This window comes from Ranitomeya imitator, chromosome 3 (assembly GCF_032444005.1).
Source record: "Ranitomeya imitator isolate aRanImi1 chromosome 3, aRanImi1.pri, whole genome shotgun sequence".
In the NCBI taxonomy this organism is placed as follows: Eukaryota; Metazoa; Chordata; class Amphibia; order Anura; family Dendrobatidae; genus Ranitomeya; species Ranitomeya imitator.
The window spans coordinates 480,635,852-480,924,209 of NC_091284.1; the positions used below are offsets into that span (position 1 = coordinate 480,635,852).

The 288,358-nt window shown below is 42.4% G+C and overlaps 1 protein-coding gene across 6 annotated transcripts; it reads left to right on the forward strand.

Annotated features, from left to right (window-relative positions):
- Nucleotides 1–3,700: 3,700 nt before the first annotated feature.
- On the forward strand, nucleotides 3,701–229,979 carry EDAR (ectodysplasin A receptor). 6 transcript variants are annotated; one of them, XM_069757551.1, is made up of 13 exons: nucleotides 3,701–3,905; nucleotides 156,454–156,527; nucleotides 158,033–158,155; nucleotides 159,309–159,490; nucleotides 160,584–160,669; nucleotides 192,530–192,610; nucleotides 196,443–196,571; nucleotides 197,451–197,522; nucleotides 199,278–199,353; nucleotides 200,572–200,731; nucleotides 213,838–213,918; nucleotides 224,141–224,201; nucleotides 225,197–229,979. In XM_069757551.1, the coding sequence occupies exons 2-13, from the start codon at nucleotides 156,477–156,479 to the stop codon at nucleotides 225,529–225,531; spliced, it is 1,437 nt and encodes a 478-aa protein (XP_069613652.1). In that variant the 5' UTR covers nucleotides 3,701–3,905; nucleotides 156,454–156,476; the 3' UTR covers nucleotides 225,532–229,979. The 6 variants fall into 6 exon arrangements, with proteins under 6 accessions (XP_069613652.1, XP_069613656.1, XP_069613654.1 ...); XM_069757553.1 differs by lacking the exon at nucleotides 3,701–3,905 and adding an exon at nucleotides 135,391–135,466; XM_069757550.1 differs by lacking the exon at nucleotides 3,701–3,905 and adding an exon at nucleotides 151,982–152,130.
- The last annotated feature ends 58,379 nt before the right edge of the window (nucleotides 229,980–288,358 follow it).

Here is a 288,358-nt window from a genome sequence, read left to right on the forward strand (position 1 = left end):
CGCACTGTCTGGGTGTTGTGTTTGACTCCGATCTCTTCTTCACCTCCCATATACAATCTCTTGCCCGCACGTGCCGCTTACACCTAAAGAACATCTCTAGAATCCGCCTTTTTCTCACATGGAAACAACAAAACCCCTCACTGTCGCCCTGATCCACTCCCGCCTGGACTAATCTAATGCTCTATTAATTGGCCTCCCCCTCACTGGACTTTCCCGTCTCCAGTCTATCCTTAATGCAGCAGCCAGGGTCGTCCATCTGGCTAATCATTACTCGGACGCGTCCGCTCTTCGCCAGTCGTTACACTGGCTGCCCATTCATTACAGGATACAATTTAAAGTACTTGGCCTCACCCACAAAGCTCTCCACAGTCCGGCACCCCCTTACATCTCCTCCCTCATTTCTGTCTATTGGCCTAACCGACCGCTGCGCTCTGCAAATGACTTTCGACTAACCTCTGCACTAATCCGTACCTCCCACTCCCGACTCCAAGACTTCTCCCGTGCTGCGCCAATCCTCTGGAATGTTCTACCCCAAGATATTAGAACCATCCACAATTTGCATAGTTTTAGGCGCTCGCTCAAAACACATTTGTTCAGAGCGGCCTACCACGTTCACTAATCAAAGTCATTTTATGTTTGTGTGTGTGTGTAGCCCATTCACTATCCCCATCTATCCCCCACCCCCTGAAGATGGCTGGACCATCATTGTAAATACATCATTGTAAATACACACCTGTACTTTGTATCGCCCCCACCTCATTGCAGATTGTAAGCTCTCACGAGCAGGGTCGTCTTGTGTTGCTTTAATTATTGTATTGTTAACGTTGTTACTTATGACTGTTGTGTTTGATACTGTTAAACTGTAAAGCGCTGCGGAATATGGCGCTATATAAAAAAAGATTATTATTATTATAAAATAAGCAATATTCACAATTTACACATATAAAGAATCAGTTAAGGATTTGCAGTTAACTTGAAAGTTAGGGATGACACTTCCCCTTTAAACAGCAACAAACACTCCTAGCTAAAACTTCTTAACTGTGAATGGCTGCAGCAATGTCTTCTGGCAGTTGTAGTCCAGGGTAGTGCAGCAAGAGATTCATTAAGGTTTGCCACTGTGAATGTATGTTTGGGATTATTGTCCTATTGCAGAATAATTTGGAACTTATCCGATGCCTCTCTGATGATATTACATGATGAATAAATATCTTCCTGTATCGCTCATCATTGAGGATGCCATTAATCCTGACCAAATCCCCAACTACTTTAGCTAAAATGCAGCTCTACACTTGCAAGGAACCTCCATCGTCTTTCACTGTTATCTACAGGCACTTCTGCTACAGCCAAATATTTCAAATTTTGACTCATCAGCCCAGAACACCTATTGCCATCTCTCTGCTACAAAGTTTCTGTGTTTTTATAGTCTTGCTTCTATGTTGAAGAAATGGCTTTTTAGCTGTAATTATTCCATGAAGGCCACTTCTAGCCAGACTTCTCCAAACAGTATATGGGTGTAGCTGGGGTCACTAGTTGCTGCCGCTTTTGAGCTGATGGCACTGCTGGAAATGTTCCATTTTCTAAGGGAAGTAAGTATATTGTATCTTTTGCTGCATTAACTTTATTTTGCCAACCTTTGTGTGTATGGTCAATAATGCCCACTACTAGTCGTTCTCCAAATGAGCTGGAACAATAAATGTTGAAACCATACTCTACTTTGTAATCTTTGCTTAGGAAAGACCCTGCTGATGCAGTATAAGGCTACTTTTACACTAGCGTCGGGCTCGGCCCGTCGCAGTGCGTCGGGCCGAGGTTACCGACGCTAGCAGTGAATGCGCTGCACAACGGGGGCAGCGGATGCATTTTTCCAGCGCATCCGCTGCCCCATTGTGAGGTGTGGGGAGGTGGGGGCGGAGTTCCGGCCGCGCATGTGCGGTTGGAAAAAGCGGACCGTCGGCAGCAAAAAACGTTGCATGTAACGTTTTTTGCTCCCGGCGGACCGCCACAACACGGCACAACTGTCGCACGATAGTTGCAACGTGTGTCAATGCGTCGCAATGCGTCGCTAATGTTAGTCTATGGGGCAAAAATGCATCCTGCAGGCAACTTTGCAGGATGCGTTTTTTCCCTTAAACGACGCATTGCGACGTATTGATAAAAACGCCAGTGTGAAAGTAGCCTTAACTATCTTATATCACATTGCAGTGCTCAGTCTTGTCAAAGTTTATGACCTGTGTCCTGAAACTGTGCTCCATAACCTCATCTTTGTAGCAGAGTTTGGCTGTTACTCACCCAGTTGTAAGCCTTCTACACTGCTGTTTCCATTTCAGTTAAAACCTTTGTTTCAACCTGCATATGAAAAAGGCCATCATTATTACCTGTTCGGTATAATTGCCTACTCATAAACCTGACTACATTACTACAAAATCACTGACTTTGTGCAAGGGTACCTTGGAGAAGTGATGCTGTTTAGAAGGCAAAGTGTATCCATCTCAAATATTGATTTGATTTAGATCTTTTGTTCACTGAGTTTGTAATCTGTTGAAAATATTAAAAATAGCCTATTACTACTTCTATTTGTGAAAGTATTCCTACTTTGTAGTAGATTTTTCATACCTGCCTAAAACTTTCGCTTGGTAGTGTGTGTATGTGTGTGTATGTGTATATGTGCATGTATGTGTGTTTGTGTATGTGTGCATGTATGTGTGTTTGTGTATGTGTGCATATGTGTGTGTGTGTATGTGTGTGTGTGCACACGTATGTGTATGTGTGTATATGTGTGTGTGTGTGAGCGCATGTGTGTGTATGTGTGTGTGTGTGCATGTCGTGTGTGTGTGTGAGCGCATGTGTGAGCGCATGTGTGTGTATGTGTGTGTGTGTGCATGTCGTGTGTGTGTGTGAGCGCATGTGTGCGCGTATGTGTGTGTATGTGTACATGTGTGCGCATGTGTATGTGTGTGTGTGCATGTGTGTGTATGTGTGTGTGTGAGTGTATGTGTGAGTGTGTGTGTACATACAGTATATATTTGTTCTAATATATTTTGGTGCTATAAAAGTAAAATCTTGCATCTATCAGACAACTTTTGATAGTCAGAGGATTATATTATTTAGCCTGTAGGCACGTTTAGCATTGTGTGTCTCATCATACAGTACACGGCTATGTAAAGGTTTCGCAGCCCTCTGCCATAAGAATGACTATTTGTTATAAGCCAGCAAATGTAGAATCTGAAATCTGATACAGACCAAAGTGTATTTCCTGCTGTCTGGGAGAGACACCCACCTGTGTCCAGTAATTTCCACACAAAACTGTTTTTATTCATGAAAAAAACTAGCATTCATAGCTGGTGGCGCAGATGCATAGGTCCTCAAGGTGCTCTTCTTGTGAATGTCATATGCTAATGACTTCAAAAAGTGGGCAGACTTAAAAGGAAAGCCGCCTGATCACTTAGGTTCAATATGTAGTGGAAAACCCCTTTTGATTGTGCCAAAGCTTCCTAACTCTCTAGGCTACAATTATACAGACAGCTATTAATGATACAGTACATCCCTTGAAGCAAACCGGTATTTCTTTTTTTTTTTTTTGCAAAAAGTAATTTGGAAGAAGAAGCATGAGGTATGCCTCTAGGTGGTGACAGTGAGTTTACATATATACATTAAAGGGGAGGGGGAGTACTCTGCTCCTAACAACCTAACTCTAATCTCTCCTGGACTTTTCCAAAAGCATGTGCTCTACAGAAAGACAGAGAGAACGGAGTTGCTGTAAAGACTTGAGCTGGACTGTCACTGCCCTTCAGATGTCAAGGGTGTCCCAAGGACTTGGCGTAAGCCGGACGGCTGGCAAAAGGCAGCACCTATGAGAACGTCGGATGCCCAAGACTTTTTGTGAGCAACATAGAAGAATAAACCAGGTATGTGAACAGTGTACCTGCACTGTGAGAATGACTGACTTAAGGGGGGTCTTGTATGAAAAAAGGGTCATTTCAACATTACATTTGGAATAATTCTTGAATATTTTATCACTGGTATGGCGCTTGCAGACCTTTCATTTTTAGCATTTGGAGTTTGGAAGCAAACATGATTATATATGAAACTTTCTATAACTAGAGATGCTAAAAATATTTTGGAGATTGCTTTTTTTAGGAACCGTTTCAATATATTAATCAATTGTTAAATCTGTCAAGATTGAATTCCGACTCTTCACATCGCATTGAGAAATTCTATATTTCATTTTTATTTTATTCACCTGTATATAAGGTAGAGACGAGATAACTAATATGTTAAAAATCTCACTGTAAATATAATAATGATACTCGTATGTGGGCATGCATATACATATGTATATACATACACACACACATATATATATATATATATATATATATATACACATACATATATATACATACATATATATGGTAAACCAGAAACTGTAAGAATATATAGAAGCCGTGTGGTGGTCTATTAGTATTATCATTTCGTCAGTTAGCAAAACTTTAGACGTTCAGAAAATGGTGTTTTCTCCCCATCTAGAGATAATATGGCTGTTTTCTTTAACGCGTTCTCAATAAAGGAGCCAGAGATTACTTCACAGTTTAGTTTCCTATCCTGGCAAGGAGGTGCTCATCGGCGCTTTGGCTGAGGTTGAATGAATGTGGGGAATTACAGCCTGCAAATACAAGCCCTGCAGCAATTGCTTCAATGTCTCTGGAGCTTCTGTGTATATAGACAGTTTATGTATATTCTGCACATAAAGATAAAGCTCTCCTCTAATCCTCTTTTATATACAAATACGGCTTAACTAAATAGATAGCACACGTCTGATCTTATATCTGTATCCTCTGTATGTTCTCTAGAAACAAAAAGTCAGTTGAAGCATAATCTTAATGCTGACATGTATACAGATATATATATATATATATAATATAAAGTAAGCAAACCTAACAGTACAGCACAGATGGCAGGTAACAGTGTATACATACACGTGAACATTACTTACTGGCTAAAAAGGGTTCTTTGGTATTTTAGAAATAATATTGATTGATATTACCGCTATATGTGCACGGACCGTATTCACGGACTGTTCTGGTAGATGTGGCCCTAATCTTAGGAATAGGGACCAAATTAGTGCAGATCCTATGTTAAAAAGTATTGGTACATATAAAACTCACATTAATATTCTTAACATATATACAGTTTATGTATATCTAGTAAAGATTATATAGAGGTGGTGTGAATCGATTCCCAGGACAAGGTCAATAATCTTTGACCGTTGGATGGGAGCCTTGAAATCCACCTCCTACCTCCTGGAATCCGCGGGTCCGTTTTTTGATCAGCCGGCCTGGTGAGAATTCGCATGAGCATCATGACGCAACAAAGACTTCACATGAGGCTGGTCAATCGGAAGAAGAACCGGGATGCTATGAGGTAGGCTGTGGATTTCAGGGCTTCGTCTATCACCCATAGATTTCTGATGCGGCCTCAGTACCGAGTTCTGCAAATCTATTTGCACCAACTCTATTGTGGTTGCATACATGGGGTAGAGTAATGTCTTGTGTTGTTATGTTAGGGGTCATGTTTTGTTGCCTCTGCTCTATGATTCAGACAAACTTTCTTATCAGGAGTGCCAGAGCCTTGTGCTGAAGGCAAGATAAATTGCAAGACAGCTAGGGGAGAAAGTCCATAATGACATCATGCTTTTTGGCAGGTTGCATCAGTTGCCTTCTTGATAAGCAATGTGGCTATGATAAGTTTGGCAAAAAGCTGCAGTTGCAATGCAAGGCCTTGTTTCACATAAAATCTGATGTAGTTCATAAACTCATAGTACAATATCTGAAACAGGTTTGGCAAAGTGACTTGAAAGGAAAGCACTGACACATGATATATGTCCATGGAGTTTGGGGAAATTTGGAGAATTGTGTTCTCTGAGCAGCGAGAGCTAACTTTATTGTGTTTTTCTTTTCATGAGTTATTTCTGTGTCACATATTTAACACTGGCTAGATACTTAATATAAAAAATGTCAGATCCATCAATGTCGCTGGTGAATCCATTATTTGTACTCTCATCACTATGGGACACATTTACAAAAAATCTTGCCTTGGCACCAGTTTTGGGTCAGTACATGTGTCTGGTAAATATAATATTCACAGGGATGGTGTTTGTAAATTTGATGCTTTATTTTGAATATCATTTTACGAGTTACAGGAGTTAGCACATTGCAACAAAGTCTCCTGTGCAAAACCAAATTGCAGATTCTATTTACCGTATATAGAGATATGAGATCCATAGAAATCTATTACACCTCTCCAATTTCTAGAGGAGACATAAATAGTTTTTCTCGTATTTACATGGTATCCATGAGACAAAATTTTGTGACCTATTCCGATACCGTATTATGGATTTATTCTTCCTTGATGCATTGCTTTGTGCACCCAACCTGTGATCAGTGTCCTTCGTGTCAAAGTGCCAGTGCTACTATCTTGTGCTTAGTATGGCACCCCATCACACAGGTATCCTGCCCTAAAATCTATACTATAAGACAGAATATCTCCATAATAGATTGACTGTGAAGATCCTCTGCATTAAAAGTGAAAACCCTGCTTGGCTTGAGATATAGGCAAAGCAAAGGAGATATCCATCACTTTGGATATACAGTTTAACCAATGTATTAGTACAGCATAAAAGGTTCCAGATACATTAAAAATATTGCATAAAGGCAAAAACCGCCATGTTTTGAAGATAGACCTGTCCTTAATCATGGTAAGCATCTGGTACCCAATAAAAACATTTGGCTATCTCCGATGCGAGGTTGAGCAAAATGGGGCTGCAATCTGTATTTTAAGTGAAGAGCTGTCACAGGGACAAAAGTTGCTATTTTATACTCTTATTTTCTTACCACTGGTCCCAAGTATTCTTTATTTTTTTTTTTTGCTTTTAAATCCGCCTTATGATTCTAGAAATATGGGCCATTTTATATAGTGTTAATTTTTAGTGTCTTCACCAAGGTTTGCGTTGCTCACGGGATTTCTTATCTTTAGTGTGCTCTGCATTTGTATTCTGTGAGCAACTCTTCCTTGGTAAGGACTAGAGTTGGGTGGATTCATTTGTGGGACTCCTTTCATATGGGTTTTGATTGTCACACCACAAATGATGATGTTATGCCAATCAAAAGCTGTGGTAAGGATCCCGGAGAGTAAGAGAATTGCCAGCCTTTCATACAGCAACCAGAGACTGCTAACCTGATCAATGGACTAAAGTTCTGCACATCGATCTACCCAATTCTAGTGAAGACCAACAGATTTGAAAAAAAAGACAGAATACTCGGGACTCGGGAGCAGTGGGAATGAAATAAGAGAAAAAACTGCCCGCTTGTGACCTGGTAGCAGGACCTCCTTAAGAAATACAGGGGAGAAGAACAGGACTTCCTGAAACTACATTAAAATGTGCTAAGATTTTTGAAGGGTCTAGATAAAGAGCACTTTCCCTATTAAGTGTATCCACAAACTGAAAGCTCCTTGGCACAACTCTGCCCAATGCACAGCTAATTGCCGTGTCCATAGTAGTGCCACTATTAGAGCCAAGGTGAAACTTCAAATACTTATTTTTATTAAATTAATGACCCAATCAGTCAGCAGTGTAATGTATATGTGGGCCTCCCAACTCTCCCCAACAGATGATGTTTCGTTGAGAGAAAGATCAGGCCTATTCGATTTCCAAAAGAGGACTTTGGGAGCAACTCTCTCAAAGCATACACGGGAGTGCACAGTTGAGCCGAACATTCCTATGTGTGGGGGAGTTGGGAAATAACTGTCTGCTAGCAGCTATCTAATGCATATGGGGCATTGAGTCAAGTACCTCAAGGGTTAAGCTCAGGTTCACACAATGCAGTTTTTTATTGTTTGAATTAAAACTTTGTAACAAAAATAAAGCCATTGCTCATTAAGGTTCACTTATTTTATCCATACTATCCCCGTGTTTAGGATCCAAGATGCATACAAGACTGCATAAAATCCACAATGTGGTAATAAGATATTAGTAAACTTTTCAACCAGATACAGTATATAATACCAAGTTCTGTGATATATAACCATTGGCTAGCAGGTTTTTAGTAATGTTGTTAGACCTAATCTTCACTATAAAAGGACATCAAATGGATTCATAAAATACAGAATGCAAAAAATTGCAGCAGATTTCATCAGTGTGCTGATAAAATAACAGATGATAGTGTCAGATACCGAAGGAGCAAAACATAATGTAAATAGGCAGTGACAGCTGGTGCAAAGATACTTGTTGTTCGGCAGAGTGGGCACAAGGTGCCATAAAAGCTGCAGTCATTATTTTTTAAAATGTGAGAAATGAGCATAATGCATTCATTTTCTAAAACACTAGAATTTCATTTTACTATATGATTGAACATTCAGGGACTTTCATGTGAAAATTAAGTTAATTTCATCGATGATTTGTCATACAAGTATTCTATTCCTTATCAATCTGTATTTTTACGGTTTGAAACCTGGCAGTCTACACTACAACCAATGCACCTAATGGAGAATATATCTGTACATTTTTTTGGGGGGGAAATACATATTTTTTTGACAATGAAGAGTTTTTACAAGTGGAATGAGACTTAGGGTACCGTCACACTATACGTTTTACCAACGATCACGACCAGCGATACAACCTGGCCGTGATCGTTGGTAAGTCGTAGTGTGGTCGCTGGAGAGCTGTCACACAGACAGCTCTCCAGCGACCAACGATGCCGAGGTCCCCGGGTAACCAGGGTAAACATCGGGTTACTAAGCGCAGGGCCGCGCTTAGTAACCTGATGTTTACCCTGGTTACCAGCGTAAAAAAAAAACAAACAGTACATACTTACATTCCGGTGTCTGTCCCTTGCCGTCTGCTTCCCGCACTCACTGACTGCCGGCCGTAAAGTGAAAGCACAGCACAGCGGTGACGTCACCGCTGTGCTCTGCTTTCACTTTTCGGCCGGCAGTCAGTCAGTTTGGGAAGCAGACGGCAAGGGACCTGACGGACACCGGAATGTAAGTATGTACTATTTGTTTCTTTTTACGTTTACGCTGGTAACCAGGGTAAACATTGGGTTACTAAGCGCGGCCCTGCGCTTAGTAACCCGATGTTTACCCTGGTTACAAGTGAACGCATCACTAGATCGGTGTCACACACACCGATCCAGCGATGACAGCGGGAGATCCAGTGACGAAAGAATGTTCCAAACGATCTGCTACGATGTACGATTCTCAGCAGGATCCCTGATCGCTGCTGCGTGTCAGACACAGCGATATCGTATGGATATCGCTGGAACGTCACGAATCGTACCGTCGTAGCGACAAAAGTGCCACTGTGTGACGGTACCCTTAAGGTACCTTCACACACAGCGACGCTGCAGCGATACCGACAACGATGTCGATCGCTGCAGCGTCGCTGTTTGGTCGCTGGACAGCTGTCACACAGACCGCTCTCCAGCGACCAACAATGCCGGTAACCAGGGTAAACATCGGGTTACTAAGCGCAGGGCCGCGCTTAGTAACCCGATGTTTACCCTGGTTACCATCGTAAAAGTTAAAAAAACAAACACTACATACTTACCTACCGCTGTCTGTCCCCGGCGCTCTGCTTCTCTGCTCTGGCTGTGAGCACAGCGGCCGGAAAGCACAGCGGTGATGTCACCGCTCTGCTTTCCGGCTGCCCGGCGCTCACAGCCAGAGCAGAGAGGCAGAGCGCCGGGGACAGACAGCGGAAGGTAAGCATGTAGTGTTTGTTTTTTTAACTTTTACGATGGTAACCAGGGTAAACATCGGGTTACTAAGCGCGGCCCTGCGCTTAGTAACCCGATGTTTACCCTGGTTACCAGCGAAGACATCGCTGAATCGGCGTCACAAACGCCGATTCAGCGATGTCAGCGGGAGAGCCAGCGACCAAATAAAGTTCTGGCCTTCTAGCACCGACCAACGACATCACAGCAGGATTCTGATCGCTGCTGCGTGTCACACTGAAGGATATCGCTAGCCAGGACGCTGCAACGTCACGGATCGCTAGCGATGTCATTTAGTGTGAAGGTACCTTTAGATTGACATTCCCTAGGCAATACCCTTGGAGCTAATTTCTAACCTGTATGTCTACTGATATAAAATTGCCAATTATGATGTGAAATACCAGAAGCTTTGCAAAGATTTTAAAAGTTTAGAGGCGCAAACTCAGTTTTGCCACTTAAAAAATATGTATATTGGAGACATCATATCTATAAGACTATATCTATAAGACAACAAGCATAGATACAATGCTATGCATTATACCAAAGCAATACATTAGGTAATCTCCAAATAATGATCAGATAACAGTTTGACATATAAATATAGTACAATTAGAGGTTTCCACTACATTAACATTGATGACCTATCCCTAGGATATCTAAGTCTTAGATGAGTAGTGTTGAACATTCCGATACTGCAAGTATTGAGTATCAGCCGATATTTGTTGTATCGGAATTCCGATACCGAGTTCCGATATTTTTGCGATATGGGAAATCGGAATCGGCGTGTGCGGTGCGTATGGTTCCAATGGTCTGGAGGAGAGGAGATTCTCCTTCAGGCCCTGGGATCCATATTCATGTAAAAAATAAAGAATAAAAATAAAAAATATGGATATACTCACCCCTCCGACGCACCCTGGCTGTCACCGCTGCTAGCGTCTGCCTCCGTTCCTAAGAATGCAGTGAGTGAAGGACCTTCGATGACGTCACGGTCACATGAGCGGTCAGGTGACCGGTCACCTGACCGCGACATCATCAAAGGTCCTTCACTCACTGCATTCTTAGGGACGGAGGCAGACGCTCGCAGCGGTGACAGCCAGGGTCCTTCGAAGGGGTGAGTATATCCATATTTTTTATTTTCATTCTTTATTTTTTACATTAATATGGATCCCAGGGCCTGAAGGAGAGTTTCCTTTCCTTCAGACCCTGGGAACCATCCAGGATACCTTCCGATATTTGTGTCCCATTGACTTGCATTGGTATCGGGTATCGGTATCGGCGAAATCCGATATTTTTTGGATATCGGCCGATACCATCTGATACCGATACCTTTGAATATCGGAAGGTATCGCTCAACACTATAGATGAGCTGTTATTGGTGGCGGCCGCTGGCCGTAAGCACTCACTCGCAGAGATGGCTGTCTTATGGCTGCCGCCGGGCACTACACATCCACCTCCTATTGATTTGAATAGGAGGTGGATGTGTAGTACCAAGCCTTGGCCACTACCAGAAGATGGAGCAGCAGAGGGAGCAGCTCCACAATGGAGGACCCACGGCCGGTGGCCGCTGCTGCTGAAAACGGCTGATGGGTGGGGATGCCAGGTGTTGGACCCTGACCAATAAGACATTGATGACCTATCCTAAGGATAAGTCATCAGTACTACAGTAGTGGACAACCTCTTTAAATTGATTGGCTCGCAGGTTACACTTTGTCTGACTGAAGTGGTTCACATTTCCTTTTTACTTTCTATATGGCCCAGACCACTATGAAGACTTAATTAATCCACAAATCATCTCTGCATGCCCTTCCTATACTTCTATACTCACTATACTACCCAACTTACCCCTGTCAGTGCCCCCTACACAGTAATAAAGCCCGCCTTGTGCCTCACACAATATTAGTGCCTGCTTTTCTGCTGCACAAATTAATTGTGTTCCTAGACAGTAATAGATATACACTGAGGACTATTAGGCAGAGAAAAAGCATTGATGTGAAAGTGCCCTACTATTTCAATCAACTTTTCATGTTAAATGCATCTTGTGAAAAATAGAGGCTTTTCTTAATTTTCCATATTTCCATACCACTGTCTATATTTATTTATACTATATTTCCATATCACTATTTATAAAAAAAATCAGATGTCTTCACGCTGGACACAAGGCCTTATACTAGTTTCCTGTTAAGTGCAGAAATTTTTCAGCAGTCTCATTAAGGTACCTTCACACTGAACGATATCGCTAGCGATCCGTGAGGTTGCAGCGTCCTGGCTAGCGATATCGTTCAGTTTGACACGCAGCAGCGATCAGGATCCTGCTGTGATATCGTTGGTCGGAGCTAGAAGGCCAGCACTTTATTTTGTCGCTGGACCTCCTGCAGACATCGCTGAATCGGCGTGTGTGACGCTGATTCAGCGATGTCTTCACTGGTAACCAGGGTAAACATCGGGTTACTAAGCGCAGGGCCGCGCTTAGTAACCCAATGTTTACCCTGGTTACCAGCGTAAAAGTAAAAAAAACAAACAGTACATACTTACATTCCGCTGTCTGTCCCCCGCTGTGCTTCTCTGCACTGTCAGCGCCGGCCAGCCGGAAAGCAGGGCAGAGCGGTGACGTCACTGCTCTGCTTTCCGGCCGCTGTGCTTACACTGTGCAGAGAAGCAGAACGCCGGGGGACAGACAGCGGAAGGTAAGTATGTACTGTTTTTTTTTTAACTTTTACGCTGGTAACCAGGGTAAACATCGGGTTACTAAGCGCCGCCCTGCGCTTAGTGACCCGATGTTTACCCTGCTACCGGCATCGTTGGTCGCTGGAGAGCTGTCAGTGTGACAGCTCTCCAAAGACCAAACAGCAACGCTGCAGCGATCGGGATCGTTGTCTGGATCGCTGCAGCGTCGCTCAGTGTGAAGGTACCTTTATTATCACAGACTGTATTATAGTGCACGTTAACACCTTTTTATACAGTATTTAACACACTAAATGATGGTCACAGCTCATCCCCTCTTCCTTTCACAATCACCTTTGCTCTGATTAGATCATGTTCAGATAAGACTTTTATACAAACAGTTGCCATTCAATTCTTGCTAATGTACATATGCCCAACAGGAAGCAGGAATCTGGCCTATGGGCCATTGTGAAAATTGTGACTTTTTTTTTTTTTGATAGATAATATGCATAATAAGAAACAACATTTTTAAATGCATTTAAAATAAAATCCCAATTTAAACAATAGATAATTTTCTCATTGCACATTCTCTCTAAAGAAATAAAGTACCTTAGGGCAAGAGGATAACGACAATACACTTGTAGTATTGGTCACTGGTCCTGGATACAACTCCAAGTGAACCACAAAACAATGACATTTGTTGGGTCCCTCGCTCTGATGTCTTCAGCTGCTTCTTTAGTGAAATGCTTTTGCTTATCATGGACCTTTGAGTGTTTTATCCTGCACTTTGTACCCACTAGGGATTCTTTATAATACTATATTGCCTTGGATTCCTATAGATCTGTTATTAGGACCACCATAGTATGCTTTTGTTCTCATGGAGTTGTATCCATGCAGCTTAAGGTACCTTCACACTCAGCAACTTTGCAAAGAGAACGACAACAATCTGTGATGTTGTAGCATCCAGGATAGCGATCTCGTTGTGTTTGACACGCAGCAGCGATCTGGATCCCACTGTGCCATCGCTGGTCGGAGCTAGAAGTCCAGAACTTTATTTCGTCACCAGGTTGGCGTGTATCGTCATGTTTGACATCAAAAGCAACTACGCCAGTAACGAGCATAGGGCCCCTAGATGTGTGTCGGATCGGTACACTCCGGCTGTTTGACATGGAGCTAACAACCAGCGAGAATGAGAAGTGAGTCTCCGTTACGTCACTGGATCGCTCCTGCATCGTTCTGGAGTTGCTGTGTTTGACGTTTCTACAGCGACCTAAACAGCGACGCTCCAGTGATCTAGTTTAGGTCAGCTCGTTGTCTATATCACTGCAGCGTCGCTGAGTGTGACGGTACCTTAAACCATATCAAGTGTAAACGAGAGGATTGTGAATCCCCTGTGTGTTTTTAATTGTATTTAATTGTATCTTATCCCTTTTTTATATGGTGTAATAACATTTGTGAATAGATTCTAGAGTGTGCTTGGATATCTGACCCCTCTACTTCTTTTTTATGTGTTAGTTTTTGAAAAGCAAGTGAATCTTCAATATGTTTTTTTTCATCACTGAGAAACATCCTCACAAAATTGCCTTTGTTTGTCACATTTATGTAAAATTTGAGCAGGAATAAAAGATTAGCCAAGTTCTGTATCTGTCTTGGAAAAAAACATGATGGAATAGATAATGAACAATTATTTTCATGATAGAGACCAGAAAAGCACTACTTCAGAGCTGGCTTGTACTCTTTAGGTTGTATAATATTCAGAGTCTCTGAACTTTTAGTATCAACACTTGTTTTAGATCATTGTAGACATGAAACAGAGATGGGTACCTGCATAAAGTTTATAAAACAAATTATGTGACCCAAACCCGTTTTTCTCTTTTTTTCATGTGATGAGTTTATCCTGGAATAAGAATTTGGAACCTTTATTATGATGAAGAAACATGATTTATGGAATAACACAACTATCTTTACCAAAGGGTTACTTTTGTTAACATGTTTTGTACATTTAAAGTAAAAATTGAAACCGTGAGATGTTTGAAAATCAGGAAGTTTGCCATACCGCTATCTGTATAATAACTACAGTATAATGGTTAATAAAAACTGCTACATGTGCACAGACAGCTTGCCTCGATATCTAAAAGTATAATTACTAGGCACAATACCCCCAAATTACTGCCAGGTACAAATATCCCCTTTCCAGTATTGGAAAACTCATCTCTTTAAAGCCAAAAACTGCTGATAACAAGAATATATTTTTAATAAAATTGTGTTTTTGAAGGAGCGTTAGTTCTATCTCACAGTCTAGTGAAACCGGGCTGTGCTTGGCTATTCAACCTGAAGCTTGACATAGTGACATAGTCTTATAAGAGATTGGTTTTTATGGATTTAGTTTTATTTTTTAATGGCACCATTTCATTTTTGATACGATGTATTAAGAAAAATAATTGTTTGGTGCATTAGTAAATAACAGCAATTTGACTTTTGGTTTTTTTGGATTTTATTTTTATGTTTATTGTGTGCTAACTATGACATTACGTTTATAAAAGTACCAAATGTATTTCATTTTAAGTTTTATTACTTTTAAAAAATTGAAAACTTTTAAAAAACATATTCTGAAACCTTTAGCTTTTTTAATTTTCATGGCAGTTGGGTGTCAGTGGTATAACACAGCCAGCATCCGTCCTGCATGGAGTGAGCTCAACTTCTGTACCAACTACATGAGCCTGTCAAAATGAGCAAAGGGATTAATACTGGCATCTTTCCATGTGGCAAATAGGCACAAGGGCCCGCTGAAAAACCAGAGCGTGGGTATCTCCGCATTCTTTATTACGCAAAATAGAAAGAAAAAAACAGTTCACCGTCAACTATGTCCCAAGTGTTGGGGAGCACCGAAAAATGTCTTTGCCTGGACGCAGTACAAGCAACATAAAGGAAAATTCGGCTTCTCAGAACAAAATCTTTATTAGCGAATTATTTCAGACAGGTCATGAAACTAAAACCAAGTCAAGATAATGACATACGCACAGTTAGTGACTGGGCGGTCAGAGACCAACCCGGCGGTATCTGACCGTCCAGTCATGGACTGTGCATATGTCATTATCTTGATATGATGATAATTTCATTTCCTGTCTGAAATAATTTGCTAATAAAGAAAATTTTAATAAATAAAGAAAATAAAGAAAATTTTATTACTCTCTAAGCTAGGTGGTCTAGAAAGAAAAGCATTTACTAGTCAGTATACTAAAACTTTTACTCTCAAATTGTATTATAGCAAGATTAACTGAAAGCAAAGTTACAAATGGGTTTTTAGAGGATGCCTCATTGAATGGAACTATGCTGAGAATGAGCTGCAGTACCAAATACCACCACAAGGATGACAATTATGCCATGTAAAGTTCTGCAGTGAAACTCAAACACATTAAAGGGGTATTTCCATCTCCAAGATCCTATTCCAATCTATAGTAGGTGAAGTAATAATAATAATATTAGCAAATACCTCCAATTAGAATAGTTCTTCTGATTCTTCTGATGGATACTTAAGCTACTGCAATACCCTGCACATGGGTTTAAGCGACTTAGCTTATCAAGAGAACTATATTGCATTTCTAATTGGAGGTACTTGCTATTGTTATTATTATTACACATACTACACTTTGGGATATAATCTTGGAGATGGGAATACCCCATTAAGGATGGCCATCAAGATAATATTCTTAAACCCCTTTTATTCTCATGGTGGATGAAAGGATATCTCTGTCTGTACAAGCTCTTAAGGTACCTTCACACATAACGATATCGTTAACGATATCGTTGCTTTTTGTGACGTAGCAACGATATCATTAAGGAAATCGTTCTGTGTGACAGCGACCAACGATCAGGCCCCTGCTGGGAGATCGTTGGTCGCTGAGGAAAGTCCAGAACTTTATTTCGTCGCTGGACTCCCTGCAGACATCGCTGGATCGGCGTGTGTGACACCGATCCAGCGATGTCTTCACTGGTAACCAGGGTAAACATCGGGTTACTAAGCGCAGGGCCGCGCTTAGTAACCCGATGTTTACCCTGGTTACCAGCGTAAAAGTAAAAAAAACAAACACTACATACTTACCTACCGCTGTCTGTGCCCGGCGCTCAGCTTCTCTGCACTCCTCCTGCACTGGCTGTGAGCGTCGGTCAGCCGGAAAGCGCTTAGTAACCCGATGTTTACCCTGGTTACCCGGGGACCTCGGGATCGTTGGTCGCTGGAGAGCTGTCTGTGTGACAGCTCTCCAGTGACCAAACAGTGACGCTGCAGCGATCGACATCGTTGTTGGTATCGCTGCAGCGTCGCTGAGTGTGAAGGTACCTTTAGTAATTCAACAAGTCTTATCTGTGGGTTACTCCCAAACTGATTGGAGACCACTGGCTGTTTAGTAGGCATATCTAGTACCCCTTATTTGTAACCCTTTAAAACTAGACCTTAACTGCAATAACAATCCACACGTTTTTGCCTGGCAGAATTTGGTATTCCCAGATGGCTGAGTCTGACGGCAGCCTATTAATCTGTGAAAAGTTAACACACCCTCCTACTAGTTGCCTTTTTCACTATTGGTAAAAAGATCATGTATTATAATTTTTATACTCAGGAGTAAGATGAGCTTCAAAATGTAAAATGCAGCTTAAATATTTAGTTTATATTTATTATGTTATTGTGTTAAATTTGTATAAGATCAACAGACACATTCGTATTACATTTCTCCTACCCTTTTGAGTTTCCTCTCTATGCTTTGCCTCAATAGAATGTGCACAATTCAACTTCACAGCTACTGATTATAGGACTGTGAGGCGTCTGACAGGTTTATTCTTGAAGAACAACGCAGACAATGGCTTCAGGGACCTTCTTTGTCAAGCTTCCTTGCATTATTATACTTTTTATCCAGCACCGTAAAAAAATGATCCCTTGATTCAAGCTTAACCATGTCCTTTATGTACTTCATACAATTATTCGCTTAAATTCCAGCCTGAGTCTCTCCATGGGATGATTCCCTTGAATGCATTGCCTATAAGTAAGCTTGCATGTAGGCACATGCTTCCCTATTACACACAATATCCAGTCATAACATCCTAAATTGAGCAGGAGAAAATTAAGACCAACATTTGGAAGACAAAATGCATTAGGAAGAGACGGTAATGATTTAGGAAAATACAGCTAAAACGCTTCTTGCAATTGTTTTGAATGGACAAACAATGTAGTGTAAAGCTTACAAAACATAGGCTAGGATGAAGAAAGGTTATGGTGCAATATTCCATAAATTCAATACAAGTGTCCTTTCCACATGGCCCACTTTCTCCTATGTTAGACTCAAACCTTTATAATGTCAAGATAAATGGACCATAGAAAATGTTGTATAATCATGACATTCTAAATAGGAAAGTCTGAGATCAATCCTAGCCTCAATCATACCGTAAAATACGCTCTTCAAAATTGAAATTGCTGAATTGCTGCATCAAAAAGAAAATGTGATAGAATTACAGAAATCACAGGATCGATAGACATGTTATGACCTTGGGGTATAAGTCTGCTGTCACTTTATGTGACTTTAAACTTGTTGAATCTTCATAGAGCGCTGACTGCTCGTGTGACCGCAAGTATGTGAGTCGCCCGGCGGGCTAGGGGTACTCAGTACCGGGTCCTGCTGTTTCACAGGGGGATGTCATGGTGGCTGTGACCCGGTCTGTGGCCCTGGGCACCCATGTAAAAGGGGAAGGTCTTTAAAGGCATAAAGTTTATGTTCGTGACGCCACCTGTGGTATTCGGTCAGGTTGACCGATGCTGCTTTAAGGGGTCCGCTGGGGTGATGGTATGGCAACTAGATGGTATACCTTCCCACAGGTGAGGTATGTCCCCAGGGCCTCCCGGTGTGTAGATGGTGGCATGGTGAATGGCACAGTGACTAACGAGGACACAAGGTTGCAGTCTCTTTACCTTTACTGAAGACTTCAACATCCACAGTCCAGGGCACCAGATCACAGGGCAGGCAGAGTCCGGCCGGTTTGGAGGCAAGTCCAAAGTTCCCTTGTCCAGGTGGAAATCAGTAGCCTTCCCTTGCGCTGCGGTGGTGTAGTCCCTTACTGCCTATGGCTTCACATAAGGGTCTCACAGATGCGGTGTTTCGCTCTCTCTGACCCCCACATAGGATAGGGCAAAACCCGTATGACTGGTGACTTGAGCCTGTTTATAGGGCCTCATAGATAACCTGGCTCCAGGGCCGGACTGGCCATCTGACAATTCTGTCAAATACCAGAAGGGCCTGACTGGTCGTGGACTGCCTTGTCTGCTGTGTTGTTAACAGAATCCATGTTCTCAAGACACCCATACTGTTAAGAGTTGTGACGGAGCACAAAGTGGCTGACTACATAACTTTCCCCAGCAGGCAACGGGTATCATTAGAAATATTGGTCTTGTAGTTTATCTTGCTTTCCTCCATTCAGGGTAATATTAGTAATATATCCCCATCTGAGTATATCACCATCTGGTGCTTGGGGACGGGGACAGCATGGGCCTGTGTGATTTCGAATGCCAGGGCTGAATTTCATCCCCAGTCCGTACCTGCCCGGCTCTGTGGATGTCACCGTGCCTCCTGTAGGTGCGGACAGGTAACCTGCAATTAGCTGTCCTGCTGGTCTCTGAAATAAGGCGTAGAGGTCCTTACTCCCTCGATGTTCCAGCTACTGGGATTTTGCGCCTCAGAAGGAGGCAGCCTGAGCGGTGTGGGTCCCCTTCTGGTATCCTCTCCTTTGCTTCGACTTCCTTCACTCTCGCTGCAATACAATTCTGCCTTTCAATGTATCTTTCTGGGAGCTGCAGCTCTGAGGGCATGCACAGCTCCTTTGACCCTCTCTCCTCCTCAGACTACTGTCTGTAACTCCTAACAGAACTCCTAACTGGAGCTCTGTCAGGAACTGACTCCTGTCTCGAACTGACTGACTTTCCCTACAGACTACCAGTTATATATATATATATATACATATATATATATACTAGATGGCAGCCCGATTCTAAAGAATTGGGAGTCTAGAATCCATATATACTTGAAATTCGGCAGGAGCTTGAAGAGCAACGTCACTGGGCCCGCCTCCACGCAGTAGAAACTTGCTGTGAGGTAAAAATTCAAAAATCACACCAAAATGGCGGGCGGAGTGTGTCACAGTACGGCACGTTTCTGATTGGTCGCTCGCAGCAGGCGGCAACCAATCAGACACTGGACACTGTTGACGTCACTTATCTCCGGACATTAGCTCCGGATATTAGCTCCGGACATTAGCAGGAAGTAGTATTCTAGGCAATTATATATTAGATATATATGTATATATATATATATATATATATATATAGGGAGTGTCCTAATAAATTGGAGTAGAAGCTCCCCCTGGTGGCCTGGAGTGTGAATGTGTTGCATGTTTGTGATACCTGGATGCAGTTATCCTTCTTTGCCTCAAACGCAGTATCACTCTCCCCGAGAGGAAAGCAATACCACTGCGATGACCAGGACCTGGGGCGCCGCATATGTAATATGCATACTCCCAGCCACATTCCGACTAGACATGTCCAGCTGCTCAAATTTCACTTGTATTGAATGAGGCTGCGCATGTCTAGACGGTATGTGACCACATGTATACAAATTGCTTACTTGTAGTCATCCTCCCGCCCAGAAAATCCTGACAGTGAGCCCACTATGTGCTGTGAGGAGCCACACACAGTGTCAGCAGACTTGTAGCCTAAGGCCAGACAACCCCTTTAATGATATGCAATGAAAAAGGAAATTTTCAAAATATCTCAATTTATTCAGTCTCGAATATATGAACCCTGAGCAGAAATACATGCATATATATGCCTTGGCATATGCTGTTAATGAGGTTATTAATGTTTGGCTAAGGAATGTTCTACCATATTGAATGAACCAAATTATTACAATCCACTGCTGGCAGCTCCTGTTGCCAATGACATTTCTGCTGTTCTCAATGAGAAAAAAGTCTGGAAATGCTGAAGGCCATGGTAGCACATAAAGATCATGCAGGCTTCCCACAGTAAAATACGACCTGTCATTGTCCAAAAATCTTTGGAGAAATGGTCATACCACAGGTTTCATGATTGATCTATTTTGCACTGCACATAACAAGTCTAAGGTGTCAAACAGCGTCTACGCAAACCTCCAGAAGGCATTTGAATGACATTCAGCTGAGAAGGCATTTGCATGACATTGGGCTAAGAACCAGACATGCAGTATTCTACTGACTACAAGCCACTGCTTACAAAAACTATCATGGTGTAAAGTAAGGTGGCAATGGAGGCTGAAATGGAGGTCTATTCGCGTTCTATGTTGAGTGCCACTTTTGCTTTGGACTCATGGGAAACCTCATGAAGAGATCTTTATGAGGGAACATTACACCGGTCCTACTTCTGGGATTATGCTGTGGGGTTGCATAGTGTACTGTAGCTGGACCCTTCTAATCTTCATTCCAGGTACACTAACAGCTTGGCATTACATTGATTTTATTGTGGAACCAGTGGTATAACTGGTTTGGTATTCTCTAAAGTGTCTCAGGAGCCATTTTTCTACAGGTTGCATGTTATTCATGCTAATGTGAGCAGCATACGTGGCCTAAACCTGATTCCATGGCTTGCAACATGTCATGAATTGTCTCCCATTGAGCAGATCTGGGGTTTCATTGGTTGACAATTGCAAAGGGAGCTGCAAGCAGCGGATCTTGATGATTTCCATGCACAAGTGCTCATACAACCATTATTAACTTCGTTAATAGCATAACAAGGTGTGTCAGTATGTCTTTCTGCTCATACTTGACACTGAACAAATCAAGATATTTTGAAAATTTTGTTTCCATTTTTTCATTATATGCATATCATTAACGTATCTATTGGTCCTGTGCTATACATAATTCCATGACTTTTCCATCTTGTTATTGCAATTAGGTATATTATTGAGGTGTCTATGTAAAGATGTAAGATAGGCCTGTATATAGCAGAAGCTGAGAAGCTTTTCAACAAGTTAATCAGGAAAAGGAATATTGGGACACGTGCAGCTGTCGATGACAATTTCTGTTCTCTGGGAAATTCCACTGATTATGAAATATCTACTTCACACTCCCTTACCTACCAGTACTGATCATGAACTGGAAACCTTGCCTATGCTTCACTATTAGCTCCAAAAGAGATACATTAATTAGAATATTATAGATTTCCATTGTTTCTTATTAATAATAGCTTGCTCCTTACAAATGTAATATTTACTTAGAATTGCTTTGTTCCCCATTTATTCCAAACTGATATTACAGTGTATAGAAGAAGACCAAGGTTACAATCCAACAAATGACTGAAAATGCCTTAAAGTGTTGCAGCTATCATGGAATGTGCCTCGTCGTGATTAAAAAAAATCACTCATCACCCCCAAAAATGAATATGAAAAACCATGTTTGATTCAAAAATGATGAATAATGGCAACTAGAATCTAAATCATCAGACTCTGCAGCAGGAGTCAGATTCAGCTCTAGCAGCAGGAGGATCTAAGAAGTGTACCAAGCAGATCATCACAGCCAAGCCACATATATTAGTAGACGCTCCATGGTACTGCAGATCAGCTCCGCTTGACTACCCCACCACCAACTGATCTCATGTTGATGACTTATGCTAAAGATAAGTCATCAGTATCAAAGAAGTGAATGATCCAGTTAACTATTGAAGCCCTTGCAGCTCCATTGCCGCCTTTCTACTATTCCCATCTGGTCCTGGTTTACAGGAAGCCGTGGTCACATCCTATCTTCAGCATATCACCACTGCAGCCAGTCAAGTGTAGTCTAGATCAGAACAGAAAAGACAGAATATATCATATTATAAAAACAAAAAGATCGGACATGTGGTAGCTGTTATTGGTATGTGATTAGATGAGTCTGGAAACGAGTGAACTAGAATGGAATTGGGTGGAGGGGATTAGACATTTGTTTCGAAAGGGCTTTGGTATACCAGCCACTTTGCACAATTTCAATTGTAAAAAGTCATCTCTTTTATTTTAAATTACCTTTTTAAGAACACTGAATCAAAGTGCTTGTGGAAAGACTCCCGAACAACTGGTACTATTGACTGCCTTGGCAGTCATTTCATAGAACTCACCTAGATTACTAATTCATCCATATATAGCAATATTGTATAGTCTGGAGCACTGCCAAACATCTGTACACTACATAAAATTAACTTTTCTTTGTGTCTTCTATCATACAATGATGGTTGTGCCATTTGTTCGTATTTTATGACATAACAATTTTCTGGCAGAATCTTTATTTGTAAAGTAACTTTGTCCATTGCTCTAAAACGGCTCTATAAAGATGATGACATTATTAAGGCTCATCATATCATTTATTGGATTCAAATGGTTTAAATCGAATGTCAGTTCTATTCCAACTATCAATTCATCCCACCTATAAGTTGCCAAAGATATTTCACTGATGAATTCATTTTTGGCAGATTATATAAGAAGATTACTGTCTGATGAAATCTATTCTAATGTAATATACTGTGTGTACAGTTTATGCAAATGTGAGTATATAAAAAAGGCTGAATCAGCACCAAGACAAGTGTCCACAACCTAGGCAAGACTTATAATACAAATGGTTTGCATAAATGGTCCTACACCACATATTCTTGAGTGGTCTTTATTACATTGGGGGAATTTGTGCTACACTCAAATTGATTGAATACTTGTTCCTCCACCCCTAGATTCTACAACTATAAAAATGTAGGCTTTTGTGTTTCAAGTAGGACTGACAATTTATTGGGCACCAAGAAGAGTTGGTTCAAAGTGATTTGCACCTCCCATTCCATTGGGCCATGACAAAGGTCTGTGGTTCCTGGACAGGTGAGGTAATACCACCTCTTCAAAGAAAAAAGATAGCTGTATTTACCAACACCAGGTTACAATACTAATGCGCCACATGGTGCATCAGACCATCATGATAAAAGTGGAGGCAACAGAGGTGCAACATACTGATGATACAATAACTCACTCACTATTCATAGAGGCGGTATGTTCCGAGTATTATAAATGCATTTAGAAATACACACAGATAAAGCTTGTATAAGGTGCCAGTCACACAGATATGTGTACTGCACCGTGCCTGGCTTACTGCCTATTATTATTATTTATTTTCAGAGCACCATTGATTCCATGGTGCTGTACATGAGAAGGGGATACATACAATACACAAATATAAAATACATTGAAAAAACTAACAATGACTGACTGGTACAGAAAGTAGAGGGCACTGCCTCTGTGGGCACACAGTCTACAGAATAATGGGGAAGGATTCAGCATGGCAGGGTGTGGCTGCAGCTCCAGTGGTGGTGAGGTGGCAGCAGGATCATTACAGGCTGTAAGCTTTCTTGAAGATGTGGGTTTTCAAGTTCTGTCTGAAGGTTCGAAACGTTGCAGATAATCAGATATGTTGAGGGACAGAATTCCAGAGGATGGAGGAAATACAGGAGAAGTTTTGGAGGCGATTGTGTGAGGAACGTATAAGTGTGGAGGACTGAAAGAGGACTGGAGGTTGCATCTTGAAAGATATTAGGATATTAGTCCAGAGATATATGCAGGAGACAGATTATGGACTGTTTTATAGGTCATTGTTAGCAGTTTAATAGGGGTCCCAGAACAGAGCCTTGAGGAACAGCAACAGAGAGAAGGCAGGGTGAGGAGGCAGAATGGCATTGAGAGACACAAAGTGTGCAGTTAGAATGGTAAGATGAGAGCCAGGAGAGGACAAGGTCTTACTTTGACACTAAGCGAAAAGAGGATATGTTGTAGGAGGGAGTGGTCAACTATGTTTGAAGGCAGACGATGAATCTAGAAAAGAAGTATAGAGAATTGTCTGTTAGTTTTGGTGGTAAATCATTAGTAATTTTGGTAAGGGCATTTTTGGTGGAGTTGTGGGCCCAGAAGCTCGACTGTAGGTTGAGTTAAATGCGAAGTGGGAGGAAGCTTCAGCATGGACATGTCGTTCTTGGAGTTTAGAGGTGAATGGGAGCAGTGATATGTAGGGTTGAGCGAAACGGGTCGTTCATTTTCAAAAGTCGCCGACTTTTGGCAAAGTCGGGTTTCATGAAACCCGATCCGACCCCTGTGCGGGGTCGGCCATGCGGTACGCGACTTTCGCGCCAAAGTCGCGTTTCAATGACGCGAAAAGCGCCATTTCTCAGCCAATGAAGGTAAACGCAGAGTGTGGGCAGCGTGATGACATAGGTCCTGGTCCCCACCATCTTAGAGAAGGGCATTGCAGTGATTGGCTTGCTGTCTGCGGCGTCACAGGGGCTATAAAGGGGCGTTCCCGCCGACCGCCATGTTACTGCTGCTGATCTGAGCTTAGGGAGAGGTTGCTGCCGCTTCGTCAGAAGCAGGGATAGCGTTAGGCAGGGTCCATTAACCACCAAACCGCTTGTGCTGTAGCGATTTCCACTGCCCAACACCACCTTCGGTGTGCAGGGACAGTGGAAGCTACATTTTTTTTTTTTTTCCCCCTCAGCGCTGTAGCTCATTGGGCTGCCCTAGAAGGCTCCCTGATAGCTGCATTGCTGTGTGTACGCCGCTGTGCAAACCAACTGCTTTTTTCAAAGCACAAATCCTCTTGTTCCTTCCTTTCTGCACAGCTATCTTTTTGGTTTGTACACACTTTTTATTTAATTTGTGCATCAGTCCACTCCTTATTGCTGCCTGCCATACCTGGCTGAGATTACTGCAGGGAGATAGTAATTGAAGGACACTCCCTGTTTTGTTTTTTTTTTTGTGGGAGATTAAGATTGACATTTCTGCTAGAGTGCCATCCCTGTCTGTGTCATCTCGCACTCAGTGGCCATAGAAAGCCTATTTATTTTTTTGCTTGATTTGGGTTATAAAATCTACCTGAAAAAATCACTACATCAATCAGTGGGAGAAAAATATTGGCTTCAGGGCTTGTGTGCCACTCTTGACTCCTGTGTGCATCATCACTCACTCAGTGGGCCATAGAAAGCCTATTTATTTTTTTGCTTGATTTTGGTTCTAAAATCTACCTGAAAAAATCACTACATCAATCAGTGGGAGAAAAATATTGGCCTCAGGGCTTGTGTGCCACTCCTGACTCCTGTGTGCATCATCACTCACTCAGTGGGCCATAGAAAGCCCATTTTTTTTTTTTTTTTTGCTTTATTTGGGTTCTAAATTCTACCTGAAAAAATCAATAAATCAATCAGTGGGAGATTAATATTGGCCTTTGGGCTTGTGTGCCAGTCCTAAGCGTGCCATCTCTCTCTCTCAGATAGTGGGCCATAGAAAGCCTATTTATTTATTTTTTTTTTATTGGGTTTATAAGTTTTCCCTGGAAAAAAAAAAAAAAAGTGGGAGATTAATATTGGCCTCTGGGCTTGTGTGCCAGTCCTGAGCGTGCCATCTCTCTCACAAATAGTGGGCCATAGAAAGCCTATTTCTTTATTTTTTTTTGGTTTTATAAATTCTCCCTTAAAAAAAAAAAGGGAGATTAATATTGGCCTTTGGGCTTGTGTGCCAGTCCTAAGCGTGCCATCTCTCTCTGTCTCTCAGATAGTGGGCCATAGAAAGCCTATTTATTATTTTTTTATTGGGTTTATAAATTTTCCCTGGAACAAAAAAAAAAAAGTGGGAGATAAATATTGGCCTCTGGGCTTGTGTGCCACTCCTGACTCCTGTGTGCGTCATCTCTCACTCAGTGGGCCATAGAAAGCCTTTTTTTGATTTATTTGTTTTCTAAATTCTCCCTGAAAAAATCATTTTATTTTCTTTGGTTTCTAAATTCTTCCTGAAAAAATCATTTTATTCTATTTTTTTTTTCCCTAAAGTCTCCCTGAAAAAAAAAAAAAACAAAAAAAACAAATCAGTGGGAGATTAATATTGCGCTTTCTGCTTGTGTGCCAGTCTTGACTCCTGGGTGTGCCATCTCTCTCTCTCTCTCCAATTGTGGGCCATAGAAAGCCTATTATTTTTTTAGCTTGATTTGGGTTCCAAAATCTACCTGAAAAAATCACTACATCAATCAGTGGGAGATAAATATTGGCCTCTGGGCTTGTGTGCCACTCCTGACTCCTGTGTGCGTCATCTCTCACTCAGTGGGCCATAGAAAGCCTTTTTTTGTTTTATTTGTTTTCTAAATTCTTCCGTGAAAAAATAATTTTATTTTATTTGGTTTCTAAATTCTTCCTGAAAAAATCATTTTATTCTATTTTTTTTTTTCTAAAATCTCCCTGAAAAAAAACAAAAAAAAACAAATCAGTGGGAGATTAATATTGCCCTTTCTGCTTGTGTGCCAGTCTTGACTCCTGGGTGTGCCATCTCTCTCTCTCTCTCCAATTGTGGGCCATAGAAAGCCTATTATTTTTTTTAGCTTGATTTGGGTTCCAAAATCTACCTGAAAAAATCACTACATCAATCAGTGGGAGATAAATATTGGCCTCTGGGCTTGTGTGCCACTCCGGACTCCTGTGTGCGTCATCTCTCACTCAGTGGGCCATAGAAAGCCTTTTTTTGTTTTATTTGTTTTCTAAATTCTCCCTGAAAAAATCATTTTATTTTCTTTGGTTTCTAAATTCTTCCTGAAAAAATCATTTTATTCTATTTTTTTTTTTTCCTAAAATCTCCCTGAAAAAAAAAACAAAAAAAAAACAAATCAGTGGGAGATTAATATTGCCCTTTCTGCTTGTGTGCCAGTCTTGACTCCTGGGTGTGCCATCTCTCTCTCTCTCTCCAATTGTGGGCCATAGAAAGCCTATTATTTTTTTTAGCTTGATTTGGGTTCCAAAATCTACCTGAAAAAATCACTACATCAATCAGTGGGAGATAAATATTGGCCTCTGGGCTTGTGTGCCACTCCTGACTCCTGTGTGCGTCATCTCTCACTCAGTGGGCCATAGAAAGCCTTTTTTTGTTTTATTTGTTTTCTAAATTCTCCCTGAAAAAATCATTTTATTTTATTTGGTTTCTAAATTCTTCCTGAAAAAATCATTTTATTCTATTTTTTTTTTCCTAAAGTCTCCCTGAAAAAAAAAAAAAAACAAATCAGTGGGAGATTAATATTGCCCTTTCTGCTTGTGTGCCAGTCTTGACTCCTGGGTGTGCCATCTCTCTCTCTCTCTCCAATTGTGGGCCATAGAAAGCCTATTATTTTTTTTAGCTTGATTTGGGTTCCAAAATCTACCTGAAAAAATCACTACATCAATCAGTGGGAGATAAATATTGGCCTCTGGGCTTGTGTGCCACTCCTGACTCCTGTGTGCGTCATCTCTCACTCAGTGGGCCATAGAAAGCCTTTTTTTGTTTTATTTGTTTTCTAAATTCTTCCTGAAAAAATCATTTTATTTTATTTGGTTTCTAAATTCTTCCTGAAAAAATCATTTTATTCTATTTTTTTTTCCTAAAGTCTCCCTGAAAAAAAAACAAAAAAAACAAATCAGTGGGAGATTAATATTGCCCTTTCTGCTTGTGTGCCAGTCTTGACTCCTGGGTGTGCCATCTCTCTCTCTCTCTCCAATTGTGGGCCATAGAAAGCCTATTATTTTTTTTTAGCTTGATTTGGGTTCCAAAATCTACCTGAAAAAATCACTACATCAATCAGTGGGAGATAAATATTGGCCTCTGGGCTTGTGTGCCACTCCTGACTCCTGTGTGCGTCATCTCTCACTCAGTGGGCCATAGAAAGCCTTTTTTTGTTTTATTTGTTTTCTAAATTCTCCCTGAAAAAATCATTTTATTTTATTTGGTTTCTAAATTCTTCCTGAAAAAATCATTTTATTCTAATATTTTTTTCCTAAAGTCTCCCTTAAAAAAAAAAAAAAATCAAATCAGTGGGAGATTAATTTTTACATTTGTGCTTCAGTGACAGTCCTGCGTGTGTGGCATCTCTCTCATTTGTTGCCACCAACAACAGAGTGTGTAACATTGTGCCTGATTTTCGTTGTGGTCTCACTCACCTGTAAAGGGGTAGCTAAATCATACTGAAGTTATAGCTCACCGTGTAATTTGTGTGACAGCAACAAATACCGTTAGTTTGTTTACGTTTTTAAAACAATGAGGAAGTATGGTGGAAGAGGTCGTGGCCGGGGGCGTTCATTGTCAGCTGGTAATGAGGGTAGTGGTAGTGGTGGAGCATCAGCTGGTCGTGGGAAAAAAAATATTGCACCTAAGTCTGGAGCTGTGGAGCCAGGTTCGTCGTCTGGCTACACAAGGCCTCGAACGCTCCCTTTTCTGGGAGTAGGAAAACCGCTTTTAAAGCCGGAGCAGCAAGAGCAAGTTTTGGCTTATCTTGCTGACTCAGCCTCTAGCTCTTTTGCCTCCTCTCGTGAAACTGGTAAATGTCAAAGCAGCGCGTCGTTAGTGGATGTTCACGGTCAGGGACAAGTCGCTTCCTTGTCCTCTTCAGCAAAAACAACAACAGAGAAGAATGCAGCAGGCGACACAACGGGTTACTCCATGGAGCTCTTTACACATACCGTCCCTGGCTTAGAAAGTGAAGCAGTTAACAGTCCATGCCCATTACAAGTTGAATCTGACATGGAGTGCACTGATGCACAGCCACAGCCAGACTACTATGCTGGTCCTTTGACTCAGACCACAACATTGCCCTCGCAGGGTGCTGATCAACAATCAGACCCTGATGAGACTATGTTGCCCCATCACGAACGCTATACCACCGACCAACACGGTGACACAGACGAAGTTGCACACGAGCTACAAGAAGAGGTAATAGATGACCCAGTTCTTGACCCCGATTGGCAGCCATTGGGGGAACAGGGTGCAGGCGGCAGCAGTTCTGAAGCGGAGGAGGAGGGGCCGCAGCAGGCATCAACATCGCAACAGGTTCCATCTGCCGGGCCCGTATCTTGGCCAAAACGTGTGGCAAAGTCAAAACCTGTTGGAGGACAGCGTGGCCATCCGGTTAAAGCTCAGTCTGCAATGCCTGAAAAGGTATCCGATGCTAGAAAGAGTGCAGTCTGGCATTTTTTTAAACAACATCCAATTGATCAGCGCAAAGTCATCTGTCAAAAATGTTCAACTACCTTAAGCAGAGGACAGAATCTGAAAAGTCTCAATACAAGTTGCATGCATAGACATTTAACCACCATGCATTTGCAAGCCTGGACTAACTACCAAACGTCCCTTAAGGTTGTAGCACCCTCGGCCAATGAAGCTAGTCAGCAACGCAACATCCCTTCCGGCAGTGTAGGGCCACCATTTTCCGCACCACCTGCAGTATCTGTGCAGGTTTCTTTGCCAGGCCAAAGCAGTCAGGGTCAGGGAATCACCAGTTTCGTAGTAGGAAACACTGCATCTAGGGCACCGGTGGCAACAATACCATCTCCCACCGTCTCTCAGTCTGCCATGTCCACCGGCACCCCCGCTAGTTCCACGATCTCCAGCTCTCCAGTCCAGCTCACCCTACATGAGACTATGGTTAGAAAAAGGAAGTACTTAGCCTCGCATCCGCGTACACAGGGTTTGAACGCACACATAGCTAGACTAATCTCGTTAGAGATGATGCCCTACCGGTTAGTTGAAAGCGAAGCTTTCAAAGCCCTGATGGACTACGCTGTACCACGCTACGAGCTACCCAGTCGACACTTTTTTTCCAGAAAAGCCATCCCAGCCCTCCACCAGCATGTTAAAGAGCGCATCGTCCATGCACTCAGGCAATCTGTGAGCACAAAGGTGCACCTGACAACAGATGCATGGACCAGTAGGCATGGCCAGGGACGTTACGTGTCCATCACGGCACACTGGGTAAATGTGGTGGATGCAGGGTCCACAGGGGACAGCAAGTTTGGGACAGTTCTGCCTAGCCCACGGTCTAGGAAACAGTTGGCTGTAGCCGTTCGCACCCCCTCCTCCTCCTCTTCGTCCTCCTGCAGAAGCGAGAGCTCGTCCACAGACCGCAGTCGCACAACCACTCCATCCGCAGCTGCCACTGTTGCACACCAGGTCTCCCATTATGGGGCAGCTACTGGCAAACGTCAGCAGGCTGTATTGGCTATGAAGTGTTTGGGCGACAACAGACACACCGCGGAAGTTCTGTCCGAGTTCTTGCAGAAAGAAACGCAGTCGTGGCTGGGCACTGTAGATCTTGAGGCAGGCAAGGTAGTGAGTGATAACGGAAGGAATTTCATGGCTGCCATCTCCCTTTCCCAACTGAAACACATTCCTTGCCTGGCTCACACCTTAAACCTGGTGGTGCAGTGCTTCCTGAAAAGTTATCCGGGGTTATCCGACCTGCTCCTCAAAGTGCGTGGACTTTGCTCACATATCCGCCGTTCGCCCGTACACTCCAGCCGTATGCAGACCTATCAGCGTTCTTTGAACCTTCCCCAGCATCGCCTAATCATAGACGTTGCAACAAGGTGGAACTCAACACTGCACATGCTTCAGAGACTGTGTGAACAGAGGCGGGCTGTTATGTTTTTGTGGGAGGATACACATACACGGGCAGGCAGTAGGATGGCAGACATGGAGTTGTCAGGTGTGCAGTGGTCGAAGATTCAAGACATGTGTCAAGTCCTTCAGTGTTTTGAGGATTGCACACGGCTGGTTAGTGCAGACAACGCCATAATAAGCATGAGCATCCCCCTAATGCGTCTGCTGATGCAAAGTTTGACGCACATAAAGGATCAGGCGTCTGCAGCTGAGGAAGAGGAAAGCCTTGATGACAGTCAGCCATTGTCTGGCCAGGGCAGTGTACAGGACGAGGTAGCGGGCGAAGAGGAGGAGGAGGACGAGGAGGATGATGGGGATGATTATATTTTTAATGAGGAAGCTTTTCCGGGGCCACTGGAAATTGGTGGCGCGGCAAGGCCGGGTTCTGGTTTTTTGAGGGACACAAGTGACGTGGATTTGCCTGAAACTGCCCCTCAACCAAGCACAACCGCAGATTTGAGAACTGGAACTTTGGCCCACATGGCGGATTATGCCTTACGTATCCTCAAAAGGGACACACGCATAACTAAAATGATGAATGATGACGATTACTGGTTGGCCTGCCTCCTTGATCCTCGCTATAAAGGCAAATTGCAAAATATAATGCCACATGAGAACTTGGAACTAATATTAGCAACCAAACAATCAACTCTTGTTGATGGTTTGCTTCTGGCATTCCCTGCACACAGCGCCCGTGATCGTTCTCACACGAGCTGCAGGGGCCAGCAGACCAGAGGAGTTAGAGGGGCAGAAATCAGAAGTGGCGTTGGCCAGAGGGGTTTTCTGACCAGGTTGTGGAGTGATTTTGCTATGACCGCAGACAGGACAGGTACTGCAGCATCAATTCAAATTGACAGGAGACAACATTTGTCCAGTATGGTTACAAACTATTTTTCATCCCTTATCGATGTTCTCCCTCAACCGTCATTCCCATTTGATTACTGGGCATCAAAATTAGACACCTGGCCAGAATTGGCAGAATATGCATTGCAGGAGCTTGCTTGCCCGGCAGCTAGTGTCCTATCAGAAAGAGTATTCAGTGCTGCAGGTTCAATACTAACAGAAAAAAGGACTCGTCTGGCTACCCAAAATGTAGATGATCTAACCTTCATTAAAATGAACCACAACTGGATTTCGAAATCTTTTGCCCCACCTTGCCCGGCTGACACCTAGCTTTCCTATGAAAAGGTCTTGCCTGTGGACTATTCTGAATGCCTTTTCCAATCTCGTAATTTTCTGCACCTGATTGTCCAGCATACGACATGTTTACACCTCACTAAATGGCCAAACTCCCCACACGGGGCCGTGGTATCGACACTTGGCGACAGCACCCGTGAGAGTGCAGTTTGTCTGAAGAGGTGGGTGAGCCCGCTTTTGGTCGACGGCACTGCCACTGGGTCCCTCCTAGTACAATAAAGTGTCTCTGGCGGTGGTGGTGCGCACCCAATGTCAGACACACCGTTGTAATATGAGGGGCCCTGGGCCTGTACCGCCGGCCACAAGACAGTTTCCCCCCACCCCAGCTCAAACAGTGCTCTACCACTTGCAAAATTATCTCACAGCTCCACCAATGTTTAGTCTATGCGCTGACATCCTTCAATGCCTGCCACTGACAATACCATTGTATTGACATTTTTGTTATGTTAGGCCTTCGATGCCTGTCTGTGGTCACTCCTTCCACTAGGCCTCCACTGACCACACCACTGCTGCCCGTGTACCCCTGGAACCAATTTAAAATTGCCTACAGCCATGTGTTATTATTTTAGGCCTTCGATGCCTGTCTGCGGTCACTCCTTCCACTAGGCCTCCACTGACCACACCACTGCTGCCCGTGTACCCCTGGAACCAATTTAAAATTGCCTACAGCCATGTGTTATTATTTTAGGCCTTCGATGCCTGTCTGCGGTCACTCCTTCCACTGGGCCTCCACTGACCACACCACTGCTGCCCGTGTACCCCTGGAACCAATTTAAAATTGCCTACAGCCATGTGTTATTATTTTAGGCCTTCGATGCCTGTCTGCGGTGACTCCTTCCACTAGGCCTCCACTGACCACACCACTGCTGCCCGTGTACCCCTGGAACCAATTTAAAATTGCCTACAGCCATGTGTTATTATTTTAGGCCTTCGATGCCTGTCTGCGGTCACTCCTTCCACTAGGCCTCCACTGACCACACCACTGCTGCCCGTGTACCCCTGGAACCAATTTAAAATTGCCTACAGCCATGTGTTATTATTTTAGGCCTTCGATGCCTGTCTGCGGTCACTCCTTCCACTAGGCCTCCACTGACCACACCACTGCTGCCCGTGTACCCCTGGAACCAATTTAAAATTGCCTACAGCCATGTGTTATTATTTTAGGCCTTCGATGCCTGTCTGCGGTGACTCCTTCCACTAGGCCTCCACTGACCACACCACTGCTGCCCGTGTACCCCTGGAACCAATTTAAAATTGCCTACAGCCATGTGTTATTATTTTAGGCCTTCGATGCCTGTCTGCGGTGACTCCTTCCACTAGGCCTCCACTGACCACACCACTGCTGCCCGTGTACCCCTGGAACCAATTTAAAATTGCCTACAGCCATGTGTTATTATTTTAGGCCTTCGATGCCTGTCTGCGGTCACTCCTTCCACTAGGCCTCCACTGACCACACCACTGCTGCCCGTGTACCCCTGGAACCAATTTAAAATTGCCTACAGCCATGTGTTATTATTTTAGGCCTTCGATGCCTGTCTGCGGTCACTCCTTCCACTAGGCCTCCACTGACCACACCACTGCTGCCCGTGTACCCCTGGAACCAATTTAAAATTGCCTACAGCCATGTGTTATTATTTTAGGCCTTCGATGCCTGTCTGCGGTGACTCCTTCCAGTAGGCCTCCACTGACCACACCACTGCTGCCCGTGTACCCCTGTAACCAATTTAAAATTGCCTACAGCCATGTGTTATTATTTTAGGCCTTCGATGCCTGTCTGCGGTGACTCCTTCCACTAGGCCTCCACTGACCACACCACTGCTGCCCGTGTACCCCTGGAACCAATTTAAAATTGCCTACAGCCATGTGTTATTATTTTAGGCCTTCGATGCCTGTCTGCGGTCACTCCTTCCACTAGGCCTCCACTGACCACACCACTGCTGCCCGTGTACCCCTGGAACCAATTTAAAATTGCCTACAGCCATGTGTTATTATTTTAGGCCTTCGATGCCTGTCTGCGGTCACTCCTTCCACTAGGCCTCCACTGACCACACCACTGCTGCCCGTGTACCCCTGGAACCAATTTAAAATTGCCTACAGCCATGTGTTATTATTTTAGGCCTTCGATGCCTGTCTGCGGTCACTCCTTCCACTAGGCCTCCACTGACCACACCACTGCTGCCCGTGTACCCCTGGAACCAACATCAGAAAATATAAAAATAAGTATGTTGCTTATAAAAAAGAAAATACTGGAGAGATATCAAATGCAGACATTTTAACATTAAAAACAAACACATACAACAAAAATCTGGTACAGTACTAAAAATGGCCACCAGCTACAATAACTTTCTCCTGCAAGTAGTTAACTGAAAGGTTTTTTCAATTTTAAACACACATATGGCATCCACCGAGTGTTGTCCTGTCGCGTCTTCTTTATATTATTGCCAAGAAGATGCAAAACAATGAAAATAATAAAATCATTATTTACCAAAAAAATAGAGTAAGTCAAAACCACATTGCAAATAAACATTCATTACAAATAAAGAAGCAGGGCGCGTCCGAGGGTGAGTATATACCTAATAAGAATATAATCACCCTCGGACGCGCCCTGCTTCTTTCCGACAGCCTTCCTTCCTAAGAATCAGCCCTTCCGTGGTGTAGAGAGAGGGTTTGTTACACTCCAAGGTGTTCCCCAGGTTGCCTTTCCTGAGCTTCGATCTTCCGGCTCTCGTTTAGTAGTTGTTGGAAACTACGCTGCATTGGGCCTACAAATTGGGTATGGGGTGTAGAGAGATGGTGTGTTCCACTCCAAGGTGTTCCCCAGGTTGCCTTTCCTGAGCTTCGATCTTCCGGCTCTCGTTTAGTAGTTGTTGGAAACTACGCTGCATTAGGCCTACAAATTGGGTATGGGGTGTAGAGAGATGGTGTGTTCCACTGTAGAGAGATGGTGTGTTCCACTCCAAGGTGTTCCCCAGGTTTCTTCGCCAATGCTTCGATCATCATGCTCTCGTTTAGTAGTTGTTGGAAACTACGCTGCATTAGGCCTACAAATTGGGTATGGGGTGTAGAGAGATGGTGTGTTCCACTCCAAGGTGTTCCCCAGGTTTCCTCTCCATTGCTTCGATCTTCATGCTCTCGTTTAGTAGTTGTTGGAAACTACGCTGCATTAGGCCTACAAATTGGGTATGGGGTGTAGAGAGATGGTGTGTTCCACTGTAGAGAGATGGTGTGTTCCACTCCAAGGTGTTCCCCAGGTTTCCTCTCCATTGCTTCGATCTTCCGGCTCTCGTTTAGTAGTTGTTGGAAACTACGCTGCATTAGGCCTACAAATTGGGTATGGGGTGTAGAGAGATGGTGTGTTACACTCCAAGGTGTTCCCCAGGTTTCCTCGCCAATGCTTCGATCATCATGCTCTCGTTTAGTAGTTGTTGGAAACTACGCTGCATTAGGCCTACAAATTGGGTATGGGGTGTAGAGAGATGGTGTGTTCCACTCCAAGGTGTTCCCCAGGTTTCCTCTCCATTGCTTCGATCTTCATGCTCTCGTTTAGTAGTTGTTGGAAACTACGCTGCATTAGGCCTACAAATTGGGTATGGGGTGTAGAGAGATGGTGTGTTACACTCCAAGGTGTTCCCCAGGTTTCCTCTCCATTGCTTCGATCTTCATGCTCTCGTTTAGTAGTTGTTGGAAACTACGCTGCATTAGGCCTACAAATTGGGTATGGGGTGTAGAGAGATGGTGTGTTACACTCCAAGGTGTTCCCCAGGTTTCCTCTCCATTGCTTCGAAATTCCGGCTCTCGTTTAGTAGTTGTTGGAAACTACGCTGCATTAGGCCTACAAATTGGGTATGGGGTGTAGAGAGATGGTGTGTTACACTCCAAGGTGTTCCCCAGGTTTCCTCTCTATTGCTGCGATCTTCCGGCTCTCGTTTAGTAGTTGTTGGAAACTACGCTGCATTAGACCTACAAATTGGGTATGGGGTGTAGAGAGATGGTGTGTTCCACTCCAAGGTGTTCTCCAGGTTGCCTTTCCTGAACTTCTATCTTCAGGCTCTCATTAAATTGTGGTTAAACGGAACAACTGCATTTGGCGTACTAGTTGGTTTGGGGCCTACTATCGGTGTCTGCCGCTCCTTGCTGTTCTCCTGGTTTCCTGTCCTGAAATTCCGTTTTCTCGTTAAGTAGTTGTTAATGTTAGACTGCATTTGGCCTACTAGTTGGGTTGGGGCCTACTATCGGTGTCTGCCACTCCTTGCTGTTCTCCTCCACTGAACAAAGCTGTGCCGCCTGTTTACTACTGTTGCCAATTTTGAACTGCATTTCGACTACTTACTGATTTGGGCCTACTCTCTGTGTCAGCCTCTCATTCCAGTTGTCCTCCACTGCAATGCCCCCTGGTTAGTCCTGTGTTACCAATTTTGAACTGCATTTAGCCCACTTTATTCTTTGGGCCTATATCTGTGTTTCCTCCTCATCCTGCCCATTGCCCAGCCAGTGATAGATGAGTCTGCTGGTACATTGACCCATAACGCAACATTTCCCGTGCACGCTACACTGCAAGATTGTGACCCTGCTGCAAGTCAGGTCCCCCTTCCCGCATACCATACCACCTTACACGGGGACAAACAGGAAGGTGCAGATGAAAGTGCAGGTTCCTTCATCAGGTGGGGGGAGGAATACTAGTTGGCGACGTCACTGGCACAGGGCCTCTCATGGTACGCAAAAGTGTTGCTGCCGGTGGGAGGCGCCCCCGCCGTGCAAACACACCGCTGTACTTTGAGGGTACCTGTGCCAGTGCCAATGCCAACGAGTGGGCCCCCCCTGCTTGCTCAGGTTCACAGCACTTGCAAAGTTGAAATACTTACCTCTCCCTGCTCCACTGCCGTGACGTGGTCCAGATTTCCTGGGCCCACTAATTACTTGAACCAGCCCTACCCACCACAACTTTAGCCAAATGACCCCCAATTTCAAATGCCTTCCAATTATTATAAGGTAAATTACGCTTGACAAGCTTCATTAAGAAGAATGGATGGTTTTGACATTAAAATGGGCACTCTAGGTGTTTTCCTGGCCCCCACTCACTGCCGACTATGCTGCCCCATTGACTTGCATTGGGTTTCGTGTTTCGGTCGATCCCGACTTTACGTCATAATCGGCCGATTTCACTCGACCCGACTTTTGAGATAGTCGGGTTTCGCGAAACCCGGCTCGACTCTAAAAAGGTCAAGGTCGCTCAACTCTAGTGATATGGCATGATAGCTGGATGTAGAGGTCGGATCAAGAGATACTTTCTTCAGGATAGTTGTGATCATGGCATGTTTGAAAGCAGAAGGTAAGGTACCAGAAGTTAGCAATAGATTGAAAGAGATTGGTTAGGGCTCGAATAAGTGTCGTGGTGAGGTTGGGAAGTAGGCGGGATGGCATGGGGTAAAGGACACAAGTGCTGAAGTGGGATTTGGAGAGGAGATGAGAAAGCTCTCCTTCAGTGATGTTGGGGAGGAAGGTTTTGTGGGAGGAGCAGTAGACTGTTTATATGTAAGGGTTGTGGTGGTTGTGCAGTAAAGACTTGTCTTATTTGGTCAATCTTATTTTTTTAAATATGCAGCAAAGTCTTCTGCAGACATGAGGGAGGTCAGAGGGGGCACTGATGGGCAGAGGAGGTAGTTAAAAGTGGTTAATAACTGTTTAGAGTTGTGGAATAAAGAAAAGACAAGGGTTGTGAAGTAGAGCTGATTAGCAGAGGTGAGCTCTGATTTGAATGTGAAAGTTGCTTTTTTGAATGCAGTCAAGTTTTGAGAGTGTTTTCACCCAGCACTGCTCCGCAACCATGGAGTCTTGTCAAAGCTTTTTAGTGAGGTTATTGAGCCAGAGCTGTCTATTGATTCGTCACACTCTGCCAAGCACAAGAGGGGCGACGGAGTCAATAGTTGATGCCAGTGAGGTGTTGTACAAAACAGTGGAACTGTCTGTGTCATGGAGTGAAGATATGGAGGACAGTAGTTGAATAGATTCAGAGAGTGTGCGAATGTCTTGATGTATGAGTTTTCTGCGGGGTGTGTTGCTGGACATACTGTAGGTGCTAGGTGAAATCCCAAGAAACAATGAAAACCCTATATTAAGGGTCACCAATCTAACCCAAGAAGAGGTGCGAAACCGGCTAAATAAGATTAAAATAGATAAATCTCCGGGTCCGGATGGCATACACCCACGAGTACTAAGAGAACTAAGTAATGTAATAGATAAACCATTATTTCTTATTTTTAGGGACTCTATAGCGACAGGGTCTGTTCCGCAGGATTGGCGCATAGCAAATGTGGTGCCAATATTCAAAAAGGGCTCTAAAAGTGACCCTGGAAATTATAGGCCAGTAAGTCTAACCTCTATTGTTGGTAAAATATTTGAAGGGTTTCTGAGGGATGTTATTCTGGATTATCTCAATGAGAATAACTGTTTAACTCCATATCAGCATGGGTTTATGAGAAATCGCTCCTGTCAAACCAATCTAATCAGTTTTTATGAAGAGGTAAGCTATAGGCTGGACCACGGTGAGTCATTGGACGTGGTATATCTCGATTTTTCCAAAGCGTTTCATACCGTGCCGCACAAGAGGTTGGTACACAAAATGAGAATGCTTGGTCTGGGGGAAAATGTGTGTAAATGGGTTAGTAACTGGCTTAGTGATAGAAAGCAGAGGGTGGTTATAAATGGTATAGTCTCTAACTGGGTCGCTGTGACCAGTGGGGTACCGCAGGGGTCAGTATTGGGACCTGTTCTCTTCAACATATTCATTAATGATCTGGTAGAAGGTTTACACAGTAAAATATCGATATTTGCAGATGATACAAAACTATGTAAAGCAGTTAATACAAGAGAAGATAGTATTCTGCTACAGATGGATCTGGATAAGTTGGAAACTTGGGCTGAAAGGTGGCAGATGAGGTTTAACAATGATAAATGTAAGGTTATACACATGGGAAGAAGGAATCAATATCACCATTACACACTGAATGGGAAACCACTGGGTAAATCTGACAGGGAGAAGGACTTGGGGATCCTAGTTAATGATAAACTTACCTGGAGCAGCCAGTGCCAGGCAGCAGCTGCGAAGGCAAACAGGATCATGGGGTGCATTAAAAGAGGTCTGGATACACATGATGAGAGCATTATACTGCCTCTGTACAAATCCCTAGTTAGACCGCACATGGAGTACTGTGTCCAGTTTTGGGCACCGGTGCTCAGAAAGGATATAATGGAACTAGAGAAAGTACAAAGGAGGGCAACAAAATTAATAAAGGGGATGGGAGAACTACAATACCCAGATAGATTAGCGAAATTAGGATTATTTAGTCTAGAAAAAAGACGACTGAGGGGCGATCTAATAACCATGTATAAGTATATAAGCGGACAATACAAATATCTCGCTGAGGATCTGTTTATACCAAGGAAGGTGACGGGCACAAGGGGGCATTCTTTGCGTCTGGAGGAGAGAAGGTTTTTCCACCAACATAGAAGAGGATTCTTTACTGTTAGGGCAGTGAGAATCTGGAATTGCTTGCCTGAGGAGGTGGTGATGGCGAACTCAGTCGAGGTGTTCAAGAGAGGCCTGGATGTCTTCCTGGAGCAGAACAATATTGTATCATACAATTAGGTTCTGTAGAAGGACGTAGATCTGGGGATTTATTATGATGGAATATAGGCTGAACTGGATGGACAAATGTCTTTTTTCGGCCTTACTAACTATGTTACTATGTTACTATGTTACTGTAGGAGGTGAAGTGGACAAAGATGAGAAAGTGAGTAGATGGCGTTCACATGGGAGGGAGGTGAGGTTGTGGTTAGATAGGGAGCAGAGGGGAGTGAAGATGAGGTCTAATGTACAGTATGTCCATCTGTGTGGGTGGCTGCGGAGAGCCACTGGGTAAGGCCAAAGGATGAAACAAGTGACAGGAGTTTGGAGGCTGCTGACTGGTGGGTGTCATTGGGGTTTCAGCTTAAGGTACCTTCACACATAACGATTTCGTTAACGATATCGTTGCTTTTTGTGACGTAGCAACGATATCATTAACTAAATCTTTATGCGTGACAGCGACCAACGATCAGGCCCCTGCTGGGAGATCGTTGGTCGCTGGGAATGATCAGGACCTTTTTTTTGGTCGCCGATCACCCGCTGTCATCGCTGGATCGGCGTGTGTGACGCCGATCCAGCGATGTGTTCACTGGTAAAAAGGGTAAACATCGGGTTACTAAGCGCAGGGCTGTGCCACCGCTGTGCTCTGCTTTACGGCCGGCACTGACACAGTGCAGGGAAGCTGACGCCGGGGGACAGACACCGGAATGTAAGTATGTACTGTTTATTTTTTTTAACTTTTACAATGGTAACCAGGGTAAACATCGGGTTACTAAGTGCGGCCCTGCGCTTAGTAACCCGATGTTTACCCTGGTTACCCGGGGACTTCGGCATCGTTGGTCGCTGGAGAGCTGTCTGTGTGACAGCTCTCCAGCAACCACACAACGACCTAAACAGCGACGCTGCAGTGATCGGAATCATTGTCTATATCGCTGCAGTGTCGCTAAATGTCACGGTACCTTTAGACAATTAGGAATGGGATGAATAAACAGACAGGAGAAGATAAAAAAAACTTAGTGGTGCTCCTATTATTAGATCAGGAGAGCTGCCCAACATTATGTAAGTGCACCTGACAAGAAAAGACATTTCCCCATCCACCATTAAATGTCGTAAAAAGTGCATGAGGTATTGATCAATATTTTGGCCAGAATACGCATCTGGCAATCCATGTCTTGCAGGCCACTACGCTAAAATTAAAAAAGTCACTGAAAAGGACAATAAATTTAAAAAAATCACAGAAAAAGGCAGCCGTATTTACCAACAACACATCACAATACTGATGCACTACAGAGTTCAGCAGACCCCCATGATAAAGGCTTATGCAGTACAGGGGCAAAATACTGATTAAACAACCACTCACACACCTACCATTCATGGAGAGGGCTTTTGCCTAAAATTATAAATGCTCACAAATAAGGCCTCCACTTTTATCATGAGGACCTGTTGCATCCAGCAGTTAATAAATATTGTGTATTCTTGTTGCTAAATAAATCTGCTTTTTTTCTGTGTTTTTGAATGTTACGTCCGTTTCCGTGAGTTGCTTTTAATTTTAGTGTAGGGATTTACAAGGGACTTGACATAGGTTGCCTTCTTGCATATTTTGGCCAAAATATCGACCTTTATCTCAGATTTTTTTTACATCTTCTTCATCTTTAGTGTTGACCGTGGGAATTGTCTGTCCTTGTGGGTTTGCACTTACAGTATAGTGTTGAGCAGCCCACCTAATTATTATTATTTATTTATATATCACCATTGATTCAATGGTTCTGTACATGAGAAGGGGTTACATACAAATTACAGATATCACTTACAGTAAACAAACTCACAATCACAGACTGATACAGAGAAGAGAGGACCCTGCCCTTGTGGGCTTACATTTTACAGGATGGTGGGGAAGAAGACAGTAGGTTGGGGGGTTGCAGCAGCTCCGGTGTTGGTGAGGCGGTAGCTCCGGTAGTGGTGAGGAGGCAGTGGGGTCAGTGCAGGCTGTAAGCTTTCCTGAAGAGGTGGGTTTTCAGGTTCCGTCTGAAGGATCCGAATGTGATTGATAGTCAGACGTGTTGGGGCAAAGAATTCCAGAGGATGGGGGATATTCGGGAGAAGTCTCAGAGGTGGTTGGGTGAGGAGCGAATAATTGTGGAAGAAGGAGGTCTTAGAAAGACAGGATATAACATGAGGGAAGATATCAGGAGATTAGTTCGGAGAAGTATGGAGGAGACAGGTTATAGATGGCCTTGTAGGTCAGTATTAGTAATTTGAACTGCATACGCTAAGGGAATGGGAGCCAGTGAAGAGATTTGCAGAAGGGAGAAGAGGAAGAGTAGCGAGGAGAGAGATGAATTAGTCGGGCAGCAGAGTTAAGGATGGACTGGAGAGGTGCAAGGGTGTTAGCAGGGAGGCCACAGAAAAGGATGTTGCAGTAGTCGAGGCGGGAGATGATGAGGGCATGCACAAGGATTTTAGTAGATTGAGGATTGAGGAAAGGAGGGATTCTGGAGATATTTTTGAGCTAGAGGCAACACGAGGTGGTAAGAACTTGGATGTGTGGTTTGAAGGACAGGGCAGAGTCAAGGGTTACTCCAAGGCAGCGGAGTTCCGGTACTGGGGAAAGCAGGATGTCATTAATTGTGATAGATAGGTCAGGTAAGGAAGATCTGTGAGATGGAGGAAAGATGATGAGTTCAGATTTATCCACATTGAGTTTGAGGAAGCGAGGGGAGAAGAAGGAGGATATGGCTGATAGCCACTGAGGGATTATGGACAGCAGAGAGGTGGTGTCTGGGCCAGAGAAGTAGGTCTGAGTCTTATCAGCATAAAGGTGATACTGGAATCCATGGGACTTTGTGAGTTGTCCCAGACAAAGTGTATAGATTGAGAAGAGTAGGGCTCCTAGAAAAGAGCCTTGGAGGACTCCAAGTGTGGGAGTGGAAGACGCTGAATGTGCAGTTGGAAAGGAATGAGGAGATCCAGAATAGGACAATATCTTTGATGCCAAAGGAGGCGAGAATCTGTAGTAGGAGGCAGTGGTCAACTGTATTGAAAGCAGAGGACGGGTCTGGGTGGAGGAATGTAGAGTATTGTCCGTTAGCTTTGGCTGTAAGTAGGATGTTAGTAATTTTGGTCAGGTCTGTCTCAGTTGAGTGATGGGGCAGAAACCATATTGTAGATTGTCAAATAGCAAGTTAGATGAGAGGTGGGAGGAAAGTTCAGCGTGGACATGCTGTTCCAGGAGCTTTTCAAGCGAATGGGAGCAGTGATATTGGGCGATAGCTGGACATAGCAGTTGGGTCGAGGGTTGGCTTTTTAAGGATAGGCCTAATAAATTAGCATGAGCATCAGTAATAGGCTATAAGCCAGGAAATGTGCATCACGTTTATTTTTGTGACTGGCGCCCTATATAAGCCTTATATGTGTGCATTTATAATACAAGGAATCCACCCCCTCTATGAGTGGTAGTTGGGTGAGTGGTTGTTTCGTAGGTATTTTGCATCCTGTAATGCATTCGTTTTGTAACCTTGTGTTAGTAAATATGGCTGACTTTTCTGTGATGTTCTTTGAATCTTTAACAACCAGTGTCCATGGCACTTCTTTTTTATTACTTAGTCTGTCGCAACATCATCATTGCTGGCTAATCAAAAGAAGTGCTGGAGATAAGGTGGTTCTTCCTTTTCTGTCCAACGACCACAGATCACTGTCGTGGTTGATGGAATGGGATGTGGATTAATTTTGCACTAACTCGAAGTAGAACCCCTCTCAGCCTTCCAATTTTCCGTTGCTGGATGTCTTACTATTACTTTCAATCTTTTAAAATAGTGCCCCGGGGAGCATATATAGCCTGTGCACTGTGCAGCTGCACAAGGAGCCAAAGGGCAGAAGGGATTTTCCATGTTAATTACTGTTAAAAGTACATAGGTTGCAGCAGGAGCCTGACCAGTGTACAGCTTTATTTTCATGGGGTTGTCATGTAAATCAGCATAGGTGGCATCAACCCACAAGGGTGAGAATTGGGAGATAGCGAGTACTCATAGCAGTATGATTGAAGAGTAGTTACATCCAATAGATGACTCTATATAGACAGTTTTCTGTCCTTCTAAAATCTAGGGCAGAGGTCCCCAACATTTTTTACCTTGAGAAGCAACATTTCGCTCTGCGAGACGATCTCTAGCCATAATCTGTACAAAAAAATTATAGAAATTATAGCTAGTTATTAACTGGTAATCACTGGTCGTTAGAGGATTATTCTCATTATTGTGGGTCAGAGGACAAGTTTATCTACAATTCTTTTTACGCAATTTTTATATACAGTAGCCATTGTAAAATATGTGCCAGTCATGTCTGCAAATTTATAAATTGGCTCTGTGAACGGCTCCCTGTGCCTGTCCACATAGCGGATGGGTGCAGGTGTTCTCTGCTATTATAATGCAAACCAGACAAACCAGACTACAGCATACAGCGATTTGTTCCCAGCACAGTACACAGGCCGAAAATAGTTTGTTTGAACTTACCTTAAAGAGAACATGTCATGTGAAAAAATGCTATTAGCCTGCAGATAAGGGACATTCTGAGGCTCCCGAGATACAGGTCGGGGGCCCATGACCTAGACCTAGAGGATATTTGCAAGAAGTGTTTTTGTAACATGGTTATAGAGTGGTAACTGTTCATACAGGGTTTCAGTCTCTGATGTGTATGCAATTTGTTGTTTGTGTCCCAGGTGTATTTGGAGTGATTCTGATGGGTCCATATTCGGTATATAATGTATGTGTCTGATGTATGTGCAGCACTTGTCTAATGTGTGCTCTACCTGTGCCTCATGAGTATTTTGTATGTCACTTGTTAGTTAAACGAGGGGGCCCATATAAAAATTCCTGCACAGTTCTACCCCGATAGTGCCTATAGTATGTTTGGCCCGAATATGTTTGATAGATAAATATAAGACTTCATAAAATTATGTCATACTGAATAAATGCCCTTGAAAGGTGAACCTGGAAACTAAGGTTTCAGGTAAGGGGGCTGAGGTGGACATAGATATGGACATTCACTATAGTAGACAGATAGATAGATAGATAGATAGATAGATAGATAGATAGATAGATTAGTTAGATAAGATAGATTAATAGATTAGATAGATAGATAAGTTAGATAAAATAGATTAGATAGATAGATAAGATAGATAGATAGATAGATAGATAGATAGATAGATAGATAGATAGATAGATAGATAGATAGATAGATAAAATAGATTAGATAGATATATACGATATATTGGATAGATAGATAGATAGATAGATAGATAGATAGATAGATAGATAGATAGATAGATAGATAGATAGATAAGTAATACATTATAAAAGAATAGGTTATGTTATAGTATTGTTTCCATGTGAATGTTTTCTACAACAAGAATTTACCAGAGAAAACGTTGAGGATCTTTAAGCTTAATAATAATTATGTTTATAGCTTCCATCCCCACCCCTTTTAACTACACATCCTTCCCCACATTGTCTTACTTAAATAACCTGGAGTTTTAAAGCATTGTAAAATTAAATAGCAATTTACTGCATGTTCAGACATCAGACTTCTCTGTAGTATGTATGGTAGATGTGTGAAGCTTCATGTTTGAACATAGTCGACTCCCGTAATATTGCCATTTCCATATTATCATTTACTGGCCATGATAATAAGATAATTTTTTTTTTACAATAAACATGAATTAAGAACACAGAAACTAAGATAATGATGCCCCGGGCATCACTGGTTATTCTCTATGGAAAAGCTCATGTTTACATATCTGGAATGGATAAGATGGTTTATATAATAAGTATCAAAGATGGCTTCATTTTTAAAATTAAAAATAGGATTAATATGTTGCGTCAACCATTAAATTAGTGGTTCAAATAGAAAAAATTAGTTTATTAGTAATGTTATAGATTTTTTTAAATCGGCTATATGATGTTATTTTTAATGTGTAAATTGCGGAAAAATATTCTAGTCGACACATCCTATATCTCTAGGAATGTTTTGTTATTATCTATCTTCTTTTACAAGTTTCTAATTGAATTTTCAGATATTAATAGATGAACAATGTACCCTGGGGCATTCTCCATCACCTCTTTACTCATATTCAGAGGAACAAGTATGGATTGGGAAGTCGGGATTAGCAAACATGAGGCAGTTGAGTTCAGGAGACATGTAGCAAGTCTAATCATTGTGATCCATACTCATACATTTGAATTCGGCCCAATTATGTCGTCATCCCAAACACGTTATTGTCTATACATTCCTGTGAAGAATTTTAATGATCATTTCTGAGTTTTCACAGATTGCTTAAAATACTAAAACAATGTTACACTGAACCATCTTATAAAATTTCCTGCACGCTGACACCGAAACAACTGTATAAGGAATGCCATTGTAGAGATCGGTGTGCATTAATGAAGCATGTCCATAGTTGTTCTACAAATTTGCCAGGGGGATTTTCATTCCACAGCTTTGATTTTCTTTCACAAGGACATTCAGCAGGTGTTGTGTCCAAGGCTGCAATTATCCAGCACTCTCTTTACTAGATGACAGCCTGTGATAAAGGCATCTTATTTTGAGTTAACCCCTACTGAAAGAGGCAGCTAACATTTCTCCAGTAATGTTTTCCTAGGAATATGTAATATATTTGAAAAACTCAAATACCGTATATGCACAAAAGCAAAAAACCTTGTTTTTCTATATCAAAGGGGTTGTCCAGAAAGAAGATTATTATTATTACTAGATGGTGGCCTGATTCTACTGCATATTCTAGAATATATATGTATGTATGTACGCAGGGCCGGCGTCAGCACCCGGCGCACCCGGGCAAATGCTGGGGCCCTGGGGAGAGAGGGGGGCCCACTCACGCTGTCATGGGAGAGCAGAGCAGGAGAACATGCTCTCTCTGCCCACAAAGTCACTGCTGGCTGCGTTCTCTTAACCCCTATGTGCCAGCTCTGACACAAGCATCTTCTCACTCAGTCAGTGCAGCCAGGCAAGCACATAGGAGTTAAGAGAACGCAGCCAGTGTGACATTGTTTGTGGGCGGAGAGAGCACATTCTCCTGCCCTGCTCTGGCCCCTGGCTGGCTGCAGTGCTGAACTCATGAGGCAGATTCCAGAGGAGCTCCTACCAGTGCCTGAGTGAGTGCAAAGGTATCCAGAAGTGGTTGCAGTTTGACTTGTGGCTCAGTCTGCTGCTGTCTGTCTCCGCTGCCTAAAAATGTGGGTGATGTCTGGTTCAAATCCCATGTCAATTCGCGTCTGGACTGCGTCTGTCACTGATTGGTCGTGGCCAGGCGTGACCAATCAGCGAAGCGTGGTTCAAGTCTCGTGCCAATTCGCGGCCGGACTGCGCCTGCCGCTGATTGGTCGCAGGATGTCGGGGGTTGGGGGCGCTGGATGTTGCAAGACCGCTAAGTCATCTGGGTAATTTTGCAATGCATCACTGGGAATGGAAGCTGCCGTCCGCATCGCGAAGAGCGGGACAACTTCGGTGGACACTGGAAGGTGAGAATAGCATGATTTTTAATTTTTTTTATTATTTTTAACATTATATCTTTTTACTATTGATGCTGCATAGGCACCATCAATAGTAAAAAGTTGGTCCAGGATGGGGCGACACACTGGCGCTGACTGGAGGGGAGTAGGGAGGGGGCACTGACTGGAGGAGAGTAGGGAAGGGCGAATTCACGGCCGGACTGTGCCCGACGCTGATTGGTCGCAGCCGTCTGGCCGCAACCAATCAGCGACGCAGGATTTCTGTGACAGACAAACAGACGAAAGTACCCCTTAGACAATTATATAGATAGATTATTATTATTTATTATTATAGCGCCATTTATTCCATGGCACTTTACATGTGAGGAGGGGTATACATAATAAAAACAAGTACAATAATCTTGAACAATACAAGTCACATCTGGTACAGGAAGAGAGAGGACCCTGCCCGCGAGGGATCACAATCTATAAGGGATGGGTGAGGATACAGTAGGTGAGGATAGAGCTGGTCGAGCAGCGGTTTGGTCAATCGGTGGTTACTGCAGGTTGTAGGCTTAACATAAAATTAACATAACATTTTAATGAGAGTGAATACAATTAAATTATAGATACAGGTAAAAACAAAGGCAGCACTCCATAGATTTTTACCTGTGTCTGGATTAGGGCAAGTATTAGATGCAATCTAACCCAAGAAGAGGTGCGAAACCTGCTAAATAAGATTAAAATAGATAAATCTCCGGGTCCGGATGGCATACACCCACGAGTACTAAGAGAACTAAGTAATGTAATAGATAAACCATTATTTCTTATTTTTAGGGACTCTATAGCGACAGGGTCTGTTCCGCAGGATTGGCGCATAGCAAATGTGGTGCCAATATTCAAAAAGGGCTCTAAAAGTGAACCTGGAAATTATAGGCCAGTAAGTCTAACCTCTATTGTTGGTAAAATATTTGAAGGGTTTCTGAGGGATGTTATTCTGGATTATCTCAATGAGAATAACTGTTTAACTCCATATCAGCATGGGTTTATGAGAAATCGCTCCTGTCAAACCAATCTAATCAGTTTTTATGAAGAGGTAAGCTATAGGCTGGACCACGGTGAGTCATTGGACGTGGTATATCTCGATTTTTCCAAAGCGTTTCATACCGTGCCGCACAAGAGGTTGGTACACAAAATGAGAATGCTTGGTCTGGGGGAAAATGTGTGTAAATGGGTTAGTAACTGGCTTAGTGATAGAAAGCAGAGGGTGGTTATAAATGGTATAGTCTCTAACTGGGTCGCTGTGACCAGTGGGGTACCGCAGGGGTCAGTATTGGGACCTGTTCTCTTCAACATATTCATTAATGATCTGGTAGAAGGTTTACACAGTAAAATATCGATATTTGCAGATGATACAAAACTATGTAAAGCAGTTAATACAAGAGAAGATAGTATTCTGCTACAGATGGATCTGGATAAGTTGGAAACTTGGGCTGAAAGGTGGCAGATGAGGTTTAACAATGATAAATGTAAGGTTATACACATGGGAAGAAGGAATCAATATCACCATTACACACTGAATGGGAAACCACTGGGTAAATCTGACAGGGAGAAGGACTTGGGGATCCTAGTTAATGATAAACTTACCTGGAGCAGCCAGTGCCAGGCAGCAGCTGCCAAGGCAAACAGGATCATGGGGTGCATTAAAAGAGGTCTGGATACACATGATGAGAGCATTATACTGCCTCTGTACAAATCCCTAGTTAGACCGCACATGGAGTACTGTGTCCAGTTTTGGTCACCGGTGCTCAGGAAGGATATAATGGAACTAGAGAGAGTACAAAGGAGGGCAACAAAATTAATAAAGGGGATGGGAGAACTACAATACCTAGATAGATTAGCGAAATTAAGATTATTTAGTCTAGAAAAAAGACGACTGAGGGGCGATCTAATAACCATGTATAAGTATATAAGGGGACAATACAAATATCTCGCTGAGGATCTGTTTATACCAAGGAAGGTGACGGGCACAAGGGGGCATTCTTTGCGTCTGGAGGAGAGAAGGTTTTTCCACCAACATAGAAGAGGATTCTTTACTGTTAGGGCAGTGAGAATCTGGAATTGCTTGCCTGAGGAGGTGGTGATGGCGAACTCAGTCGAGGGGTTCAAGAGAGGCCTGGATGTCTTCCTGGAGCAGAACAATATTGTATCATACAATTAGGTTCTGTAGAAGGACGTAGATCTGGGGATTTATTATGATGGAATATAGGCTGAACTGGATGGACAAATGTCTTTTTTCGGCCTTACTATGTTACTATGTTACTATTGCTGAAGAGTCCTAGGCACCCGCCAACTGGTGTTGTGCTTTTCCATTTATTTTTTGCTGTATATACAGTGGGGCAAAAAAGTATTTGGTCAGTCAGCAATAGTGCAAGTTCCACCACTTAAAAAGATGAGAGGCGTCTGTAATTTACATCATAGGTAGACCTCAACTATGGGAGACAAACTGAGAAAAAAAAATCCAGAAAATCACATTGTCTGTTTTTTTATCATTTTATTTGCATATTATGGTGGAAAATAAGTATTTGGTCAGAAACAAACAATCAAGATTTCTGGCTCTCACAGACCTGTAACTTCTTCTTTAAGAGTCTCCTCTTTCCTCCACTCATTACCTGTAGTAATGGCACCTGTTTAAACTTGTTATCAGTATAAAAAGACACCTGTGCACACCCCCAAACAGTCTGACTCCAAACTCCACTATGGTGAAGACCAAAGAGCTGTCAAAGGACACCAGAAACAAAATTGTAGCCCTGCACCAGGCTGGGAAGACTGAATCTGCAATAGCCAACCAGCTTGGAGTGAAGAAATCAACAGTGGGAGCAATAATTAGAAAATGGAAGACATACAAGACCACTGATAATCTCCCTCGATCTGGGGCTCCACGCAAAATCCCACCCCGTGGGGTCAGAATGATCACAAGAACGGTGAGCAAAAATCCCAGAACTAAGCGGGGGGACCTAGTGAATGAACTGCAGAGAGCTGGGACCAATGTAACAAGGCCTACCATAAGTAACACACTACGCCACCATGGACTCAGATCCTGCAGTGCCAGACGTGTCCCACTGCTTAAGCCAGTACATGTCTGGGCCCGTCTGAAGTTTGCTAGAGAGCATTTGGATGATCCAGAGGAGTTTTGGGAGAATGTCCTATGGTCTGATGAAACCAAACTGGAACTGTTTGGTAGAAACACAACTTGTCGTGTTTGGAGGAAAAAGAATACTGAGTTGCATCCATCAAACACCATACCTACTGTAAAGCATGGTGGTGGAAACATCATGCTTTGGGGCTGTTTCTCTGCAAAGGGGCCAGGACGACTGATCCGGGTACATGAAAGAATGAATGGGGCCATGTATCATGAGATTTTGAGTGCAAACCTCCTTCCATCAGCAAGGGCATTGAAGATGAAACGTGGCTGGGTCTTTCAACATGACAATGATCCAAAGCACACCGCCAGGGCAACGAAGGAGTGGCTTCGTAAGAAGCATTTCAAGGTCCTGGAGTGGTGTAGCCAGTCTCCAGATCTCAACCCTATAGAAAACCTTTGGAGGGAGTTGAAAGTCCGTGTTGCCAAGCGAAAAGCCAAAAACATCACTGCTCTAGAGGAGATCTGCATGGAGGAATGGGCCAACATACCAACAACAGTGTGTGGCAACCTTGTGAAGACTTACAGAAAACGTTTGACCTCTGTCATTGCCAACAAAGGATATATTACAAAGTATTGAGATGAAATTTTGATTCTGACCAAATACTTATTTTCCACCATAATATGCAAATAAAATGATAAAAAAAACAGACAATGTGATTTTCTGGATTTTTTTTTCTCAGTTTGTCTCCCATAGTTGAGGTCTACCTATGATGTAAATTACAGACGCCTCTCATCTTTTTAAGTGGTGGAACTTGCACTATTGCTGACTGACTAAATACTTTTTTGCCCCACTGTATATAGTTAAAACACTTCTTAATTTTCTATTTACTCCAGCGTTATAACTTTGGAGAGCCCCGATAGTCTCTGCTTACTTTGTTTCACAAATCATATGGCCATACATCCACTTTATCACTGCAGCCATTCACTGGCTTCAGCACAGATACACCATAGAAACCAATATTTCTGGAGACATTTGATCATCAGCCCACCTAGTATTGCACCTAGTCCTCCCAGCAGCACCCCATTATTTATCACAACGCCCATTTTTTGGGGGGTATAATTAAACCCCACCTTGTAATGACACAGATGGTGTCACTGGCGCAGCCTAGGGGGCGCTATCAGAGGGCACGGGAATGAGCGCAGGGAGTGGAGGAACAAGGCATGCAGTGCGCAAGGACCTGAGACTAAGCAGTGAGCACAGGACCTGGAACTAAGCAGTCACATGATAACGGGGCAGAGTCACCATGTGCGCGGCCAGGGAAGGCAGTTGGGAGCGCGGAGTACAGGACACAGAATATAAACATAGTCAAAGGAGAGCCGAGGGTCAAAAAGCAGACGAGAGCGAGGTACCTAGTGGTAAGACAGAGTTTAAACTGAGATGAGCCAAGGGGTCAGATAACCAGGAAGGAAAGGGCAGTACAATGCAGGATACAGAGGCAAAAGTCAGAGTACAAACCAGGTCATACACAGCAAAAGCTCACACGCACAGAGGCACAATGATTAAGGATGAGTAACCTGTGTCAGCAACCACAAACCGAGTATATGGAACTATCACCGACACCAAACCCAGGAACTACCAACATTAAATAGCCACCCCAGAACCAAAGAGAGGCAGACAAGAATTAACCCTGACCTGACCAGAATGGAGGTGGAACCATCCTGTCAGAGTCATGACCCACCTCATTTTTGCCTAGGTGGCCTGGTCAATCAGGGCAAGATGGCAGCTATGAAGAAGGCAGTGATCACAGCAGCATAGTATAAAGAGACCAGTAGGAACCACCAGAGTGGAGGAGTACTGGGAAATTTAATAGTTGAGAAATATTATATAAATTTATTAAAATCTTTTTTTTTATAATCCTGGATAAACCTTTCTTTATTTGTTTCCTGTGGTTTGTTTGTTATAAACTATGAAATTTTATGTTCTGTGTAGCAATATTGTAACAGTCTACAACTATTTCCTTAAAAATAGTAAAGCAGTACACATTTTTAATTACTGTCAGTAGCTGATGAATATCGCTTTACAGTAGAGATGATCAAATATGTATGAGTGGAATTGAATTCTACTTGAATTATACAATCATCTGAATTCGCCAAAATGCAGATTTCTTGTAATTAGTCTCCTCGCAGATTCAGCCGTTGGCGGCTATTTTTCTGAACCATAAAAGGACATTGAAATATTAGAGAATAAAAAAACCTCATACTCACCTCCACTACTTGCCCCCGCCCACCCAGTCATTGTCGCGTTTCTGGATTGGCCTCAGTGGTGCTGAAATCCAACAAGGCCTCCAGGTTATTGGGTAGAAAGGTTGCAGCCCTTGACATCAATGCATGCACTGTGACCTTTGTGGGCTCATAAGCAGAAGCGTTTCAAGACCTACCAAACCCAGAAGCCTTGGCCTAGCAGTCAAGGCCCCAAAACTTTCAGTGCTTATGAAACCGATCCAAAAATGAGACGAGGCCTCACAAGTGGCGGTGAGGAACTGAGGAGCTGGAGAGGTGAGCTGTAAGGTGAGTATAAAGATTCTTATTCATTTTTTCTTATTACGGGTATTATGATCTGGGATCAGGAGAGACTCTAAAGCATAATAAGGGATATTACATTTCGGGACAATAACTTCTCACTTTGCAAGTAGACAGTAGAATACACTAGTGGACATAGACAGGAGTGGGCCCCTGTGGAGAACAATATACCGTATGGGCCCTTTGTAGTTCAATATGCATCTTAATGCGCAATTTCACAAGGTTTGAAGGTGCAAATGGGACCACTGACCTCTTGGGCCCCTGTGCGGCCCCACAGTTGCACCAATGATATGTTCGCCCCAGTAGACTACATGTTGATCATAAAACATAATCATCAGACTTTGTAGACCAAGCCTTAGATTTGTTGCCATTTGAAAAAAAAAATCACAGTATGGTTTCTAAAATGCATATTGTTTGAATGAGAATTTATAACACATCATATTTATACATATAAAATAAAAACAGGTTGACTTTATTAATTTATTTGTATGTATTTATTTGATTCAAACATTACATAGAGAATTGTTTAAAATATATTTTCTATGTACATAATTTAGCATCCTTTTTGATGAACAGCTAAACATCTAGACAACATTTGAAACATTACCTGCAGGCAATGAGAAAATATTGCGCACTAGAATAGTTTGGATTGTTTTGAGTGATAGATTTTAAAAAAAAAAAATGAAAATAGATAAATCACATTTTTTGTTCCCTTGTGTATTAATTTTGACTGGATATAATCAGTCTCTATGTTACGGTCTATTAATTAAAACATTACATATTTTTAGTAAAAAACTGTTCTTATTCAGTTTCAGATCTAAATATTACAGTTTGTTTGTTTTTATCGTAAAATCACTGATCCTATGTGAGGAGGAAACAGAGCACTTTGTGTCCCCATCTAATTTTCCCATACATACATACATACAGTTTTACCAAATTGCTGATTTAGAAAGACGATCTCCAACTTTACAAGTAGATTTCTAACATTTGACAGCTTCTGATCCTATTATAACCTTTCAAGACATTGCGATTTTCCGTTTTTTTTTCCGTTTTTTTTCTCCCCTTCTTCCAAGAGCTAAAACTTTTTATTTTTTCATCCGCATACCCATATGAGGGCTTGCTTTTTGAGGGACAAGTTGTACTTTTGAATGACATTATTCATTTTATCATGTGATGCACTGGAAAGTAGGATCAAAATCATGGGTGTGTTGAAATTGCAAAGCAAGTGTAATTCCAAAATTGTTTTTTGGGTTTTTTTATTTACCATGCTCACTATATGGTAAAACTGATGAGGCAATATGATTCTCCAGGTCAGTACGAGTACGCAGATCCCAAACATGTCTAGTTTGTTTTCATTTAAGTGGTGAAAAATGTGCTTGTGTCACCATTTTCTGAGACCCATAAGGATATGGGACTGTGTGAAGGCTTATTTTTTGTGCCCGGAGCAGACGTTTTTACTGATATGATCAAATTAAATTGTTCTATATTTTGAAAATTGCACTTTCATGAATACAGCGATATCAAATTTGTTTTATTGTTTTATTTTTAACCCTTTAAGCCCTGGGGGTGTTTTGCACGTTAACGACCGGGCCAATTTTTACAATTCTGACCACTGTCCCTTTATGAGGTTATAACTCTGGAACGCTTCAATGGATCTTGGCAATTCTGACAATGTTTTCTCATGATATATTGTACTTCATGATAGTGGTAACATTTATTCGATATAAATGTGAAAAAACGGAAATTTAGCAAAAATGTTGAAAATTTTGCAATTTTCCAACTTTGAATTTTTATGCCCTTAAATCACAGAGATATGTCACACAAAATAATTAATAAATAACATTTCCCACATGTCTACTTTACATCAGCACTATTTTGGAACCAAAATTTTTTTTTGTTAAGGAGTTATAAGGGTTAAAAGTTGACCAGCAATTTCTCATTTTTACAACACCAATATTTTTTAGGGACCACATCACATTTGAAGTCATTTTGAGGGGTCTATATGATAGAAAATAACCAAGTGTGACACCATTCTAAAAACTGCACCCTCATGGTGCTCAAAACCACATTCAAGAAGTTTATTAACCCTTCAGGTGTTTTACAGGAATTTTTGGAATGTTTAAATAAAAATGAACATTTAACTTTTTTTCACAAAAAAATTACTTCAGCTCCAATTTGTTTTATTTTACCAAGGGTAACAGGAGAAAATGGACCCCAAAAGTTGTTGTACAATTTGTCCTGAGTAAGCTGATACACCATATGTGGGGGTAAACCACTGTTTGGGCGCATGGCAGAGCTCGGAAGTGAAGGAGCGCCATTTGACTTTTCAATGCAAAATTGACTGGAACTGAGATGGAACGCCATGTCGCGTTTGGAGAGCCCCTGATGTGCCTAAACATTGAAACCCCCGACAAGTGACACCATTTTGGAAAGTAGACCCCTTAAGGAACTTATATAGATGTGTGGTGAGCACTTTGACCCAACAAGTGCTTCACAGAAGTTTATAATGCAGAGCCATAAAAATAAAAAATCATATTTTTTCACAAAAATGATTTTTTCGCCCCCAATTTTTTAATTTCCCTAGGGTAAGAGAAGAAATTGGACCCCAAACGCTGTTGTCCAATTTGTCCTGAGTACGCTAATACCCGATATGTGGGGGTAAACGACTGTTTGGGCACATGGCAGAGCTCGGAAGGGAAGGAGCGCCGTTTGACTTTTCAATGCAAAATTTACTGGAATTAAGATGGTACACCATGTCGCGTTTGGAGAGCCCCTGATGTGCCTAAACATTAAAAAACCCCACAAGTGACACCATTTTGGAAAGTAGACCCCCTAAGGAACTTACCTAGATGTGTTTTGAGAGCTTTGAACCCTCAAGTGTTTCACTACAGTTTATAACGCAGAGCCGTGAAAATAAAAATTCTTTTTTTTTCACAAAAATGATCTTTTAGCTCCCAGTTTTGTATTTTCACAAGGGTAACAGAATAAATTGGACCCCAAAAGTTGTTGTCCAATATGTCCTGAGTACGCTGATACCCCATATGTGGGGGGGGAACCACTGTTTGGGCGCATGGCAGAGCTCGGAAGGGAAGGAGCACCATTTGGAATGCAGACTTAGATGGATTGGTCTGCAGGCATCATGTTGCATTCGCAGAGCCCCTGATGTACCCAAACAGTAAAAACACCCCACAAGTGACCCTATATTGGAAACTAGACCTCCCAAGGAACTTTTCTTGATGTGTTGTGAGAACTTTGAACCCCCAAGTGTTTCACTACAGTTTATAACACAGAGCCGTGAAAATAAAAAAATCTTTTTTTCCCACAAAAATTATTTTTAGCCCCCCAAATTTTTATTTTCCCAAGGGTAACAAGAGAACTTGGACCGCAAAATTTGTTGTCCAATTTGTCCCGAGTATGCTGATACCCCATATGTTGGGGTAAACCCCTGTTTGAGCGCACAGGAGAGCTCGGAAGGGAAGTAGCACTGTTTTACTTTTTCAATGCAGAATTGGCTGGAATTGAGAACGGACGCCATGTCGTGTTTGGAGAGCCCCTGATGTGCCTAAACAATGGAAACCCCCAATTCTAACTGAAACCCTAATCCAAACACACCCCTAACCCTAATCCCAACAGTTACCCTAACCCTGACACACCCCTAACTCTAATCCAAACCCTAATCCCAGCCGTAAATGTAATCCAAACCCTAACTTTAGCCCCAACCCTGTTAGGTCTCGAGTTCCCGCTTCTGCACAGGGGGAATCTCGAGCCATCTCCGCTGCGGTCTCCCATTCTTATCCAGCCGCAGTGGAGTCTGCTCAGCAGGGACGTCGGTCCCAGCGTCTTGCTCAGTCTCACTCTGTACAGAGAGTTACTGCTGCTTCTTCAGCTTCTGCCATTAAAGCCAGTGCTGGTCAGCAGCGAGCGGACTTCTCTGGGACTAAGTCCTTGTCTGCACACACTGAGCATGCCCAGGGCAAGATCTCCCGTTGGAGATCGAGGGTCATGTGCTCAGGCTCTGCAGCACATTCCCTTGGTCCTCTTGGCAGGTCTTGGAAGGGCAAAGTTTCTGTGGCCACTTCCTGTGCTGCAACTATATAAACTGCGCATGACCGCACGGCCATGCGCTAGTGTACATTTGCATACGTGTGTTTGTTGTGAGTGCAAGTCGTCCTTGGATACCCCTTCCCTATTGAATGTCTGTTCGCGGAAGGTGTATGGTTGCTATCTAGCGCCCGACTTATCCTACAGCACGAATCACACATTACAGCATCCAGTTGCTGTGACCGCCAGTACGGCGCCGTGCACTTCCTCTGTGCTTTCCTTACCCAAGCCTGGATGGTTAGTGGCGTTCGTCAGTGCGGCACCGCATGCACTCTTGTGCCTTAATATTGCTATTTAGCTTCCTTACACACCCAGTTGCGGTGTTGTGCCAGCAAGGGTCTAATCGGACTTCAATCCTAGTTGGGGTTGAGTTCGCTGACTACTTGCTCGCGCTCTATGTGCGGTACCGCGATCCTGTGACGCAACAGGATCGCTTCCTTCACGCTGGGTGAAGTTTAACCCACGTGTGTACACTTATGAGTACCGCCATATAGTTCGTCATTACTTGGCAGCAGGTTCCATCTCTGCACGGTGGATCCCGGGCTGCGAATGCACCATACTCTATCTGTCCTATTATTTGGTGCGTTCCGCTAGCCCTAACAAACCCTAACCCTAACTTTAGCCCCAACCCTAACCCTAACTTTAGCCCCAACCCTAACCCTAACTTTAGCTCCAACCCTAACCCTAACTTTGGCCTGAACCCTAACCCTAACTTTAGCCCCAACCCTAACCCTAACTTTAGCCCCAACCCTAACCCTAAATTTAGCTCCAACCCTAACCCTAACTTTGGCCCGAACCCTAACCCTAACTTTAGCCCCAACCCTAACCCTAACTTTAGCCCCAACACTAACCCTAACTTTAGCCCCAACACTAACCCTAACTTTAGCCCCAACCTTAACCCTAACTTTAGCCCCAACCCTAACCCTGACTTTAGCTCCAACCCCAGCCCCAACCCTAACCCTAGCCCTAACCCTAGCCCTAATCCTAACCCTCATCCTCACCCTAGCCCTAACCCTAGCCCTAACCTTAACCCTAGCCCTAACCCTAGCCCTAACCCTAACCTTAGCCCAAACCCTAGCCCTAACCCTAGCCCTAACGGGAAAATGGAAATAAATACATTTTTTTTAATTTTATTATTTTTCCCTAACTAAGGGGGTGATGAAGGGGGGTTTGATTTACTTTTATAGCGTTTTTTATAGCGGATTTTTATGATTGGCAGCTGTAACACACTAAAAGATGCTTTTTATGGCAAAAAAGTTTTTGCATCTCCACATTTTGAGACCTATAATTTTTCCATATTTTGGTCCACAGAGTCATGTGAGGTCTTGTTTTTTGTGGGACGAGTTGATGTTTTTATTGGTAACATTTTCGGGCATGTGACATTTTTTGATCGCTTTTTATTCCGATTTTTGTGAGGCAGAATGACCAAAAACCAGCTATTCATGAATTTCTTTTGGGGGAGGCGTTAAAAACCGTTCCGCATTTGGTAAAATGGATAAAGCAGTTTTATTCTTCGGGTCAGTATGATTACAGCGATATCTCATTTATATCATTTTTTTATGTTTTGGCGCTTTTATATGATAAAAACTATTTTATAGAAAAAATAAATATTTTGGCATCGCTTTATTCTCAGGACTATAACTTTTTTATTTTTTTGCTGATGATGCTGTATGGCAGCTAATTTTTTTGCGGGACAAGATGACGTTTTCAGCGGTACCATGGTTATTTATATCCGTTTTTTTGATCGCGTGTTATTCCACTTTTTGTTCGGCGGTATGATAATAAAGCGTTTTTTTGCGGGACAAGATGATGTTTTCAGCGGTACCATGGTTATTTATATCCGTTTTTTTGATTGCGTGTTATTCCACTTTTTGTTCGGCAGTATGATAATAAAGCGTTGTTTTTTGCCTTGCTGTTTTTTTTATTAGTGTGTGTTTACTGAAGGGGTTAACTATAAAACCAATGTCAAAGTGAACATAAGGCAATGATCACAATAAAGTATAAAAATATAATTTTATTACAGAAAATATAACAAAAAAAATAAAGTACAAAAAAGAAAAAGAAAACAACCAGTAATACTACAGCATATAAAGGATATACCGAATGAGGAGACCAGATCCATATAATAAAAAATATATATATGTATACTAGAAAAATAGTATATAACCCTCCAAGGTGCAAAAGATGGATGACAAAAGAAATGGACAATCCATCTCAATAAAGTGCATATGCTTTCATAATAAATAGTCTAATCAAGACAAAAAGTGCATAGAACCTCTGGAGCAATACTAGTACCAGTGTGAATATGATCTGTGACCCTCGAGGACTCCGACTCCAACGTACGTTTCACCTAAGTGGCTTTTTGCTAATTGATGAATCTATCCATCTGATATCAGCCCCCACAGTACTGTATTGTTTGCCAATATGCTAATGACATATTGACCTAGCTTGTTGAAACAATGAGGAGAGACTTTTGAAACATCAGGGAAGTGAGACACAGATCAGTCCTGTGTGGACTGATGATGTGTTCACAGCATCTCAAAGAGAAGGAAGAGTATAAGGACTATGCTATATCCTCTGTCTGCTGGATTGTTGGACTTTTATCCTGTTGCTGAACTGCATTCGTGTTCTGGACTATTTTATCCTTTGTGTGGTGGATCGTATATGGACCTTTCGTATTTTTGCCTAAATAAAGGTCTTGGGATTGTTCACTCTTCGCGGGCTCTGTTGATTGTGTGGTACCAGAGAAGGACCCCGTGACAGGGGTCTTCAACAGACCTCTGGTTGTCATGACAACCCATCGGCGCCCCACGATCACATCACGGGCACGTTGATGGGCATGTGGAATGACACACCTCCCTGCCGTTGCCTGTTAAATACCTCTGTCAGTGGGATTTAACAAGTTAACATATACAGGTGAAGCCCTTGCGGCTGTTAGAGACACATAATGGCTAATTAAATCAGCCGCCATGTGCGAGGGAAGATGCAGGCTCGGTTTGCGAGACCGCATTGAAGGCAAGTACATGACTTTTGACGTACAAATACGTCAAAGGTCGTGAAGGGGTTAAGCTACTCATGCAAAAAAATAACTGTTGACGGATTGATAGTTTAGATGGTCTTTAAGTCAACAGCTATCTCTAAGCCAAGCGCTACTATGGTCTCTATAAGAGAACCACTGGCCGACCAGGGTCAACAGACCGCAATCAGATATGCAATATTCTGCTGTCTTCGACATCATCTGTCAAGGAAGAGTCAAAGGCACCCATACACATTAGACTATCGGCAAGTTCAGATGATATTACTATAATATCTATAGATGCCATAAATTACTACAACCTGATCCCAGAGGCAATACTATATCACTGACGGGTAGCACTGCTATCTTTTACAGTCTTACAATAGTTAATGTGGCTCAACAAAATTTCTTTTTTTTTTGTTAAGTTGCACACAATCTACAAACAGCTGTAGAACTGTTGTAAAAGAGCCAGTTGGTTATACAGCTTCATATCCCATGAAAAATGCTAGTGTCCCTGCTAATAAACTATTTTTTTAATCTCAGGAAGCAGATGACATCTGGCTATAAATAAGCTTTCTAAATCTGATTGATTGTGAATGGGAATTGTAACGGGAAGATGTAAACAGGATATGTGTCCATGAACTCTTGTACACAGGCTTATCTTGTCCATAGTAGAATCATTAGGCCAATTCTCTACATTCCAAACACACATTGCACATATTAACTTTTCTGTTCCTTTCCTTTATCTTGTTTTATCTTTTGGTAAGGGGTGTGACTTCCAGCAATTATAGGTGACCGAAAAAATTTGCAGGACCCTTATTCAGCATCTATGTTGTTACTCTCTGCACTGGAAGACCAAGGCAATGTTAACTTCCTCAGTCAACACTTGAATCACAGCATTCTGGACTCCTCTTTTAACTGCAAGGCCCCACAACGTCGTGATGAGGTGTGGAACTAGTCGCTCGGCCTCACGTGAAATCATGATATGCATCATGATGGAACGTGTTGACATTGTTAGAGCTTTGAAATCAAAATAGGCTCCCGGGTTCTCAAAATTGAAGTGCAGGCTGAGGAAGTTTGCAATGCTCTTGTCCAGCTGCCTGAGAATACTGTTGTGGACATCGGACCAAAGTCCTTCTAATCGTTTTCTAAATTCTCCCAGCAATGCCTTGGCTATTAATCACGTTGTGTAAAACATATATGTTCATCTTATCCTATCCAATAAGGCTGACTCTACTACACATGTAGTTTGGAAGATATTACTTAATAATTTTCTATAAAATATACGATATTATTGTTAAAGTGAAAAAATTACACACATGGACAAAATTGTTGGTACCTTTCTGTTAAAGTAAGAAAAACCCGCAATGGTCACTGAAATAGCTTAAAACTGACAAAAGTAATTTTCAATTTAAAGTTATTAAATATCAATGCATAATAAGAAAAACGTGGGCTACAAAAGCCTCAGTCTCAGTCAGCTCACCGACAACCACCGGAGCACAAAACTTCGTCCTGACCCAGATGTGCAGCAGCAGAAGATGAAGAGAAAACTTTCGTATTCCAGCTCCTTAAAATTGGTAAATCTTTATTAATCCATATAAAATTTGATGATGAGCAAAAAATCCTTGCACATACAGGATGCAAACATGTGGAAATGATAAGTTAAAGCGACGCGTTTTGATCTATAGAGATCTTAATCATGGCTTACTACCTGTCGACCATGACGTTCTTTCAATAGTATTCACTAGCCTATCGTAACGGCTCTACCAATCACCTGATTTTTCTAAAGGTCCTGAGCACTATCACCGCCATTGAAAATGATTAATCACAGATTCATCACAATAAAACATAATATATATATATATATACAACAAAACATTAAAATCTTTAACAATAATGATACATAATTTTGTTTTTCCTATTAAGACCATAAGGAAATCTAGTTTGCAAATTATAAATCCAAAACGCCTCTCTCGTTAGGAGGCCTCTTTTCACATCACCACCACGATTAAGGTTTTTTAGGCTACTTTCACACTAGTGTCATTTGGCCTCCGTCGCAATGCGTCGTTTTGGAGAAAAAACGCATCCTGCAAAGTTGCCCGCAGGATGCGTTTTTTCTCCATAGACTTTCATTAACAACGCATTGCGACGGATTGCCACATGTCACATCCGTCGTGCAACGGATGTGTCATGTTTTTGCAGTCCGTCGGGACAAAAAAATGTTGCATGCAACGTTTTTTTGTCCGTCGGTTCCGCTTTTTCCAACCACGCATGTGCAGCCGGTACTCCACCCCCTCCACCCCGGACCTTACAATGGGGCAGCGGATGCTTTTCACAGTATGCGTGGGTACGTCGGCCCAACGCACTGCGATGGGCCCGTACCGACGCTAATGTGAAAGTAGCCTTACTTGTTCAATACCGTGGATTGTCATTGCCGAAATATCTCTTCCATGGCAGGTAACAAAATGTTTGGCCACCATTGAGATGTTTTTATTACTAACATTGAAATTACCTATATCTCTTAGGTGTTCAGATATTCTAGTTTTTAATTTTCTAGTGGTGCATCCCACATACGATACTTGGCAATCTGTACAATTAATTTTATATACTACATTTTTAGAGTGGCAGTCAATGAATTCTTTCATGTTATAAATTTTGGATTTGTCTGAGTTACTAAATGTTTTTCCCAATTAACTTGATGCACATGTGCTGCAAGCAGATGTACCGCACTTGAAAAAGCCACTTACACTCCAACCATGTTTTTGATATAGGTTTGGATATGAATAAGCCCGGAGATATAATGTTTCCAATAATAGGAGCTCTCCTAGCTACTACATTGATTCCATCCCTCAGTATGTCTGATAGCGTGTCATCCTCATATAGTATTTGCAATTGCTTCTGAATAATAGTTTTTATGTGATTAAATTGAGGACTAAATTGTAAGCAAACAAATGTTTTATTCTTCCTTTTCTCCTTCCTTTGTTTGTCAGATAAATCCGGCATCAGTGAATTTTCTCTTTTTTTTATATTCCACTTTTCTTTGTGCTCTATTTAAATACCATTTCGGATATCTGCGCTTACCTAATCTCATCTCTAAATTACTAAATTCCTCATTCCTATCTACTTCTCTACTACAATTTCTCTTAAGCCTCGTATCCTCCCCCACTGGTATCGATTTGATTGTGTGTTTCAGATGGCTACTTTTAGTATGTAAGACAGTGTTCCCACTGATAGGTTTGACATGCGTTTTACTAATTATAATCTCATTTTCAGTTCCACTTACCGTATATACTCGAGTATAAACTGACCCGAGTATAAGCCGATGCCCCTAATTTTGCCACAAAACACTGGGAAAACTTAATGACTCGAGTATAAGCCTAGGGTGGGAAATGCAGCAGCTGCCCGTAAATGTCAAAAGTAAAAATAGATACCAATAAAAGTAAAATAAATTGAGACATCAGTAGGTTAAGTGTTTTTGAATATCCATATTGAATCAGGAGCCACATATAATGCTCCATAAAGTTTATGACGGGCCCCATAAGATGTTTCATATTAAAATATGCCCCATATAATCCTGCATAAAGGTTAATAATGGCCCCATAAGATGCTCCATAGATACATTTGCTCAATATAATGCTCACACAAATGTTGATTTTGGCCCCATAAGATGCTCCATAAAGATATTTGCCCCATATAGTGCTGCACAAACCTTGATTATGGCCCCATAAGATGCTCCATACAGACATTTGCCCCATATAATGCTCCACAAACGTTGATTATGGCCCCATAAGATGCTCCATAAAGCTATTTGCCCCATATAGTGGATGCACAAACGTTATGGCCCCATAAGATACTCCATACAGACATTTGCCCCATATAGTGCTGCACAAACATTGATTATGGCCCCATAAGATGCTCCATACAGACACTTGCCCCATATAGTGCTGCACAAACGTTATGACCCCATACAGACACTTGCCCCATATAGTGCTGGACAAATGTTATGGCCCCATACAAACAGTTGCACCATATAGTGCTGCAAACGTTATGGCCCCATACAGACACTTGTGCCATATAGTGCTGCACAAACGTTATGGCCCCATACAGACACTTGCACCATATAGTACTGCACAAACGTTATGGCCCCATACAGACACTTGCGCCATATAGTGCTGCACAAACGTTATGGCCCCATAAGATGCTCCATACAGACACTTGCCTCATGTGCTATTGCTGCGATAAAAAAAAAAATCACATACTCACCTCTCGTCGCTCAGGCCCCCAGCACTATTAATATTCACCTGACTTCGTTCCGGCGCCGCTCTGTCTTCAGTGTCTTCTGCACTGACGTTCAGGCAGAGGGCATGCACTAACCACGTCACTGCGCCCTCTGACCTGAGCGTCACTGCAGAAGATGCTGAAGACTGAGCGGGGCCCGGAATGAGGAGCAGGTGAATATCGCGCAGTGCAGCGCTCCCCTCCTCATTATACTCACCTGCTCCTGACGCGGTGCAGTCCCTGCTTCCCCAGCGCCGGCAGCTTCTTCCTGTATTGAGCGGTCACCGCTACTACTCATTACAGTAATGAATATGCGGCTCTACTCCTATGGGAGGTGGAGCCGCATATTCATTACTGTAATGAGCGGTACCATGTGACCGCCCAGTACAGGAAGAAGCTGGGGCGCCGGGAAGCCAGGGACCTGCAGGGACCGCACCAGGAGCAGGTGAGTATAATTAGACAGCCCCCGCTCCCCCTCCCCTGCTGACCCCTGGGTATGACTCGAGTATAAGCCGAGAGGGGGACAATTTTGTCCTCAATTTAATCACATGAAAACTATTATTCAGAAGCGATTGCCAATACTACGAGTGAGGATGACACGCTATCAGACATACTGAGGGATGGAATCAATGTAGTAGCTAGGAGAGCTCCTATTATTGGAAACATTATATCTCCGGGTTTATTTATATCCAAACCTATATCAAAAACATGGTTGGAGTGTAAGGGGCTTTTTCAAGTGCGGTACATCTGTTTGCATTACATGTGCATCTAGTCAATTGGGAAAAATATTTAGTAACTCAGACAAATCCAAAATTTATAACATCAAAGAATTCATTAACTGCCATTCTAAAAATGTGGTATATAAAATTAATTGTACAGATTGCCAAGTATCGTATGTGGGATGCACCACTAGAAAATTAAAAACTAGAATATCTGAACACCTAACAGACATAGGTAATTTTAATGTTAGTAATAAAAACATCTCAACGGTGGCCAAACATTTTGTTACCTGCCATAGAGGAGATATTTCGGCAATGACAATCCACGGTATTGAACAAGTAAAAAACCTTAATCGTGGTGGTGATGTGAAAAGACGCCTCCTAACGAGAGAGGCGTTTTGGATTTATAATTTGCAAACTAGATTTCCTTATGGTCTTAATAGGAAAAACGAAATTATGTATCATTATTGTTAAAAGTTTTAATGTTTTGTTGTATATATATTGTTATGTTTTATTGTGATGAATCTGTGATTAATCATTTTCAATGGTGGTGATAGTGCTCTGGACCTTTAGAAAAATCAGGTGATTGGTAGAGCCGTTACAATAGGCTAGTGAACACTATTTAAAGAACGTCATTGTCGACAGGTAGTAAGCCATGATTAAGATCTCTATAGATCGAAACGCGTCGCTTTAACTTATCATTTCCACATGTTTGCATCCTGTATGTGCAAGGATTTTTTGCTCATCATCAAATTTTATGTGGATTAATAAAGATTTACCAATTTTAAGGAGCTGGAATACGAACGCTTTCTCTTCATCTTCTCTTATTAAATATCAACTAATGAAGATCAGACATTTATTTTGCATTGTAGTTGCATCAAAACATTAAAAAAAATAATGATAATGGCTTTGATAAAAATGATCATTGTTTAAGGCAATCACTGCAAACAATCAATTTCTGTATCTTTCAATGAAACTTCTATACCTGTTCACAGGCATTTTGGTCCCACTCCTCCATGAGAAAACTGCTCCACCTTTCTTAGATTTGAATGTTGCTTTCACCAAACTGCAAGTTTCAGATCCTTTCACAGATGTTCAATAGGATTCAATAAAGGGCTCATAAAAGGCCACTTCTGAATAGTCCAATGTTTTGCTGCTAGCCATTCTTGGATGTTTCTAGCTGGGTGTTTTGTTTATTACCCTATTGCGGAACCCATGATATGACACTCAGACCAAGCTTCTTGACCCTGGGCAGCATATTTCACTCCAGAATGCCTTGATAGACTTGAGATTTAATTGTACTCTGAACAGATTCAAGATATGCAGTGCCAAATACAGAAAAGCAGCCAAAAAACATAGCCAAGCCACCTCCATGTTTTACAGTAAGCACAATGTTCTTTTCTTTGTATGCCTCATTTTTACATCTGTGAATATTGAGCTGATGTGACTTGCCAAAAATCCCAGTTTTGTTTCACTTCTCCAAATTACATTCCCCTAGAAGCTTAGTGGCTTGTCAATATTCATTTTGGCAAATTCAAGTTGTTAGAGGCCAGGACTTCCCTGCCAGGTGGGATGTATCACAGGCACTATTTGTTGCTCTGGTCTCCCATTCATGTCCGGCTGCTGGGTCATGTGCTTAGCACAGATGTTGGTCACAGCCAGGTATGGACTGGGGCTGAATTTCAGTCCTGGCATTTGAAATCACACAGGCCCATGTTGTCCCCGTCCCCTTGAACCATATGTGATAGATTACTAATATTACCCTGGATGGAGGAAACGAAGATTTTCTACAAGACCAATATTTCTAATGATACTCGTGGCCTGCTGGGGTAAATGACGGAGTCAGTGACTTTGTGCTCCATCACTACTCTTAACAGTATGGGTGTCTTGAGAACACCAATTCTGTTAACAATGTAGCAGACAAGGCAGCCCATGACCACACAGGCCCTTCTGGCATTTGCCAGATTTGCCAGATGGCCAGTCCGGCCCTGGTCACAGCATCCTGCTCAGGCTCCTGTTATACGTGCGGTTACTGCTGGCTCTCCAGCTAAAGTCTATGGTAACCAGTGGTATCCAGAAGCAGCCCCACTCTCTGGAGTCTAAGTCCAGAAATCACCTTACTGAGCATGTCAGTGATGTGGTGCCTTGACATTGGTGCTCGGATGCTTTCTGCTCTGGTGATGTGGCAGCTCTGGATTGGCCCACGGGCAATGCCCCGTCTGACTGGGTGTGAGTGTTTGTTGCGGAGCCTGGCACATAAAGGGCTTTCAGCGAAGCATGTGGGCGTGCTAGCGTCACTTATGTTTGGTGTATGTTTGGGTAGATATGCTATCGCTCTGCTTGTACGTTTTGTGCGTTTTAGCACTGTATCAGATACCAGTGGGATGTCAGTGATCTGTGTCAGCATGTGTTCAGAGCTGGCCCTGTACCTTTAGAATTCCAGCACCTCCGGAGAGGAGGTTTGCTGCATGTTCTCGCTGACTGTAAGTATTTGCTATCTGTTTCCGTCACGTGTGTATGCCATACTTCCCTGTGGGGTTAACAGGGTATTGAACCACAGAGCAAGTTCAACCCATGTGTTCTTTCGCAGTGGTTTAAATAGGGTATTGCACACTTCCTATTTTCCCTGTGCCCCTCGGTGGTTAGCTGAGCTGGCACTTACCTTCCCTGTACTTCTTGGTGGTTAGCTGAGCTGGTACTCACCTTCCCTGTGTCCCTTGGTGGTTAGCTGAGTTGGTACTTACTGTCCCTGTACCGCTTGGTAGTTAGCTGAGCTGGTACTTTACTTTCCCTGTACCCCTCGGTGGTTAGCTAAGCTGGTACTTACTATCCCTGTACCTCTTGGTGGTTTGCTGAGTAGTTGCTCCTCTCCCTGTGCATCTATCAAAGGTACTTGGGTTTGGTTTTCTGTGTTCCATTCCATGGGTGGACCTACCGCCTGTTCAACCGGTGTGGCTACACCAGGGCCCGAAGGCTCTGGGGGCCCCTGCAGAGTGACTAATAATGAGGGCAATCTGGCCAGTTTATCCAGCCTCGAGGCTCTAGGAGGCCTCTGGCCAGATTGCCCTCATGTGCGGTGGGCAGGGAGCAATCCCTGCAGCTTTGCTGCCTGCAAGAGGAAAAGGCAGCAGAGCTGCAGGGATCTTTCCTGCTTCCTGCATCATTCAGCACCACAGCTGTGCGAGACAGGAAGCTGCCGGCGATGGTGCGGCTTCAGGAAACCATGAGGTGAGGTGAGTGTGTGTGTGTATGTGTATGCAGAGAGGTGAATGGTACTGTTTGTGTCTGTGTGTGTGTAGGTGGAGGAGAGGGCAGTGATGGGGTTGATGGGGCAGAAGGCAATGATTGGGTTGATGGAGAGGGAAATGATAGGGGTGGTGGGGGAGAAATCAATGATGGGGGTGGTGGAAAGGGCAATAATGGGGTGGTGGGGAAGAGGAAATTATGGAGGTGGTGAATGGGCAATAATGGGGTGGTGGGGAGGAGGAAATGATAGAGGCGGTGTAATGGGCAATGATGGGGTGGTGAGGGAAAAGACGATGGTGGTGGTGGAAAGGGCAATGATGGGGATGGTGGAGGAGGAGGAAATGATGAGGTCATGGAATGGGTAATGATGGGGAGGTGGGGGAGAAGGCAATGATGATGGCAGTGGAAAGGACAATGATGGGGTGGTGGGGAGGAGGCAATGATGGAGGTGGTGAAATCAGTAATGATGGGGGTGGTGGAAAGGGCAATGATGGGGATTTTTTGGGGGAGGAGGAAATGATGGAGGTCGTGGAATGGGTAATGATGGGGGTAGTGGGGGAGAAGACAATGATGATAGCGGTGGAAAGGACAATGCTGGAGGGGTGGGGGAGGAGGAAATGATGGAGGTGGTGGGGGCAATAATGGTGGCAGCGGTAAGGACAATGATGGGGATGGTGGAGAGGAGGCAATGATGGAGATGGTGGAATGGGCAATAATGGGGTGGTGGGGATAAAGCAATGATGGAGGTGGTGAAGAGGGCAATCATGGGGGTGGGGGAGAGGGCAATAATGGGATGCGGGGGGAGGAGGACAATGAGGGATGTGGGGGATTGGGATGGGAGGAAGGGGGATTTATAATGGATTTAGGAGCAGGGGAGGGGGAGGAAGAAGTAATCGATTATTATGTCTAACACAGTCCCTTAGTATATAGTGTACTCGCTTATGTATAGCACAGTCCTTTAGTGTATAGTGTACTCACTTATTATGTATAACACCATCGTTAGTTGCATAGTTTCCTCTTTTGTTATGTATAACACCGTCACTTATTATGTACCTTCCTCTTTAGTTATATATGATGCCTTCCCTGATTACAAGATTGCAGATATCTGTGATGCTTATTACAGGCCAAACCTTAGTTTAGCATGTCCCTATAGTCAAATTATTTTACATCTTTTATTGGGGTACTGTCATTTTTTTTTTATTAGTCTGATGTCTGATTTCAATAGTTGATATTCAATAAATTTAAATGGAAAATTACTTTTGTCAGTTTCAAGTTATTTCATTGACCATTGTGGTTTTTGTTACTCTTTTATAATTTTGTAAACATATATTTCTTTCTACTGTTCACGTAACCTCCTGGTAAAATAACGAAATGATCGCTGTCTTTACAACAAAAACTCTTTCTTGCTATTTCTGTAGAGCCGTGTGATCTTCATGATGTTAGCAAAGTAAAAAAATGGAAACGTGGAAGGTTGAACCTGTGGCCAGTTTTTAGAGGTAGAACTATGCACCGAACAGTTGTCAGTTTAATTTACCGGTTTAGTTTCTATAAAGACCTATACAGAACAGGTGGAGACAATAAGACAAGAAGTGTAATGTTGTTTTCCTTTTATTGCCCCATTGGTGCTAATATCACATGGATCAGCGGATGAGCAGATGTGAAAACAACCTTTAATGGCCACCATTTAGGCCTGTAATCCTGCTGAAGGCCGGGAGTGGGATTCAGAGCGTTGTTCATGACTTTAAGCTTCAAATATGTGTCTAAATTTCAATCTAGTCTGCTCTAGTTGGATATTAAAAAGAGAAATGGAGAATGTGTTCAGGCTAAGACAAAGCCTAGACGATTCTAATAGACAGGGCTAATGTATTTATAAAGGGAGGGGTTCATGACTCCAGTGCTTCCCAAAGCTGCTATAGTGTTCATCTGCCACTCATCAAACCACACAAGCAAGCAGAGCGGCAGATGGATAAGTAATTGCTGCAATTGCCATATTATGCATAAAGCGACTCACAGCCAGAGCGCCAACATCTACAGAGCTACTGTAAATATTTCCGGATTTTAACATAGTCCCTTAATCAGAAGTGCCAGTAATCTATCTTTACAAGTTTGGTATGTGTTCTCTGACAGGTTCTTATTTTAAGGCATGTTGCTTAAAACGGATGTTGCTATGTAAAGTTTAATGAACTGTTGACCTGAGTCCCTGAACCTTACTTAATTGTTGCTCTGTAGTCATATCAGTTGTCAGCATGCTCAGAATTCCCCCAGCCGTCTTCTGTTGCACAATAGTTATTTTAGTGCTTCCAAAGGCCTGACAGTGGAGATCCTACCAACAATGCCGATTATTTAGCTGTCACTGCCCGAAAAGCTAAATGAGTAAGATTTCTGGTCTCCTGGCTGCTCAACAAGACATAACTGGCACCACTGACTTTATATACAGGAACATTATGGTAAAATGAGAAGCAGCTATGAATTATCCGAGAGTTAGACTGATATGGGAACTCTGTAATCCCTACAATTAAAGGGAGAGACATTTCTCCATTGGGTACTCAGATTCAATTCTCTTTAGTGCACTTAAATCTACTGTGCATCATCACCATTAGGTTATATTAAGGCTCTATTTTGCACATTGTCGTGATAACACTCTCAGAGGAGCATGTAGACTAACTACTAGTGATGAGCGAATATACTCGTTACTCGAGATTTCTTGAGCATGCTCGGAGGTCCTCCGAGTATTTTTTAGTGCTCGGAGATTTCATTTTTATTGCCGCAGCTTAATGATTTACAGCTATTAGCCAGCTTGATTACATGTGGGGATTCCCTAGCAACCAGGCAACCCCCACATGTACTTATACTGGCTAACAGATGTAAATCATTCAGCTGTGGCAAGAAAAACTAAATCTCCGAGCAATAAAAAATACTCGGAGGACCCCCGAGCATGCTCGAGAAATCTCGATTAGCGAGTATATTTGCTCATCAATACTAACTACCTGTGTAGACCTCATATTTATGTATCATTATGGGGGTTGACCACTATTGCGCAACCCCAGCTAAATCAATTCTGGACCCGAATTATATCATAAAGAGTGGAAATTCATCTCCCACAGCCGCACCAGTCCAGCAATCTTAGCGCCGCTGCTCCTGAAGGGTGACGTGTCACGTCCTGGCTGCAGCCAATCAGTGGCCGCTCATCATCTGCAGCCTTTACTTTTTCATCATAATGGACATCTGCCCTGAGAGAATATTGATGAGTTTCAGCCAAAGAGTGGCCGCTGATCAGCTGCAGCCATAACGTGACACAACAATGCCATGACACCGCCTGGAACAGCAGCACGGAGATCGATGAAATGGTGCTATTGCAGATGAGTACACAGTATTTATTTTAATTTGGGTCCTAAATTGATGTAGTGGAAAGCCCCTTGAAATATCATATTAAAGGGAATCTGTCACCCCATTTTTCGGCTATAAGCTGCGGCCACCGCCATCAGGGGCTTATCCACAGCATTCTGTAATGCTGTAGATAAGCCCCCGATGTAACCTGAAAGATAAGAAAAACAAGTTAGATTATACTCACCCAGGGGCAGTCCGGTCCGATGGGCGGCTCCCCTATGGGAGGTGGATCCACATATTCATGACTGTAATGGGCGGCCCCACGTGATTGCTCATACAGGAGAAGCTGCGGCGAGGACAGGACTCTGCGAGGGAGCCGGGTGAGTATTTTATTACCAGCGGGCGGGCGCACAGGGGGTGGGAGGGGGGTGGGGACAGGGATCTTTATTTAAAACACAAAAAAACAAAAAAAAGGATTTTTCATATCTTCTTTCCAGCGAACGCTGCTGGAGAGAAGATATGAATGGCGACTTCAGCACCACGTGGAGGGGACAGCGCTTACTGTAGCGCTGTCTCCTGCACAGCACACGGACTGCACATGGACAGCGTCCATGTGCAGTACGTGTTTTACATGGACCCATTGACTTTAATGGGTCCGTGTAATCCGTGCGCTCCCGTGAACACTGACATGTCTCCGTGTTTTGCACACGGACACACAGTCCGTGAAAACACGCTGACATGTGCAGAGACACATTGATTTCAATGTATCTACGTGAGTCAGTGTCTCCGGTACGTGAGGAAACTGTCACCTCACGTACCGGAGCCACTGACGTGTGAAACCGGCCTTAGGCTAAGTGCAAACGCTGATAAGCATAATAACACTATTAACCTGTAGATTAACCCCATATCTGCAGGTTAATAGCATTTTTTCTGGTGACAGGTTCCCTTTAAGTACATGCAATGGCTGTCATTACATGGTTCATATACTTTGTGATACAATATGAAATGTTTTGCAGATCACAATTATTGTTCTGTTTGATGAATCCTGTCATAAATCACACTCTGTGAGTATCTCCAGGCTCTTTATTCACATCATGTCTCAACCTCCATTACATGAAAATCCCAGTACAACAACATCCAACAAGTTCCAAACACAGAATATAGAACACACATAAAAGTAGTGAGACCCCTAGAGGCCACATGAACATATAACATATTGCTACATCCTTTCTCTTTTAACTAGAGGAACAATAAAAGATACTAAACTAATGTATACTATGACAAAGTTAGAAATTAACCTAGTACGTCCAGTTAGATATAATCTTTGAGGTGCGCCGGCTTTTTGCTAATTCTGCCAGCTCTGGTAATATAAGATGTGTCACTTTCTATATCTGGTACATCTGGTAGTTCTTCTGATATTGTCTGTCTCTGGCCAGAGTCCTCACCCTGATGGTCAGCTGTCACTGTTGGTGCCTGACTTGTACTTGCTGCCTCGTTGTCTTGGGTGTCTGGATACTGTTCAAAAGGCCATGAATCATCTCTTTCTTGCGTTTTCCTCAAATATCTTCGATTCCTCCTTAGTCTTCTTCCGTCGTCTGTTAGAATTTCGTAAGACCGAGGTCCCAGTTTCTGGACAACCTTTGCCTTTTGCCAGTGTTTGTCAAATGTGGTGCTTGGCTGCAGCCGAATGTTGTCATTTCTCTGGAGCTCAGGCAGATCCTTTGCAGATTTATTGTAATAGAAAGCTTGCCTAGCTTGATTCTTCTGTAATTTAGCTTCGATGTTTCCCAGCAGCTTTGGCTCTAACAGATGACACGCAGTTGGTACTAGTGTCTTTGTACGCCTACTCATGAGCCTCTGTGCCGGACTGCTGTCTAGGCCTTGGGTGGGTGTGTTTCTATGATCCAGTATAGACAGATATACATCAGCACCCGCCTGGTTTGCTTTCTGCATGAGTCTTTTGGCCGTTTTTACTACTGACTCTGCTTTCCCATTACTATGATGATATCTTGGAGAAGACGTCTGGTGTTCAAATTCCCATTTCTTACTGAAAGTTTTGAATTCTTCCGACGTAAACTGTGCCGCATTGTCAGAGAAAACGATATCTGGAATGCCATACCTGGCAAAATGGGCCTTGAGTTTTTTAATCACTGTTCTCGCCCTTGTGTCCTGCACCAAATCAACCTCCCAGAAGTTAGAGAAATAGTCCACTGTAATCAGGTATTCTTTGTCATTCCATGTGAACAAGTCTGTTCCTATTTTCGACCAAGGTCTATGTGGAATTTCATGAGGTTGCAATGTCTCCTTTGGTTGCTTATCATTGCAGGATGCACATATTTCACATTGTGCTATGTAATTTTTTATGTGGTCATTCATTCCTGGCCAATAAACTGATTCTCGTGCACGACGTAGGCATCCTTCCATGCCTAAGTGTGAAGAGTGCAATGTCTTCAATATGCCTCTTCTGAGAACTTCAGGTATAACAGCCCTGTCTCCTTTAAAGATGATTCCTTGCTGCACTGACAATTCATCTCTTATGTGGAAGAATGGTGAGACTTCCCTCGGAGCATACTGCTTGTATTTTGGCCAGCCCTGCAAGATGACAGTCTTTAAACTCTGGAGACTTTTATCCTTCTCTGTAAAAGTCTGGATTTGCTTGACCTTTTCTTTTGACACTGCAAGGTAGTTACACATATTGATGGTTTCAATGTCTTCCTCCTCATCTTTTGTGATAGGAAGGTAAGCTCTGCTTAGCGTATCTGCAATCAGTAAGTCTCTTCCTGGACAGTACCCGATGTCAACATCATATTTCTGAAGTCGCAACAGCATGCGCTGTAGTCTCTTTGGGGCATTTAGTAATGGTTTCTTTGTAATGCTCTCCAATGGTTTGTGATCCGACTGCACTGTTACCCGTCGACCGTAGGTGTACTGGTGAAACTTCTCCATCCCAAATACCACAGCCAGTAGTTCCTTCTCAATCTGCGCATATCCCTGCTCTGTTGTTGTAAGGGCTCTGCTTGCAAATGTAATTGGCTGTTTGTTCTGCATTAATGTGGTTCCAAGGCCTTTTTCCGAAGCATCACATTGTACCACCACTTCTCGATCTGGATCGAAATACTTTAGGGTTGCTGTATCTGCAATGGCATTCTTTACTGCTCGGAAAGCCGTCTCCTGGCTTTCTGTCCATTCCCAGCGCACATCTTTGTGGGTTAGCTGTCTCAGTGGCTCACACATGTCTGACAGATGTCTGCAAAATTTTGAGAGATAATTCACCATGCCCAAAAATCGTTGTACTCCAGAAACATCAGTAGGGGTAGGCAAATCTTGTATTGCTCTCACCTTTTCAGGATCCACTTTGACCCCAGTTGAAGTCAGTCGATGACCAATATAGGCCACTTCTGTCATTTTCAATTTGAATTTGTCCAAATTCAGCTTTATGTTTTTTTCTCTGCATCTGTCCAAAAATTGTATCATCTTCTGATCGTGATCCTTGATTGCAGATTCCATATTTTCACCTTCTCCCACTACTAGGATATCATCCGCTATTGTCTTCACTCCAGTAAGTCCTTCCAAAGCCTGCATCAATTTCTGCTGGAATATCTCTGGAGCAGGTTTTAGTCCCATGAGCATTTTCAGCCATTTAAAGCGTCCAAATGGTGAAGAAAATGTTGTCAATAAACTTGAATCTTCAGTCAGGGCCACATGCCAGAATCCATTTTTTACATCACATACAGAAAATATTTTAGCCTTTGATAAATCTGGTAGAACATCATCTAATGTTGGCATTGGGTAATGATTTTGTTTCAGCGCCTTGTTGAGTGGCTTAGGATCAATACATATTCTTAACTTGCCCGATGGTTTCTGCACTATGACCAAACTGCTGATCCAATCTGTGCTCTTATGGACTGGTGCTATCATGTCTCTTCTCTGTAGATCTTGCAGTTCTACTTTCAGCGGTTGCATTAACGCTACAGGCACTCTTCTTGTAGGTAATCTGGTGGGCTGCACTGTGTTGTCAATTTCTAGCCTATATTTACCTTCAAAGCATCCATCACCTTCAAATACATCAGCATACTCTGCTTTTATTTTCTGCATGTCCAAGTTGTGCTCTGCATTTAGTTTTGGATTTTGTATATCCTGGGCAACTTCAACAGACATAATGTTCTGAGACTGTACTTTTATTAAGTCCATTGCCTGAACTGCTTTTACTCCCAGTAATGGTACATGGTTACCACCCCGTAACACGGTAAATTCAACTCTATAACTCTTTCTGTTACATGCGTTTCGTATTTTTAGCTTACATGTCCCCATTGGTTTCAGAACACTTTTGTTGTACATCACCAGTACCTTGTCAGTTGGCTCAATAGAAACCTGTTTGTTTAGCAGATCAAATGAAATTACATTGCAGCTTGCTCCACAATCCAGCTGAAATCTAATGGGCTTCTCATCCAACAAGAATGTTGCATAAAGCTGCTTGGCATCCTTCACTACTGACTGCCCGACTACATTGACTTTCTCTGTTGTAGACTGCATTTGTAGCCATGTAATGTCCTCTGCACTGTCAGTGTCTGGTGTCACAGTGTGGAGCTGTCTGTACTGTTTGCCTCTTCCTTGCCTGCAGACAGCAGAGGAATGATTCTTCTTGCCACATGACCTGCAGGTTTCCCCATATGCTGGACACTTGGTTTTGTCTCTCTCATGTCTTTTCCCACAATACTTGCAGTGGACAGTGATTATAGGGTAGTCTGGTCCTGTCTTCCCTTTCATAGATACTGCATGTACCTTGTCATCATCATTCTCACTGGTGCCTGCCATCATCTTCAGGCTGTGCTTTGTGAGCTCAGCAGCCCTGCAGATTTGCATACATTTCTCTAAAGTCATGCCTTCCTCTCTCAGTAACCTTTCTTTGAGATGACTGTCCTTTATGCCACACACCATTCTGTCCTTGATTAGACTGTCCCTGATCTCTCCAAAGCCACATGTTTCTGCAAGTCTCCTCAGCTCTGTCAGATATCTGTCCACATTTTCACCATCCTCCTGATGTCTTGTGAAAAACTTATATCTTTCCACTGTCTCATTCTTCTTTGGGTCACAGTGTTTATCAAATGCCTGCACAATGTCTGCTAGGAGGAGGTTGTCTGTGTCTGAGAGCAAGGTGTGGGCTAATTCTCTGCCATTTTCCCCAATTAGGTAATAAAACAGCTTTACTTTCCGTTTGTCATCAGTGGGGCCCACAGTCAGATCCACATACAGTGTAAACTCTTCCTTCTAATGTCTCCAAGTCTGGGACAGATTACATGAAGTGACATCCAGTCTCTGAGGGGGTTTCAGACCAGTCTCCATTTTTCTGTACTGTCAGGGAATCTGTACTTACAGTTGCAGTGATCTGTGCAGTTCCAGCCTCATATAAGCTCTAAGAATTTGCAGGTTCTGTGCCCGGCTGCCACCATGTTCTGTTTGATGAATCCTGTCATAAATCACACTCTGTGAGTATCTCCAGGCTCTTTATTCACATCATGTCTCAACCTCCATTACATGAAAATCCCAGTACAACAACATCCAACAAGTTCCAAACACAGAATATAGAACACACATAAAAGTAGTGAGACCCCTAGAGGCCACATGAACATATAACATATTGCTACAATTATCCAAAATAATTTACATGATAAGATAAAATATCACTCATGCAACTATTTAGGGCAAGCTTAAATCTTTAAAAGAAACCTGGCATGTCCCAAATGTTATTAGTCTGCAGACATGGTGTGAATTTGCAGGTTTATAGCACTCTAAGGCTATGTGCACATGTAAGAAAAGAGGTGCAGAATTTTCTGCACAAAATCCGCAGCTCCTGGCAGAATCCGCAGCCACAGATTTGCCGCGGTTTTTATGCGGATTTTGTGCGGTTTTTATGCGTAATTGCTACGGATTTTGTGCGGATTTTCTGCGTTTTTTGCCACTGCAGAATTTTAACATGGAGGGGTGCAGAAACGCTGCAGATCCGCACAAAAGAAGTGACATGCACTTCTTTGAAATCCGCAGCAATTCCGCACTGATTTTTCCGCACATCTTTTTTTTTTCCCATTAACTAACATTGTACTGTACATCACAGTGCAGATCTGCAGCGCTTCTGCATGGAAAAATCCGCTGCGGATCCGCAGCAAACCCGCATCGTGTGCACATACCCTAAAACTGTGAAGCCACCTCACTGGAAGCCTGTCTACCAGGAATCAATTAAATGTATTCCTCCCAGCAGCCTGGGGCTTTCAGTTATAGATGTGCGGCCACTGCAGCTTCAGTCCCCACTCAATACACAATGAGCAGCGGCTGTAACCACACCCTGGCACTGACTGACAAATGGCTCTAGACATATACACTGCCGAGCCGGCTATCAGTCAGTGTTGGGCGTGGTTACAGCTGCTGCTCACTATATACTGAACGGCTACTGAAGCCACGCCGCTTTAGAGTGCCATTATCCTGCAAATTAACCCCATAACTGCAGGTTAAAAGCATTAGGAGACATAACAGATTCCCTTTACTAATACATAGCCAGATAATATATGGTATGTAACACACTTTTAATTCACGTCCATAGGCAGGGTGTCCAGTAGTTCTCACCTCAGTATGGCACAGTGCCTTCACCTGAATCTTCCTAGGAGCTCTAGGGGATTGCATGAGAGTCTTCCTCTTCTGCCAGGGGTTGACCTGGGAAACCTTTGTCCAAACTCTTTACACACTCACAAGAGATGAAGTTGATGACAGCAAACACTTCTAACTAATACCACCTAACCCAGAAATGGCTGCAGAAGTGTAAGTAACGTTCCAGCATTCCAGTTTCAGTTACGGGGGCTGCGGCGGTGTGGGTTTGGTCAACTCAACTTTGCTCTGTAACTGCTGCCCTAACTGACCACAAGCCTCAATGCAGAGGGAGCTGTCAGTCAGTGCAGAACAGTAACTGAACCTGTGCCAGCGCCACTGTAAGAGGGTGGTGCTGTTGTGGACAGTAAGGAACACGCTGTCACTTTAAGAGGCTGCAGCCCCTTGTCTGGCGTGATGGAATGTTCTGCTTCTCCCCTGAATAACCGTTGTAATGAGCTAGTCTGTGCAGAGTGCAGGTGTGGAGCTGGAGCAGCGTGTGTGAGCTGAGGCTGCTGCAGAGAGGACTTATTGTGCTGATAGCTGAAAGAGTGAAGAACTGTGTCCTGTTATAGCTGCAAGAGAGCCACGGAGATACAGAGAAAGGGATTTATAGTTTCCAGGAGCATCCCTAGGATCCAGAAGCAAGGAGAAGACCACGTTTCACAGAGCTGACAGAAAGCCATGCGCACCACCGTATTAGACTGCTGGGGGTCCCCTGGGACTGGACCTGATTCTCCAACATCACCGTGGGTTTGTTCCTGTTTGGTATACCTGTTAGGGCCTAGTGTAGGCTTCAATAGTCAGTACACGGGAGCCGTGTGGCCTGCTTAGTAAAGGCCAGGGAGGTTATACGTAGAGTTGCATCATCACTTGTTTATTGTTTACATTTGCTTGTTAGACATATTTTGAGTCTGTTATAGCTGGAGCACCAAGCTACTTTACGGAAAAGATAAAGTTTATTGCTCTTGTAAATTGTCTGTTGCCATTGTATACCCCTGTTTGCATCTTCCTCATTCCCTTCCTTCCTTGCCTTCCAATATATCTACCCTTTGTTGTTTGCACCTCATCTTGTGTACAGTAGTCTTCCTGCACCGTGGTGGTCCCCCGGCCATCGCTTCACCACCCCGGTGACTGGAAGCCGAACGCTGTTGGGGGAATAAAGTTCGGCTAAGTGCAGGGGCCAGTCAGGTTAATCGCGCTGTTAACCTGCAGATGAACCCCATATTTACAGGTTAATGCTGTGTGCATACGTTGCTGATTTTTCACGTTTTTTCACGTTTTTTCGCCATAAAAACGCTAGAAAACTGCAAAAAAAGCATACATTATGCATCCCATCATTTAGAATGAATTCCGCAATTTTTGTGCACATGATGCGTTTTTTTCCGCGTAAAAAATCTTTCCACTATATAACGCATTGGGAAATGTCCGTAAAAATCCGCAAAAAAAACGCACCAAAAACTCAGTAAAAATGTGCAAAAAATGCAAAAAAAACCGCATGCAGATTTCTTGCAGAAAATTTCAGGTTTTTCTCAGGAAATTTCTGCAAGAAATCCTGAACGTGTGCACATAGCCTAAGGCCTAAGGCTATGTGCACACGTTCAGGTTTTTTCGCGTTTTTTCACGATAAAAACGCTATTAAAACTCATTAAAAACGCATACATTATGCATCCTATCATTTAGAATGCATTCTGCAATTTTTGTGCACATGATGCGTTTTTTTCCGTGAAAAAAACGCATCGCGGTAAAAAAAGCAGCATGTTCATTAATTTTGTAGGGGTTTTTTGCGTTTTTCCCGCTATTCTATGCATTTGGAAAAAACGCAAAAAAAAAACGCATCAAAAACGTGCAAAAAATGCATCAAAAACGCATGAAAAATGGGAAAAAACGCATGCGGAATTCTGGCAGAAATGTCCGGTTTTTGTCAGGAAAATTTCTGCCAGAAATCCTGACGTGTGCACATACCCTAATAGTGTTTTTTTTTCTGGTAACAGATCCCCTTAAAGTGTTCTTATCACTTAAAAAATAAACTATAGGCCGGCGTCACACTTGCGAGTTTTACGGACGTAAGAGCGCGGAAACTACGTCCGTAAAACTCGCAAAAAATACGGCACAATTATTCTGTATGCCCCTGCTCCTATCTGCCGTATTAAACTGATCCGTATTATACGGCTTTCTACGGCCGTAGAAAATCGCAGCATGCTGCGTTTGTCACCGTATTGCGCAAATAAAACGTCAATGAAAGTCTATGGAAGCCCCAAAAATACGGATTACACACGGACCAGCAGTGTGACTTGCGAGGAATACGCAGCGCTGTTAGAGAGAAAAGCCGGTAATTCAATTACCGGCTTTTGCTTTCTCCTTCCTAAACCCGACATGATATGAGACCTGGTTTACATACAGTAAACCATCTCATATCACCATTTTTTTTTGCATATTCCACACTATTAATGTTAGTAGTGTGTATATGCAAAATTTGGCCGTTCTAGCTAGTAAAATAAGGGGTTAAATGGCGGAAAAAATTGGCGTGGGCTCCCGCACAATTTTCTCCGCCAGAGTAGTAAAGCCAGTGACTGAGGGCAGATATTAATAGCCTGGAGAGGGTCCATGGTTATTGGCCCCCCTGTTGTGAATTCTGTGATCAAGCTCCCTCCTGTGGTCACAAGTGGTACTGCGGCTTCTGAGTTTCCTTCCTCAGGTGATGAGGTTAAGTCGTTAGGTGCTGCTCTATTTAACTCCACCTAGTGCTTTGATCCTGGCCTCCAGTCAATGTTCTAGTGTTGGTCTTGCTTCCTCCTGGATCGTTCCTGTGGCCTGTCTGCTCAGCATAAGCTAAGTTCTGCTTGTGTTTCTTTTGTTGCTATATTTTCTGTCCAGCTTGCTTTCATTTGTTTTTCTTGCTTGCTGGAAGCTCTGAGACACAGAGGGAGCACCTCCGTACCGTTAGTCGGTGCGGAGGGTCTTTTTGCCCCTCTGCGTGGTTGTTTGTAGGTTTTTGTGTTGACCGCAAAGCTATCTTTCCTATCCTCGGTCTATTAAGTAAGTCGGGCCTCGCTTTGCTTAATCTATTTCATCTCTGTGTTTGTACTTTCTTCTTTACTCACAGTCATTATATGTGGGGGGCTGCCTTTTCCTTTGGGGAATTTTTCTGAGGCAAGGTAGGCTTATTTTTCTATTTTCAGGCCTAGCTAGTTTCTCAGGCTGTGCCGAGTTGCATAGGGAGCGTTAGGCGCAATCCACGGCTACCTCTAGTGTGGTGTGATAGGATTAGGGATTGCGGTCAGCAGAGTTCCCACGTCTCAGAGCTCGTCCTATGTTTTTTGCTTATTGTCAGGTCACTTTGTGTGCTCTGAACTTCAAGGTCCATTGTGGTTCTGAATTACCTATTCATAACAGTACTGGAGGCCCAAAGTACTATGCTTCTCAATAGAGGGAAAAAAGAAGTTCTGAGACCATTTTTTTTTCTTTGCACTGTGTTTTGCCTTTTTTTTCCCCTAGACATTTGGGTGGTTCAGGACACAGGTGTGGTGATGGACATTAAAGGTCTGTCTTCATGTGTGGATCTTCTCACTGCAAGAGTACAAAATATTCAAGACTTTGTGGCTCAGAATTCTATGTTAGAACCAAGAATTCCTATTCCTGATTTGTTTTCTGGAGATAGAGCTAAATTTCTGAATTTCAAAAATAATTGCAAACTGTTTCTGGCGTTGAAACCTCGCTCCTCTGGTGACCCAGTTCAACAAGTTAAGATCATTATTTCTTTATTACGTGGCGACCCTCAAGACTGGGCATTTTCCCTTGCGCCAGGAGATCCTGCATTATGTAATATTGATGCGTTTTTTCTGGTGCTCGGATTACTGTACGATGAACCTAATTCAGTGGATCAGGCAGAGAAAAATTTACTGGCTCTGTGTCAGGGTCAGGATGAGATAGAGATTTATTGTCAGAAGTTTAGAAAGTGGTCTGTGCTCACTCAATGGAATGAATGTGCTTTGGCAGCAATCTTCAGAAAGGGTCTCTCTGAAGCCCTTAAGGATGTCATGGTGGGATTTCCTATGCCTGCTGGTCTGAATGAGTCTATGTCTTTGGCCATTCAGATCGGTCGACGCTTGCGTGAGCGTAAATCTGTGCACCATTTGGCGGTATTATCTGAGCATAAACCTGAGCCTATGCAGTGCGATAGGACTTTGACCAGAGCTGAAAGGCAAGAACACAGACGTCAGAATGGGCTGTGTTTCTACTGTGGTGATTCCACTCATGCTATCTCCGATTGTCCTAAGCGCACTAAGCGGTTCGCTAAGTCTGCCACCATTGGTACGGTACAGTCGAAATTTCTTTTGTCCGTTACTTTGATCTGCTCTTTGTCTTCCTATTCTGTCATGGCATTTGTGGATTCAGGCGCTGCCCTGAATTTGATGGACTTGGAGTTTGCTAGGCGCTGTGGGTTTGTCTTGGAGCCCTTGCAGTGTCTTATTCCATTGAGAGGAATTGATGCTACGCCTTTGGCCAAGAATAAGCCTCAGTATTGGACCCAGCTGACCATGTGCATGGCTTCTGCGCACCAGGAGGATATTCGCTTTCTGGTGTTGCATAATCTGCATGATGTGGTCGTGTTGGGGTTGCCATGGCTACAAGTCCATAACCCAGTATTAGATTGGAAATCAATGTCTGTGTCCAGCTGGGGTTGTCAGAGGGTACATGGTGATGTTCCATTTCTGTCTATCTCGTCGTCCACCCCTTCTGAGGTCCCAGAGTTCTTGTCTGATTACCGGGATGTATTCGATGAGCCCAAGTCCAATGCCCTACCTCCGCACATAGGGATTGTGATTGTGCTATCGAGTTGATTCCTGGTAGTAAGTTTCCTAAGGGTCGACTGTTTAATTTATCTGTACCTGAGCACGCCGCTATGCGGAGTTATGTAAAAGAATCTTTAGAGAAGGGTCATATTCGCCCGTCGTCATCGCCATTGGGAGCAGGGTTCTTTTTTGTGGCCAAGAAGGATGGTTCGCTGAGACCTTGTATTGATTACCGCCTTCTAAATAAAATCACGGTCAAATTTCAGTACCCCTTGCCGCTGCTATCTGATTTGTTTGCTCGGATTAAGGGGGCTAGTTGGTTCACCAAGATAGATCTTCGTGGTGCATATAATCTTGTGCGTATTAAACGGGGCGATGAATGGAAAACTGCATTTAATACGCCCGAAGGCCATTTTGAGTACCTGGTTATGCCATTCGGACTTGCCAATGCTCCATCAGTATTTCAGTCCTTTATGCATGACATCTTCCGAGAGTACCTGGATAAATTCCTGATTGTATACTTGGATGATATTTTGGTCTTCTCGGATGATTGGGAGTCTCATGTGAAGCAGGTCAGAATGGCGTTCCAGGTCCTGCGTGCTAATTCTTTGTTTGTGAAGGGATCAAAGTGTCTCTTTGGTGTTCAGAAGGTTTCATTTTTGGGGTTCATTTTTTCCCCTTCTACTATTGAGATGCACCCTGTTAAGGTCCAGGCCATTTATGATTGGACTCAGCCGACATCTCTGAAGAGTCTGCAAAAGTTCCTTGGCTTTGCTAATTTTTATCGTCGCTTCATCTGTAATTTCTCTAGTATTGCTAAACCATTGACCGATTTGACCAAGAAGGGTGCTGATGTGGTCAATTGGTCTTCTGCTGCTGTGGAAGCTTTTCAAGAGTTAAAGCGTCATTTTTCTTCTGCCCCTGTGTTGTGTCAACCAGATGTTTCGCTTCCGTTCCAGGTTGAGGTTGATGCTTCTGAAATTGGAGCGGGGGCTGTTTTGTCGCAAAGAAGTGCTGATTGCTCTGTGATGAAGCCATGCGCCTTCTTTTCCAGGAAGTTTTCGCCTGCTGAGCGAAATTATGATGTTGGCAATCGAGAGTTGCTGGCCATGAAGTGGGCATTCGAGGAGTGGCGTCATTGGCTTGAAGGAGCTAAGCATCGCGTGGTGGTCTTGACTGATCACAAGAACTTGACTTATCTCGAGTCTGCCAAACGGTTGAATCCTAGACAGGCTCGTTGGTCGCTGTTTTTCTCCCGTTTTGACTTTGTGGTTTCGTACTTTCCGGGCTTTAAAAATGTGAAGGCGGATACCCTGTCTAGGAGTTTTGTGCCCAACTCTCCGGGTTTGCCTGAGCCGGCGGGTATTCTCAAAGAGGGAGTAGTTGTGTCTGCCATCTCCCCTGATTTGCGGCGGGTGCTGCAAAAATTTCAGGCTAATAAACCTGATCGTTGCCCAGCGGAGAAACTGTTTGTCCCTGATAGGTGGACGAATAAAGCTATCTCTGAGGTTCATTGTTCGGTGTTGGCTGGTCATCCTGGAATCTTTGGTACCAGAGATTTAGTGGCTAGATCCTTTTGGTGGTCGTCTCTGTCGCGGGATGTGTGTTCTTTTGTGCAGTCCTGTGGGATTTGTGCTCGGGCTAAGCCCTGCTGTTCTCGTGCCAGTGGGTTGCTTTTGCCCTTGCCGGTCCCGAAGAGGCCTTGGACACATATCTCTATGGATTTTATTTCGGATCTCCCCATCTCTCAAAAAATGTCGGTCATTTGGGTAGTTTGTGATCGCTTCTCTAAGATGGTCCATTTGGTACCCTTGTCTAAATTGCCTTCCTCCTCTGATTTGGTGCCGTTGTTCTTCCAGCATGTGGTTCGTTTACATGGCATTCCAGAGAACATCGTTTCTGACAGAGGTTCCCAGTTTGTTTCGAGGTTTTGGCGAGCATTTTGTGCTAGGATGGGCATTGATTTGTCTTTTTCCTCGGCTTTCCATCCTCAGACAAATGGCCAAACTGAACGAACCAATCAGACCTTGGAAACATATCTGAGATGTTTTGTTTCTGCTGATCAGGATGATTGGGTGTCCTTTTTGCCATTGGCTGAGTTCGCCCTTAATAATCGGGCCAGCTCGGCTACCTTGGTTTCGCCGTTTTTCTGCAATTCTGGGTTCCATCCTCGTTTCTCTTCAGGGCAGGTTGAGTCTTCGGACTGTCCTGGTGTGGATACTGTGGTGGACAGGTTGCAGCGGATTTGGACTCATGTAGTGGACAATTTGACCTTGTCCCAGGAGAAGGCTCAACGTTTCGCTAATCGCAGACGCTGTGTGGGTCCCCGACTTCGTGTTGGGGATCTGGTTTGGTTGTCATCTCGTTATATTCCTATGAAGGTTTCCTCTCCTAAGTTTAAGCCTTGTTTCATTGGTCCGTATAGGATTTCTGAGGTTCTTAATCCTGTGTCTTTTCGTTTGACCCTTCCAGATTCTTTTTCCATCCATAACGTATTCCATAGGTCATTGTTGCGGAGATACGTGGCACCTATGGTTCCATCTGTTGATCCTCCAGCCGCGGTTTTGGTGGAGGGGGAGTTGGAGTATATAGTGGAGAAGATTTTGGATTCTCGTGTTTCGAGACGGAAACTCCAGTATCTGGTTAAGTGGAAGGGTTATGGTCAGGAAGATAATTCCTGGGTCTTTGCCTCTGATGTCCATGCTGCCGATCTTGTTCGTGCCTTTCATATGGCTCATCCTGGTCGGCCTGGGGGCTCTGGTGAGGGTTCGGTGACCCCTCCTCAAGAAGGGGGTACTGTTGTGAATTCTGTGATCAAGCTCCCTCCTGTGGTCACAAGTGGTACTGCGGCTTCTGAGTTTCCTTCCTCAGGTGATGAGGTTAAGTCGTTAGGTGCTGCTCTATTTAACTCCACCTAGTGCTTTGATCCTGGCCTCCAGTCAATGTTCTAGTGTTGGTCTTGCTTCCTCCTGGATCGTTCCTGTGGCCTGTCTGCTCAGCATAAGCTAAGTTCTGCTTGTGTTTCTTTTGTTGCTATATTTTCTGTCCAGCTTGCTTTCATTTGTTTTTCTTGCTTGCTGGAAGCTCTGAGACGCAGAGGGAGCACCTCCGTACCGTTAGTCGGTGCAGAGGGTCTTTTTGCCCCTCTGCGTGGTTGTTTGTAGGTTTTTGTGTTGACCACAAAGCTATCTTTCCTATCCTCGGTCTATTCAGTAAGTCGGGCCTCGCTTTGCTTAATCTATTTCATCTATGTGTTTGTACTTTCTTCTTTACTCACAGTCATTATATGTGGGGGGCTGCCTTTTCCTTTGGGGAATTTCTCTGAGGCAAGGTAGGCTTATTTTTCTATTTTCAGGCCTAGCTAGTTTCTCAGGCTGTGCCGAGTTGCATAGGGAGCGTTAGGCGCAATCCACGGCTACCTCTAGTGTGGTGTGATAGGATTAGGGATTGCGGTCAGCAGAGTTCCCACGTCTCCGAGCTCATCCTATGTTTTTTGCTTATTGTCAGGTCACTTTGTGTGCTCTGAACTTCAAGGTCCATTGTGGTTCTGAATTACCTATTCATAACACCCCCCCCCCTGGCTAAAAACACCTGCCCCCAGCCACCCCAGAAAAGGCACATCTGGAAGATGCGCCTATTCTGGCACTTGGCCACTCTCTTCCCATTCCCGTGTAGCGGTGGGATATGGGGTAATGAAGGGTTAATGTCACCTTGCTATTGTAAGGTGACATTAAGCCAAATTAATAATGGAGAGGCGTCAAATATGACACCTATCCATTATTAATCCAATACTAGTAAAGGGTTAAATAAAAAAACACACACACATTATTAAAAATTAATTTATTGAAAAAATCACAAAGGCTGTTGTATTCATTTATTCTACTCTCAATCCACTCAATGAAGACCCTCGATCTGTAAATTAAAAAAAAATAATAAACCAACAATATACATACCTTCCGAGGACCTGTAAGGTCCAACGATGTAGATCCATCTGAAGGGGTTAAAATATTTTGCAGACACGAGCTCCGCTAATGCAGGATGCTCATTTCTGCAAAACCCCGGCGAATGAAGCTAAATATAGATCAATGAGCTATATTTAGCTGCATTTGCGGTGAGGCGCCCTCTGCTGGCTGTTCCTAGATCGTGGGAACTTTCCTTGAAAGCTCCCTGGCTCGAGTTCATATGAGGACAACCAGCAGAGGGCGCCTCTTATGATCTCGAGCCAGGGAGCTTTCTAGGAAAGTTCCCACGATCTAGGAACAGCCAGCAGAGGGGGCCTCACCGCAAATGAAGCTAAATATAGATCATTGACCTATATTTAGCTTCATTCGCCGGGGTATTGCAGACATGAGCAGCCTGCATTAGCAAAGCTCATGTCTGCAAAATATTTTAACCCCTTCAGATGGATCTACATCGTTGGACCTTACAGATCCTCGGAAGGTAAGTATATTGTTGGTTTATTATTTTTTTTTAATTTACAGATCGAGGGTCTTCAGTGAGTGGATTGAGAGTAGAATAAATTAATACAACAGCCTTTGTGATTTTTTCAATAAATTAATTTTTAATAATGTGTGTGTGTTTTTTTATTTAACCCTTTACTAGTATTGGATTAATAATGGATAGGTGTCATATTTGACGCCTCTTCATTATTAATTTGGCTTAATGTCACCTTACAATAGCAAGGTGACATTAACACTTCATTACCCCATATCCCACCGCTACACGGGAATGGGAAGAGAGTGGCCAAGTGCCAGAATAGGCGCATCTTCCAGATGTGCCTTTTCTGGGGTGGCTGGGGGCAGATGTTTTTAGCCAGGGGGGGGGCCAATAACCATGGACCCTCTCCAGGCTATTAATATCTGCCCTCAGTCACTGGCTTTACTACTCTGGCGGAGAAAATTGTGCGGGAGCCCACGCCAATTTTTTCCGCCATTTAACCCCTTATTTTACTAGCTAGAACGGCCAAATTTTGCACATACACACTACTAACATTAGTAGTGTGGAATATGCAAAAAAAAATGGTGATATGAGATGGTTTACTGCATGTAAACCATGTCTCATATCGTGTCGGGTTTAGGAAGGAGAAAGCAAAAGCCGGTAATTGAATTACCGGCTTTGCTATCTTGCGCTGTATGAAGTAATAATATATATACATATATGTGTCTACTGACATATATATATATAGAGAGAGACAGTATATATGTTTTTTGTGTTTTTTTAAACACATGGATCCCTTGTATAGCGGTATGTCGGTTTTGCAAGCCTGCGCTAAAAACACGCATTACGGCTGCCATACGGATTACATACGGAGGATGCCATGCGCAAAAAACGGTGACACACCCTGCCTATGGAGGAGCTACGGACCACTATTTTCGGGACTTTTCAGCGTATTACGGCCGTAATATACGGACCATATTTTCATACGCTGTGTGTGACGCCGGCCTTAATAACACATAGTGGCATGTCAGGAGTTTTCACTGGTGGAGATCCAAATGCTTCCTATCTGGCTCTCCACGCTCTTTTCAGAGAGGGGAGCAAGTGGTAAAAGCACTTTTAGAGAGTCTGTTGGTTGGCTCCTGTGTGCTTAGACCCCCACGGATCACTAAAATGTAGGGATGGAAGTGATGTGACCCATGGTTTCAGAGTCAGCTGTGATTATTGAGTGAACAATTCATGTATTCCTGGAAAGTCTATAGGGGATCAGTTTAGTGGAGCCATTATTAGATGTTGAAAATAAACATATCGGTTATCATCTATCTAATGCGTTATATTGGGTTATGGTTCTACCATTTAGAAATATTTTAAACATCTTGGAATACACAAAATACACACATCAGGGGCTTAAAAGAAGACAATGGAAACTTACCTGCATGTTGAACATTGACGGTATTTCATCTGGAAATCCAAACAGGTGAAGCGTCCAGATAGTACACTGTCGCTCCTTTGTTCACCTAGGAACAAGTTTCCTTTGCAGATTTGTATCTTACATACACAGTGGTTTGATAAAGTAAGTGAGTGGAACATACATTTGCCCATAGATTTTGAAGGAAGTTTAAGTTTTCTTAGATGATGGTATCCCAAATAATGACACACAAAGGTTTCTATTCAGTCTTGTTAGCTGAGCCAGATTTCTTTAGAAATACATGAGCCAGGTGCACATTTACATAGATGTACGTTGCTGGATCTGAAAAGTGTCATTTTTGCATTTTAGTGAAATGGATGTTTGAATTCTTAACATGAAACTCCAATCGACTAATAAATGTGATATTTACAACAACAGGATTAGCTTAGGGGCATTATGATAGCCCTCATGAGAACACAATTTACCGAATCCATGCTTCCACATACAGCATGAAACCCTTGCTTCAAGAACCAGTATGGTACAATAGCCAATTTGTTGAAAAATGTATACTTTTTATTAATGTACATAGGTGATAATGATTAAATGTACAACATTTGTGGGAAACAAAATATCAAATCAGAGAGAACACGGAAGCTTCTTGCCAATAAAAACATTAAAGTTTATTAATAATGCATATAAAAACTAAACAAGTCCAATAGTACTCAATGGCGATAAAGTGACAGAATCTACTAACTGCATAAGGTAAATACATCACAAGAAACCTGTAATAATCAAATGATCCCAAGATCGTAAAAAGGTAGGCAAAAAAAGATCTTAAATGTGCATAAAATAATGTGACAAAGTTCTACAAGCCCAAAAGTAAGAAACAAGTATTAACATGTTAATTGCCGTATATGTGGTTAATATGAACCATACATGTGTCACAATAAACAAAGTTTGAAGGTATATGGGCTGAAAATAACATGCCTACAAATATATGCACATGAATAAAATGCCTCAGTTATCATTCACTAGTATGCTACAGAGAAGCAAGAGTGATAGAAAATGCATGGCAGAGGAAACTACCTAAAGCTAGGTTTATAGCGGTACTAAGGATCCAAAGAGTTTCTACACTCACTTATACGGTAACTGTAAAGTGCTTATCAGTGCTAAGGTGCAGGGCAAAGGGACAGGTTAAGATGTATTTTACCTAAAATGCAGCTCAGTAGGAGGACCCCGACGCGCGTTTCGCGATTAGGCTTCGTTCAGGGGGATAATCAAGGATCAAGGATTAAGGTAAAAATTCCTTCCCAAATCCATGCGGCAATCAGACTAGTGCCTTGGATTATTGTCCCATCACAGGATCTAGTGCCCATAACTTGTAATATTATATTTATCAAAAAAGCCATCCAGTCTCTTCTTGAATTTTAGTAGTGAATCAACCATTATATTATCAGGTGGCATCAGAGTTCCATAGTCTCACTGCTCTTACAGTAAAGAATCTGCATCTGTGATTATGATTAAACCTTCTTTCCTCTAGAAATAGAGGATACCCCTTCATATTTGTTTTTCCAAAATTGAATAACCTTCCTTGGTAGTGCACTAATCCCCTTAATAACCTTGGCCGCTCTTCCAGCTCTAGATCATTTATGTCCTTCTTGTACACTGGAACCCAAAATTGTACAGTGTGGCTGAACTAGTGACTGCATATAGGCAAAACTATGTTCTTTTCATGAGCATTTATGCCTTGTTCCTCCAGGGCTGGGAGAAGCCACTGTATCCAAATAGTCTAGGTCATGGCTTGTGCCCGGAGGGGACAGTGAATTGCGCGCTGATTGGCCGCAAGGATCAGGTGACATAACAATGTCACACGAGCTTGGGAGAGCCAGTGCCGACACCGCTGGAGCGGGACCTGCACCAGAAGTGAATATAGCTGTTAATATTTAATTTGGGGGAAACAGTGATTGAGAAGAGGTTGTCCAAGTAGTGGACACCCCTTTAAGTAACTTATCTTTATGCAACAGGACTTTTTCTATGTTAAAATTTAGTTTGAGTTCACATGTCGCAAGATGAAACATTGTTGCCCCATTGAAAAATATTGGTTCAAGTGTTGTCCGTTTTTCTCACGAACAGCACTCGTAATGAAACGTGAACGAGGCCTTAAGGACATAAAATATTGGAGCAATCTATCAGTGGATAGAGCATAGGTATAACTTACACCTCCTGATCCTGAAGTGGAAAATCTGTAATAAGTCCCAAACTACCATTTATAATACTGGTGTCTTCCTCGGTGGCAGAGGAATCTTAGGCCCCGCTCTGTAGGCCCAGATCCAACTGCTACCTCAGCACCTCTATGCCCCATAGGCCGGGATCACACATACGCGAGATACGGTCGAGTCTCGCAGGTGAAATCCCTCCTCTGGCGCCAGCACTCCGTAGCCAGCGCCAGAGGAGGGATTTCACTTGTGAGACTCAGCTGTATCTCGCATATGTGTGATCCCGGCCTAAAACAGAGTCTCATTTAATCAGATTTTCTGCTTCCTAGAAAATATATTGTGCATTTGGTTAATATGTGTATTCAGTTACTTAGTAAGACTTTATATTGTCTAATTAGAATAACAAAAAAATGAAAATAAATAAATCTTTAAAACTTGATTTCATTTTAACCCCTTTCTGACAAAGCTATTTTCCATTTTTGTTTGTTTTCGTTTTTTTATTCCCCTATTTCCAAGAATCATAATTTTTTTATTTTTCCATCCACGTAGTTACGTGAGGATGTGTTTTTTGCTGGATGAATTGTACTTTTGAATTGCATCATTCATTTTATCATTTGATGTTCTGGAAAGCAGTGAAAAAATTCCAAGTTCATGGAAATAAAAAAAAGTACAATTTCACAATAGTTTTTGGGGTTTTTTTATTTACCATGTTCACTATACAGTAAAAATGACCTGGCAATATGATTCTCCAAGTCATTAAGATTCCATAGATACCACACATGTATAGTTTTTGCTTTTATTTTTTATTAATTTATTTTATATTTTGATAGATCGAACTATGTATTTTTTTATTTTTTTAATAGTTTTATTTTTAATTGGTCAAAAGGGGGGTGATTTCAACTTTTATGGGGGGGTTTCATATTTTTAAAAACTTTTTTTTCACTTTGCACTGTATTTAGTAGTGCACTGTATTTAGTAGTGCACTTAGGGAACCTAAATCGGCGATCATACGATGGTTTGTGCTATGCTTAGTAGTGTATCAGCCCTGCTATGTATAGCAAAAATCACGGTCTTTTATGAACACTAGCTACAGGCTGGCTTTCGCAAGAGGATTGTAATGACAGGTATGGGGGTTATCAGCTGATTCCCAACTGTCATGACAACCCATCGACACCCCTCAATCATGTCAGGGGTGCGCCAATGTGAGCGTGGAACCATGTGCCCAACCTGCAAGCACTTATTAAATTATTGTCAGAGATTGACAGCGGGATTTAAGAGTTTAACAGCTATGGGCAGCTCTACTCGCCACCTGCGGCTGTTAAAGGCATATGATGGCTGACTAAATCAGCTGTCATGTACCAGGAAAGATGTGAGCTCGGCATGCGAGCCCGCATCAAAGTCAGGGAGCCGGCATATGACATACCGGCATGTCATATATCGGTAAGGGGTTAGCTAGGTTAAATATATTGAAAAAAACTGTATAGACCAGGGGTGGGCTAAGACAGGAGGACTCCTGTGTAAAAATAGTATATAAGTATATAGGCCCTGTGTCTGTGATAGAAGCTGCTTGCTACTTTGGAGGTGGCAGTGGATCCCCCTTACCTTAGGCCCATGTGAGGCTGCTTGGATGTCTGACCCTGGACCATAGGATAATATGAGATAACAGTAACTAATATATCTCCAAGGAAACACTTTAGACGGTGAAGGTCGTTATATACCGACGCCTCAGGCGCAGAGTCTGCAGTTAATGATAGACGAGTCTCGACAGTGTATAATAAGGTGTCAGGTCTAAGTCATGGCTTCAAACAGTCAAGATGCATTCCAGAGTTAAAGATGAGGCTTTGTGTAAAGCTTCTTGACTTTTTTTTCCTGCTTTCAGTCTGGAATGGGATAAAAGTGTAGGGGTGTGCATGCCTCCTTCAGATAAGGGGAGGACACTCCAGGGCACTAATCTCATGGGTTCCATCACTTCCTTTCTCCATTAGTAGTTTTACTAGCACGTAGTGTTTACACACACACCTCATGCATAAAGCTGCGGGTGGGTTTTCAGTGTGAGACCCTTCCTATTAATCATTTTTATGTAAACAGGAACTCACTGCATATCTAAGGCTAAGTTACTGCTAAGGGGATTAAACCAAGAATGCTATGATTATGTTCTTATATTTTCTGTCAGGATATGAGACAAATTATATAGTAAAGCATACAGTCAACTTATTTGTAAAAATATTCATCTGAAGACTTAATTCATACTGGGATTATTTCCCTTTATAATTGGATCCTCTAACTCAGCCAGTGTTAATGTGCAGGGGGCAAAAAATCTAATTATTGGCCCCATGCCATCAGCTTTTCAATTGATTTCCTCTCACAGTAGACGTCAACAACATAGACTAACATCACAAAACAGCAGTATTATACTGTAACAACCGAGAGCCGCATAACAATAGCAGAAAATAATAAATGAAACATAATTAATTATCCTGAAAAAATGTACTATAATTGAATTTCCTGACATGGCACTCACACTTGTCCTCAGAGTAAAACCCATGGTGTCTAGAGATGGATAATCCATGACCGCTGGACGGAAACCTGACAAACTGCCTCCTAACTGCCGAAATTCCCCAATCCATGCTTGATCAGTTGGCCTTATAGCTTGAGGCCTGCATGATGTCATGACAAGCTAGGTAATCAGAATAGAAGTCTGCAATGCCAGCAAGTACATGATATTACATAGGGCTCCAGTCCAGATCTACGGAATACTGACCTGGCCACTAGACAGGGTCCTATGAATTTATTTGTTGCTCTCTAAAGAGGTCTAATGATTGAGACCCTTAAAAGGGTATCCTCACTTTCCATGAGATAGGGGATAGCTGAAAAATAGTTAGGGTCTTACTGCCGGGACCCCCATCGATCCCAAGAAATCGGGCTCTTAAGAACCCCTTGTGAATAGAGTCGTGGTTGAGCTGCACACTGCTGTTCCAATTATTCCCAATTGGACCCCAGAAAATAGCCAAGAACTGTGCTTGGCTCGTCTTTGTCAGTCCAATATAAAAGAATGGAATGGCAGTGCACAAGATCTACCACTGCTCCATTTACATGTGGCTCTTCAGAACTACAGTATTGTATTTGGGATCAGTGGTGGTACTAGCAGTCAGACCCATTGACCGGGAAGGTATCGCTATATCTATGGATAGGTGATAGCTTCCAAACTTTAGAATACCCTTTTCAAGGCAGTTGTTCAACTTTTTTAAGATGCAGGACATTTCATAATATGGTAAAATAATTTGTACTCACCAGCTCTAGCCCCTATGACTCCAGTATAGACCGTACCAGTGGTCTTTGCCTTCAATTGTACTGTCAACGTGTTAATATACTCACCTACTGCCGTCTTATCCGGTGTCCAGCTCTGTTCTGCTCCTCTTCTGAGTGATGGCACCGGCAAAAGCCCCCCCCAAAAACAAATGAATGAAATTAACAGCAATGTAAAACAATATCTTAAATCCTAAAGGCATGGGCACTAGTTGAGTATTTAGTGAATGTTTTACCTCAGTATTTGTAAGCCAAAACCTAGAGTGGGGGATAAAAACAGAAGTGGTGACGTATTTCTATTATACTTTTCCTCTAAGGCCGGGATCACACATGCGAGAAATACGTCCGAGTCTCGCATGGTAATCCCCGGGCCCTGCACCCGACACTCAGGAGCGGAGCGTGCTGCCCATGTATTGCTATGCGGCCGCACGCTCCGTTCCGGAGTGCAGGCGGCAGGGTCGGGGATTACCATGCAAGGCTCGGACGTATTTCTCGCATGTGTGATCCCGGCCTAATTGTTCCACTCCAGGTTTTGGCTTACAAATACTGAGGTAAAAACTCACCAAATACTCAACGAGCGCACATGGCCTAAGCTTATGTTCACACTTTTAACATTTGCAGCAGATTTTCTCTCGGCAAAAAACAGACTAGAGAGTTTGCAGCAAAAACACTGCCTAAAATATATGCATTGCTGATGCATTTTTACTTGCGTTTTTTCATCATTGATTTGAATGCATCAAAGCCTGAAGCGGGTAAAAGAAGCTCCAAAAGACTGAGCATATGCACAAGTAATTTTGGACATTGCATTGCATTATGTTCATCCTTAGTAGAATATTTTTAGAGCTCTAGGGGGAAACTGCCTAAAAAAGACTTTGTGTGTACATACCCAGAGGATGATTTCACACTCAGGCGTTTTAGGAGCGGACACTGAGCAGTATCTCTGCAAATCCCTCTCAAAAATGCAAAACTCCTCTTGGAGCTTCTGCTCAATTTTCCACTCCAAAAACTCAGCAAAAAATCTCAGTGTAGCAGTCCAAAATGACATGTATTTCAAGTAAAATACCAGTGTCTAAAAGACGTGTGCTATTTTCTGCTCCAAAAAATACTTCAACCTAGGTTCATCTTTTGCATTTTTTAAGCCATTTTTTTCTTTTGTCTTGTAATATTGCCCATAAGTCATCAAAATGCCTCATGCGGTTATTGAATTTGTCACAAAAACCAATAACTTATCATTCTTGTGAGTTTTGGAGCAAAAAATTCCAACTTTGATATAAGCAAAGAAAATATTTCCAGGGTGATCAGTATTAGAGTTGTGTCAAATTTTGTTATTTTTTAAAAAAGTCGCAAATGATGAATCAGATGAAAATATCTGGAATTACTACGCTCTAGGCTCAAAGCGAGAAAAGTAAAAAAGAAAAACAGAACAGACTTAAAAAAAATGGCGCAAATAAAATAATTAATTTGGTGCAAGGAAAATAAAAGAAGTCACACAAAACAAATCAACAAAAAAGAGGTGCAAAGGCAGTCATGAATTGGGGCCTTCAGATCAGGGCTGGCGTCAGCACCCGGCCTACCCGGGCAAGTGCCAGGGCCCTGAGCAAGTGGGAGGGCCCACTCGCCATCGGGGACACCTGCGCACTATGGGGGCCCGGTGTCTGTGCTAGTGCAGACACCTGCGAGTGAGCCCCTCCGCTTGATCAGGGCACTTGTGATACTTACCTCTCCCAGCTCCACTGCTGTTGCGTTTGATGACTGTGAGGTTCAGATCAGAAGGCGCAATGACGTCACGTCTGTGCGCCCTCTGCCTGAGCAGTCACAGTTCAGAGAGCTGAAAGATGACGACGCTGAGGAGTCCGGAGCAGAGCAGCAGCCAGCGATTAGAGGTATTTAATTTTTTCTATGTTTGGAGCATTGTATATGGGGATCATCATACACTGAAGCATCATATATGGGACCCATCATGTATGGGGCTCATTATACACTGGAGCATCATATATGGAGCCCATTATACACTGGAGCATCATATAATGGCCCATCATACTCTGGAGCATCATATATGGGGCCAATTATATATGGAGCATGATATGGGCACATCATACACTGGAGCATTATATATGGGGCCCATTATATATGGAGCATTATATGGGAACTATTCTATATGGAGCATTATATGGGGTCCATCATATACTGTCTGGAGCATTATGTGAGGCTTATTATACCATATGGACCATTATTTAGGGCTCATTATACTGTATGGAGCAATATATGGGGCTCATTATACTCTGGGGCCCATCCTATACTGTATGGAGCATTATATGGGGCCCGCTATATATGGAGCAATATATGGGGCCCATCATATACTGGAGCATTATATGGAGCTCATCATATACTGTATGGAACATTATATGGGACCCATTATGTATGGAGCAATTTATGGGGCCCACTATACAGTACGGAGTAATACATGCGGCTCATTATACTGTATGGAGCAATATATGGGGCCTAATATATACTTTATGGGGCCCACTATACAGTACGGAGTAATACATGCGGCTCATTATACTGTATGGAGCAATATATGGGGCCTATTATAGACTGTATGGAGCAATATATGGGGCTCCTTGTTCTGTATTGAGCAATATATGTGTTAGGTGTCAAGTTCCCCCCGCTGCACAGGGGGAATCTAGAACCATCTCCGCTGCAGTCTCTCATTCTCCTCCAGCTGCAGTGGAGCCTGCTCAGCGGAGACGTCGGTCCCAGCATCTGGCTCAAGCTGATACTGTGCGGCTGGTTACTGCTGTCCTTCCAGGCTCAGCCATTGTAACCAGTACTGATCAGCGATGAGCAGGTGTCCCTGGGACTGTCCTGCTTTTCTTCTTCTGAGCATGCCCAAGGGACGACCTCTCATTGGAGGTCAGGGGTCACATGCTCAGGTCCTGTAGCAGCTCTTATCGGACCACTAGGAAGGTCCCGGAGAGCTTCCTCTATAAAAGGTTCACATGGCCACACGACCATGCGTTAGTATATACTTACTAATGTGTGTGTGTGTGGATGTATGCCTGTCGATGGATGAAAGCTCCAAATCATTCCCACCCCTAGAGATGCTGACTGTTCGCGAATGATGGAGAAATCTAGCGCCAGACAGTGCTATCCAATCACAAGAGCACAATCCTTACAGCGTCTATTCAGCAGCGATGCCATGCACAGTCAGTGCGCTTTCCTTGCCCTAGACAGGGTGGTTAGTGGCGTCCACCAGTGTGGCGCTCTACGCACTCATGTGTGGTAAATATTAGTTTTCCCCTGGCACCGCGGTTGCGGCACCAAGCACTAGTGGTCTAGAGGGACTCTTCCCCCTGTCCTTGGGGCAGAGTTCTGTCTCCTCGCTCTAGTGCTAACTCTGCGGTTCGGCGGCCCTGTGAAGCAACAGGGTTCATCTCCCTTTTCATACCAGGTGAAGCTAACCCTTGTATGAACACGTTATACTGCCATATTGTGTTCGCCATTTCTTAGCAGCAGGTTCTATCTCTGCACGGTGGACCCCGCGCTGCGAACGCACCTCTTATCACTCATTGTATTATTTGGTGCGTTCCGACAGCCCTAACAATATGTGGCTCATTATACTGTATGGAGCACTATATGAGGTCTATTATTCTATCTGGATAAATATATGGGGTCTATTATTCTGAATGGAGCAATATACGGTGCCCATAATACTGTACGGAGCAATATATGTGGCTCATTGTACTGTATGGAGCATTATATGTCGCCTATTATTCTGGAGCAATATATAGTGCCCGTAATACTGTTCGGAGCAATATATGTGGCTCATTATACTGTATGGAGTATTATATGTGGCTTATTACACTGTATGGAGCATTGAATGGGGTCCATTATTCTGTATGGAGCAATATATGTGGCTATGGAGCACTATATGAGGTCTATTATTCTGTATGGATAAATATATGGGGCTCATTGTACTGTATGGAGCATTATATGGCGCTTATTATTCTGAATGGAGCAATATATAGTGCCCATAATACTGTACGGAGCAATATAAGTGGCTCATTGTACTGTATGGAGCATTATATGTGGCTCATTATACTGTATGGAACATTGCATGGGGTCCATTATTCTGTATGGAGCAATATATGTTGCTCATTATTCTGTATGGAGCAATATGTGGGGCTCATTATTATGTATGGAGCATTATGTGGTGCCCATAATACTGTATGGAGCAATATATGGGGCACTTTATTCTGTATGGAGCACTATGTGGTGCCCATAATACTGTAAGGAGCAATATATGGGGCACATTATTCTGCATGGAGCATTATGTGATGCTCATAATACTGTATGGAGGACTATGCTGTCTGATTTATGACCTACTGAAGAATGTATAATAAATATCACTCATGTAATGTAAGAAGTGAAATCTTTGGCATTGTACTATACCTATATTTCTCTGCTGTAACTGTGCATTATGAATTGTGGTATGTGTTAAAGGGGCCCACTGAGATTCTTTCGCCCAGGGCCCACGAAAACCTGGAGCAGGCCCTGCTTCAGATGCACGTACCCTAGATGTTCTCAGCATATACATAGGTATAGGCCCCAATTTATCAAGACTGATGTTTTATTTTCTGGTTCACAGAAGTAAGATGCGCTAAATTCATTAATAAGCGTGAATATCTTAATTCATTTCGTGCATTTTACAGCTGTTGTGTGTAACTGCAGCAATTGTACACTAGTCAAGGACTGGAGTCCATTTCTGTCATAATTTACACCACACTTGAGCCCAGCATGGTGGCTCAGTGGTTAACACTGTTAATTTGTACCGCTGTGTTCCTCCGATCAAATCCCAGCAAGGACAAAATCTGTAAGGAGTTTGTAAGTTCTCCCTGTGTTTGCGTGGGCTTCCTCTGGGTTCTTCGGTTTACTCCCACACTCCAAAGAGAGGGAATTAGACTGTGAGCCCCAGTGGGGACAGTGCTGATAGTGTCACACTCTCCCGATGATGCTCGGCCAACTATTCAAAAGGTATCTTTGGCTGACAGAAAAAAACATGAAAATTACCAGTTGCACAAATTTTTATGCCAGAATTCTGTTGGATGAGTTAGGCCCAGTGTCTCCCCAGATAAGCTACAATACTCCACCTGTCTAAATGGAACCAAACATATTTCTGCAATGAGGAAGTTTGTCCCTGATCCATGCTTCCCCAGCACAAATCATTCTGCACCACCACAATGCAAAGTATTAACATGGCCTTAATAACCGATTATTGCACATATTAATATTATAGCTCTGCAGAACCGTATCCACAACCAGCTACAGAAAAGGAATTGGTTCACAGCACTAAAAGGGCATTCATGTCTGACCCGAGAGTAACTGCAGCTAGGCACCGACTACTGGAGGTAGGGCTGCAGAAAGTCTAAGTGCCTGAAGCTACACTATTTCCGTAATTCACCTTTTCTCCATAGCCATGAAAGCCTGAGATAATAATAAATCTTAAAGGGGTTGAGTCATCATCATAAATTAGTAAAATTGCAAAGTGAATGTAAAAAAACAGCAACTTTGCAATTTACTGGTTATAACAAATTATCTCTATTCGCAGATCCAGATGGATTTTTTTTATTTTATTATTATTGTCTGTTGCCTAGGTTACCAACCACCGCTGCAGTATACCAACAGTGGCCTGCTCCCTAAGCAGGGAGCGCAGCTCTTACAAGCTCTTTTTCTATAGATCTTGTAAGTTCAGTGTCCCTGTGCTGCACCAATGCTGCAAAGGAAAAGCTTCTCTGCTTGGCGTATGGGAGCTCACAGTTTAGGCCACGAGGTGACCTCCACCGTCATTTAATTCATGGCCCCCTGGCAAGTAGGAAGCCAAAAGGCAGGGGAGCAATGCGCTAGTGATAATGAGATGAAAAGCGACATCAAGAAAAATCTGAAAGCATAAAATAAATTACGTTGATCCCTTATGTCAATTGTTCAAAGCTACATTATGAACTTCTAGGTATAAAAATCACGGAGAAGAAGGTGACAGCAATTAATCAGGTTGCGATTTAATGGAAACCTTTCTATTTCTAACCCATCTCATTTGACTCGATTATGCTGGCCCTGATTTGAAGAAAACAGGATACACAGTCTTCCATTTTGAGTAAGGATCAGAGCTGAGCTGAGTATATGCTGTGTATATATATATATATATATATATATATATATATATATATATGGCACAGGTCATTTTAATATATCTTTTTGTAAGGTGTGCTGTGCAACTGGGAGAACATTTAGAAAGACCTTAATGTGACCTACAGGACCTAGAGTGGTGGGAACACCTTTGTAGGGTAAAATTGACGTTTCCAGGATGACAAAAAATGGTCCACTATTTTTCCAGAAAGGCTGCCACTGTTGTCCATGAGTTGTATCTGTTATTACAGCTCAGCCCTATTTACATGAAAGCGCAACCAATGAAAAAGAATGGACCGTATCACCAGGTTTTTACTATCCCATCTCAGTGCATGGTGTAGGGGCAGATACACAGATTTTTGCAATGTATCACTTACTAGGCTACATTCTGCAGTTTTGATAAAATCACTGTTTTATCTGCTGCAGATCTACAAGTTCTCTGAACGTTCATCTCTATATAACCCCACCCATAGTAACATAGTTAGTAAGGCCGAAAAAAGACATTTGTCCATCCAGTTCAGCCCATATTCCATCATAATAAATCCCCAGATCTACGTCCTTCTACAGAACCTAATAATTGTATGTTACAATATTGTTCTGCTCTGCCCCACAACCCTGATTGACAGCTGTGTACACTGTGCATAGACAGAAAGCTGCCAATCAATGGTTATGCAAAGCTCATGAATATGCTTGACTACCCAAGCAGAAGGTTTACTAGTCCACTAGTGATAGTCTCCTGCTGATAAGTGCTTTTATCTAAACCCCAGCAAGTAGCCCAGTATGTGATAAATGGCTGGAATCAGGGTCTCTGATAATGTAAAGCATTATGCTGCTCTTAGAATATATGGCAAAAACCTGGTGACAGATTCCCTTTAATACTATACAGCCCATTTAGTAATTTATACGTGAAAATTAAAGCTTGAAATGGAAGAGTTTCTACGAGCAACAGCTTCACTTTTTATTTCCATAGGACCCAGTGCATCTAGAAATATTACAAAGAGCCATATTCATATTCCAGTATATTTGGGTATTCTAGTCATTAGCGCACACAACTAAGTAATATAAAATCCTCCCCACATGCTGTAGACTTTATACAGACTTGGCCAGGCTTTCAATAAATGTAGAGGGAATGCTTTCTATTATACCTATTGATTGCACTGTGGTCTTCAAAGCAATGGCAGCTATTTAGACTTGTAGCACAAGGTATTTTCATGCAGTAATTTCCATCTCTTAACTGAAAACATTATAGTCATTTCACATTGGTTTAGTAGAAAGGCATATATAAAATACTAGAAGCTGTATGAATCCAATTAGTGGCTGTAATAACTTGCAGTGTGAAGCATTGTTATACGGTTCAGAGGTAGTAATACATGTATAGAAATTTTCCATATGTGTAGTGGATTAATTCATTTCAGGAGACTTCTGGTGCCCATAATTCAAGATTCTTAGGCATTTAATGATGGCAGACACATGTAAATGTTTTTCATCAAATACAACTTTTGAACACTGTAAGCTATAAAATATAATTCTAGCTTATGTCCAAATGCCAATAATTACATTAATTTGATCATTTATCCCATATGTCAAAGTTAATAACATTGTGTGTACCTATTTTAGCTAATAGCAAATTGCATTCAGTTACAATCTGATCGATGGTTTCCTATCACACCATAAGAGCTACAGACAGGTCCAGAAACATTTAGACAGTGACACACTTTTTGGCATTTTAGCTGTTTGCCAAAACATATTCAATATACAATTATATAATCAATACAATTAATATGATCTTAAAGTGCAGATTCTCAGCTTGAGGGTATTCACATCCTAATTGGAGTAAGAGTTTAGGACTTACAGGTCTTTAATACGTAGCTGCCTGTTTTCAAAGGGACCAAAGGTAATTGGACAATTATCTCAAAAGGTCTTTAATTGGCTGCATGGGCTATTCTCTCATTAATCCATCATCAATTAAGCAGGGTAAAGGTCTGGGCTGATTCCAGATGTGGCATTTGCATTTGGAAGCTGCTGCTGTGAACCAAAAACACGTTGTCGAAGGCACTCTCAGTGGAAAAGAAACATGCCATAATTTTAGTCTTAAAAAAAGAAGATATCCATCAGAGAAATAGCAGAAATGTTAGGAGTGCCAAATCAACAGTTTGGTACATTCTGAAAAAAAAAAGAGCGCACTGGTGAGCGGAGCGTTGCCGCAGGCTGGGATGAGGAGGTGTCACGGTGGCGGTGCTATGTTGTGTCCTGGTGGCAGTGCTGCACTGTGCCCCCAGTGGCGGTGCTGCGCTGTGTTCATGGTGGCAGTGCGGTGCTGCGCTGTGTCCCCGTAGCTACGGGGAGCTCTGCCAACATTTTGTGAAAAGCCAGAGCCCCCAGCAGTCCTTCCATGGTTTCCTGTGCAGTGGTGGACTCCAGGAAAATGGCCACTGGGAGATGAGCTCTCAGTGCTGAGATCTCCTGAGATCTCCATCTGCACATGTGTCGCCTCTCGACAGCCATTTTCCCAAAGTCCACCACCGCACAGGAAACCATGGGAGGACTGCTGGGGGCTCTGGCTTTTCACAAAATGTCAGCAGAGCCCCCTGCAGCTCCAGGGACACAACGCAGCACCGCCACCGGGACACCCACAGCAGCACACCGATAAAGTATATCCGCATTATAAGAAGCACCCCCATTTTCCCCCCAAATTTGGGGGAAAAAAAGTGTTTCTTATAATCCGAAAAATACGGTAGGCGTTTCAGTGTCTAAGTCTACCATAAAGAGAAAACTTCATGAGAGCAAATACAGAGGGTTCACCACAAGGTACAAACCATTAAACAGCCTTAAAAATAGAAAGGTGAGATTAGACTTTGCCAAGAAAACATCTAAAGAAGTCAGCTCAGTTCTGGAAAAGACTCCTTTGGACAGGTGAAACGAAGATCGACCTGTACCAGAATGATGGGAAGAAAGTATGTAGAGGGATTGGAATAGTCAATGATCCACAGTGCGCATCATCTGTAAAACATGGCACTATTGGGTCACTAGTGTTTATTGATGATGTGACTGAAGACAGAAGTAGATGAATTCTGAAGTGTACAGGGCTATACTTTCTACAGAGATTCAACCAAATGCAGCAAGGTTGATTGGACAGCTCTTCACAGTACAGATAGACAATAACCCAAAACATACTGCAAAAGCAACACAAGAGTTTTTGAGGCAAATAAATGGAATATTCTGCAATGGCTGAGGCAATGACCAGATCTCAACTCCATCAAGCATGCATCTCACTTGCTTAAAGGGAATCTGTCAATACATTTGACCTGTCTAAGCTATTAATATAAGCATACAGGTTATAGACTGATGAAAAATGTCCTACCTGTATGCCTCGTATCAGATGTAAATGACCTCTTCCAAGCTATGGGGAGGATGCTGCCTGGAAGATAACTCAGCCCCGGAGTTTAGTTTAATAAAAGGGGGGAATTAACAGTGAGACAAGTAACCAACACAAAACAGGAGAAATTATCATTGACTTCTTGGAAACACTTTTTACAAGCAATATTGCAAATCTGTCTGCCTGCAGGATGGAAGCTGAGAGGAACCTGCAGATGTGTCAGGTATAATCACACAGCTCTGCAGTGAGATCATGACTTTTGGATATGGGATGGACCCCACTTCTTAAAACCACCATAACTACTTTAAACCTCGGTACTAAAATAAATACACAAAACACATTATTTTGGTTGTCAAAATGGCCACAGCTTTTATTCAAATCACAGGATTAAATAATAACAGTAGGAGTCAGGTGGAGTGCTAGTACATTGGGATTCATAAGTACTGCGATATCCCCAGCTGTCTGACATACAGCACCAGGACAGACAGCCATAAAGGGGCAGCACGCACTGGCTTGCCATTCAAGTAGAGCCAGTAAACTTTCAGGGCACCAATGACCCTATTATCCTCACTCCTGTGCTTAACCACTGTGCCCACCCCTGATTGATGTTACCATTACAACATCCTTGAGGCTGGCCACCAAAGCCGAGCCTGCTCACCACCATGAGGTTTTACATCCTCTATTAGTTAAAATGAGTCCACCTTAACTTGTCTGCAACTTCCACCTGACTCCTAAACCGCAAAGCCGTGACGGGTTATAAATTCCAATAATTAAATCATTTTTGTAAACTTAAAAACTAGGAGTCCCTGCAAAAGCATTAATGGGACTAAACTTGGCAAACCCCCGACTCACAAAGAGTCATCCTACAGCGCTCAGGAGAGGAAAAAAGCCCTGTGGAGGAAACCTCCAGGGAACCATGGCTGAAGGATTGCCCTTCCCTTGGGCTTAGAAGGTTACTGCAAATAATAACTCTTTATTGCCAATATACAATTGAACCTGGTACAATATATACAATGACAAATTCAAAAATACAATAAAGCATTTATCATTATACAAGCAATAATTAAAAAATTTTAAGGACAGAGATTATAAACAGGGCGGGAGGGCAGGTAATGTTTCCTCCTGTCCATCCTATGAGAGAAAGAGGGAAAGCAAGAGTTGCCTCCCCTATATAAGCCCCACCCTCCTCACAGTAATACACCAGGCACAAACATCTAAACTTCCTCTTAAAGCAACAACACTCTTGTTTAAAATCTATACCGCAATACAAACAAAAGCTGCAGGAGTTCTCAGTCCACCCATCCCCAAGTCATGTCCACCTCCGTCTGGTCTCCGGTCGTTTCTTGACTTTTGGATATGGGATGGACCCCACTCCTTCTTAAAACCACCATAACTACTGTAAACCTAGGTACTAAAATAAATACACAAAACACATTATTTTGGTTGTCAAAATGGCCACAGCTTTTATTCAAATCACAGGATTAAATAATCACAGTAGGAGTCAGGTGGAGTGCTAGTACATTGGGATTCACAAGTCCTGCGATATCCCCAGCTGTCTGACTCCTGTGCTTAACCACTGTGCCCGCCCCTGATTGATGTTACCATTACAACGTCCTTGCGGTTGGCCACCAAAGCCGAGCTTGCTCACCACCATGAGGTTTTACATCCTCTATTAGTTGAAATGAGTCCACCTTAACTTGTCTGCAACTTCCACCTGACTCCTAAACCGCCACCAGCAAGGCCATTTGACACCTTGAATGGACTCGAACCCCATCACCCATGCCAAATAAAGTCATCAACCAGTTCTGCATGCTATGGAAAGACTGTGCATATAAGGAACAAAACTCCAGGAATACAACAGATTAATTTTAACAATACAACACTACCAAATTATGATCGATAATATGGTAACTACAGCAAAATACCAGCCGCTAAACATCCTGCAATGTGAATCCTATAATGGGGAATGCAGAAACTAAACCATAACAAAGGGGTAGCCACAGTTTGACTACCTGTATAATGACATCTGTGATGCCTCAAAAACTATTATACCGCATATATTGTAGCCAGCTCTAATAACTCACTAACTCACAGATTTCAGTTCAAGAAACCACCATTACATACAGTAGCTGGGCTGTGCAGTAACCAATTCTTAAACCCACTTACTATTACTACCCAAAAAGTGATGAGTGTATATAAAGAGAAAGATGCTATAAACAAGGAGTAATTAAAAGCCATACACAATATAATATTGACATTATAAAATATTGACATTATAACCGATCATTAAATAATTTAAATAATTTCTGCAATATTTGGACATAGTAAATGAAATAAGCCTATAGCAGAAAAGTCTACAAAGGCATTATTAATAACCTTGCCACGCCATTGTTAATTGCTTTACAGGCACTTGATAACATATACCATTAACTCTCTCCAACTGGGACAAAGGCATTGGGAATAGGCACATTGCCCTTCGTGTTAATGCACTTGATTTCTTCACCCTTAGCCGCTCCCACTGGCTCAAGGGCATCGGGATGCACTTTATTACTTTTCCCTTAGTCACGCCCACTGACTCCAGGGCCCCAGATTACTACATTGTCCAGACAACAACCTTGAAAGAAATAGGAGTTGGTCAATATAAACAGTCAAAATCTGTGCCTCAGCATTCTCATGTCACAGGTACTATTCAGAACCTCATCCAACACCCCAGGCATATGACCTGTCCAGATGCTATTCAGGACGTCAGTCCAATGCCCCAGGCATATAACCTGTCCAGGTGCTATTCAGGATATAGTCCAACACCCTAGGCATATGACCTGTCCAGGTGCTATTCAGGACCTCGTCCAACACCCCAGGCATATGACCTGTCCAGGTGCTATTCAGGACCTTGTCCAACACCCAATTTGTATGCATGTAGAATATGATTGCCATGACCACAGGGACTTTACCCTAACAGGTAAATGCTTCTTGAGACCAGGGGGCCGTACCGCAATGGTCACTCCTCCACACCATGGGGCCATATCAAAGATGGTTACCCCTCCATACCAGGGGGTCATACTATGATGTACACCCCTCCAAACAGGGGCCATACCCGAAATGTTTACTTCTCCACACAAGGGGTCATACTATGATGAATACCCCCCTAAACAGAGGGTCCATTCCTGAGATGGTTACCCCTACTGACCAAATTATAATTAGCTTCTAGGACCCACTAAAAAAGAAACAAATAAGTGCTTTTTTAATTTTTTTTTATTTTAATAATACACACTTTTATTAAAACAAACATGCAATAACCCAACAAAGCACCTTAGCTCGCTGGGAGGAGTCCTTGAAGCTCATAAGATCCAGAGATTACCAAAGATAAAGTGAACATAAAATGTACCAATTACTCCCAGCCGTTACCCCACTGGCTCGGGAGCACCATAACCACAGGGTTACAATGTTCACTTGAACTTCCTAAGGATCCAACAAACCCTTGCCGAAACTCCCCTCCACATTGCACCAGATCCAGAACCATACTTAATACCAAAAGGAGGAATCCATATCCCAATGGATCCCCCAGACCAATTTGTAACCAACTTCAAGGACCCCCCCAACTGCCCGGCTCCAGGTAATCCACTCAGTCTGTGCTATCCACCACCTTAGGTAATATAAAATTAAGCACTCGGTGGGTATACACCATTCCTGCAAATATATGAAGAGGACAATATAAGAATTAAAAGAATATACAATAAAACATCAAAGCATAAAGAACATTAACATGCTGGGAGGAGTCCTTGAAGCTCATAAGATCTGGTGATTACCAAACAAAAAGTGAACATAAAATGTACCAACAATTACTCCCAGCCATTACCCCACTAGCTCGGGAGCACCACAACCACAGGGTTCCAATGTTCACTTCAACTTCCTGAGGATTCAACAAACCCTTGCTGAAAATCCCCTCTACCATTCACCAGATCAAGAACCAAATTAAATTCCAAATAGAGGAATCCATATCCCAATGGATCCCCCAGACCAATTTATAACCAACTTCAAGGACCCCCCCCCCCAACTGCACAAGATGTGGGATAAGTGAAGATGAAAACATCATGTAAGTTTACAACCAATGTATATTACAGTTTGATACTGGAAAATGTCCCATCATAAGGTCAGATACATTCGATGATGGGCAATGCTGTGTTATATGCTGTAACAATAAAGAAGCCGCCTCCTCCTCTACAGCAGTTACAGACAGGCTCTCTAATCACCAGCTGCACATACATCGTAAGAAAATATAATATGTAGGTCTAGTATAAGCTACTACCTTAGTAGCTACCTACATACAATAAACGAGAGACAGGGCTGAAAACTGGGCCCATGATGTTTTCTCCAGAGCAAGGTGCAGCATCACTCTAGGAGTGCCCACTCACTGCCCGCCATGTGCTGAGTTGTTAGTGCCCACTCACTGCCCGCCATGACTGCGTTAGTAGTGCCCACTCACTGCCTGCCATATGGTGCGTTATTAGTGCCCCACTCACCATGCCGCCATGTGCTGAATTACTCCCCGAATAATTATTGACACCTGATAAAAGATATATAGTAAGGCTCCAGGTAATCCACTCAGGCTAGTGCTATCCACCATCTTAGGTAATATAAAAAAGCGCTCAGTGGGTATAACCCGATCCTGCAAACATATGAGGGGACAATATACTGAAAAAGGGGTGGATATATCAGGAAGGACCGCATGCAACATAATAGGACTAAAGGCTGCCATATCTCCAGAAATAAAGCATGGATTTGGAAGTCATGCCCAGATTATATGTGCAGTCTCCCTCCTCCTTCACAGGTCAGGAGGGGGAAGGTCTCAGGGGTTCATTGTTTCAACAAGTTAGGTCAACATGTCATTAGCATACAATACAATACTGTGGGGGCTGATATCAGGTGGCAGCAAAAGTCATTCAATTCAATTAGCAAATAACTCCTTCTACAAGAGAACACCAAGAAAATAAGTAAAATAGAAATATACACAAAATGATACTCACATAGCATATCACACCATCACAACATATGTATAGTGAGTCACCTGGTTATGCTGGATCTTTACACCCAGCATCATCAGACTATACTGTAGCAAAGATGAGGTCACATACAGGTCACCAGACTCCAAAAATGGGAAGGGAGGGAATCAGCACACAGCAGCATGCAATGCACAGACATGAAGTGCAGCCTCTTACCCTCATATATATATATACGGTGTATATATACCATCCCGTTACTGCTCCCTCTTACCAGTCCCTGTAACTGCCCAGCTCTACGCTAGCAATAGCAGACACTGTATGTGTCAATGCTCTGACCTATCACATATATAACCAAAACTCATGAAGACTCTGTATAATACAGCAGAAATGTGATACAACAGTCATGATGAATGTGGAGTAGTATATCAGCCATGTCTGCAGGGAGGTATACATGAGGGAACACGGTGGCTACATGAATTTCTGAGGTAAAATTGATCCCATATATGATGTAGGAGCTGATACTACACTAATACATGATGTGTGAGGTGAATGTACTATCAGCCATAATGTGAAGTGATAACCCCAGTATTATACTCCCTGAAACTGCAGACATGTTTCCTCCAATGTTTCCTCCTGTCCATCCTGTGAGAGAAAGAGGGAGAGCCAGAGTTGCCTCCCCTATATAAGCCCTACCCTCCTCACAGTAATACACCAGGCACAAACATCTAAACTCCTTCCTCTTAAAGCAACATCACTCTTGTTTAAAATCTACACTGCAATACAAACAAAGGCTGCAGGAGTTCTCAGTCCACCCATCCCCAAGTCATGTCCACCTCTGTCTAGTCTCCGGTGGTTTCTGGAGAGCAGAGAGCTGCCATTACACTTCACACTGGTAAGTTGTAACTCCCCTTCTATTTATAATAAGCCGTTGAGGCAGAGTTATCTTCTATAACCTACAGTATATGTCTATCTTTAGGCTATGTGCACATATTCAGGATTTTTAGAATTTTTTAGCTTTTTTTTCGGCTGTTTTCCGCCGAAAAAAAGGCTAAAAAATCGCTCACATAAGCATCCCATCATTTTGCTGTGTTTTTTCCCGCGGCAGAATCGCATTCTGGAAAAAAACACAGCATGTTCATTTTGTGTGTGGAATTGGGGGGATTCCGCACACATAGGAATGCATTGATCCACTTACTTCCCGCATGGGGCTATGCCCACCATGCGCAAAGTAAGCGGATCATGTGCGGTTGGTACCCAGGTTGGAGAAGAGGAGACTCTCCTTCAGGCCCTGGGAGCCATATATTGTACCTGTAACAAAAAGAATTAAAATAAAAAATCGTGATATTCTCACCTATCAGCGGTTCCCGGAGTATGCATGCCAATTCCACATGCGTATTTTCCGCGGCAGGGAGTTACGGAATTGCCACAGAAATGTATGCGGCAATTCTGCAACGTGTGCACCTAGCCTAATAGTTTAGATAGATCAACTGTGGTGACAGATTCCCTTTAAAACAAAACTTAAGGCAGAAAGACCCACAACAAGCAACAACTGAAGTCAGCTGCAGTAACGGTCTGGCAAAGCGTCACAAAAAAGGAAACCCACCATGGTGATGTCATGGCTTCCAGACTTTAGGCAGTCATTATCTGTAAAGGATCCTCTACAAAGTATTTCACATTAATGACTTCTCAGCTCTTGAAATGAGGAGGTTTGTAGAAAAATGATTGCAGTTCCGAAACTAATTAAACCTGAAAGTCTGCACTTCAGTTGCATCTCAGTTGTTTCATTGTAGATTCAAAATAAGATTCTGTCAATGACCAAGAATGTCTGGAGCTAACTGTTTAGGACACGGGCATGTAATCCACTCTCAGTAGGCAGTCGTAATGGATTAATTGGGTCCATCCACCATATAATGTGTGAGGTTCACCCTATGATGGGGAACCTCTGAGCCCCAGGTCCAGGTGGGCACACGGACCCCGGGAGTTAGTGCAGTTGGCAGGATGGCACCTGGGAAGCGAGGACCTGGCACACTCAGGCACTTGCCAGCAGCAGGACGGATGAAGTGGAAGTCAGCAGGCAATGCAGCAAGTTAAATAATGGTTGTACCCAAAGGTGGAGTTCACCAAACTAAAGTCTTGAATCTCAATCTCAACCCGACATGGAGCACAACAGAGGGCAGAGGTGAAAGCAGGGCGCGGAATACCCAGGACAGGTGTGTAGCAGAATGCTGTCAGCTGAACACTCACTCAGTCCATAACTGCCGATATCTCGTTCATCCTCGGCTCTCAGTGAGGAGAAGGGGACGGTATGCAGCTAGACACCTCTGGCAGAAGGCTCTAGAGGGAGCAAGTGATTGGGCATGTTGAAACCCAACATGCCTGAACCTTCTTTCTATGAATGTCTGCAATTGCAGATAATATTGGCTTCCCCATGCACAATGAATAGCTTACCATATCAGACCTATAACTGCTATGGGTAACTATAATGCCCAAAGGATCAGAATTTGAAACTGAGCAAAATAGTAAAAATGCACTGTATAAGGTGTAAAGGGGCGGTCATCATTAGAAAAAGCATCTGCTCTATTCCTATTGCATCTACTGACGATGATGCACTAAATCTCGGGGTTGATGCACAGCCAGAACACTCAACAGACTTGAATAATATGTATTCACATGCTGATACTCCTGACTCCCACTGTTTGTGATAAACAATCGAAGATCCCCGCTCCTTTCATTACAGCAAACTAATGAAGATCTGCATGCTCCATTTATCATTAAGCTGTATAGGTAATTTACCCCCCTTTGCCAAAAAATGTTTTGCCATTTAGACAAAAAAAAAGGAGACCATGCAGTGTGAACTATGATCACAATAATGGCTATCATCACCTGCCTGTGCACTAACACTGCCACCTAGTGGTTGAAATAGATCTTCATCGAGTGTCGTAAAAAAAAAAAGTTTTTTCGTAACAGTAACCTCTAAGCTCACAGCCTCCCTCCTTTTCTGGTTATTTTTTGCCAATAATAGTAGTGCAGCATTGTCTTCAGAGGAAATCTGTACAATGAAGCATATTAGAAAAGCTTTTTTCTCTGCGCAGCAACTTCAATGCAATATCTGGAGGCGGTTGATCTAATCTAAGTCATAAAAATCATATTAAAAATATTACAATAAAAATGAATAAAGAAAATATGCAGCACTATATTACTATTGAGCTCATATTTGTGAGAGCTGACACTTTCTATGGTAGAAAAAAAGGAACTGATTGTAGCTAATACTTTTAATATCTAGGGCAGCTACCAGTGTGAAGTATATTGGTTTCAATGCATTAAAGGGGTGGTCCGGTGAAATCACGTTATCACCTAGTCATTGAATCACTGATAACGTGTTGATCTGGCTGCTGGGACCAGCACCGATTGGGAGAATGGGGAACTTTTTTCCCCTGTTAGAATGGGACGGAGTGGCAGTGCGCATGCGCCATTCATTCCCTATGGGGCTGAGATCAGATTTTTCCAGCAGCTCCATATAGAATGAATGGAGTGGCGGTCGTACCCCATTTTGGAATGGGGATAAAAATTCTCAGATCAGTGTGGGTCCAAGCTGTCAGAAACCCACCGATTGGTAAGTTATCATCTATCCAGCAAATAACTTGTTTTCACTGGACAACCCCTTTAATCCTTATTGGGTTCGATTATTTGGTTGCTGATAATAATGAGTTAGGGCCAGGGCTACAGGGCAACACTCGCCAAAGATATCTGTATGTCGCTACTACTTCACAGCATAAGAGCGAAAGAGGAATAAATCAATAATACACATTTCTATGGCAGAATTCACACAACAGAAATCTAAGCCTACAGTAGGCAGTCTACAACTGAACTGGACAACAGCCAGAGGCGTAGCTAGAGCTTTTGCCGCCCGGGGCTGTTCCCGAGCTTGCCCCCCCCCCCTCCCCCCCCAGCAGGAATAAGACCTCAGATGTAGAACTTTAATTGTTTCGCCGGTGAATGTTACCATCACATGATCGGGACTGCAAAAAAAACAAACAAGTTCTGCTTACCTGACCGCGCTCCTGCTCTCTCCACGCAGCTGAAACGTGCACTCGCCGGCGACTGACAATGATGTCAGACGCCGGCGACATGCACACTGGGACTGATGTCAGCTGCCAGCCTCAGATTGGCTGGCGGCTGTTAACTATTGACGTGCGGGCGCGGGCCCGCACGTCAATAGCGTTAAACAGCTGCAGCGCCAGCCGCGGCCCGGTGACCCACCCCCAGGGCTGGCTCCAGGTTTTTGAGGGCCCCGGGCAAAAGAGTCTCAGTGGGTCCCCCCTTTAACACATACCACGATTCATAATGCCCAGATACAGCAGAGAAATCTAGGTATATAGTACAATGCCAGATTTCACTTCTAACATGAGTGACAGCTATTGCAAATTCTACAGTGTATATATACAGGATAGGAGAGGTACTGTACAGTGTATATATACAGGAGGAGTGGTACTGTGCAGTGTATATATACAGGAGTGGTACTGTGCAGTGTATATATACAGGACAGGAGGAGTGGTACTGTGCAGTGTATATATACAGGAGTAGTACTGTGCAGTGTATATATACAGGAGGAGTGGTACTGTGCAGTGTATATATAAAGGACAGGAGGAGTGGTACTGTGCAGTGTATATATACAGGATAGGAGGAGTGGTACTGTGCAGTGTATATATAAAGGACAGGAGGAGTGGTACTGTGCAGTGTATATATAAAGGACAGGAGGAGTGGTACTGTGCAGTGTATATATAAAGGACAGGAGGAGTGGTACTGTGCAGTGTATATATAAAGGACAGGAGGAGTGGTACTGTGCAGTGTATATATAAAGGACAGGAGGAGTGGTACTGTGCAGTGTATATATAAAGGACAGGAGGAGTGGTACTGTGCAGTGTATATATACAGGATAGGAGGAGTGGTACTGTGCAGTGTATATATACAGGATAGGAGGAGTGGTACTGTGCAGTGTATATATAAAGGACAGGAGGAGTGGTACTGTGCAGTGTATATATACAGGATAGGAGGAGTGGTACTGTGCAGTGTATATATACAGGACAGGAGGAGTGGTACTGTGCAGTGTATATATACAGGATAGGAGGAGAGGTACTGTGCAGTGTATATATACAGGACAGGAGGAGTGGTACTGTGCAGTGTATATATACAGGACAGGAGGAGTGGTACTGTGCAGTGTATATATACAGGATAGGAGGAGAGGTACTGTGCAGTGTATATATACAGGATAGGAGGAGAGGTACTGTGCAGTGTATATATACAGGACAGGAGGAGTGGTACTGTGCAGTGTATATATACAGGACAGGAGGAGTGGTACTGTGCAGTATATATATACAGGACAGGAGGAGTGGTACTGTGCAGTGTATATATACAGGACAGGAGGAGTGGTACTGTGCAGTGTATATATACAGGACAGGAGGAGTGGTACTGTGCAGTGTATATATACAGGACAGGAGGAGTGGTACTGTGCAGTGTATATATACAGGACAGGAGGAGTGGTACTGTGCAGTGTATATACACAGGACAGGAGGAGTGGTACTGTGCAGTGTATATATACAGGATAGGAGGAGAGGTACTGTGCAGTGTATATATACAGGACAGGAGGAGCGGTACTGTGCAGTGTATATATACAGGATAGGAGGAGAGGTACTGTGCAGTGTATATATACAGGACAGGAGGAGTGGTACTGTGCAGTGTATATATACAGGATAGGAGGAGAGGTACTGTGCAGTGTATATATACCGGATAGGAGGAGTGGTACTGTGCAGTGTATATATACAGGACAGGAGGAGTGGTACTGTGCAGTGTATATATACAGGACAGGAGGAGTGGTACTGTGCAGTGTATATATACAGGATAGGAGGAGAGGTACTGTGCAGTGTATATATACAGGACAGGAGGAGTGGTACTGTGCAGTGTATATATACAGGATAGGAGGAGAGGTACTGTGCGGTGTATATATACCGGATAGGAGGAGTGGTACTGTGCGGTGTACATATACAGGAGGAGTGGTACTGTGCAGTGTATATATACAGGAGGAGTGGTACTGTGCGGTGTATATATACAGGGCAGTGGTACTGTGCAGTGTATATATACAGGAGGAGCGGTACTGTGCAGTGTATATATACAGGGGAGAGAGGTACTGTGCAGTGTATATATACAGGAGGAGTGGTACTGTGCAGTGTATATATACAGGGCAGTGGTACTGTGCAGTGTATATATACAGGAGGAGTGGTACTGTGCGGTGTATATATACAGGATAGGAGGAGTGGTACTGTGCGGTGTATATATACAGGGCAGTGGTACTGTGCAGTGTATATATACAGGACAGGAGGAGTGGTACTGTGCAGTGTATATATACAGGAGGGGTGGTACTGTGCAGTGTATATATACAGGACAGGAGGAGTGGTACTGTGCAGTGTATATATACAGGAGGAGTGGTACTGTGCAGTGTATATATACAGGGCAGTGGTACTGTGCAGTGTATATATACAGGAGGAGTGGTACTGTGCAGTGTATATATACAGGGGAGAGGTACAGTGCAGTGTATATATACAGGGGAGTGATGGTACAGTGCAGTGTATATATACAGGGCAGTGGTACTGTGCAGTGTATATATACAGGGGAGAGGTACAGTGCAGTGTATATATACAGGAGGAGTGGTACTGTGCGGTGTATATATACAGGGGAGAGGTACAGTGCAGTGTATATATACAGGGGAGTGATGGTACTGTGCAGTGTATATATACAGGGCAGTGGTACTGTGCAGTGTATATATACAGGGGAGTGATGGTACTGTGCAGTGTATATATTTCAACAGCCGCTCAGGCCCCCAGCACCTGTCCTGTATATATATTATATATACTGTCATACAGGCTGTACAGATACAGTATATACATATACAGGACAGGTGCTGGGGGCCTGGGCGGCTGCTGAAGTATATAATATACAGTATATCAGCTGTGGCCGCCCCAGGTCACCCAGACTGTCAGAATACAGCGATACATCGCACTCACTCAGGGCGGCAAGGAGCTCCTCCAGAATCTGCCTGATAAGTTCAGCAGTCAGCGAGTGGCCAGCGGGAGAGCAGAGCAGGAGAACGTGCTCTCTCCGCCCACAAACAATGTCACGCTGGCTGCGTTCTTAACCCCGATGTGCCTGCACTGCCTGGCCCTGCACTGACTGAAAAGATGCTTGTGCCAGCACGGCTAGATGCCCGCCCCCCGCATTGTGCCGCCCGGGGCGGCCTGCCCCCCCCGCATCCCCCTTCCTACGCCACTGACAACAGCAGCTTTTAACTGTGACATCAAATGTATAATAGCATGGATTGTCAGCCCCTGGAGCAAGGCAAGTACTCTGCACCTCTAACCAGCGGACGGCAGTACTCCTTGATCCCCTTCCACTGTCGAGCACTGAACTCTTACCCACCAAGCACATGTATTGTATTTTAAGAAAATACTGTAACTATAGTTTGCCCTTTGACCCTATTGCTATTCTCTGCTTTTGCAGAAATTCACCATAAATATATAAAAATAGAAACATGTAGGTTTTTTTTTTTCAAATTACTTTTTTTATGTAGCTATTTTATTACTCCAGCTCTAAACCTAACCCTATCTTAAACCCTAGCCCTAACGCTAAGCCTAGCCCTACCATTAACCCTAATCCTAACTCTAACCCCTGTCCTACCCCTAACCCTAGTCCTAACTTCACTCTTAGTTATTGTTGGAAAAGGTACAGTATGTAAACATTTAAAGTTATTATTTATTAGTGGATTTTTTTTTACATGGGTAACTTAAATACGAGACCACTCCTCCACCAGGTGTCTATCTCTCCTCTCGCAAAATTACAAGTGAGAGGAAACGCAACAACCTGTGGGACTGTACAGTGTAGCCTTTGTCATTTTAGTAACTAGCAATGCAGAGTGCAGCAGTCAGGATACATTTGTCTATGCCTGCTGTGCTTTGCATAGACAGCAACCAAGATGACAAAGTTCACGTTCTAACAATGAGATCTTTGTCGTCTCACTTGCTACCTATGCAGAGCTCAGAAGCCAATAACTCATGTTGACTGCTGTGCTCTGCATAGGAGCCCGCAGCACCTAACAAGATGTCCAAGCAGCCTACCCATCTAGCTTGCTCCAGGGGCAAATTGTTGCACCCCCATAGAATTTGGAGCCTGGGCCAACTGCCCTTGTGGCCTTTTTCCCAAGTTATGCCTTTGCACAGTAATTCCTCATGCATAACTGGGTATCAACGACGATAACAGTAATCTGGAAACTTTTAGGTCTAAGAATATCCAGAATAGCCTCCCACCTTGAGAAAGTTATAAATTGTACCAAATCTTGGGATTCTGAAAAAAAATAGAAAGTTTTATCTGTTCTTTCTGTGACATGCGTCTTACATGGATGTGATGTGAAGGGTTTTTTTCTGACGTCTCTGGACCATTATTTGTGTTGTGACAGAGTAGGATTCGCTGTGTGGAATCTGGAGGCTAAGTGTGTCAAATATTATAGGTGTAGTTACATGTTTTCCCACTAGAAGTCACTGACACACGATATAAAGCGTAGCATGGCGAAATAACGCTGCTGAAAGACAACATGTTCCTACTTGAGAACTGTTATTACTGAAGGAAAGGTAAATTATGAAGTTTTACCTTTGAAGTCTGCAAAATCAGACGCTTGTTGAGAAAACAAGTTATCTGTGTTGCTTCAATAAAGCGTGAATGGAGACCGGATATACAGGGAATATACACTCATTGTTCTCACCTCATTTTAATTTTTGAAGAGTAACCGCCATTTTATTTTTTAATTACATAAATCAATAGAACAATTGAAAACGATCAGCTTTGTAATATATCTTATCTGATACTTTTTCTCCGCCAAGGCTGATTAATCATTTTCAAAATTCTCAACTCAGTAAAGACAGGTTTTTCCATTAATAAGAGGAAAGGACAGTTAGTTCTGATAAGATTCTATGAAGAAGGGAAGTGGGATGAGTTTTGTTTCTAGCTCCTCCCTCCTCCTCCCTCCCTCTACATAGAACTTTATGTGCACCAACTGCCATCTCCTATCTCAGCAATGAAAAAATGTGTCTTTACTGAATACTAATTTTAAGCGTGACTCAAGATTTTTAAAAATAAATGATCTGTCCTGGCAGAGAAAGGAGCAGATTTCTCTTATAAGATATATTGCAAAGTTTCTTAATTTCAGGTGTATTATTGATTGAATTATGGAATACAAATCAAAGTGATGTTTATCTTCTGTGGATGTAGATTTGGTCAGCAATAGAAAAACAACCAAGAAGAATTCTTACATTTCCAGAAGCACCTAGATAAATATATAGATGGAAGCTCACTTTTTCTACATCTCTAGACACTCACATTATTGTGGCAATGACAATAATGTCATTCAACTTCTTGGCTAGCCAAGATCTATGGCCTTCATGCTGTCCTAAAGTAGAACTGTCCCTAGATTAAAGACTGGACAATACTCAAACTATAATAGGTTTAAGTAGTTAAAGGGATTGTTCATTTTATCTTAACAAATATGTTGGGGATTTGCTTTTGTGGTGCCGTATATTACAGGATCGCCTTCTTTGTGATGTACGGTCTACTTTTTAGTGTATCTTTGCTCATGGATTTATTTCACACCACTCTTGTTTCCAATAAAACCCAGTTTTTCAGTTGGCTGAAGTTGGTCTGGTCATATGCCCCACCGTCATCTGCCATTCTGAGAATAGGGGAGTTGTGTAAAGCTGCATCTAGCTATCGCCCTATATCACTTCTCCCTTATGCCTCGAAACTACAGGAACAACACGTTTACCTTGAACTGTCCTCCCATCTCTCTTCTTGCTCCCTCTTTGACCGCCTACAATCTGGCTTCCGGTCACACCATTCCACCGAAACTGCCCTAACTAAAGTCACCAATGACCTCTTAACCGCCAAGAGCAAGCGACACTACTCTGTCCTCCTCCTCCTCGACCTGTCCTCTGCCTTTGACACAGTGGACCATTCCCTATTATTACAAACCCTCTCATCCCTTGGCATCGCAGACTTGGCCCTATCCTGGATCTCATCATACCTAACAGACCGGACATTCAGCGTCTCCCACTCACACACCACCTCCTCACCTCACCCTCTATCTGTCGGAGTCCCACAAGGTTCAGTCCTTGGGCCCCTGCTCTTCTCCATTTACACCTTTGGCCTGGGACAGCTCATAGAATCTCATGGCTTTCAGTATCATCTCTATGCTGATGACACACATATCTACATCTCTGGACCAGATATCACCTCCCTTCTAACCAGAATCCCTCAATGTCTGTCCGCTATTTCATCCTTCTTCTCCGCTAGATTTCTGAAACTTAACATGGACAAAACAAAATTCATCATCTTTCCCCCATCTCACGTGACCCCCCCCAACGAACCTATCCATTACAGTAAATGGCTGCCCACTCTCCCCAGTCCCACAAGCTCGCTGCCTTGACGCTGATCTCTCCTTCAAACCACATATCCAAGCCCTTTCCACTTCCTGCCGCTTTCAACTCAAAAATATTTCACGAATCCGTTCATTCCTCAACCATGAATCTGCAAAAACCCTAGTCCATGCCCTCATCATCTCTCGCCTTGACTACTGCAACCTCCTGCTCTGTGGCCTCCCCTCTAACACTCTCGCACCCCTCCAATCTATTCTAAACTCTGCTGCCCGACTAATCCACCTGTTCCCCCGCTATTCCCCGGCCTCTCCCCTCTGTCAATCCCTTCACTGGCTCCCCATTGCCCAGAGACTCCACTACAAAACCCTAACCATGACGTACAAAGCCATCCACAACCTGTCTCCTCCATACATCTGTGACCTTGTCTCCCGGTACTTACCTACCCGCAACCTCCGATCCTCACAAGATCTCCTACTCTACTCCCCTCTTATCTCCTCTTCCCACAATCGTATACAAGATTTCTCTCGCGTATCACCCCTACTCTGGAACCCTCTACCACAACACATCAGACTCTCGCCTACCATCGAAACCTTCAAAAAGAACCTGAAGACCCACCTCTTCAGACAAGCCTACAACCTGCAGTAACCACCGATCGACCAAACCGCTGCATGACCATCTCTACCCTCACCTACTGTATTCTCACCCATCCCTTGTAGATTGTGAGCCTTCGCGGGCAGGGTCCTCATTCCTCCTGTACCAGTTATGACTTGTATTGTTTAAGATTATTGTACTTGTTTTTATTATGTATACCCCTCCTCACATGTAAAGCGCCATGGAATAAATGGCGCTATAACAATAAATAATAATAATAATAATAATTTTCAAAGGAGGAAAATCTATATTTGGTGTGACTACCCTTTGCTTTCAAAATAGCATCAAAGCAATAATTCATTTAGATACAGTTACACGCAATTTTTATAGGAACTCGGCAGGAAAGTTGTTCCAAACATCTTGGAGAACTAACCACAGATCTTCTATGGATGTAGACTTAAACAAATCCTTCCGTGTCTTGATCCAATCTCAGATAAACCCGATGATGTTGAGATCAGGGCTCTGTAGGGACCATATAATCACTTACAGGACTACTCATACGTACCCTCCACAGTGTGTGCACTGGAGGGATTCATAAGTCTGCAGTCACACAGAGACCAGACAATCCTTTTAAGGATCAGACAGTTGGATTTTATCTGCCTGATCCCTTTGTTCTCAGGGAGATAACCTAATACCAAAGGCGTCTCAGGGCATGTGCACACGTTCAGGTTTTTTTGCGTTTTTTTTGCGTTTTTTCGCGATAAAAACGCGATAAAACCGCATTAGAAACTGCAAACATATGCATCCTATCATTTAGAATGCATTCTACAATTTTTGCGCACATGATGCGTTTTTTTCCGCAAAAAAATGCATCACGGTAAAAAAAAGCAGCATGTTCATTAATTTTGCATTTTTTTCACGTTTTCCCCACTATTCTATGCATTTGGAAAAAAACGCATCAAAAACACGCAAAAAAAGCATAAAAAACGCGAAAAAAATGCATGCGGATTTCTGGCAAAAATGTCAGGTTTTTGTCAGGTAAATTTCTGCCAGAAATCCTGACGTGTGCACATAGCCTGACAGTTCAAGGGTTTGACTGACATCTATCTAATGTATATGGCCAGCCTGACTTATCTAAAGAATTGTAGACTTTCTGCTATTAATCTGAGCAATGTTTCTTTCCTTTGAGATTTATTAAAACATGTCAGTTGTTTGCATAAATCATTGTATACATTGTGCTTATTTTATTATCTATGAGTCGATGGAGTCCGAGAGATTGTATTTCTATTTGGAAGATGAAAAGACTGTCCAAAAGAACGTAATCGAGCAGAGTTGGTTATTTATGGGTGAACTTTATAAAAGGGAATGCTTCCATGAATCATTATGCAATTTACTTACATGTTTGGTGCAAACTAGACTTGCAGATGCATCAACATAACCCGTGTTGTCAGCAGCTAAGATCTATAAATCTTTTATTACAGTATAAAGCAGGAAAGATGTTGTTGTATTATATCACATTATTCTTTGAATCACTAAGATGAGTATATCGTTTCGAGAAGAGAAATGCCTTGTATCTATTGTAAGGCCCAGATTTCAGCATAGGTAGAGCAGGTGTCACGGGGCTACCGCGACAGAGAGTTTCCAGAGAACCGCAGCGCTCTGGTCCTCGTTCACACACGATGAACAGAAGCTCTTCTCCTGAATTCTGACCTGGCTGTTTTGTGTCAGCAGGGCAGGAGTTAAACCTTGTTACTGAAGTTACTGAGAGCTTGGTCTCTCAGCTGATTTGGTTTTTTGTAATCTCCTCTCCTATATAGACTCAGCTTTGACTACAACTGTTGTCAGTGATCAGTTCTGCTGCCTGGCTTGGAGAGGAAAGGAGCGTGGTATTAGGAGCTTGGACGTTTATTTACAGAGATTGGTGTCTGTTTTGGTTGCATGTTAAACCTGTTTTCCTTCCTAGTTTTTTCCTTCTCTTCCCTTCTCTGTGTTTCCTCTTTGGCTGTGTGAGCATTTGGTGAGATTGAGATTTTAGTTACCTTGTCTGCATACCCTGTTTAATTGTCGTATTTAAACACTGGTGCAGTCCACCTCCCTTGGGGGGGAGAGGGGGCCACTGATAGGGCCTGCACAGGAGACAGGGATACGCTGGCGGCTCAGGCCTCCTAACCATTATAGGTACCCTTTAATGCCACAAGGGCCTATCTGGTCGTGGGCTGCCTTGTCTGCTACGTTGTTAACAGAATCGTTGTTCTCAAGACAACTATACTGTTAAGAGTTGTAGCAGAGCACAAAATCACTGCCTCCATCACTTACCCCAGCAGGCCACGGGAATCATTAGAAATATTGGTCTTTTAGTAAATCTTGCTTTCCTCCATCCAGGGTAATATTAGTAATATATCCCATCTAGTGCTTGGGGAAGGGGACATAATGGACCTGTGTGATTTTAACTGCCAGGACTGAATTTCAGTCCCAGTCCATACCTGCACACAGCACAGCTTAGCTTACCAAATAAATAATTATTCATTAAACAGGTATATTAACTAAAGTGAAAGCCATCAGAAAACTACCATTTATTAACCTTAGAAAAAACTTATTTTATGCAGTCCAACATCATTTGGAGAATAATTGGGCATCTCATAAAAAAAGGTTTGTCACTGAACATAGGACAGGGTTATAACAAAAAAGAATGCTGCAAAACTAGTTTAACCCCTTAGCGACCGCCGATACGCCTTTTAACGGCGGCCGCTAAGGGTACTTAAACCACAGCGCCGTTAATTAACGGCGCTGTGGAAAAAGTCCATAGCGCCCCCCAGAGGCCGATTTTCTCCAGGGTCTCGGCTGCCGAGGGTAGCCGAGACCCCAGAGAACATGATTCGGGGGGTTTTCAACCCACCCCGCATTTGCGATCGCCGGTAATTAACCGTTTACCGGCGATCGCAAAAAAAAAAAGCGATCTCTTTTTAATTTCTCTGTCCTCCGATGTGATCGCACATCGGAGGACAGAGAAAAGGGGTCCCAGGTGGCCCCCCAATACTCACCTAGCTCCCCCGATGCTCCTCGTGTCTCCCAGTGGGCGCCGCCATCTTCAAAATGGCGGGCGCATGCGCAGTGCGCCCGCCGGCCGGCACCGGGAGAATCTTTGGGGTCTCGGCTGCCGGGGGTAGCCGAGACCCCAAAGAGCACGATCGGGGTCGGTATTACCGACCCCTGTTTTGCGATCGCCGGTAATTAACTGTTTACCGGCGACCGCAAAAAAAAAAAAAAAAAAAAGTAAAGTGTAATTCTCTGTCCTCTGATGTGATCGCACATCAGAGGACAGAGAAATAGGGGGATTCGGGGACCCTAGCATACTCACCTAGGTCCCTGGATCCTCTTGCTGCTCCTCCTGGCCGCCGGCAGCAGAACATGGCGGACGCATGCCCAGTGCGCCCACCATCTGTCTCCATCTGCCGGCCGGCAGGAGAACAGCAGTTGGGGCTAAAATTAGGGTTAGGGGTATGGTTAGGGGTAGGGGTAGGGTTAGGGTTAGGGTTAGGGTTAGGGGTAGGGTTAGGGGTAGGGGTAGGGGTAGGGGTAGGGTTAGGGGTAGGGTTAGGGTTAGGGGTAGGGTTAGGGTTAGGTTAGGGGTAGGGTTAGGGGTAGGGTTAGGTTAGGGTTAGGGGTAGGGTTAGGGGTAGGGTTAGGGTTAGGTTAGGGGTAGGGTTAGGGGTAGGGTTAGGGGTAGGGTTAGGTTAGGGTTAGGGGTAGGGTTAGGGGTAGGGGTAGGGTTAGGTTAGGGGTAGGGCTAGGGTTAGGGCTAGGGTTGGGGCTAAATTTAGGGTTAGGGTTGGGGCTAAATTTAGGGTTAGGGTTGGGGCTAAACTTAGGGTTAGGGTTGGGTCTAAACTTAGGGTTAGGCTTCTTTCACACTTACGTCGGTACGGGGTCGTCGCAATGCGTCGGCCCGACATACCGACGCACGTTGTGAAAATTGTGCACAACGTGGGCAGCAGCTGTAGTTATTCAACACATCCGCTGCCCAATCTATGTCCTGGGGAGGAGGGGGCGGAGTTACGGCCACGCATGCGCGGTCAGAAATGGCGGATGCGACGTACAAAAAAACGTTTCATTGAACGTTTTTTTGTGCCGACGCTCCGCCAAAACACAACTGATCCAGTGCACGACGGACGCGACGTGTGGCCATCCGTCACGATCCGTCGGCAATACAAGTCTATGGGCAAAAAACGCATCCTGCGGGCACATTTGCAGGATCCGTTTCTTGTCCAAAACGACGGATTGCGACGGAATGCCAAACGACGCAAGTGTGAAAGTAGCCCTAGGGCTAGGGTTAGGGTTGGGGCTAAAGTTAGGGCTAGGGTTGGGGCTAAAGTTAGGGTTAGAGCTGGGATTAGGGTTAGGGTTTGGATTAGGGTTGGTATTAGGGTTAGGGTTGGCATTAGGGTTACGCTTGGGATTAGGGTTAGGTTTGGGATTAGGGTTAAGGTTAGGGTTGTGATTAGGGGTGTATTGGGATTAGGGTTAGGTTTGAGGTTAGGGTTGAGATTAGGATTAGGGGTGTGTTGGATTTAGGGTTTTGATTAGGGTTATGGTTAGGGTTGACATTAGGGTTGTTTTGGGGTAAGGGTTGTGATTATGGTTAGGGTTAGTGATTAGGATTATGGATCAGGTTGGGATTAGGGTTAGGGGTGTGTTGGGGTTAGGGTTGGAGCTAGAATTGGGGGGTTTCCACTGTTTAGGTACATCAGGGGGTCTCCAAACACGACAGCCAATTTTGCGCTCAAAAAGTCAAATGGTGCTCCCTACCTTCTGAGCTCTGCCGTGCGCCCAAACAGTGGGTTACCCCCACATATGGGGCATCAGCGTACTCGGGATAAATTGGACAACAACTTCTGGGGTCCAATTTCTCTTGTTACCCTTGTGAAAATAAAAACTTGGGGGCTACAAAATCTTTTTTGTGAAAAAAAAATATTTTTTATTTTCACGACTCTGCATTCTAAACTTCTGTGAAGCACTTGGGCATTCAAAGTTCTCACCACACATCTAGATAAGTTCCTTGGGGGGTCTAGTTTCCAAAATGGGGTCACTTGTGGGGGGTTACTACAGTTTAGGTACATCAGGGGCTCTGCAATCGCAACATAATGCCCACAGACCATTCTATCAAAGTCTGCATTCCAAAAAGGCGCTCCTTCCCTTCCGAGCTCTGCCGTGCGCCCAAACAGTGGTTTACCCCCACATATGGCGCATCAGCGTACTCGGGATAAATTGGACAACAACTATTGCAGTCCAATTTCTCCTGTTACCCTTGTGAAAATAAAAACTTGGGGGCTACAATATCTTTTTTGTGGAAAAAAAATATTTTTTATTTTCACGACTCTGCATTCTAAACTTCTGTGAAGCACTTGGGCATTCAAAGTTCTCACCACACATCTAGATAAGTTCCTTGGGGGGTCTAGTTTCCAAAATGGGGTCACTTGTGGAGGGTTTCTACTGGTTAGGTACATCAGGGGCTCTGCAAACACAACATAATACCCGCAGACCATTCTATCAAAGTCTGCATTCCAAAACGGCGCTCCTTCCTTCCGAGCTCTGCCGTGCGCCCAAACAGTGGTTTACCACCACATATGGGGTACCAGCATACTCAAGACAAATTGGACAACAACTTTTGCAGTCCAATTTCTCCTGTTACCCTTGTGAAAATAAAAATTTGGTGGCTAAAAAATCTTTTTTGTGGAAAAAAAAAATATTTTTTACTTTCACGGCTCTGCATTATAAACTTCTGTGAAGCACTTGGGCATTCAAGGTTCTCACCACACATCTAGATAAGTTCCATGGGGGGTCTAGTTTCCAAAATGGGGTCACTTGTGGGGGATTTCTACTGTTTAGGCACATCAGGGGGTCTTCAAACGCGACATGGCGTCCGATCTCAATTCCAGCCAATTCTACATTGAAAAAGTAAAACGGCACTCTTTCTCTTCCAAGCTCTGCGGTGCGCCCAAACAGTGGTTTACCCCCACATATTGGGTATCGACGTACTCAGGAGAAATTGCACAACAACTTTAGTGGTCTAATTTTTCCTGTTACCCTTGTGAAAATAAAAATTTGTGGGCAAAAAGATCATTTTTGTAGAAAAAATGCAATTTTTTTTTTTCACGGCTCTACGTTATAAACTTCTGTGAAGCACATGGGGGTTCAAAGTGCTCGCCACACATCTAGATAAGTTCCTTAAGGGGTCTAGTTTCCAAAATGGTGTCACTTGTGGGGGGTTTCCACTGTTTAGGCACATCAGGGGCTCTCCAAACGCGACATGGCGTCCAATCTCAATTCCAGCCAATTCTACATTGAAAAAGTAAAACGGCACTCCTTCTCTTCCAAGCTATGCGGTGCGCCCTAACAGTTGTTTACCCCCACATATTGGGTATCAGCGTACTCAGGAGAAATTGCACAACAACTTTTGTGGTCTAATTTCTCCTGTTACCCTTGTGAAAATAAGAATTTGTGGGCGAAAAATCATTTTTGTGTAAACAAAAGCGATTTTTTATTTTCACGGCTCTACGTTATAAACTTCTGTGAAGCACTTGGGGGTTCAAAGTGCTCACCACACATCTAGATAAGTTCCTTAAGGGGTCTAGTTTCCAAAATGGTGTCACTTGTGGGGAGTTTCCACTGTTTAGGTACATCAGGGGCTCTCTAAATGTGACATGGTGTCCGATCTCAATTCCAGCCAATTCTGCATTGAAAAAGTCAAACGGCGCTCCTTCACTTCTAAGTTCTGCGGTGCGCCCTAACAGTGGTTTACCCCCACATATGGGGTATTGGCATATTCAAGAGAAATTGCATAACAAAATTTATGGTTACATTTCTGTTTTTACACTTGTGAAAATAAAAAAAATGGTTCTGAATTAAGATGTTTGCAAAAAAAAGTTAAATGTTCATTTTTTCCTTCCACATTGTTTCAGTTCCTGTGAAGCACGTAAAGGGTTAATAAACTTCTTGAATGTGGTTTTGAGAACCTTGAGGGGTGTAGTTTTTAGAATGGTGTCACACTTCATTATTTTCTATCATATAGACCCCTCAAAATGACTTCAAATGTGATGTGGTCCCTAAAAAAAATGGTGTTGTAAAAATGAGAAATTGCTGGTCAACTTTTAACCCTTATAACTCCCTAACAAAAAAAAATTTTGTTTCCAAAATTGTGCTGATGTAAAGTAGACATGTGGGAAATGTTATTTATTAACTATTTTTCATGACATATCTCTCTGATTTAAGGGCATAAAAATACAAAGTTTGAAAATTGCAAAATTTTAAAAATTTTCGCCATATTTCCGTTTTTTTCATAAATAATCGCAAGTAATATCGAAGAAATGTTACCACTAACATGAAGTACAATATGTCACGAAAAAACAATCTCAGAATCAGCGGGATCCGTTGAAGCGTTCCAGAGTTATAACCTCATAAAGTGACAGTGGTCAGAATTGCAAAAATTGGCCTGGTCATTAAGTACCAAATTGGCTCTGTCACTAAGGGGTTAAAAAGCCACTTGATCAAAAAATGTAATTAAATATCTTGTAAAATTAATTCCTGAGCTCCCCTGATTTTACCTTTCTTTTCCTTTTTGCGCCGTGTGATTCCAATGCAGAGATATTCACATTTGTACCTTCCAGAGCGCGCTATGTGTAATGTCTGGTTTGCTGTTCATCTGGGCATTTTTTTATTGTCTTCTCTGGGGTGTACAATCTCTCATCCCTCCCTCCAAGATGTTGCCAATCATAGCTCAGCAGTGTCTGAGACTAACAGGCTGCTAGATAAAATGCTGAGTTGTAATTGGCAGTGTCTGTGAGGAAGCAGTGAAAGCTTATGCCACCAAAGAACACCATGAACAAACGGTTAGTTGGACTGCAGAGCAGAGATTTCACATACTTCACTCCAAATGCAACAAATGTGAATATCTCTGCAATGGGGTGATTCAGCGCAGAATGGAAAAGAGCTGCAGAATCGGGGCAGATCAGTGTTTTTTAAGAAAGTGACAGGTGTTCTTTAAGGTCATATTTATACCGTATTTTATATCTACAAAATAAAATATTATTCTTTAATCAGTTTTGATAAAGAAGAAATCATATAATTCTGCCATATATGTGGTTCCTGCGTCATCATTGTGTGATTCCTCAAGAAAATTCTCCCCACCTTCCCCAAGAAAATCTCTTCAATACTATACATGTATAGAGATTTGCATATTGATACACGTAACGTAGCATTGCACAGATAATACAGCTGGTATAGCGTTTCTATTAACTGTAAAGATATAAAACAAAACTATACAATCTTTGTTCTAAGATAAGCCATGAATGGCACCCATAGTCATAGATGGGCTGATAAGAGCCCTCTTTAGAGTCACACTGTACTTTTACAGTTATAGCATTTCCAGACATGCCCACCTGAGCCCTGACTCCTACAAAGGTGAACAAAGGCTCATTTGACAGGGTGAGTAATTGACATAAAATCATTTATAGTCGGATATGGAAATTGCACATCCGTACATCTGTTCACATAATGAGTTTCATTCATTTTTTTATGGTAAACCTATTCCACACACTCCATTAATCCCTGCAATTACTCAATGCTATTCATTGGGTTAACAGTTTTTAACTGTAGAAGCTGTGACTGTTGCTCTGTGACCAATGATGGGCAAAAGAATGCATTGTCTCTTGAAGTCGATGGCAATGCCCACGGGGGTCTCTGTTCATATTCACAGCTTTATTTTCTTTGCTATATAAAATCCCAATTCTGTGATAAAACATCATGGCTTATGTAAGAGATACATGATCATGTAACGAGAATGTGGTCATCATCACGTACGACATCAATCTCACAAGTGGATGAAGTGCTGTGGCAATGGCAGCTTAGCAGTGTCTCAACTACATCCAGTTTATATATTTATCTTTATTTACAGCCATCATATTCCACAGCTTTACAAATGTAGTTATCACGGTCCCCATTGGGGCTCACAATCTATTGTGGGAGGAAACCAGAGAACCCGGAGGAAACCCACGCAAACACGGGAAGAACTCCTAGTAGGTGTAATGTATAGGTTAGCTTCTTGGCAGCATAGAATATTATACTACAGAGTAATATAAAACAATAACAATGTTATTTTGACTTTGACCATCTTAATTGACCTATGATATAATATGTTGGGAAAGACTGTTAGCTAGACCTTATTGGGTGAGATAAAAATGTAATCCTGGGATGCTTGAGTTAAAATGATCTTGTCAGGTCCCTTGACTGTTGTAAACTACTAGCATATGTATGGATTCAGATTTCTTATTCCAACAAGGTGCTTAAAATTCCACACTAGTCTTTGAATAGTGAACTTTTATTCTGCAGTGTCGCATATGGTGATGAGGCAGCAGCAGTCTGGCAGGACATCTCTTTCCCCGGACTAGTCCTGCCTTGGAGCTTCTGATCACGCATCCCGGAACTTGATTGAAAGCTTGCACAATGGTTCTACCATAAAGGGAATTGAATAAACGCTCTCAATCATGCCCAGTGAGGTGAGATTAGAAGATTTGTAATCTGAGTATTGAACTCTGCAGATGAAAAATTCATTGTTCCATTTGCAGCATTAGTATGGACCATCAACACCTTATTGGAATAAAGAAATACTGCTATAGAAGTGGTGCAAAGCAGTTTGTGGACTCAACAGGTTCTCTTGAAAGTTAGAGGTTGTTTAAAATAGGATATTGCTGCATATTCTATTTTTCTTTTAAGTATTGGTTTTAGAAAGTCAAAAGATCATGCCTACAAAACATGAGTCTTTAAAACTGGTGATGCTAGACTCTGAATAGTATTATTTGATAACGTAAAGGGAATCTGTCGGTAGTATAAACCATCCTATGCGGTCTATATGGGCATGTAGGTCATAGGAAGATGAATAAAATGATGCATTGATATCAATGATATGATGTCTTATTCCATAAAACTCCATGTTTTTCTTAATCTGTAAATGAGCTGATAAGATCTATGGGCGGGACATAGATCTTCATGACAATCTGCCTGATATGTTTTCAACAACGCCACACTGCCACCGTCTTCAACAACGTCACACTGGCATCAGCTATTCATTCGGTCGCTCTTCTCGTGCATGGCAGGGCGCAACTAATTAATAGACAACCATGGCACAATAACCTCCCTAAAAAGCTTTGGCAAGTTTCCAGCGTTGCAGAGCGACACTGGAAGAAAATGCACTCACACGAAGATTTCACCGTTTTCAAAACAGCAACTCTCACATTCTAATCGGCCCTTACCTCTGCTAAATAGGTTTATTTCACTACCGTTGTATCTTCTCTATCCAATAACCCCAAAAAATCTATTAAACACTTTTAACTCACTCCTCCACCTTCCACTGCCCCTTTCGACCTCCCTCATCTCTGCAGAAGAATTTGCCGCACATTTAAAACATGAGGTTGATCAAACAAGGCAAGTCTTTACTGCATAACCACCTCAACCCCTTTATATAAAAGATCACTGCCCATCCCCCATAACTTTACTCCCCACCATCACTTTTGATCTTATTTTAATGTGTAAATATATGAGGGGACAGTACAAAAACCTTTCTGATGATCTTTTTAATCATAGACCTGAGACAGGGACAAGGGGGCATCCTCTTCGTCTGGAGAAAAGAAGGTTTAAGCATAATAACAGAGCAGTGATACTATGGAACTCTCTGCCGTATGATGTTGTTATGAGTGATTCCCTACTAAAATTTGAGAGGGGATTGGATGCCTTTCTTGAAAAGTATAATGTTACAGGTTATATATACTAGATTTCGTGATAGGGCGTTGATCCAGGGAACTAGTCTGATTGCCTTATGTGGAGTCGGGAAGGAATTTTTTTTCCCAATGTGGAGCTTACTCTTTGCCACATTGGGTTTTTTTTTGCCTTCCTCTGGATCAACATGTTAGGGCATGTTAGGTTAGGCTATGGGATGAACTAGATGGACTAAAAGTCTTCCTTCAACCTTAATAACTATGTTACTATGTTACTATGTTACTCATCTCCTCTGTAAATTGCCCCTCGACCTCACCACTTTTGCACTTGACCCCATCCCATCTCCTCCCCAACCTCATCACAATGCTTGTCCTGGTCCTAACCCATCTCTTCAACCTATTACTAACTTATAGTATCCTCCCTTCTGCTTTAAAACATGCCATAATCACACCTATCTTGAAGAAGCCTTCCCTCGACCCGACCTCTATGTCCAGCAATCGCCCCATATTGCTGCTCCCATTTGCCTCCAAACTCCTCAAACAGCATGTACATGCTGAACTTTCCTTCCATCTCTCATCTACCTCCCACTTTGATGACCTACAATCCGGCTTCTGTCCCCACCATTCCCCCCAAACTCCCAGACCAAAATTAATAACCACCTACTGTCAACGCTAAAAGACAATTATCTTTACTCCCCCTTCTAGACCTGTACTCTGCCTTTGACCCAGTCAACCACTACAAATCCTCTCTTCCCTTGGCATCAAAGACATTGCCCTCTCCTGGATCTCTTCATACTTTTTCAACCACACACTTAGCATCTCCCACTCCCACACTACCTCCTCATCCCTCCCTCTCTCTGTTGGTGTCCCTCAAGACTCTATCCTAGGACCCCCTACTCTTTTCAATCTGTACCTTTCAGTGGGACAACTTATAAAGTCCCCTGGCTTCCAGGACCACCTATAAGCTGATGACACTCAGATTTACCTCTCCATCCTTGATGTCACCTCATTGCTTTCCAGAATCCAGGAGTGTCTACCAGCAATTTCCTCCTTTTCATCATGCTTCCTAAAGCTCAATGAGGACAAAACTGAACTCATCATCTTTCCTCCATCTCTCCTAATTCCACTACCCGATCTATCTATCTCAATAAATAATATCACACTTTCCACCGTACTGCAAGTCTGCTGCCTTGGAGTAACCCTTGACTCTGCCCCATCCTTCAAACCGCACATCCAAGCTCTTTCCACTTCTTGCTGCCTCCAACTCAAAAATATTTCCATATTCCATATTTCTCAAAACGTCTCCCGAATATCCCCCATCATCTGGAATTCTGTACCGCAACACATCTGATTATCCACCACATTTAGAACTTTCAGATGGATCTTGAAAATGCATCTCTTCAAAAAAGCCTACAGCCTTCAATAACCGTGCTGCCAATTCACCCTCACCAGAGCTGCCGCAATTCCCCCCAACCTACTGTCTGTTCCCCATTATTTTGAGAACTGTAAGCCCACAAAGACCAGGTCTTCTCCCTTCTGTACCAGTTTATCATTGTTAGTTTGTTATCTGTAATTTATATTTGTATTTTGTATGTAATCCCAGCACCATGGAATCAATAGTGGTCTAAAAAGAAATAATAATAATATGTGCTTTAACTAAATGTGTAACCCAACATGACACAATTGTGCAGGGCCAGGAGGAATTTTGTTAGAAAAACTGAGGTTATAGGTTGAACTTTATAGACTTACCATATATCTATCTTGAACCTTAAAAACTATAAAATTATAAAACTAACTATCCAGTAAAAGCAAATACAGTTCTGCATGAGCATATGTAATTTTTGTAGATCTCAAAAGGAGACTAAATGAATCTTCGTGTTTTCCCCTTGCTTAGTTTGCTTCAATAATAACCTCTCCATGGATTATGTAGAAAGACTTTAAATAGGTAGAGATATTTTTATGTTAATTCTCTCTATGCAATCATGCCACACTCGTTTCTTTGACTATATTAATGTCATTTCACTAAGCTCGTCCCTTGTTGCTCGCTGTAAGGAGAAATTCAATTAATAGGATTCGGTAAACGAGCAATGACAATGGCTTAAAATTCTGAGGTCCCAAGTGTATCCTAACATCTGGCATGTACGGGTTTTATAGGATGTCAGTAGAGCCATTTAATTTACTAGCCTACATTATCTGGCCATAAAATCTAATATTCCTCCAGATATAATATGCCTCCCAGCACCATCAATTACACAACATCCCAAGTCCAGGATTTGTCAGCTTTTTATTAACACACTATTACCTTTTCTAGATGCAGCTAAAAAATGAATTTCTGTATTTTACTATTTTCTGTGACATGACCTCACACTAAATATGCTAATAATATACTACAGAGCGGCACGGTAGCTCAGTGGTTAGCAGTATTGATTTACAGCGCTAGAGCCCTGGGATCGAATCAAATCTGTAATGAGTTTGTATGTTCTCCCCGTGTTTGCATGGGTTTCCTCCCACACTCCAAAGTCATACTGATAGGGATAGGCATATAATCTCTTTAAGTCCAATCAGACATAGATATTTTGATTTTGGGTTGGCATCTGCTTTAAATTGGTCCTATAGGTTATAAGAAAAACAAAAGTGTGACAGTAGATTAAATTCTTAACCTTTTCTCAAATATACTGTATGTCATTAATAAATGAAATGAAATGACTGGCACATGATTTATTCCTTCCAAACAACGTTACAAAGTACCAGGAGGCACTCATTACGTGTGGAGAAAGTCGATTCCTGCAGCTAAATAGGAAAGGGTTCTTTACAGTTAGAGCAGTCAGACAGTTGAATGCCGACCACGGGAGGTAGACACTATAACAGCTTTTAAAAAAAGGGCCGGGTGATTTTTATTGTGGGTAATAAATAATCTAGTGATAGAGAATGTACTGTATAACTGGGAGAAAGGTTGAACTTGGTAGACCTGTGGCTTTTTTCAACCTATGCAGGCTCGGACTGTCCCACAGGGGAACAGGTGAATCTCCCGGCGGGCCCCTGTGCAGAAGTAAGCCACTTAACCCCCAAAACGAGCTGTAGTTGGCTCAATACATTTGATTAACTATATACAGACCAAATCACTGTATTTGTAGGTTTTCTGTGTATATCCTAATAGGCTAATTGTGCTATTGATACTATACGCTTAGACGCATTTTAAGAATCCATTGTGCCATACTTTAAATTCTAGATATTTGCATATGTTGCATTTTGTAGCATGATGTATTTTGGCTCGTACTGCAATAGAAGTATACAAGGCACTCTTCAGATTGACATACAAGCTTTCCAACACACTTGTGTTGGACTGTGACTCAGGCAGGGAAAAGTTTCTCTGAGAATGTTACATTAAAATTAAAGTCCAGCCCTAGTCTTGGGGTTACATTTTTATGTTTTATTTTTATTTTTTTTTGGGGGGGGGGCTATTATTTTTTTTTTGGGGGGAGGGGGGACGCCTCTGGAACAAATTAGCAGTTGGGATTAAAATAAAATTTTACATTTAGTATCTAAATCCATTGCTGAGTTTGTCAGAAATTATTGAAACATGTTAATGAGGTGCCCGGTGCACCTTGGTGTGGCCAAGCACATCGGTGCACTTACTTGTTTTCTGTCTGTCTCTGCTTTCCTATGGCTTCTGTAAAGCCACAGCTATCAATCAAGGAAGAAGGAATAGATGCAATACAAACAAGTGTGAATGTGCCGCGACAAGGGCGCACTGAGCACCTCGCTATTATATTTCAATAAAGAACGACTCCTGTCCTGGAAATTGCAGAAATGGATTGAGGCACTAAAGAGGCGATTTTTAATTAGGGCTATAAGATGATGTGCTCGGTCTGAAGAGTCATTTTATGCCAACAGACTCCCTGCAATAGATCACTGTATTACTTGAATAGTGTCAGCTTGATGTTTTATGAAATGTGTTTTATTAAAAGGAGGATGGTGTGTTCTAATAAATGAGAAAAGCTGTAACTCCAGTATTCCTGGAGTGTGAAACATATGAGATTTGATTGTGGGATTCAAATTGGAAACAGCTGCTCATGTAAAGAGAAATGACTGCAGCATGGATGTTATATCTTCAAGGTGGACTTACACAAGTGCTAAAACACCATGTTTTACATAACTTCAGTCCACTGAAACGGGAAGAAAGCTGGTCCCGAATAATGGGGCTCAATAGCTTAGAAGTGCAGGTTGAAAGATGTTGGACACTGGAGCATCTCATTTTTGTTTGTCGGGGTTAGTTCACTATAGAATAAATAAAAGTCCTTTGGAGAGTTGAATCTCCATCTCCCACGACTTGATTTCGCTCTTTCAGCCTCGCTTCGTCTCCTGTTTCTGACATGTAGACATGTATTAAGATCAATGACCATATGGTCTTTGTGTGGTGCTACGAGCTGATTGGCTCGTCATGCAAGCTGATTTGCGCAATGATAGTGAGTGACTGACTATAAATGGAGTGGTTTCAGCTCACTTTTCTAAACTTATTCTAATACTTAACTGAGGATGAGCCGAGACAGAATGTTACTCACCTCAGCATCAATCTTGCCACAACGTCTACCACGTGGACACCGTCCTCTGTTTTAGTAAGTACTCACCTTCTTGGTGCTTGGTCTATTTTACATTTTTAAGATTTTGCGTATTGGAAGATTGTGACATATTTGTGTCCGGTTATTCCCACTGTTCTTACTCGCTGCTAGTCGTCTATGTTGACTTGGTAATGGCAGGCATATCTCTTCACATTTTTTATATTTGAGGATTATGCCTAAAATAGAATAAAAACATACAGCAAATATTCTTGCAATGCAGCCCATTTCTTAAGCTTCTAGAGGCTGTAATCATTTTGACAAAATGCCAACCTCTCAGGCTAGAACAGGGGTGAGGAACCTCAGGTCTGCAGGCAGTTTATGGCACATGATGGCCTTTTTTCCGGTCCTCTGGACAGATTCCTGGGTGCCGCAGTGCTTGGACCAGCAGCTGTTTTTTTTATTGTTGCTGGTCCCTTAAATTTCATTACTACAGAACAGTGGCCAGTGCCAGCTTCAAGACATGCCTTGTGAGCGGAATTAGTGTGCGATGGGCTCTTATCACACAGTAAAACACAGCAACGGCTGCATCTCCTGTGATGTATATGCCGCAGCGCCATGTCTCCTGTAATATATATATATACCGCAGCCCCATGTCTCCTGTGATATATATACCGCAGCCCCATGTCTCCTGTGATATATATACCACAGCCCCATGTCTCCTGTGATATATATACCGCAGCCCCATGTCTCCTGTGATATATATACCGCAGCCCCATGTCTCCTGTGATATATATACCGCAGCCCCATGTCTCCTGTGATATATATACCGCAGCCCCATGTCTCCTGTGATATATATGCCGCAGCCCCATGTCTCCTGTGATATATATACCGCAGCCCCATGTCTCCTGTGATATATATACCGCAGCCCCATGTCTCCTGTGATATATATACCGCAGCCCCATGTCTCCTGTGATATATATACCGCAGCCCCATGTCTCCTGTGATATATATACCGCAGCCCCATGTCTCCTGTGATATATATACCGCAGCCCCATGTCTCCTGTGATATATATACCGCAGCCCCATGTCTCCTGTGATGTATATACCGCAGCCCCATGTCTCCTGTGATATATATACCGCAGCCCCATGTCTCCTGTGATATATATACCGCAGCCCCATGTCTCCTGTGATATATATACCGCAGCCCCATGTCTCCTGTGATATATATACCGCAGCCCCATGTCTCCTGTGATATATATACCGCAGCCCCATGTCTCCTGTGATATATATACCGCAGCCCCATGTCTCCTGTGATATATATACCGCAGCCCCATGTCTCCTGTGATATATATACCGCAGCCCCATGTCTCCTGTGATATATATACCGCAGCCCCATGTCTCCTGTGATATATATACCGCAGCCCCATGTCTCCTGTGATATATATACCGCAGCCCCATGTCTCCTGTGATATATATACCGCAGCCCCATGTCTCCTGTGATATATATACCGCAGCGCCATGTCTCCTGTAATATATATATATACCGCAGCCCCATGTCTCCTGTGATATATATACCGCAGCCCCATGTCTCCTGTGATATATATACCGCAGCCCCATGTCTCCTGTGATATATCTACCGCAGCCCCATGTCTCCTGTAATATATATATACCGCAGCCCCATGTCTCCTGTGATATATATACCGCAGCCCCATGTCTCCTGTGATATATATACCGCAGCCCCATGTCTCCTGTGATATATATACCACAGCCCCATGTCTCCTGTGATATATATACCGCAGCCCCATGTCTCCTGTGATATATATACCGCAGCCCCATGTCTCCTGTGATATATATACCGCAGCCCCATGTCTCCTGTAATATATATACCGCAGCCCCATGTCTCCTGTGATATATATACCGCAGCCCCATGTCTCCTGTGATATATATACCGCAGCCCCATGTCTCCTGTGGTGTATATACCGCAGCCCCATGTCTCCTGTGGTGTATATACCGTAGCCCCATGTCTCCTGTGATGTATATACCGTAGCCCCATGTCTCCTGTGATATATATACCGCAGCCCCATGTCTCCTGTGATGTATATACCACAGCCCCATGTCTCCTATGGTGTATATACCGCAGCCCCATGTCTCCTGTGATGTATATACCGTAGCCCCATGTCTCCTGTGATGTATACACTGTAGCCCCATGTCTCCTGTGATGTATATACCGCAGCGCCATGTCTTCGGTGATGTATATACCGTAGCCCCATGTCTCCTGTTATGTATATACCGCAGCCCCATGTCTCCTGTGATGTATACACCGTAGCCCCATGTCTCCTGTGATGTATATATCACAGCCCCATGTCTCCTGTGATGTATATGCCGCAGCGCCATGTCTCCTGTGATGTATATACTGTAGCCCCATGTCTCCTGTGATGTATATAACGTAGCCCCATGTCTCCTGTGATGTATATACCGCAGCCCCATGTCTCCTGTGATGTATATACCGCAGCCCCATGTCTCCTGTGATGTATATACTGTAGCCCCATGTCTCCTGTTATGTATATACCGCAGCCCCATGTCTCCTGTGATGTATATACCGCAGCCCCATGTCTCCTATGGTGTATATACCGTAGCCCCATGTCTCCTATGGTGTATATACCGTAGCCCCATGTCTCCTATGGTGTATATACCGCAGCCCCATGTCTCCTGTGATGTATATACCGTAGCCCCATGTCTCCTGTTATGTATATACCGTAGCCCCATGTCTCCTGTGATGTATATACCGTAGCCCCATGTCTCCTGTGATGTATATACCGCAGCCCCATGTCTCCTATGGTGTATATACCGCAGCCCCATGTCTCCTGTGGTGTATATACCGTAGCCCCATGTCTCCTGTTATGTATATACCGTAGCCCCATGTCTCCTGTGATGTATATACCGTAGCCCCATGTCTCCTGTGATGTATATACCGCAGCCCCATGTCTCCTGTGATGTATATACCGCAGCCCCATGTCTCCTGTGATGTTTATACCGCAGCCCCATGTCTCCTGTGATATATATACCGCAGCCCCATGTCTCCTGTGATATGTATACCGCAGCCCCATGTCTCCTGTGATGTATACACCGTAGCCCCATGTCTCCTGTGATGTATATGCCGCGGCGCCATGTCTCCTGTGATGTATATATCACAGCCCCATGTCTCCTGTGATGTATATGCCGCAGCGCCATGTCTCCTGTGATGTATATATCACAGCCCCATGTCTCCTGTGATGTATATACCGCAGCCCCATGTCTCCTGTGATGTATATACCGCAGCCCCATGTCTCCTATGGCGTATAAACCGCAGCCCCATGTCTCCTGTGGTATATATACCGTAGCCCCATGTCTCCTGTGATGTATACACTGTAGCCCCATGTCTCCTGTGATGTATATGCTGCAGCGCCATGTCTCCTGTGATGTATATACCGTAGCCCCATGTCTCCTGTTATGTATATACCGTAGCCCCATGTCTCCTGTTATGTATATACCGTAGCCCCATGTCTCCTGTGATGTATATACCGTAGCCCCATGTCTCCTGTTATGTATATACCGTAGCCCCATGTCTCCTGTGATGTATATACCGTAGCCCCATGTCTCCTGTGATGTATATACCGCAGCCCCATGTCTCCTGTGATATATATACCGCAGCCCCATGTCTCCTGTGATATATATACCGCAGCCCCATGTCTCCTGTGATGTATACACCGTAGCCCCATGTCTCCTGTGATGTATATGCCGCGGCGCCATGTCTCCTGTGATGTATATGCCGTAGCCCCATGTCTCCTGTGATGTATATACCACAGCCCCATGTCTCCTGTGATGTATACACCGTAGCCTCATGTCTCCTGTGATGTATATGCCGTAGCCCCATGTCTCCTGTGATGTATATACCACAGCCCCATGTCTCCTGTGATGTATATGCCGTAGCTCCATGTCTCCTGTGATGTATACACCGTAGCCCCATGTCTCCTGTGATGTATACACCGTATCCTCATGTCTCCTGTGATGTATACACCGTAGCCCCATGTCTCCTGTGATGTATATACCGCAGCCCCATGTCTCCTGTGATGTATACACCGCAGCCCCATGTCTCCTGTGATGTATATACCGCAGCCCCATGTCTCCTGTGATGTATACACCGTAGCCCCATGTCTCCTGTGATGTATACACCGTAGCCCCATGTCTCCTGTGATGTATACACCGTAGCCCCATGTCTCCTGTGATGTATATACCGCAGCCCCATGTCTCCTGTGATGTATATACCGTAGCCCCACGTCTCCTGTGATGTATACACCGTAGCCCCATGTCTCCTGTGATGTATACACCGTAGCCCCATGTCTCCTGTGATGTATATATCGCAGCCCCATGTCTCCTGTGATGTATATACCGTAGCCTCATGTCTCCTGTGATGTATATACCACAGCCCCATGTCTCCTGTGATGTATATACCGCAGCCCCATGTCTCCTGTGATGTATATGCCGTAGGCCCATGTCCCCTGTGATGTATATACCGGAGCCCCACGTCTCCTGTGATGTATACACCGTAGCCTCATGTCTCCTGTGATGTATATACCACAGCCCCATGTCTCCTGTGATGTATATACCGCAGCCCCATGTCTCCTGTGATGTATATACCGTAGCCCCATGTCTCCTGTGATGTATATACCGTAGCCTCATGTCTCCTGTGATGTATATACCACAGCCCCATGTCTCCTGTGATGTATATACCGCAGCCCCCTCTCTCCTGTGATGTATATGCCGTAGCCCCATGTCCCCTGTGATGTTTATACCGTAGCCCCATGTCTCCTGTGATGTATATACCGCAGCCCCATGTCTCCTGTGATGTATATATCGCAGCCCCATGTCTCCTGTGATGTATATATCGCAGCCTCATGTCTCCTGTGATGTATATACCGTAGCCCCATGTCTCCTGTGATGTATATGCCGTAGCCCCATGTCTCCTGTGATGTATACGCCGTAGCCCCATGTCTCCTGTGATGTATATACCGTAGCCCCATGTCTCCTGTGATGTATACACCGTATCCCCATGTCTCCTGTGATGTATATACCGTAGCCCCATGTCTCCTGTGATGTATACACCGTAGCCCCATGTCTCCTGTGATGTATATACCGTAGCCCCATGTCTCCTGTGATGTATATACCGCAGCCCCATGTCTCCTGTGATGTATATACCGTAGCCTCATGTCTCCTGTGATGTATACACCGTAGCCCCATGTCTCCTGTGATGTATACACCGTAGCCCCATGTCTCCTGTGATGTATACTCCGTAGCCCCATGTCTCCTGTGATGTATATACCACAGCCCCATGTCTCCTGTGATGTATATACTGCAGCCCCATGTCTCCTGTGATGTATACACCGTAGCCTCATGCCTCCTGTGATGTATACACCGTAGCCCCATGTCTCCTGTGATGTATATACCGCAGCCCCATGTCTCCTGTGATGTATACACCGTAGCCCCATGTCTCCTGTGATGTATATACCGTAGCCCCATGTCTCCTGTGATGTATACACTGTAGCCCCATGTCTCCTGTGATGTATATACCGTAGCCCCATGTCTCCTGTGATGTATATACCGCAGCCCCATGTCTCCTGTGATGTATATACCGTAGCCCCACGTCTCCTGTGATGTATACACCATAGCCCCATGTCTCCTGTGATGTATATACCGCAGCCCCATATCTCCTGTGATGTATATACCGCAGCCCCATGTCTCCTGTGATGTATACACCTTAGTCCCATGTCTCCTGTGACGTATATACCGTAGCCCCATGTCTCCTCTGATGTATATACCGTAGTCCCATGTCTCCTGTGACGTATATACCACAGCCCCATGTCTCCTCTGATGTATATACCGTAGCCCCATGTCTCCTGTGATGTATATACCGTAGCCCCATGTCTCCTGTGACGTATATACCGTAGCCCCATGTCTCCTCTGATGTATATACCGTAGCCCCATGTCTCCTGTGATGTATATACCGTAGCCCCATGTCTCCTGTGATGTATATGCCGTAGCCCCATGTCTCCTGTGATGTATACACCGTATCCCCATGTCTCCTGTGATGTATATACCGTAGCCCCATGTCTCCTGTGATGTATACACCGTAGCCCCATGTCTCCTGTGATGTATATATCGCAGCCCCATGTCTCCTGTGATGTATATACCGCAGCCCCATGTCTCCTGTGATGTATATACCGCAGCCCCATGTCTCCTGTGATGTATATACCGCAGCCCCATGTCTCCTGTGATGTATATACCGTAGCTTCATGTCTCCCGTGATGTATACACGGTAGCCCCATGTCTCCTGTGATGTATACACCGTAGCCCCATGTCACCTGTGATGTATACACCGTAGCCCCATGTCTCCTGTGATGTATATACCACAGCCCCATGTCTCCTGTGATGTATGTACTGCAGCCCCATGTCTCCTGTGATGTATACACCGTAGCCCCATGTCTCCTGTGATGTATATACCGCAGCCCCATGTCTCCTGTGATGTATACACCGTAGCCCCATGTCTCCTGTGATGTATATACCGTAGCCCCATGTCTCCTGTGATGTATACACCGTAGCCCCATGTCTCCCGTGATGTATATACCGTAGCCCCATGTCTCCTGTGATGTATATACCGCAGCCCCATGTCTCCTGTGATGTATATGCCGTAGCCCCATGTCCCCTGTGATGTATATACCATAGCCCCACGTCTCCTGTGATGTATACACCGTAGCCCCATGTCTCCTGTGATGTATATATAGCAGCCCCATGTCTCCTGTGATGTAAATATCGCAGCCCCATGTCTCCTGTGATGTATATATCGCAGCCCCATGTCTCCTGTGATGTATATGCCGCAGCGCCATGTCTCCTGTGATGTATATACCGCAGCCCCATGTCTCCTGTGATGTATATGCCGTAGCCCCATGTCCCCTGTGATGTATATACCGCAGCCCCATGTCTCCTGTGATGTATATACCATAGCCCCACGTCTCCTGTGATGTATACACCGTAGCCCCATGTCTCCTGTGATGTATATATAGCAGCCCCCTGTCTCCTGTGATGTAAATATCGCAGCCCCATGTCTCCTGTGATGTATATATCGCAGCCCCATGTCTCCTGTGATGTATATATCGCAGGCCCATGTCTCTTGTGATGTTTTTGCTGCAGCCCCATATCACATTTGATTTATATGCCACAGCCCCATGTCTCCTGTGATGTCTTTGCTGCAGTCCTATATCTCCTGTACTGTATATGGCGCATCCCCATGTCTCCTAAGATGTATATGCTGCACCCCCATATCTCATGTAATTTATATGCCGCAGTTTGATGTATCCTGTGATGTCTATGATGCAGGCCCATGTTTCCTGTGATGTATATGCCACAATAATGCAGACCCATATCTTCTGTGATGTTATATGCTGCAGCCCCATGTCTTCTGTCATGTATATACCGCAGCCCCATGTCTCCAATTATGTATATGCCGCAGTCCCAAAGTGTCTCCTGTGAGGTTGTGAGGTTTATGTTGCAGCCTTGGCATCTCCTATGATGCCTGTGCCATAGCCCTGGAATCTCTTGGGATATCTATGCCAGGCATATCTATGCCTCAGTCCTGGCATGTCCGGTGATGACTATGCCACAGCCCCATGTGTCCTGTGATGTCTGTACAGCAGTTTCCATGTATCCTATGTGATGGATACTGCAGTCTCGGTGTTTCCTATGGGATGAACATGGAGTACTGTGTCCAGTTTTGGGCACCGGTGCTCAGGAAGGATATAATGGAACTAGAGAGAGTACAAAGGAGGGCAACAAAATTAATAAAGGGGATGGGAGAACTACAATACCCAGATAGATTAGCGAAATTAGGATTATTTAGTCTAGAAAAAAGACGACTGAGGGGCGATCTAATAACCATGTATAAGTATATAAGGGGACAATACAAATATCTCGCTGAGGATCTGTTTATGCCAAGGAAGGTGACGGGCACAAGGGGGCATTCTTTGCGTCTGGAGGAGAGAAGGTTTTTCCACCAACATAGAAGAGGATTCTTTACTGTTAGGGCGGTGAGAATCTGGAATTGCTTGCCTGAGGAGGTGGTGATGGTGAACTCAGTCGAGGGGTTCAAGAGAGGCCTGAATGTCTTCCTGGAGCAGAACAATATTGTATCATACAATTATTAGGTTCTGTAGAAGGACGTAGATCTGGGGATTTATTATGATGGAATATAGGCTGAACTGGATGGACAAATGTCTTTTTTCGGCCTTACTAACTATGTTACTATGTTACTATGTAATAGACAGCAGTCTCGGTGCCTTCTATGTGATAAATATACAGCGTCTTGGTTTCTCCTATGTGATGAATATAGAGCAGTCTCAGTGTCTCCTATATGATGTATACTGCAAATCTCCCACTGCTTGGATTCTATGAGTGTAACATGAGCAATGATGAAATTCCCCCTGTTAAGAGACTTGCAATGTAATATACTGTACATATGTGTTCAGTTCGACTTGCTGCTGCTAGTTCTTTATAAAACGTATCATTGCAAAGAGTCACCTGTGCTCCAGACCCATGCAAATTTTTGAAAGCAGTTACAAGTAGCAACATTATCCATACCACCTAACATTTTAGTTGCACAAAAGAGAACCAGTTTCAGCTGTCACATTAGGGGCGAGTTATTTAAATGTTTGACCGAATACAGCAGGGTAATTTTCAATCTGGTTATTTTGTACGGCTTCACCAAGGATGGTATATGGCGCTTGGGAGAAAAAAGGTTCTCCACTAGTGATGAACGAATATACTCGTTACTCGAGATTTCTCGAGCATGCTCGGGGGTCCTCCAAGTATTTTTTAGTGCTCGGAGATTTAGTTTTTCTTGCCGCAGCTGAATGATTTACATCTGTTAGCCAGCATAAGTACATGTGGGGATTCCCTAGCAACCAGGCAACCCCCACATGTACTTATGCTGGTTAGCAGATGTAAAACGTTCAGCTGCGGCAATAAAAACTAAATCTCCGAGCACTAAAAAATACTCGGAGGACCCCCGAGCATGCTCGAGAAATCTCGAGTAAAGAGTATGCACAGTGTTCCAAATTATTATGCTAATTGAATTTACGTGTCATAATGATTTAATTGTTTTGTTTTTCAAATAAACTCATGGATGGTATTGTGTCTCAGGGCTCAATGGCTCACTGAAATCAATCTTAAACACATGTGATAATTAGTTTTCCAGATGATTTTAACTAAAGGAAAACTACTTAAAAATGATGTTCCACATTATTAAGCAGGCCTCAGGTTTCAAGCAATATGGGAAATAAAAAGGATCTCTCTGCTGCTGAAAAGCGTTAACTAGTGCAATGCCTTGGACAAGGTATGAAAACATTAGATGTTTCACGAAAACTTAAGAGTGATCATCATACTGTTAAGAGATTTGTGACTGAAACAGAGCACAGACAGAGTTCAAGCAGATAAAGGCATAATGAGGAAGGTTTCTGCCAGACAAATTCATTGGATTAAGAGAGCAGCTTGCAAAATACCATTACAAAGCTGCAAACAGTTTTTTGAAGCTGCTGGTGCCTCTGGAGTCTGTTGTGAATTCTGTGGCTGAGTTCACTTCTGTGGTCACAAGTGGTATTGCAGTCTCTGGGCTTCCTCCCTCAGGTGTTTTGGTGAGCTCGTTGGCTGCCTTGCTATTTAGCTCCACCTGAGTTTGTCTTCCTTGCTCCTTGTCAATGTTCCAGTGTTGGATCTGAGCTACTGCATCTTTCCTTGGGCCTGCTGCTCTGCTAGATAAGTGCTTCTAGTTTGTTTTCTGTTTTTTCTGTCCAGCTTGCTATTAACTTTTGCTGGAAGCTCTGAGAAGCAAAGGGGTGCACCGCCGTGCTGTTAGTTCGGCACGGTGGGTCTTTTTGCCCCTTTGCGTGGTTTTCGTTTTAGGGTTTTTTGTAGACTGCATAGTTCTCTTTGCTATCCTCGCTCTGTCTAGAATATCGGGCCTCACTTTGCTGAATCTATTTCATTCCTACGTTTGTCTTTTCATCTTGCTAACAGTCATTATATGTGGGGGGCTGCCTATTCCTTTGGGGTATTTCTCTGAGGTAAGTCAGGCTTGTATTTCTATCTTCAGGCTAGTCAGCTCCTCAGGCAGTGCCGAGTTGCATAGGTAGTTGTTAGGCGCAATCCACTGCTGCTTATAGTTGTGTGAGGATAGATCAGGTACTGCAGTCTACAGAGATTCCACGTCTCAGAGCTTGTCCTATTGTTTTTGGTTATTGCCAGATCTCTGTATGTGCGCTGATTACTGCACGCTGTGTTGCCTGATTGCCAGCCATAACAGTACAAGGAGCCACACCAATGATTCCCAATAGAGGGAAAAAAGAAATCCTGACATCATTTTTTTTTTCTTAGCTCTGTCTTCAGTCTTTTTTTTCCCCTAGACATTAGAGTGCTTCAGGACACAGCTGTGGACATGGATATTCAGGCTCTGTGCTCCTCAATGGATAATCTCGTTGTAAATGTACAAAAGATTCAAGATACTATTGATCAGAAATCGATGCTAGAACCAAGAATTCCGATTCCTGATTTGTTTTTTGGTGACAGAACTAAGTTCCTGAGCTTCAGAAATAATTGTAAGCTATTTTTGGCCTTGAAACCTCATTCTTCTGGTAATCCTATTCAACAGGTTTTGATTATTATTTCTTTTTTGCGCGGCGACCCACAGGACTGGGCGTTTTCTCTTGCGCCAGGAGACCCTGCATTGAGTAGTGTCGATGCGTTTTTCCTGGCGCTCGGATTGCTTTACGATGAGCCTAATTCAGTGGATCAGGCTGAGAAAAATCTGCTGGCTTTATGCCAGGGTCAGGATGATATAGAAGTATATTGTCAGAAATTTAGAAAGTGGTCAGTACTCACTCTGTGGAATGAATCTGCACTAGCGGCTTTGTTCAGAAAGGGTCTCTCTGAAGCTCTTAAGGATGTAATGGTGGGATTTCCTATGCCTGCTGGTTTGAATGAGTCCATGTCCTTGGCCATTCAGATCGGTCGTCGCTTGCGCGAGCGTAAATCTGTGCACCATCTGGCGGTATTGTCTGAGAGTAAACCTGAGCCTATGCAGTGCGACAGGACTATGACTAAAGTAGAACGGCAAGAACACAGACGTCTGAACAGACTGTGTTTCTATTGTGGTGATTCTACTCATGCTATTTCTAATTGTCCTAAACGCACTAGGCGGTTCGATAGCTCTGCCGTTATTGGTACTGTACAGTCCAAATTCCTTTTGTCCATTACCTTAATGTGCTCTTTGTCATCGTATTCTGTCATGGCGTTTGTGGATTCAGGCGCTGCCCTGAATCTGATGGATTTGGATTATGCTAAACGTTGTGGATTTTTCTTGGAGCCTTTGCGGTGTCCTATTCCGTTGAGAGGAATTGATGCTACACCTTTGGCCAAGAATAAGCCTCAGTACTGGGCCCAGCTGACCATGTGCATGGCTCCTGCACATCAGGAAGTTATTCGCTTTCTGGTACTGCATAATTTGCATGATGTGGTCGTGTTGGGGTTGCCATGGCTACAAACCCATAATCCAGTATTGGATTGGAACTCTATGTCGGTAACCAGCTGGGGTTGTCAGGGAGTACATGGTGATGTTCCATTTTTGTCTATTTCGTCATCCATTCCTTCTGACATCCCAGAGTTCTTGTCGGACTTTCAGGATGTATTTGAAGAGTCCAAGTCTGATGCCCTACCTCCGCATAGGAATTGTGATTGTGCTATCGATTTGATTCCTGGTAGTAAATTCCCTAAGGGTCGTTTATTTAATTTGTCCGTACCTGAACACACCGCTATGCGCAGTTATGTGAAGGAGTCCCTGGAGAAGGGACATATTCGCCCATCGTCGTCACCATTGGGAGCAGGGTTCTTTTTTGTAGCCAAGAAGGATGGTTCGCTAAGACCGTGTATTGATTACCGCCTTCTTAATAAGATCACTGTTAAGTTTCAGTATCCCTTGCCATTGATTTCTGACTTGTTTGCTCGGATTAAGGGGGCTAGTTGGTTCACCAAGATAGATCTTCGTGGTGCGTATGATCTGGTGAGAATCAGGCAAGGAGATGAATGGAAAACGGCATTTAATACGCCCGAGGGTCATTTTGAGTATCTGGTGATGCCGTTTGGACTTGCCAATGCTCCATCTGTTTTTCAGTCTTTTATGCATGATATTTTCCGTGAGTATCTGGATAAATTCTTGATTGTTTACTTGGATGACATTTTGATCTTCTCTGATGATTGGGAGTCTCATGTGAAGCAAGTCAGAATGGTTTTCCAGGTACTGCGTGCTAATTCCTTGTTCGTGAAGGGATCAAAGTGTCTCTTCGGTGTGCAGAAAGTTTCATTTTTGGGGTTCATCTTTTCCCCTTCTACTATCGAGATGGATCCGGTTAAGGTTCAGGCCATCCAGGATTGGACTCAGCCGACATCTCTAAAAAGTCTGCAGAAATTCCTGGGCTTTGCTAATTTTTATCGTCGCTTCATCTGTAATTTTTCTAGCATTGCCAGACCATTGACCGATTTGACCAAGAAGGGTGCTGATTTGGTTAATTGGTCTTCTGCTGCCGTGGAAGCTTTTCAGGAGTTGAAGCGTCGTTTTTGCTGTGCCCCTGTGTTGTGTCAACCTGATGTTTCTCTTCCGTTCCAGGTCGAGGTTGATGCTTCTGAGATTGGTGCAGGGGCGGTTTTGTCACAGAGAGGTTCTGGTTGCTCAGTGTTCAAACCATGTGCTTTCTTTTCCAGGAAATTTTCTGCTGCTGAGCGTAATTATGATGTGGGCAACCGAGAGTTGCTGGCCATGAAGTGGGCATTCGAGGAGTGGCGTCATTGGCTTGAGGGTGCTAAGCATCGCGTGGTGGTTTTGACTGATCATAAGAACCTTACTTATCTTGAGTCTGCCAAGCGCTTGAATCCTAGACAGGCCCGTTGGTCGTTATTTTTTGCTCGTTTTGATTTTGTGGTTTCATACCTTCCGGGCTCTAAAAATGTGAAGGCGGATGCTCTGTCTAGGAGTTTTGTGCCCGACTCTCCGGGGTTATCTGAGCCGGCGAGTATCCTCAAGGAAGGAGTCATTGTGTCTGCCATCTCCCCTGATTTGCGGAGAGTGTTGCAGAAATTTCAGGCTAATAAACCTGATCGTTGTCCGGCCGAGAAACTGTTCGTCCCTGATAGGTGGACTAGTAAAGTTATCTCTGAACTTCATTGTTCGGTGCTGGCCGGTCATCCAGGAATCTTTGGTACCAGGGAGTTGGTTGCTAGATCCTTCTGGTGGCCATCTCTGTCACGGGATGTGCGTGCTTTTGTGCAGTCCTGTGGAATTTGTGCTAGGGCTAAGCCCTGCTGTTCACGTGCCAGTGGGTTGCTTTTGCCCTTGCCGGTCCCGAAGAGGCCTTGGACACATATTTCGATGGATTTCATTTCTGACCTTCCCGTTTCTCAAAAAATGTCGGTCATTTGGGTGGTCTGTGATCGCTTTTCTAAAATGGTCCATCTGGTGCCCTTGGTTAAATTGCCTTCCTCCTCTGATTTGGTGCCTTTGTTCTTCCAGCATGTGGTTCGTTTACATGGCATTCCTGAGAATATTGTTTCTGACAGAGGTTCCCAGTTTGTCTCGAGGTTCTGGCGAGCCTTTTGTGGTAGGATGGGCATTGACCTATCTTTCTCCTCGGCCTTCCATCCTCAGACTAATGGCCAGACCGAACGAACCAATCAGACCTTGGAAACATATCTGAGATGTTTTGTTTCCGCTGACCAGGATGATTGGGTGTCATTTTTGCCGTTGGCTGAGTTCGCCCTTAATAATCGGGCCAGCTCGGCTACCTTGGTCTCTCCATTTTTCTGCAATTCTGGGTTCCATCCTCGTTTCTCTTCAGGACAGGTTGAGTCTTCGGACTGTCCTGGTGTGGATTCTGTGGTGGACAGGTTGCAGCAGATCTGGACTCAGGTGGTGGACAATTTGACCTTGTCCCAGGAGAAGGCTCAGCTTTTCGCTAATCGCAGACGCCGTGTGGGACCCCGACTTCGTGTTGGGGATCTGGTTTGGTTATCTTCTCGTCATATTCCTATGAAGGTTTCCTCTCCTAAATTTAAACCTCGTTTTATTGGTCCGTATAGGATTTCTGAGATTCTCAATCCGGTGTCTTTTCGTCTGACCCTCCCAGACTCCTTTTCCATACATAATGTATTCCATAGGTCGTTGTTGAGGAGATACGTGGCACCTATGGTTCCATCTGTGGAGCCTCCTGCCCCTGTTTTGGTGGAGGGGGAATTGGAGTATATTGTGGAGAAGATTTTGGATTCTCGTGTCTCTAGACGGAAACTCCAGTATCTGGTCAAATGGAAGGGTTATGCTCAGGAAGATAATTCCTGGGTTTTTGCCTCTGATGTCCATGCCCCAGATCTTGTTCGTGCATTTCATGTGGCTCATCCTGGTCGGCCTGGGGGTTCTGGTGAGGGTTCGGTGACCCCTCCTCAAGGGGGGGGTACTGTTGTGAATTCTGTGGCTGAGTTCACTTCTGTGGTCACAAGTGGTATTGCAGTCTCTGGGCTTCCTCCCTCAGGTGTTTTGGTGAGCTCGTTGGCTGCCTTGCTATTTAGCTCCACCTGAGTTTGTCTTCCTTGCTCCTTGTCAATGTTCCAGTGTTGGATCTGAGCTACTGCATCTTTCCTTGGGCCTGCTGCTCTGCTAGATAAGTGCTTCTAGTTTGTTTTCTGTTTTTTCTGTCCAGCTTGCTATTAACTTTTGCTGGAAGCTCTGAGAAGCAAAGGGGTGCACCGCCGTGCTGTTAGTTCGGCACGGTGGGTCTTTTTGCCCCTTTGCGTGGTTTTCGTTTTAGGGTTTTTTGTAGACTGCATAGTTCTCTTTGCTATCCTCGCTCTGTCTAGAATATCGGGCCTCACTTTGCTGAATCTATTTCATTCCTACGTTTGTCTTTTCATCTTGCTAACAGTCATTATATGTGGGGGGCTGCCTATTCCTTTGGGGTATTTCTCTGAGGTAAGTCAGGCTTGTATTTCTATCTTCAGGCTAGTCAGCTCCTCAGGCAGTGCCGAGTTGCATAGGTAGTTGTTAGGCGCAATCCACTGCTGCTTATAGTTGTGTGAGGATAGATCAGGTACTGCAGTCTACAGAGATTCCACGTCTCAGAGCTTGTCCTATTGTTTTTGGTTATTGCCAGATCTCTGTATGTGCGCTGATTACTGCACGCTGTGTTGCCTGATTGCCAGCCATAACAGGAGTCCCTCGAACCTCAAGGTGTAGGATCCTTCAAAGGCTTGCTTTGGTTCATAAACCTACTATTCGGCTACCCCTAAACAGTGTTCACAAGCAGAAACGGTTGCAGTGGGCCCAGACATACATGAAGACTAATTTCCAAACAGTCTTGTTTACTGTTGAGTGTCGAGCAACCTTGGATGGTCCAGATGGATGGAGTAGTGGATGGTTGGTGGATGGCCACCATGTCCCAACAAGGCTGCAATGTCAGCAAGGAGGTGGAGAAGTCATGTTTTGGTCTGGAATCATGAGCTGGAATCATGAGGAAATGGCTGGTAGGGCCCTTTAAGTTTCCCGAAGGTGTGAAAATGACCTCTGCAAAGTATATAGAGTTTCTGACTGACAACTTTCTTCCATGTCATAAAAAGCAGAAACGTGTTTCAGGAGCAAAATCATCTTCATGTATGACAATGCACCATCTCATGCTGCAAAGAATCCCTCATCTGCTTTGGGCATAAAAGGAGATAAACTCATGGTGCAGCCACCATCTTCCCCTGACCTCAACCCTATAGAGAACCTTTGGAGCATCATCAAGCCAAAAATCTATGAGGGTGGGAGGCAGTTCACATCCAAACATCAGCTCTGGGAGGCAAATAAATCCAAGCAGAAACTCTCCAAAAACTCACAAGTTCAATGGATGCAAGAATTGTGAAGGTGATATCAAAGAAGGGGTCCTGTGTTAACATGTAACTTGGCCTGTAGGAGGTTTTGGAGTTAAGTAGCTTTTTTGTTCAGTGAATGTGACCTCCTAATGCTGCAAATTCCACAAATGAGCATTTTCAGTTCTTTCAAACATATCAAATGTTTAGAGATTCTGCTGTGCCTAATAATTTGGAACAGTGCAATTTGAGGTTTTATTCATTTTGGAGATTATACTGTTATCATTGGGAGGTTTCTTCAATAAAATTCGGTGTATACTCTAACGGGTGATGACTTTTATTAGACTGACTGTCATTTGCACCGACCATTTAGGAAAATCCGAGAAAAATATCATTTGTATAATAATTTGGAACATGGTGTATTCGCTCATCACTATTCTTCGCCCCTGGCCTAGAGGAACACTTATCACCAGTGTCAGACATTAAAGGACGCATGGTTTCCTAAACACTGGGTTAATTGCAGGTTCTAGGAATTAAGTAACAGTTTCTCAAAGACCTTTGTGTATTTCATTGCTAATTTTTTTTTATGTGGGTGGAAAAGAGGCAGGGCTGCCAGATCCCTCACCTCACCAGTGAGAGAGAATAAAAGGAAAAAATGCCAATGCTCAAACCCCAAAATACTATTGTCTTGGCTGGATAAATGCCTGCTCTGCCTGCTATCCAGGACTTGCGTCTTCTCTCTTTAAATTGCTTGTGTAAGTATTTCTCAGCAGCAGGACATGGAAATTTGTCATTTACGCGATTAACATATATTAGATATATCTTTGGATTAACATTACCACAAAATATGATTAAATGAATATGTATTTGTATAAAGGATCAGGCTCTTTTCAATCGCTAGATGAAACGGCATTGCTTTGCATATAGATGCCATTTCTGACTGACAGCTTGGCATTGGGAGGGAGGCACATTGATCTGGCAAGCAGCGCTTCTCTTTATACAGAAAAGGTATGGTAATCTGTCTTCGTTCCCTTTTTCATCCGAATCCTTGATCAGACAGGGTATTTAGTCCCTTAATTTACAGAGTGAATGTTAAGAACACAATGCATATGTTTAATCAAGAGCTTGTAAGTAATGATTATTTTCTGAATTATGTGTGCAATGGTGAAATATCGGCCATAATATTGGTATAATGTAAGACTAAAACTTGTTAACTTTTGTTTCTACAGTTCACCCTTGTGTTATATAAATAATAATCTAGTCGCTGATGAAAAAAATAAAAAAAAGAGGCAACTGGCCGTTTAGGAGTCAAATCAACTCTTAAAGGGAGATTAATGTGCAGAAAAATATTAAATTATAAATGGTAATACATATTTAGCATTAAAATTATCATTACATAAAAAATTATTAAACAAGTATTGCGTTTTTTTTGTTTTTTTTTTAAGAAAAAAAAAACTATGTTTAATAGTTTACTTTTTATATTGTAATTTCTATGCCTATAAAAAGTGGTTATACAATAATGCAGTTTAATATTATTAGTGTTATTAGTATTATTTTCCCCTTTTTGTACTGAAGATACAGACTGTCCCACCTTGTAGGGAAAAATGCTGCCATAAAAGAGGCCTGCCTTTATTGTATGGATTTCTTCGGCAGGAAAAAAGTTAAAAAAAAAAAAACAAAAAAACTCCAGCTTTTCAAAAGGGAGAAAATAAAACTATATTATGAGATTAATATCTAGGATGTTACCTAATATGATTTCCAAGCTGCTATTTCAATATTTTAAGAGGGGCTGTTGCCTTTACTAGTGAGGGCTATCCCTACATTTTGATGCAGACCACTGATACTGTGCTACACTGGAGTGTTCAGGTCCTATTTCATGAAGAATAACCTCAGGTAAAAGCCAGTATTCTTCAAAGGATTTTAGATAAATATTCCCAGGGACTCTCATCTGCCAAGTCAATTTACCTCCAGTGTATATGCTCTGATCTCTTATTATTCTTGACATTTGTCTTGAACGTTCAGAGAAAGTTAACCCAAGGCACAAAGGAGGGAGCGCTTAGGCACAGAGCAGTGCTTCTTCTGCACACACCCTTTCGGGCACAGACTTACTACATAAAGTAGGTGAGCTTATAGCTGACATGCAGTGGGCACTAATTGTGCAATATTTTATTATGCCTATTCATAAATTAATAAATTATTGCAATGATGTGCTCTTATTTAACTTCATTTCACAAGTAGCAATTCATTCATGATTAAGTCAGTGTCACATATGTTGCAAATCAGAGCACATAATTCACGGATTATCAGAAGAGCACAGAAACCTTGTGTAGGTTGGGGAAACACATTTGGACATAAGTGTTTGCAGTCTACCAATTTTAATTTTACAATTTTCAGCATATTATCATTAAACTTATAACAAGATGCACTTCACATTCTTAAATTGATTGTGTAAGATTAGAAAAATGATCTGTCTTTAAAGAGAACCTGTCACCAGTTTTGGCCAATAAGAGATGCGGCCATCACCATTCAGGACTTATCTACAGCATTCTATAATGTTGTATATGGGCCTCCAACCTGACCTGTAAGAGAAGAAAAATAACTTTTATTATATTCACCTGCGGTCCAGTCCGAGGGGTGATGCTGGTCATCCACACGAAGCAAGCAGGATGGCGGCATCACAAGAAGAAGGGAGGCTCCGGACTGAGATCAGCGACGCCCATTGGACCGGACAGCCCTACAGGTGAGCATAATAAAAGTTATTTTTCTTCTCTTCCAGGTCGGGTTGAGGGCTTATCTACAGCATTATAGAATGCTGTAGATAAGCCCTGAAAATGATGTCTGTATCTCTTATTGGCCTAAACCTGGTGACAGGTTCCCTTTAAAAAAAAAAAACAGATTTTACATGTAATCCCGATTGTTCTAGCCACAACGTTTCGCATCGTAACTGCCTTCTTAAATCTCACTAACTCGCCTTAATCATGTCTTAAAAAAATAGTAATATCTGAGGGCAATTATGTTTTATCATTAATATACCACTAAAACCATTACCCATTGCTAGCTTTTATATAAAACAAATTGTTGTAGTCATTTAGATCAATAGCTTTTGTTCCTGCGTTTTATCTCGTAACTGTATATATGATGATTAAAATATGACGTTGGATTTGCAAGTGTTGAGTGCTGCTTTCTACTACTGTCTTGTTGGAGAACATTAATGATAACAGTTAGAGAGGCTGCCCAGTACTTTTATATTGATGGCCTATTTTTAGGATAGGTCATCAATATCAAATTAGTGGGGGGTGTGACACCGGGCACCACTACCGATCAGCTGTTCTCAGGGTGGATGTATTGTACCTAGTCAACTCCTCAACTAATCACATCTGTCCACCGCCGGTGGCGGAAACAGCTGATCACTGGGGTGGCAGGTGTCATAACCCCCCCAATCAGACATTTATGACCTATTCTGAGGATAGATAATCAATTTAAAAGTAATGGACAACTCCTTTAATAGTTTGTGTGATTTTGCGTGGTAACCAAGCTACTATGGAGGGGAGCGCCTGCCCTTATTTGGCTGCACTTGGTAATAGGTAATATACTTTATACTCAACACTTTGAGGCCACTTACCCACATGTCTATATAGTTGATATTACTGCTTGGTAATACATATTGATGGTGATGAGGAGAGAAGAGGCTAAGCAGTGGTCCCATCTTGTAAACCGCTCAGGCCCCTCCACAAATTCGCGCTAACGACTCCTGCTCCTCAGATCCCAAACTTGTACCCAGCATCATTTAGTCTGTGCCATAAATCAAGTTCTACAACACCAACTGGTAAGAAATGTGTATGGCAAAAAAAAATGATTATTTGTCAGGGTATAATGTCAGCAGAAATGTCATATAAAATGATGGGTAAATAAACTACACGTGGACGATTAGTATAGCAATGTATGTAGTAAATACGGGCAGATCATGCACATACTCTATCAGTGATGGTATGATAAAAAGTCAATTGATTATGATCTATTTTTATTTAAAATTGCGGTTGTCTTATCAGATCATCGAATGCCTGCAGGCACAGTGAGCAGGCGTTCTTCGCGGCTAGACGCGTGGGCAGTGCTTACCCCGCAAGTATTAATGATACGCACCTGGAATTATTAACCTTATACCCTGAGGATGTTCTTTTTTTTTCACCACAACTTCCTGCCTTATTCTTTTAGTCTATCAGCGTGGATAGATATATAGAAATAACTGACATTTTACCCTGGATTTTTCTTAGTCTGCACAAATCTGATATTACGGCATCACTGACGGCTACTGAATAGGCAATGCCTGATTGATTGGCTTAAAGGTTATATATATATTGCTACATATTATACACAAGGACATTAGTGCCAAAAAATATGTTTTATTCATAGTACTACACAATAGGGCTAGGACTTGCTGAGGGGGGAATATAGGCAGTTGGCAGTCATACACGACACTCTATCACAAATGCATTTTCTTTGCCTGTAGTGCATGGGTTAAACAAATATCTATTAATTACACACCTTTGGCACTGCCTCAATGTAATCAACCTAAGGTGGGTTCAGACATTATCCCGATTAAACACACTTCTATCAATTTATATTATCATGATGGGAAAAAAAACGTAAAGGAAAAAAAAAAAAGTAAGTAAAAACTTTGATAGGAAGTTTGGAATTGGCACCTATCGCTCCGTGTCGATCCAAGAGTAATTTCTTTTCAACAAGTTGGCGTACGGAGCGGCTTAATGTGTTACCGTCGATGCTTGTCGTAACGAGTTGTATAGCTCAAAGCAAGATAGCAGGAAAAGCATATGTACGAAAAGATAATCGCCGATCATTCCAGCAAAGTGTCAGTTAAAGTGGAACTATAGTCAAAGTGCACATGATCCCACATGAAGGGGAGCTCCGAAGAATAATGTGATCTGGAAATGATCGGATTTACCTCCATATATGAAATCCATTACAGCCAATTGGCGAATTTGAAATAAGAATTTGAAAATGTTATTTGAAATTTCTAAATCTTATTATTGGGTAATAAAAGCTATTCTTTGTTTTTATAGGCGTGACACATCGCAGCGGTAATATGAGCAAACAAGGTGACAGAAAACTGATCCATATATTCCCATTTTTAATGGTATGTATACAATGTTTTGAGAACATTAATATTTTGGAGGCAATTGTATATACATAGCTGCCACAATGAAGCTGCCCTTCCACACAAAATAATTGTTGGCCTGCTTGGCACGTTCGGTTGTTATATGTGCATTCTCTCTGTTATCAATTCGTTCTACCAGCTTCAGCAAGAAGTGTAAAGCTGCTGTCAGACATTTCCGATAGGAAAGCTAGAATCAATATGGCGGATCATTCCTTATCCGTTAGGCCACATGCACATAAGACTGTTGGCTATGATATTGATCAATAGATTATCAATATACGATTAGTGGAGGCACAAAACACAGACCCCATGGATCAGCCATTACCAGCTCCCGCAGCCACCGGTGCACACAGTGTGCGGAGATGGAGCCTCTGTACTGCGTAGAGGCCATTGGCACATACTGCAGCTCCACTTCCCATCAGTGGGAACTAATTGATTTAGTATCATTGTCCTGGACAACCTCTTCATTTAATTTCTATCTACTAAATAGTTGGAGACACTATGCAGCAAATAGACTTAAGGCCCCGTCACACATAGCGACGCTTAAGCGATCCCAACAACCATACGACCTGTCAGGGATCGTTGCTGCGTCGCTATGTGGTCGCTGGTGAGATGTCACACAGTGCCATCTCCCCAACGACGCAGCAGCGATGCGGCGACCTGTAGCGACCTGTACAACGATGCTATTTCATGACGATTCAATGGGACGTCCTGTCAACGAGGTCGTTGGTAAGGTGTCAAACACAGCGATGTGTGCTACCTAGCGGGACCTCAACGATCAAAAAATGGTCCAGGCCATTCCGACACGACCAGCGATCTCACAGCAGGGGCCTGGTCGCTGCTACGTGTCACACATAGCGAGATCGCTACTGAGATCGCTGTTGCGTCACAAAACTTGTGACTCAGCAGCGATCTCGCTAGCGATCTCACTGTGTGTGACGGGGGCTTTAGGCATTAGTTACTCTCTGAGCATTTATGAACTAATCCAATGCTGGTTCCGAATTATGGAATACTCAACATTAATAGATTACACAATTGTGTAGAATTGTGTAATTAAGATTCTCTGGCTTAAATGGAATATGTCAGCAGGTTTTGTCGTGTAATCTGGGAGCACTATGATGAAGGGGCAGAGAGCCTGATTCCAGTGATGTATCACTTACTGGACTGCTTGGTGCAGTTTTGATAGAATCCCTGTTTTCTCTACTATAGATGTATCAGTGGTCAGAATGCTGAGTGGTGCATAACCCGCCCACACCAGTGATTGGCAGCTTCCTGTGCACGGTGTAAGCTACCAATCAGTGGTGGAGGCTGGGTTAGCTGCACTGGCTTGCACTCGATCTACTCCTGTAGGGATGATCTCCAACTGATAAAACACTGATTGTATTGAAACCATACATACCTAAGAGCGCACAGATTTCAGTGGTAGAATCTAGAAATAATTCCATCTTACTGTCTGACCTTACTGTTTCCTCTTCCTACCGCAGGTGTCTTTGGTGCATTCAGCTCTTGCTGAGTACTCGAATTGTGGTGAAAATGAGTATTATAACCTGACAACAGGTCTGTGCCATAGCTGTCCAATGTGCGAACCAGGGGAAGAGCCAAATTACGTAAGTACCTGGGCTAGTCAGAGCAATGTCTTTCCTTTATGATGACATTCTACGCATATATAATGTACAAGTGGGTGGGGTTTGCTTATTTTAAAGATTACTTTATGTACTAAATCCCTTCCATCGGACCATGGATAATTTCTTTTTGGGTGGAATTCCGCTACCAAAGCAGCATCCCACTCACTGTTATGTCCAACTATTATATCTTAGCTGTTGACTAGAACTATTATACAGCTCTGGCAAAAATTAAGAGACCACAGCAAAATGTTCAGTTTGTCTGATTTTTCTCTTTATAGGTATATTTGTGAGTAAAATGTAAATTGTTCTTTTATTCTATAAACTTCTGACAATGTGTCTCCGAATTTCCAAGCAACAATTTTTGTATTTTTTTTCTGACAAAGAAAGATGGTCAAAACCAAAAAAACCCCAGTGCTTTCAGACTTCAAATAATGCAAAGAAAACAAGTTCATAATCATTTAGAAACAACAATACTAATGTTTTAACTCAGGAAGAGTTCAGAAATCAATATTTTGTGGAGTAACCATGATTTTTAATCACAGCTTTCATGCGTCTTGGCATGCTTTCCACCAGTCTTTCACACTGCTTCTGGCGCAAAAATGTAAGCAGTTCTTCTTTGTTTGATGGCTTGTGACTATCCATCATCCTCTTGATACATTCCAGAGGTTTTCAGTGGGGTTCAGGTCTGGAGATTGTGCTGCCCATGACAGGGTTTTGATGTGGTGGTCTCTTTTTTGCCTGAACTGTATTTGTTCATGTTGAGCACAAATGTTAGTAAAGGTTGCGTCGGGGTAGGCAGATATAATGACTTGTAGAGGAAATAGTGTAAAGCAAACCAGTCATTGACCCATCCACCCAGCTCTTCTTTCTATATGAGTTTGCCCCCAGAGTGAATAGTCAACCTCTCTGAAGAGAGAAGCCGGACTCATTGGCTTTCTATAGGAGTCCAGGCTGGAGACAAGCAGTGTTGTGTATGAACATACTGAATGAAAACTATATTTAGCGTTGTCTTCTTTCCTATACTGCCTCCAGATTGAGACACATAGATTACATCGGTAACTGAGTCTCCATTGGAGCAAATGACATGTTGGTTTTCTGCAGCTTTCCTAGTATATAATTATTCTTTGTCATTTAGTCCTGTGGCTATGGAACTAAGGATGACGACTATTGTTGCACCCCCTGTCCACCCGACAAGTATTCCAAAGGAGGCTACCAAATATGCAGGCGACACAAGGATTGCGAGATATTCTTCCGAGCCACAGTGTTAACGACAGGGGACTCTAAGAATGACGCTGAGTGTGGACCATGCCTTCCAGGGTAAGAACATGCATCATAAACATATACAGTAGAATACATTTTAACAGTGTTCTAAAGTTTTCCAAAATAGGATAATCCTACAACATAGGTGACATTCAATGGATGGTTGAGAATAGACAAAATGGTCTCTTTTCTTTCCAGAAAAAGTTCCATGTATTTTTGCTATAGCAAAACTGCAATACAACACATGGACTAGAGTGGCGCTGTTTTTTTGGGAAAAAAATTCTATTTCATGACGACTATGTTTTAAAACAATACACTGAGTATTTTGAAATCAGGTGGTTTATTGCTATATTTATAGATATATTGTCTGATAAAAAAATATGTGGTGCATGCTATAAAACCACAATCACACTAGAATATGCAGGAGGAAACATCCTTCGCTTCTTGGATTTAATTTAACAGCCCTCTTCTGGGTACTAGTAATGAGGGATTTACGGACATAGCAACATTAATATAAAAATCCATTTCTGAGCTATATTTATTGGCAGGATTTTCTTATATTATTGATTTTAGTATATGTTAATGGATTATGCTATGGATATTAGACTGGGTCTCTATACTAGTCATTAACAACCTATGCTAAGGGCAGGGGCAGATGAGCATATTATTTGGTCTGAGTGCAAACCGACAAATCATCATATCACACTGAGACCAATGTTATTCTCTGGTGCCGTGCACATGTAAGATTTTCTCCACTCCAGGGAAAAAAATCACTGCATACCTAAGTTCGATCCGATGTTTAGATTGCACTTGACAATACAAGTCAATGAGTTGTAGAAACCATCGGTTTGCGCTCAGTCCAATCTCCATTCAACTCCAGAATGGAACTCGATTCTCTCGGATGAGAGAATATACCGTCGTCTGCACTTGCCCTGAGGATAAGTCTTCAATATTTGGTTGATCTAGGACTCTGCTGATGAACACAGCACAAGAGTTATACCTGGCTCCGCAGCTTAGTCTCATTCATTTGAGAGCCCTTTCATGTTATGAAGCATACAATGGAAGTTTTCTACAAAATCGCTTACCGTATATATTATGCATTAATTTTTCAAATATTTTAAGCATGTTAAAATTTTGATCCTCAAACCAGATTCTACTTGTTAGAGAGCCGCCCTAAAAGCATTCACGAAATGGTTTGTCAACCTTGCACCGCAGCACCTCCGAGTGTCAAGGAATGTAAGTAAACCAATATTGTTTTTCATGATATTCTAGAATTTAATGGTAGTCTTAAGGTAAAAGTAATACTGTATTTCCAAAAACAAACATGGAAACTAATTAATTTTTCTAAGGGTGTCTTAGAAAAAACCATGAACACTCAAGATCCATTATTCTAGAGCCACCTCTTCTCTACACCAAACATGGCACCAATACTCCTCAGATTACCCAATAATCAGTGGGCATCGAAAATCTCTGACACTGAACTAGAGAGTTGCTCTAACATTCAGAGTACATAATTGAGTTATCTAGGATGTGTATGCAGGGCCAAACTGGGACAAACCGCACCAGCTCATTTACTATAACACTCATCAGCCCTGATCAGAGAATTTTTGCTATACTTTGTCTTGTCCCTCACTCTCTTAAAGAAGTTATTTGAAGAGCCACATGTCAATGGTACCACAATGCGTATGATTGACCGCAGCTCCATTTACATGGTGCTCTTCAAAGCTACATTTCCCAGGATCATGGGGGTCCCAGCAGTCAGATCCACAACAAACAGAAAGTCATCCCCTATCCAGAAGATAGGGGAGAACTTCTAAATTTGGCTAACTCTCCATACAGTATTATGAGCACCACATAGTCGTCTATACTGTATTATGGCCGCACATAGTACTACATACAGTATTATGGGTACCACATAGTTCTCCATACAGTATTATGGGCCCCACATAATATTCCATACAGTATTATGGGCACCACATAGTCCTCCATATATTATTATGGGCACCACATAGTCCTCCATACAGTATTATGGGCACCACATAGTCCTCCATACAGTATTATGGGCACCATATAGCCCTCCACACAGTATTATGGGTACCACATAATGTTCCATACAGTATAATAGCCCCATATATTGCACCATACAGTACAATGGGCCCCACATATTCCTCCATACAGTATTATGTGACCCATATATTACGGCATACAGTATTATAGGCCCCATATAATGCTCCATACAGTATAATGGGCCCCATGTATTACTTAATTCAGTATAATGGGCCTCATATATTACTTTATACAGTATAACGGGACCCATATATTACTTCATACAGTATAATGGACCCCATATAATACTTCTCTCTGTTACCCACCGATCTGGTCTCCTCAGTGTATTCCGATCCTCCGAACTGCTTGGCACAGGGGATGTGCTGTAGTGATGTTATTGCACCCTCTGTGTTAAGACGTCACGGAGCTCAAACGCAGAGGGGGAATGATGAGAAAGGGAGCATCAGCGGATGGCTCCCTCACTCTGGCCCCTGGGCCCTACTACTTATGAGCCCCATAGCATACCATGTCCCCGATAGCTTGTAGACCCCCGGCATTTGCCCGCTTGCGCCGGGTGGTGATGTCAGCCTTGATATAGGTGTCATAACTGAGCTCCACCAAATATTAACCAGTGGGTGAAATGCTTTTAGTACACACACCTTTAAATCTAAGTGATTTATAAAAAGAAAATAATCAGCACACCGATTAAATAAGAGAAAAATGGAGGACTCTTTATTAGCCCATTTGGTAACATTTCAGTTCCACAGCAGAGAAATTTTCTGTTATGGATCTGAAACGTTGCCAGTGCCACATGGGCTAATAAAGAGTCCGCCACTTTTCACAATTAATCGGAGTGCTTCTTATTTTCATATATACACACACTTAGACCAGATACCGTACTTATATTTACACCATGTATACAGGACAGGAGGAGTATACACAATGTACACAGCTCCTCACATATACTGTGGTAAGGAATATAGAGTGGAGCGACGTATATACTATATAGTGATATAGTGTACAGATGTGCCAGTGTATGTAGTGTGGATTCCACACTATATACTATAAACAGCCCTCTACTATATCAACAGCTCTACACTTTATTTATGAAACTCTACATTATAATTAAGAGAGTATTATACTATATTTTGTTGCATACATCACATAGGAGACACACATAAATATCACATAGGAGACGCCGTATGTGCTGAATATATATCACATTGAGACTACAGTATATACATTATATAGGTGATACCGCAACTGCTGTGTATAGTCACAGTATCCCTTATATATGTATATACAGCAGTATCACCTATAATGTATATACAGCAGTAACAGTATCACCTATATATTATACATAGTGCAGTTTGTGTACAATATGTACGTGATACTGCTACTGATTTATATAATTGCAATATCACCTATATATTGTATATATAACAGTTGCAGTATCACCTATATGATGTATACAGACTGCTCTATGTACATTGTGTAGGTGATACTGCTACTTCTCTATGTATATTATACAGGGGATACTGCTACTGCTGTATATACATTATATAGGTTACACTGCTACTACAGTATCACCTACATAACTTATATACAGCACTAGCAGTATTGCATATATTGTATATACATGAAAACATTAATCTTGGGACTTACCCAGATCCTTGAGATGAGGGGGAAAGTGATGAGGACCTGCAGCACGTGCAGCGTCGGACATGCAGAGGAGAGGAGCGGATCCTGAATTTTGCCGGTGACAGTGAGCTGGAAAAAACTTTTGACTAAAGCCCCTTAGCGCGTGCGCTATCTTGCTTGCCCACGCTGAATGCCATCGTGGCCGCCGTGCATGCATCATGACAAGAGCCGCCGCGGCCACCGTGCACGCTTTCATGGATGATGGTAAGGGCTGCCATGGCCTTGTCAGCGCGTGCAAGTGAGACAACATGCGCAAACAGGGGCTTCTTCAAAAGTTTCAAAGGGTCTTCCGCCACTTTGCAATTCAGAGCTGCCGGCCCACCGGGCATATGCTGCCTGGGCAGATTACCAATCCTGGCCTGTGTGTACAGTAAGCACTGCTGAAAATAAATGAGATCTAATAAAGAGCCTTGAAAGCTGCATATTAGATGGTGCCACATGCAGTAGTAGAGTGTGCTGGTGACCGCGCATATGCTCAGAAGATGGTTAATGTGTAAAAGACTGAATACAAAATATACTATATAGTTCTCATACAATATATATAAATTATCAGTAGATTGATCAAATACTGAATATATTAAACTGAATGTACAATGTTAATGGTTATTTGAAGTATAATGTAGCTCGTCCAAATATGAAGCATCGGATTTTTCTTATATCTAAAGCAGGTAAGATTACAGTGTACTGCGCACTATGCTTCACCGAATGATATGGGTTTAAGAATAATCAGATGTATGTACGTTTTATTATCTTTATGTTTTTTAAGCATTTATTTTAATACATACCGTAAGGCAAATATCTTCATCACCCTATATTCAAAATGGTCAACATAGGTTTGGATCAATCTTTTATTAAATATATATTTAATGTCTTTTTGCATTGCTTTTAGTACGGAGCCCAAATTTCTGGCTAATCAAAAATTCATATTTATACACAGCGTGTCTTCTGTATCCTCTTTCTATAGGGACATGGGAATAAGCAGTTGCCATATGTGTCTGGTAACATCTTATCTAATACAAAGAAAAAAAAAAAGAGAGTATGGACTTGTTCACACTTTGCGTTTTTGCTCCTTTTTTCTGCTCATTTTTGTCTCTGAAAAAATTGCAGCATTTGCAGGGCTAGCAAAGTGAAAAAGATTTTGGAAATCATATGCACACGCTGCTTATTTGCAGCTTTCAAAGCATATTTTTAATATGTGTAGCATGTCAATTCTTTCAGCTTTTTTGCAGTGTTTCTCAACCAGTCAAATTAATTAGGGAAAATATGTATAACACAAATGCACTCCCACACTCAACAAAAATGCACATATTTTAAGCAAAGTTTTCCCTGCCCACTCTATGGTTTTTTCAGCAGAAAAATCTTCTTCAAAGACTCAACATGTGTACATACCCTTAAATCCAATATGCTCCACCCTTCTTTTCCCTGGTGTAAATCATCAGAGGACATCCCGCTATAGCCATTCACATTAGATTTTCCGCCTCCTGTTTGTATATGTATGTCGATAGGCTCTAGAGAATGTGTAAAGTAAATGGCAGGGTAAGACACACCATTGATGCAACGTGTGCAGAACAGTGGCCTAGGATGTAAGGGGGCCACTACGACTTCCAAAGCAGGTGGAATTGTCCATATTGAGCTGTAAAGGGCCCATATATTCTGTTCTTGTGAGGGGCCCTGTTCTGTCTCCGCTCTTGGTAAATGGAAACCTAAAACATACTAGTCTTTCAGATGTCAGTACCTATCACCTCACAGCTGATATAGCTATTGACCTTTGGATGTCATCGCCTACCTATTTCTCCTGAAATGTAAATTGGTCCCAACATTGGTTGCTAGGTGCAAGAATGGCATGTATACCAGTATGGTAGCAGAATGATTGTTTTGGGTTCAAGCTTCTAGAAGATAATTAGGTTGGTTCACCAGGAACTTGTATAAAGCTTTTTAAGACGTTGTACATCAAATGTTTTTCTCTCTTTTTCTTCTATCCTGTATATGTATTGGACATTTTTCCTAACATAATATATATTTTGTCTGACTAACACAACAGTGTTCAAAATTACCTCAGCATATTGGACTGAAAAGTCACCACATAGCAGGGTTTGCCAAATTTGCCCAATGTACCCAATTGGTCAACGTTAGGGTCATTTTTGCATTACATCTTATTGTACTATATTCTTACTACCAAATCTGAGGAATACATAGTATACAATGACATATAATGTGCTCAGCAGATTCTATATGGATAAGTCACAAACATCATTACATCTGCACAGAATGCACAGTGATGTCTGAATATGTGTCTTAAGTGTTCATTCTTGAAAGTGAATAAGAACAAGTACATGGTACACGCTTTGTATGTGATGATTTTACTTCCAGTTAAAACGGTGGATTCAAATGTAAAAATCTAAAAACACATGGAAAGTATCACAGTTTTACAATGAAACTAAAAATTATTTGGATAAAATGGAGGTGGAGTAGATACACGTGTGACTTTTATCGAGTTAGAATTTAGTACAGGGGCTGTAGACGTGAGAAAAGCTTTATTTTAGCAAGATTAGAATTGGAACCCTATAAAGTTTGGGCACTCCTATGGACATGCATACCATAAAGGACAATACAGCTAACACTTGGAGATGACATGTATGGAGAGTAAATGATTTGTATGGAGAGAACAGGACATGATTGCCATTCATCAGTGTTTAGTTCTGCACTCCTTTAGTGTTTGAACTTCAGAACCATTCTTCTCGAAAGCATGCGGCCAACTTAATGGTCTTCATTGATGTTGAGATACAGAAATTTCAAGAATTCAGCATATGGAATGCCATTCTACTTTCTCATGTTTTCATTTAAGTTTAAACTAATCAGTCAATGATAGCACGCAATATGGTCCATCATCAGATGGAAGGACGTGGTTCATTCTAATCTGGATGTCATTAGATGGTAACACAAAGGATTGATGCAGCAGTCTAATAAGCTTAAAGTGTTTCATTTGTTCGCCTGGCACAGAACAACTAGGCTAATCCTTGGTCAAATTAAATATTTTTCCTTATAGCTTGTAGGCTAAATTTCATGTTCTGAGATCATACTGTTATGTCAGAATAATATCCGGTGTTCATTTCTTGACGCATCATGGGTGTGGTTGGTCACCATGTAGCACATTGATATCTTCCACATTTCAGATTATTGTACTCACAACACCAATAAAAAAAATCTGCATTATACCCCAAGGTCACATTATCTATATTAAAGAACATTCTCCTTTTTATTGCAGTTTACAAACTGTCTGTGGTTTAGATTTTTTTGTTATCTCTGACATGACTGTGCATGGAAATGAAGGTCTAAAAGTTTCTTCAAAGTTTCAAGATAAATCCTGGACAGATGTACCTGTACTTCAAGCCATCCAAATGGCTCAATCCAGATTACATAGCAAAAAAACCAATGTACATAAAGTGCTAAAAGTAGGCAAAAAGAAGAAGCATTTTTAGAGCAAAAATGGAAGTAAATATAGAATTCAGGTTTGCTGTAGCTGAGGGACATGTTAATAGCATGTGTTGATTTTCCACTTGAGGCGGAGGAAGATGTAATGCAATAATACCTTTGTTCTTTGTCTCCTTTGGAAGTTATTAAATGTTTTTTGGATTAGGCAGAAAAAAGGAATTGCGTTTTGCTACAGATTTTTCATTTCTCATTGCTCTTTCTTCTGTTTCCATACACAACCCATTTTTTCTGTTATCTGCTAGATGTTTCCTACTGTGGGCATTCACTTTATAAAAAATGTTCTTAAATTGGGGACTTTTCTTTGTGTGGCGAGGCAGTAGGGGTTTGGTGGTGTTATAAAATGTTTAAAGTTTTACAGAAAAAAATAAAAATAAAAGTAGAATAAAGGTCTGTGATACATCTTGAGCAACAGACCACTTGGCCTTGTTGTATGGACCTCCAGGGAAGCTGGATTACAGTTAAAACATTCATTTTTCAGATTTGAATCAAGATTATTTTTTTTTTTAAAATTCAGGAGAACAGAATTAGACAAATCACTTAATAACAGATTGAAGAAGCGTATGGTTGTGACTCCGCCTTTGCTCTTGCATGCTTGGAATGTTCTCAGTGTTGAACTCTAATCAGGACTTACTTTTTGAGTAATACCTTTTTCAAGTTCTTCCCTATTGACTTAAACTTTCTATCATAATTGATCTTTTCCTGAAAATGCAAAAAAGCATGAGAAATTCTCCCAGGTACACGGAGTCACTTCCTAAGATAACCCACTTCTTAACAGACCCCACACTTCCTCACTGCATGTATTTTGTTTTCTTCTCAGGTTTCAAGAAGAAAAAAAGACCACACAAACGTCCAAAGTGTATTAAGAGAGACTGAAAATCAGACCGTCACTGTTGTTTGTCCTTGTGTCACAATCCATAACTCATAGACTGTCCGTCACATCTTGTACCATGCCAGAACATTAACAATACTAACCCCTAACAGCTAATCATCTCAGCATCTATTATCTTCTTAATATGTCAATGTATGCAATCAATAAATGTCATAACAAATCACAGCGCAGTCTTCTACTTAATAAGTAATTAGTATAATATTACAGCAAGAATTATCCAGTGTTCTCCGTAAAGACCACAGGAGTAAATATCCCTCTTCTATAAAATTGTATAGAGGCAAAAGATTTTAGCATATAGTCATCCTTATTGAAGGGAACCTGTCACCTTGGAAAATGCTATTTACCTGTAGATATAGGGTTAATCTGCAGGTAAATAGTGCTATATCGCTTCCTGGCCGCCTTACTGAAAGTGCAGATGCCAGGAGAAAATGAACTTATTTCCTCCCGGGAGCCATCGACTTTCAGTCATGGGGCAAATGCAGATTGGCTACATTTATGAAGTACTGTACCACTCACAATACTGTGAGCTTTAAGACCACCCTAGCTCTTTGATTGACAATGCATTTGTGCACAGCAAGCTGTTCAAGTGCTGTGGTGTGCTTACAGCCGTCACGGCGAACAGTGCTGTGAGTGATGACTGTCATCACTCCGTGCACACACCCCATGACTGAAAGCCAACAGCTCCCAGGAAGAAATAAGTTCATTTTCTCTTTTGTAGCTGCACTTTCAGAAAAGTGGACAGGAAGCATTGTAACATTATTTACCTGCAGATTAACATTACAGTATGCAGGTGCTTCTCACAAGATTAGAAAATCATCAAAAAGTTAATTTATTCAGTTCTTCAATACAAAAAGTGAAACTCATATATTATATAGAGTCTTTACAAACAGAATGATGTATTTCAAGTGTTTATTTCTGTTAATGTTAATGATCATCGCTTACAGCCAATGAAAACACAAAAGTCATCTCAGTAAATTAGAATACTTTATAACACCAGCTTGAAAAATGATTTTAAAATCCAAGATGTTGTCCTACTGAAATGTATGTTCAGTAAATGCACTTGGTACTTGGACGGGGCTCCTTTTGTATCAATTACTGCATCAATGCAGCATGACATGGAGGTGATCAGCCTGTGGCATTGCTGAGGTGTTATGGACGCCCAGGTTGCTTTAATGGCTGCCTTTAGCTCATCTGCATTGTTGGGTCTGGTGTCTCTCATCTTCCTCTCCACAATGCCCCATGTATTCTTTTAGAGGTTAAGGTAAGGCGAGTTTGCTGGCCAATCAAGCACAGTGATACTTTTGTTTTTAAACCAGGTATTAGTACTTTAGGTAGTGTGGACAGGTGCCAAGTCCTGCTGGAGAATGAAATTTCCATCTCCAAAAAGCTTGTCAGCAGAGGGAAGCATGAAGTGCTCTAAAATTTCCTGGTAGACAGCTGCGCTGACTTTGCTCTTGATAAAACACAGTGGACTTACACCAGCAAATGACATGGCTCCCCAAACCATCACTGATTGTGGAAACTTTACACTGGACCTCAAGCAGCTTGGATTGTGGCCTCTCCACTCTTCCTCCAGAGTCTGGGACCTAAATTTCCAAATTAAATGCAAAATTTACTTTCATCTGAAAACAACACCTTGGACCACTGAGCAACAGTCCAGTTCTTTTTGTCCTTGGCAAAGGTAGGACGCGTCTGGCGTTGTCTATTGGTCATGAGTGGCCTGTCACAAGGAATGAGACACTTGAAGACCTTGTTCTGGATACGTCTGTGTGGTGGCTCTTGAAGCAATGACTCCAGCAGCAGTCCTCTCCTTGTGAATCTCCCCAAATTTTTGAATGGCCTTTTCTTAACAATCCTTTCAAGGCTGCGATTATCCCAGTTGCTTTTGCACCTTTTTCTACCACACTTTTTCCTTCCACTCAACCTTCCGTTAATAAGCACACTGAACAGCCAGCTTCTTTAGCAATGACCTTTTGTGGCTTACCCTCCTTGTGGAGTGTGTCAATGACTGCCCTCTGGACATCTGTCAAGTCAGCAGTCTTCCCCATGATTGTGGAGCCTCCTGCAACAGACTAAGGGACCTTTTTAAATGCTTAGGAAGCCTTTGCAGGTGTTTTTTGTTAATTATTCTAATTTACTGAGATAATGACTTTTGGGATTTCATTGGCTGTAAGCCATAATGATCAACATTAACAGAAATAAACACTTGAAATAGATCACTCTGCTTGTAACGACTCTATATAATAGAACTGAAATAAATTAACTTTTTGATTATATTCTAAGTTTGTGAGAAGCCCCTGTATCTGTAAGTAAATCACTGTTTTCAAGTTGAAAAGTTCCTTTTAAAAGAGTTGTATAAGATTGGAAAAACATTGCTACTTTCTTTAGGAAGCAGAGCCACTCTTCTCTATTGGCTTTGGATTACAAAATGTCATGTACACATGATCAACATTGGATTAAACAGTGGCAGAATTCAAAGGTAGTTACATCCTTTTTTTGGCCTGTTATTTTGTACTTCAAAAGGGAATCTGTATCTAGAATTTTTGCCACCTAATATGAGAGCAGCATAATATAGAGACAGAGACCCTGATTTCAGCGATGTGTCACTTACTGCTTAGTGTAATTTTAATAAAATCACTGTTTTATCAGCAGGATATTCTCTTTAGAGGACTAGTAAACCAGTAGACAGGTAATCAAGGATATTCATGAGCTTACTATAGCCCCGCCCCCACCACTGACGGGCAGCTTTCTGTGTACACTGTGCATGGGTAGAAAGCTGCCAATAAGTGGTGTGGATAAAGTTATACAGAGCTCAGCATGCAAACCAATAAGTGACACATTGCTGGAATCAGGGTCTCTGTCTGTACATTATTCTGCTCTCAGATTAGAGGACAATAACCTGGTAACAGATTCCCTTTAACATAGGCCATTATTATGTGCAATTTTTTTTCAAATCTGTAGATTATTTCTTAGGTTACAGCTTCATAAATAGTAATCGATAATATTGCAATTAGAATTGAGTCTGGATAGTATTGATAATATAAGCTACTTTTCAGTCATTTAGGATAACCCTGGTTTTCATTGAAATGACTTTACTGTTGTGTGGAGACTGTTCACACTGTGTTTATGCAGTGCACCCAGAGGCTCTGAATCCCTAAAAAACATCATTTTGACCCTTCGATGAATCCATAGACCACCCTGGCAGAAATGGAGTTGAAATGGATTCTGTTTGTGTTTTTTTTTCCATTGATGTCTATCTTTTTAGTCGGGCATAAAATGTTGTTGTGTCTGTCTGAAAAGAGGTAAAGAGGTATATTATTGGGGAAAAAGCACATTCCGAGTCTAAAGGAACATTGTTTTCTAGCTCTGGTGAAGATCTTATCTGAAATAAATTTTGGGGGGATTCAGATGCAACCGCTGGACACACTGCGTAAATGCAGTGTGATCCAGGCCTTACTTAAGGTACCATCACATTAAGCGACGCTGCAGCGATATACACAACGATGCCGATCGCTGCAGCGTCGCTGTTTCGTCGTATATAGACAACGATGCCGAAGTCCCCGGGTAACCAGGGTAAACATCGGGTTACTAAGCGCAGGGCCGCGCTTAGTAACCCGATGTTTACCCTGGTTACCAGTGTAAATGTAAAAAAAAAAAAAACACTACATACTTACATTCCGGTGTCTGTCGCGTCCCCCGGCGTCCGCTTCACTGCACTGTGTAAGCGCCAGCCGTAAAGCAGAGCAGTGACGTCACCGCTGTGCCCTGCTTTACGGCCGGCGTTGACACAGTGCAGGGAAGCGGACGTCGGGGGACGCGACAGACACCGGAATATAGGTATGTAGTGTTTGGTTTTTTTTACATTTACAATGGTAACCAGGGTAAATATCGGGTTACTAAGCGCGGCCCTACGCTTAGTAACCTGATGTTTACCCTGGTTACCAGTGAAGATATCGCTGAATCGGCGTCACACATGCCAATTCAGCGATGTCAGCGGGTGATCCAGCGACGAAATAAAGTGCTGGCCTTCTAGCTCCGACCAACGATGTCACAGCAGGATCCAGATCGCTGCTGCCTGTCAAACACAACAATATCGCTATCCAGGACACTGCAACGTCACGGATCGCTATCGTTATCATTGTTAAGTTGTTCAGTGAAGGTACCTTTACAGCTAATATTCTATGGGAAATAAATATACAAAACACCTGTCCTACAAAAGGAAGAAAGTATCTCATACTAGCTCATTTTTTTTCCTTCTGGAGGAGAGTGAGCTAATTTGTATACTCTCTGAAAGACATTACTCTTCTACTGTTACCAGATATAAACCCCCCACTTATCTCAGCTAATTGTGGCTGCAAACCGTAACAGTAAACACACCAATGATATACCGGCAGTTGTATATGCCCAACTGCTGACCATACATAAGAAAGCTTGTGGTCCACTACACTCCGCAGTAGTCAATACTCGTAAACTTATCTGCTGTGGGATATTTTTGTTATATTAAACATGCAGGGCCATCCTAAAACACATTATAGTTGTGGAAAAACAGCTAGACAACATAAAAAGTAGATTAAAAGAGGTTATCTGGAATTTTATTACTTGATCATAGGTCGTGAATATGAAAATGGTCTAACACCAGCACCCCTCTCCCCCCCAATCAGCTGATTTCTACTCCAGCAACAGAACAACAGAGCAGTTGAACAAGTGATTGAGGAGAAAAAGTGCAGTCCTATTCAGACCGCTAAAATATGTACCGGACTGTGGTGAGATGCATCCAACCATTGCCATAGTGGGTATCAGCTGATTGGGGGGAAGCTGGATATTGGACCCTGGCTGACCTTATATTACTCCTGGACCATCCCTTCAAGGTCCTGGTGATACACAATTTTCATTTAGTTTAATTTTCAACAGAACGACTGTTCGCTACAAAGTAGTGCTTCTTCTACCGCAAGTGTTCCCACACATACAGTATGTTGATAGCCGGGGGCTCCATTGTGAATGAAATACAGTACATTTCTAGTTCTGGGCTCAGAAGTACACACCGGTGCAGATTTACACATGTATACATCATAAATGTAGACGGGACATTCGGGAGAGGCATCAAATTATCTATAGAGTCAGATAGATTTTGAAGCATCTTACTAGAAGATAGGGTGAATTCACTGTGCGTGATTTTCAGGAACAAGCATTCCTAAGGCTACCGTCACACAGTGGCATTTTGATCGTTACGACGGCATGATCCGTGACGCTCCAGCATCGTAATAATATCGCTCGAGCGTCGTAGACTGCTGTCACACTTTGCAATGTACGACGCTGGAGCGATAATTTCATGACGTATGTGCGATGTAGAAGCCGTTGGTTACTATGCGCACATCGTATACAATATCGTGCACACCTTTGTTACACCATGCGATCATGCCACCACAGCGGGACACTAGACGACGAAATAAAGTTTCAAACGATCTGCTACGACGTACAATTCTCAGCGGGGTCCCTGATCGCAGGAGCGTGTCAGACACAGCGAGATCGCTGGAACGTCACGGATATATCGCTGGAACGTCACAAATCGTGCCGTCGTAGCGATCAAAATGCCACTGTGTGATGGTACCCTTAGAAAGCTCGTTTCACGATAATTGTGTAGTCTAAACAACCTGCTGATAACCCAATTATCAAGCAAAACTTTAATTTGTTCATCAGTGAAATGATCTTTTGATTTGCACGAAAGGTCATCGTTCTAGGCGCACTGAACAATACATTCCTGATCACTCAGTGCACATCTGAAGGACTTTCTGCCCAAATACAGGCTTTTAATCAACTGTCAATCAGTAAATATTTACCAGTTGGTGGTCATTCAACGTTGCAAAGTTGACGCCGTTGTAGGGCTTGCTTAATTTTTGCATTTCACAACTTTACAACCCTGCCTCCACTTGTTAAACACCTTCAAAAAGTATCTCATATGATGCTAAAGGTATCTAAAAAAGATAACAAATTTAGTATGTTACATTTGTGATGGGGTTTTTTCGCACTACCAGGAAGGATTCTGGAAAGCTGGGAGACTGGCAAAGACTCTAGGCCCATTATATTTAGAAAAAGCTGCACTATTTAAAATGCGGTGCCCTATCATAGTGGTCTCCAACCTTTATCTGCTATCCCATCATGTCTGTGGGAGCTCATATTCATTGCAACCTGCTGTATATTTGCTTTGGTTTGTGGCTTGAAAGGAACATTTCCCATTTAGAACATCTTCACCTTCTGTTTGGAATTTGCCTAAGTCTACCTCACAGCAAATTCTGCTCCCACATAATGTTCCTGGAACTTGTAATTAGCATGCACATTCGGAGTGGAATTTATTGAGGCCTGACCCCTCCTCTCATCTTCAAGGCACACATTGTTCTGGGAAGAATTCAGCCACACATCTTAACTTATTTTCTGCATTCATTAAAACCTTAGGTTTTGTTTTTTTTCACATGTGAGGAACACAGGGCCATTCACAAAAGAATTTTAGGAGGTAGCATCTGTGTGTTTACCTCCTCATGCAGGTGCTTTCCTTGGCACCTAATGCAAAACCGCACACACAGTCAGAACCTGCATAGATACCTAAAACAAAAGCTCTGCGTGTCCCAGTAATTAATTAGAACAGCGACCTTGATTTAAAAAAAAAAACCTGAGACAAATACATGTCATCGGAAAGTATTCTATCATAAAGGCGTTCACCCTCCTTTTTAATGCTTCGTAAAAAAAAGTTTGTACAAGATAAGGAAAAATCACCTTCATGAAAACTGCTCCTTTTTACCTATCTATATATAATAAATGAAAAATACATATAAATTAAAGCTTATATTTAAAGTTCATCCTTTATGTATCCATTAAGTGCCGAAAAGTTAATTTACTAGGGATCATAACTTTTAATTTGATAATATAAACTTGTGTGGATTTTGGGGTAAGTCATATATAACCCTCTAATACAACTTCAAGAGCCATTGCTCCAATTGACAATCCAAATGCCAAAAAAGGCAGTCATGGTAAATCTTAAAAGTGCACCTCAATTGTGATTGGACATTACAGAGAGATTTTTTGTGAAATATGATCCAGAAATCTTTGAATAATTATTAAAAGAAAATAAATATCCAAATGGCATACACAGAAAAAAAAAAACAGGCAAAGCATTGTTGAAATGCGAGTCGAGTGTTTGGTGGGTGAGCCCTTACACGCCCATATCATCATATGCTCTATTTGCACTTTACATTATTTATTGCATATGGCTTCAACATTGTTGGCGCCTCTACTTATACACTGACAAACAAAAAGATAACATTGCTTTGAACTTTTGACTTTCAGGCTCCATATCTCACCATCCACTACTGTTTCGAATGTGAGACCACCATCATTTTATAGACAATCATCTTGGCTATATCATACATAAATTTGACTTGAAACTATTTTGCATATGATTAGTTATGCAGATTTTTGTCATGTCACTGCATCACTGCATTGTTACTGTTTTGCCCCTAAAAACCTAAGTTTGAATTTTTATTATTCCACCCTTGGCTTTCAAAACTGCATGAATCCTTTTCGGCATGAGCTCGATCAGATTCAAACATATCTCAACTGAAATCTGATCCCAAGTCTTTCCTACACATTCCAAAAGTTGGTACATACTGGTCAACTCACTTGGGTATGTATACAGTTTTTTTCAACTCTACCCACAAGTGTTTGATTGGGTTGAGGTCTGGGGACTGTGGGGGCCAATCCAGCACTTCTACTTCATTGTCATTGAACAATTACTTCGCCAATCTCAATGTATACTTTGGGACATTGTCCTACTGGAACACTGTCATCCTTTTCATACCCACAGTACTTGTACTTTGTACAAGTAATTTGTCTTGCAGCATACTCACATATAGCTCAGCATTAATACCACCTACCCTGGTCAAGCATCCAATGCGAAATAACCCCATATTATCACGCTTCCACCACCAAACTTGACAGTTTCTTCAATTTCTAGATCCGTTAGCCCCTTTTTCCTTTTCCCTACGAGACTCACTTGCACCCATCAGAGCCAATCAGAATGCTTCACCAAGGCTGGAATTGGGCAGATTGTTCTTTGCGAAGGACGTATGAATCAAGCCGTCTACAAGGTTATCCTGGAAAAACAGTTGATTCCTTCTGCTCAGGCAATGTTCCCCAACTCTGAGGATTGATTTTTCCAGCAGGACAATGCTCCATGCTACATAGCTAGGTCAATCAAGGTGTGGATGAAGGACCACCACATCAGATCCCTGTCATGGCCAGCCAGACCTGAACCCCATTGAAAACCTATGGAATGTAATCAAGAGGAATATGGATAGTCACAAGCCATCAAACAAAGAACTGCTTAAATTTTTGTACCAGGAGTGGCCTAAAGTCACCCAAAGTAGTGTGAAAGACTGATGAAAAGCATGCCAAGACGCATGAAAGCTGTGATTAAAAATCATGGTTATTCCACAAAATATTGATTTCTGAACTCCTCCTGAGTTGAATCATTAGTATTATTGTTTCTAAATGGTTATGAACTGCAAGTAATGCATTTTTTTGTTACTGTGATTATTTCTCATTTTTAGAAAATAAATACAAAATGTATTGCTTGGGGGTTGCCAAAGTCTTGCATCTGGGCCCATCAGACTCTAGCTACGCCACTGTTCAATACCATTTGTTGTATTAAACTCTACAGCTGCTGGTGTCTCCATAATTGTTCTTGAAGGCTATTTTATAGTTAGGCTGAATGAAAGTCTTATTAAGAGCTGGATATTTTTCACAGAAATATGTGGTTGAGAAAAGTAGACAAAAGAGAACTGAATCCGATCATATGGAGAAAGCTTTTCGTCACTAATCCTTCATCTTAAATTGTAAGGGCCTAGTCCCGTTCAATGTCTTTCTTGTAGGCATGTGTTTTCTGTTCTTTCAGGACTTTCATTTCCTCTTTTCTGGTCAATTGCTTTCATCTGGCGCATGAGGGGGAGAAAAATAGAAATGCTGTAAAGATTTGTAGCTTTTTTCTGAGTAGAATCTCAGAAATTGTTAAAATATTAAGTAATTTTCCACAGTTCTTTCTTCACTCATGATGGGATCTGACTGTCAGTTCTGCAGAACCTGGATGTGGAAATTGTTGCTATAGTACTAGTAATACATCAGTACGGTATTTCCTCTGCTTGTTCCATCCTCATGTTTTGCACATGTTTCATGTGGACCTTATTATGGTTTCTTAATATCTTTCTCTACTTGCTTTGATCACTAATTTATTGTAGTCCTTGCTTTGAAATTCATTGTTCATTTGATACTGTGAGGTGATTACATTCAATCAATGGGCCAAGAATATCCAGTTTAGTTAGTTTGATAGAAAACCAAAAGGCATATGATGGCATGTCGTCACAGCAATTCCCTGCTAATACAACTTTGCTACAACTCTTAGGATTTTAATATCATGTTGGTAAAAAATGTAATGTCCTCTTTGTTTAAAAAAAACAACCCTGTTAAATGGATTCTGCATAGATAGCTACAAATACCCCGTCAGAACCCTGATATAGGTTGTCAGGACATATGCCTTTAAATTACTGATGATCCTTTTTCTTGCTCCCTTGCCTCATTACACAATTGTTTCTGAGTAATTTACTACTGTTTTCCCAAAGAATGAGTTTTGTGGTTTGGGCAAATACTTGCTATTAACAGTGGGTGCCAACAATGAATACTGAAAGCCTTATGTACATTATTGACCAAGCCATGGATCGGTGCCAGACCACATTGTGATGGTATTTAAATCCTGCTCAGGGGCCAAATGCCTCCTCAAATACACAGTGCAATCTGTTCCCCCTAATTTCTTAACAGAAGTATTTGTTTTTGGCCCTTGTTGCCTATTTTTGTTCACACCTTTTCAGTCCCAATTGTCCTGCTTTTATTTCAAAATAAGATTCCCAATAATAATAATTTACTGAATTTGAGTATCTACTGTAAAAAAAGTCTATTTCTTTGAGAATCTAATTTACTTAGAATAATCTATAAATATAGAGATACTCGTATCTAAGTACTGTGTATAATATCTGTATCATTGTGTGCCCCTTCTGTCACCGGGCAATGCCATGCCTTCAATCTATGGGGTGCGGCAGGGCCGGACTGGCCATTTGGCAACTCTGGCAAATGCCAGAAGGGCCTGTCTGGTCATGGGCTGCCTTGTCTGCAAAGTTGTTAACAGAATCAGTTTTCTCAAGACACCCATACTGTTAAGAATTGTAATGGAGCACAAAGTCGCCGACTTCATCACTTACCCCAGCAGGCCACGGGTATCATTAGTATATTGGTCTTGTAGTAAATCTTACCTTCCTCCATCCAGGGAAATATTAGTAATATATCCCATCTGGTACTTGGGGACGGGGACAACATGGGCCTGTGTGATTTCAAACGCCAGGGCTGAATTTCAGTCCCAGTCCGTACCTGGGGTGCGGGCTGACAACATGATAGTTCTGTGTATTTGCTGGAACTTATGCTTACCAACAAGGCAGGGAGCTAAGTGTTAACTTCTGTGTCTGGCTATTAGTTCCCAGCCATTTGTCCTGGGCAGGACTGATGACTATTTGATCTTCTAAATCCATATATCCTTTGCAAGTTATAAGCTCTGTTGAGCTGGTTTACTTGTGATTTTGAGCCTATGCCCTGCTTAGTTGATTCTTGTTGTTTGACCTCGGCCCGTATTTTGATCATTCTTCTGCATGACAATTCTTCTGTTCCGGACCTCTTCATGTTCATGTAGCTTCCAGTTTATCATCTGCACCAGATTTTTTTTCTTCACCAACCAGCAGCTACTCTGTAGATGTAACCCAAGAAGCCCAGGGTAAGTCCAGATCCCTATACAGAAGGTAAATGGTGAAGTCCAGGGCAACCTTTGGGATTTGGTAGATGGAGTGGCATAGTGTCCATGGAATCACTATTAGGAGCTACCAGGTTATAACACACTGTGCTCCCCCCACCTTCCCCTCCTGACAATCCATCTCTCTTTTTATTTATGTTACTACACAAATATAAGACTTTCAAACGAGCAACTTTTGCAGGATCTATAGCTATCTGAATATTTGTCCTTTTAATTATTTTTGAAGGGCCTTATAAATATGCATTCATAATACATAATGCCAACATTTACCTGCAAAATTGCTAAAACAAAATGCCGCATAAAATATATAATTTCTAAATTTTCCATTCACTTTCTACAATAATATCATAGACAGTAACCAAAGTCTGCTTTTTTCAGCAAGGTATACCTTCAGAACATAGATACATGTTCCCTTCTCCGTACAATATTCCCAGTACTTCTTAATACAGTAACTTGTAAAACATTGACATTTTTGTAATGTAATAGGTATCACTCACATGTGGATTTCATTATAGGACATTGAACGGATTGTATTTCCATTTTGATTATAACATAAAATTGACTATTTTGTACAGAATAGAAGCACATAAGAAGACTATTAAAATATAGTTATAGCTAACTATAAAAAGTCAGTCTGCTCAGCTCAGGCAATAGAGGGATTGATCCTGCTGGCTCCGGAGAAGCAATGGCTGTTTGCCTAGTTTAAAGGCTATTTTATTCAGTTTTCAGTTTTTTACTATGTCCGAACTTTTAGATTGTTGTTAAAAAAGTGCTCCTATAAACTTATTTTTTCCAAATCTGTGTATATGTATATGTATTGTAGTGTGACTTTGTTGATATACTCAACGATCGCTGTCTTGTGTGGTATCCAGCATCGTTCCAGTCCTCTACTCAGTGACGTCACCACTCTTCAGACTTTCCAGATCGCACTGCGCTCTATGTGACTCAGAAGTGGCTTTAACAATCTAAGTTTATGTCCGAACGAGGCTCCGTAAGCTTAGATTGTAAAAGAGACTTCAGGCTCACGCATAGAGCAAAGAGTGACCCGGATATTCTCAATTGCTGTCACGTGACTCAGACGTGGAGCACAACAGCGCTTTATCCCGAAGAAAACAGCAGTAGGTGAGTATATAAACACAATCACACTGCAAAACATACACATACAGTATACACAGGTTTATGAGGAAAGAAGTTCATGAGCGTGCTTCTTTAAAAATGGTTTATTTATCTCCATCGTGTGCTGCGGCTTCTGGTGGTGAGATCATCAGGTCTCTTATATCATGGAAATATAAAGAATAATATCATGCATAATAACATTGTAGAGAAGTAAAAAATGAATATAATTCTGGAGATGTTCGTATGGTATCCTCTCACATGGGTAGATGTCCATTTAAATTTGTTACCATTTATGTAAACTTAGTGTTTGTATACATGATCAAATTGATCATATTATGGAATCCATCTATTTTGAGCCACAATCCATGACTATATATGGCTTGTACACTGACAAGTAAAAGTTTGGGCACGCCTGGTCAAAATTACTGTTATAGTGAACCATTAAGAAAGTTGAAAATGAAATGATCTCTAAAAGGCCTGAAGTTAAAGATGACATATTTCCTTTGTATTTTATGCAAAAAAAGTCTATATTTTCATTGTTTACATTTTACAAATTACAAAAAGGAAAATGGGCTGATACCAAAGTTTCGGCACCCTGCATGATACCTAGTAGCACTCTCTTTTGAAAGTATCACAGCTTGTAAACACTTTTTATAGTGTAGCTGGAATGGTCTACAAAATCATAAGTAAGATGCTGGGTAAGATGGAGACAACTGTTGGTGATGTACAGGGTGGACCAGTTATATAGATAAACCTGGGTGGGCCATTTATAAAGTTGGATCCAAAATGGCCACCATGGTCACCACCCATCTTGAAAAGTTTTCCCCTCTCATATACTAATGTGCCACTAACAGGAAGTTGATATCACCAACCATTCCCATTTTATCCATATAAATGGCCCAGCCTGTAGTAAGTAAATGGAAGAAATACAAAATGACTGTCAACTGACATCAATCTGGGGCACCATGCTAATTTTCACCTCGTGGGGTATCCTTGGTCATGAGGAAAGTGAGAGATCAGTCTAAAAATACACAGGAGAACTTGTTAATGATCTCAAGGCATCTGGGACTACAGTCACCAAGAAAACCATAGGTTTAAAATCCTGCAGTGCCTGCAAGGCCCCCCTGCTCAAGAAGGCACATGTGCAGGCTTGTCTGAAGTTTGCCAATGAACACCTGGATGATTCTGTGAGTGATTGGGAAAAGGTGCTGTGGTCAGATGAGACAAAATTGAGGTCTTTGGCATTAACTAAACTCGCTGTGTTTGTAAGAAGAGAAATGCTGCCTATGACCAAAAGAACACTGTCCCCACTGTCAAGCATGGAGGTGGAAACATTTTGCTTTGGGGGTGTTTCTCTTCTAAGGGCACAGGATTACTTCATCGTATCAATGGGAGAATGGATGGAACCATGTATCGTAAAATCCTGAGTGACAACCTCCTTCCCTCCACCAGGACATTAAAAATGGGTCATGGCTGGGTCTTCCAGCAAGACAATGATCTAAAACATACAGCCAAGGCAACAAAGGAGTGCCTCGAATAGAAGCACATTAAGGTCATGGAGTGGCCTAGCCAGTCTCCATACCTTAATCCCATAGAAAAGGTATGGAGGGAGTTGAATCTCCAAGTTGCCAAGTGACAGCCTCAAAATCTTAATGATTTAGAGATGATCTCCAAAATTCCTCCTGACGTGTGGGCAAACCTCATCATCAACTACAAAAAACATCTGACTGCTGTGCTTGCCAACAAGGGTTTGCCACCAAGTATTAAGTCTTGTTTGCCAGAGGGATCAAACACTTATTTTTCACTGCAAAATGCAAATACATTTATATAATTTATATAATGTGATTTTTTGGATTTTATTTTTGATATTCTATCCCTCAATGTTAAAATTTACCTACCCTTAAAATTATAGACTGTTCATGTCTTTGTCAGTGGGCAAACTTACAAAATCAGCAAGGGATCAAATACTTATTTCACCCATTGTGTATATTTTTATCCGCTCATAAAAACATGCCAAACATATACTGTATATACTCGAGTATGTAAAGATTTTAAGACCACTTTTTTGGGCTGAAAGTAACCCTCTCGGCTTATACTCGAGTCATACCCAGGGGTCAGCAGGGGAGGGGGAGCGCAGCTGTGTAATAATACTCACCTGCTCCTGGCGCCGGCAGCTTCTTCCTGTAGTGAGCGGTCACATGGTACCGCTCATCACAGTAATGAATATGGACCCGACTCCACTCCCATAGGGGTGGAGACGCATATTTATTACTGTAATGAGCGGTACCATGTGACCGCTCACTACAGGAAGAAGCTGCTGGTGCCGGGGAACAGACGTGCAGCGACAGCGCCAGGAGCAGGTGAGCATAACGGGGGGCAGTGCACGATATTCACCTGCTCCTCATTCCACCGTCGGCGCCACTGTGTCTTCCATGTCTTCTGCAGTGACGCTTCGGTCAGAGGGCGCAATGATGCGATTAGTGTGCGCCGTCTACTTAAGTCTACTTAAACATCGGTGCAGAGGACGGGAAGACACAGCGGCGGTCGGCGGTAGAACGCGGAGCAGGTGAATATAGCAAGTGCCGAGGGCCTGAAAGGTATGTGATTTTTTTTATTTTTTAATAGCAGCAACAGCATATGGGGCAAATATCTGTATGAAGCATCTTATGGGGCATGTGCAGCATTATGTGGGGCAATTATCTGTATGGAGCATCTTATGGGGCCATGTGCAGCATTATATGGGGCAAATATCTGTATGGAGCATCTTATGGGGCCATGTGCTGCATGATATAGGGCAAATATCTATATGGAGCATCTTATGGGGCCATGTGCAGCATGATATGTGGCAAATATCAGTATGGAGCATCTTATGGGGCCACGTGAAGAATCTTATGGGGCCATAATCAGCATTTGTGCAGCATTGTATGGGGCAAATGTCTGTATGGAGCATCTTATGGGGTCATAATCAACATTTGTGCAGCATTATATGGGGCATATTTTAATATGGAGCATCTTATGGAGCCCATCATAAACTGTATGGAGCATTTTATGGGGCGTATTTTGTATGGAGCATCGTATGGGGCCATCATGAACTGTATGGAGCATTATATGAGGCTCCTGATTCAATATGGATATTCAAAAACACTTAAACTACTGATGTCTCAATTCATTTTACTTTTATTGGTATCTATTTTTATTTTTGAAATTTACCGGTAGCTGCTGCATTTTCCACCCTAGGCTTATACTCGAGTCATTAAGTTTTCCCAGTTTTTTGTGGCAAAATTAGGGGGGTCGGCTTATACTCGGGTCGGCTTAAACTCGAGTATATACGGTATATATATTTTAATCTTTTAAATTTCATTGACATTACCTACAGTCTTGTGTAATAAAAGCAGAAGGTGATGTATCCTCCATAAAATTATTTATTTTACTGCATATTGACCACTAGATGGTGGTCCGATTCTAACGCATCGGGTATTCTAGAATATGTATTTATGTATGTATATAGCAGCCACATAGTATATAGCACAGGCCACGTAAAATATAGGAGCCATGTAGTATATAGCAGACAAATACTACGTGGCCTGTGCTATATACTATGTGGCTGCTATATACATACATATTGTAGAATACCCGATGCGTTAATACAGGCCACGCAATATATAACAGTGGCCACGCAGTATATAACAGCCACGTACTATATAACACAGCCCACGCAGTATATAGCAGCCACGCAGTATATAACACAGGCGACATAGTATATAAAACAGGCCACGCAGTATATAACACTGGCCACATAATATATAGCACAGCCCACGTAGTATATAGCAGCCACGCAGTATATAACACAGCCACGTACTATATAACACAGCCCAAACAGTATATAACACAGTTCACGCAGTGTATAGCAGCCACGCAGTATATAACACAGGTGACGTAGTATATAACACAGGCCACGCAGTATATAACACTAGCCACATAATATATAACACAGGCCACGCAGTATATAACACTGGCCACATAATATATAGCACAGCCCACGCAGTATATAGCAGCCATTTAGTATATAACACTGCCCATGTAATATATAACACTGCCCACATAATATATAGCACAGCCCACAGAGTATATCACACAGCCCACATAGTATATAACACTGCCTATGTAGTATATAGCAGCCACACGGTATCTAACACAGCCCATGTAGTATACAGCAGTGTGGGCACCATATCCCTGTTAAAAAAAATAATTAAATTAAAAAATTGTTATATACTCACCCGGCGGGATCCACCGAAGCTCCGGCGTTACGCGCGCGGCTGCCGCAATCTTCCGTTCCCAGGATGCTTTGCGAAATTACCCAGATGACTTAGCGGTCTCGCGAGATCACTAAGTCTTCTGGGTAATTTCGCAATGCATCGCCGGGAACGGAAGATGGCAGCCAGCTCGAGCGGATCGTCGGACAACGGAGGGTGAGTATAGCAGGTTTTTTGTTTTTTTATTATTTTTAACATTAGATCTTTTTACTATTGATGCCGCATAGGCAGCATCAATAGTAAAAACTTGGTCACACAGGGTTAATAGCGACGGTTACGGAGTGCAGTACCCGCAGCATAACGCGGTCCGTTACCGCTGGCATTAACCCTGTGTGAGCGGTGACTAGAGGGGAGTATGTGGGCGCCGGGCGCTGACCGCGGGGAGTAAGGAGCAGCCATTTGCTTCCGGACTGTGTCTGTCGCTGATTGGTCGTGGCTGTTTTGCAGCGACCAATCAGCGACTTGGATTTCCTTGACAGGCAGAGGCCGCGACCAATGAATATCCGTGACAGAAAGAAGGACAGAAAGACGGAAGTGACCCTTAGACAATTATATAGTAGATGCTTAAGTAGAAATCCAGCTGGGAATTTCTCAATAAAAACATTTTATACAAACTTATAAAAACAGTAATTGTAAAGGGAAATCAATTTTCATTGGGAAAAACACTATACAACATAATCCAAACCTAAATTATGAAAACAGAGGGGTCTGGCACAGCTATGTGTAGTTAAATATTATTATTCTTTTTCATTTACTATATACAGTGGGTACGGATAATATTCATACCCCTTTATATCTTTCACTATTTCATTGCAGCCATTTGGTAAATTCAAAAAAGTTAATTTTTTCTCATTAATGTACAATCTGCACCTCATTTTGACTGAAGAAAACAGAATTGTAGTATTTTTTGCAAATTTATTAAAGAAGAAAAACTGATATATCACATTGTCATAAGTATTCAGACCCTTTGCTCAGTATTGAGTAGAAGGACCCCTTTGAGCTAGTACAGCCATGAGTCTTCTTGGGAATGATGCAACAAGTTTTTCACACCTAGATTTGGGGATCTTCTGCCATTCTTCCTTGCAGATCCTCTCCAGTTCCATCAGGTTGGATCGTGAACGTTGGTGGACAGCCATTTTCAGGTCTCTCCAGAGATGCTTACTTGGCTCGGTGGTTAGCACTGCAGCCTTGCAGCGCTGGAGTCCTGGGTTCACATCCCACCAAGAACAACATCTGCAAAGAGTTTGTATGTTCTCCCTGTGTTTGCGTGGGTTTCCTCCAGGTTCTCCAGTTTCCTCCCACATTCCAAAGACATACTGATAGGGAACTTAGATTGTGAGCCCCATCGGGGACAGCGATGATAATATGTGCAAACTGTAAAGCGCTGCAGAATATGTTAACACTATATAAAAATAAAGATTATTATTATGCTCAATTGGGTTTAGGTCAGGGCTCTGGCCAGGCCAGTCAAGAATGGTCACAGAGTTGTTCTGAAGCCACTCCTTTGTTATTTTAGCTGTGTTCTTAGGGTCATTGTCTTGGAAGGTGAACCTTCGGCCAAGTCTGAGGTCCAGAGCACTCTGAAAGAGGTTTTCATCCAGGATATCTCTGTACTTGACCGCATTCATGTTTCCTTCAATGGCAACCAGTCATCCTATCCCTGCAGCTGAAAAACACCCCCATAGCATGATGCTACCACCACCATATTTCACTGTTGGGATTGTATTGGGCAGCTGATGAGCAGTGCCTGATTTCCTTGACACATAATGCTTAGAATTATCACCAAAAAGGTCTATCTTCATCTCATCTTATTTCTCATAAGTCTGGGAGTCCTTCATGTGCTTTTTAGCAAACTCTATGCGGGGATTCATATGTCTTGCACTGAAGAGAGGCTTCCGTCGGACCACTCTGCCATAAAAGCCCAACTGGTGGAGGGCTGCAGTGATAGTTGACTTTGTGGAACTTTCTCCCATCTCCCTACTGCATCTCTGGAGCTCAGCCACAGTGATCTTGGGGTTCTTCTTTGCCTCTCTCTCCAAGGCTCTTCTCCCACGATTGCTCAGTTTTGGCTGGACGGCCATGTCTAGGAAGACTTCTGGTGGTCCCAAACTTCTTCCATTTAAGAATTATGGAGGCCACTGTGCTCTTTGAACCTTGAGTACTGCAGAAATTCTGTTGTAACCTTGGTCAGATCGGTGCCTTGCCACAATTCTGTCTCTGAGCTCCTTGGCCAGTTCCTTTGACCTCTGAAATGATTCTCATTTGCTCTGACATGCATTGTGAGCTGTGAGGTCTTATATAGACAGGTGTGTGCCTTTCCAAATCAAGTCCTATCAGTTTAGGTGGACTCCAATGAAGGAGTAGAACCATCTTAAGGAGGATCACAAGGAAATGGACAGCATGTGACTTAAATATGAGTGTCTGAGCAAAGGGTCTGAATACTTATGACCATGTGAAATTTCAGTTTTTCTTTGTTATTAAATTTGCAAAAATGTCTACATTCATGTTTTTTTCAGTCAAGATGGGGTGCAGAGTGTACATTAATATAAGAAAGAACTTTTTTGAATTTACCAAATGGCTGCAATGAAACAAAGAGTGAAAAATTTAAAGGGGTCTGAATACTTTCCATACCCACTGTATTATTCTGCTGCTTTAAAAGTATGCCATTCTGGCAAAAATTAAGAGACCATCAAAACCCTGTCATGGGCAGCCCAATCTCCAGACCTGAACCCCAATGAAAACCTCTGGAATGTAATCAAGAGGAAAATGGATAGTCACAAGTAGTGATGAGCGAATATACTCGTTACTCGAGATTTCCCGAGTATTTTTTAGTGCTCGGAGATTTAGTTTTCATCACCGCAGCTGAATGGTTTACATCTGTTAGCCAGCATAAGTACATTTGAGGGTTGCCTGGTTGCTAGGGAATCCCTACATGTAATCAAGCTGGCTAAGAGATGTAAATCATTCAGCTGCGGCGATGAAAACTAAATCTCCGAGCACTAAAAAATACTCGGAGGACACCCGAGCGTGCTCGGGAAATCTCGAGTAACGAGTATATTCGCTCATCACTAGTCACAAGCCATCAAACAAAGAAGAACTGCTTACATTTTTGCGCCAGGAGCAGTGTGAAAGACTGGTGGAAAGCGTGCCAAGACGCATGAAAGCTGTGATTAAACATCATGGTTATTCCACAAAATATTGATTTCTGAACTCTTCCTGAGTTAAAACATTAGTATTGTTTCTAAATGATTATGAACTTGTTTTCTTTGCATTATTTGAGGTCTGAAAGCACTAGGGTTTTCTTTTTAATTTTGACCATTTTTCTTTGTCAGAAAAAAATACAAAAATTGTTGCTTGGAAATTCGGAGACATGTTGTTAGACGTTTATAGAATAAAAGAACAATTTACCGTATATACTCGAGTATAAGCTGAGATTTTCAGCCCACTTTTTTGGGCTGAAAGTCCCCCTCTCGGCTTATACTCGAGTCATATGTAGGGGTCGGCAGGGGAGGGGGAGCGGGGTCTGTGAAATTATACTTTCTTGCTCCTGGCGCGGTCCCTGCAGGTTCCTGGCTTCCCCGGCGCCGGCAGCAGCAGATTCTTCCTGTACTGAGCGGTCACATGGTACCGCTCATTACAGTAATGAATGTGCGGCTCCACCTCCCATAGAGGTGGAGCCGCATATTCATTACTGTAATGAGCGGTAACGATGACTGCTCAGTACAGGAAGAAGCCGCGGCGTCGGGGAAGCAGGGACTGCACCGTGCCAGGACCAGGTGAGTATACGGGGAGGGGGAGCGCTGCGCTGCACTGCGCGATAGTCATCTTTCCTCATTCCGGGCGTCGCTCTGTCTTCAGCAGTGACGCTCAGGTCAGAGGGCGCGGTGACGTGGTTAGTGCACGCCCTCTGCTGAATGTCAGTGCAGAAGATGGAGCTGCACCGGAACAAGGAGCAGGTAACTATTGAAAGCGCCGGGGGCCTGAGCGACAGACAGGTGAGTATATGATTTTTTTTTTTTTTATCGCAGCAAATGGGGCAAGTGTCTGTATGGAGCATCTATGGGGCCATAAGGTTTGTGCAGCACTATATGGGGCCATAACATTTGTGCAGCACTATATGGGGCCATAACATTTGTGCAGCACTATATGGGGCCATAACATTTGTGCAGCACTATATGGGGCCATAACATTTGTGCAGCACTATATGGGGCCATAACGTTTGTGCAGCACTATATGGGGCCATAACGTTTGTGCAGCACTATATGGGGCCATAACGTTTGTGCAGCACTATATGGGGCCATAACATTTGTGCAGCACTATATGGGGCCATAACGTTTGTGCAGCACTATATGGGACCATAACGTTTGTGCAGCACCATATGGGGCCATAACGTTTGTGCAGCAGTATATGGGGCCATAACGTTTGTGCAGCACTATATGGGGCCATAACTTTTGTGCAGCACTATATGGGGCCATAACGTTTGTGCAGCAATATAAGGGGCTATAACGTTTGTGCAGCACTGTATGGGGCCATAACATTTGTGCAGCACTATATGGGGCCATAACGTTTGTGCAGCACTACATGGGGCCATAACGTTTGTACAGCACTATATGGGGCCATAACTTTTGTGCAGCACTATATGGGGCCATAACGTTTGTGCAGCAATATAAGGGGCTATAACGTTTGTGCAGCACTGTATGGGGCCATAACATTTGTGCAGCACTATATGGGGCCATAACGTTTGTGCAGCACTATATGGGGAGATAACGTTTGTGCAGCACTATATGGGGCCATAAGGTTTGTGCAGCACTATATGGGACCATAACATTTGTGCAGCACTATATGGGGCCATAACATTTGTGCAGCACTATATGGGGCCATAACGTTTGTGCAGCACTGTATGGGGCCATAACATTTGTGCAGCACTATATGGGGCCATAATGTTTGTGCAGCACTATATGGGGCAAGTGTCTGTATGGGGCCATAATTAACGTTTGTGGAGCATTACGGTATATGGGCAAGTGTCTGTATGGAGTATCTTATGGGGCCATAATCAGCATTTGTGCAGCATTATATTGGGCAAATGTGTCTATGGAGCATCTTATGGGGACATTATTAACCTTTATGCAGGATTATATGGGGCATATTTTAATATGGAGCATCTTATGGGGCCCATCATAAACTGTATGGAGCATTATATGGGGCTCCTGATTCAATATGGATATTCAAAAACACTTAACCTACTGATGTCTCAATTAATTTTACTTTTATTGATATCTATTTTTACTTTTGACATTTACTGGTAGCTGCTGCATTTTCCCCCCTAGGCTTATACTCGAGTCATTAAGTTTTCCCAGTTTTTTGTGGCAAAATTAGGGGGGTCGGCTATACTCGGATCAGCTTATACTTGAGTATATACGGTACATTTTACTCAAAAATATGCCTATAAAGAGAAAAATCAGACAAACTGAACATTTTGCAGTGGTCTCTTAATTTTTTCCTGAGCTGTATATATTTTGCTGTATTTTGGTAGTTTTAGTAGATATTAATAGTATTGTATTTCATTTAATGGAATATACGTTGAAATAATCTTTGATATGTTGCAGCTATAAGTAATCTGATCAATCCATAAAGAATCAATTTTGAGTTGAATGTCATGAAATTCACAGGTCCCTGCGAATTCGGACACTTTGCAATTCGATTAGCAGGGATCACAGAAAAAAAGTGCCATTTCACACACTGCTGAAACATCATCGAATGTGCTAATGACATTTTGCGCTGCCATGTCCTGCAGCTATGGCATCACGTCAGTTGTAGAGCAGCCAATCATGGGGGCTATCAAAGCCAGTTTAAAAAATAAAGAAAGCCAAGGAGGGTCATTTTATGCTTTTACAGCATAGGGGTAAGAGATCAGAGTTCTGTTGATGTGAAGCAGCAGAATCTTCTCCAGGGGTGAATGCTCTGGCTCTGTGCTGGAAGAGATCGGCACTGGGCACAACAGGCAGGTAAATAGCAACTACCTGTCTGGTAGTTTTTAGGCCTATAGTAAAACATAAACTAGTCCTCAATAACCCCTCTAACTCTCTGGTAATACTGTACCTGGGGGGTATAAGTTTCTTATTCATGTTGGTGCCTCCCCCAAATGGCCAGAGTATCATGTCTCTGACTGATTAGATCATCGTTTTCACATTTTACAAACTAGCCAGGTATACGAAATCTTTGGCTTTCAGCCGTCGTTGCACTCTCCACAAAAATGTTACTAGGTTATACCATGCCAAATCTCAGATATCTAAAATTGCCAACCAAGTTGTTCAGGTCACAGCAAGCCGTCACTATCTCCTCGTATTTCCTTTAATTATCAGGCTCAAATGAATTGATGTTTTGTCTGATTCTCATATTACCAGCATGCTTTGACTTGCTATCACTTTTAACAGGCTTTTCAATGCAGTTCACTGGCGTTCCAGCTGAGATCAAACATACATTACATTACACGACCACTTGTGATGACTCTGTCTTCCCGCTGATCTCATCAACAGCATGATCACATATTGTATGGCACCTGCTTAACACAATACAGCTTTCATATACGGTAACCTGTGAGCAATGTAAACCCACATGTCTGGTGAAAATTGAGGGTTTTTTCTCCTTTGTACAGAGAATGTGTTTTTCATCACAGTATCATTGCTTTAAAGACAGTTTCTATGCTTATTTTCGGGACTTATTTCTTCTTAATACATATTTTGCGTATTTTCATAATTGTTTTGCCAACTGCTACTTTCCCCCCTACTCCCACATAAATACAAGGGGGACAATGAGGAGACAATTAGCATTTTCTTATTACAGAAAATTAGTTTACTCTCTCAACAAATATCCAAATATCTAAAAATGGCCTCAATTACTATGTATATGACCATAATTTAGATGCACATACAAAATAGAGCAGGTTGTGCAGAAACTGCCTTTTGTATATGGGGGCCTCTTGATTCTCAGGGGAATGAAGGATTCGACAATTCGACACGCTGAATTTCATTGCCCAATTCTTTTTGTCTTAATCCCGTCTCTCTACTGCAAACACAAGCATGCGTTGCCGAACCACATGTCCCTGTCTATGGAGATGTTGGGGGGAATAGCTCAGTGATAGGAGCCATGATGGTAGTAAAGTGACCACTGCGCTGGATCTCCAGGGAAAAGAAAAGTCAAGTGAAGTTAATTTTGCTATTTTATCATCATGGATTGGACTTTTAATTTTGGAACCCCTTTAGAGCAACATAATATAGGCACGGGTCACCTGTGCTTGTAGACCAAATCTTAAAAATGAATAATAATAATAATAATAATTTTTATTTATATAGCGCCAACATATTCCGCAGCGCTTTACAAATTATAGAGGGGACTTGTACAGACAATAGACATTACAGCATAACAGAAAATAATAAATAAATAATCAGATTTTCCACAAAAATAGAATAGAAAGACAGGAGAATGATAAAGAGCCATTATATGATCCTAGTATTCCCCCACTGCATTCCACCATTTAATGTTAGACTTTATATAAGACTACCATAACCTGACGGTAAAACTTCATTAGGCACTGTTCACACCTGTATTTTAGTTTCTGTCGTAACTGCCAAATGGGCTTCAAGTGGCAGTATGAACAGAGCCTTACTTGTTTGCTGGAGGTCCATTTGGCTAATATTTAGTATTTAAGACCATATTGCAGTTTGATGATTCAAAAATGTAGGGGGGATACACAAAGCACAATATGTCAGACACACATGTTATACAACCTGTTCTACTACCTCTTCAGACAATATTGACATCAGCTCCTGATTGCAAATAAGTAAACCTAAAGTCTATATTCAAATGATGTGTGGCCACTTGTTTGTGTCATCCCATTTTGTGAACATGTTGTAGGCTTTTATACTATTGTTACTTTGTGAATGGATAGTGCTAATTGCCGTTACACATTTTGTTTTGGCACGTTATGGCCTTTCATGGGATTTTATAGGTATGTTGAATTCTGTGTCGGCATTTCATTCTTTTATAGATACCCTTTATGTGGATGACAATCCCTAATGACACATTTGTGAAGAGTCTCAATAATATGTCTTGTGCTTATTTTGGGCATTATCCAAAATCTACCTTCATACATGGAGAGAATTCATCACTGTTTATGAAAGAAAAGACACCGCCACCTACAATCACATTATTTATGGATTTCTTCTAGCTGACATTGACTTTAAAAATGAATCTATGGAACATTTTACTCTTATCTTCTACAACTCCAGCAGTTGTGTATTACTTTGTGCTACAGGAATGTGAACCCTACTCTTGGCAGTTAAGATCTCTCAGCATCCTACATTAGTCCTATAAGTCAAATAGATAGAAGATGATTTGTGATAGAATGTAAGTCCGCAAGGACAGGGTCCTCTCCCCTCTGTACCAGTCAGTCATTGTAAATTTATTTTCTGTTAACAATATCTATAACCCTGTATGTAACCCCTTTTCTCATGTACAGCACCATGGAATTAATGGTGCTATATAAATAAATAATAATGATATGCTAATTACTACACCATGATTTTGTGTTGTATTTGTTGGTGAGAAAAATGTTTTACACACTTTTCTGATTTTTTTTTCAGGTACTCAAAACTATTTACCTGGGAGTTCGACAAGAATTATGGACTCTAGCACTACCTCTCCCTTTCAACATGCCCATAAAGGTGGGATAAGAGAAATAAAAATTAGTCACATTTTCTGTGCATTAGTATAACAAAATATTACATTATTTAGCTGGTTGTGCACCATATTGTCCTATTAACTTGCAGCAGAGTATAGTATTCAGATGGTGCACATATGGCATAGAGATACAACTCCCCAAATCACTATACTGCCGTGTCGTATACAGTACTAGTGGTTAGTAATAATCAGTGGGTCAATAGATCACTGTGAGTTGCAAGATCAGCACACTCTCCTGTTGCTGTGGCAAGGAATTGACCAAAGGCTCCATATTAAAATGTTAAATGGGGCCACAGTCTGTCCCTTATGTCATTACTTTTCATCATTTTCCTTTACTTGCGGCATCTCAATCACCCTCCATCATTCAGATCCTTTTCTGGTCCCTATTATCTTGTTGGAAGGTGAACCTTGGTCCCAGTCTCAAATCACTGACCGAGTAAAACAGGTTTTGCTCAAGAATATTTTGAGTATTTTGCACCATCCAAACTCCCCTCAAGTCAGACCAATTTCCCTGTCCCTGCTGCTGAAAAACATTCCCACAGCATGATTATACAACCTCCATGTTTCACTGTGGGGATGATGTTGTGATGGGGATGTATCAATCTGTGCCTGCACCACCTCTTGTGGCCATTTTCCTGAAGCCCACTGCAAGGAAATCAATAGCCAGAGCGCAGACTCTGCTCCTGCTTGCTGACATTTTCTCTCACTGCTGGGACACCCCCTTCTCTCAGCCCCAGAACCACAGCATCACCCAACTCCTGCAACTGCCATCTTTGTGCAGCACCAACCCTGCCTCCTGTGTTCCCGCTCCTTCTCCGCCACCTAACCCCCGGTACGCTACCATAAATCCAGCCTATTGGACGGACCACCATTTTATTTTTTTAAAAATCCTATTTTCCTCCCCAAAATTTGGGGTGCATCTTATGGTCCGATGCATCTTATAGTCCATAAAATACGGTACCTATATTAGAGCTCAGAGTTGTGAAGTGTCCCTGTACCTACAGTTTCATCAGGAGGTGTAATTTTATCTACTAATAGTGCTGTATTACACATATTGCACTATTTTCATAACAGGATGTAATAACTACATATTCTAATGATATAAAGTACTATGCAAAAGTATTAATCAGGTGTAGAAAATGCTGTTATGTAAGAATACTTTAAAAATTAGAAATGTTAATAGTTTATTTTTAGCAATTTACAAAACACAAAGTGAATCAACAAAAGAGAACCCTAAATCAAACCAATATTTGGTGTGACCATCCTTTGCCTTCAAAGCATCAACAAAGCATCAATCGTACTAAGAGATTTGAAGGAATTTAACTGGGAAGTTGTACTGAACATCTTGGAAAACAAGCCACAGATCTTCTATGGATGTAGGCTTGTGCAAATAATTCTGCCTCTACATGTAATCCTTGACAGACTTGATGATGTTGAGATCAGGGCTCTAGAAAACATATCAACGCATTCAGGACTCCTTGATCTTCTTTACACTGAATGTAGTTCTCTTCATCTCCATTTGCTGAATGGCAGTCATAAACTTAAATGGAACTTTTACCATACTTCACTGTTTCCTAAAGATATTCAGTATTGTACTTTTCGCCAGGCCATCAACAAACAAAGTATGCAACATATCCTTATTTGCAGATAAGAAGAACAAGGGGCCTTTGGAAGTGATTATATGGCCCCCACATAGCCCTGAAATCAACATTGGGTCTGTCTGGGATAATATGAAGAGACAGATAGGTGTGTGCAAGCCTACATCCACAGAAGATCTGTGGTTTGCTCTCCAAGATGTTTGGATCAACCTCGCTGTAAAAACCTGTGTGCCAGTGTACCTAAAAGAATTGATGTTTTGATACTAATTTTGAAGGCAAAGGGTGGTCTTGCCAAATAATGATCTAATTTAGATTTTTCTTCATTCACTTTACATTTTTTAATTAATAAAAAATAACTATTAACACTTCCATTTTTGAACACCTTTCTATTTTGCAGCATTATTTCCATACCTGTCTGAAACTTTTGCACAATACTGTCTATAACATTAGAATATGTACTGTAACTACTACACCCTATATAAATATAGTGGTTCAATGTTTGTAACATAGCTCCATTAGTGGATACATTCAATCTCTAGTAAAGACCAGAAGATAGATAGATAGATAGATAGATAGATAGATAGATAGATAGATAGATAGATAGATAGATAGATAAAGACATGAACAGTCTATAATTTTCAGAGTAGGTTAATTTTAATATTGAGAAATAGAATATCAAAAATAAAATCCAGAAAATCACATTGTTTAAATTATATACATTTATTTGCATTTTGCAGTGAGAAATAATTGTTTGATCCTTCTGACAAACAAGACTTAATACTTGGTGGCAAAACCCTTGTTGGCAAGCACAGCAGTCAGATGTTTTTTGTAGTTAATGATGAGGTTTGCGCATGTGTCAGGAGGAATTTTGGTCCACTCCTCTTTGCAAATCAAGATCCTAAATCATTAAGATTTTGAGGCTGTCGCTTGGCAACTAGGAGCTTCAACTCCCTCCATAAGTTTTCTATGGGATTAAGGTATGGAGACTGGCTAGTCCACTCGATGACCCTAATGTGCTTCTTTTCGAGCCATTCCTTTTTTGCCTTGGCTGCATGTTTTAGGTCATTATCTTTGCAGGAAGACCCAGCCGCCACTCATTTTTAAGGTCCTGGAGAGGGAAGGAGGTTGTCACTCATGATTTTACAGTACATGGCTCCATTCATTCTTCCTTTGATGTGGTGAAGTAGTCCTGTGCCCTTAGCAAAGAAACACCCCCAAAACATAATGTTTCCACCTCCATACTTGACAGTGGTGATGGTGTTCTTTGTGTCATAGACATCATTTCTCTTCCTCCAAACGCGGCAAGTTGAATTATACCAAAGAGATCAATTTTTGTCTCATCTCCCAATCACTCACAGAATCATCCAAGCGTTCATTGGCAATCTTCAGATGGGCCTGCACATGTGCCTTTTTGAGCAGGGGGACCTTGCGGGCAATGCAGGATTTTAAACCTTACGGCGTAATGTGTTGCCAATGGTTTTCTTGGTGACTGTGGTCCCAGTTGATTTGAAATCATTAACAAGTTCCCCCGTGTAGTTTTAGGCTGATCTCTCACCTTCCTCATGATCAAGGATACCCCACAAGGTAAGATTTTGCATGGTGCCCCAGATCAATGTCAAATGACAGTCATTTTGTATTTCTTTGATTTTCTTACTATTGTACCAACAGTTGTCTCCTTCTCACCAAGCATCTTACTTATGATTTTGTAGCCCATTCCAACTTTGTGCAGGTCTATGATCTTGTCCCTGACATCCTTATAAAGCTCTTTGGTCTTGCCCATGTTGCAGAGGTTAGACTCTGACTGGGTGTTTTATAAAGGTGACTATGTAAGACACCTGTATTTAATGCAGGTAACAAGTTGATTAGGAGCTTCTAACTGGTCTGTAGGAGCTAGAACTCTTAATGGTTGGTAGGGGATCAAATATTTATTTCTCACGGAAAAATGCAAATAAATTCATATAATTTATACAATGTGGTTTTCTTGGTTTTATTTTTAATATTCTATCTCTCAATGTTAAAATTAACCTACCATTAACATTATAGACTGTTCATGTCTTTGTCAGGGGCAAACTTACAAAATCAGCAAGGGATCAAATACTTATTTTCCTCACTGTAGATAGATTTTGATACTTCCCTTTATTTTTGATCATCATAGTTTAACATCTGAAAGAAACGTCCACTCTACCATGTGTAATATTAAAAAATTCTTATCTTTTAGTTGACATCTCGGGCCAGGGACATTTGGCAACTGCACTTATTATTGCAATGTCAACAATATTCATCATGGCCATTGCTATTGTCCTCATTATCATGTTCTACATTGTGAAGACCAAGCCTTCAGCTCGAGGTAGGGGCAATAAATAATTGATAAGAATTAGAGGAAAATGCATAGTTGGAGAAGTGCTATAGTTGTGTCACTAGTATATTAAAATTTTTGGCTATAGTATGATATGTCTGGGTAGACTTGATTTTTGAGGTGTATACAAACCCTAAAACTGATGTGTCACCAGGTATTTTTTAGTCTCTATTCACATCTGCATTGTTGCTTATTTATAATGGAAACCCCAACCTTCTGCTGGATGATTGCTGCACTTAAAATATCTCATGGACTTATCATTAGATCCATTGAGTTCTTCACATGTATCCAGCAATTTGTAAGGAAAAGCAGTGCTGCATGCAGTCTTATTTTCCCCATAAATCTGCAGTGTGAACAGAGCTGATAAAGACCAAACATGGAGTGTTCTTTGGTGCTTGTAGGCTATGGTATGTGCATTATAAGTGTGTTATATTTCTTTAGGAACAGATTTGTACATATTAGAAATGACTGGTACAAAAGGTGAAGGAGACTTGTCCCTTAAAGCAGGAGTCCCCAACTCCAGTCCTCAAGGCCCACCAACAGGTCATGTTTTCAGGATTTCCTTTGCATTGCACAGGTGATGCAATTATTACCTGGGCAAGACTAAGGAAATCCTGAAAACATGACATGTTGGTGGGCCTTGAGGACTGGAGTTGGGGACCCCTGCCTTAAAGAACCTAATAGTTCTAAAGATATATCAAACCAAGTAGTGTATTTTTGGATCTTAGGCTGCATGCTATAACATTATATTAAACTAGATAGTGTTACCTTACCATATTATTTCATGTTCTGAACATATAAGTAAAGCAACAAATACTTAGATGTACCAATACTTAGATTTATTTAATGGTCACTCTGTCTGTTCATTAGCGTGCTGTACAATACATTCAAAGAATGTAGAAGCTCAAGACATTGCAGAAGAAGAAAAAAAGGAAGTTCCAGGTTAGTATGTGTACAATCATTAAAAAACACTTCAACGATAACTTTTACAGATTCCTAAAATAAAATGTCTTTTAACATGGATAAATTTAGAAGCAACCATTTAATTCAAAGTATAAACAGTGGCAGCAGGCAGCCGCAGTTGTATGATTTTCTATTATTTTTCTACAGCCCCCATACAGACTTGTCTCCATGGTAACAAACACCACGCAACCCTGGTATAGTCTGACCGTGCAGCCATATTCGTTTCCATCTGTCCTTTAGTCATTTCTAACCCACCATACTTATATTAGTATTGCAGGGAGCCTGTCATGTGAAAATACGCTATTAACCTGCAGATATGGTGTTAATCTGCAAGCTACCAGTGTTCAGAAGTTGCCCGGTGCTTGCCCTGAAAGCCCGGCTACTGGGAGGAAATGAACTATGTTCCTCCAGGCAGCCTCTGGCTTTCAGTCATAGAGACATAGAGTGGCTTCAGTCACCGCTCAGTACATAGTGTGTGGCGGCTGTAACCACACCCCGGCACTGACTGACAGCTTGGTCTACAGTAGATTAGTGCTGATCCAGCTGTCAATCGGTGCCAGGGAATGGTTTCAGCCTCCACTCACTATGTACTGAGCGGTGACTGAAGCCGCGCCATGTCTTTATGACTGAAATCCCGAGGCTGCTGGGAGGAATTGCTCCCGGAGCTGAGTTTTCAGTGCAAGCACGGGGCAGATATAGAACACCATTTACCTGCAAATTAACCCCCTATAACATTTGTTCACAGGACAGGTTCAATTAAAGTAGGGTATAAATGTAGATTTGACTGCAGGATTAGCTCATATAGGGTTTGCTTATTTTCTATCATCATGTCTGTACAGCAGCTGTAGAAAATATTTATTTTACAGACATTAATGGGGTTGTCTTCTACTCGGACAAACCATTCACAATTATTATTTTCCCCAATTATAAAATAATAACAGCTATATTCACCTCCAGTGAAGGTGCCATTCCAACAGTGACTGACGTTCCAGCGGTGGCAGACAAATCAGAAATCCGGAGGAAGTGGGAAAGCGGCCACAGCTTTAACTTCCTTTGGATGTCAGTTACATCCGAAGGAAGGGAGAGTGAAGCACATGTTGATCGACTGCAGTGCTCGAGTGATATAACGATGTCACTTGAGCCCCGGGAGAGCCAATGCTGACACTAGAAAGGCACGAGCACTGGAAGTGAGTATAGCTGTTATCATTGTATGAGGGGCGAACATAGTGATTGAGAAAGGGTTGCCTGAGTAGTGGACAACCACTTTAAGGTGGTTGCAGGTAAAAAATGGATTCCATAACATTCACAAGAAGGATAGTTATTTGTGATGCTGCACAGTATGTCAACCAACCAGTTGGAATGAGATAATGTTAGATTATACTCGTATAAATTTGATGAGGTGAAGGAGCAGAGTAGGTTATTGTGGTTTTAATTATCATTTTTAGGAAAATCTGCTGACACGTTCAATTTTTGTGATTCTTTTTGGATTTCAAGTTTGTCCATAATAATTTTGCCTGTAAGTTACATTTGGCTAGGTTGCCTAGCTATTCCTGGAAAACATAATTGTTTGACCATTTGTCATATTGGAAACTGCATAAAAAGATTATGAATATTCACATAAATACTGCCAGTAATTCTAGCCAAATGTCTAATAGGGTTCATGAGTTATTGAGTGATATAGTCAGATAATAACTGAATTTGTACTATAACCTAGCACTGAATAATGTTTTACAGCTGAAAATGTTGTAATTTATGCTGAAAAAGATGAATTTGAAAAACTCTCGGAAACACAGACAAAAACTGAAAAAAGGTGAGAGGCGGATCATGTCCTTATCTATCTATCTATCTATCTAAAGATAAGAAGAGGCAGCACTCCATTAATAGGCAAATAGTGTGGCATGTACTAGCCCATGTGGCAACGTTTCAGTTCTATCACAGATGTCATGGATGTGTCAGGGGCTGCAGACCGTTGCAGTGCATCTATCTGCAGAAGGTCTCAGCAGTTTGCTTTGCAGACTTCTGCTTGGTACTTCTGACACTAGGGCCCAGTGGCCACCTCCCCCAGCTCTAATGGTCACACCTGGATTTGGGTGTTTATAACTCCCAACTTGCTGTGATATTTCCATTTGTATTTACCTGTTGAGGCTTGGAGCTGTAGAAGTCGCCTAGCGTCCTCTTTGGACTTTGGAGAACTTTGTTGTTTTTCTCTGAGTCTACTCAAGTTAAGTGTTCCTTTTGTTTCGTTTGTCTATCCCAGTTGTCTTTAGAGGTAGTGAGGATTGGCTAGTGCACATCCTGTCCTTCTTGGTGCAGGGATTATCACCAGGGTCAGGCGGGGATTAGGTATCCTGCTCGGCGATAGGTGCGGAACCTATATATAGACAATAGGGCAGACAGAGTGATGTTAGATCTGTCTAGGGGCCTCCACTTCCCCCTTCCCTAGTGTTTGGTTCTCTTTGCCTTATCCCTTCGTGTTGCACTTAGCTTTTCCTTCACGTTGTGTGACAACAGAACATTTTCCTTGCTTGAGGACCTGGGACCAAAACATTGGCGACGACCTAAACGATGTCCTAGGTCCTCAAGCAAGAGAAAGGTTCTGTGATAGAAGTGAAGCATCTCCATATGGGTTAGTAAACTCCATACTTTTTACCTATTAATGGAGTGCTGCCACTTCTTATCTTTATATATCTAACAAATTATGGGATTGTTCATCCAGGATTCTTGCACCATGAGATTTTTTAATTCTTTGCATTTTTTTTTTGCATTTTGTACCGCTTCATTTTTTCCATTTTGTATCTATCTTATCGTCATCTATCTCTCTATCTATCATAGATTTCATGAAAAGATTAAAGTAATTTCTGAAATTTTGTGCCCCAACTCAGCAATAAGAACATGCCTCCATTTTCTAGAATGATACCTATTGCCTCTTCTCTAATTCACATTTCATTGTATGAAGCAATAGGTGATTTCGGGAGATAATTGTGATATGCAGAATGTAAAAGTAAATTGTTTTATCATCTTTGCCCAGTGAAAATGATGCCTCCTCTGAAAATGAACATCTTCTGAGCCGCAGCATGGATAGCGATGAAGAAGCAGCACTTGACAAACAAGGGACACCTGAACTCTGTCTCCTATCCTTAGTTCACTTGGCAAGGGATAAATCAACTGCAAATAATAAACTGACTGGGGTAAGAATCTCTTCACATATGAAAAAGATCAGCATATGTTATTATCTGGAGTTTATTTAGTCATTGTTCCAAACTTGCACTGCCAAGAACCATAATATATAGGCCAAAAGGCTTTGTCAAGACGGGCAGGCGGGCAGTCTGCTAGAGGAGCACTCTTATATTTAAGGATTTGAGAAGGCACAAGACCTAAGTAGATTCATTCCTGGAAGCATCAACTGTGCACTATATGATGCGGAAATTTTTACACTAGAATATCATGCAAAATGATATGTCTATAAATTACCGTTAGATTGAACCACCTCTAGTATCATTGTTAAGGTAGCATACTCAGATAACCTGAAGTTAGTGGGTCATAATACAAAATATATACCAAGTTACCGCCTCTCCACTTACCATATCTCACCGGTGTCTTTATTTTTAGCTCAGGTATGACTGCTGGTGCGGCATCCCCTATAGGAACATACCAAAGTATGTTCTCCATAAAGTATATATTTCCACAAACACCCATTCCTACAATGCACTGCACAGTCTTCGCCTTTCACTTACTAACATTACTGACTTTACTGGCTAAAAGTTTCATAGTTGCAAAGTTAATGCTGTTGAAAAAAAGATAAATGTCCATTGAATTCAATACAGAAACGGTGAAGGAGATATGGAAAGGGGCACATGCACAACCACAGTGCTTTATTGAGTCTCCCTCAAAAGAGCTAATCTTTCAATCCGGATCGCAATTGCCGATCCACTGAACAAAACATTCAGAAAATAACTTCTACATATTTACATAATTATTTCTTATTTTCTTCTAAAAAGCTTGTAGATAGCTAGACTATTCCTCAGATAATACCACTTATGATTTTTGTGGCTCTTCTTTTTATCTTTTCTAACTCCAAGGCATCCTTTCCATGAACGGGTGCCCAAAATTGAACTGTATATTCCTGATGCTTTGTAAAGTGGTAGTATTACGTCCTTGTTTCATCACTCTTATACAATAATACATGACAATATCCTACTTACCCTAGAAGCTGCTGATTGATATTCCATGCTGTTGTCTATCCTGTAGACTAGAAGTACATCTAGATCCTTCTCTATAAATGACACTCTTAGTTTTATCACCCTAGAACATATTTCTCAAATCACAAGAACAAAACTAGACAGGCTTACCGTATATACTCGAGTATAAGCCGACCCGAGTATAAGCCGACCCCCCTAATTTTGCCACAAAAAACTGGGAAAACTTATTGACTTGAGTATAAGCCTAGGGTAGGAAATGCAGCAGCTACCGGTGAATTTCAAAAATATAAATAGATGCTTTATACCGTTCATTATTGCCCCATAAGATGCTCCATATAAAGCTGTGCCACATATAATGTTGCATACTGTTCATTATTGCCCCATAAGATGCTCCATATAAAGCTGTGCCACATATAATGCTCCATATCGTTCATTATTGCCCCATAGATGCGCCATACAAAGCTTTGCCACATATAATGCTCCATATTGTTCATTATTGCCCCATAGATGCGCCATATAAAGCTGTGCCATATAGAATGCTCTGCACCGTTCATTATGGCCCCATAGATGCTCCATATAAAGCTGTGCCACATATAATGCTCCATATCGTTCATTATTGCCCCATAGATGCGCCATATAAAGCTGTGCCATATAGAATGCTCTGCACCGTTCATTATGGCACCATAGATGCTCCATATAAAGCTGTGCCATATATAATGCTCTGCACCGTTCATTATTGCCCCATAGATGCTCCATATAAAGTTGTGCCATATATAATGCTCTGCACCGTTCATTATGGCCCCATAGATGCTCCATAGAAATCTGTGCCATATAGAATGCTCTGCACCGTTCATTATGGCCCCATAGATGCTCCATAGAAATCTGTGCCATATATAATGCTCTGCACCGTTCATTATGGCCCCATAGAAGCTCCATATAAAGCTGTGCCATATGTAATGCTGCTGCAATTAAAAAAAAAGTCACATACTCACCTCTCTTCGCTCAGGACGCCGGCGCTTTCAATATTTACCTGCTCCTCGTGCAGCTCCGTCTCCAGCACTGACGCTCAGCAGAGGGCGCGCACTGACTATGTCACCGTGCCCTCTGACCTGAGCATCACTGCCAGAGGACGCTGGAGATGGAGCCGCACCGGAACGAGGAGCGGTAAATATCGCGCAGCGCTCCCCTCCCCGTATACTTACCTGCTCCTAGCGCGGTCCTTGCTTCTTCCACCGCTGCATCTTCTTCCTGTATTGAGCGGTCACAGTTACCGATCATTACAGTCATGAATATGCGGCTCCACCTCTATGGGAGGTGGAGCCACATATTCATGACTGTAATGAGCGGTACCATGTGACTGCTCAATACAGGAAGAATCTGCAGCGCTGAAAGAAGCAGGGACGTCCAGGGACCGCGTCGGGAGTAGGTAAGTATAACTAGATAGCCCCCGCTCCCCCTCCCCTGCCGACCCCCAGGTATGACTCGAGTATAAGCCGAGAGGGGGACTTTCAGCCCAAAAAAATGGGCTGAAAATCTCAGCTTATACTCGAGTATATACGGTATTTATTTTTCCATGATCATATCAAAGAAATGATCAAAGCAAATAACTTGTTGAGTAGATGTACTGCACATAAATATTTTATATATACTGCTCTCAGTTTATATTTACAATATAATTGATTGTTCATTCTTTGTGATAGCGTTTTGTAATGTGATCAGTTTTTAATTACCGTATATACTCGAGTATAAGCTGAGGCACCTAATATTACCACAAAAAAACTGGTAAAACTTATTGACTCTAGTATAAGCCTGGTATGCATTGTTGACCTCATCCCTATCCTGCTATGCATGGCTCCTCATCCCTTTCCTGGTATGCATGGCTCCTCATCCCTATCCTTGTATGCATGGCTCTTCATCCCCATTCTGGTCTGCATGGCTCTTTATACCTATCCTGGTCTGCATGGCTCTTTATACCTATCCTGGTCTGCATGGCTCCTCATCCCTATCCTGTTATGCATTGCCTCCTCATCCCTATCCTAGTATGCATGGCTCCTCATCCCTATCCTGATATGTATGTCTCTTCATCCCTATCCTGGAATACATGGTTCCCCATCCCTATCCTTGTATGCATGGCTCTTCATCCCTATCATGGTCTGTATGTCTCCTCATCCCTATTCTGGTATGCATGGCTCCATGTTTGACAGTGGGGATGGTGTGTTCAGATTGATGAGCTGTGTTGCCTTTATGCCAAACATATCGTTTAGCATTGTTGCCTAAAAGTTCGATTTGTGTTTCATCTGACCAGAGTACCTTCTTCTACATGTTTGGTGTGTCTCACAGGTGGCTTGTTGCAAACTTTAAACAACACTTTTTATGGATATCTTTGAGAAATTGCTTTCTTCTTGCCACTCTTCCATAAAGGCCAGATTTGTGCAGTGTACGACTGATTTTTGTCCTATGGACAGACTGTCCCACCTCAGCTGTAGATTTCTGCAGTTCATCCAAAGTGATCATGGGCCTCTTGGCTGCATCTCTGATCAGTCTTCTCCTTATTTGAGATGAAAGTTTAGAGAGACAGCCGGGTCTTGGTAGATTTGCTGTGGTATGATACTCCTTCCATTTCAATATGATCGCTTGCACAGTGCTCCTTGGGATGTTTAAAGTTTTGGAAATCATTTTGTATCAAAATCTGGCTTTAAACTTCTCCACAACAGTATCACGGACCTGCCTGTTGTGTTCCTTGGTCTTCATGATGCTCTCTGTGCTTCAAACAGAACCCTGACACTATCACAGAGCAGGTGCATTTATACGGAGACTTGATTACACACAGGTGGATTATATTCATCATCATTAGGCATTTAGGACAACATTGGATCATTCAGAGATCCACAATGAACTTCTGGAGTGACTTTGCTGCACTGAAAGTAAAGGGGCCGAATAATATTGCACGCCCCACTTTTCAGTTTTTGAATTTCCACAAAAATTTAAAATAACCAATAAATTTCGTTCAACTTCCCAAATGTGTTCCACTTGTTGTTGATTCTTCACCAAAAATTTACATTTGGTATCTTTATGTTTGAAGCATAATATGTGGGAAAAGGTTGAAAAGTTCCAGGGAGCCAAATACTTTCGCAAGGCACTGTAAGTGAATGAATATTCACTGCACATGGGTATGAAAGGCAGTGCATATTCATTCCCTTAAGTAGTGGGCTATTGAAGAAAAATGAATATTCATTTCGAGCGCAGTGAATATTCAATTCTCTTTAGCAGCGAGCACAGGCTTTAGCCTCAGCAACCGGCTCCTGCCTCCTGTGACCCGCTGCTCTGTCGCTGCTGCTCCCCCTCCATCTTCTGGGACCCTCACTCGAGTATAAGCCGATGGGGGCTTTTTCAGGGCAAAAAATGTGCTGAAAAACTCTGCTTATACTCAAGTATCTACAGTATATAATTTCAGGGTACATACAAGTTTTTGATTGTTTTATATTCCATTATTTTTGTAGCAGTTACCATATGGGTTAAACAATTTTATATTTATGTTTGGAGCAATAATACAGCAGTCATAAGTCTGTAAGAGGAATTTTGAATCTCTATATACCTAATATATAGAGACATATATGACGTTTTTATTCAGTTCATACACGTCTGTGTGCCAATATCTGCATGTGGCCTTATGGTAAAGAGGGAACCTGATACCTGTTAGCAATAACATTTTTTTAATATTATGCTATCAATGTGTGCATCTATGAGCTTCATCAATAGCCAAATCCATTGCATTATCTGTCCCCAGAAGAAAGGGTACGTTATATTATACCTAGATGAGTGATAATCTGGTCTAGCTGTGGAGACTTGCAACATTATAAAGCAGTGCCACCATTCAGTATTTCTTCCACGTGCAATAACATGCATAAAATGGAGGCTCAATGCCTAGGGCAGCAGGTTGTGATACCACCTGTGAGAACATTTTCTGCCAGTGATTTTTTTTCTCACCACATTGCCTGGCATGTCACTCTCCACAAGGAGAAACATTACCCTTTTGATCCCGGTCAGTCGCCTCTCACTGAGCCAAACCAGATCTCACACTTTGCACTGAAGAGGTGCAGCACCCCATAACATGGTGTCTACAAATTGAGATTCTGGTTTGGCTTTTATCATAAGTCATGTGACAAGGCTCATTAAAGGGTCGATATTGACTTTTAGAATAGCTACTTCTAATAGGTAGCAGTAGAGTTCTAGTCCTCTTCCTCTCTGAAGATATCTCTATCCAAAAGGTATAATTTCTCCTTGCAGAGATCGACATGCTAAGCATGCCGAGATGAGGAGACTTAAAGCCGCAATGCTCCTCTGGGTAATATGCCAATTATGCAAATTGTCTCTTCAGTGAGGAAGAGAGCTAGAACTCTAGTGCCACCTATTGGAAGGTAGCAATCCTGCAAGTCTATGTTGACCCTTTAATGAGCCTTGTCACATGACTTAGATACACTTTGCATGTCTAATTTCCCAGAGTAGCATTGCAAGTCTTGAAAATCTTCTCACATTGGCATGTCAGGCTTGGCATGTCCCGCTCCACAAGGAGAAACCTTATCAGAAAGTAGCCAGTGCCGCTTTTCACTTTTCCTAAGCATAATAATTTCATTTTGTAGTGAAACAGTTTTTTCACTTTCAAGACCACATGGACAATGTCACAGCTGTTTCCCTGCAAAATATAGTGAATGCGCGGGGAGCTGTGAAGAGACTGCAGCGGGATAGTCTTTTGGGGCGTGTTCAGTATTTAATTCTTAGGGCTCCTTCTCACTTACGAGCAACTCTGATGATTAAAACCTGGCTCCGCCCCCGACACTCAGATCGGAGTGTGCGGCCGCATAGGAATACATGCAGCCGCACACTCCGCTCCTCTGTGCCGGCAGCAGAGCCGGGGTATTGCCGTGCGAGACTCATCCGAGTCTCGCACAAGTGAGAAGGAGCCCTTAAGGCAAAATTATCTGTGAATATAGCCCTGATGATGTGCATTGCTAGAGATTTCTTGCATACTTCTTGTGTTATTTGCACACTACATCTTGGCAAATAGTTTTAAATCAAGTGTCCTTTCTAGACGCGCTGTGAGCAATGACATTGTTGGCTCTCATTTTGGATAGAAGTATCTCAACCACAGAGTAATAGACTACACCATTTATCATTTTAAGTCTGACAGTTTTTACCAAGACTACTCAGAACAAATTACCCTTTGTTGGTGCATTGCAATTGGATGGTACCCAAACCCATAACACACATAAAACCCAGCATACATGCCTGCCATGTTTTCCTAAGCAAAGTAAATTCTTATTATAACAATTAGCTATTTGTACTGAACTTTTGAAATCAGCTAGCTACTAGAAAAAGAAGCCAGTGTTTCAAGGTTAGACACTGGCCCTAAAATATTTTTTTTTAAACCTACACCTAGAAGCTTAAAATGGTATGTAGAGAAAACAATATATTGTTGTAGTGATGGTATACTTTATAAAACCTGAGTTATGAGGGATGTCTCAACACGTCTGGCTTTTCTGGAACTTGTAGTCAAATACATATTTTACCGTAGGGTCCTCTGTCGGGCAACTATAGTATATGAAATGGCCACTCCTAGTCCTGCTAGATAATAGAAGGGTGGATTTATTCTTTGCTCTAATAGAACACATGGAAAGAGTCGTGCTAAGGAGGCAGCTAATTTACATGGATATGTTCTGCAATTTAAATTTGAGTCAAAGTTTATAAAATTTTAAGTTCCTGGTGTATTTGAACAATTTTTTAATTGATTTGCACAAATTGCATAGAAAAATGCGAGTCAATTTTTTACACATTGCAGAAGATTGCAACAGCCACATAAAGCTAACATGATCACGACTGCACAGACATCCCCCTAATGGCTGGTAGCTATCACGTTACATAGTATAGCACAGCCAAACAGGAGGTTCTATCAAAGCCTGTATAAAATTCTAAGCAGGGAATGTAGCAGACATTTTAGGGCGATTTTAGAATAGTGAGAGAACATCAGTGCTCACAGCTCAGAGAAAGAGGTAGAAAGAGAAAGCCATAAAACACTGTCCAAATACTACATTCAGTGTCTGCTGTACAACTGCAGCAGTGACGATAGTAGTCTGCAACAAATATAAAGATTTAATTTATAGGGAGACAGAGAAATAGTAGATGTTGCACCATGCGGTCGGCGGGCACGTCAAAATGCCCAATGTTAAAGATAGGTACGCAGGACACATGCGGAAGTAGGCAGAGAGTGGGCGGAGCGTAAGGAAAGAAGTACGCAGCCATACGCAAACCAGCCAAACGCAAGTGTGAACTTAGCCTTAGACAGTTGTGGTTAAATAATTGGATTGTGGGGAATTTTCTGTGTTGGTGGATTGTGCATATGTGAAATGTAACTAATAAAATAGACGTGTAATTTATTTTGTTTTACTAGATACATTTCACATCTGTACAATCCACCAGTACATCACACTGTTGCACTTGCTGGCTTTTTGGACATGTACCTACAGTACCTAGCATTTGTGATCACATCATATTTGGGAAGTGGGTTTAATTATGGTAAAGATGTAAAAATAAAAAATGTAATAAAATGCAGACATTTAACTCTTCATGTCTATTTTTGGCACAACTGTTTTACTATTACAATTGGACAGTACACCTATACTGTGGCTTACTGCTGTATTTTGTTTTCTATACATTCCGTGTTACATCCCTTTTGACAATGGTTCAAATTGGCATTGAAAAGATTGTTAAAATTTAAAGGGAATCTGTCATCAGGTTTCTGCTACTCATCTTAGAGCAGTATGATGTAGGGAAAAAGGCCCTGAATCCAACAATGTATCATTTAGTTTACTGGGTGCAGCCATTCTGACACAATCAGAGTTTTTAGATTTAAGGTACCGTCACACTAAGCGACGCTGCAGCGATACCGACAACGATCCGGATCGCTGCAGCATTGCTGTTTGGTCGCTGGAGAGCTGTCACACAGACAGCTCTCCAGCGACCAACGATCCCGAGGTCCCCGGTAACCAGGGTAAACATCGGGTTACTAAGCGCAGGGTCGCCGCTCTGCTTTCCGGCCGCTGTGCTTACACAGGGCAGAGAAGCAGAGCGCCGAGGGACAGACAGCGGAAGGTAAGTATGTAGTGTTTGTTTGTTTTTTTACTTTTACGCTGGTAACCAGGGTAAACATCGGGTTACTAAGCGCGGCCCTGCGCTTAGTAACCCGATATTTACCCTGTTTACCAGCGAAGACATCGCTGAATCGGCGTCACACACGCCAGTTCAGCGATGTCAGCAGGAAGTCCAGCGACAAAATAAAGTGCTGGACTTTCTGCAGCGACCAACGACATCACAGCAGGATTCTGATCGCTGCTGTGTGTCAAACTGAACGATATCGCTAGCCAGGACGCTGCAACGTCACGTATCGCTAGCGATATCGTTTAGTGAGACGGTACCTTTAGAATGAAGTAGAGTTGAGAACATTAGCCCATCCTGGCTCTTTATGTACATAGATATGGAGAGCCAGCTTCTTATCACAGACTGGAGAAGAGTCTGCTGCACTGTTGTGTCCATGGAATGATGAGCTCATGGTGCTAAAACAATCATTGTAAAACCATGGAGTTGATAAGAAAGGCATTGCTGAAATCTGTGTTTTAACCCCTAAAGCATGCTGTCTTCAGATTACATAGCAAAAAACTTGCTGATAGATTCCTTTTAATTATAATATCCTACAAAATGAATGGTAAGAGAAAGTGGCAGTGGTATTGGATGGGATGATGTAACCTCCCCCCCCCAAAAAAAAAAAAAAAAAGGAAAAAGGCCATGCCTAAGAATGTGGGACCAGAAGAACTGGCACCAGGCAATAGTAGTAGTACCAAAAGCAGGCCTCAATTGGTCTTATTTGGCTCTGGCAGGTGTGTTTAACCTTTGCTGGTTTGAATTTATAGGTGTACCCTAAGTCATTTTTTCATGGGTGCCCCTGTAAAATAACCAGTAAAGGCTAAGCAAACAGCTATGAGCTATAATTAATAGCCTTTGAACCTTTTAGGAGATTGTCCCCTTTCCTGCCATTTTTTTTAATTAATTATTTATTTTACACACAATGTAAATAGCGGGTGCTGAATACAGCTCCCATAATTGACGCCTGGTCGTGCAGATCAGACGCAAACCAGGCAACAATGATCAGAGCTGTCTTCAGCAACCGGCACCTGGGAGCAGCCACTTTTTCACTTTTTCATGATGTGACTTTGACATTACTTAAATGTCTCAAGGGGGCTCTGGCCCGCCCTGTGCCAGCCTAGCAGCAGCTGGAGACAGGATCCTGTCCCTGCTGCTAAAGCAAAAAGAATATTCATGCTTCCCCATGCCCTTATGGGCGTGGAGAGGCGTGAATACCATTTCTCTTTAATAGCGGGCAGCGTTAGCCGCAGGCTGCAGCTAACACTGCCCGCATGTAAAGCACCACCGCACCACACACACGCACACACACAAAGCACCGCACTACACACACACACGCAGGCACACAGACACACAGCGCAGCACATCCCGGCATCCTGCTTCCTGTCTGAGACAGGCAGCCCAGCTGGATGACGTCATCATCCAGCGCGCTGTCTCAGACAGAAAGCTGCCGGCGAGGAAGAGGCTACCACGATGTGCTGCTGCTGCGGGGAGGTGAGCTGTGTGTGTATGTGTCTGTGTGCATGTGTGCATGCACGCTGCAGGGAGGTGAGCTGTGCTGTGTGCCTGCGTGTATGTGTGTGTGTGTGTGTGGTGGTGCTGAAGGACAATGATATTGGTGTGGGATTCAATGATGCATGTGATGGGCAATGATGGTGGGGGAGGCAATGATGGAAGTGATGGGCAATGATGGTGAGGGGAGGCAATGATGGAGGTGATAGGCAATGATGGTGGGAGAGGCGGTGGGGGAGACAATGATGGAGGTGATTGGCAATAATGGTGAGGGGAGGCAATGATGGAGGTGATAGACAATGATGGTAGGGGAGGCAATGATGGAGGTTATGGGCAATGATGGCAGTGGGGGAGACAATGATGGAGGTGATGGGCAATGATGGTGGGGGAGGCAATGATGGAAGTGATGTGCAATGATGGTGGGGAGGCAATGATGGAAGTGATGGGCAATGATGGTGGGGGAGACAATGATAGATGTGATGGGCAATGATGGTGGTGGGGGAGACAATGATGGATGTGATGGGCAATGATGGTGGGGGAGGCAATGATGGAGGTGATTAAGCAATGATGGTGGGGGAGGCAATGATGGAGGTGATTAGGCAATGATGGTGGGGGAGGCAATGATGGAGGTGATCGGCAATGGAGGTGATGGGTAATGATGGTGGGGGAGACAATGATGGAGGTGATGGGCAATGATGGTGGGGGAGGCAATAATGGCGGTGATGGGCAATGATGGTGGGGGAGGCAATGATGGAGGTGATAGGCAATGATGGTGGGAGAGGCAATGATGGAAGTGATGGGCAATGATGGCAGTGGGGGAAGCAATGATGGACGTGATGGGCAATGATGGTGGGGGAGGCAATGATTGAGGTGATGAAATCTGCAATGATAGTGGTGGGGGGAGGCAATGATGGAGGTGATGGGCAATGATGGTGGTGGGGGGAGGTAATGATTGAGGTGATGAAATGGACAATTATGGTGGTGGGGGAGGAGGCAATGATGAAGGTGATAATGAGGTAATGGAATGGGCAGTGATGGGGTGGTGGGGGAGAAGGCAATGATGGAGGTGGTGATGAGGACAATGATGGGGTGGAGAGGGGCTGCATTAAACTTTATGAGGGGGCTACATTATATTCTGTGGGGGGACTGCATTATTCTCAGGGGACTACATTATATTCTGGGGTGCTACATCATACTATATGAGGGGGCAGCATTATGCCCTATGAGGGGGCTACAGTATACTCTATGGGGGGCTGCATTATATTCTGTGGAAGGGCTGCATTATACTATATGAGGGGGCTGCATTATACCCTATGAGGGTGCTACATTATATTCTATGGTGGGGAATGCATTATACCTTAGGGGGTTGCATTATATTTTGTGGGGTGCTGCATTATATTCTATGAGAGGGGGCTGCATTATATTTTATGAGGGGGCTACATTATATTCTATGTAGGAGGCTGCATTATATTCTATGAGGGGGCGACATTATATTCTATGAAGGAGGCTACATTATATTCTATGAGGGAGGCTACATTATATTCTATGAGGGGTCGGCATTATATTCTATGAGGGGGATACCCCAACCTCTGCTACATAATTAAGACATGTACTACCTTACATTATACCCTGATATTAGCGTGTTTTACTACACAATTGGTGGTCTTGTATTTATTTCTATGTAGCTACATAGTGGGCCCAAAGAATGATTTTCTCTGGTGGGTCCAAGGTGCTCCAGTCCGACGCTGGATACAGTCCTAGGAACCTTAGAGTGCTACACACGTCTTTTTAAGGCAACCGGAGGCTTTGTATTATTGCGGTTCATAGCAAATCAATTCACTATGAATTCAATGAACCTGACGAATGAGAATTTCAAAAGATTCAATCATCTCTTGTACCATGTGCATATCCTGTCAAATTTTCTAATATGTCATCGCTGGACCCTTGAGCACCACAGCTCCTTATAGTTAGTTATGCAATGCAAATCTGACGCAAAGAAAAGTTATATCCCCTTATAATGAGTTAAAAAGACCATCTGCTGCTTTTGTGCATGCTAAAATGATGGTTTGCTTCAGACTTGAGGGCATTTTCAATATAGGAAGTGTCCTATTTTTGCAAACTTTATGTTTTTTGTAAGATTTGGAAACACTGTATGGATGATGAAAACTAGTGAAATAACCATTTTGAGTGTTGGGAAATGTTAATTAGTAATATACGTCTTCGAGTTTTATGCTTTTTAGTTAAAAATGGAATGCATACTATAATACATATGCAAACAATGGGATCATCCCATCTTGTTGATTTATGTAATATCTACAATATGTCATAAATGTATGATAGATATGGGTTGCACTACTAGGACCCGCACCTAAAATGAGCCTCATACTGTGCCACAGAATATGTGGTTGCACTTGCATGGCTTTCCACTCATTCTGTCTCCAGCTCTTGAGCTAAAGAAGACCTGTTACTCAAAAATTAGGGAAATATTTTGTCAAATTCCCCTGATTCTGCTGATCTTTTCTGCCTTGCTCTGTGTCACTCCATTGCAGAGATATTCACATTTATTTCTTCTGCCGGCACTATGTGAAATCTCTGCTTGCAGTCCAACTAGATATTTTTTCTGAGTTTTCTCTGGGGACATGAACTTTCACATCTCCCTCCCAGACGCTACTAATCACATCTCAGCAGCTGATCTAACAGTCTCTAGCAGACACACACGCTGCTAAGCTGTGATTGGCAGCGTTTTGGAGGGAGGGGTGAAACCCATGCCCCCAGAGAAGACTTTGAAGAAATGTATTGTTGGTTAGAAAGACGAGATTTCTAATAGCATGCTCCAAAAAAAAATGTCAATTTCTGTGCACTGAAATGATGCAGTGCAAAATGGAAAAGAGCAGAAGAACAAGTAGATCTTAACATTTTTTATAAGGTATTTAACCAATTTTTTAGCCAGTATCAGGTCCTTTTTAAGAGATGTCAGAGGTGTTTATGATTAGTTTAAAATAGAAGCATGTTCCTGCACTCCAGTTGGTAGATAAAAGAGACATATGTCAAACTGCTCCAGGAGAATCGTAGAGTGTATTTTTGAAGTTTTTTAATTGAGTATAATGTTATTAACCTAGAATCTCATTGTCTGCCAATAGTTTATGTCACATTTCTGCCTGGTAATCCAGACTCTAGAAACAAAAGAATGTATAGTACTATAGACAAATCGAAAAAACATGAGGAGACCATTATTCTTTAAATTAAAAATAAAACCAAGGAATTCTGAAATTGCGTGACTATTCTAATAATATACTGATATTAAAATTTATACATGAGTTCTAAAACATCTGAATACATTAGAAACAATTGAATGCCTAAACCTAAATGCTTTTATATGTCCTTTCTAAAAGTCGGTGACCAGAATTGCACCATGTATTCCTGAGGATGTCTTACCATGGACTTATATAGAGGCAAGACTGTACTTTACTCACGTGAGTCTTACCCTCTGTTTAGTTTGTTAACTTTGGCTGCCACTGACTGATGTCGCTTGCTTCTGGGCACTTTGTAAACCATAGCTACACTTTGCCGTCTGTACAGATGTAGTGCCAAAGTAGAAAATGTAGCTTTCATCACCCTAACTAACAATCTGATTACTCACTATAGATTCTGCTGAAGACCTATATATATATATATATATATACATACATATATATATATATATATATATATATATATATATATATATATATATATATATATATATATTGTATAATTAACTGTTTAACCCTTCAAAACATTCATGGGATTATGCCAGCAGAAAATTACCTATTTCTAAGTGCAGTTTTTGTGTTATATATTGTTTTCAACATTTTGGCTTTTTTTTTTTTCATATCAAGATCTATATGTGGGCAGCACGGTGGTGCAGTGGTTAGCACCGCAGCCTTGCAGCGCTGGGGTCCTGGGTTCTAATCCCACCCAGGACAACATCTGCAAAGAGTTTGTATGTTCTCTCCGTGTTTGCGTGGGTTTCCTCCGGGTACTCCGGTTTCCTCCCACATTCCAAAGACATACCGATAGGGAATCTAGACTGTGAGCCCCATCGGGGACAGCGATGATAATGTGTGCAAACTGTAAAGCGCTGCGGAATATGTTAGCGCTATATAAAAATAAAAAAGAAAAAAAAAAAGATATAGTAAGAAACTATTTTAGTAATCTTGCAATCTTCACACTGGCCACCAGGGGATGTTTTAGTCTCATACCTACTGTCCTTTTGGGAACAGTTGTCAGAGGGCTTCATATTAGCTTCAGGGGCAGGATTTTAATGTAATGTAAGGTAATCCACTTTAGTAGAAGTAATAAGATGTAATAAGATGTATAACTATGCGCTTAATTCTAAAATGACCAAGGTTATTAGAGGACTGGGGGGGGTCTGCAATACCAAGATAGGTTATTACACTTGGGGCTATTTAGTTTGGAAAAACGAAGACTAAGGGGTGATCTTATTTTAATGTATAAATATATGAGGGGACAGTACAAAGACCTTTCTGATGATCTTTTTAATCATAGACCTGAGACAGGGACAAGGGGGCATCCTCTACGTCTGGAGGAAAGAAGGTTTAGGCATAATAACAGACGTGGATTCTTTACTGTAAGAGCAGTGAGACTATGGAACTCTCTGCCGTATGATGTTGTAATGAGTGATTTGTTACTTAAATTTAAGAGGGGACTGGACGCCTTTCTTGAAAAGTATAATGTTACAGGGTATATACACTAGATTCCTTGATAGGGCTTTGATCCAGGGAACTAGTCTGATTGCCGTATGTGGTGTCGGGAAGGAATTTTTTTCCCCAATGTGGAGCTTACTCTTTGCCACATGGTTTTTTTTTTGCCTTCCTCTGGATCAACGTGTTAGGGCATGTTAGGTTAGGCTATGGTTGAACTAGATGGACTTAAAGTCTTTCTTCAACCTTAATAACTATGTTACTATGCTACTATGTTTAATGACAGGTAACACCTATATACACAGCTGATAGCACAGATCCACCAATCACAATAAGTAATATCACACCTGCTTCCCTTCGTAATGACAATGCTTCTATAGAAAGATAGAGTTAGGGTCTGTTTATTGCAACTAATGTACTTGCATTGTTTCCTGCCACCATAGAAAGTTATAGTCTAAAAAAGCCCTGGTGGCCAGTGTGAAAATTGCAAGATTTCTTATTCATATTTTAATAAAGACTGTAGTATGGTGGAAAAAAAACATTGTCCAAAATAAAAAAAAGAAACTTAAAACTAAATTCTGATTTAAATTATAGGTAATTTTATGATGACAAATTTCCTTTAAACAGCCTCAAAGAGCTTCTATCTTTGATTACTGAATTTAGAAGTTATATCGACCTGTAATAACATATTGTTAAGGACTGGCGGAACGCACCAAGTATAGATGGTAAGAAACTAGGTGCGTTCGCAGTCCGAGGTCCACCGTGCAGGTAAAAGACCCTGCAGCTAGCAAGACGGACAATATGGCGGTACTAGGTATACACACATGGGTTAACTGCACCCTGCGTGAAAGAAGCGATTCTGTTACATCACAGGACCGCAGTACCGCACATAGAATGCGAGCAAGGAGTCAGCGAACACAACCCCAATCCGGGATTGAAGTCCGATTAGACTCTTGCTGGCACAACACCGCAACTGGGTGTGTAAGGAAACTTATAAATAGAAACTTAAGGCACGAGAGTGCGTGCGGTGCCGCACTGACGGACGCCACTATCCACCCAGGCTTGGGTAAGGAAAGCGCAGAGGAAGCGCACGGCGCCGTACTGGCGGACACAGCCAAAGGACGCTGAGATGTGTGTTACATGTAGATGGCAAGTCGGGCGCTAGATAGCTACCATCATCCGCGAACAGACAACAACACTAGGGAGGGATACTTAGGAGCTTTCATCCTTCGACATACATCCATCTACACACACACATTATAACAAGACAATACTAGCGCATGGCCGTGCGGTCATGCGCAGTTTATATAGGTGCAGCACAGGAAGCTGCTACTGAAGTTTTGCCCTTCCAAGACCTTCCAGGAGGACCAATAGAATGTGCTGCAGTACCTGAGCATGTGACCCTTCATCTCCAATGGGAGATCTTGCCCTGGGCATGCTCAGTGTGTGCAAATAAGGACTTAGTCCCAGAGAAGCCAGCTCGCCGCAGATCAGTGCAGAGTACAACAGGAGAGCCAGGAAAGGCAGCAGTAACTCCCTGCACAGAATCAGTCCCAGCAAGACGCCGGGAGCGACGCCTCCGCTGAGCAGAGCCCACTGCGGGCGAAGCAGAATGGGAGACCGGAGTAGACACGGATCGAGATTTCCCCTGTGCCGCAGAGGAAACTCGACTCCTAACACATATGTCCTTGCCAATATTCAATATAAAGATATTTTCTGAGCAGCCAGGAATAAATGAGATATCAACTTAAAGGCAACTTTAAATAAAGGCAACTTTAAAAAAAAAGACGAGTTTAACTTTATTCCTTCCGGCATCCTCCTGCTTTCAGTCATAGAGGCGTGGCCAGCATGTCTTCAGTCACCGCTCAGTACACAGTGAGTGGTGGCTGTGACTACACTCCAGCACTGACTGACAGACTGCTCAGTATTACATCAGTGTTGGGGTGTTGTTACAGCCGCTGCTCGCTATGTACCGAGCAGTGACTAAAGCCGAGCCGGCCGCGCCTCTATGACTGAAAGCTGGAGGCTACCGTGACAAATACAGTTCATTTCCTGAGTAACTGGGTTTTCAGTATAATGGCCGCACAAATTTAGAACACTATTAATCTGCAGATAAATGCCGTATCTGCAGATACATAGCATTTTTTTACATGACAGCTTGTCCGGTACTAATATATTGATAGCCTATCAGCAGTGGCAAACTGTTAAGAGGGGCAGGAAGATGGTAGATTTGTGAGGAAGTTGGATTTCTTTTTCGGAGTTCCGGCACCAGAAAAAACCCCACAAATCTGTCTTTTCGATTTTTTTTTTCTCTTTATGGATGTTACTGTACAGGTCAGGCTGATCTTCACAGGACCATCCTCATGGCAAGCACAGGGGTTTGTCACAGGCTCCTGGCTGCCATGTCAACCCACCGGCGTCCTGCAATTACTTCGTGGTGGGGCAATAAGCACACATGGGACGGTAAACACCCTCTGGAACTATGTGCTTTACTTACCTTTGTCAGAGATTGACTGTGCCATTTAAAGGGTTAACAACAGCGAGCGGAGCACAGCCTTCCTTTTAGGGGCTAATGCTATCTATGTAATATAGCCAGCATCTGCCTGAAATGGTGCAGCATCTTCTCTTGTGCCTGCATCATACATAGCGATCCGGCATTGGACGTACCAGTACATCATTCAATGTCAGGAAGTGATTAATGGCCAAGTCTGACTCATAAAAGGGATGAGAATAGAATATTCTCTGAGCCTCACGGAATTAAGAAAGCGGATCCATTTTCAAAAAGGATGCGTCTACGGATCAATGAAACTCTATGGTTCTTTGTGCTGTCCATTTAAAAAATGGATCGCACACAGACATGTACATGGGATATGTGAATGTAGCCTTACACACAGTATATAAGCAATTTTAATATTTTAGATTAACATAGTAACATAACATAGTTAGTAAGGCTGAAAAAAGACATTTGTCCATCCAGTTCAGCCTATATTCCATCATAATAAATCCCCAGATCTACGTCCTTCTACAGAACCTAATTGTATGATACAATATTGTTCTGCTCCAGGAAGACATCCAGGCCTCTCTTGAACCCCTCGACTGAGTTCGCCATCACCACCTCCTCAGGCAAGCAATTCCAGATTCTCACTGCCCTAACAGTAAAGAATCCTCTTCTATGTTGGTGGAAAAACCTTCTCTCCTCCAGACGCAAAGAATGCCCCCTTGTGCCCGTCACCTTCCTTGGTATAAACAGATCCTCAGCGAGATATTTGTATTGTCCCCTTATATACTTATACATGGTTATTAGATCGCCCCTCAGTCGTCTTTTTTCTAGACTAAATAATCCTAATTTCGCTAATCTATCTGGGTATTGTAGTTCTCCCATCCCCTTTATTAATTTTGTTGCCCTCCTTTGTACTCTCTCTAGTTCCATTATATCCTTCCTGAGCATTGGTGCCCAAAACTGGACACAGTACTCCATGTGCGGTCTAACTAGGGATTTGTACAGAGGCAGTATAATGCTCTCATCATGTGTATCCAGACCTCTTTTAATGCACCCCATGATCCTGTTTGCCTTGGCAGCTGCTGCCTGGCACTGGCTGCTCCAGGTAAGTTTATCATTAACTAGAATCCCCAAGTCCTTCTCCCTGTCAGATTTACCCAGTGGTTTCCCGTTCAGTGTGTAATGGTGATATTGATTCCTTCTTCCCATGTGTATAACCTTACATTTATCATTGTTAAACCTCATCTGCCACCTTTCAGCCCAAGTTTCCAACTTATCCAGATCCATCTGTAGCAGAATACTATCTTCTCTTGTATTAACTGCTTTACATAGTTTTGTATCATCTGCAAATATCGATATTTTACTGTGTAAACCTTCTACCAGATCATTAATGAATATGTTGAAGAGAACAGGTCCCAATACCGACCCCTGGGGTACCCCACTGGTCACAGCGACCCAGTTAGAGACTATACCATTTATAACCACCCTCTGCTTTCTATCACTAAGCCAGTTACTAACCCATTTACACACAATTTCCCCCAGACCAAGCATTCTCATTTTGTGTACCAACCTCTTGTGCGGCACGGTATCAAACGCTTTGGAAAAATCGAGATATACCACGTCCAATGACTCACCGTGGTCCAGCCTATAGCTTACCTCTTCATAAAAACTGATTAGATTGGTTTGACAGGAGCGATTTCTCATAAACCCATGCTGATATGGAGTTAAACAGTTATTCTCATTGAGATAATCCAGAATAACATCCCTCAGAAACCCTTCAAATATTTTACCAACAATAGAGGTTAGACTTACTGGCCTATAATTTCCAGGTTCACTTTTAGAGCCCTTTTTGAATATTGGCACCACATTTGCTATGCGCCAATCCTGCGGAACAGACCCTGTCACTATAGAGTCCCTAAAAATAAGAAATAATGGTTTATCTATTACATTACTTAGTTCTCTTAGTACTCGTGGGTGTATGCCATCCGGACCCGGAGATTTATCTATTTTAATCTTATTTAGCCAGTTTCGCACCTCTTCTTGGGTTAGATTGGTGACCCTTAATATAGGGTTTTCATTGTTTCTTGGGATTTCACCTAGCATTTCCCAATACATATTCCATAATGTTCTCAAGAAATTCCTGTAATGATAGTATATCAACACGGTAAATCTGATCTTCTTACTTCTCTTTAGTAAATCAACGGTAGTATTTGAGTAACCAGGGCAATCATTTAGTATTTGTCCTTAGGGTTCACATACTGCCCTTATTAACATAACATATATAAAATCAAGAGAATTCTTAGTTCTCAAAGTAAACATGATATTTTAATAGTTTATGACCCCGGTTCTATTATTATCTACCGATACATCCCCATGGCAGTTTATTGGTTAATTAAAGCACCACTCCAGCATTTCTTTTATTGCAGCATTGGAGTGGTGCTGCTAATGTAAGTTCCCTGTACCCAGTTCTTGTACTTACCAGGTGCCGCCTTCATCTTTTATCACCGCCACTCTGGACGGTCTTCTGTAAGTTCCAGTGTTTGTTGGGCAACCCGGAAGTCACAACTCAATGTAAGTCTATGAGAGCCAGAACAGGGCTCTCATAGGCTTACATTGTGAGCTTGTGACCGTTACTTCTGACTTCCGGTCCGTGAGAATTTGCGATCACAAGATAGCGGTGCGGGACCATAGTGACACTGGGAAGAGCTTAAGGCGGTGGCTGGTAAGTATAACACTAAGGTCAGGGAACATAGATTAGTAGCACCACTACAGCACTGAAATATAAAAAACACTTGAGTTGTGCTTCAAGTCGACCTTGTGTTGAAACAGTAATATATGGTTTAATCTCAGGAGTCAAACACGTTGTGGATGAGAAAAACTAAAGGTACCTTCACACTGAACAACTTAACAACGATAACAATAGCGATCCGTGACGTTGCAGCGTCCTGGATAGCGATATCGTTGTGTTTGACACGCAGAAGCGATCAGGATCCTGCTGTGACATCGTTGGTCGGAGCTATAAGGCCAGCACTTTATTTCGTCGCTGGATCTCCCGCTGACATCGCTGAATTGGCGTGTGTGACACCGATTCAGCGTTGTCTTCAATGATAACCAGAGTAAACATTGGGTTACTAAGCGCAGGGCCGCGCTTAGTAACCCGATATTTACCCTGGTTACCATTGTAAAAGTAAAAAAAAAAAAAAAACACTACATACTTACATTCCGGTGTCTGTCGCGTCCCCCGGCGTTATTATTATTATTATTTATTGTTATAGCGCCATTTATTCCATGGCGCTTTACATGTGAGGAGGGGTATACATAATAAAAACAAGTACAATAATCTTAAACAATACAAGTCATAACTGGTACAGGAGGAGAGAGGAGCCTGCCCGCGAAGGCTCACAATCTACAAGGGATGGGTGAGCTGTGTCAGCGCCAGCTGGCCATAAAGCAGAGCACAGCGGTGACGTCACCGCTCTGCTTTACGGCCGGCGCTTACAGTGCAGGGAAGCAGAACGCCGGGGGACGCGACAGACAGCGGTAGGTAAGTATGTAGTGTTTGTTTTTTTTACATTTACACTGGTAACCAGGGTAAACATCGGGTTACTAAGCGCGGCCCTGCGCTTAGTAACCCGATGTTTACCCTGGTCACCCGGGGACTTCGGCATCGTTGGTCGCTGGAGAGCTGTCTGTGTGACAGCTCTCCAGCGACCACACAACGACGAAACAGCGACGCTGCAGCGATTGGCATCGTCTATATCGCTGCAGCATCGCCTAATCTGACGGTACCTTTAGTGAACATAGTAAACAAGCCTACAAATGTCGTATAGTGAATTTCAAAAAGATTAGGAAGATAAGGATCAGAGACAGAGACGTAACTAGAAAAATTAGACCCCATAGCAAATTTTTTTGAATGCTCTCATCTTCGAATGAACATTTACCAGTTCCATATGAAATTTAGGCAAGTACACACTTTTTTGACAAGTTGTGTTAAAGAAAATAAAACACTGAAAAACCAAGGGTGCCCTTGTCTTTACAGGCTTAGAAATGTAACAAAAGGTAACAAACAGCTACATACTGGGAGTTTATTTGGCATTTTTTACCTCTCTCCATCTTAGCCAGCTGCCATGATGACGTTAGCTCTTTACTAACACCTTCCCTACTTTCTACACAAACCTACCATCCTGCAGCCCCTTTCAGTAATGTTCTATTGCTGTAACATTAGTGCCCCACAGATACTGCCTCGAAAAATGATACTGCCACACAGACTGTGCATCTAAAATTAATAGTGCCGCAGAGCTAATATGCTTACAAATAAAACTGGCAGATGACCTTGAAAATTATACTGCCAATTTTTCCCTTGGATTCATAAATTACCCACCTTAATATATAGCCCAATGCATTTGAAAATTCTAAAATGTGAGAAGGCCCCCTAAACAGTATTCTTGGACCTCAACCCCATCCTACCTCTAGTAGCCACATATTTGAGAGCTGGTCGCACATTCCTATGGCATTTTCCATTTAACTGTAAGATACACCAGCTCCCTTTAAACTTTAAAATTGCCTTACGTGTGCTTGGACAGGATTAGTAAATGGCCGTCAGGAAAAGTGTGGGGTGGAGACAGGTCGCTGATGTGTTGGAAGCCCAAGGATATGAACTCTATGAGCCCTCTCTGTTATCAAACCCTCCTAATTTATATAGAGTCTTACAGGAATTCTCCTTGTATAATAATATACAATGGTGTTATGCAACAACATTTTTACAGCTTTTTCACACCGTGGCTGGAAATGCTTTGATCAGATAGCTTTTACATATACACACATTACTTTGCTATTTTGCATGAACCACTTTGCTGCAACTTTTCAACTATGGTCAAGAATGGGGGTTTTTAACTAGATTTATTTATTGGGAAAATGCATCCAGATGGTTAAAATAAATCTTATGGTGCTGATGAATTTTTGTGTACAATTTGCTTTGCTAGCTAGTTTCATATTAAAGACCACACAAAATTCTAGTAGAAAAATTTTACGAAATGTCTCAAAATGTTTGCGTAGCTCATGGTCGCTCGATATATTTCCAACTTTTGGTGTTTTTAAATCAGTCACAGACAGCTCTACCAACTTTTTGAAAAGTGGGTAAACCTTAGATGAGTGTGGATGAGCACAGGCAACAAATTCAACATAGCGTACGCAAAAAAGGGGCGTATGTTATGTAAGAACTATTCTTTAGTCTCCAGCTGTAGTACATGTCTTCCAAAAGGCACACCACTATTAATGAAATTGGCACATCTTACTACAGCACACACTTCAACAAGACTGGTATACAAAATGCCAGTCTTGAAGAAGTCAGAGTCTAAATCTTTATATGGGATGAAATTTCAAGCCAAGCTTTACTTCATAGAGTGAGGGAATGAAATGTGGGTGTCTGCAGTCTCCACGAGGATGCACGTACTGAAGATGGATTAGACAGACTTCATATGATAGCCACCTGAGCTTCTTCTATTGGTGACTGCTCCCAGCTAGAAGGGGCATTTTATACCCAAAATTAATGTAATCCTTGCATTTAAATTTGAACTGCAATTTTTCAAAATTCTATCAGTTATTTTCTATAAAGTCATGATCACAATACATAAATTTTACAACCAAATGTCCTACAATTGATTTCAGTGGGAATTTGTACCATAGTATATATGGTTTGGAGTTCCGTAGATGCATTGTGTAAATAAAAATTACATTCTTGATGTGAATTCTGTGCAGAAACTACATCTGATAGTCACACATGGATTCACCAACTGGTGGGCACAGACAGAAAAAGGCTCTTGTGCACAAAAAATATATGGGCCCTTTGCAGCCCAAGAGCTCCTAAAAATGCTAAATTGCACCTGCTTTGGACGTAGAAATAGGCCTCCTTATTTCTTTGGCCCTGTGTGGCCACACAAGATGCACCAATGATATATCCGCCCCTGGATTCACCTTATTGAATGGGGCTAAAAGCTGGTGCAGATCCACTGCATGTCAAATTGCAAATCTACTGTAGCAATCCGAGGGTTAGTCTTTCTTCTATCCTCACCACATGTCCTTTCATTGATTCTAAATGGGCATTCCTTGGTGGAAGAGAATAGAGGTTGTTTAGGATCAAAGACACAAAAATACACATTATGCTGAGCTAAAGAGCATGTCATAAAGTTATAGCGATACCTTTGGTAAATAAGACTTTTTTTTATAGCTGACTTTACCCCAATAGTTTGATATGAAAAGTAATGGTATGGCTCCACATAGCTTACCTTGGACTGGTACATGTAGAACCTATTTGTGAATTATGTTACATGGGTTAAAATGTGCTGAAGCAAAGATGTACAGACAATCTTCTCCAAGGTCATGACATTCTACTTAAAATCAAAGTAACACTAGCATAATTGAGGCTTCATTAACAAGATAACAAGTGATTTCACAGTTCCTTAATATTGACGGCATTGGTTCTTGTTTCTACAGATTCAAAGTCGTAGGAAAAAGATTCTAGACCTTTATGCAAACGTATGCAATGTTGCAGAGGGTAAGTAAATAGTATGATATAGCATTATAAAGTTATGTAGCTTTTATTAGATGCACAGCGGAGAGAAACCAAGAAATACTTTCCTCCCTTATTAGGACATGTGATGTGAACTTCTTGGTAGTGGAATACATCTATCAGGATTCCCTTTATGATTGAACACAAAAAGCAGCTCTGGTAGAACTGACATACTTGTTCATTATGGGACCGATGCACCAAGACTGGCGAGCGTGCGCTCCGCCAGTTTTCAAGGAGTAGAAGAAGTGCTGAATTTTTTAAGAGGTGCAACTTACTTAATGAATTTGTTGCCTCTAGTAAGTGACATGCGCTGCGTCAGAAATGCTACTCTAGTCAGTGATTGGAAGAGCATTTCTGACATAAAAAACGTCACCACTTTTCATGAATTGAACACAAGGCATGACAAGGTCCGGTCTGCCATGACTCAGCCGCAGCTCTACTCTTTTTGACGGAACTGATCCAAAGTGACGTGAGAAGCCAACAGTCAATTTTTGAGTAACTCCACATTGTGGAAAAAATTGGCAACTTTTCAAGCTTTTACACCACAAAAGTGGCATAAAAATTTTGATTACTCGGCCACTTCATGTCTATTTATATGTATTGCAACATATAATACTATATACAGTAGTGATTGAAGGACCCCTATAAGACATGTGGACCCCTGATTTATTTATACTTGCATTGATTATTGAGGTGTGTTTGACCATGTTTGATTGTGCAAGCTTTAGCATTTTTCAAGATGAATCTATCTGGAGCTTCAGTCATATCATATTTGGAATAAAATAGGCAGAATGTAGGAGACAAAAAATGATTTCTAAGCCTTCCATCATATTTATTTTGTTTTAGACAGTTTTTTTTAATGTATTAAACCTGAGTGTCTTCATTGATGTAAGGTGTGGCTTGTTGGGAAGTGGGAGTGGCCTAATATGTTACCATAGGGTCTGTAGAATGCTACTAACGATATGCATGTTATGTTTCAGGACTGAGCCCTACAGAACTGCCATTTGACTGTCTGGAGAAGACTAGCAGGATGCTTAGTTCTACTTATAATACAGAGAAGGCAATAGTAAAAACATGGCGCCACCTAGCTGAGAGTTTTGGTTTGAAGAGAGATGAAATTGGAGGAATGACAGATGGACTTCAGCTTTTTGACCGGATCAGTACAGCTGGGTACAGTATCCCAGACCTGCTCACTAAGTTGGTGCAGATTGAGAGATTGGACGCAGTGGAATCTCTTTGCACAGATATTGTGGAATGGGCACAATCTACTCCAACTATCACACCACCTACAGTGCCTAACAATGAAAGTTTATGAAGAGACATTGGACTTATGATGGACCATTATGACTGAATGTAGAAGGAAAGATCTTCCCTTTGATGATGGTGCTCAGCCACCATGCAGAGTCTTGGTTAGGCATTACAGGAGGTCAAGAAAGGACATTTATGCCATGATATGTAGCATCAGGAAGCATATCTCACTTTGTAAGAGACAAAAGAACATAAACATCTGTATTGGAGAGTGGGAACAAATGAGCACAGTGATCACTGAATAACATTATGGAATTGGAGAATGGGAACATGTGAAGACAATGACCACTGAATAGCATTATGGAATTGGAGAATGGGAACATGTGAGGACAGTGACCACTGAATAACATTATGGAATTGGAGAATGGGAACATGTGAGGACAGTGACCACTGAATAACATTATGGAATTGGAGAATGGGAACATGTGAGGACAGTGACCACTGAATAACATTATGGAATTGGAGAGTGGGAACATGTGAGGACAGTGACCTGACCACTGAATAAGAATATTTAATACTTAATTTCTTTAACTTAAACCTAAACTCAGAAGGACATTTTTTCTCGTATTTCTAGTTTCTGATGAACCAAGAAGTTACCCTTCTAAAAGAATCCACTTACATTTATATAGGTTATTTCAGTTGGAACTCAAGCTAAATATTGTGAATTTTCAAGTATAATGACTATTTCTTTACCTAGGCTTTAACTACACATTTCTGAATTAGTTTTTTTTCAGTTATTTATAACTATATGTAATTTTATTTCTGGTTATGTGATTAGGCCTCTAATTTCATAATTGAATAAGAATAATATGAATAACAAGTTTGCAGCATGGACAGTCCAATCACAGGACTTGTGATCAGGGGTCCAGCTAATGGTTTTCAATCAGGATCAGAGGCATAACTATAATGACTGCAGTTGCACCCAAGCCTTGAAGCCTATAGGGTTCCAAAAGATTCCTTTTGCCATATGGGAAGACCCTTAACAACTGGAGATAGTTATGGACCCTCCTGGAGATTTTGAATTGCATTGAGGCCCTAAAGCTTCAAGTTTTGCCACTAATCAGGATGTTATAGTTAGTGGTACCATGTATATAGCAGCTCATTCATATAGAATATGATAAAATTCAGTTCTTAGAAAACCAATCTGGTCACACTAGTGGCTTCTGTTCATGACAGAATCCTGAAAGACCACTGACTTTTAATGAGGTCCATCGGCTTTCTGTCAAAGTTGCAATGTTTTTGACGCCATGAATAGGATCACTGAGTGTGATATTCTTTCCACAAAAATACCTGATCCCAAAAATGAAAAATCTTTCAAAAGTTTATAACGGAGCCTAAACCTAAAATAACTTTTCGTCCTAAGAAAATAATTTGATGAATTACAATATGTTTGGTATTGTTCATGAACTGTTATTTTATTACAAATGTATCAACGACTATTTGATACCCATTTAAATTATTATACTACTCGATACTTGTCATCCTGCACTTGAATTTATTGTGTACTGCTATGCTGTTACATGTGGCACAGGTTTCTGTTGTTATACCCACATACTATTTTCCATTTTAGCAGAGTTTTTCCAGAGGTTGGTGCCAAGCTTAATCAAGCCTTGGAAAGCTGTCTCATGCAGTACATGCCATGAATGTATTCAATAGCCAATCGTACATATTCCATTAAAAGTTGTCTTTTAGAGGGAATGTACAATTCACGTTGGTCAGTTTACTGGTTTAGACGAGTGAACCGGAGTGAAAGTGTCTCCTGCTGATATAGAGCTCTATCAAAAATTAAGAGACCACTGCAAAATGTTCAGTTTGTCTGATTTTTCTCTTTATAGGTATATTTTTGAGTAAAATGTAAATTGTTCTTTTAGTCTACAAACATCTGACAACATGTCTCTGAATTTCCAAGCAATAAATTTGGGGGTTTCCTTCTGAAAAGGAGAAATGGTCGAAACATTTAAAAAAAAAAAACAGTGCTTTCAGACCTCAAATAATGCAAGGAAAACAAGCTCATAATCATTTGGAAACAACAATACTAATGTTTTATCTCAGGAAGAGTTCAGAAATCAATATTTTGTGGAATAACCATGATTTTTAATCATAGCTTTCATGCATCTTGGCATGCTTTCCATCAGTCTTTCACACTGCTCCTGGTACAAAAATGTAAGCAGTTCTTCTTTGTTTGATGGCTTGTGACTATCCATCATCTTCTTGATTACATTCCAGAGGTTTTCAATGGGGTCCAGGTCTGGAGATTGGACTGCCTGTGACAGGGTTTTGATGTGATAGTCTCTTGATTTTTGCAAGAGCTGTAGACAGGGGGTCTCAAGAGAAGAAAATCTTTCCATCGCTTCTATATAACCTACGCTCAGCACTGAAAGACTACTGTACTGTGGTATTGATTAACTCAATCCTATTCAAAAATAAATAATTTTGGGTGGCATTCCGTAATCTCAACCAACACTTATATCACTCTTACAGTGACTTGAGGTCAGTAGTATTAGAGAACTAGTTTCAGTAAAACCGTGAATCCACGCAGACAGTATCTCACACTCTGTAAAATAGTCCGTGTGCTGTAGCAAGCTTTTAGGATAGCATAAATCCATAAAAGTGCCAATTCCCTTTAGATCCGCATTATAGGAGGAGTGCAAGGGGTCACATACTCTGAGGCCTCCACCACATAAGGGATCCAGGGATCCACCAGCCTCCTTGGTGGTTCAGTGATCCTTTGCAGGCCTGGTGGTGGTTAGTTCTCACTTTTAAAGTCTGAAGGAGTCACTGTCTCCCAACGATTCTAGTGAAGAGAGCCCCAGGCACATGCAGCCACATCTCCTATCTGTGGTTGTTCAAAGAGATTCAGTTAGGGTTGATGGTCACAGAGATGGTACGAAGAGTCTTTACTCATCTTAATCCAGATCTAGCCCTTTTTAGCTATGCATACTTTCTCTATGCCATTGTGTTCGGTTTTTTTCAGCACTATCGCCATTAGACTAATCACATATATTTTCCTATTCTTGTAACAGAATCCATTTTTTGAGGAAGAAATATGCACCAGTGCAAGCAATCTAAGACAAATTGCTTTTGTAGACAGAAATGTGGAGAGTGCCACCTGTTTTGAGAGACCTTGCCAGTTACCATGTTTTTTTAGAAGGTGAACATTGGAAAATGTAATGGCTGCAATCATGTGCTGCCTTTAAAGAGGTTGTCCAGGTTTGGAATGAAGGTCTGCAGTCACTTTATGTGGCTGCAGACATGTGAATCCTTACATTGCACTCAGTGTGCGCTGTCAGGATATTGAGGTGCAGGCGCCGATCTCGGGTGGTCATGTGACTGCAAGTATGTGATATGCATAATGCCAGCAACATTCCAACTAGATGTGCATGGCCTTGCTCAATACAAGTGAATTGAGCAAGGCAGCGCACGTCTGGTTGAGATGTGGCCAGATACGTACATATCCCATACTTGTGGTCACATGACTGTCCATTCTCACTGCCGGTATCAGAGAATCCTGACAGTGAATGCTGCGCATGATGTGAGGTTTCACTAGTCTGCTGTCACATAGATTGACTTCAGACTTTCAAGCCAAACCCAGACTACCCCTATAAGCTGCACATTCCTTCTACAGATCACTGCATTTTAAAAATAACTATGGAGCGAGAAATACTTGCGTCTGTAGACCTTGACTGAAATAATTGATTTTATCCGTTAAATGATTGACTTCATTTATTAAATGAAAATATGTTTGCGTTCATCCACAGTTTAAAATGTTACATTCATTTTTACTATAATGTGAGTAGATCACATAATATATTTGTAGGCAAAAATTATTGTGTTGATTAAAACTTATTTTATCCCTTGCCATGGTTCACTGTGTTCATCTAATGGCCTTTTTGGTTTGACCAAATAATGATCACATTTACAGTTTTAATAACCTGAAATTCAATAGATATGAATATTTTTATATGAATTTACCGCTGATTTCCTTTCTACTAACAATAAACAGTAGAACTGATATGGTGTGAATGTAGCTCTTTTTCTTAAATGGGTTTTTCGAGATTGTAAAAAAGATGACCAAATGAAGGAAATACGATAAAAAAATAAACACAAGAACCAATGATTAACTAATTACTCTCCCACTCTGGTGCTCCCTGCTATCCTCTCTTTACTTCCTTGCAACGATCACGTTCAATCTGCTACCTTCCTACTGCACCCAATCACTGGCATCATAGGTGATGCTGAGGAGATGGCCCAAGATCACCATTATTTTATGTTATTTCTTCCCTTGGAGCAAATGTTCCCTTTGAGTTTAAGGAGAAGCTATCATCAGAAAATGACCTATGAGAATTTTGTGTTAAATATATTTTTTTGTTATTGTTGTTTTCATTTTTGGCAATGTTTTTTTTCTGCATCACAATCTGCATTAAAAATAAAAAAACAGAAATGTTGCAATTTTCAGACTGGCTACTGGGGCTTTTTTAGACTCTATCTGTTGTTTCAGTAAACAATATATGTACATAGCCACGATGAACCAACTCCAACGTTCTTTTATATTAAAGTGTCTAATGAGCCTGTGTAAAGATCATTGTGAAGAGAGGAGGTGCAGTATCAGCTGTCATATCACCTATTATGATTGGTGGATCCTGTGTATTGAGGACAGCTTTTAAAAAAAATCAGAGACAGCCAACAATTTTACAGACACATTGGAATACCATAATAAATCATAAATCAAAACATATTCAAGATACAGTTATATAATCAATATGAGCTTAAATTGCAGACTCTCAGCTTTAAATTGAGTTTATTCACATCTTAATTTAGTATGTTGCTGCCTCTTTTTAAAGGCACCAAAGGTAATTAGACAATCATTTCAAGCAGGTAAAAGGTCTGGAGCTGATTCCTGGTGTGGAATTTGCATTTGGCAGCTGTTACTGTGAACCCACTGCATGTGGTCAAATGATTTCTCAATGGAAGGGAAACAGACCATAATTAGGCTGGAAACAAAAAAGAAATCCATTTGAAAAATGGACAAAATGTTAGAAGTGGCCAAATCAACAGTTTGGTACATTCTGCAGAATAAAGCGTACTGGTGTGCTTGGGAACTCATAAAAGCCTGAACGTCCACGGAAGATAACAGTGGTGGATAGTAAAAATCCTTCCCATGGTGAAGAAAAACCCCTTCTGAACAACCACCCAAGTGAAGAACCCTGTCTAGGAAGTAGGAGCTTCAGCATCTAAGTCTACCAAAAAGAGAAAACTTCATGAGAGTAAATACAGAGGGTTCACTACAAGGTGCAAACCATTAATCAGCCTTAGAAATCAAAAGAACAATTTAGACTTTGCCAAAAAACATCTAAAGAAGGCAGCCCAGTTCAGGAAAAGCATTCTTTAGACAGCTACAACTAAGATCAACCTGAAGACACAAAAACGCACAGAGAGGTCAAAAATACTCTGTTGTAAAAAAAGGTCACAGTAAATAAGCAAGTGCTAGTCAAAAAATGAAAAAAATACAGGGTATTTAGTTAATACGTTTTTTTGCAAAAAAATGTATGTTCAGCTGCTCCACCAATCGCCAAGGTATACCCATAATAGAGCAGTCCTATCTAATGTATATAATCCCTATCTGATGTATTTAAAAACCTGATCATCTGTATAGTACCTGTATAAACAGGGTTCAGCAAGCAAGCAACAAGCAAGTGCTAGTCAAAAAATGAGATCTAAGATCAACCTGTACAAAAAAGGATGGGAAAAATAACGTATGGAGGAGGCTTGGAACGACTTATGATCCAAAACACACCACATCCTTGGTAAAGCATGGTTGACGCAGAGTGCTGTCATGGGCATGCATGGCTTCCAATGGCAATGGGTCACAAGTGTTTATTGATGATGTGACTGAAGACAGAAACAACCGGATGAAGTCTGAAGTGTACAGGACTATACTTTCCGCTCAGATTCAACCAAATGCAGAAAGGTTGACTGGACAGTGCTTCACAGTACAGATAGACAATGACTGAAAGCATATTGCAAAAGCAACCCTACAGTTTTTTAAGGCAAAGAAGTGGAATGTTCTGCAATGGCTGAGTCGAAAACCAGGTCTCAATCTCATCGAGCATGCATTTCACATGCTTAAGTCAAAAACTAAGGCAGAAAGACCCACAAACAAGCAACCACTGAAGTGAGCTGCAGGCCTGGCAAAGCATCAAAAAGGAAGACACCAAGTGTTTTGTGGCGTCCACAGTTTCCAGACTTTAGGCAGCCATTGCCTGTAAAGGATTCTCTACACTGTATTGTAAAGAACATTATTTATGGTAAGGTAAAGTTAGCTTGTCCAATTACTTTTGATCACGTATGATGAGGAGACTTTGTAGAAAAATTATTGCAATTATTATTAAACGTAAGATATTTTTGTTCAACCCCTCTGATTAAACCGGACAGTCTACACTTCAATAGCATCTCAGTTGTTTCATTTTAATTTTAAATCAAATAATTTTTATTGAAAAACTCTAAATACAAATTTTTCCATCTTTCAAATAACATAAATTACATAATTCCATAGTATAAAACATAAACAAAATACGGTAACTCAACTTCAATTCCCTAACCCACCCTAAACATAAATCTCAATATTCCAGATAGGATCATTTTCATTTTCAGAGCAGATCTAGAATAACTGAGTATAAAATTCCCCAGTATCTTCATCCCAGGTCATTTTCACCGGTATCTATTGAGACACCTGGGCAGAGGGTGCTTACATCACGTGGCCTACGAGCAACAGTTTCTAGCCCTTCAGCCCAGTCTGTGTGCCAGACAGGAACAGCCAAAAGGCCAGTTGTGGCCCATGGACCGCCCTTTGCCTTTGTCTGGGTTAAATGATCTGTCTTGGTGATTTCAACCATTAGTAAAAGAAGTAGATATAGTGAGCTGCTGCAGAAGAGACTACAGAGGAAAAAAGGTTATTACACACACAACAAAAAACACAAACTATGTATGTGTACTTTTATGTGAGCCAGTAGGGCTACAATATTACCACACCAAAATAGGCATACAAATGTATTTACTTTGCGATACAGTTTTGCCTTGCTCATGGTTTTGTGAAAAATATACATTTCTAGGAATGTAACTGTGTATATGGCAAGCTGTGATAAGTTAAATTAGGTTAAAAAACATATTTCAAATATGGATGTCAATGCTGTGCTTTTCACCAATTACCGTAAGTCAATACGGAAAACCACTGTTAAGTCATGTTCCCATGTGGAATAAATCCTACATTTTTTACGCTGTATTTTCTTGTAGAAAATCCACTGGGTGTTATTGGTTTGCTGGTGGACTGTGCATTTTTTGGTGCTTAATCCATTTAGAAATCACAGTAGCTTTTTAATTGCAGAATCCCAGCAAAAATCAGAGCAGACTTCTAATACGTATTTTGGTGTGGACACGTGTAGGAAAAACAAGCCACATTTTTGCACATGGGAATATGGCCAAAAATACTGCAATGCTGTGTCTTAAACTATACTGTGTATAAATAAGATTTTCATAAAATATTATCACAATTGTGCAAAAACTAGGCAAATGAAATTGTGAATATAACAAGGCTAACTTGAAGAAGTTGTCCACTACTTGGACAACTCCTTGTCATACCCCACTCCTGGCCACAATAAAATAAAAAAGCCTATACTCATCTCCCATGCCAGTGCCATTCCTGCTGTGTCAGCACTCGTTCTCCTCGGGGGGCTCTCGTGCTGTTGTTGTGACATATGAACCTGGTGCCTAATCAGCAGTGGTGTCACTGTCTTCGCCTTTTGTCGAACTGAAAATGGAGAGGAAGTGAGAGAGCAGCCGCAGACCGGACTTCCTCTTCATGTTCACTTCGTACAAAGGCAGGGACAGTGACACCAGTGCTGGTTGGGAGCAAGGCTCACGTGTCACAACAGCATGAGGGCCCATTGGGATCAAGCGCCGACACTGCGGGAACGGTATCGGCATGAGAGGTGAGTTTAAGCTTTTTTATTTTATCAGGGCCAAACATTTAGATGAAGAAGGGGATGTCGAAGTAGTGGGCAACACCTTTAAGTAATTTAATTCTGCACATCAGACACACAATATTAAGAAAGGTAAGAAGGTGGATCCAGGCAAATAGCATCCGGTAAGTCTGACATTAGTAGTGTGCAAAGATTTTGAGGGAATCATAAGAGAAGACCTGCAGAAATATATTGCAGAGAATAATATAATAACTGACGACCAGCATGGATTCATGAAGGATAAGTCTTGTCTAACTAACATGTTGGGTTTCTATGAGGAGGTGAGTGCGAATCTATATGTAGGTAATGCAGCTGATGAAATTTATACTGAAGCTACAGAGGCAAGGTTTGGGGGAAACTATATGCAGATGGGTAAGGAATTGGCTAAATGGCAGGAAACAAAGAGTCATCATAAATGGTACGTTCTCTAAATGGGATATAGTCAGCAGTGGGGTACCACAGGGATCTGCGCTATGACGGATTCTTTTTAACCTCTTTATTAATGAGCTTGTTGATGGGATTGAGAGTAAAGTGTCAGTCTCTGCTGACGACACCAACATATGTAGGATATTAAAATCTGACCTTGACATTAAAATATTGCAAAGCGATCTGGATAAGATGTCTGAATGAGCAAACACTTGGCAAATCAGATTTAACCCCTTCATGACCCAGCCTATTTTGACCTTAAAGACCTTGCCGTTTTTTGCAATTCTGACCAGTGTCCCTTCATGAGGTAATAACTCAGGAACGCTTCAATGGATCCTAGCGGTTCTGAGATTGTTTTTTCGTGACATATTGGGCTTCATGTTAGTGGTAAATTTAGGTCAATAAATTCTGTGTTTATTTGTGATAAAAACGGAAATTTGGCGAAAATTTTGAAAATTTCGCAATTTTCACATTTTGAATTTTTATTCTGTTAAACCAGAGAGTTATGTGACACAAAATAGTTAATAAATAACATTTCCTACACGTCTACTTTACATCAGCACAATTTTGGAAACAAAATTTTTTTTTGCTAGGAAGTTATAAGGGTTAAAATTTGACCAGCGATTTCTCATTTTTACAACGAAATTTACAAAACCATTTTTTTTAGGGACCACCTCACATTTGAAGTCAGTTTGAGGGGTCTATATGGCTGAAAATACCCAAAAGTGACACCATTCTAAAAACTGCACCCCTCAAGGTGCACAAAACCACATTCAAGAAGTTTATTAACCCTTCAGGTGCTTCACAGCAGCAGAAGCAACATGGAAGGAAAAAATGAACATTTAATTTTTAGTCACAAAAATGATTTTTCAGCAACAATTTTTTTATTTTCCCAATGGTAAAAGGAGAAACTGAACCACGTACGTTGTTGTCCAATTTGTCCTGAGTACGCTGATACCTCATATGTGGGGGTAAACCACTGTTTGGGCGCACGGCAGGGCTTGGAAGGGAAGGAGCGCCATTTGACTTTTTGAATGAAAAATTGGCTGCACTCTTTAGCGGACACCATGTCACATTTGGAGAGCCCCCGTGTGCCTAAAAATTGGAGCTCCCCCACAAGTGACCCCATTTTGGAAACTAGACGCCCCAAGGAACTTATCTAGATGCATAGTGAGCCCTTTAAACCCCCAGGTGCTTCACAAATTGATCCGTAAAAATGAAAAAGTACTTTTTTTTCACAAAAAAATTCTTTTAGCCTCAATTTTTTCATTTTCACATGGACAACAGGATAAAATGGATCCTAAAATTTGTTTGGCAATTTCTCCTGAGTACACCGATACTTCACATGTGGGGGTAAACCACTGTTTGGGCACATGGTAAGGCTCGGAAGGGAAGGAGCGCCATTTGACTTTTTGAATGAAAAATTATCTCCATCGATAGCGGACACCATGTCGCGTTTGGAGAGACCCTGTGTGCTTAAACATTGGAGCTCCCCCACAAGTGACCCCATTTTGGAAACTGGACCCCCCAAGGAACTTATCTAGATGCCTAGTGAGCACTTTAAACCCTCAGGTGCTTCACAAATTGATCCGTAAAAATGAAAAAGTACTTTTTTTTCACAAAAAATTTATTTTCGCCTCAATTTTTTCATTTTCACATGGGCAATAGGATAAAATGGATCCTAAAATTTGTTGAGCAATTTCTCCCGAGTACGCCGATACCTCATATGTGGGGGTAAACCACTGTTTGGGCACACGGCAGGGCTCGGAAGGGAAGGCGCGCCTTTTAACTTTTTGAATGGAAAATTAGCTCCAATTGTTAGCAGACACCATGTCGCATTTGGAGAGCCCCTGTGTGCCTATGCAATGGAGCTCCCCCACAAGTGACCCCATTTTGGAAACTAGACCCCCCAAGGAACTTATCTAGATGCATACTGAGCACTTTAAACCCCCAGGTGCTTCACAGAAGTTTATAATGCAGAGCCATGAAAATAAAAAATAATTTTTCTTTTCTCAAAAATGATTTTTTAGCCTGGAATTTCCTATTTTGCCAATGGTAATAGGAGAAATTGGACCACAAATGTTGTTGTCCAGTTTGTCCTGAGTATGCAGATACCCCATATGGGGGGGTAAACCACTGTTTGGGCGCACGGCAGGGCTCAGAAGGGAAGGCACGCCATTTGGCTTTTTAAATGGAAAATTATCTCCAATCATTAGCGGACACCATGTCGCGTTTGGAGAGCCCCTGTGTGCCTAAACATTGGAGATCCCCCACAAATTACCCCATTTTGGAAACTAGACCCCCAAAGGAACTAATCTAGATGTGTAGTGAGCACTTTGAACCCTCAAGTGCTTCACAGAAGTTTATAACGCAGAGCCATGAAAATAAAAAAAAAAAATTATTTTCTCAAAAATGAATTTTAGCCCGCAATTTTTTATTTTCCCAAGGGTAACAGGAGAAATTTGACCCCAAAAGTTGTTGTCCAGTTTCTCCTGAGTACGCTGATACCCCATATGTGGGGTAAACCACTGTTTAGGCACATGCTGGGGCTCGGAAGTGAAGTAGTGACGTTTTGAAATGCAGACTTTGATGGAATGCTCTGCGGGCGTCACGTTGCGTTTGCAGAGCCCCTGATGTGGCTAAACAGTAGAAACCCCCCACAAGTGACCCCATTTTGGAAACTAGACCCCGAAAGGAACTTATCTAGATGTGAGGTGAGCACTTTGAACCCCCAAGTGCTTCACAGAAGTTCATAACACAGAGCAGTGAAAATAATAAATACGTTTTCTTTCCTCAAAAATAATTTTTTAGCCCAGAATTTTTTATTTTCCCAAGGGTTACAGGAGAAATTGGACCACAAAAGTTGTTGTCCAGTTTCTCCTGAGTACGCTGATACCCCATGTGTGGGGGTAAACCACTGTTTGGGCACACGTGGGGGCTCAGAAGGGAAGTAGTGACTTTTGAAATGCAGACTTTGATGGAATGGTCTGCGGGCGTCACATTGCGTTTGCAGAGCCCCTGGTGTGCCTAAACAGTAGAAACCCCCCACAAGTGACCCCATTTTGGAAACTAGACCCCCAAAGGAACTTATCTAGATGTGTGGTGAGCACTTTCAACCCCCAAGTGCTTTACAGAAGTTTATAACGCAGAGCCGTGAAAATAATAAATACGTTTTCTTTCCTCAAAAATAATTTTTTAGCCCAGAATTTTTTATTTTCCCAAGGGTTACAGGAGAAATTGGACCACAAAAGTTGTTGTCCAGTTTCTCCTGAGTACGCTGATGCCCCATGTGTGGGGGTAAACCACTGTTTGGGCACACGTGGGGGCTCAGAAGGGAAGTAGTGACTTTTGAAATGCAGACTTTGATGGAATGGTCTGCGGGCGTCACGTTGCGTTTGCAGAGCCCCTGGTGTGCCTAAACAGTAGAAACCCCCCACAAGTGACCCCATTTTGGAAACTAGACCCCCCAAGGAACTTATCTAGATATGTGGTGAGCACTTTGAACCCCCAAGTGCTTCACAGACGTTTACAACGCAGAGCCGTGAAAATAAAAAATAATTTTTCTTTCCTCAAAAATGATGTTTTAGCAAGCAATTTTTTATTTTCTCAAGGGTAACAGGAGAAATTGGACCCCAGTAATTGTTGCGCAGTTTGTCCTGAGTATGCTGGTACCCCATATGTGGGGGTAAACCACTGTTTGGGCACACGTCGGGGTTCGGAAGTGAGGGAGCACCATTTGAATTTTTGAATACAAGATTGGCTGGAATCAATGGTGGCGCCATGTTGCGTTTGGAGACCCCCTGAAGTGCCTAAACAGTGGAAACCCCTCAATTCTACCTCCAACACACCCCTAACCCTTATCCCAACTGTAGCCGTAACCCTAATCACAACCCTAACCCCAACACACCCCTAACCACAACCCTAACCCCAACACACCCCTAACCCTAACCACAACCCTAATTCCAACCCAACTCTAAGGCTATGTGCCAACGTTGCGGATTCGTATGAGATTTTTCAGCATCATTTTTGAAAAATCCGCGGGTAAAAGGCACTGCGTTTTACCTGTGGATTTACCGTGGATTTCCAGTGTTTTTTGTGCGGATTTCACCTGTGGATTCCTATTGAGGAACAGGTGTAAAACGCTGCGGAATCCGCACAAAGAATTGGCATGCTGCGGAAAATACAACGCAGCGTTCCCGCGCGGTATTTTCTGCACCATGGGCACAGCGGATTTGGTTTTCCATATGTTTACATGGTACTGTAAACCCGATGGAACACTGCTGCGGATCCGCAGCGGCCAATCCGCACCGTGTGCACATAGCCTAATTCTAAAGGTATGTGCACACGCTGCGGAAAACGCTGCGGATCCGCAGCAGTTTCCCATGAGTTTACAGTTCAATGTGAACCTATGGGAACCAAAAATCGCTGTACACATGCTGCGGAAAAACTGCACGGAAACGCAGCGGTTTACATTCCGCAGCATGTCACTTCTTTCTGCGGATTCCGTAGCGGTTTTAGAACTGCTCCAATAGAAAATCGCAGTTGTAAAACCGCAGTGAAATGCGCAGAAAAACCGCGGTAAATCCACGATAAATCGGCAGCGGTTTAGCACTGTGGATTTTTCAAATCCGCTGCGGAAAAATCCGCATAGGACCAGAATACGTGTGCACATACCGAAACCCTAACCCTAGCCCTAACCCTACCCCTAACCCTACCCCTACCCCTAACCCTAGCCCTAACCCTACCCCTACCCCTAACCCTACCCCTAACCCTACCCCTAACCCTAACCCTAACCCTACCCCTACCCCTAACCCTAACCCTACCCCTAACCCTACCCCTAACCCTAACCCTAGTTCTTACCCCAACCTTAGTGAAAAAAAAAAAAATTCTTTATTTTTTTATTGTCCCTATCTATGGGGGTGACAAAGGGGGGGGTCATTTACTATTTTTTTTATTTTGATCACTGAGATAGGATATATCTCAGTGATCAAAATTCACTCTGGAACGAATCTGCCGGCCGGCAGATTCGGCGGGCGCACTGCACATGCGCCCGCCATTTTGGAAGATGGCGGCGCCCAGGAAAGAAGACGGACGGACCTCGGGCGGCCAGGTAAGTATAAGGGGGGGGAGATCAGGGCACGGGGGGGGCGTCGGAGCACGGGGGGGTGGATCGGATCATGGGGGGGGTGGATCGGAACACGGGAGGGAGGATTGGAGCACGGGGAAGGATTGGAGCACGGGGTGAGGGATCGCTGTGCGGGGGGGTGGATCGGAGCACGGGGGGGGTCGCTGTGTGCGGGGGGGGGATCGGAGTGCGGGGGGGTTTGATTGCAGCACAGGGGGTGTGATTGGTGCACGGGGAAGCGGACAGGAGGACGGGGGAGCGGAGCACAAGACGGAGGGGAGCGGACCACAGATCGGGGGGCTGGGGGGGCGATCGGAGGGGTGGGGTGGGTGCACATAAGTGTTTCCAGCCATGGCCGATGATATTGCAGCATCGGCCATGGCTGGATTGTAATATTTCACCAGTTTTTTAGGTGAAATATTACAAATCGCTCTGATTGGCAGTTTCACTTTCAACAGCCAATCAGAGCGATCGTAGCCACGAGGGGGTGAAGCCACCCCCCCTGGGCTAAAGTACCACTCCCCCTGTCCCTGCAGATCGGGTGAAATGGGAGTTAACCCTTTCACCCGGCCTGCAGGGACGCGATCTTTCCATGACGCATATGCTGCGTCATGGGTCGGAATGGCACCGACTTTCATGACGCAGCGTATGCGTCAAAGGTCGGGAAGGGGTTAATGTAGATAAATGTAGAGTAATGCACCTAGGACAGAGTGATCCTATTGCTGCAAATACATTAAATGGTAGTATACTCGGGACTACAGAACAGGAGAAAGACTTGGGTATTCTGGTTACAAGTAAGTTGAGCAGCAGTACTCAATGCCAAGCAGCAGCCTCAAAAGCAAACAAGATTTTAGGATGTATAAAAGAGAAAAAAAATGCAATTCCAACGTATTGCTACCCCTTTATAACTCACTGGTGAGGCCATATCTAGAAAATGGGATATAGTTTTGGGCTCCATATTTTAAAAAGGATATTCGGAAGTTAGAATCAGTTCAAAGATGGGCAACTAGATAATCGCAAGGGATGGAAGGTCTCTCATATGAGGAGAGGTTGTAAAAGTTGAGTTTAGAAAAAAGTCGTAACAGAGGAGATCTCATTTACAAGTTTGTGGTCAGAACAAAACACTGGCACATGATTTATTCCTTCTAAAGGCCATACTAAGGACCAGGAAGCTCTCATTATGGGTGGAAGAAAGACAATTCTGGCAGCTAAATAGGAAAGGGTTCTTTACGGTTAGAGCAGTCAGACTGTGGAATGCCCTACCACTATGTCAGCTTTTAAAAAAGGGATGGATGATTTCCTCAGTACACATAACATTGTGGGCTTTTATTTAGTGACAAAAAAGTGAATAATTGGTGGAGAAAGGTTGAACCTGGGTCTTTTTTCAACCTATGCAATTATGTAAAAAAAATTCAATTATAGAAATCACAGGGTTTTACTAATGGGATATGGTTGAATTATCACTTATTGTTTTGTCAAGGAACGTAACAGGATTGGGAGTTAATATTCCCCGCTTCAGGTTCAATGGTGGATCTTTGCAGTATTACAAAAATATTTTAAAATTGGACCAGATGTGTCTTCACATTATCAAAAAAGCCAGGAACTTTCCTATTTTTAATATAAGCAGCCTTTAAGCACAGAAAATAATAAAAGAAGAATATTATGCATGCATCTGCTATGTTTAAGGTAACATATTAAGTCAAGTTTCTCTCTTTGTGATGTTTAGCTGTGGTTTGCTTTCATCTTTATGTTCAATCAGCTCATAGCATGATACAGGCACAGTGAGGACAAACACTGGTAACAGTATGAGGGTCAGATCAAGTAAGTTGTATACTATGGGGTGAAATATCTACTCATTTCAAAAGGAATATTATGGTATAGCAGAAACAATTGTGGATAATTTCCATTTTATGAGTAAGTCACAGAATGCACAAAGCATTTTATTATATGAAGACATTATGAGGTCAAGTGGCTGCCATTGTCAATTTGTTTTCTGTTCCCCCTTGTTTGTGTTTCTTTGTTTATCAGGTTGGTGTATTACGGTGCACAGTAGCGCCCCCCTATTCCCTGGGTGGGGAAAGAGAACAGACGAAGGGCTAATTCAGGAGATAAGGCAATGGTGGAGGCCCCAACATTTTCACCATCAGAAATATCCCGGGGAGTAGGGAGAGATAGGACACCCCCTAGTGTTAGGGACAGGGAAGGAGCCCCTGGTCCTGGGCACCTAACAGCTATGTCATGACTCATGACAGTTAAACTTGGCACATCATGGAATAGTGGCTGCATTCAGTTGCCAAATAAAATATGGAGTAGAGCTGAGCTAAGTGTGGTTACAAACACCAAGGTAACTGCAGCTCTCCTCTCACAGTGCTGTCAGCTCAGCTGTATCCCTCTCTTCTCAAACTGACTACACTGGGATGAAAGCTGAAGGTTTAATCACCCTCTGCTCTATTGTATCCCTCTCCATTCCCAATGGCTGCAATACAATAAAACCTGAAAATGTTTGGAATGACACTCAACTCTGCTCTATACTGCACAGTAGGTGCAAAGATTACGGCTGAGAACACACACCCAGAAGGCATGATCTTCTGACCTTATGGAGATGAGAAAATGATTTTGATTTGACCAGTATAACATGCTGAAACTTACGAAAGGTACTTTGTAATATGTATCCTTAGGTGAACAGACAAGCTATGAGGCTGTTAGACCTTCAGTCCGGCTGGGACTTATAGCTCGAGCAAAGTTAATATGTGGTTTACTTTTTTGGGTTTCTAGTAGTATATATTACATATAAAACACTAGATGGTGGCCCGATTCTAACGCATCGGGTATTCTAGAATATGCATGTCCACGTAGTATATTGCCCAGTCACGTAGTATATTGTCCAGCCACGTAGTATATTGCCCAGCAACGTAATGTATTGCCCAGCCACATAGTATATTGCCCAACCACGTAGTATATTGCCCAGCCACGTAGTATATTGCCCAGCCACGTAGTATATTGCCTAGCGACGTAGTATATTGCCCAATTACGTAGTATATTGGCCATTTACATAGTATATTGCCCAGCGATGTAGTATATTGCCCAGCCACGTAGTATATTGCCCAGTTACGTAGTATATTGGCCATTTACATAGTATATTACCCAGCCACATAGTATACAGCACAGAGCCACGTAGTATATTGCAGAGCGAGGTAGTATATTGTCCAGCCACGTAGTATATTGCACAGCGACGTAGTATATTGCCCAGCGACATAGTATACAGCACAGAGCCACGTAGTATATTGCACAGTGACGTAGTATATTGCACAGTGGCGTAATATACAGCAGAGAGCCACGTAGTATATTGCACAGTGACGTAGTATATTGCCCAATCTTGTAGTATACAGCACAGAGCCACGTAGTATATTGCCCAGTGACGTAGTATATTATCGAGCCAAGTATGTCACAGGTTAAAAAAATAAAAAATAAACATACTCACCTAAAGATCCGAGGGCCCCTTGTAGTTGAACATACTCACCATACTGGTCGCTGCTCCTCAGCGTCCCGTCTCTCCGCTTCCTGGGATCCAACGGCACTGTGCAGATGGGCGCGCAGCTGCCGCCATCTTGCGTTCCCCGGATGCTTTGTGAAATTACCCATATGACTTAGCGGTCTCATCTCGCGAGATTGCTAGGTCTTCTGGGTAATTTCGCAATGCATCGCTGGGAAATGAAGATGGCAGCAGGCGCGAGCGGCTCAGCGGACAACGGAGGGTGAGTATAACAGGTTTTTTGTTTTTTGACTATTTTTAACATTACTTTCTTTTACTATTGATGCCACATAGGCAGCATCAATAGTAAAAGGTTGGGGACACACAGGGTTAATAGCGGCGGTAACGGAATGCGTTACCCATGCCGCGGTCCGTTACCGCCGGCATTAACCCTGTGTTAGCGGTGACCGGAGGGGACCGGGGACACTGACTGCGGGAAGTGTAGCGCCGGGGACACTGACTGCGGGGAGAGGAGCGCCGGGGACACTGACTGCGGGGAGCGGAGCGCCGGGGACACTGACTGCGGGAAGCGGAGCGCCGGGGACACTGACTGCGGGGAGCGGAGCGCCGGGGACACTGACTGCGGGGAGCGGAGCTGCCATTTTCTTCCGGACTGTGCCCGTCGCTGATTGGTCGTGGCTGTTTTGCGGCGACCAATCAGCGACTTGGATTTCTATGATAGACAGAGGCCACGACAAATGAATATCCGTGACAGAAGGACAAACAGACAGAAGTAACCCTTAGACAATTATGTATATGGATAGCATGGTACCCTTCTTAACCCCTTAAGCCCCGAGGGTGACTTGCACGTTAATGACCGGGCCAATTTTTACAATTCTGACCACTGTCCCTTTATGAGGTTATGACTCTGGAACGCTTCAACGGATCTTGGCGATTCTGACAATGTTTTCTCGTGAAATATTGTATTTCATTTTAGTGGTAACATTTATTCGATATAACTTGCGTTTATTTGTGAAAAAAACGGAAATTTGGCGAAAATTTAGAAAATTTCGCAATTTTCCAATTTTAAATTTTGATGCCCTTAAATCACAGAGATATGTCACGCAAAATACTTAATAAGTAACATTTCCCACATGTCTACTTTACATCAGCACAATTTTGGAACCAAAATTTTTTTTTTGTTAGGGAGTTATAAGGGTTAAAAGTTGACCAGCAATTTCTCATTTTTACAACACCATTTTTTTTTAGGGACCACATCTCATTTGATGTCATTTTGAGGGGTCTATGTGATAGAAAATACCCAAGTGTGACACCATTCTAAAAACTGCACCCCTCAAGGTGCTCAAAACCACATTCAAGAAGTTTATTAACCCTTCAGGGGTTTCACAGGATTTTTTGGAATGTTTAAATAAAAATGAATATTTAACTTTTTTTCACACAAAATTTATTTCAGCTCCAATTTGTTTTATTTTACCAAGGGTAACAGAATAAAATGGATGCCAAACATTGTTGTACAATCTGTACTGAGTACGCTGATACCCCATATGTGGGGGTAAACCACTGTTTGGGCGCATGGCAGAGCTCGGAAGGAAAGGAGCGCCATTTGACTTTTCAATGCAAAATTGACAGGAATTGAGATGGGACGCCATGTTGCGTTTGGAGAGCCCCTCATGTGCCTAAACATTGAAACCCCCCACAAGTGACACCATTTTGGAAAGTAGACCCCTTAAGGAACTTATCTAGATGTGTGGTGACCACTTTGACCCACCAATTGCTTCACAGAAGTTTATAATGCAGAGCCGTAAAAATAAAAAATCATATTTTTTCACAAAAATGATTTTTCGTCCCCAATTTTTTATTTTCCCAAGAGTAAGAGAAGAAATTGGACCTCAAAAATTGTTGGCCAATTTGTCCTGAGTACGCTGATACCCCATATATGGGTGTAAACCATTGTTTGGGCGTATGGCAGAGCTCGGAAGGGAAGGAGCGCCATTTTACTTTTCAATGCAAAATTGACTGGAATTGAGATGGGATGCCATGTTGCATTTGGAGAGCCCCTGATGTGCCTAAACATTGAAATCCCCACAAGTGACACCATTTTGGAAAGTAGACCCCTTAAGGAACTTATCTAGAGGTGTGGTGAGCACTTTGACCCAACAAGTGCTTCACAGAAGTTTATAATGCAGAGCCGTAAAAATAAAAAATCATATTTTTTCACAAAAATGATCTTTTCGCCACCAATTTTTTATTTTCCCAAGGGTAAGAGAAGAAATTAGACCACAAAAGATGTTGTGCAATTTGTCCTGAGTGCGACGATACCCCATATGTGGGGGTAAACCACTGTTTGGGCGCATGGCAGAGCTCGGAAGGAAAGGAGCACCATTTGACTTTTCAATGCAAAATTGACTGGAATTGAGATGGGACGCCATGTTGCGTTTGGAGAGCCCCTGATGTGCCTAAACAATGGAACCCCTCACAAGTGACACCATTTTGAAAAGTAGACCCCTTAAGGAACTTATCTAGATGTGTGGTGAGCACTTTGACCCAACAAGTGCTTCACAGAAGTTTATAATGCAGAGCCGTAAAAATAAAATTTTTTATTTTTTCACAAAAATGATCTTTTCGCCCCCAATTTTTTATTTTCCCAAGGGTAAGAGAAGAAATTAGACCACAAAAGATGTTGTGCAATTTGTCCTGAGTGCGACGATACCCCATATGTGGGGGTAAACCACTTTTTGGGTGCATAGCAGAGCTCGGAAGGGAAGGAGCGCCATTTGACTTTTCAATGCAAAATTGACTGGAATTAAGATGGGACGCCATGTTGGTTTGGAGAACCCCTGATGTGCCTAAACATTAAAACCCCCCACAAGTGACACCATTTTGGAAACTAGACCCCCTAAGGAACTTATCTAGATGTGTTTTGAGAGCTTTGAACCCCCAAGTGTTTCACTACAGTTTATAACGCAGAGCCGTTAAAATAATTTTTTTTTTTTTCGCAAAAATTATATTTTAGCCCCCAGTTTTGTATTTTCACAAGGGTAACAGAATAAATTGGACCCCAAAAGTTGTTGTCCAATTTGTCCTGAGTACGCTGATACCCAGTATGTGGGGGTGAACCACTGTTTGGGCGCATGGCAGAGCTCGGAAGGGAAGGAGCGCCATTTGGAATGCAGACTTAGATGGATTGGTCTGCAGGAGTCACGTTGCATTTGCAGAGCCCCTGATGTACCCAAACAGTACAAACCCCCCACAAGTGACCCCATATTAGAAACTAGACCTCCCAAGGAACTTATCTAGATGTGTTGTGAGAACTTTGAACCCCTAAGTGCTTCACTACAGTTTATAACGCAGAGCCGTGAAAATAAAAATTCTTTTTTTTTTTCACAAAAATGATTTTTTTAGCCCCCAGCTTTGTATTTTTACAAGGGTAACAGAATAAATTGGACCCCAAAAGTTGTTGTCCAATTTGTCCTGAGTACGCTGATACCCCATATGTGGGGGGGAACCACTGTTTGGGCGTATGGCAGAGCTCGGAAGGGAAGGAGCGCCATTTGGAATGCAGACTTAGATGGATTGGTCTGCAGGAGTCACGTTGCATTTGCAGAGCCCCTGATGTACCCAAACAGTACAAACCCCCCACAAGTGACCCCATATTAGAAACTAGACCTCCCAAGGAACTTATCTAGATGTGTTGTGAGAACTTTGAACCCCTAAGTGTTTCACTACAGTTTATAACGCAGAGCCGTGAAAATAAAAATTCTTTTTTTTTTCACAAAAATGATTTTTTAGCCCCCAGCTTTGTATTTTTACAAGGGTAACAGAATAAATTGGACCCCAAAAGTTGTTGTCCAATTTGTCCTGAGTACGCTGATACCCCATATGTGGGGGGGAACCACTGTTTGGGCGCATGGCAGAGCTCGGAAGGGAAGGAGCGCCATTTGGAATGCAGACTTAGATGGATTGGTCTGCAGGCGTCACGTTGCATTTGCAGAGCCCCTGATGTACCCAAACAGTACAAACCCCCACAAGTGACCTCATATTGGAAACTAGACCTCCCACGGAACTTATCTAGATGTGTTGTGAAAACTTTGAACCCCCAAGTGTTTCACTACAGTTTACAACACAGAGCCGTGAAAATAAATAATCCTTTTTTTTTCCCACAAAAATGATTTTTAGCCCCCCAAATTTTTATTTTCCCAAGGATAACAAGAGAACTTGGACCCAAAAAGTTGTTGTCCAATTTGTCTCGAGTACGATGATACCCCATATGTTGGGGTAAACCCCTGTTTGGGCGCACGGGAGAGCTCGGAAGTGAAGGAGCACTGTTTTACTTTTTCAATGCAGAATTGGCTGGAATTGAGATCGGACGCCATGTCGCGTTTGGAGAGCCCCTGATGTGCCTAAACAGTGGAAACCCCCCAATTATAAATGAAACCCTAATCCAAACGCACCCCTAACCCTAATCCCAACTGTAACCCTAACCACACACCTAACCCCGACACACCCCTAATTCTAATCCCAACCCTAATCCCAACCGTAAATGTAATCCAAACCCTAACCCTAGCCCTAACCCTAACCCTAGCCCTAACCCTAGCCCTAACCCTAATGGGAAAATGGAAATAAATAAATTTTTTTTAATTTTATTATTTTTCCCTAAGGCTAGGTTCACATTGCTTTAGGGAAATCCGTTTAGCGCTAGCGGATTGCGCTAACGCAATGTCTTTTTAGGTGTCGTGTTTAGTGGTCGCGTTAGCGTCCCCGCTCTGGAAGATCGGGGATCGGACCTCGGGCGCGCCGCGGAGGTGCGCCACAAAAGAACGGCACCTTGCTAGCGTGAGCCGAAAATGGCACGCTCTAGCGATGCGCTACACCCGAAAATCACATTGCTGTTAATGGTTGTGCTAACGGACCCGTTGCACTGCGTTAATTGTGACATTTTCGCCGTGCAACGCTGTCCGTTAGCGTTAACCCATTAACGCAATGTGAACCTAGCCTAACTAAGGGGGTGATGAAGGGGGGTTTGATTTACTTTTATAGCGTTTTTTAGATCGGATTTTTATGATTGGCAGCCGTCACACACTAAAAGACGCTTTTTATAGCAAAAAAGTTTTTGCGTCTCCACATTTTGAGACCTATAATTTTTCCATATTTTGGTCCACAGAGTCATGTGAGGTCTTTTTTTTGCGGGACGAGTTGACGTTTTTATCGGTTACATTTTCGGACACGTGACAGTTTTTGATCGCTTTTTATTCCGATTTTTTGTGAGGCAGAATGACCAAAAACCAGCTATTCATGAATTTCTTTTGGGGGAGGCGTTTATACCGTTCCGCGTTTGGTAAAATTGATGAAGCAGTTTTATTCTTCGGGTCAGTACGATTACAGCGATACCTCATTTATATCATTTTTTTTATGTTTTGGCGCTTTTATACGATAAAAGCTATTTTATAGAAAAAATAATTATTTTGGCATCGCTTTATTCTGAGGACTATAACTTTTTTATTTTTTTGGTTATGATGCTATATGGCAGCTCGTTTTTTGCGGGACAAGATGACGTTATCAGAGGTACCATGGTTATTTATATCCGTCTTTTTGATCGCGTGTTATTCCACTTTTTGTTCAGTGTTATGATAATAAAGCGTTGTTTTTTGGCTCGTTTTTTTTTTTTTCTTATGGTGTTCACTGAAGGGGTTAACTAGTGGGCCAGTTTTATAGGTCGGGTCGTTACGGACGCGGTGATACTAAATATGTGTACTTTTATTGTTTTTTTGGGTTTTTTTTAGATAAAGAAATGTATTTATGGGAATAATATTTTTTTTTTTCTGCTTTATTTAGGAATTTTTTTTTTCTTCTTTTTTTTACACGTGTGGAAATTTTTTTTTTTACTTTTTCACTTTGTCCCAGGGGGGGACATCGCAGATCACCGATCTGACAGTGTGCACAGCACTCTGTTAGATCGGTGATCTGACATACAGCCGGGCAGGATTAGAGCTGCAGCTGCAGCCTGATCCTGACCCGGAAGTGCTCCCTGCAGGACCCGGATGCAGCCCGGCGGCCATTTTGGATCCGGGGACTGCAGGGAGAAGACGCTCGGTACACGGTGAGTACATCACCGTGTACCGATCGTCTCAGGGAAGCCCGCAGGGAGCCCCCTCCCTGCGCGATGCTTCCCTGCACCGGCGACACACCGCGATCATCTTTGATCGCGGTGTGCCGGGAGTTAATGTGCCGGGAGCGGTCCGTGACCGCTCCTGGCACATAGTGCCGGATGTCAGCTGCGATAGGCAGCTGACACCCGGCCGCGATCGGCCGCGCTCCCCCCCCGTGAGCGCGGCCGATCGCATATGATGTACTATCCCGTCACTGGGAATTAAGTCCCAGGTCACCTGGACGGGATAGTACGTCATATGGGATTAAGGGGTTAAATACAGCATTCCCCAATGTAAAATAAAACCAGCTTATACTTACTTGCCATACTGGAGTCGTTCCAGCGATGTTGCTGTTGGGTCTTCCGAAGCTCGTGTGACAATGTTATACCACATGAGCCCTCTTAGGTTCATCCAAAGAAAGAGCACAACAGCTTAATAGATGCCGCTGATTTTCTGCTGGTCTCAAATGACATAACAATGTCTCGCAAGCCTCAGGAGACCTGGTGTCAACATTACTAGAAAAGCTCCCGTAGTTGGCTGGATGTCTATGTGAGATACTTGCACTTTCATCTCTGTAAATGTTTGTATCACTTTTGCTACAGTATTCTGACTAATTAGAAAAGCTTTGCTAATGTTGTAGTCTTCACCTTTCTAGTGTAAATAAATAGTTTTCTTTCTCAGGTCTCTTTTGACCTTTCTAGGTTTTCTCTTTTGACATTTCTCTTCCATGTGGTGCTATTGCTGAAATAGGAAGGGGTTTTCTTTGTTAAGTAACGCCCTTTTATAGTTAACTGTCTGCTGGATAACTGTCTAATTAATAATTCTACTTACCTGTGATTGAAATTTGTAATCTAGCCTTGTGCCTAAGACTTCCATTGGGATGTACTAATTTTTGCAACATGGCTTTACATTAATTTGTTAGAAAAAATTTTTTTTTGGGGTGTGCAAAATAACTAATTTTGTTTGCAATTAATGGCTCACATGTGTGACAGTATTTATAGTATGGTATCCAATAAAAAATGTTGACACTGAAAGGAAATTAAAGGTTTTCTAAGAGGTGATTATCTGGATTTGTTTTCTCATTTTGACTCTCATAGTTGTGGTCTACCTATGATGTCAATTACAGGCCTCTCTCATCTTTTTAAGTGGGAGAACTTTCACAATTGTTGGCTGAATAAATACTTTTTTCCCCCACTGTAATATACGAGCCCGCCCAAGAAACTCGGACTCGAACATGCTCGGATAAGACGTTATCCAAGTGCCTTCACTGATCACCATGGATGGCGTTAGGGGCAGGCAGAACAGACTCCTCCAGGGGCCCCCAGCTAGTGGCCACTATGAGGCTCCTGATGCCGATACAGTTGAAAGCAGTGATGGAGGAGAGAGCGTCATGTGATGCTTCCTCTCCCATCACTCGCCCTCTGCTTCTGATTCAGCATATGCCAGCAGTGAAGCTGATGAGACACTGAGCTTATCTGCAGAAGCCATAGCAGTGGGGGAACGAGGAGGAGAGGTAAGTATTGTTTGTGTGTGTGAGTCTGCTGCACAATACTGTGTGTGGGGGGGACTGCACTGTACTGTGTGTGGTGGCTGCACTGTACTGTGTATGTGAGGGGGCTGCACAATACTGTGTGTAGGGGCTGCACTATACTGTGGGGGGGCTGCATTATACTGTGTTTGGGGGCTGTACTATACTGTGTATGTGGTGGGGCTGCATTATACTGTGCATGTGGGTGTGTGGGGGTTGCATTATACTGTGTGTGGGGACAGCACTATACTGTGTGTATGGGGGCTGCATTATACTTTGTAGGGGACTGCACTATACTGTGTGTTTGTGGGGGGCTGAATTATACTGTATGTGTGTGGGGGGCTGAATTATACTGTATGTATGTGGGGGGCTGCTTTATACTCTGGGGGGCTGCATTATACTCTTATGCCCTTAAATCAGAGAGCGGTGTCACACAAAATACTTAATAAATAACATTTTTCGCATGTATACTTTACATCAGCACAACTTTGTTTTTCAAATAATTTTTATTAACAATTTTTTTTTTTTAAACAAAACCAATATAATGCATTTGTGAAATATTAGTATGCATCTACATTAAAGAAAAGGAAGTGGTTGGGAGAAGGGGGGAAGGGGAAAAGGGGAACAGGAGGGGAAGAGGAAGGGGCAGGGGAAACATAATAACAAAACAAGAAAGAACAAAACTAACAGATAAGCAATAACCTTGCTTTTTGGGCCACTGACCTAGTTAGGCCAGAAACAAATTGCCCTAATAAAGAAAGAAAACTTTTAACTTAGTTACTCGTCTTAATTTGATCGTCAACAACACCACAATCCACAGAAAAGATTACTGATTTTGGAATCTGAAGTTCCATTTATTCCATTTTTTTTCATATTTTTGTAAACATCCATTCGCTATAGCGAATTTAAGATCTAAGGAATTGTGAAGATTAAGATTGTCCACAACGTCAGGGAAACTCGGAGCCTCAGAGCTCTTTCACATCGCTGCAATTTTGTTTTTAACTATCAACAAGATATGGATTATTACAAACCTCATTGAGTAATGTAATTTTTCGATGTCCACTGACAGAAGAGCCGTCTGGGGAGTCAGGACAAAGTCCTCATTGAGCAGACTACTAATGTATTTGGAGACCTGCTTCCACAGGTTTGTTAATTTTGGACATGACCAAAATATATGAAGTAAGTCCCCCTTGTTTCCACATCCCCTCCAACACAACGGTGAAGAGCTTCCGCCAAAATGAGTAATTCTATCTGGTGTAAGATACCACCTTGTAACTAATTTGTAATATGTCTCGTGGAGTGGAAGCGAGATATTAGAGGCATAAGTGTTTTTTAATGCTTCTTCCCACTGCTCGTCATCTATTTGTAGGCCTAGTGTTTTCCCCCATTTTTTCATGTATTTGTTCTTTTTAAATGTATAGTCTTTATTGAAAATATTATATAGGAACTTAGTGCTCCAGAAAACTTTATGATCAAGATTTCTAAGCAATAAATATATTGGTTCGAATTTAGGAGAAGCCTTAGAAATGAAGATCTGAAGGCATTCTTTAACAATGAGGTACTGATTAAATTCTGATGAAGGGATATTAAATTTTTGCTTGATTTCTGAGAAATTTAGTAGTTTATTGTTTGCCAACAAGTCTCCTAATTTTTTTACTCCCTTTTGTTCCCATAGTGTTGGAAATTTTTGTCCGAATAGAGAGGTTATTAATGAAATTGGTAGAATTTCCCCAATTGTTGTTTTATTTTTTTCCCCCGGGATTTTAGCTAATTTATCCCATGCTTGAAGAATGGCTGAGATAATCGGATGACTACGTTTATATTTGTCTAAATTTAGGGTATGTTTAATGAGAAGGTTTCCCAAAGAATCAGATTTATTTAAAGACAACTCCATATCGAGCCACACCGGGTTATCTTTTTTATTGAACCATCCCTGGCTATGTTTTATTAAATTAATTTTGTGGTATGCTTGTAAGTTCGGGAGACCTAATCCACCATTTCTTTTACTTTTGTAAAGGATGTCCCTAGATATTCTGGCTTTTTTCCCACTCCAGACAAAAGACAGTATTTTTTTTTGACAGTTTTTGAAAAATTCTGAAGAAAACTTCAAAGGTAATGTTCTAAAGATGTACAGAATTTTTGGAAGTATCATTGATTTGACCGCTAGAACCCTACCCATCAACGATAACCCCACTTTACCCCATGATTGAAAATCTTTATTAATTACTGAAAGAATGTTCTCCCCATTAGTCTTGGCCAATTCGCTAACCCTTTTTGAAAAAGTAATTCCTAAATATGAAATCTGTTCCTCCTCCCAGGTAAAATCTACCATTTGTTTTATTGAATTAATGGTTTCTTCTTGTAAGTTGAGTTGGAGTATCTTTGATTTAATATTGTTTATCTTAAATAGAGAAATTTTAGAAAATTCCTCAAGTATTTCCAGGAGGTTTTTAATGGAATTGTGGGGGTCTGTTAGAGTTAGTAACATATCGTCTGCAAACAGGGATATTTTATATTGGTTGCTACCGATGTCCACTCCTAGAACATTCTTGTTAATACGAATCATTTCTGCTAAGGGTTCAATTGCCAGGGCAAACAACAGGGGGGACAGTGGGCAACCCTGTCTAGTTCCATTACTTATTGGGAAGGATTTTGATAAGTTGTTGTTAATGTATATTTTTGCACTGGGTATCGAGTAAAGCGCAAATACCGATGTGAGCCATTTATCATCAAAACAGAATTTCCCCATCACCATTTTAAGATACTGCCAATTTATTCGATCAAACGCCTTTTCGGCATCAAGTGTCAACAGGACAGATGAAGTACCATTGGCGTTAATTTTGCTGAGAATGTTGAGTAATCTCCTGGTGGCATCGGAGGTTTGTCTCCCCTCGATAAACCCAGATTGGTCATGTTTTATCACTTTTGGTAAGATTTCTTTTAACCTATTAGCTAAGATTTTCGAATAAACTTTAACGTCTGTGTTTATAAGCGAAATAGGCCTATAGTTTTTTATTTCGTCGATGTTGCTCAGTGGTTTTGGGATCATTATCAAAGTTGCCTCCAGCATTTCTTTGGGAAAAACACTTAAGCTTGATGCAGTGTTGAAAATATTAGTCATGTGAGGGGCCAATAGATCTGAGAAGATCCTGTAATATTCATTAACCAACCCATCTGGTCCTGGTGATTTTTGGAGTTTAAGGGATTTTATTGTATCTCTGACTTCAGATACTGTGATGGCCTTTGTTAAATTATCTAGATCTGATGATTCCACTGTTGGAAGGTGTAATTTACTAAGAAATGACCTAATTTCTTTTGGATCTGAAATGGGGGTTAAAGGATCATCCTTTAAGTTATATAATTTGTGGTAGAATGTAGCAAATTCTTCTGCTATGTTTGTTGGATGGTGGATCATATCCCCCAAACTATTTTTTATTTTATTTACTCTTTTATTTATCCTGTCTCTTTTAAGTTTGGCTAGCATGTATTTCGTCGGTTTATTAGTCTCAGAATAGTTCTTAAATTTTGATGCCTTAATTATTTTTTCATAGTCCTCCATAATAGCTTTATTTAATTGTTGTCTCAGTGCGAGTATGTCTTTGTAAACGCTTTGTGCGTCATTATTTGGGTTATTAAGATTATTTTCTTTTTCTCTGATTTTTTTCTGAATATTCATAATTTTTTCTCTTTGTTTTGCGTTATGTCTCGCTGAGATCTGAATTAATTTTCCCCTAATTACTGCTTTGTGGGCGTTCCATATCACAAATGGGTGTGTTTCACCATTTATGTTTTCTTTGAAATAATTTTGCAATGAGGTTTTAATTTCCTCTCTGTATTCTGGAACGTTCAGCAGGTAACTATTGCATTTCCACAAAGCAGAATCTTTAAGATATGGTCCAATCATGACTTCAGTTACTATGGGTGAGTGATCAGATATTGACCTGTCCAGAATAGTGGCTTTTTTTATTTTAGTTATAGTATATATTTCTGTTAGAAACAGGTCAATCCTGTACTCTGTTTTATGTACCAGTGAGAAGAAGGAAAACTCCCTCGAGGTAGAGTTTAAACATCTGAAAGTGTCAAATAACTCGTTACTGGTAATCCATTTGTCGAGATTAATAGAGGAACTACGTGAGGCAGAAGTAGAGTCAAGTTTCCCATCGGGGACCATATTAAAATCTCCCATAATGTATAATTCTCCTTGTTTACATTTATGGATTTTCCTCATAACCTTATTTAGGAAGCTTAGTTGTTTTGTATTAGGGGCATATATATTTACGATGGTACAAATTACCGCGTTAATTTGACAAATTAAAATATGAAATCTGCCATTTGTGTCTTTAACCTCTTCTATAAGTTGGAATGGAACAGTGTTTTTAACCAATGTAATCACTCCTGCCTTCCTTCCTTTGGTCAATGAAGAAAAGCAGTGTGAGAAGTTTTTATTTGAGAATGTGGGGTGATTACCTTCTCGGAGCTTTGTTTCCTGCAGGCATACAATTTCTGCCTGCAGTTGTTTAATCTCCTTCCAGACGGCACACCTCTTCCACGGACTGTTGAGTCCCCTGACGTTGTAGGACATGAATTTCAGTTGCATGTTGTGGACCGTTGACGATGCTGCAAGAAAAAAAACTTTAAACAAATTTAATACCTAAAGAATATCAAGATTGAACTAGAAATATAGAAAATAAAAGAGAAAAAAAAGAAAAGAAAAACCAGTTGTGTTGTTTAACTTCAAATATTCCAGTTCAATCGACCGATCTTCGTCCCTAAAGGGACCTTTGATCCAATGGGGGAAAAGTTTGTGTATAATAAAACTCCCACAATACCCCCTTAATTAGAGACCATCTTTTAACTAAAGCCTATTATAAAGGAGAGAAAAGGTTAGAAAAACTACCCAGTTCTGTCAATTTTGAGATCTAAAGAGGTTCAGACCCTCCTCTACTGAGTTAATGATCTTGAATTTGTCCTTATAATGGAACATAAGCTTTGTAGGGAAACCCCACTTGTATTGGATATGTTCCTCCTTGAGAATATCAGTCAGAGGTTTAAAGGACCTGCGCGTATCCAATGTATGTTTAGAAAGGTCTGTGAAGATTTTCAACCTATCATAAGGTTCCGGTAGGGATCCCTTATCTTTGACAAAATTCTGTATTTTTTCTTTAGTCCCGTAAAAATGTAAGCGGAGAATAGTGTCCCTAGGCTTCTCCTCTGATATTCCTTTTGGTTTAGGCAATCTATGGGCTCTGTCAATGCAAAGTTCCAGATTTGAGATATCGGGCAAAGCTTTTTTGAACACTGTTTTTACAAAGTCCGGAAGGTCTGACTGTTTTACTTCCTCCGGTATACCCCTTATTTTTAGATTATTCCTGCGACTCCTATCTTCAATGTCCGCTATTTTAAGCCTCATGTCATTTATTTCCTTTTTTAGTGCCATGTTTTGGGTAGTTAGGGACTCCGTTTTCTGTTCTAATTCGAATATTCTAGAGTCTTGCAGTTCCAGTTTTTTTGCAAAACCTTCACATACTTCTTCAAATATTGAATTGTGTTTAGCAAATCCGGCGTTTAGTTTGTCATCTATTAATGATATGATGGTTTGAAAAAATTCTTCTTGAATATTTGGTTTAACTGCCCCTATGTCCGGGTCCGGATGATCCCTTTTAGTGTTACCTATAGGTACTAATGGCTCCTCAGAAGCGGATCTTTTTGCTGACAAGGAAGTATCCATCGCTTGTACCCCAGCTGGGATAACAACAGGTGGAGAAGGGGCACCTTTAACTTTCACTTCTGTGTTTGTTTTTGTGCTGTTGGACCGTGTTGCAGGCACACTTTTTTGCAAAGCCATTTTTATGTTACTTGATTGCAACCCTGTTGCTTTATTTGATTTATAATCGTCCCCTTTTTGTGGGGATCTAGACTTGTCTGGGCTCAGCAAATTAGGTATGTCCACATATGATCTGGAAGCGTGTTTTTTTATTCCGGTTCTTTGCTCCATTTAATAAGTATTACGATTATAATGTGACCACAATCCCTTTATAGGTTACTTTTTGTGGGATCTCCCCAGATTTATTTTGTACAGTGATAATAGTATCTTCACATATGTTAGGTTTCTGTACTCAGGTTACCACTATGCAAGGCTAAGTGCACCTCCCCGCTCTGCTGCCACTGCCCAGCTCTGCCACAGTATGTGATAATCACTCTAACTTGTTTGTGCCTATATGCACACTAATTGATGTTATTTTGGTGGTACACAGCTCCAAAGTCCCCTCTGTTATATAGTCTTAGGGTACCGTCACACTATAACATTTCGATCGCTACGACGGTACGATTCGTGACGTTCCAGCGATATCATAATGATATCGCTGTGTCTGACACGCAGCAGCGATCAGGGATCCTGCTGAGAATCGTACGTCGTAGCAGATCGTATGGAACTTTCTTTCATCGCTGGATCTCCCGCTGTCATCGCTAGATCGGTGTGTGTGACACCGATCTAGCGATCTAGCGATGCGATCCAGCGATGCGTTCGCTTGTAACCAGGGTAAACATCGGGTAACTAAGAGCAGGACCGCGCTTAGTTACCCGATGTTTACCCTGGTTACAAGCGTTAAACTAAAAAAAAAAAAACAGCACATACTTACATTCTGGTGTCCGTCAGGTCCCTTGCCGTCTGCTTCCCGCACTGTGACTGCCGGCCGTAAAGTGAAAGTGAAAGCACAGCCGCTGTGCTCTGCTTTCACTTTACGGCCGGCAGTCACAGTGCGGGAAGCAGACGGCAAGGGACGTGACGGACACCAGATGTAAGTATGTGCTGTTTGTTTTTTTTTAGTTTAACGCTTGTAACCAGGGTAAACATCGGGTAACTAAGCACGGTCCTGCGCTTAGTTACCCGATGTTTACCCTGGTTACCCAGGGACCTCGGCATCGTTGGTCGCTGGAGAGCTGTCTGTGTGACAGCTCCCCAGCGACCACACTACGATTTACCTACGATCACGGCCAGGTCATATCGCTGGTCGTGATCGTAGGTAAATCGTATAGTGTGACGGTACCCTTAGCCTCTCAGGATTTATACCCCTTACTTTATATGAAAGCAGTTGTTTATTCCACAGCTTTACTGCCCGCTCACTATTGCAGTACCTTCCGGATCACAGTGCACAATTCTTTAACAGCGCGCTGCTCCTTGCCAGCAGAGATAATTATTTATATTCCACAGCTTTGCTACCCGCACCTTATTGCAGTATTTTCCGGCAAACAGTACACAGATTTATACCACAGCGCGGCTTCCGCTAATAAAGTTATCAGTGTTCCATAGCTGCATGCTCCCAGCTTTAAATATGCTCGTCGGTGCTAGGGGTGATCTCTGTAGCAGTCTTACCTTCTGCCTATTAAGGCGGCGCTGCTGTGTCCCCGGCACCAGTTCTTGCGGCCGCTACTGTAATGCTGTGATACTTTTGCAGGGGTTCTGCTACAGTGTGCCATCCTCTCAGGCTGCGGTGACGGTTGCTCCTGGACTAGCAGTAGATCTCCGAATCCTGGCCTGAGAAGGCGGTGCTGCGGTGCTCGCGTCCTAGTTTGCTGTGTCCTCTAGTAATTAGCGGCAGGTCGCGGCTTCACATCTGGCAGAGAAGGCGGTGCTGCGGTGCTCGCGTCCTAGTTTGCTGTGTCCTCTAGTAATTAGCGGCAGGTCGCGGCTTCACATCTGGCGCGGAGGTGTCCTCTCCAGCGATGGCCGCAGCGGCAAAAGGTCTCCCTCCCGCCGCTGCAGCGGTCCGGAGCGGCCCCTCAGCTGTGATGAGGGGGGCTCTGGAGCGGCCCCCACGGTCCTGCGCCGCAATAATCGAACTGCAATCCTCCTGGCAGCCGGAGGTGTCTGGGGATATCCCCAGCAACAGGCTCTTTCTTCAGCTGCTTGTCACTGCTCAGCTCCAGTGTGTGAGAGCCTGTAGATGTTGTAATCCTTCAGGAGGGGAGACAAAGACTTCTCACAATGGCAGTGTCACCATGAGGTGCTTCTAGCACAGAAAGTTCAGATCTTCCTATCTCGGTTTCTGCTTTGCCTAGAGACCTGGTTTTGGTCTCATTTTAAGCTTTAGAAGTTAGGCTTCTGATTGAAGGCAAAATCTTGGCAAAAAAAGGTCTCAAAGTCACTTTTGACGCTTTGTTGTCAGGGTTTCTGTGAGAGCTTAAGACTCCTGCTTCCTCACATTGCAGCAGCCAGGACACGCCCCTACATCAGCACAACTTTGTAACGAAATTTACAAAACCATTTTTTTAGGGACCACCTCACATTTGAATTGACTTCGGGGGTCAATATAACAGAAAATACCCAAAAGTGACACCATTCTAAAAACTGCACTGCTCAAGGTGCGCAAAATCACATTCAATAAGTTAATTAACCCTCCAGGTGCTTCACGAGAACTAAAACAATGTGGAAGGAAAAAATTTAAATTTTACTTTTTTCACAAAAAATTTACTTAGGAACTATTTTTTTTTATTTTCACAAGGGTATCAGGAGAAAATGGATCACAATTGTGCAATTTCTCCTAAGTATGCCGATACCCCATATGTGGGGGAAAACGACTGGGTACATGGCAGGGTTCAAGGAAGGGAGCACCATTTGACTTTTTGAATGCAAAATTGTATAGAATCAATGATGGCGCCATGTTGCATTGGAAGACCGTCTGATGTACCTAAACAGTGGAAACCCCCAATTCTAACTCCAACCCTAACCCCAACATACCCCTAACTCTAATCGCAACCCTAACCACAAATCTAACCCCAACACACCCCTAATCCTTATCCCAACCCTAACCACCACACACCCCTAATCCTAATTATAACCATAACCCTAACCCTAACCTTAACCCTAGCCTTAACCCTAGCCCTAACTTTATCCCAACTCACTTTAGCCCAACTCTAACCCTAATGAAAACAAATTTATTTTTTAATTTCATTATTTTTCCCTATCTAAGGGGTTGATAAAAGGAGGTTTTATTTACTATTTTTTTTATTTTGATCACTGTCATAGTGTCTACCACAGTGATAAAAATGAACCAATAGGAAAATTTTCCCAATGTTGCCGGGTTCTGGCCGGCAGATCTCGGCGGGTGCGCTGCGCATGTGCCCCCTATTTTCTCCTGGAAGAAGACGCCGGGGGACATCACGGGGATATTCCTGGACTTCAGAGGTATAGGGGGTTGATCGGGGACCCTATTTCTTGCTCCTCTGATCTGTGATCACATCAGAGCAGTGGCGTAGGAAGGGGTGTGCGGGGGGTGGCCGGCGCTGCAGGAGGAGGAAGAAGAAAAAAAAGACGCGGGCCCTTTAAATCTTCGGGCGGCGCCGTCCGCCGCCACGACCAGGCTCCCCCCACCCCCGGCCCCCGCTCTAATATTCACCTCTCCTGGTTCCTGCGGCAGGCGCTGCAGCGTCTTCAGCGCCCTCTGACTCTGCGGCGTCTCAGGGCAGAGGGCGCGATGACGTCATCACTGTGCGCGCCGCTCAGCCTCTCTGTCCTGAGCGTTGCAAGCCGGAGAGACGCTGACTGACTGCACCGGACCTGCGCTAGGAACGGGAGAGGTGAGGATTTTACTTTTTTTTTTTCTTTATGTCTGACTCTGTCTGGGGGCAATGCTGGAGACCATGGGGCAGATTGCTGGACACACCGGGGCAATACTGGAGACCATGGGGCAGATTGCTGGACACACCGGGGCAATACTGGAGACCATGGGGCAGATTGCTGGACACACCGGGGCAATACTGGAGACCATAGGGCAGATTGCTGGACACACCGGGGCAATACTGGAGACCATGGGGCAGATTGCTGGACACACTGGGGCAATACTGGAGACCATGGGGCAGAATGCTGGACACACTGGGGCAATACTGAAGACCATGGGGCAGAATGCTGGACACACTGGGGCAATACAGGAGACCATGGGGCAGATTGCTGGACACACTGGGGCAATACCGGAGACCCTGGGGCAGATTTCTGGACACATTGAGGCAATGCTGGAGACCCTGGGGCAGACTTCTGGACACACTCGGGCAGATTTCTGGACATACTGGGGCAATGCTGGAGACCCTGGGGCAGATTTCTGGACACTGGGGCAATGCTGTGCACGCTGGGGCAGATTGCTGTGCACGCTGGGGCAGATTGCTGTGCACGCTGGGGCAGATTGCTGTGCACGCTGGGGCAGATTGCTGTGCACGCTGGGGCAGATTGCTGTGCACGCTGGGGGCAATGCTGGAGACCCTGGGGCAGATCTCTGGGCACACTGGGGCAATGCTGGACACTGGGGCAGATTGCTGGACACTGGGGCAGATTGCTAGACACACTGGGGCAATGCTGGACACACTGGGGCAATACTGGAGACCCTGGGGCAGATTTCTGGACACATTGAGGCAATGCTGGAGACCCTGGGGCAGATTTCTGGACACACTGGGGCAGATTTCTGGATATACTGGGACAATGCTGGAGACCCTGGGGCAGATTTCTGGACACTGGGGCAATGCTGGACACTGGGGCAGATTGCTAGACACGCTGGGGCAATGCTGGAGACCCTGGGGCAGATTTCTCAACACATTGAGGCAATGCTGGAGACCCTGGGGCAGATTTCTGGACACACTGGGGCAGATTTCTGGATATAGTGGGACAATGCTGGAGACCCTGGGGCAGATTTCTGGACACTGGGGCAATGCTGGACACTGGGGCAGATTGCTGGACACGCTGGGGCAATGCTGGAGACCCTAGGGCAGATTTCTCAACACATTGAGGCAATGCTGGAGACCCTGGGGCAGATTTCTGGACACACTGGGGCAGATTTCTGGATATACTGGGACAATGCTGGAGACCCTGGGGCAGATTTCTGGACACTGGGGCAATGCTGGACACTGGGGCAGATTGCTGGACACGCTGGGGCAATGCTGGACACTGTGGCAGATTGCTGTGCACACTGTGGCAGATTGCTGTGCACACTGTGGCAGATTGCTGTGCACACTGTGGCAGATTGCTGCGCACACTGTGGCAATGCTGGAGACCCTGGGGAAGATTTCTGGACACACTGGGGCAATGCTGGACACTGGGGCAGATTGCTGGACACACTGGGGGTATTATTGATCAGTATTGTAGTATTCAGTCACTATGTGGTGGTAATATGAGGTCTAGAAATGGTGTTGTGGTATTTGTCCCTTGTATGTAGTATTATTCGGTCACTATGTGGTCTGGTCATGGTGTGGTGGTATTAAGTCACAGGTTTGGCATGTGGGGGTGACACCATTAGGCCCAGTTTAAGTTCTACAAAACAGGAAAACCAATTTTGGTAACCTTTGTGTGTATTGAGCCGGGGGGGGGGCACCAAACTCGGGAACAGCCCCGGGCGACAAAAGCTCTAGCTACGCCTCTGCATCAGAGGAGACAGAAATTAAATGGAAAATCTGACCTTTTTTTGCTGTCGCCATTATACCATTAATAAAGGTGATCACAACACCGGGGTCGGTAACACCCAACCCCAATCATGTTCTCTAGGGTAGCCGAGACCGTGGAGAAATTCCAACTCTGGGGGGCACTATAGACTTTTTCCACAGCGCCGTAACTGTGGTTTAAGTACCCTTAATTGCCACCGTGAAAAGGCGTATCAGCGGTCGTTATTGGGTTAAACCTTTTTTTGTCAATTCATGATGTGAGAGTACATGAATAGTAATTACCTGATAGATAGGGTGAGTGGTGACCATGTATAAATATGAGTGCTAACCAATCTGGCCTAGTAAGAAGAAAAGGGGAGGAGAAAGTGAAGAGCGGAGAATACAAGCAGATCCTTTTGGCAAATATTGCCTCTGACCTCCTTCCAGTAAACTGCTTCCTGTCGATGCTCCGTGACATGCAAGTCAAGGTCTGTGTATCAGGGTCTGAGCGTCTCCCGAAGCATTGGAGAAGTTTACCAGTCATTTGGCTCCTGGGAGGGGTTCATAACTCAGGATGAAGACTAATGAAATTATGAATCCTTGTGTGAGGACATCTTGGCTGTGTGGAAATTTCATTATAATTCATAATTCATTATCGGACTTTTTTCATTTTATTTAAAAAAAATAATTACTATTCATGTAATCTCACGTCTTGAATTGACAAATAAGATTTAATTAGTAGCCATTGCAGCACTTATCTTTGGATATAAGTACTCTGGATACATTTCCTGCTATGTGATTATGGTTCTACCCATGTTGCCTCTTAACCATCACTGAACTATAATTCCGGCTTTGAGGTTGTCTATGGGATAAGAAGTTATTGATTTGGCATTTGGTTTTTGATAAAACTAACCCTTCCCATAGTCTCCTCTTATTATTTATAATTATACATCTGATATTTTAGGATTTCTTTTCCCTTTATTATATGCCCTGTGTCCCCTATGGTACTTTTGTTATCTATGTCAAGTGCTTCTTTTATCCTTTGTCTTTTAGATTTAATTGTAATAAAAATTATATATTTTTGACTTTTCTGGTGGATCTCTTCTTTTTTCCATATTTTTTTTTACATCCTAATGGGTTTGCTGTCACTACACTGTGTGTGTGTGTTTGTGTGTGTGGGGGGGCTGCATTATACTCTTAGAGGGCTGCATTATTCTCTCAGGGGGCTGCATTATACTCTTAGGGGATTGCATTATACTGTGTGTGGGGGGTTGCATTATACTGTGTGTGGGGGGGGGCTGCATTCTACTGTGTGTGTGTGAGGGGACTGCACAATACTGTGTGTGTGTTTGTGAGGGGGGCTGAATGATACTGTGTGGGGAAATGCATTATACTTTGATGGGGCTGCAGTATACTCTATGAGGGGGCTGCAGTATACTCTGAGGGGGCTACATTATACGCTATGAGGGGGGTTATATTATACTCTATTAAGGCCCATGGGAAGTGCATTTTACTATATGTACTATATGGGACCTGCATTATACTGTATCGAGGACTCTCTGTACCCGTCACTTTTCCTCAGCTGGAGTAAGGGTAGGTGCACACGGTCAGTAAACCATGCGGGTTGGATGCTGCGTACTTGTGCAGTGTCCAGATGTTACAGCATAGTAGATATGATTTCCAGGAAATCCCATGCCCACTATGCATGCACAGATGCCTGCAGTTCACCCGTGTAGACTGACATGGGGCGCGTCTCTCCAGACCATACGTCTATTAATCTTCATGAGATGCGAGCCTCCGCAAGATAACTTTCACCCGTACAATGTATTGGACGCTCTGAATCCACATGGTTCAGCGATCACATGTGGATTCACCTGCGATCAAATGCCGGCAGTGCTTTGGATGCAGCGGACATGTGCTGCATCCAAAGTGCTGTCAATTACTGAACGTCTGCCAATACCTTAATGAGGCTGGGAAACAAGTATCAAACGACTTCAATATTGTCGATCGCGCTAGTTTAGCGGCCTGAACTCAGCACATGTAAATACAACCGAAATGTTTCTGTGTGATGGTGCAATATATGAGCATTTGGGGCCCCACTTTAACCCCTTTACCCCGAAGCCTGTTTTCAACTTTCTGACCAGGCCATTTTTTTTAATTCTGACCACTGTCACTTTAAGAGGTCATAACTCTGAAACGCTTCAATGGACCCTGGTGATTCTGAGATTGTTTTCTCGTGACATATTGTACTTTGATAGTGGTAAAAATTTCTTCAATATAACTTGCGTTTATTTGTGAAAAAAGCAGAAATTTGGCAAAAATTTTGCAATTTTTAAATTTTTAGTTTTTATGCCCTTAAATTAGAGAGTCATATCATACAAAATAGTTAATAAATAACATTCCCCACATGCCTGCTTTACATTAGCAAAATTTTGGAAACATAATTTTTTTGTTAGGAAGTTATAAGGGTTAAAAGAGGTCTGGATACGCATGATGAGAGCATTATACTGCCTCTGTACAAATCCCTAGTTAGACCGCACATGGAGTACTGTGTCCAGTTTTGGGCACCGGTGCTCAGGAAGGATACAATGGAACTAGAGAGAGTACAAAACAGGGCAACAAAATTAATAAAGGGGATGGGAGAACTACAATACCCAGATAGATTAGCGAAATTAGGATTATTTAGTCTAGAAAAAAGAAGACTGAGGGGCGATCTAATAACCATGTATAAGTATATAAGGGGACAATACAAATATCTCGCTGAGGATCTGTTTATACCAAGGAAGGTGACGGGCACAAGGGGCATTCTTTGCGTCTGGAGGAGAGAAAGTTTTTCCACCAACATAGAAGAGGATTCTTTACTGTTAGGGCAGTGAGAATCTGGAATTGCTTGCCTGAGGAGGTGGTGATGGCGAACTCAGTCGAGGGGTTCAAGAGAGGCCTGGATGTCTTCCTGGAGCAGAACAATATTGTAACATACAATTATTAGGTTCTGTAGAAGGACGTAGATCTGGGGATTTATTATGATGGGATATAGGCTGAACTGGATGGACAAATGTCTTTTTTTCGGCCTTACTAACTATGTAACTATGTAACTATGTAACTATGTTAAAAGTTGACCAGCAATTTCTCATTTTTACAACAACATTTGCAAAACAATTTTTTTAGGGACCACCTCACACTTGAAGTGACTTTGAGGGGCTTATATGACAGAAAATGCCCAAAAGTGACACCATTCTAAAAACTGCACCCCTCAAGGTACTCAAAGCCACATTCAAGAAGTTTATTAACCCTTCAGGTGCTTCACAGGAATTTTTGGAATGTTTAAAAAAAATTGAACTTTTAACTTTTTTTCACAAAATTTTTACTTCAGATCCAATTTGTCTTATTTTACCAAGGGTAACAGGAGAAATTGGACCACAAAAGTCATTGTACAATTTGTCCTGAGTATGCCGATACCCCATATGTGGGGGTAAACTACTGTTTGGGTGCATGGCAGAGCTCGGAAGGGAAGGAACGCCATTTAACTTTTCAATGCAAAATTTGCTGAAATTGAGATCGGACACCATGTCGTGTTTGGAGAGCCTCTGATATGCCTAAACAGTGGAAACCCCCCACAAGTGACACCATTTTGGAAAGTAGACCCCCTAAGGAACTAATCTAGATGTGTGGTGAGCACTTTGAACTCCCAAGGGCTTCAGAGAAATTTATAATGTAGAGCCGTAAAAAAAAAATCATATTTTTTCACAAAATTGATATTTTAGCCCCAAATTTTTTATTTTCCCAAGGGAAACAGGACAAATTGGACCCCAAAAGTTGTTTTTCAATTTATCCTGAGTATGCTGATACCCCATATATGGGGGTAAACCACTGTTTGGGCGCATGGCAGAGCTCGGAAGGGAAGGAGCGTTGTTTGACTTTTCAATGCAAAATTGTCTGGAATTGAGATCGGAACCCATGTCGCGTTTGGAGAGCCCCTGATGTGCCTAAACAGTGAAACCCCCCCACAAGTGACCCGATTTTGGAAAGAAGACCCTCTAAGGAACTTATCTAGATGTGTGGTGAGCACTTTGAACCCCCAATTGTTTCAATAAAGTTTAGAATGTAGAGACGTGAAAATAAAAAAAAAAATTTATTTTTCCACAAAATGATTTTTAGCCCGCAATTTTTTATTTTCCCAAGGGTAACAGGAGAAATTGGACCCCAAAAGTTGTTGTCCAATTTGTCCTGAGGACGCTGATACCCCATATGTGGAATCACCGTTTGGGTGCATGGCAGACCTTGGAAGGGAAGGAGCGCTGTTTTGGAATGCAGACTTTGATGGAATGGTCTGCGGGCATCACGTTGCATTTGCAGAGCCCTTGATGTACCTAAACAGTAGAAACTCCCACAAGTGACCCCATACTGGAAACTTGACCCCCCAAGGAACTTATCTAAATGTGTTGTGAGAACTTTGAACCCCCAAGTGTTTCGCTAAAGTCTATAACGCAGAGCCGTGAAAATAAAAAATAAAAAATTCAGCGAAAATGATATTTTAGCCCCCAAATTTTTATTTTCACAAGGGTAACAGGAGAAATCGGACTGCAAAAGTTGTTGTCCAATTTGTCCTGAGTATGCTGATACCCCATATGGGGGGGAACCACTATTTGGGCGCACAGCAGAGCTCAGAAGGGAAGGAGCACCATTTTACTTTTTCAACGCAGAATTGACAGGAATTGAGATCGGACGCGTTGTCGCGTTTTGAGAGCCCCTGATGTGCCTAAACAGTGGAAACCCCCAATTCTAACTCCAACACTAACCCCAATGCACCCCTAAGCCTAATCCCAACCATAACCCTAACCACACCCCAACTTGAACACACCCCTAACCCTAATCACAACCGTAACCATAACCCTGACCACACCCCTAACCCCAACACACCCCTAACCCTAATACCAGCCCTAATTTCAACCCTAACCATAACCCTAACACTGACACACCCCTAACCCTAATCCCAACCCTAACCTCAACCGTAAACATAATCCAAACACTAACTTTAGCCCCAACCCTAACCCTAACTTTAGCCCCAACCCTAACTTTAGCCCCAACCCTAACCCTAACTTTAGCCACAACCCTAACTTTAGCCCCAACGCTAATCCTAATTTCAGCCCCAACCCTAACCCTACCCATAATGGGAAAATGGAAATACATTTTTTTTAATTTTATTATTTTTCCATAACTAAGGGGGTGATAAAGGGGGGTTTGATTTACTATTTATAGTGGTTTTTTATAGCGGGTTTTTGTTTGGCAGCTGTCACACGCTGAGACGCTTTTTATTGCAAAAAATAGTTTTTTGCATCACCACATTTTGAAGGCTATAATTTATCCATATTTTGGCCCACAGAGTCATGTGAGGTCTTGTTTTTAGCGGAGCGAGTTGACATTTTTATTTGTACCATTTTCGGGCACATGACATCTTTTGATCGCTTTTTATTCTGATTTTTGGGAGGAAGAATGAACAAAAACCAGCAATTCCTGAATTTCTTTTAGGGGGGCGTTTATACCGTTCCACGTGTGGTAAAATTGATAAAGCAGCTTTATTCTTTGGGTTAGTACGATTACAGCGATACCTCATTGATATCATTTTTTATGTTTTGGCGCTTTTACACAATAAAAACTATTTTATATAAAAAATAATTGGTTTTGCAACGCTTTATTCTGAGAGCTATAACTTTTTTATTTTTCTGCTGATGACGCTGTATGGTGGCTTTTTTTTTGCGGGACAAGATGACGTTTTCAGCAGTACAATGTTTATTTATATCCGTCTTTTTGATCACATTTTATTGCACTTTTTGTTCGGCAGTATGATGATAAAGCATTATTTTTTGCCTCGTTTTTTATTTATTTTTTTGCGGTGTTCACTGAAGGGCTTAACTAGAGGGATAGTTTTATAGAGCGGGTCGTTACGGACGCGGTGACACCAAATATGTGTACTTTTATTGTTTTTTTTTTATTTCCATAAATAAATAGATTTATTGGAAAATATTTATTTATTTATTTATTTGGGGATTTTTTTTTTCTATACATTCTATTTTTTTTTACTTTATAACATTGTCCCAGGGTGGGACATCACTAGAGATGAGCGGTGTTCGAGTCGAAATGTTCGCCAATTTCAAATTCGAGCTGTTTTGGGAGGTGTTCTAGTCGTTCGTCGAACCCGAACAATTTGCTTAAAATTTGTCTGTTTGAGTTTCTGTTCGATAACTGTTCATTCAGCAAAAGCCTCGCTTGATTTGCACATTAAAACTGTTTATCATTGTTAATAGACTGTTTCAGTGTATAATGTGTGGGTGGGGGGGGGGGGGCGGGGGATGGATCTGTGCTGAAATAACGCCGATCTCCATTTTTTTTTCTTTCCTGCATTTACAGTGGGGCGGTGCAGTCACACACACACAGCAATGTGCATGTGATACACACAAGCAAGGGCATGTGTCATTGGCTGTGTATGTCACATGTCCTCCTTGCCCTATAAGAACCAGCCATTTGCCCCGTCGCCACCATTTCCTCACTTCTGCAGCTTAGTGTTAGACGGCACCGCTGCTGCTGTGGGCGCTATACAGACTAAGAGTGCTTTTTTGGAGCGAATTGTCAGAGAGATAGGCCGGCGTCACACACAGCGTATGAAAATACGGTCCGTATATTACGGCCGTAATACGCTGAAAAGTCCCGAAAATAGTGGTCCGTAGCTCCTCCATAGGCAGGGTGTGTCGCCGTTTTTTGCGCATGGCATCCTCCGTATGTAATCCGTATGGCAGCCGTAATGCGTGTTTTTATCGCAGGCTTGCAAAACCGACATACGGCTATACAAGGGATCCATGTGTTAAAAAAAAAAACATATATACTGTCTCTCTCTCTCTCTCTCTCTCTATATATATATATGTCAGGGAGACACATATATGTATATATATTATTACTTCATACAGCGCGAGATAGCAGAAAGCCGGTAATTCAATTGCCGGCTTTTGCTTTCTCCTTCCTAAACCCGACATGATGTGAGACCTGGTTTACATACAGTAAACAATCTCATATCCCCATTTTTTTTGCATATTCCACACTACTAATGTCAGTAGTGTGTATGTGTAAAATTTGGCCGTTCTAGCTAGTAAAATAAGGGGTTAAATGGCGGAAAAAATTGGCGTGGGCTCCCGCACAATTTTCTCCGCCAGAGTAGTAAAGCCAATGACTGAGGGCAGATATTAATAGCCTGGAGAGGGTCCATGGTTATTGCCCCCTCCCCCCCGGCTAAAAACACCTGCCCCCAGCCACCCCAGAACAGGCACATCTGGAAGATGCGCGTATTCTGGCACTTGGCCACTCTCTTCCCATTCCCGTGTAGCGGTGGGATATGGGGTAATAAAGGGTTAATGTCACCTTGCTATTGTAAGGTGACATTAAGCCAAATTAATAATGGAGAGGTGTCAATTATGACACCTATCCATTATTAATCCAATACTAGTAAAGGGTTAAAAAAAAACACACACACATTATTAAAAATTAATTTATTGAAAAAATCACAAAGGCTGTTGTATTAATTTATTCTACTCTCAATCCACTCACTGAAGACCCTCGATCTGTAAATTAAAAAAACATAATAAACCAACAATATACATACCTTCCGAGGATCTGGCACGTCCAACGATGTAGATCCATCTGAAGGGGTTAAAATATTTTGCAGACACGAGCTCCGCTAATGCAGGATGCTCATTTCTGCAAAACCCCGGCGAATGAAGCTAAATATAGGTCAATGATCTATATGTAGCTTCATTTGCGGTGAGGCGCCCTCTGCTGGCTGTTCCTAGATCGTGGGAACTTTCCTAGAAAGCTCCCTTGCTCGAGATCATAAGAGGGCGCCCTCTGCTGGTTGTCCTCATATGAACTCGAGCAAGGGAGCTTTCTAGGAAAGTTCCCACGATCTAGGAACAGCCAGCAGAGGGCGCCTCACCGCAAATGAAGCTAAATATAGATCATTGACCTATATTTAGCTTCATTCGCCAGGGTTTTGCAGAAATGAGCATCCTGCATTAGCGGAGCTCATGTCTGCAAAATATTTTAACCCCTTCAGATGGATCTACATTGTTGGACGTGCCAGATCCTCGGAAGGTATGTATATTGTTGGTTTATTATGTTTTTTTAATTTACAGATCGAGGGTCTTCAGTGAGTGGATTGAGAGTAGAATAAATTAATACAACAGCCTTTGTGATTTTTTCAATAAATTAATTTTTAATAATGTGTGTGTGTTTTTTTTTTAACCCTTTACTAGTATTGGATTAATAATGGATAGGAGTCATAATTGACGCCTCTCCATTATTAATTTGGCTTAATGTCACCTTACAATAGCAAGGTGGATTTAACCCTTCATTACCCCATATCCCACCGCTACACGGGAATGGGAAGAGAGTGGCCAAGTGCCAGAATAGGCGCATCTTCCAGATGTGCCTGTTCTGGGGTGGCTGGGGGCAGGTGTTTTTAGCCAGGGGGGGGCCAATAACCATGGACCCTCTCCAGGCTATTAATATCTGCCCTCAGTCACTGGCTTTACTACTCTGGCGGAGAAAATTGTGCGGGAGCCCACGCCAATTTTTTCCGCCATTTAACCCCTTATTTTACTAGCTAGAACGGCCAAATTTTTCACATACACACTACTAACATTAGTAGTGTGGAATATGCAAAAGAAATGGTGATATGAGATGGTTTACTGTATGTAAACCATGTCTCATATCATGTCGGGTTTTAGGAAGGAGAAAGCAAAAGCCGGCAATTGAATTACCGGCTTTTCTCTCTAACAGCGCTGCGTATTCCTCGCAAGTCACACTGCTGGTCCGTGTGTAATCCGTATTTTTGGGGCTTCCATAGACTTTCATTGACGTTTTATTTGCGCAATACGGTGACAAACGCAGCATGCTGCGATTTTCTATGGCCGTAGAAAGCCGTATAATACGGATCAGTTTAATACGGCAGATAGGAGCAGGGGCATAGAGAATAATTGTGCCGTATTTTTGGCGAGTTTTACGGACGTAGTTTCTGCGGTCTTACGTCCGTAAAACTCGCAAGTGTGACGCCGGCCATAGGTTTAGGGAGTCGGGAGGAGTCGGGACTAGTTGTAATATCAGCCCTTTTCAGGGTAGGTTACAGCAGTTCATAGCACTGTTTGCCAGGCAGGTCTGTGCCAGTGCTGTGCAAGTGTTTGTCACAGCATTTGATGTAATCTAGCTCAGCCAATCCTTTTGGGCTAGTAGCATTGTCTGATAGTCATCTGAGCAGCCCGCCTGTAAGCTAGCTACACCACCTGTGTATCTCTATTTTCACTGCATCTAATCCAGTTATTAGTTTTGGGCCTAGGAGCAGTGTCTGCACGTCAGCAGAGTAATCCGCCTGTGAAATTAACTACACCGCCTGTGTATCTCAATTTTCACTGCATCTAATCCAGTTAATAGTTTAGGGCCTAGGAGCAGTGTCTGAATGTCAGCAGAGTAGCCCGCCTGTGAAACAAACTATGTCGCCTGTGTATCTCAATTTTCACTGCATCTAATCCAGTTATTAGTTTGGGGCCTAGGAGCAGTGTCTGCACGTCAGCAGAGTAGCCCGCCTGTGAAACTAACTACATCGCCTGTGTATCTCTATTTTCACTGCATCTAATCCAGTTAATAGTTTAGGGCCTAGGAGCAGTGTCCTCCAATGTGGCCTGCCTGATTGCAGCGGCGGCAGATAGGTCGTGCGTCCTGATGATAGCGATCGTCGTCTCGGCTTCTGGTCGGCGGGATCCTCTTCTGTCGTCGCCAGGGAACATCCTCCGCTCTGGAAGCCAGCTTGATCTTCTCCTTGGGGGCCTCCTGTAGGGACTGCACGGTCCGGGCTAATGCAGCAATGTTCTTGGTCAGTTCCTGTAGCTGGAGGCGTAGTCCGGCGGGCGAATCATCTTCAAGGATCTGGGCATCGGCCTCAGCAGAGACTTGAGGATAGGGCGCCACCTCCTGGTGGTACGTGAGGGCTGAACGCCTAGGGGGAACTGCACGGCTGAGCTGCCATTCCTGTAGCACCTGGATGGCCTTGTCTTTGAACTGCGCAAAGGCCAGGTCAGGATTCTGCATGGCCGGGAGGTGCAGTTGGGCCCTTTTGTTACTGCACAGGAGTCCCTCAATGAACCGCTCCTTTAAGAGCTTGTCTTCATTTTGCCCGCTGGTTGGATCAACCTGCCTGATTGCCCGCAGTGCTTCCTGGAGATTAAGGGCATAGTCCCGTAGGCTATCCTGTGGCCTCTGCTTGCACTCATAAAAAGTAAATTTGACTTCTGTAGCGGTGAGGGTGTCAAAGGTGGTTTTAAAGGGACTCTGTCACCTGAATTTAGAGGGAACAATCTTCAGCCATAGGGGCGGGGTTTTCGGGTGTTTGATTCACCCTTTCCTTACCCACTGGCTGCATGCTGGCTGCAATATTGGATTGAAGTTCATTCTCTGTCCTCCATAGTACACGCCTGCGCAAGGTATGACTGCCTCCCAGTTCCGCTCCTGTATGCATGCCTCCCCCTTCCCTGTCCTGGTATGCATACCTCCCTCTTCCCTGTCCTGGTATGCATGCCTCCCCCGTTCTTTATCTGTATGCATGCCTTCCCCGTTCCTTCCCTGTATGCATGCCACTTCCATTCAGTCCCTGTATGCATGCCTCCCAGTTCCATCCCTGTATGCATGCCTCCCAGTTCTGTCCCTGTATGCATGCCTCCTTATTCCCTATCCCTGTGTGCATGTTTCCTCAGTGGTCACGTGGTACCGCTCATTAAGGTGATGAAGATGCGCTCCACCTCTATGGGAGTGAAGACGCATCCATATTCATCACCTTAATGAGTGGTACCACGTGACCGCTGAGCACAGAAAGAGTTGCAGGCAGGGGTTGGCGGCCAGAATGAGATGCAGTACCAGCACTGAGGGCACGCAGGTAGGTGAGTATGATGTTTGCGCCGGCTCCTGGCACTCCATGATCTTCCGCCCCCCTCCCCTGCCAGCTTTCTGGACCGTGACTCGTGTATAAGCCGAGGGGGTGATTTCAGCATAAAAAAGTGCTGAAAAACTTGGCTTATCCCCTTTTCGACATGCGCCGTATTAGTACGGCGCATGTCGTATCTCCCCCTTTGATGTGGGCTCCGGCGGTGAGCCCACTTCAAAGTTGCGACATGTCAGCTGTTTTGTACAGCTGACATGTGCGCACAATAGTGGCGGGTGAAATCGCGATTCACCTGCCGCTATTCACCTGTTACATGCCACTGTCAAACGCTGACAGCGGCAATTAACCGGCGCTTCTGGCCGCACGCCCGGAAATGATCACATCGCCGAACCCATTCACATGATTGGGGGTCGGCGATGTGTCAGGACAGTAACCATAGAGGTCCTTGAGACCTCTATGGTTACTGATGCAGGCCTGCTGTGACCGCCCCCCTGTGGTCGGCGCTCATAGGAAGCCTGCATTTCAGCAACATAGCAGCGATTCTGATGTGATCGCTGCTATGTAGCAGAGCCGATAAGGCTATGCCAGCTTCTAGCCTCCCATGGAGGCTATTGAATCATAAATAAAAAAAAAAAATCAAACCTACACATATTTTATATCACCGCCTTCAGAATCGCCCGATCTATCAATAAAAAAGAATTAACCTGATCGCTAAACGGCGTAGCGAGAAAAAAATTCAAAACGCGAGAATTACGTTTTTTTTGGTCGCCGCGACATTGCATTAAAATGCAAAAACGGGCGATCAAAAGAACGTATCTGCACAAAGTGGTATCATTAAAAACGTCATCTCAGCACGCAAAAAATAAGCCCTCACATGACCCCAGATCACAAAAAATGGAGACGCTACGGGTATCGGAAAATGGCGCATTTTTTTTAGCAAAGTTTTGAATTTTTTTTCACCACTTAGATAAAAAATAACCTAGACATGTTAGGTGTCTATGAACTCGTAATGACCTGAAAAATCATAATATCAGATCAGTTTTAACATTTAGTGAAGCTAGCAAAAAAGCCAAACAAAAAACAAGTGTGGGATTGCACTTTTTTTGCAATTTCACCGCATTTGGATTTTTTTTCCTGTTTTCTAGTACAAGACATGGTAAAACCAATGGTGTTGTTCAAAAGTACAAATCGTCCCGCAAAAAATAAGCCCTCACATGACCATATTGACTAAAAAATAAAAAAGTTATGGCTCTGGGAAGGAAGGGAGAGAAAAACAAAAGCACAAAAACTAAAAAGGTCCGCGGCGGGAAGGGGTTATACAGGAGTATATACGGTATTACTTAAGATAAAAAAATTATTGTTTATTGTGATTTGTTTGCATTATTCTTTTATCCTATTATAATTCAGTCACTAACATGACAAACCCCTTTTCTTTTCTGTACATCCCCTCTAGTTCTGATGAAGGTCTGAGTGCAGACCGAAAATATTCAACAAATTATGTATGCAAAATAAATGGAACTTTAATTTTCAACACTATTCCACTTGAGTGCCACGTTTTTTGATGATTGCGTGTTATTTTATGCAGTGACAAGTCCTGGTTGGCATAAATAATAAGGGCAATATTAGCATTGTGGGATTTTTTTTATTAATGATCAGTATTCTAGTATTCGGTTACTATGTGGTGGTATCATGTAGTATGATCATGATGTAGTCATATTTGTCCTTTGTATGTGGTATTATTCGGCGACCTTGTGATAGTAATATGTGATCTGGTGGTCATGGTGTGTTGTATTTGTCCCTTGTATGTGGTATTATTCGGTCACTATATGATGGTAATATGTGATCTGGTCATGGTGTGGTGGTATTTGTTCTTTGCATGTGGTATTATTCAGTCACTATGTGGTGGAAATATGTGGTCCTGCCATGGTGTGACAGTATTTTTCCCTTGTATTTGGTATTATTGGTCATTTAAAAAAATGTATGTGACCCATTCCTTTAAAGAAAAATAAAGAAAAATAGACCTAAAAACAGTACTGAATATTTTAAGAAATGTTAAATGGGTTAGAGTAGGAACCTGCCAAAAAAGAGTCTACCTTGTCATCGGGGCAGCTTTAAAAAATATTTTGGCCAAAACAATAGTTACGGTACTGGCTCTGTATGTGATATGGTGTTCAATGGGAACTGTTAATGTGTGATTGGTGAGTGCATGGTGCAAAAGTGGAGTTTTTCCAAGAGTGGGCGGTGGGACTATGGAAGTTTCGAGAGCTGGAGGTGAAGCTGGGGTGGGATTCTGAAATTTCTGGTGCATCATCCACTGGGATTGGATACACATTGTTTCATAAACTAGGATTGAATACACAGAGTGTATGGCACACTGAGATTGGATACACAGAGTGTAAGGTGCACCGAGATTGGATACATAGAGTGTATAGCACACTGGGATTGGATACACAGAGTATGTGGTGCACTGGGATTGGATACCTAGAGTGTAGTGTTTGGTTGAGCTATACTATGTCATGTTTCAGGCCAGCTGTAAGTCTTTATGGGGAAGCATGCATGGTCGCACCCCAATGTTATGCCATCCTTCTATAGCTGATCCATTCTTCTGCTGTGTGCAAAAAGGTAACAGACTTTTTGTTGCCAATTTGCGCTAATCCAATGGCAAATTGTCCGAACTAGCTGCAACGTGCAAAATTTATAAAAGTCAACTCAGTTTCGATATGCATCGAATTGATTGATTTATCTCTGGTACCCAGTTTATGGTTTGTATAATCGCTAGACAGGAAGATTAGCCTGTCTGCTGCATTCATGAGGCCAAAAGTTGTAAGTTACTCTAAGCACCTGACTGGAAGTATATATATTAAAATGGTCAGTAGAACATAATGAAGTCAGCAAGATTTCAAAGCAAATTTGTGTGAAAGAGGACGCTTGATGTCTTCTTTTAGAGAAAAAAGTCCTGCATTTTGAGTTTGAATGAGTCTGATCTTTCATTAAACCAGGAGATACAGTAAGTCATTACCAGAAGTATTTGGCTGCTGCTTACCTCTCTTACTCTATGGCAATACACAGGCACTCTTGAACGCTGGATTTCCTCCTGGAGGCAAGAGACTACAGCTACAACCTGTAACACTAAATATTAGTAAAACTTACCAGTTCTAAGTCTTGTCTGCTTAGAATATCTGAGAAGAACTAGAGGAAATTAAATGGTAGAAATCTCAAGGCAATCACTTTTGCCGTTCCAATAACTGTGTCCTTTCTGATAGAATCTGAACTCAGAGTTGACCTTATTAGAAACAGTCTCAAGATAATAATTTACATTTAAAGCTAGGGTGGCACGGTGGCACAGTGGTTAGCACTGAAGCCTTGCAGCGCTGGAGTCCTTGGTTCTAATCCCACCCAGGACAACATCTGCAACATGTTCTCTCCGTGTTTGCGTGGGTGTCCTCCCACATTCCAAAGACATACTGATAGGGATTCTAGATTGTGAGCCCCATCGGGGACAGTGATGATAATGTGTGCAAAAACTGTAAAGCGCTGCGGAATATGTTAGCGCTATATAAAAATAAAGATTATTATTAAAGCGACTTATTTGGGTAATCAGACTTCTACACTCAGCGAACAAATGATCTCTGTCACTTCTCCCCCATATTTCTCCCCCCAAAAATCATACTTTTACAAAATAAGAATTTTACGTATACACGGGAATAATGATTAAATATTGATAAAAGATAATCAGGTAGACAATATCCCTCACAAAAATAAAACAAAACTAAAATAAAAACATACAGCTCTGGCAAAAATTAAGAGACCACTGCAAAATGTTCAATTTGCCTGATTTTTCTCTTTATAGGTATATTTTTGAGTAAAACGTAAATTGTTCTTTTATTTTGTAAAAATCTGACAACATATCTCTGAATTTCCAAGAAATACATTTTGTATTTTTTTCTGACAAAGAAAAATGGTAAAAATTAAAAACAAACAAACAGTGCATTCATACCTCAAATAATACAAAGAAAACACGTTCATAATAATTTAGAAACGACAATACTAATCTTTTTAACTCAGGAATAGTTCAGAAATCAATATTTTGTGGAACAACCATGATTTTTAATCACAGCTTTCATGCGTCTTGGTATGCTTTCCACCAGTCTTTCACACTGCTTCTGGCGCTAAAATTTAAGCAGTTCTTCTTTGTTTGATGACTTGAGACAATCCATCATCCTCTAGATTACATTTCAGAGGTTTTCACTGGGGTTCAGGTCTGGAGATTGGGCTGCCCATGACAGGGTTTTGATGTGGTGGTCTCTTAATTTTTGCCAGAGCTGTATATGGATGAGTTTTTTACTTTATGAGAACTTTAGCTACCTTGTGGTTGAAAATACGTCTACAGCTTTAAAGATCAAAAAGTTAGAGGGACATTTCATCGGCAAATTCAAACAGGAAAACAAAACAAATTCTTTTATTTAAACAATTTTAAAAAAGGTAAAAAAAGACCTTGAAGTCTGTCATTTTTCTGGTGTATGACATCACACTTACTCATAGGACTTAGGGGCAGACACCATGAAAAGTGGCATCAATTGACCCACAGTAGAAATTTGCTAATAGCAAAGCAGTAGTCATCCATTAAGCCATGCATGAGGTATCAGGGTCTGAGCCAGCATTTACAGCTTTGAAGTTTCAGTGATGACCTAGTGGTTAAAGAGAACCTGTCAGCAGATTTTGCCACTATAAGATGCAGCCACTGCTGTTTCAGTGGCCCTTGAGGAAGCAGCTTTTGTTCTCATGTCTGCGAGTCTTGCTTCTCTCTGCTGAGACGTTTCAGTGGCCCTTGAGGAAGCAGCTCTTGTTCTCTTGTCTACAAGTCTTGCTTCTCTCTGCTGAAATGTTTCAGTGGCCCTTGAGGAAGCAGCTCTCATTCTCTTGTCTGCAAGTCTTGCTTCTCTCTGCTGAAATGTTTCAGTGGCCCTCGAGGAAGCAGCTCTTATTCTCTTGTCTGCAAGTCTTGCTTCTGTCTGCTAAAAAGTTTCAGTGGCCCTTAAGGAAGCAGTTCTTGTTCTCTTGTCTGCAAGTCTTGCTTCCCTCTGCTGAGATGTTTCAGTGACCCTTGAGGAAGCAGCTCTTGTTTTCTTGTCTGCAAGTCTTGCTTCTCTCTGCTGAGACATTTCAGTGGTCCTTGAGAAAGCAGCTCTTTTTATCATGTCTGCAAATCTTGCTTCTTTCTGCATCTATATATATGATTGGTTTTTCCGTCTGTCTGTCTTTCTGTCTGTCTGTCTTTCTGTCTGTCTGTCTGTCCTGGAAATCCCGCGTCTCTGATTGGTCGAGGCCGCCAGGCCTCGACCAATCAGCAACGGGCACAGCGACGATGATGTCATAAAGGACGTAGACATCCCGCGTCTGACTGGTCGAGGCCGCCAGGCCTCGACCAATCAGCAACGGGCACAGCAACGATGATGTCATAATGGTTGCCATGGTGACAATGATGTCATAAAGGTTGCCTCGACCAATCAGCGATGGGCACAGCGACGATGATGTAATAATGGTTGCCATGGCGATGATGATGTCATAAAGGTTGCCTCGACCAATCAGCAACGGACACAGCGACGATGATGTCATAATGGTTGCCATGGCGACGATGATGTCATAAAGGTTGCCTCGACCAATCAGCGACGGGCACAGTCTGGAATCATCATTATCCATATACTACGAGGACATGCATATTCTAGAATACCCGATGCGTTAGAATCGGGCCACAATCTAGTGATGTCATAATAGCCATGGCAATAATAATGTCGTAATAAGTTGCCATGGTGACAATGATGTCATAATGGGTTGCCATGGCAACAATGATGCCATACTGGGTTGCCATTTTGTGATGATGTCTTGATGGCTGCCATGGCAACGATGTCATAATAGGTTGCCATGGTGATAATGATGTCATAATGGTTGCCATGGCAAGGATGATGTCATAATTGTTGCCATGGTGACAATGATGACATAATGGGTTGCCATGGGGACAATGACATCATGATAGGTTGCCATGGCAATGATAATGTTATAATGGTTGCAATGGTGACTATGATCTCATAAAGGGTTGCCATGGCTACAATGATGTCATAATAGGTTCCCAAGGAGACAGTGATGTCATGATGGTTGCCATGGCAACGATGATAACATAATGGTTGCCATGGCGATGATGATATTATAATTGACTGCCATGGCGATAATGCAATAATAGCTTGCCATGGTCCTCTGCATAGTATAATGCACCAAATGCTCCATACAGTATAATGCACCCCATAGTCCTCTGTATAGTATAATGCACTCCATACAGTATAATGCACCTCATAGTCCTCTGTAGAGTGTTATGCATCCGATAGTCCATACAGTATAATGTACCCCATACTTCTCTATACAGTATAATCCACTTCATAGTCCATACAACATAATGCAATACATGGTCCATACAGCATAATAAACCCCATAGTTTATACAGTATAATGTACCCATAGTCCTCTGTATAGTATAATGTACCTTATAGTCCGTACAGTATATTGCACTCCATAGTTTATACAACATAATGCACCCAATAATCCATACAGTATAATGCACCCCGACATACGTTTCGCCACCTGCTTCTTCCGGGGGCGTCCCCGGAAGAAGCAGGTGGCGAAACATACATCTGGGTGAGTGGACGCCGAACGGGTGTACATATGAGATGTGGTAAGCACCATTAACTTTAACTCTTTAGGCTGGCTTACATGATTTTTTTGTATCTAGTGATTAGCTTTATTGGCGTACATCAGGCTTAGGAATTGTCCTTGCTACCCCCTCCACGGCTGAGTAAATTTGTGTTCATACTTTGTTATGCATTAAGACACGGGTGGTATGGAATGAAATCCTGACATACATTCATGTTGGAATTATATGTACTTTTTGCCAGAGTTGATGTCATGATATATGATCGCTGCTAGCTTATATTACCTGTTCATATTTGTTTATGGGTTTTTCCTGTTCGGTTTCCACTATACGGTATTTTTGCTTTTTTAGTATTGTTTTTAAAATGGTATAATAAAGTTTGTATTTTATTCGCATCATTTGTGGGATCTCTTCATGTTTCCATTTAATATAATTTAATATGGAAGTTTGGTATATATTACATATTTATACCATTTACAGCACAAAACTAATGTCAGATCCCCATGAGGAGAACACCCAGCAGGATGTAAGTGAATTATGTGCAGCCATAGTACGACCATGTGCATGAGGCCTAATACTATATTATCTACCTCTTCTACCACAGTTCACTGTCTGCCACCCAGGAACTGGCCAAGTGGAGGAAGACAGAAGATGGCATCCCCCAGCCAGAAGAGCGGGCAGCTTTCGCCGCACTCCTTGGTAAGACTCATTGCACATTACAAGGTTTCCAGATATAAAGTATTAGATTATATGACATGTATTTTTATATTAATCTATTTTATGTGTATAATGGTAGAGAAACATGTAGGGAAGTGTTCTCCCTCAGCCTCCTATAATTATACCTAGTATGATACAGCAGACAGGAGCGGTCACTATGTGGTGAACAGTGTCGTGGCTTTGGTTTCACCTCAATAGTGATGGCATATCTTTAGAACAATTCTTCAGTATCTGATCAGTGGGTGTTGGGGGGCAAATCTCCAGCAATCTGATATTCATAAGCTATTGTGAGGATAATCCATCATTAATGAAATGCTCTAATTTAACAATAATAGTATTAAAATGGTTTTCATTACAAAGTTCATAGTGAAATAATTCTATTTTCTCAGTTTTGTAGAAGAAGAATACATCAGATGTTTTCTAGCCAGGGACAGCTGTCTTAAGATTTCGGACAAGGTATTATTGTAGTGAAGGATTAGAAATCATCCAGATTTGAGAAGATGCATCATAGGGAAATAAAGGGCTTATTCTTATGTAATAGTGGCCAGATATTACCAAACATAGGAATATACAGATATATATGTTCTGTATTAAGTGAAAAAATTGGAACAGCATCCAATACTGGAGACCATGGGGCAGATTGCTGGACACACCGGGGCAATACTGGAGACCATGGGGCAGATTGCTGGACACACCGGGGCAATACTGGAGACCATGAGGCAGATTGCTGGACACACCGGGGCAATACTGGAGACCATGGGGCAGATTGCTGGACACACTGGGGCAATACTGGAGACCATGGGGCAGAATGCTGGACACACTGGGGCAATACTGGAGACCATGGGGCAGAATGCTGGACACACTGGGGCAATACAGGAGACCATGGGGCAGATTGCTGGACACACTGGGGCAATACCGGAGACCCTGGGGCAGATTTCTGGACACATTGAGGCAATGCTGGAGACCCTGGGGCAGACTTCTGGACACACTGGGGCAGATTTCTGGACATACTGGGGCAATGCTGGAGACCCTGGGGCAGATTTCTGGACACTGGGGCAATGCTGTGCACGCTGGGGCAGATTGCTGTGTACGCTGGGGCAGATTGCTGTGCACGCTGGGGCAGATTGCTGTGCACGCTGGGGCAGATTGCTGTGCACGCTGGGGGCAATGCTGGAGACCCTGGGGCAGATCTCTGGGCACACTGGGGCAATGCTGGACACTGGGGCAGATTGCTGGACACTGGGGCAGATTGCTAGACACACTGGGGCAATGCTGGACACACTGGGGCAATACTGGAGACCCTGGGGCAGATTTCTGGACACATTGAGGCAATGCTGGAGACCATGGGGCAGATTTCTGGACACACTGGGGCAGATTTCTGGATATACTGGGACAATGCTGGAGACCCTGGGGCAGATTTCTGGACACTGGGGCAATGCTGGACACTGGGGCAGATTGCTAGACACGCTGGGGCAATGCTGGAGACCCTGGGGCAGATTTCTCAACACATTGAGGCAATGCTGGAGACCCTGGGGCAGATTTCTGGACACACTGGGGCAGATTTCTGGATATACTGGGACAATGCTGGAGACCCTGGGGCAGATTTCTGGACACTGGGGCAATGCTGGACACTGGGGCAGATTGCTGGACACGCTGGGGCAATGCTGGAGACCCTAGGGCAGATTTCTCAACACATTGAGGCAATGCTGGAGACCCTGGGGCAGATTTCTGGACACACTGGGGCAGATTTCTGGATATACTGGGACAATGCTGGAGACCCTGGGGCAGATTTCTGGACACTGGGGCAATGCTGGACACTGGGGCAGATTGCTGGACACGCTGGGGCAATGCTGGACACTGTGGCAGATTGCTGTGCACACTGTGGCAGATTGCTGTGCACACTGTGGCAGATTGCTGTGCACACTGTGGCAGATTGCTGCGCACACTGTGGCAATGCTGGAGACCCTGGGGAAGATTTCTGGACACACTGGGGCAATGCTGGACACTGGGGCAGATTGCTGGACACACTGGGGGTAATATGCTGGACACACTGGGGCAATGCTGGACAACATGGGGGTAATATGCTGGACACTGGGGCAGATTGCTGGACACACTGGGGGCAGGACTTGAGGCATGGGCAGAATGTAGATACGGGGCATGATTGGAGACACGGGGCAGGATTGGATCATGGGGCAGGATTGGATCATGGGGCAGGACGGATACGATGGAGGCTGGTGGGGCAGGATGGGGAGATCATATGGGGTAATGTAGAAGTTGTGAAAAATTAAGTAATATGTTCTGCAAGAGGAGCTCGAGATAACTGTGTTATTTCCTGCAGAAACGAGTCCTGGCTGGAAGGAATGATGGCGGTCTGTGCTGGATGAAAGATGAAGGACTTCACCTAGAGACATCACTGGTGAGTCAGTGTTAACTATACACTGACACTATACACTGTATACTATATACAGCGGTCCTGTGTACAATGTCACCAGTGATCACTGTATTATCTATACATTATATACAGAGTTCCTGTGTATAATACCACCAGTGATCTCTGTATTACCTCTACACAGACACTGCATACTAAGTACAGATCTCCTGTGAATACTGGCACTTATGGTGATAGTATTGTGGGTTTTTTTTATTACTGATCAGTATTGTAGTATTCAGTCACTATGTGGTGGTAATATGTGGTCTAGAAATGGTGTTGTGGTATTTGTCCCTTGTATGTAGTATTATTCGGTCACTATGTGGTCTGGTCATGGTGTGGTGGTATTAAGTCACAGGTTTGGCATGTGGGGGTGACACCATTAGGCCCAGTTTAAGTTCTACAAAACAGGAAAACCAATTTTGGTAACCTTTGTGTGTATTGAGCCGGGGGGGGGGCGCCAAACTCGGGAACAGCCCCGGGTGACAAAAGCTCTAGCTACGCCTCTGCATCAGAGGAGACAGAAATTAAATGGAAAATCTGACCTTTTTTTGCTGTCGCCATTATACCATTAATAAAGGTGATCACAACACCGGGGTCGGTAACACCCAACCCCAATCATGTTCTCTAGGGTAGCCGAGACCGTGGAGAAATTCCAACTCTGGGGGGCACTATAGACTTTTTCCACAGCGCCGTAACTGTGGTTTAAGTACCCTTAATTGCCACCGTGAAAAGGCGTATCAGCGGTCGTTATTGGGTTAAACCTTTTTTTGTCAATTCATGATGTGAGAGTACATGAATAGTAATTACCTGATAGATAGGGTGAGTGGTGACCATGTATAAATATGAGTGCTAACCAATCTGGCCTAGTAAGAAGAAAAGGGGAGGAGAAAGTGAAGAGCGGAGAATACAAGCAGATCCTTTTGGCAAATATTGCCTCTGACCTCCTTCCAGTAAACTGCTTCCTGTCGATGCTCCGTGACATGCAAGTCAAGGTCTGTGTATCAGGGTCTGAGCGTCTCCCGAAGCATTGGAGAAGTTTACCAGTCATTTGGCTCCTGGGAGGGGTTCATAACTCAGGATGAAGACTAATGAAATTATGAATCCTTGTGTGAGGACATCTTGGCTGTGTGGAAATTTCATTATAATTCATAATTCATTATCGGACTTTTTTCATTTTATTTAATAAAAAAAATAATTACTATTCATGTAATCTCACGTCTTGAATTGACAAATAAGATTTAATTAGTAGCCATTGCAGCACTTATCTTTGGATATAAGTAATCTGGATACATTTCCTGCTATGTGATTATGGTTCTACCCATGTTGCCTCTTAACCATCACTGAACTATAATTCCGGCTTTGAGGTTGTCTATGGGATAAGAAGTTATTGATTTGGCATTTGGTTTTTGATAAAACTAACCCTTCCCATAGTCTCCTCTTATTATTTATAATTATACATCTGATATTTTAGGATTTCTTTTCCCTTTATTATATGCCCTGTGTCCCCTATGGTACTTTTGTTATCTATGTCAAGTGCTTCTTTTATCCTTTGTCTTTTAGATTTAATTGTAATAAAAATTATATATTTTTGACTTTTCTGGTGGATCTCTTCTTTTTTCCATATTTTTTTTTACATCCTAATGGGTTTGCTGTCACTACACTGTGTGTGTGTTTGTGTGTGTGGGGGGGCTGCATTATACTCTTAGAGGGCTGCATTATTCTCTCAGGGGGCTGCATTATACTCTTAGGGGACTGCATTATACTGTGTGTGGGGGGTTGCATTATACTGTGTGTGTGGGGGGGCTGCATTCTACTGTGTGTGTGTGAGGGGACTGCACAATACTGTGTGTGTGTTTGTGAGGGGGGCTGAATGATACTGTGTGGGGAAATGCATTATACTTTGATGGGGCTGCAGTATACTCTATGAGGGGGCTGCAGTATACTCTGAGGGGGCTACATTATACGCTATGAGGGGGGTTATATTATACTCTATTAAGGCCCATGGGAAGTGCATTTTACTATATGTACTATATGGGACCTGCATTATACTGTATCGAGGACTCTCTGTACCCGTCACTTTTCCTCAGCTGGAGTAAGGGTAGGTGCACACGGTCAGTAAACCATGCGGGTTGGATGCTGCGTACTTGTGCAGTGTCCAGATGTTACAGCATAGTAGATATGATTTCCAGGAAATCCCATGCCCACTATGCATGCACAGATGCCTGCAGTTCACCCGTGTAGACTGACATGGGGCGCGTCTCTCCAGACCATACGTCTATTAATCTTCATGAGATGCGAGCCTCCGCAAGATAACTTTCACCCGTACAATGTATTGGACGCTCTGAATCCACATGGTTCAGCGATCACATGTGGATTCACCTGCGATCAAATGCCGGCAGTGCTTTGGATGCAGCGGACATGTGCTGCATCCAAAGTGCTGTCAATTACTGAACGTCTGCCAATACCTTAATGAGGCTGGGAAACAAGTATCAAACGACTTCAATATTGTCGATCGCGCTAGTTTAGCGGCCTGAACTCAGCACATGTAAATACAACCGAAATGTTTCTGTGTGATGGTGCAATATATGAGCATTTGGGGCCCCACTTTAACCCCTTTACCCCGAAGCCTGTTTTCAACTTTCTGACCAGGCCATTTTTTTTAATTCTGACCACTGTCACTTTAAGAGGTCATAACTCTGAAACGCTTCAATGGACCCTGGTGATTCTGAGATTGTTTTCTCGTGACATATTGTACTTTGATAGTGGTAAAAATTTCTTCGATATAACTTGCGTTTATTTGTGAAAAAAGCAGAAATTTGGCAAAAATTTTGCAATTTTTAAATTTTTAGTTTTTATGCCCTTAAATTAGAGAGTCATATCATACAAAATAGTTAATAAATAACATTCCCCACATGCCTGCTTTACATTAGCAAAATTTTGGAAACATAATTTTTTTGTTAGGAAGTTATAAGGGTTAAAAGAGGTCTGGATACGCATGATGAGAGCATTATACTGCCTCTGTACAAATCCCTAGTTAGACCGCACATGGAGTACTGTGTCCAGTTTTGGGCACCGGTGCTCAGGAAGGATACAATGGAACTAGAGAGAGTACAAAACAGGGCAACAAAATTAATAAAGGGGATGGGAGAACTACAATACCCAGATAGATTAGCGAAATTAGGATTATTTAGTCTAGAAAAAAGAAGACTGAGGGGCGATCTAATAACCATGTATAAGTATATAAGGGGACAATACAAATATCTCGCTGAGGATCTGTTTATACCAAGGAAGGTGACGGGCACAAGGGGCATTCTTTGCGTCTGGAGGAGAGAAAGTTTTTCCACCAACATAGAAGAGGATTCTTTACTGTTAGGGCAGTGAGAATCTGGAATTGCTTGCCTGAGGAGGTGGTGATGGCGAACTCAGTCGAGGGGTTCAAGAGAGGCCTGGATGTCTTCCTGGAGCAGAACAATATTGTAACATATAATTATTAGGTTCTGTAGAAGGACGTAGATCTGGGGATTTATTATGATGGGATATAGGCTGAACTGGATGGACAAATGTCTTTTTTTCGGCCTTACTAACTATGTAACTATGTAACTATGTAACTATGTTAAAAGTTGACCAGCAATTTCTCATTTTTACAACAACATTTGCAAAACAATTTTTTTAGGGACCACCTCACACTTGAAGTGACTTTGAGGGGCTTATATGACAGAAAATGCCCAAAAGTGACACCATTCTAAAAACTGCACCCCTCAAGGTACTCAAAGCCACATTCAAGAAGTTTATTAACCCTTCAGGTGCTTCACAGGAATTTTTGGAATGTTTAAAAAAAATTGAACTTTTAACTTTTTTTCACAAAATTTTTACTTCAGATCCAATTTGTCTTATTTTACCAAGGGTAACAGGAGAAATTGGACCACAAAAGTCATTGTACAATTTGTCCTGAGTATGCCGATACCCCATATGTGGGGGTAAACTACTGTTTGGGTGCATGGCAGAGCTCGGAAGGGAAGGAACGCCATTTAACTTTTCAATGCAAAATTTGCTGAAATTGAGATCGGACACCATGTCGTGTTTGGAGAGCCTCTGATATGCCTAAACAGTGGAAACCCCCCACAAGTGACACCATTTTGGAAAGTAGACCCCCTAAGGAACTAATCTAGATGTGTGGTGAGCACTTTGAACTCCCAAGGGCTTCAGAGAAATTTATAATGTAGAGCCGTAAAAAAAAATCATATTTTTTCACAAAATTGATATTTTCGCCCCAAATTTTTTATTTTCCCAAGGGAAACAGGACAAATTGGACCCCAAAAGTTGTTTTTCAATTTATCCTGAGTATGCTGATACCCCATATATGGGGGTAAACCACTGTTTGGGCGCATGGCAGAGCTCGGAAGGGAAGGAGCGTTGTTTGACTTTTCAATGCAAAATTGTCTGGAATTGAGATCGGAACCCATGTCGCGTTTGGAGAGCCCCTGATGTGCCTAAACAGTGAAACCCCCCCACAAGTGACCCGATTTTGGAAAGAAGACCCTCTAAGGAACTTATCTAGATGTGTGGTGAGCACTTTGAACCCCCAATTGTTTCAATAAAGTTTAGAATGTAGAGACGTGAAAATAAAAAAATAAATTTATTTTTCCACAAAATGATTTTTAGCCCGCAATTTTTTATTTTCCCAAGGGTAACAGGAGAAATTGGACCCCAAAAGTTGTTGTCCAATTTGTCCTGAGGACGCTGATACCCCATATGTGGAATCACCGTTTGGGTGCATGGCAGACCTTGGAAGGGAAGGAGCGCTGTTTTGGAATGCAGACTTTGATGGAATGGTCTGCGGGCATCACGTTGCATTTGCAGAGCCCTTGATGTACCTAAACAGTAGAAACTCCCACAAGTGACCCCATACTGGAAACTTGACCCCCCAAGGAACTTATCTAAATGTGTTGTGAGAACTTTGAACCCCCAAGTGTTTCGCTAAAGTCTATAACGCAGAGCCGTGAAAATAAAAAATAAAAAATTCAGCGAAAATGATATTTTAGCCCCCAAATTTTTATTTTCACAAGGGTAACAGGAGAAATCGGACTGCAAAAGTTGTTGTCCAATTTGTCCTGAGTATGCTGATACCCCATATGGGGGGGAACCACTATTTGGGCGCACAGCAGAGCTCAGAAGGGAAGGAGCACCATTTTACTTTTTCAACGCAGAATTGACAGGAATTGAGATCGGACGCGTTGTCGCGTTTTGAGAGCCCCTGATGTGCCTAAACAGTGGAAACCCCCAATTCTAACTCCAACACTAACCCCAATGCACCCCTAAGCCTAATCCCAACCATAACCCTAACCACACCCCAACTTGAACACACCCCTAACCCTAATCACAACCGTAACCATAACCCTGACCACACCCCTAACCCCAACACACCCCTAACCCTAATACCAGCCCTAATTTCAACCCTAACCATAACCCTAACACTGACACACCCCTAACCCTAATCCCAACCCTAACCTCAACCGTAAACATAATCCAAACACTAACTTTAGCCCCAACCCTAACCCTAACTTTAGCCCCAACCCTAACTTTAGCCCCAACCCTAACCCTAACTTTAGCCACAACCCTAACTTTAGCCCCAACGCTAATCCTAATTTCAGCCCCAACCCTAACCCTACCCATAATGGGAAAATGGAAATACATTTTTTTTAATTTTATTATTTTTCCATAACTAAGGGGGTGATAAAGGGGGGTTTGATTTACTATTTATAGTGGTTTTTTATAGCGGGTTTTTGTTTGGCAGCTGTCACACGCTGAGACGCTTTTTATTGCAAAAAATAGTTTTTTGCATCACCACATTTTGAAGGCTATAATTTATCCATATTTTG

Coding starts and splice junctions, on each gene's coding strand:
- EDAR (XM_069757550.1), top strand. CDS start 152,076: ATGCCTGCTCTGCCTGCTATCCAGGACTTGCGTCTTCTCTCTTTAAAT. Junction 196,572..197,450: donor GACCAAGCCTTCAGCTCGAG/GTAGGGGCAATA, acceptor TCTGTTCATTAG/CGTGCTGTACAATACATTCA. Junction 197,523..199,277: donor AGAAAAAAAGGAAGTTCCAG/GTTAGTATGTGT, acceptor AATGTTTTACAG/CTGAAAATGTTGTAATTTAT.